This window comes from Labrus mixtus, chromosome 12 (genome assembly GCF_963584025.1).
Source record: "Labrus mixtus chromosome 12, fLabMix1.1, whole genome shotgun sequence".
Classification (NCBI taxonomy): domain Eukaryota; kingdom Metazoa; phylum Chordata; class Actinopteri; order Labriformes; family Labridae; genus Labrus; species Labrus mixtus.
Genome location: NC_083623.1, coordinates 11,714,063 through 11,971,994, shown reverse-complemented (window position 1 = coordinate 11,971,994; position 257,932 = coordinate 11,714,063). Strand labels below are relative to the sequence as shown.

The 257,932-nt window shown below is 40.2% G+C and overlaps 4 protein-coding genes and 1 non-coding gene across 12 annotated transcripts; 1 reads left to right on the top strand and 4 right to left on the bottom strand.

Moving 5' to 3' along the window:
• Positions 1 to 24,536: 24,536 nt before the first annotated feature.
• Positions 24,537 to 203,366, bottom strand: utrn (utrophin). 8 transcript variants are annotated; one of them, XM_061052006.1, is made up of 79 exons: positions 202,978 to 203,366; positions 201,155 to 201,278; positions 182,656 to 182,717; positions 182,016 to 182,108; positions 180,577 to 180,654; positions 179,038 to 179,130; positions 177,785 to 177,957; positions 176,667 to 176,782; positions 175,866 to 176,032; positions 172,086 to 172,310; positions 170,516 to 170,697; positions 169,756 to 169,906; positions 169,386 to 169,505; positions 168,578 to 168,679; positions 168,012 to 168,119; positions 167,702 to 167,881; positions 167,370 to 167,527; positions 167,138 to 167,261; positions 166,955 to 167,042; positions 165,990 to 166,234; positions 165,324 to 165,492; positions 164,091 to 164,218; positions 162,426 to 162,563; positions 162,231 to 162,344; positions 161,875 to 162,030; positions 161,036 to 161,206; positions 160,732 to 160,923; positions 159,896 to 160,030; positions 157,498 to 157,647; positions 156,922 to 157,083; positions 156,351 to 156,482; positions 155,891 to 156,064; positions 155,543 to 155,698; positions 155,256 to 155,426; positions 153,881 to 154,060; positions 153,107 to 153,235; positions 152,311 to 152,481; positions 152,054 to 152,122; positions 151,704 to 151,868; positions 151,019 to 151,156; positions 150,824 to 150,919; positions 150,487 to 150,657; positions 149,604 to 149,776; positions 148,133 to 148,283; positions 146,502 to 146,677; positions 146,061 to 146,196; positions 145,428 to 145,577; positions 144,951 to 145,103; positions 144,740 to 144,841; positions 144,465 to 144,585; positions 143,769 to 143,986; positions 143,306 to 143,423; positions 142,256 to 142,461; positions 141,165 to 141,319; positions 140,489 to 140,678; positions 96,116 to 96,288; positions 94,204 to 94,360; positions 83,653 to 83,782; positions 81,203 to 81,471; positions 79,834 to 79,980; positions 77,319 to 77,397; positions 76,039 to 76,099; positions 70,094 to 70,155; positions 69,001 to 69,075; positions 65,709 to 65,910; positions 63,971 to 64,056; positions 62,441 to 62,598; positions 58,487 to 58,653; positions 56,314 to 56,425; positions 51,942 to 52,078; positions 46,462 to 46,500; positions 45,899 to 45,964; positions 43,499 to 43,564; positions 34,521 to 34,682; positions 33,117 to 33,345; positions 29,523 to 29,598; positions 29,296 to 29,379; positions 27,590 to 27,615; positions 24,537 to 25,824 (listed from the first exon to the last, which is right to left on the bottom strand). In XM_061052006.1, the coding sequence occupies exons 2-79, from the start codon at positions 201,225 to 201,227 to the stop codon at positions 25,816 to 25,818; spliced, it is 10,626 nt and encodes a 3,541-aa protein (XP_060907989.1). In that variant the 5' UTR covers positions 201,228 to 201,278; positions 202,978 to 203,366; the 3' UTR covers positions 24,537 to 25,815. The 8 variants fall into 8 exon arrangements, with proteins under 8 accessions (XP_060907989.1, XP_060907990.1, XP_060907987.1 ...); XM_061052007.1 differs by lacking the exon at positions 202,978 to 203,366 and having other exon boundaries at positions 201,155 to 201,297; XM_061052004.1 differs by lacking the exons at positions 201,155 to 201,278; positions 202,978 to 203,366 and adding an exon at positions 192,164 to 192,317.
• Positions 203,367 to 206,850: 3,484 nt separating this feature from the next.
• Positions 206,851 to 206,933, bottom strand: trnal-uaa (transfer RNA leucine (anticodon UAA)). The gene has a single exon. It is a non-coding gene; the product is annotated as a tRNA-Leu (tRNA).
• Positions 206,934 to 210,041: 3,108 nt separating this feature from the next.
• On the bottom strand, positions 210,042 to 212,823 carry LOC132984943 (syntaxin-11-like). Its single transcript, XM_061051999.1, has 2 exons — positions 212,623 to 212,823; positions 210,042 to 211,324 (listed from the first exon to the last, which is right to left on the bottom strand). The coding sequence occupies exon 2, from the start codon at positions 211,317 to 211,319 to the stop codon at positions 210,417 to 210,419; it is 903 nt and encodes a 300-aa protein (XP_060907982.1). The 5' UTR covers positions 211,320 to 211,324; positions 212,623 to 212,823; the 3' UTR covers positions 210,042 to 210,416.
• A 126-nt stretch (positions 212,824 to 212,949) lies between these two features.
• Positions 212,950 to 216,160, bottom strand: stx11b.1 (syntaxin 11b, tandem duplicate 1). Its single transcript, XM_061052000.1, has 2 exons — positions 215,939 to 216,160; positions 212,950 to 214,912 (listed from the first exon to the last, which is right to left on the bottom strand). Exon 2 carries the CDS (start codon positions 214,795 to 214,797, stop codon positions 213,898 to 213,900), a length of 900 nt encoding a protein of 299 aa, XP_060907983.1. The 5' UTR covers positions 214,798 to 214,912; positions 215,939 to 216,160; the 3' UTR covers positions 212,950 to 213,897.
• A 2,232-nt stretch (positions 216,161 to 218,392) lies between these two features.
• On the top strand, positions 218,393 to 253,463 carry mthfd1l (methylenetetrahydrofolate dehydrogenase (NADP+ dependent) 1 like). The gene is made up of 28 exons (XM_061051998.1): positions 218,393 to 218,808; positions 219,713 to 219,797; positions 220,113 to 220,163; positions 220,266 to 220,319; positions 220,675 to 220,799; positions 221,599 to 221,699; positions 222,562 to 222,698; positions 223,276 to 223,366; positions 223,497 to 223,564; positions 223,674 to 223,771; positions 223,944 to 224,117; positions 224,245 to 224,381; positions 224,871 to 224,917; positions 225,340 to 225,447; positions 226,364 to 226,438; positions 226,963 to 227,065; positions 228,349 to 228,425; positions 229,723 to 229,863; positions 230,992 to 231,060; positions 235,092 to 235,203; positions 241,219 to 241,358; positions 242,052 to 242,093; positions 244,285 to 244,388; positions 244,579 to 244,756; positions 245,739 to 245,846; positions 245,994 to 246,146; positions 252,082 to 252,199; positions 252,456 to 253,463. The coding sequence occupies exons 1-27, from the start codon at positions 218,573 to 218,575 to the stop codon at positions 252,169 to 252,171; spliced, it is 2,904 nt and encodes a 967-aa protein (XP_060907981.1). The 5' UTR covers positions 218,393 to 218,572; the 3' UTR covers positions 252,172 to 252,199; positions 252,456 to 253,463.
• The last annotated feature ends 4,469 nt before the right edge of the window (positions 253,464 to 257,932 follow it).

Sequence of the window (257,932 nt, the reverse complement as noted above, 5' to 3'; positions counted from 1 at the left end):
ATCTCTTTATTCCGCTTGGATTCTCCTCTCTTTGCTATCAGCTGCGGCCCAACTTGGATTTCTCATTCTGTGCCAATATGATCCCCCCCCCCCACGCCTCTGCTTAAAGCGTGTGCCTTTGAGCGCTATTTAAATCCATTCCACCTTGAATAATTGCGCCGGTCAAAGCTCTGTGAGGACTTTGAAAATGGTTCGACAGGCAGGTTTGATTTCAGCTTTAAACATTTCAGTCAATTGATTCATTTTGAAAATGCTACGTTTGGGGGAGATGAGGTCTGGATATAAATGACATACATTGATTTTTCCTTCTTGCAAAGTATTTCTCACTTAGATTGTGAATAAGATGTCCGTTTAGCATTCAGTTTGGTCTCTGCATGTCGTAAGTGTACCTGTTACATCAGCGTGGGCCATTTAACATCACTCAGGCTGGCACACAACTCATTAAAGTATAAACAGAGAGAAAGTTGGAAAAGTTGCAGCATGGAGTGGAAGAGCATTGTTTTCATCAAAAATACAATTGTAAAAAGGGAGAGAGTTTTGAAGAAACATGAGCCTTCTTATGAATTCTGCACCAGGCTGCAGATTTATCGGAACATTTTGTTAGATGTCAAGTCGACCCTCATTAATGCTCTGACCTTGTGTCCATTTGTCTGTATTTATCAGGAACCTATGTTCATTAAGGGCAGATAAGCTGTGGACAGGAGGTTAACAGATAGTGCAGAGGTTATCACCTGCACACATCCAAAAGAGATGTTAAAGACTCTGTGAGGAGTTCTTAACTGGTTAGGAAACCAACTGAAATGAATCCTGATGCTACTATAGACCTAATAGAGCCCTACTTTTTATAGCTATTCTTAATGCCTGCTGCCACTGGGTAAGTGTCAGAAACGGTCTTTGATTACCCTCAGGCCTCGGCAAAGATTCATGGCGAGTGATAAATTTGACTGTTCAAAAAAAGTAAGAGATTTTAAGATAAAAAAAAAAACATATAATGAAGATGTACAGGACAAGATCAGCAAAGAGACAAGACGTACTGTTTTTATCCATAGGGGTCGCCAAGACTGACACAAAAAGTTCTGTACAGCGGCTTTAAGATGGCCACTTATATAAGTAAAAAATGTCTCAGTTTATCTTTTATTATTAAAATTAAGCATGTGAGGTTTTGCAAATATATAAACAAAGAATTGACTGTTGCAGGACAAGTTGTGAGCCAGACATACAAACTATAGGACAGTGAACAGGAAGTGTTAACATGAAGAGACAGATACATTATTTGCACTTCTCTAAGTCCTTTTCAGACATTAAGCCCTGTTTTCTATATCAGCAGCATCTCTGAGACATTTTCAGCCTGAAATGTTTCCCACAATTTCTTATTTTGTGCTTGTCAGAGTTTACACTTTCAGCCCTGCCTGCTATCTTCCCATCTCATAGAGTCTGTTTCTATTTTTCATCAGTTTGTCCTGTATCTTGACATTTCCCTGCAGCCTTGCTGTGGACATTAAGCTCTGGATGTGACCTGCAGTGGACCAGATGCATCTATGTATTCCTGCTGAGCGTTGTAAATGTGTGTGTATCTTGTTGTGTTATTGTGAGGGAGAGGAAAAGAGAAGGGACAGCGTTTCCACAAAATGACCTTTCCAATAAATGCATTCCTTTTTCAGGCCAGAGGGGGATAAGCAATTTAACTAGTCACTCACAATGAAGGAAAACTTACACCTTAAGTTAAACTTCAACAATGAGTCTAGTTTTTCCCTGCAGGTAAACATGAACTCAGGGCAATGGACACAATTTTAGTGCAGCCAGGCCTGAACACAATGCTACAAACAAATTCATGTAAGCCCTTGACAAACAAGTTTATTTTTATTAAAAATCAGACACAAGAAATTACCTGGTATCATGTGTTGCGTGTAGATAAGGATTAATGATATTTTAAAATTAAGGTTAACAATATGGGTGAATTTATTATTCAGGTACTTTTTTGTATAAGGGAAATCCTTCATGGAGTCAACATCCCTCTTACTTTTCCCAAACACAATTATCACAGGATGCTATTCTTTGTGGCAAACGAAAACTAACTTGCATTAAAATGATCTTTAAATGATAGTAAATGATTAACCAATCTAGAGAATTAAGTCTATAGCTAGCTGTCAATTGTTTGAGTATTTTCAAAGTCAAGTCAAAGTCAAAGTCAACTTTATTGTCAATTTCAAAATATGCCAGACATACAGTGGAATCGAAATTGCGTTTGTCTCCGTCCCGCGGTGCAATACAAACAAAATAAGGTAAAATAAGATAAAATAAGATAAGTTAAAATAGATCAAATAAAATGAGGTAAAATAAGATAAATAATATTTATAGTAATACATTCTAAATTGTGCAAAAGGTACAAAACAAAATGGTAAATAAAATAAAATAAAATTTAAAGAAAAAGTAAACTTGTGCAATATGTGCAATGTGCAGTAAACTGAGCTTCAGAGTTATTAGTCCAGAGTTCTTGGTGGCAACGGGAGGGGGTTTTAAAACAGTATAGGAAAAAATTGGTGTGCAACTTTTAATGGCTAAAATAATCAATGTAGTTATTTTTAGCACTAAACTCCCACTTCTGGCATCCAAAAACAGAAAACTATGTCCCCCCTCAACACCTCAGCTGTCAGTGGTAACAACCTGCAGCCAACAAGATTGGCTGGGGAACTACCCTACACTAAGTGTAATCAGTTAACTAGGTACTCTGACTTTAAATGTGATTGAATCCAGAATTGTATACATAATACATATTGATCTATAACCAGGTTCAATTCAAACATAAAACCAGGAAGGAACTGAAACTTAAATAAGTAAAACTCAAATTTGGATCTAAACTACTTTCTACTCAAATATTCTCAAAAGTTAAAGTGCTACTGTGGTTTTTGGTTTTATAACAAAAAAGTGTAAAAGTTTTATAGTTGTTTCGCTTCACATGAAGCTGCTTGATTCAACGTTGAGTCAGTAAACCACAGAAACAGATTGCTGGCATTTTGTGCCTTTCGCTTCATTTGTCAGAAGACTGTTTCAGCAGGATATGGATCAGTGAGTGTGAAAGCATCTCTAAAATGATTCACGCAGTGGGTGGAACTGACTTTTTTTTTTTTTACAGATGGAGGCAGAAAAGGACATCTGTGGGGATGAGACTACTCTATTAGAGCAGCAGAGTTTGGCACTGTAATTCAGTCTTTCTCTTGCCAATGGCTCCAGTTTGCAGTGAAAATGTTTCATTCTATTTTTGTGCAACCTTTGCCAGAAGTTATTTTCCTGCCTCGTTTCATCTCAGCACTGACACCAGAAAAGTTGGGCGCCATGGTCATGTTTGAGCCAGTCTTTGTAAAAGGTTATTAAACTGTCCACACATGGCAGTATATCATTTTTCTTTCTTCTGGCTGTTGCGAGTGTAGATTCTGGCTGAAGTTAGCATCTAGCTCTCAGAACAGCTCTTAGGGGTTTTGAAGAATGCCCTTATAGGTCACGATAATGTTTGATGTCAGTACACCAAAGTCATTGTAATGATAAGCTCCTTCCTGGAGACATTGGACAGAGACAAGAGACCTATCACGCTACATTATTGGCTGGCCTGTCATGGCCTCAGAGTAGTTGGATGACTCGCAATAGACGCAATTAAAATTGTGTGTGTGTTTTAATGTGTGCAGCTACTGCCTGTATAAGTTAAAATCTGACATGATTTCCCCATAAGACAGCAGAGATTCACAATCCTTATTCATGGCATTTAATGGAAGCTGTCTGTCAAACTCTTAACTGGGTAAAAGTTGTTTAAGTCATCTTACAGGAAGCAATAAATCCCATCAGGCCAAGCTTTCCAGTCATATGAGACCAAGTTTGTGATGCAAACTTAAGGGTCTAATGATGTTTAGATCCTTAAAACTTTAACATTTGTATCATGGCTTCTGTTGAACGTACCCCTTTGTGGGTTTTTGTGTTCAATTACCTACGACTGCATATCAGTATGCCTCTTTGCAGCAGGCAATTCGATGGCAATGACAGGAAAACAACAACTGCAGCTGTTCTGCTTGGGAATAAGGCATTAACAACTTATCACTTTAGATGAGTAAAAAATAAAAACAGGAAACAGTCAAGACTAAACTAGGAAACATTAAGACAAATACACACAAGGGAGGCAAGCAACACTAGGATAGACAGGAGAAATTAGAACGTGGAAACCTAAACTCTGAAATACACCAAAATAAAATAAAATAAAACTAAAATGACCAACTCATGACAGTTGTACCCTTACCGAAAAAAAAAAGGTACATTTGGTCATTTCTGTGTACTACCAGTCAGCCCTAAATGCCCAGAGAAGCTCTGATGTACAGTAGTATCGTAGTAATCACAGCTCATTTCTTTGTTACTGCATCAGAAGAGGAACAAATCTCTCATTCATATTCAACCATGTTGCTTAACAAAATACTCAGCTGTCAAACTCTCCTGACTGATATGAGGTTCAATTTAAGATTTAGGTATTTAGGTTGGAAAGTCATGTTTTGCAATGTCTCAGTAGTATTTTCCCTGTCATAATTGTCAGAGGAAATCCACCAACTGTGGATGAGCAAAAAGTAGAAGTGACAAGAGTTTCAAATGATAAGGATGAAAGATAAGGACTGTTGGGCTAAATAATTTCTACATAAAAGCCAAAAGTGCAATGAAAGTAACAGACGACTTTAGTATTGTAGACAAAAGTGTCTTTCTAGGCGACAAAAATGGTATTTGGGCAGAGACTGACAAAAACATTGGGAACGAAAGTGTCTTCAAGGTGACTCATTTCATGTTGGTGACCTACAGAGCCTTTTAATTGCCGATGACTATGGAGTTGGTAACCAAAAGTGTTTCTCAGGAAATTATTGACTATAATATCTTCAACCAAAAGTGTTTTTAAAGTGCAGGCAGCTATAGGGTCTACCAAAAGTTTCTTTAAGACAGTGCTTCTCAAACTGTGGGAGGCATTCGACCAGAGGAACATAGAGTGCACTATTTCGCCACCATTACTTTGCACTGTTGGGTGCAAAGTGCCAAATAAAGTAGGTAGGGCTACGAATTTCTGGATAGAATGGGGTAAGTCGCTCCAAAGTGTCAATTACAGTCTCTCATATTTTAAATTTCACAGCTGTATAAATCACATGGCTATCGTTCAACACAGTTACCTCTTCTGAACATAGTCTATTAATATAGCCGTTTTCACATATGCACTCCGGATAATGTCTAGATATTTACAGGAGGACTTCTCCGGAGATTCTCCCGAACTAGCCGTTCACATATGCTCCTCACAGCAGGGGGACTTTCCCGACGTAAGACGTGACGTAAATAAACAACGCGGAAGTAGCGGCCGAAGCAACAGAGTCCGCTACACGACGTTATAATGAGAATATTTGCCTTTATATCAATGCTATGTGTAGTCCAATGGAATGACAACGTCCACAGAAGAGTGGAGAACAACATACTGACGAACAGAAAACAGAATGCAGCCGTTTAATTACGTGCACGGAGATCGTAGTGGTCGCGGGCAGACACTTTAGCCGGTCACTATATAAACGTCACTCTCTTTCTATTGGCTCAAATTGAAAATCTCCGGAGGATATTCCGCCGTGTTCAGACATCAGCTTCTCCGGATTATCTGCGGAAAAAATACTAGGGGTCTGGCAGGATAAACTCCAGGTAATATCGGAGTAAAAAATGTGGCTGTTGCGTTCACACATACAGCTCCTCCTTGAAATCTCCAGAGTTTTTCAGGAGATTTCCATATGTGTGAAAAGGGTTTATGTAAGTGCAATTGAAACTACACCATTGTAGTTTCTTGTGTACTCATTGAGGCATGATTGAGGCCCATATTAGCTCCTGATACAGGTCTCCAGGGTCTCAAGGTACAGTAACGAGCAAGACAACTGAATTCTATCGGCATTTATTATCTGTAGGTGTTATTTGGGTTGGGGTTGTTACAATGTACTCCAAGAAACTCTTCCATTTACATCATTTTCTAAGTTATCATCTTCTTCTTTATCTCTGGAGCCAATCGGTCCCTTGATACCAAGTCTTAAGTGGCAAAGCCTCTGAATAATGACGATTGTAAAAGTGGTAGTCCTGCTTGACAAACTCATGATAAATTGGTTGATATTTGGAAAATATAACTTGTAACTTGGTGACAAGTGTTGAGTTCATGAGAGGATAAATACTTCACTGAATTCCAGAAAAAAAGGTCCTATCCACTTGAAACACAAATGAAAACACACATTGGGTCTAATCCTTGAGTCAGTGAACCCAAGAGTAATAAACTGTTACATCACCTCCTAATTCCCTCCACAATAATCCACAGATTTACCTCTGCATCCTGAAAGCTGTTCCTCTTAATTTGGAAACAAAAACCTACGTAAACATTTCTCTGAGGTAGATGCCAGTTGCCATTACATGCCCACAGTGTGAGGTCATTATTGATTTAGTCTAATCCCTCCCTATGTAAAGGATTAGCTTTGAGAGAGACTGTACAAGCACTGTTTACATAAGACAACACAATGTATGAGAAAGCCCAGCTGAATCGGTTCAGAGCAGCTGCAGCTAACATGGATCAGAGCTAATCCGGTCATAACAGGGTCTGACAGAGCAGGTTGTCACAGTGACACCTAACACTCTGAGACTGAAAGAATAGCTTTTGTTGAATGACTGGCTTTGTTTAGATAATGATTCAGGCCTTTGTTTGACATAAGTCTTAGCCTTAAACCATCTAAATGTCATCCTCAGTCATAGCAACACCTACTGACACCATGAAATTACCATTTCTGTACATTTTTTGAATGTTGATGTATTCTTTTTGACTGTTTGAGGGGATCCATCTCAAATATGGACAAAAAAAACCTTCAGACACTGATGGCGCTTTGGGAAAAAGTTTGAGTTTTCAAATTAATGGCGTGGCCTTGGTGGCACATGTTTGCCGTTAATCAGGAAGTTGATGTTTCTTAAACATCTACCCAAACTTCCATTTGATAAAAGTCCTTTCCTTAACAATAGGTTATATTAAATGATGGACGACAGGACAGCTTCCTTTATATGTTAGAAAAAGATTTAGAGTTACTGACTGGCTGACTATTATGGGTCATAAAGACTGCCTCTGCCAAGTAAACATACGGGATGAGGGTCAAATTAGAAAATCAAAATAAGTTAAAATAATTATCTCTCACATGGTTTGAGTCATGTCAGTCTAGTTAGCCTTTAACGTGCTGATTCATGCTTATGTGTACATTTTTTAGATTTAACTGGTTGTTTGATGCAATGACGACGCCATGATTGACAGACCTATTGACTAAATAAGATCCTTCCTCGCTGTGCAAATCAGATTAATGTCTGCTTCAAATGGACACAAAAGTCCATTCTTTTGTGGACTGTTTCGATAAGCGGAAGGGGCAAAATTGCAGCTCAAACAACTGCTCGGCCAAAAATTGTGCGTCGGCCTGTTTAATGTATGTTGCAGCTTTAATTTATAGTCTCTCTGGTTTTCTTCTGATCACTTTCTACGCTGTGTTCAGCTTACAAATTAACATTTCCTGCCAAACGGCACACAACTGAGAGCAAGAAAAGCCTCAGAGGTATGAAAGGGAGAATTTCCTTTATGCACCCACACATCCAATTTCATGTGATTATGCATACATCTTCACACCCAGAAACAGAAAACAAAAATACACACTAAAAAAACAACACATATTTTTTTTAGCGTATATAGAACCAGTTTCCATCTCAGCCACCACTAAATGATAAATAGTTTCCTTCATCTTTACTGTACTCTCTGATGAGCTGCTGTTCAGGTGCTGTCGCTGTCCATGTCTTTTGAGTGTTGGTGTACACAACGGGGTAAAACCTGCACGCCTCTGTGCCAGTTCTGTTTTTGTTTTCCTGCCAAGTTGTGGAGTAGCTCAGGATTAAGCACACTGTGCGGTGTGTGTGTGTGTGTGTGTGTGTGTGTGTGTGCATGCTGGGTGGTTGGAAAGCTGCTGCTTTATTCTGATGTTTTTCTCCATAACTGTGTCATGCTAATGTAATGTTCTCAGACGTCTTTACTGCCCATTTCAGTGGAAAAAGATGAAATGATGTTACACAGTGCCCCAATCTCCCCCACATGCCTCATTCCAAGTTCCACCAGAAAGACGTCTGTGAACCAATTAGTTATTTTTGAGTTTCTTTGTAAGTACTGGTGTTGGTTTTGGTGTTACAGCACCATAGTGGGTGGATGCACGCTAGGTTGTAAGCTCATGCGCATTTATGTGTGTGTGTTTGGCCATGCCGAGGGCCATGGGGAATAATTGAGTGATGTTTTTCTTCCCGCTTCATTTTCTAGTGATGTAAATTAGTGTTTTTGTTTGTGTGGGAGCAGACGTACTGCACATTGAGGTCTATTCATCATCGTAATATTCTTTTGTGACTGTTTCATCATGTGGGAGATGGGCCTCAGCTGAATTAGCAGCATCCTCCGTCTGTCAAGAAAATGAAGGGTATTGTTTTCTAATTTCAAAAAGAAAATTGATCAGGGAGCTGATGAAAACCAGAAATAAACTGTTCTCTTTAATACTATATGTCTTAATATTTTATTCCTGCATTGGTGTAGACTCATCACAATACCAGATTTTTAAACTGCGGTAAGATTCAAGTAAAAATCAATATATTGATGCCTGTTATAATAAAACAGTCCTAGACACCCAATATTGGGTTACATCTTGTTTAAAAGAAAATGCAGGCAAATTCCTGCACACTTTTAAATTGCCCAAAGACGCTGGTGTATACGTAGTTGTTCATTTTAGACATTGCTATCTTTCTTTCAATCTAGGCAGCTTTTGGTTTCGTTAAAAAGACTTGAAGATCTGGAGTATTTTTATAGCTTCAATACTTTACAATATTGTCGATTATTAAAATAAGGGAGATTGTTTCATAACACAAAGTATCAGAGTATCAGTGTAAAAGGTTTTGCAACCTTGCATTGTTGTGTATTATACTGTAAGGATTTTAGGTTAAAGACAAACATATGACGTAGGTTTTGATAGTCTGTACAAGTGCAGCAAATGTTTGACCTCTGGATCTATAGCTTAAAAAAATCTTGTTAGTGTGCATAGTTTTTTTTAGTAGTATAGCTGTTTCAGGGTTGTTGCCATAATGTTAAACTGATTCATGTGCCAACCCAAAAAGCCTTGAGAACATTTATGAACTCAACAAAATTAGAAGTACATGAACCAGGGCTAAAGATGAATGTCACAAACATTTTTAATGAAACCTACAGTACATTCAAGTATTTAGAAGAAAAGCATTATTTATAACTAGTGACTTGTTTATTCTAGTTAAACACTTTGATTTTAACGTTAAATTTCTACTCTTCCCTTGGTTTTTTTTTATCGTAGGTACAGGTAAGGTTTAAGGGTCTCCAGGCTGAGCTAGACCTTTTAGAGCTCCACACACCAACGCGACCAAATCCATTTCTCATCTTCATATTTACACACACAAGGACTCCAGGCAGGGACGTATTGAATGCCCTTTCTCTTTGCTCTCCCAAGATTACCTGTCAGGCTTGTCATGGTTGGGCTGATGTGGACATTGTTTCAATTCTTTGTGTGTGTGCATGTGTGTTTGTTTGTCTTTGTGTGTGTGCATGTGTGTGTATGTGTGTGTGCGTGTGCGTGTGTGTGTGTGCATGTGTGTTGGCAATCATGGCCAGGTGACATTCTTTATCTACATCTTCAGACAACTACCTTGGAGCTCCCTTGGTTACAGACCATGAATGGATCCGTACCATAGTGAGTCCTAGCTGGTAACAACGCATGGCAGCAGAGATCTCCTGAGGGTCGGTTGCTGTATAAATGATGGGATTCTGTGTGCTGTTTATCCCTGAAACCAGACCCTCATGCTTGAACGCACAAGGAACAAGCTCACCCACTTGAAAAGACGAGGGTTAAATATTCTGCATACAGAAATAGTTGAGATGGCTTTATACCAGTTTGTGTTCCCCGAGGGATTTCATCTCTCAAGCCAGTGTGCACTCACAGAAAGGAAGCGAGACAGAAGCAGTGACATTACCCCGATCCGTTTTGCATTTTTCTATTGAATAAATGACAATAAAACAAACGACATAATAATATGAAGATACAGTAATATTATATCTTTCAGCAGAGAAAATAGCCATTTTATTTTCTGTATGAGGAGGAATTCTATTTCAAACACCAATTTCAAAGGAGAGATCAGGATGTTTAGTGTTTAGTGTTTCCAACCTATTGTCTTCTAGATAGCGGCTATATAACAAATGATCAATTTCTGAGAGTGTGGATAGCCATGGAAGCTTTGTAGATTCCAGATAGAGCCTAAGGCAGCTGGCTTCTCTTAACAATCCAATTTACTTCCATGGAAGAGGGCCAAAACACATCATTGCCACTTATTGCCTGTTCTATATGTATCTCTTTTTCGGTTCCCCCAGCTCCTTCTCTTAATGAACAATTTATCTGCAAGGTAGCAGTTCCAGTCCTGGTTGATGCTCAGCTTCTATTTCATATAAAAAAAAAATCAATGCAAATTACATTCCTTTAGCAGGCATCATTGAAGAGATTCTTTATTTACTTGTTGAGTACTTTACTCGTATTTGGCGAGCAATGTCAATGAAAGGAGAGCAGGAAGAGCGGCCTCACTTATTATGTCATTTAAAATAATGTCATGGCTGTAAAGTGGGTTTTAACCTTTTAACTTACATACAAAATGCACCTACACAATTTCACTGGTCCGTAGTGCATAATAGTTGGATTCAAATACTTTAAAGAGTGACTACACTCAAAATGCAGTTGGTAGGCTGCAGATCTCATTGGCCAGGGTTCATTTGTCAGTTTTCCCTCTCAAACAAAGAAAAGTATATTCATACAGTGGCCAATTTTCACTTCTGATGTCATACTCAGGGAGAGGGTCATAAGATTATAAAAGGCTGCATTGAGGTACTCCAGGTTAGCAAGTTGTATTTGCATAGAAAATCTGAAAAATCTTAATTCTTAATTGAACAGAAACTAATTAGACAAAGGATTGAGAAAACCAAATTGGCTTTGGCCATAATTGAGGCAGAAAAAACATTTTGATGACTCATAAACTTCCAACAGGTAAATCACATCAGCAAATGCAAGATTTCTCAAAACCAATCCAGTTGCTGATCAACTGGAATGCAGATAGCGATTCTGGCAGACCGACTGCTCAGAGCAGGAAGGTATTCTTACTTTTGAAACTGAGGGAGCTCTAGTCTGTCTGTCTCAAAGAGCAACAGGATCAGCCTCTCTTGGCTCCTGTCATGACATTTCAAACATCTCTGATGGAGAAGTAGCTACTGAAAGCTTTGAAGGCTCAGCTGAAGATGAAGCAGCTGTCAGCCAACATGCAGTTTAGGAGGAAGTTGAAGAGGAAGAGGAGCTGAGGTTGCCCACTAATGGGTCATCTGTTGACGAAAGGGCCGTAAGGAGGGTGTTTGGAAAGAAGAAAACTTAATAGAATAGAATAGAATTACTTTATTGATCCCAAACTGGGAAATTGTGGCATTACAGCAGCAGGTTATCCAAACACACAATATGAGCAAAAAACACAATGTTAGCAAATTTAAACACAATATAATATTAAATACAAAGTAAATAAATACTAAAAGATATCAAAACTAAGAATGTCAATATATACAACCAGGATTTAACTAAGCATTACTAGTCTTAAATAGGAAGATTAAATATGGAAGATTAAATGTAAATGTGCAAAAACAGAGTAGTAAATGGACAGTATTGACATAAGTTAAAGTGCATGAGTGTAGACATATTATAAGCAGAAACTATACAATTTAACAGCGAGTAGACAGCCAAATGAAGTGAATATGAGTGCAGGGATAATTTGTAAATTTAACATGTGCAGAACAGATTACAGTAAGGAGAGACAGATATTATCATGATGACAGTTCTCTGCTCGCATGAGGTGAGCTGTTGTACAGAGTTATGGCCTTCGGTAAGAAAGATTTCCTGTATCTGTCCTTGTGACAGCGGAGTTGTATCAGTCTGTTGGAGAAGCTGCTCCGCTGTTTGTCCAGTAGGGTGTGCAGAGGGTGATCAGGATTATCCATAATGGATAACAGTTTGTTCAGAGTCCTCTTCTCTCTGTCACCACTACAAAAGAGTCCTATCACAGCGCAGGCCTTCTTAATGAGTTTGTCCAGTGTCACCAGCTCCAATGCTGCTCCCCTAGCAGACCACAGCAGAGAACAGTGCACTGGCCACAACAGACTGATAGAAGATCTCCAACATCTTGCTGCACACGTTGAAGGATCTCAGCTTCCTCAGAAAGTAGAGTCGGCTCATCCCCTTCTTAAAACGTTCTTCTTTGTTTTGAATTGTAAATAATTGTACAATTACAACTTATACATTTTTGAACTGTCAATAAATAACAAAATCGCTCAATCATTTTCTGTGTATGTCAGTCAGATTGTCTGATTAATTCAATGATAAAACACTTGTTTGAAGACAGACTGAGTTGTGTCATTCAAGAGAAATAACGATATATGATTATATGTTGAGCAAGAGGGTTATGCTTGGAGTTTTAGCCTACAATTGTAATAGCTGACAAAGTAAATGCTGTTTTTTTCTCATCTTTTACGTTATTTCCAGGAGATTTCATCGTGTTGCTTTTAAAAAAAAATGTGTTTTTGAACAGCAGTCAGTAAAGCTACTGTTTGAACAAAATTTCACTTTGTTTGTTTTTTTTGCTAGTACCATCAGCAAGCCTTCAAAGGTATTGACCCCAAACTGCTGTTTACCAAGTAGTGCCCATATGGCATTAGGTGTTGAGTTACCTTGAGTCACAGGTTTTTTTTTTATTGTGTGGGTAATATAAATCATTTTTCCAGCTCTTCACAGAGGAGCTCTTTGGACTCTTAATTGCTTTGCTTATGTGTTTATAGACGTGAAAATGGAGCATCATTTCAGGAAATGAGAATCTTATGACACAAAAAACACTGAATTAAGTAATGACTTGCCATTTTCTCCCGGAACTGTGAACATTAACAAAAAAATATACAAATATAGTCTTTTCGTCATTTTATGCACGCACTGAAGAGTAGAATAAAGGTATTATAAAAATAGGAGTGACTGAGACGACGAGAGAGGTAGAATGTAGGAGAAAAAAGGGAGACAATGAATGAATCTGCAAGTCAGTGAGAAATGTGGGAGAGGGATTTACACAATCTCCACTGAAGATATTCGAATTTGAAGGTGGAGGGAGGAAGTAGAAAGGGGGTAGAGAATAAGAGCGGGATTCATTAAAGCGGGGAATGGATATGGCCCATTAGGTGAATGCTGCAATGTTTCCCAATAAGACTCTCAGGGTCGACTAATTCACCTGCAATCATTTACCCTACAGTACCTGGGCACAAAGGCCGTGTGCTAATCAGCATGCAGAGGAAAGTAAGACTCTCTGCTGAATACACCCAGAAACACATGAATACACACAGAGATTAGACACTTTCTCTTCCTTTTTAGTCCGTCTGAAGGTCAAACACAATTTTGGTTTCAATCCCAACTGTGTTATTGATGTTTTCTGCATGCATTGTGATAATAAACAATTAACCTCTAATCGACAACGCTTGTCAGAGCTCACACTTTACATGTCCATTAGTTTCATGTCAGCACACAGCTCATATAAGCAACCCACCCTGCACACACACATAACATAATCCAGAGTACACAAAGTCTGACCTTCCAGCTATTGAGCAGATGATTAACCTTTACGCTCATTTAGCCTCCGGTTCGCTTCATTACTTGATGAAATTTTAATTACAAAGCTGAAATCATGTTCCAAGAGCCCTCCCTAGAAATCCATATCCAAGCTCTCCCTTGAACATTATCAGCTAATGTACAAATTGAATCCATCCTCACGTTCTGTCCTAATTTGCTACCAGGGACAGGAAACTTTGACTGGAGTTACAAAGGGTTGTAGGTATGTGTCGGAGCAAACTTTTGTCTGTGAAATCTCCTGACATCAAAAAACATGACAAGAACACTTCTTGCCGTTAAAGGTTTTTTCGTTTTCTTCCAAATCTCCATGCTGCTGAACATCATGCATTATGACTGTTCAGTCGCAGCAGGAGCCTCATTGTACGTTTCTTCAATGATGAGGAGCGTTGACAAGGAATTCTCCAAAGCAGATGTTGTTTTCAATAGTTAATGGAAAGACTGAACACATATCTCCAAGAGAACAACTCACAATACCCCAGAGCTAAAGAGTCGCAGTACACCTCAACAATATCCTGTTTTCATCTGCACACATAAACAAAGCTTCACACCGAACAAAGCAAATGCAACTGAATTCAGGTCTGTTTTGATTAAAATAAAGATACAAACATGCACCAAATCACAGTCAGGCTTAATTAGTCACACGGGAGCACATGGAGAATTAAAAACAATTGTGTTATATTTAGATGTTTGCTCCGCTTCTGCCCTTACCCTCTCCTCATCATTTGGCTCAGCAGGAAAAACAGACGACAAGGTCACAGACTATTGTCAGCACAGTCCTTCCATTGTGCATCTGCAGATTTAGTGAACAAAAAAAAAAACAAGGTGCAGTGTAGTGTCATCCCAGGACTCTTACTGTGAAAGGATTACCTGCTCTCCATCTGCAATCTGTGCCACACACAGAAACCAGATTTCCAGGTATTTCTAACTAAGAATACAGCGATGGAAAGGCGCTGTGAGGAAACGCAGAGGGTCTTAAGCCGGATTGGTTTCAGCTTTGCCTCGACATATTCTGTGAGGGAGGAAAGGGGAAAAATGGGGCAATGCTTTCCCTGGTAACTCTTGTCATCCGTGCACAAAGGAAAACAGATATGTAGAGGGAGCAAGCAGGTGTTTTTTAGCAAACTGATATTCCAGCTATGAAGTGTCATTTTATTTTGAAGGCTGTCGCCCTGTTGCTTCTTACTCTGCTTCTTGATAACAGGATCAAAAAGAGTTGCACAACTTCTCTTGACATCTTAGGACAGCAGTGATATAGCCCAACATGGATTTGATAAGGTCATAGATACGGTTAAGCCACACAAAATCAATTAACATAAAGACCTCTTTGATCACACCATCAGCACAAGAGGCAGAGAGAGAGTGTGTTAGTATGGGGGCTAAATGACCCCAATACTAATGCTTTTATGAAACATTGCTTTGGGTCCAGTTTTGACATACAGCATTGTGGCCCCATGAGCACTCTGGCTTTCCTGTACATGCCCTTTACATGCAAAGAAGAGGTTGTGTCATCTAAAGATCACCATCACTCTCTTCAGGAAACTTTTAACAGTATAAAATAGTGGATATAGTCGCTTTTTTTATTTAAACCCCAAACTGCAAAGTTCAAAATGCACCAATGATACTTCAATATTCCACAATGGTTGAAATTGTCTATCACAGTATTGCTAAAAGCGGCCGTACTTTGTGAGCTAAAACTCGGGGAAAAACCTATTTGTCAGCTGATTTCTGCTGGTAACCAAGGAAACTATAGTTTAAGTCAATAAATAAGATGTGTTGTGGGTCATCAGCATAGTCAATGATAGGAGGCAGAGAAGGACACAAACAGGAGGAGGTATTTGTAGAATATAAAAGAAACAGCAGCTTGGAAACATCTGTAGAAAAGTTGAAGAGAAGAACAGGGAAGAAATGAGAAAAGGTAAGAAGTTTAGCACCTCAGGTTTCTTATGGAGGCAGGATCACTTCCAACTGGCAGACTCTGAAAATGCCAATTAGTGAAAATGAAAACAACAAAGGCAGATGATGGATAGCTCTAGTACTCTCTGGCAGATAATTGAAAGCATTACTCGTTCAGTTATTATCAAAACCTTGAGCAGAGCTGTGCCTCTGTCTCACATACTGCATTACAAAGCCAAAGCACGGGTGAGAAATATGCATCACAAGTGATTCACTATTCAGTTATTCACAATAGGACTGATTAAGATGGGCTGAATGGGGAGTGCCTGCCGCTGGCTGTCAGATTGATTCTGAACTTACTTTCCCTTTCTCTTTGGCTTCAGCTACTTGATATTTCTGCTTAGAAATGTGGAATCATTGCTACTTTACGTTTTCTGCAGTTTTTCCTTCCAATTTATCTCAGATACTTTCTTTGCTGTATGGCTGGTAAGTTGTATACCAACTGCCTTGTCTTTGGATGGCAACAATACTTTCTAACTACTCATTAGAGCCTATTTTGAATCTTTTAGGGGACATTTAAACATGGAAAATAATGGAAACATGGAGGTTTTCAAAATGTATATGCTGATGCATGAGAAAAGTAAAGATAGGATATTTCTGGTTGACAGAATTAGGATCAACCTGACATCAGTATGATTTTTTTAAGTTTTTCCCTATTCTTCCTAAAATAACCTCCAGAGAAATTCAAGAAGAAAGCCTTCCATGTGTTCAGCCAGATACTAATCTAACGTCTTTAAAAAAGTCCTCTCTCTCTCTCTTTTCACAGTGCACCAATCTTTAGTTCTCTTAAATGAAATGAATTTCTGCTTTTATCCACTAACATAATGGGATATGTTATGCTTTGCTGCATGTCTTTGAGGCAGTACCTGACCTCCCTACTTTCATCCACACCTGATCAGCTGACTACAAAACACCTGAGTCAAGCTCTTCCCCCTTCTCTCCCAGTCTGCAGCCAGGATCAGACGGATGGCTTCAGCCACTACTTTTTCCCGTTGCACTTTTGACAACATTGTTAGATTGTTTTTGCTGATAGAATGTTTTTTGACTCTTTTATGTTGCTTCCCCTGTGCCTGGGTTGTAACAGATATTATGTATTAAAATTATTGGATACAAGACAGAAATCAGAAAAGTCTTATAAGATGACTTATTAATGAAGTGAGAAAGAAAGATTCTATTGTGAGCAGCAACATCTCTTCACAGCCATACATTTTTTCTTGTGACAAGTTAATTGGGCATGTCAGACTAGTCTTGTACAAAACTTCTGCCTGCATTATTCACTGACGTCTTCTCCTTTAGTTCTCTGGTGGAAGCAGAGCTACCTTTTCTTTTCACTTCTTGTGACACATACAACTCCCCTTCCTCCTATCGTGTGCCTTCTGAATGTGACAGGCTTTTTAAAGGCCTCTGTGAGTCAAGTTCTGATTATCAGTAACCCATTTGTTCAAAAGGATACGCATATTCTTAGAACATGGAGGAGGAAAGCTGAATGCCACAACCACTTCACTGTAGAGAAACTTTCCTGTTGTAGAGAAATAAGATCATCGGATGAAGATAATATGCTATTTGATTGCTATTCTTTGTCATTTTTAGGTAAAGTAACTGTTAGCAAGAATAAATAAGCTGATTGTAATCAGCATTAAAATCCACATCTTGGATTGATAAATTAATTAGTTTATAAACATGTGTTCTATATCTTAATCCTATTTCACAGTTTGAAAAAGAAATTGATGATGATGGGAATGACGATGGTTATGTTTGATAAGGTTTTGTTTTTTTTAATAAAGATTTATTTTTGGGCTTTATTGTAGAGATAAACAATTCTGCTAACTGAATTGTAGTAGAAATTACTCTTTTTCTTGGCCCATGCAAAAAATTATTCCATCAAAAATTATTTCTTATCTGTTCAACAGTCATAATTTAAGGAGAGCATTTTTTTATATAACTGGCTTAGAAAGTGGAGTACAAGTAATTTTTCAATGGCCTCTCAGGGCCTTGTAAATAACACTAAAGATAGCTCTGTTATTCTATCGTCATACAAGCCAATGGAAATTTGCAGTGAGCTAGAATTCATTTTTGATTTGATTTTCCACAACCGTTGTGAAGAAAATAAAATGTTAAGCTGTTGGCGCAACATAGTCAACAGCAATCATACACAATGATGAAAGAGACTGTCCCAGTCTGACCTGTACCTCTTCTCTCTTAAAATATATTTACCCATTTACATGGTAAAAAAAAAAAACACATTTATTTTATTCATACAGTTTATAGTTAAAGGGACAAAGCACATTAATAACTTTTCTGTAATGTGCAAGTTTAGCCGTCCTGGCTAATTTTTCAACTGTAGTCTTTGGGTCGCTCACTTGTAATAGAGCTTAACTGTTTGCAGTAAGTTTCTTGTTTTGTATAAATTTGACAGTATGGGTTTGTTACAGAGAAGCATTGCAAAGACAGACATGATGTCATTGTATGTAAACAACCTTAGGCTTGTAGTGATTATGTAACCAAATTGTGTCAAACAGAGAAGTGTAATCATCGTTAGATTTGCTCCTGTAAGTTGCATTTTGTTTCATAAACATGAAAAAGATGGTGTCGACAAAGGTGTCAGTCACTCGTTTGGGGTGTTCACTAGAAATTAAAATGAGAAAACACCTGCAAGCACATTTAGCATGCAAAAGGATCGGTCTCATTCAAACATCAGAGAGTCATCTGCATACTAATCAACTGCCATTATGCAAAAGTGACAAAAAGGTTGTGTGCCTGCTGTATCAAAAACATTTTTTTTTGTATTTTATCATTGAAGTCTCAAACATGTCTACTGCAACTTGGTGGAACTTTTGGTGACTATGCTCGACTATTTCCCGACACCATTCTCACTTAAAAAAGGCAAGTGTGCAAGTGTTGTTTTTCAGCAGCACAACCTGTCAGAATGTGTGATGAGCATTAGATTTGCCTCAGGCAGGTTTGTTTAGAAGGTACAGGGAGTAAGGAGATATTTTGCCACAACTTTCCTCTTCATGCATTCAGGGAAATGTTATTTAATACAACACAACAAAGGTCATGTTTTCCAAAGATCTTTCAGCAGCCTCTCTACAGCCAATACAAAAACGCCCATGAAATTTCATTAAACCCCGTGTTTTGTGTTTACAAGAGCCCTGATTGGTTCATTCTGGCGTGGTGGCAGCAGGGCTCTAAACACCATGAGCGGGAATGCCAATAAATTGCTTGCAGCTAATGGTCCATGCTGTAATGAAATTGGAAAGATGCTGACTGATTCCCTACACACCTCCCACTGCTCTAATTTCAGACACAACGATTTCACTTTGTCTCCTTTCATTAGTCCTCTGCTCTGACAAGGCATCACAAATGAGCCTGTTACAGAAAAGAAGTGGGGAATGTAGTTTTGGAAAGCTTGTTAAAGTAATATTGGCCTTAAAGAAAAAGGAAAGTGTATTAGCTGAGTTTACTTAAAGATCAAAAGTGCATTTGTGTACAGCATCTGTGTTTGTGTATTTGTTATGGTCATTTAAGTGTAAAGGAAAATACATGCAAGACAGGAGTTATGTTGTTCCCCAGAAAAGAGAATTAAAAAGTGAATGCTGAATTGGGTCTCCATTTAGGGTCACAAGGTCAAAAGTTGTGAGCGCAAAGTGCAATACAAAGGCTTACGCTTCATAGCTAGCAGAAAAGTCTCTATTTCTTACTATGAAGGCCACAGAAGAAAATGCTGATACGGGATAAACGCCCAGAAAATCCCCTTGAGCATCCAAAATGAAAACCCCAAAGGTCAATAGCCTGCCAGAAGAAGCTCCAGTGGAGTTAGCAACTTGAAATTAATTGTCAAGGCGAGAGCTAATGTGGTGCTAGCACTAACTTATGTGTGCACACAGCATATTCTGGATATCTGGAGTGCTCTGAGGATAATAAACTTAAGCAGATAAGTACTGTTAGGGAACTGTTTAAGCTGGAAGTTTCATTAGGAGACAAGTTCAACTCAATTTGTTTGAACTGATATTAAATAACTGATATTAAATAACTGATATTTAACTGCTGACATAAGAACGATAATGAAAACAGTAGCTGGATATTCTCCTGATCTGTTTTTTGCTTCTCCCCTTCCTTGTCCTCAGCCCTTCCATCTAGCTGAGGTCCAGTTCTGTCCTTCCATCCCCCTCCTCAACATCTGTTCCCCATCCTCGCCCTTGTGCCAGGGGCCTCTACCCGCCAAGACACTCATACCACAGCTCTGTCTCTGCCTGCCAAGCATCTGATCAAAGGGGACAGCTGTCGAACGGATCTGCATGCCAGCCAGCAGTTCTGCATGAATGAAAAATGGGCCGTGGAAGGGGAAAAAATAAACATCCAGCACTATCAGCACCACTGTCCAATACCGAAAAAAGGTCGGTCGGTAGGCTCCAGCTGAGGCCAAAACGCCAAAGCGGTGGTGATGCTCAGATGAGTTTAAGAACAAGAGGACAGGGATATTAAATGGATAAGATATTGTAGGTTGTCCTTTAAGGAGCTTACTTTCACACAACAATTAAACCGGAGCACTCTGTTGAGTGATTTCAGCGCATGGCACATAATCATAAATATTTTCAGTCCAGCATCCTTTGATGATTGCCAGGGACGAATGTGTAATAGTAGAAAACCTGCTTGATTCAAGGTTTTCGACTGAATAGAGAATAGAGGGAGTCTTTGAAAAACCATTTCAGCTGTGCAACTGGGAAACGATCACGAGGTTACTTGCTTATTTACTTACTTGTGCATGACTGTATGGACAGTCTGGTATGAAGTCGGGAGTGGATGAAGCCGCCAATGTCTCGCCAACTGTTTGAAGAATCTTAATAAAGGTAGAGCATAGCCGTTTCAGACAGTGGGCTTTTGCATGCATACCTACAATTCTACAATTTATTTAGCAGACGCTATTATGCAAAGCGACGTACATCAGAGAGTAAATCCAACACAAGCAAGGATGTAGAGAAGGTGACAGGCAGAGCACAGAGGCAAAGCTCCTTTTATTTTTAAGAAATTAAAGTTAATATACGGACATCAACAACATCAACCTTTAAAGCTGACTAAGCATGGCTAATGTGTTTGACAATTATCTCATTACAAATATAAATTCACGAGCCAGCCCGATGGATAACACTAAAAAAACGACTTTAAATTTATTTGAACATATGCCATTTGTTTATTATGTCATTTGTAATCAAGTGAACACAAAAATATTTATCAAAACATGTAAAGAGAAATGACCAGAGTCTCAGGTTGAGGCTAAAACTATCCACAGCTGTGTCTCTGTGGTAGCAAGCTAACAATAACAATAACAATAGTAACATGTTAATGTTTATGTTAGTTACTTGGATATGCTACAACCATTCAGACATAAAGAAAACTATTGGATTGGTTACACTGTAGGCTATTGCAGAGACAATTTGAATTGAAGAAGATGGATCCTGATGTCTTTACTCACATTCTCGCTCAGAACTGAAGAGCTGTCCAAAACTTGTTGAATACCAAATACTTAAATACACTATGTACTGACATTCCCTTCTGCTTGTCATGCATTTATTTCTGTGCTAGCTAACTCGCTAATGTTAGCCCTAAAATAAAATGACATTACAAAAAAACAGTATTTTCAATCCCCATGCGTAAGCTTAAAACATAAACAACGGAAATGTTATTAAAAAAGAGAGCTTCAGTACTAATACTAATGGAAAAGAAAAGAAAAACTAAAAACCTAAAGTGAAGAGCAACTTTATAGTAACATGCAATTTTAGAGGAAGATACCTTTGAAGAAAACAAAATGGAGTAGGCCTATGCTAAGTTAGCTCTCAGGTGAGATGTTAGCTTGACCTCAAATTAGCCAAAGCATGTTATTGAAAAATTATACACTTAACAACTAACCTTTAAAGTAAATAAACAATAGTACAACACGTTGTAACCCCTGACATTAAGATTCACAGCACAGCTTAACACTTTCTTACCTTCTGAGTGTCAGGCAGCCGTGGGCTCAATGTTTCCTCTAGTGGCTGGAAGCTGTATTGCAAGAGTACTTAAAGGTTTCTCACATACTACACACCACACGTGCCTGGTCTGCCGGAAAGAAGTATACACGACAGATTAAAGAGCTAAATTAGTGCCAATTACGTGTTGGTTTTAAAATGCTTAATAGACAAAACCATTGATCATAAATAAATAAACAGTTTGTTTTTAACTTTTAAAGAGGACAAACTAGAAGTGAAGTCCTTACACAGCTCAGAAGAGGGAATATTTAACATCAACTAGGAACCTCTTTTTGCCCAAAGAAGATGGCTCCACAGATACTAAGTGATAGAGAGCCTTAAGTCTGTTGTTGTGATTTAAACTTGAGCTGGCTACAGAAGAATGTCACTTGTTCCTTCAAGTAAGATGCGAGTTTAGCCTCGTTGTAGTCCTTTGCGTTGGCCCCAGACTCAAACCTCAGCAAATTAGAGTCCCTCATCCCGACCTGCTCTCCTCCATAGTTCCTGTCTATCTGCACTTACAAATAAATGGAATAAAACATTATTAAAGTAAAAAGGTCTTTAACTTTTCTCCTAGAGATAATTTATTGATCATCTCAAGTCCTGAAAAGGTCAAACTTGTTTCTAATCTTTTGCACTCTTGACTTAATTGAAACAAATGGAATCAGTTCAAAGCTTTTCCGTGACATATGGGCAAAAAGTTGCATCATGGCTTACTACATACTCAAGCAAAATGTTTTAATTTTTGCCTCAGTGAAGTAGTCTCATCATTCAGCGCTCTTGTTAGTTGGAGTGTAATGAGCATCACAGCCACAGGAGGCTGCAGTGGCAGAAAGCCTTCAGTCGTGCCGTCTGATTAACATTTGGGAAAAGGCTTGCAGGATGCATCTGATTGGAGTTCCCTGAGGTCGAATCTTTCCATGTCAGCAAGCATCTTAAAAGTTCCTCCATGCTCCAGGGCTGCACTGTTCTAGTGTCAAGCTTGACCTTTCATTCCTTTTAAAGGGACAGAGATATTCACTTACGTCGTTAAAGTATTAAAACATCCACCAGGAGAGAGGGTTTTTTTGTTTTTTGTTGAACTGCAGAATGCTAATCTCTGCTCAGTCTAGCAAGCAGAATCCACCTCAGTGGAGCTCGACAGTCTAATGTGCTAAGTCACAGAGCGCTGCATCAGAGCAGGATTAAAACACTCTTTGAGAGATTGCTGATATCTCATGCAATCTGGTTTTGATTATGTTGCATATAAGGGCTTAATATTGTTAGCATAATTAAACTAAATCCGCCTTCACGTATAGCCTAATTGTTACATTAATATTAACAACAATACCAGTACACTTTTTTTTTGTAATGGGATCCAGTATAAGTACCAGCTCTCCCTTGTGTATGCTAGTTAGTGACTTACAAACTTCTTTCCCCTCACAAACAAGCTGATTCCTGCAGTGCATTAAGGAAATGGGAGTAATTAAAGCGCCTCGGGGAGCTTAAAGGATGTGAACACACCGTCTATAAGCAGCAAGAATATGTACAGGAGACCCTGATCCAATTAGTGTGCACCTCTACTTGGCTACTGATGCATTATTGAGGCGTGCTATGGAATGGCTGGACCACTGATAATAGGAAATGCTATTAGGATTAAATTTGTCCAGCGCAAAAAAAGTGTCTGTACTTATTTGTGTCTACATTGCACAAGTGAGACATTATGAAATATAAGGAAATTATCCTTTGCCTGATTTTTCAACAACCGCTTTTTCTGCCGCTCGTGGTATTGAAAAGAATAGTAAAAATACTGTACAGCTGAAGTGAGAAGTCTTTAGCTGATTATGAACCATACTGAAAATAATAATGATGTCTCTTTATGATAAAAACAAAAGCAAACAGGACCACCAGAGAGAAGACTGAGTATTTCTATGAAGTTTTTTTTTAATGCCTCAAACTACTGCGTGGGGGTAAGGGTGCTAGACAAAGTCTGCAGCATTCTGCAGAAACCGCCTTTGTTTGAATTACCGCGACAGAGATTCACATTATGTCAGAAAACATGATACCTACACATGTACAGGAAACATCAGTGAAGAGACATCTTCTGCCCAAAGAACCAAATCAATACCAACATTTCCTCCCAGGAGTTTTAAGACAGGAAGGAGCAATTACACCTCATTTTGAATTTGTAGTGGTGTTGATGCATTGATGCATTAAGTAAGCATTAGGTTTGATTAAAATTGAGTACAGATGATTTTCCTGTAGTGGCATGATATAATCGTACAAGTTGCTAATAAAAGCGTTTAATTCTGATTTATAAACAGCAAAGGTGACAGGAGGGCAGAAGACACCAAGGTAAATGTCTTTGGTCAAACATTACACAACCTTTAAGAATAATCAGTGCATGCAGCCACAGCTGACTGCTCCAATGAAAAGCTGTAAGGACAATGAGGCCAGGTGTCTTTCATCATTTTCTCTGCCCAGCATGCTCACTACAAACAGATAAAAGTGAAACAGTGTCTTATGTCATGATTCATTTCTTCAATAAATAACACTACTATGATGGTTAAACGACACTGATCTGTTGGAAGAAATACACTTCCACACTTTCCATAAAAATTGTGTGGGTGTGAAAGATGTATTTAAATTCAGGTCAACTGAGTATGATTAAATATTTAGCAGTGGGACAAATGACTGATTAGTGTTCTGTAAAGTGATTCACCTAAAACTACAGATTAAACCCTCAATTAAATGATATATTTACAGAGTAGACACAGAGCAAAAATAACAGCAGAAGTAACTTGTTATAAAAATTTTATTTAGAATAAAACAATGTAGCCATATTACACATAGTGTGGTCATTCTATTTTACATACCTCAGGAGAAGCGACACAGTTCTGCCATGGTACAGTTCATCATGATTGGAATCATTCAAATCATCACCATCATCATTAGTCTACAGTCAGAGGAGGTTATAGTAGTGTTGTTCAGTCTCACAAGTTTTACAGGATAGCATGTAGCACAACAACACAACGCAGTGAGGGACCAGTGCTTGAAGGCCAGTGGAAAAAAAAACCCAACAGGTGAAGTAATACTCGTCAATGGGCGGGCGGGTAGCTTCAGCAGGCCACACACCCATTGTGATACAGTAATAAGAACTTTTTTCACTTGGTATCTCCTCATTGCAGTGTACACCAATACAGTAAGCTGAAGCTTAAATGCTAAACCAGGTTATTTTTGTTCTGTAAATGATCACAAGATTACAAACCACAAGAAAAAAAAAACTGTGTCTATGAGTCTGAGGTAGCAAGGCAATCATGGCTTTCCTCTGATTTCTTAACATACATCTTTAAAAAAACGACTGTTCTACAGAATGACGACGGGCCTGTTACAAACCCAGATTTTAGATCTAAATCTTTATTCTCCAAAGCTTTTCTATTTATGCACAATCCCACTTAAATTCTCTGACTCTCATCTCCGTCTTCCACATGTGGAATGACAAATTGTATAGGCACAGAAGGGGTTAAATTTACATTAACAAATCGCAGTCGACGCAAAGTCTGCCGGTATTTAAACACTTTAAAGGGGAATTTGACATCGAGCATGCTAAGGATAAGCAAAACAGATGCTTGGAAAGATGACCGTCTACATCTTCAAAGTAATCCTTTAGAAGTCAGGAAGTAGAAGTTAGGGATGGAACAGAAAAAAAACCTCTAATTTAGGGGCTTGGATGTACAAACCAGTGGAATGATAAAAACATGTAACAGATTGATTCCCAGTAAAGGCAAGAAATATTTAGAACAAAACCAGAATCTTAAACCAACCTCTAAAAAATATCCATATACTCCTCTCCATATCTAAACAAATCACTGACAAATGTTCAGGTACAATCTACATTTCATAAAATGTACAGTTTGCATAGTACAAGACAAGGTGGTCAAAAAAGTTAAGTTGTCTGGTCCTGTGCGTCTTTGGGATTTTGGGTCTGGGGGGGGATTGTTTTTTTTGGGAATGGTCTGTCCCTCACACACATATGTGCGCACATAAACACATGCCGTCCTCTGTGGTGACTGTCCTCACATCACCTGCAAAACAGAAAACACAAAGAAGATGATGGTCAAATTAGAAGTAAAAAGTTAAGTAAAAACACCTTCTTCTTTTTTTAAGTACAGTGGTTTATTTATGGCTTTAAGTATTCTTCCTGATAGACAGCTTTTTCTCTAAGTGCAGCAGGTGTACCCGCCTCATTTCTCTCCATACAAACACCAATGTCTGGGAGTATCAGAGAGCTAAGTTATCAGCTTTAAAAGCTTGTAAATGGACTGCAGTCCCAAAAGGCGGTAGGAGTCCATTAGGAGCTCCATGTGGAGGGAGGTGGGCGTGGACGAGCTGCCTCCTAGATGTGTTTCCATGCACTTTGACCTATCCACGCGTTGTCTCTTTGGAGAAAGCATCATAAAGTTTTGGTGCAGTGTTTGCCAAGGTCGATGCAAAAAGGTAAAAGTGGAAGGATGACTCATAGAAACCTAAATAAAAAGAGAGTGAAGAACAAGTGTGGTCCATTTTCTACCCTGTCTGCACTGAATAGAGTTTTTTTTTTATTACAGGCGTTTTGGAAAAGTCACTTGTACTTGATCTGACTTAAATTGAAGGCATAAAGTCATATCTCTGTGGTTCAATTGCCAATTGACCATATTCCAAAAGCAGCCGTTTTCATCCGATGTCATGTTCAGGGAGCGAAGCTTACATTGTTCAAAATGTCATACTCCTGTGTTCCAGGTTTTCTGGAAATGGAGAGTTTCACTGCTTCTCTACTGATCAGAAACTGAAAAGACAAACTGTGAAAATACGGCGGAAAATCTGCCATTCATGTTTAAACAACAGAGTGCTTTAGCTTTCAGCCGCTAACTGCTAACAATACAGCTAGCCAGGAAGAGGCTGAAAGCTAATTCTTCTGGCTTAAATAGTTACAGGATACAAAAAGGAAAAGTCATAAATAACCAACTCAATAATGTAAGCTGGGAATTTACTTCCCAGCCTGTATTATGTATTAGGAAGTGGTCAGGTAATGAAATGAATTTAAAGAGCGATCTTAAAGAGACAGCAGCTGAAAGCGTGTCAGACAGAGGCTGTAATGAGGGTGATAGTAGAAGATAAATAAGGAGGTTTTTGACACATCATGCAACGCTACTCAATAGCTGTCCCAGACTGACATCATTATTAGTGAAGTGAGTATAACAGATCTCCTTTAAGCTTCCTACCTTGACCATGATGTCAGAGGAAAAAGGCACCCATTGGAGCATTGTGGGAAAACTTTTTTTCTCCTTTTTTTTATTGCACCACGGCAAATAAACAGATTCTTTTCTGTATAAAGATGATGTGTGTAAAGGGAGATGCCAGGCACTTAAGAACGAGAAAGAGGAGAGTTGGGTGCGAGGTAAAAAAAAAAAGAAGCTGGAAGTGGTCAAAGGCAACAGCTCTCACAACACCTCTGTCCCAGAGTACAACACGGCTCCATATGAAGTGAATAAAAAGGAGCTGCTAATAGGGCTCCCTGTAGATCAATTAGCCACCTCTTTCTCAAAGGCCATCAGATGTGACAGGCTGAGGCAGGTGAAGGCTACAGTGGGACAGAAGGGACTACTTTTGCGGATGCAGCTGTAATTGCCTCTGCTGCTGCGCTCAAACTTCTCTCACCTCTGTCAAATAATAAAACAGTGACTGGTGGAAACAAACGCAAAGTAAAGCAGGAAGGAAGAAAATCAGGAACTTCTACATGAGCTGCTCATACACAGACTGATTCTGGGAGTGTTGTTATTTCAAAAGAAGTGTGGAGGAAGCTCTTCTTACCTGTGGCCTTGAGGAGAGGCTTGAGGCTGTGGGAGAGAAAACAAAGAGACCGTAGAGTAGTTTAGCACTTGAACTCCCCAGTTCGTCTCTGTTTTTATACGTCTGCACTAAATTATCAGCCTCTGGCTTTCCAACATTTTCTGCACACACTCAGCTCCGCGCTGTTGAGTTCCGATGCCTCCGAGCTGTGCAGTAACCAAATGCTAATAATGCTGGAGCGTCTGCCAGATTAGAATGGATTTTTAACTAAAGGCCTCATAGGAGTTTGACTCGAAGAATTCAAATGCAATTTAAAGTGAGTGAGCTCCAACTGGCTATTTGAAGCTTTTTATTTATTTTCCTATTTGATTAATATCCCCAGAGGTGGGTAAATGTTCCAACTCTTCAATAAAAAGAGTAATGAGAGATGATGATCAATTTTCCTGATCTCATCAATGACCAACATTTAATGATAATCATCAAAACCTCAGGGCTGTGTTTAAAATTGGAGTCTGAGAAAGCGTTTCTTCTTTCAGAATGAAATAAATTAATGTCAAAAACCATGATGGCTTTTTTGAAAAGACCTAACTTTATACCTCTACTCTTTGAAATACATGTAAATGTTTATTCTTTTGACAACAAACGAGTGCACAGCTGCTTTCTATTTCGACATGCACACACACACACAAACACACAAACACATACAAATATACACTCATGCTTAAGCAGAGTGGAGAACGCCCACAAACAAACATGGACCACAGTATAAGGTTGGGAAAAAAGGCAAAAGTGCAGCAGTGGGAGATGTTGAAGAAGACAGTTAAAGAGTAATGAAGACAGTCAGGAGGTTCATGTTGGGTCTAGTTTGAATTGTTTCTTGACTGTTTAAAGACATTTCTTATATACTTGACCTCTAGTTGTTTTGATGAACAGTGTTGGAATTGTGCACTTCAAAGAAAATATCATACATTTAAAAAGAACTAACATGAATAAAAAAATACTGTATGAGTTAGAAGACTTGTACGTAAATGAATGTGGGTGTAAGGATTTGGAAGAAATTTGTATAATTTTTATGGTAAAAGTAACTCTGAAACTTTGTTTTCTTTACACAAACTTACTCATGTAAAACATTGCAATGCAGAAATGATGAATGTATGTTAACTGCTGTGAAGATTTAGGCATGAAACAGACCATTCTGAACTTTAACATTTAAAAGCAAATTAGCGTCTGTTTCTGTTCATTGCCTCAGTCATGTTTCAAACTCAAATGTAAAGCATCCTCAAGTCTTCACTTGAGAAGAGTTACTGTTTCTGTCTGTCCATAATGACCGTAATCTGAATATGTTACAGTTTCCAATGTTAGTAGAAACAAATTTGGTTGATAACAAATTGTGATGTTCCTGCTATTTTTCCACCTGTATGCACATATATTTGAAAATGAGTAATGTAAATGATCCTCACAGCCTGAAGTCTAAAATATAAAATAAGACATTTTAATTATCTTCTGCTCAAGAAGGTAGAAACCTTCCCTAATCCCCTCACCTGGTTTGATCAACATGAATCTTCTCAGCGAGGCGCTAAGTGCTAACAGTTAAATGCGGTGACGTGCACATTTTTTCTGCTGACCAGCATCTTTGTGGCCAAACACAAATCTGCTATCAGAGACTGGGAAGACACAGCCGGAGAGAGGAGGAGGAGGAGGAGGAGGAGGAGGAGAGGGAAACTTACGACTGCATGCAGGGAAGGAGTTGTTAATCTGCTCCATTACATCTGCCAGGTCAGAGCTGCTGTTGGGGGAGTCGAGCAGCTCATCTGAACACACACACACACACACACACACACACATTGACAGATTGAAGCCACAGTGATTGAATTCCAGGAAAGGGTTCTGTTACAGACCACCATCAGTAAGTGAGACATCTTAAGTATACAAGTTCTGAGCTTTAGTGTCTCACCTGAGTTTTCAGTGAGAGGCCCTCCATCCTGCACAGTGGGAGACGACACACCGTTTACCCTTGAGTCCATCTCCGGCTGAGAGAGAGAGAGAGAGAGAGAGAGAAGGGAAAAAAAAAGTCCATTACTTTAACATGATTATTCCGCTTGGCCTCTGTTGGACAACTTCAAAATTAGCCAAGCTTCACAGAGGAAGGGGGAGACAAGGGAATCCCACAGGGCAGCACAATGAGGTTTTAATGTTTACAACGTTTCTCACGAACATCTGAGCCAATGTCCCAACTTCACTTTAACAATGGCAATATTGTATCAATCTAATACTGTGTGCTGCTACGTGTGTCAAACACAGCTATCACACTGGGTAAAAGATTCTTTCTTCCAAACATGAATGATTTAAAGTTGCGATAAAAAAAACTCTAGAATAGAACATATTCCTGCGTCATGCGGCAGGAGGTTATCGTCATTCCTTTTTATCAACAGGTTTCTGATCAGACACTTGTAGGAGATGTGACTGGAACAAACACATCTGTGATTGCAGATGAGCTCAAATAATCGAGCAATGTGTATGTGTGAATACACTTTATGTTTTTCAGACGGCCACGACTCTGAGAGAACGCCTGATTTCTTTTCAGGTTTGTGCTTTTATCCACAATTTGACCCGGTGCAAAGAAAAGTTAATGCATGTACATTTCAAAATAAAGGGAATCATGTGCTATCCCATTTTTTTTTAGAATTTTCACAACAAATACAATGAAAAGAAAAAACATAGAATGGTTGTTTAAATTTAATGTTTAAAAGTTGACCAACTTTGTTTCTAGTGTTAAGAAGAAACATCAGGATGTCGTATCTGTAATATTCTTTCAGTAATGAATGATTCTACTTCGGTTTCTGGCCTCTTGCTTTGCTGAGTATTTGTGTCTTTTTATATTTTTTTGGGTGAGCATATTCTTTATGCACAACACAACAAGACATCAAATCAGTCAATAAATCAAACCTTTGATTGAAGTCATGCTTATTAATTTCTGATTTACTGAATTTCCCGCCGGGATTAATGAAGTATTTCTGATTCTGATTAAAAGCAATTTATTTAACCAATTAACAGCTAAAACAGCGGCACTAAATTAAAGCCATAAAAGCAACATAAATAAATAATCTAAATAAATCAATAAGAGATAAGGATTGTGTAACTTTTAAACCCTGAGTATTGATTGGGGTAAACACGCTCTGATGCACACAAGCCCACACTTGATGTTTGGTGACATTAACAGCAAAATCCCACAATCCCTTCAGCTTCTCAAACTGCAAGAAATCCAATCAATGCTGCCTCCCTCTTCACCCCTCTCTCTCTCTGTCTTCCTCTCCTTCAAAGCTCCCTCTCGCCCTCGGCGCTCGTAAAGGCTAACATGTTGGAAACGTCTCTGGAGCGCAGACGGCGTCTGGAGGCTCGTCTTAGAATAGCTAAGGTCAGGGGTTTGGTCAGCCTTCAGCAGTGTGAATTTAATGTGTGCTATCCAGCTGACTGGGCTTATTATTCTGCAGCCTGGTTGAGACGCTGATGGAGAGACATGTTGACACATCAGGACACCGGGGAATTAAATGTCAGGAAACAGAAGTTCCAATTAGGTGAAGGCGGAGTGGGGATGTTTGGGAGGATGCAGGTAGTTGTGTGTGTCATTATGTCTGCATTTTTATGTCTTCAGAATGACTCATGGGAACGATTAAACACAAGGGGGGTTCGCTATCTTAATGCTAAACTCTTTGGAGTTTGATCAGGGAGACATTAGCATATTGTATGTTAGCATGTGGATTTGACAGATACTTGTTACTATTCAGGACAAGAAGATATCTTCAATACCTAAAGTGAACTGTGAATACATTCCTGAATAAGTTTAAGGTCATCTACAATAACAAAATGCTGCTTCAGTGTAAATATATTATGACTCATGGTCAAACAAAACAGTTTATGATATTATTCTGTTTAAGTGCTTGAGATCCTTTTATTATTAAATTCAAGACTAAAATTCTAAAGGAGTATTTCTAAAATTTGGTATTGATACTTCCACCATGCAAAATAAAAAATAAATCATATTGTACATTAAAAAAGTATTTATGTTGTCTAACAACAGTACAGCTCTTAAACTGAGGGACAAGGTCTCAGAATGGGCCAAAACCAACGTTTTCTTCTGAGAAAATGTCAATCTTCATCCATTAGAAATTGTTCACTTTGACATTTAAGATTAAATTCTTAACGAATATTCATTAACTGTGGGTTTACTACCTTAACTATCTCGCATACTGTAAACTTAAACAGCTACCATCCAGAAATGGAGGGAAATATGCTGAAGGTTAGGAACAAAAACAACTTTTTCGTAGTCAAAATGTTAATTCCTCATCCATTAAAAATCTGCCGAGTCACATCAGCCACAATCCTCCTGCCATAATCCTCCGGCCATATTTGTTGTGAGTTATTACAGTGCTTCCAGCTCAACGGCTTCCAGAGAGCCAATACCTGCTGCTGTGTTTGCTCAGTCTGATTTGTCGGGATGGCTGTTTGTTTGGCTGGAGGGTTATGCATTTCTCACTTGGCACAAACAGTCCGAACCTCAGCGAGCAATTAGAGCTGGGCATAAACCAGTGTGGAGGCTATTGATAGAGGGACTGGAGAGGAATGATGGACACAGGGATTGCATTGTAATGATGCGATTAGGATCTAATCTGAGCTTTGACAAGCAGTTTGTGTTATTCAAAGACACAAAAGGATCAAAGAAAGTGTAAGCTAGTTAACATACATAATGCTGCTGTTTGGGTGCTGTGTTGTGTTCTCAGGGGTCAATTGGACAACAAGCACATATTTTTGTTGATGATTTATTGAAAAGGCTTTGAGAGAATCCTTCTATTTATTGAAATCTATCTGTATCTTTTGAAGTTACTTTGATTTTTACACGTTGCACTGTAACAGCCCTGCCAGCTGGCGTGTGTGAGGGAGTGTGTGAACTGTGATTACTGTCCTGCTGCTTCCCAATAACAAGTCTAATGGACTACAGTAAAAGATACAGAAAAAAAAATCAACTTTAATCACAGTTGCCCGTGTATTATTGCTCAAAACAGACTTAATGACTGGATGTTTTTGCTGTATTTATTGTTAATTATATTGAGGGAAAACATCTAGTTGTCTCATTTAACCCTAAAAGCTTTCACACCAACTTCTTTTTTTATAACTGACAACTGCTTTTAGCCTACCATTATATCACATGATTCTGATTAAACCACTTCAGGCCTGAAGCCCTTTTCCATTAGTTGACAACTTCCCACATCCATGTTGTTTTCTGTCTGTTGAGCACCAAAACGACATCATTTTTCTGCAAATTGCCTCTTCACAGTGACAGCTTGAATCCCTTTCAAACAAGTTCGCTTTCCAGTTGACGTGGATAGTCGAAATAACAAGAAACAACCCAGAATCCCTTTCTCAGAGGGAAGACTGTGGAGATCTCTATTGTAGAAGTCTTTTTTATATGAATCCCAGTCTCCTCTCCGCTATAACCTGCGGCTTCTTGGGATAAAAAGCGGCCAACAAACTGGTCAAAGTATTTTCTCACCTGGTGCAGAAGCTGTCGGAGGCGATGGAGCTGAGACTCCAGCTGTTTGTTGTGTTCCTCTAGGATGTGCATGCGGGCCTCCAGCCGGCCCTTGTGTTGTCGTAGCAGCTTAGCCTCAGCGAGAAGATCGGCCTCGTCGGGATGGCCCTCTGACTCCCAGGGGCCTCCAGCAGGGGCCCCTCGCTGGCCGTGCTGCTCCTTTAGCTGCTCATACTCCCTCTGCAGGGTCCTGGGAAGAATGGTAACCAACACATTTATTTTAAGGTAAATGCTTAAAAAACTTTCTGAATGAGATAAAGTTAATGACTTGAGGTTGCAACCAGCAACGATCAAAACACCAGACAGAGAGCTTTGAATTAGCAGAGTGATGTTTAACCCTCCAGTGTAGTCACAGATTCTGGTAAAATCTCTGCCCTGGAGCATTGAAGCCGGCCTAAAACCTTACTAAAACTAGGTTGTTGTTGTTTTCACTAATTTGGCATCCGTTACATTATATTGCATTTATTTAACTGCAGGTTACATCCAAAGAAACACGTCTGTGTAATTGGACCCTAATACTATCTCCTTCTTTTTCTGGCTTTTTCTGCCTTTATTTAGAGACTTGACAGTGGATAGAGTCAGAAATCTTGGACAGAAAGAGGGGGGAATGCCATACATTCAAAACCAGGGCCGCGAGCCTGGAGGACTCTAGCCTCTTCTTCTTCAACTTTTCATGTTTAATATCACTAAAATACTCTCAAACAGAGCATTTAAAGCTCTTTTCTGAACCCAACAGTTTGCTGCCGCTCAGAAATAGCATACTTATATTTACTTCTGTTTTCTGCTTTCTCAGTGAAATCCTCTTTAAAGTGGATAGACAAACATAAGGACCCCCTGCCGGATCGCTTACCTCACCTGCTCTCTCTCAGCCATGCTTTACTTTAGCTGGCATTCCTGAGCATGGCAGTTAAAGCCGTTTCTTCAGCACTCCTGGAGAGTGTGTGTGTGTGTTTGTGTGAGTAATCAGTGTTAAATCACTCGAGCTGAGTGACTGGTAGTGCCTTCTCCATTTACTAATCAAACAGTGGAAGAACTTGGCGTGTGAGACAGACAGGGGTGCGGGAAGTGTGTGTGTGTTTATACATTGTGCACTAGAGTGTGATATGAACTCAAATGACACTAAGAAGTTGCAAGTAAACTAAAGACCAACAAAAGAGAAAGTTGATTTTAAAACATTTTTCATGAAAACATTTCCAGCAAACTGACCTTACAATACTCTTAGTAATAATTACTTCTAGTTGGTCTTCAAGAAATGTTTGCTCAATTGTCAATCTTAAAAAGACTGTCCGAACAAAAGCTATATTTTTCTCTATATCTCTTTTTCCACCTTAAAGCTTTTTTAAATGGACATTTTCAATGCCTTACCTTTGCTCCTCCTCCAGACGACCTATGATCCGCTCAAGCTCGCCTCGTTCCTCCCTCTCCACGGCCTGGAGGATCTGAGCAGGACTCTGAGGCTGACTGCAGGGGGAGCCCTCCCCGCCCAGCGTCTGACAGTACTGCAGGATCAGAGCATGCTCATCGTCCCTGAAGGAGAGAGAGTGCAGAGTCATGTGATGAGTGAGGGGACCCAAAATCTGCTTGTCCCTGAGTCCGCTCAGTTTATATTATTTTCAGTAAGGAAAGTGCAAAGAGTAAATTTAGTTGTGCTTTAGGTTTGGCCATGGCTATCTTGCCTTGTAGCTATACTTAATCGTGCTTTCGCATTAGCTGTATATTCTTCTCTGTACGACAATTTAATTCATTGTTTTCAGTAAATGTATACATTTATAACATCATTATTTAAATATTTTAAAATACAAAACAATTCAGTCTTATCTGCATTATGCAGTTAAACTGTGTGTGGTCATTAAATTATGGCTTGAAGAGCCCAAAGGAATTTCACATGAACACAACAATACATGAACTTCAGCCTTCTAGATACAATACACAATATATTACACAATATAACGAAGCTGCCTTTCATTTTCTACTCATGAACCAATGTGAGATGATTTAAATTATAATGAAATGGTTACAAATGTGAGGAAAAAAATTCAGCTTACTGGAAAAACAAATAAAAACAGCAGCTTCCATTCAGCTAGTTTAAACAAGGATAGCAGTAGCTGCCTTGATATATAAGATCTTCAGCTATAGTAGGTCTGCTACACTGTAAGATCCACAGTCCCAGGTGGAACAGATATGTGTCAGGCTCTATCATCTGATAACTGTGACAAGCGAAGGCTGTGAGGGAAGGATGGAGGGAGCAGAGAGGAGAGGAAGCCTGGGATACAGACGGAAAGATGTGGACGGACTATATGCTAATGGTGGTATCACTATGTGTCTGTATACTGTACATGTCCGTCTCCATATGTCCTTTATAAGTGATCTGAGAGGGGATGGCAGGTCTCGCCTAAGCCCGGCTTTCACCTTTCTTCTGGAACGCATCCTGAGCCTTGAAGACACAAACCTGACAACCACACGAACAAAATCAAAGCCGTCATACTGATATTTAAATCAGCTTTCCAGAGCTGCCATTCCAGGGCAAGTCTGACAAGAGTTGGATGAGAAAGTTTGGTGAAGTGGCGGCACCATGTGTGCGGGTGTCAATCCATTTCAGACTCTTTTCAGGCCAATGGCCAATTGTTTTCAATGGATTCATGCTGTCTTAATACCCAGCAGTGCTGACCCTGCCATTCTCTTCTAATATCCTGCAGTTATACAGCACATAAAAATAAATACCTCTGGACTAAAGTTTTATTATAGAGATAGAGTCTGCTACTGCCTTTATCAATGTTGATAATAGATTTAAATAGATGTTTCATTTTATTACAGCTTGGGTCTTGTTTTTGATGTTGTGGCAAGTGATTCTATCAGTAATGAAAACATTATACTCACTACAGTAGACATTAAGATCTGAGAGCATGGTTATTAGAAAACTAAAGTCTAACAGAAACAAGGCTGCAGTCCACTAGAGGGGTTGGAAGCAGTGAAACAGAAAATGGCTAATCCATCATTGCACTGGAAACTGTACACCTACAGCTATGGTTACGACACTGGGTTTTGTTGAACCATAAAGCAAATTTGTAAACTTTTATGGGCATTTAAAACAGCTTGGGTAATTGTTTCATAGCAAAGGCCAAACATGAAAATTTGAAATCATAACTCGCTTATGTTTCCTGAGCGGGGCTTTTTACTTGTCGTATTGTCAAATAACCTTTTCAAGTTACAGAACACTGCATTGACCTCTATGAATGAAAATAGTGCCATGCTTTAAGCCACACCTCCAACAGTGCTATCCTGGCAGGTACTCCTGGCACCTTTTTAAATACACAGTGACTTGCCATTAACTCGGTTCGCACTCTCTTATCAGGGCCAGACCATAACTGAGCGCATAATCCTCGGCTATAATGAGTGAGTTAATCAAATAGGCTCTGGAGAGCAAGCTGGCAAACGGAAAATGTCTCAGGCACCCTTGAATTTCACTGTAGGAGACATCAATGCGTTTTCAGAAAGTATCCTGAATGCTATTATCACCACATGCATAATAAGAGAGGTTACTATTAGGAAGCTTTGTCTTTCTCAAAGATGACATGAATTATACCATTTCATGACCAAGACTGGGGCGAGAGGAGAGCTAATAAAAGCCATGCAGAATAAGGCTTTCACCTCTTTTCACATTAAAGGATATGTCAAGCCAGCAGCCTCCCATATACGCTCCAAAGGGGGTTTATCATCAACCAGCCTGAGCTCCTTGTGTGATTTGAAGCACAAATTTAAAGTGTCTTTTCTTTAACAATAAGCTTTGCCGCAAGTTTAAACTTTTCATATAAAATGCAAAAAAGAAAGGCATTAATGATAAAAAACTATTAAACTTTCTTAGTGGGAACTTCAAATGTTCTGAATCTGAACCTTTCTGCACTCCCAATTAAAGAAAACATTTGAATGCTGCGTTATCTCACATAACCAGTAGCTCTCTCTTTAATAAAGTTCCTTCCTAACATTGTGAAAGCACTGTTTCGTACTCCCTTTATACATCGAAATAACTATTTAATTCTTTCTGAAAAGTCAAATACACACAAACACACACACATTAAATTTGAGAGACTAGTTGCTAAGTTGACGATATAACAGAAAAATAATTTTACACTGCAACTGTTACAACAAGCAGAAATATAACAACACAACACATATACGAACACAGTCACAAAAAACACCCGTTTCTCTATGGAATAAGGGTATGCTCTGCAAAGGAACACAGGGATGATGAAGAAAGCCTTAGTTCCTTTGGTGACACATGACAATTGGTGGCAGTATGGTCTTCTGGGGTTTAAGACATAGGTCCTGCTCAAACTCAGTGACCAATTAGGCAGCACCCTGGCTACAGAAAGCTGCAGCAGGTCTTTATGACTGGCAGGGCTTGCCCTGAGGACACCAAGAAGGGGGGTCATTTGGTGTGGAAATGTGGACTACAGAGGGCAGAACTGGCTTACAAAGCTGCTCAGGAAAACTGGGAGAAGGAGGAAGTTCAGTGAAAAGGACTAGAGGCTGAAGCTTTGTGGTGCCGGCTGATGAGGAAGGAACATAAAAGAAGTAGATGACAGAAAGTATCGGAATGAAATGTATAATGATGTTGAATGGCAGGGCTATTAGCAGCATTGCATTGTAAATTTGAGTGCCATGCTTGGTGAGGGCAAGCGAGGACATGGCTGAGAGGACTTTTACATTATTCATAACTTAAAAACAATAGCCTACAGGCCTAATGCCTATAGCCAATATATTACACAGCAGGCAGGATCTCTCTATCTTAATAGGGTCTAGCTAAATCAGCTGCCTTGCTTAACTTAATCAACACATAATAAAAAAGTATATGAAACAAGAGACGGTAATTTTCATCAACTCAAATCAGACACACCACTTGCTTTTCTATTATATCTCAGACAAATATATGATGTTGGATTTCATTGAAACATTCATTGGCATCATGCTTGCTTAGCATAACTTTCTAAGTAGTTGGTGCCCCCAAAAACATGTGGTGTTCCCCAGGGATCAATCCTTGGCCCCTTTTGTTCTCTGCATTCGTGCTTTCAGACAGAGTGTAGAGGAAACGAGTGATAATGAAGAGAGAATACAAATAAAGAGAACAAAGGAAGTCAGAGTTGTAAAATAAAAAGAATGAAGAGGATGAAAGATAGGCAGTGGCTGCAAGTCTTTCATCCCCCCCCCTCAGGTAAGAGGTTTAAGAATTGCTTTTGTTATCTACTTTTGGGGACTAACCACATATGAGTCCAGTGATTTAATTTTCTAGAGGTCGACTCTTTGGGAAGCTGGGCTCCAAAATACAAGTATTTCAATGTTTACTTCAGCGTTCATTCTGAAGGTTGCCTGGGCCCAAAGGTAAAACTTGATGAGACTACCACTAAAAATTATGAAAGGAGGAGATGAGAGAAAAGGGAGTACAAGGTAAGATGAAAGGAGGTTTATAAAGAAAAAAAATAGATAAATTAAAGGCAGAGAGACAGGAATAAAGGGCAAGTATCAAAAGAAAACGGGACATCACTTGGGGAAAGGCTGCAAAACGAGAGATAACCAAACAAAAATTCACGTCCTGAGGCGTTGGCAACAATGTAGTGCTTTGGCTGAAGGTCAAGGAAAACAGGCAACAGACTTTCTAATTAAGGTCTCAGTTTAAGATAAAAGCAATGCAGGACATAAATACACACGCACTGTAAGCACAGGCACCCACACACTTTATCTCCAGGGCTCACACAGACACACATACTTATTATTGATATCACTGCATACTGTAGCTGGCAGTGAGAACAAATCAGTGTTTGCAGGTTTTGAACGATCAGAAAGAACAAGCCAAAAACCAAACATGCATGTAATTGGCAAACGCAGTCATCCATGTTACACTATGCATGTTTTTCTAAGCTCAAACACTGCCAGGAAGGCATCTTCTTCTATTCTGTCAAGCACAAGGATCATTGCTAAGAGTGTGTACGTGTCCCCCCACAAACAGCCGGATGGGGTGCTGCGATAGACAAAGAGGCTTGGGTGAAAATCAGCTGTAGGCGGAAGAGAATGGATCTTAGAAAAAGAGTCGAAAGACATTCAACCACTTCAAACCAAAGGCATTAAAAAGGAAGAGGCAGAAGTGTTGATTCTTAGCTAAGACGTGAGAACAAACAATGTACAGCTTTTTCTTTACGAACACATTTAGCTGAGTGGGCTGTTTTATTTTAGTGGTATCTATCAGGTAAGTACTGGTATTTCTTAAGGATTCCAATGCTACCTCAAAAGTGGGGCTTTCAGGGAAAAACTGGTGCTTTAAAACACGGCTATTGGCTGATTCTGGCCTCTCAATTTTTGACTGACATTTTATTGTTACTGCTTAACATTTAGGTCAGTGTTATTTCATTCATGACAAAGGAAAAAGGATGATAACTTACACCACTGATGTACATAACTCAATTCTAATCATTTTTGGGACGTTAAGCTTGCTATCATAAAGGTTTTTTTTCATAAGCAACAGCAATTTATCGCAAAAATCTCCACTTTATTTTATAGAGCTGAGTTGCAAGGCATGTAAAATAAGTATTTTTCCTCCAAATATTACCTTATCTTTCTTCCTTTTGAATAAAACTTTTCAGACTGAAGATGTCCCCTTTGAGAGCCTTGTTATTAATTTCATGTGCAATAATAGCCACATTTGGCTTTGCATTACAAAATAATGTAGGAGAAAAATAAGAGAAAATAATACAGGAGATGAAAAGCTCCTGTATTATTTTGTGCTCCATGCTTAGAAGTACAAAGCCATCGCTGTCAAGGATGTGTGCTGCACTAGTTCTTCTTCTATTTATGACTGTCATTGAAACTTTCTTTTTCTTCGGGGATGTTGCACTTTTATCTTCACAGTTACATTGAAGCAGTTGTTTTTGTTGTCGCTTTGCAGGAAAGCTGAATGCAAATCTTAAAGCAATTACACTGATGTAAAAGTGAGCGAAAGCAAAAGAACTGTGATTGTGTTCTAAATGTGCCCTGGTGGGTGTTTTCTCCCCTTTGCTGGCAAACCCATTAGCCTTCATCAGACCATCATCTTCCTCACCTCATTAGTGCCCTACGCAGTTGTGTGCGAGAGCCTCTGTGTTGTTTCGGCGCTGGCAGGGATAATGGCTTCCTCTCTTAAATAAGCCACAGTACAAAGCCGAATACAGCAGAGAGGAGTGGGAATAATGTGTTTGACCTGCATTACGACAGCTCTGAGAGGAAAATAAATCCACCTTCTCCAGTTGGCCAACATGTTTTTGTCTTTCTTTTCTTGTCTTACTATTGATCAGTTGAAAAGCAAAGTGAGCTTTTGGGAGTCTTCAATCGAAGACCTTCAGTTTCTAAAACACGGGAAGTTCAAGCGGAGGTGAAGTGAGGGAGCGCTGGTCCACATGCTTCATGCCAATCAGCAGGGGAGGCAGAAGCTCAGTGAAGAGGTGGAGTTTGATGCCTCACTTTATCTTCAATCACGATCCTCAGAGGTTTTGGCCATCCTCCAGTGTGCCTTTTCACTGTTGTGCTGTAATTTGTTTCCCCCTACATTTCTGTGCCATATGAATTATACTGTATATGCTCTCTCCTGATGCACACTTTCAGAAAATATTATTATTTTTTATATATTGTTCTATATTGCACAGTATTGTTTTTGTAATTCATATGTTCAAAGGATTAGGAATTAGCAGCTTTAGCAGCTTTTAAAATGACTCAACCACAGAGCTAATGCTTTGATCTTACTCATGCTTAAAATCGAGGCTTGATGTTGATATGTTTTACTGACAAGTATCTTGTTTTTAGGTAAAAATATCAAGTATAGCAAGATATGGCAAGAGAAATTGACGTAAAGACATTTTTAGATACATTTGTACTTAAAACAACAACCTCTAGATTTAAAATCTTGAAAAAAAGTACATTGACTTGGTAAGATCTGCAATTCCTGCTGTGCTACACTTCCTGAAACACATTTGGGAAAGATGATTTTTATCCTTGTGCTATTTAACTTTTTTTTTTCCTGACTGAAAAGTACAGACCTTAGACCTCGCTGTGTTTTTTTTCTGTGTTTTTTGAAGATTTGTTTTGACTTTTTTATTCCTTTATTATAGAGACAGGACAGTGGATAGAGTCAGCAATGGGGGATAGAGAGAATGGGCAATGACATGCAGGAAAGGAGCCACAGGTCAGATTTGCACCCTGTTTGCTTGCTTCAAGGACTACAGCCTCTACAAATGGCGCGTGTGCACTAACGACTAGGCCACTGGCGCCCCAAACCTCTTCTCCTCCTATTAGTGACATCCTTATGTAGAATATCAAAGTAATTTCATACCCAAAGAGAAGTGTGGGAGTGAGAAAGAGAATAAAATGTGTCAAGTATGAACCAGTGTGGGTGTGTGGGTGTGTGTGTGTGTGTGTGTGTGTGTGTGTGTGTGTGTGTGTGTGTGTGTGTGTGTGTGTGTGTGTGTGTGTGTTTCTGGTTGAACACACGTTGGTGTGTTTATAAACTCAAAGGCTTTTTGAACCTCAAGAGTTCATTCCCCTGATTAGGATCTCAGAAGGGAAAAGGGACAAAAAGCCCTTCAACTGGAATGTCCGGCAGAGGACAAAGATCTGCCTGCACACAAACCCACACATCCTATCAGAAATGTCAACAGTCCCTCTTCTCATCAGCTTTCCCCTTGATTTTTGTGTGGTTTCTACTTTTTCAAGTTTGCCTCGCTCTCATCTCCTCCGATCAAAGATAGCTGGTTGTTATCAGAGATCCAGAATCCAATCACTCTCACTTCTCATTGTTGGCACTCTAATCCATTACATTTCCTCTGAAGTCCCATCCTTTTCACTGTATTCAACCTTATCCCATTGTCTCTTTCCTCTCACTCCATCCTTCTCCCACTATCTCAAATCCATTCTCATCTCTCACACACTCTCCCTGGATCTCTCTCTAGGATTGTGGAAAGACACCTTATTATTTCTTTAGCTGGTGTTGATAAACAGAAGGCAGGGAAGACACATTTCTGGGCTGACCTAAAAAAGTAAACACTGGAGAGGAAGATTTCTCAGAGCCATAAAAAAGAAGAAAACCAACAAACATGAACAGAAGGTTGAATTGGACTTTAGGAGCAGATTTGAGTTGTTGGAGGTTGAAACAAATCAGAGTATTTGAATTAATATTGTAAGGAGCAACTGAAGTGATAGAATCATTAATGTAACAGACAGACACACAACCTTTAATTTACATTTTTGACTTTTTGGTTATTCTGTGCATGTGATGGAGTGATGGACTTGAAGTTTTGGAACACTTTAACTTAAAATTGAATGAGCTGTTTTCTCTCTTTGTCTTTCTTTTGTCCTGAACCTACAGTACATTGAAAATCGGTGACAATAGATGAACTTTGAATGTGGTTTTGTATTCAATATCAGACCTCAATTGTGTTTCTTCTGCCCTGAGATTTTGGCACCCAATTTTATGACCCTAATAAATGCTGGCCTTCAGTTGTGCTACAATAGCTTGTTGATATTGTAGAAAAATGACATTGATATATCTCCTTTTATTTTAAACATACTCTAAATACATTAACAATGTCAACAGATGACTGCAGTTATTTAAGATAACACTTATTTTTGGCTCTTTGGATTATATTTTTAAGGAGTTCTTTAAGTCTATCCTCTTCTGAAAAAAAAACAACCCCCCCTCCATCTTTATCACACTTGGTTCAGCCCTCTGTCAACTACTCTGACATTGCATGGAAAAGTTCAAAGAGAAAAGTTGGAGAAACCTTTGGTAGAAAAACAACATTCATCCTAATAAAATCATCCCAGAGAAACAAAGATATTTCATTTTTCAAATGAAACTTATGAACACTTACGCACTAAATAATATTGATGGTGACAATGATGATGATGATGGTCACGATCAAAGTTTTGATGCTGATTAGAACTCTCAAGAACAGCTGTCGATGTTGTGCTCTGCCTGTCAGCCTGTGTGTGTCTGATCAGACTTAAAGCTGATCGTTTGCACTTACTGACACTGTTTCCTCCTCTCAAGATCTGATTGTTTTCTTCCTCCCTGATGAACGTTGCTTTGGATAAAAGTGTCTGCTAATAAATTGTAGAATTGTAGAAGCTCCCTGAATTGTACTTCCAAATGTTAAATGCAACTAAAAAGTTGTCGTCTGATATGTTTGAAGTTGTCCTTTGCTGTCATTGCATGTCCTTCAATGTGATTACAGCCTTAATATTAATGTGAAGTCATGCGGTAAGAAATCTACAAAGGCTTAAAAATAAAAATAAAAAAAGATAAGAAATGACAGAGGGAGACTTACATGCTTCCTGTGGCTGAGCTGCTGTCTGTGGGCAGAGAGCCGTTGGAGCGTTCCATCTGGGCCAACCTGAAATAAAAAAGAAATACATCATCAGCGACTGACAATTCAATTAAATCTGAGGTTTTAAAAGACTGTCATCAAAATGCAGAACACCAACTTCATCAAATGAGGATCTCATCACCACAGTAGCACACTAATTACATTTCAAATAATGAAGTGAAGTCTCCAGGATGGTTAAATGAAAAATGACCCCCAAATAAAACCTTGTGCATGCACAGACTGCGGCACGGTCTAATGTATGAGATTTTATGTGTATACACATTTGTCTGTGGGGTAAAATGTTTAAATGTTTCTGGTCCTGGATTCAACCAAAGCAGTCGAGCTAATGAGGCAGCTTCCTCAGATCAAAGCTTGCATTTACTGAACTCTGTAACAGAGACTACAGAGCCAGCCTGCAGATTAAGAACATGATCCACACACTTAACTTCAGGATGATATTGAACCATGGCAGAATAATTATGGAGGGGAGATATATAAGGTAATCATTCCAGTGGTGAAAACTCATAATTGAGTGCCTTTAATTCCCACATGCAAATCTATACGCTGCACATTTATCTGGAATTTCAGCATCTATATTTTAGATCACATTTTTCTTCACAAGGCCAATGTCTGTGTGGCTGCTGATAAAACAATGCAGCTGGGAAACAGGGAGAGAAGGTTAATGGCGTGTGACCAATGGAAGGCTACAGGCTAGATATAGCAGAGCTGAATCAGAAGCCCCTTTATGATAAAAGCTTTGTGTGGAAGGACAGTCTGGGGCTGGTTTGACACAAGTAACCTTTTAGAGAAGATGTGAGATTCATTCAAGAGGCAAAATGAGACTTTTTGTGGGATATAAATATTCAGACACATCTAGGACTGAAGCATGACATGTTTTCAATCTCACAGCAGCACAGCATTAGTTTGTTGATGTTTGTAATGATTTACTGGAGATCTCATGCAGTGTACAGCTGTGTGCTGATGTACGCAGCAGGATTGCTGCGAGTGGGTGTTCAAAAGCAGCTTGAAGGCGAGAAGCTGCTGAGCTAATGTTGCCAGCTACATAGACATGGATGGCTGCTTGTTTTCTGAGATCACTCCTGGAGCACACTTTCACATTCTTCTGACATTTATTGTAAGCGAACACCACCGGAGAAACAGCACATACACACTGTTCAACTATATATTTTATGAATGTTGTTGTTTACATTTTGCCTGATGCCATACAATAAAAAAGTGAGCAATATGCTACTAAAGCATCATGACACTTATTATGCCACAACAGCACATTTCAGCTTTACCCTCTGTTAACTGAAAATATCCAGATATGTTATTCTTGTTACGTTAATTAAAAAGTTGAAGCTGACATTTACGGCTTCATATTTAAAGATACATTAAACTCTTTGTTCAACATTTGTTTCTTTAGAGTCATGGCTGTGACAGAAACACACATATTATTGGCTGCGCTTATCATCTGTACTGGTGCTGTTGGAGGGGAAACTGCAGAATAACACTTTTGCCATCATTGCACCCTGAAGCAGGTTAAGATTACAAATAGAGGCTAAATTCTTATTTTTTTCTCATGTTGTTGGACACATGCTTTCTCATTCTTTCTGTCTTATAAATGTCAAGCTCTAACATGCTAGATCACAGTGCCAAAATAACCAATACATTACTGTGTTTTATTGTATTTATTTTTTGTTTATGTTTGGCTCAGTGTCAGATTTAGAGCTTTAAAAAAGCAAAAGAGCAGGGCGTCTTCTGCAGTAGAACACTTTTCCTTTTCAAGAAGCACAGCAGCATTAAACAACGACATGCAACATTATTTGAATTTATGTTAGCCTGAATTTATGTTTAGCAAGCTGACTGTGTAGTGTAATAGGCACTTCATCAGTTCAATTATTCTTTAAATGTTTCCTTAAAACCTTGAACTTAGTGTGTGTATTTTATGTTTTTTTTAATTGACTTTGGTTTATTAAAAAAATCAAAATATAAAAAAAAGTCCAGGTTTATGCTGATAGTCTCATCTGCTTCTATAGTAAGAGGCATCAATTTTAATTTCAGTCTGTAACATTGAATAGATTCATCAAAAGATTATCGTTGCATTGCAATATATTTTTAATAGCAGGCTAAAGGCTGATATGGCTCTTATAAGATTTTTGAGAGTTATAAAAAAAGCAGGAAATTATTTTTTTCAAGTAATTAGCTAACGTAATAAAAAACACTGCAAAGATCTTTAAAGGGTATTTCTTTTTCTAAATTTGCCCATTTAAACGCAGTTAGAAATGTGTTATATGTGCCCTATGTGGCACCTGAGATGATGATAGTGATATAATAACGATCAGAGGATGCAATGCGTACCTGCTGGCATACTGCTCTATCCTGGAGTGGGTGTCATCATGAGAGAGCTGAGGTGACTGAGACAGCCTGAAAATGAATGAGGTAATGAAGACGAATGAGATTCAGCATGCCCACACAGTCTCATTAACACACCAGGGATTCACACAAACATGCACACACACTCGTACACACACACACTAATGGCCCCCTTCACAACATCACCTAAAAAAAGAAAAAAATCTGAGGATCCTAGAGAAAGAAATAGAAGAGTGGGATGATCTACAGAGCAGGTGGATGGTTTTTGACAGCCGCTGTAGGGGTGAGCAACTGAATGCTAGTCGGATGCGTTAGAGAAGAAGAAAATGAGGGTGAGGAGGAGGAGACAGTGGGTATGTTTTTTCGGTTGCATGTTCAGCCAGCGGATTAGGCAGGCAGGCGGCATGCAGTGCAGTCATGGCTTATTGGGATCGAGGACTTAAGGGTGGAGGTGAGTGAGGAGGAAAGAGGAGTGAAGGAGGTGTCGTTAGAGGGCATTCCGGTCTGGTGACGAGGCTGGTGTGGTTGCTGGTGTCGAAGATACTCACTCATACTGCTCCGGACACATGCTGATGAGGGTGACAGGGCTGTAAGAGAACCGGAAGGAGAGAGGGAGGGCGGGGAGGGAGGGGAGGTACCACAAAACATTTCAGGGTCAAAACCACTCAGTGGCTCGGAGAGAAAAAACACAGCAGGTGGAGGAAGATGTGGAGGGGAGAGACTGTAAGACATCAGACGGAAGGAATGTAAACAGTCAGCGAAATGCACAACACATGCGGTTGTGATTATCCTCAGTGACATTATTTAAAATCTGCGTCAAAGCAGATTTGTGACGCAGTAAATGTGCATCTTGTTGGTCCGTGTTTGAAGGGTCAGGATGAGTAAGTGGACCTGGCAGCACTCTGTAATATAACGAGGTAGTGTGTATGTGTGTGTGTGTGTGTGTGTGTGTGTGTGTGTGTGTGAAAGCTTCACAGGAAATGGGTTGATCATGTCAGTTGACATTGCTGCTGTCACACACACTTTATTTAATTGGTTTTTACAAATCCCCCTGCATACACAATGATATGGCCCAAATTCGCTCCTTTTCTCATCTATTCCATGAGGATTTATGGAAATAGCTCGCTAGCAAACACACAAAAATACACTTTTTTTTATAGTCAATCTGCTATTGAGAACATCATGAGATTTATTTGTGTACAGGAAGGAAGTCATAATTCTTCCAAACTAACAATATTAGGTTACTATGAGTTTTTGACTTTCCTATAGTATTGTATAGCTTAAAAAAAAACTTTTCAGCCACCTAGCTAACGGTCATAATGATAGCGATATTAATGTTTATGCTAATATTTTGGACTTTTGTCTGACCATGTTTTTCAAATACGTTATTTTGGCTTGAAATAAGGGCTGATGCACTCCAGATTTTGACCGTTCATTGTTTTTTTTAAAAGGCCGAAACAATCACCAATGAAGATTTTTCACATACACTGGAATTGTACATCTTGGAAGAAAGCAGTATGACAATATAAAAGCATTTAAGCTTCCAAAAGTGATCATGACGTCAGAGCAAAATACCAACCAGAACGCCAATATCATCAATAGTCGTGTCTTAATGTTATTTGAGAAAATGTCTGGCTCTTATCCTGTTGTTATTGCAGCTTTTCTCAGATATTCGGAAAATAAATTGCTTTTTTCTGAACAAACGATAAACAGACATAAATAAATGTGTTTGTTTTTCACAGAGAAGTCTGGATTGATATTGTTGGATTTTTGACCACTTTTCTCCCCGTGCTGCAGTTTCCACATTTAAGGGAATTTCACAGGGTGACATGCCGTTTAGTGGGTGTATTTCTCACAGCACAGTCGCAGTGCTGGAGCTGCAAGGAGAATGTAAAATTTAGTGTGGAATAAAGATGAGAAAAGACCAGGGTCAACAGGGAGAATGAGGTAACTAGTTAGAGATGATGGCTTGGGATTTTTACCCGTCCTTTTCAATTTTTTGCATTCAATATGCTCATTTTGTTCTTCGGAAGAAAGTGAGTAATCATCCGAGCAAATAATGGACAGCCTGTAGATAATAGTTGGTATTCCATTCACCTGAATTTGTCAGACCCGCATTCAGTGACACGACTTTAACCTTCAACTTTCACTTTAACCTTCAGACTGTTGCACATCAAAATAAGCAGTTTATAGGGAAGAGAGTAACACAAGGGGAGAAAGGTGAATTAAAGCATAAAAAAAATGAGTGAGGGAAAGGAGGAGACAGAGGGAGGGGAATAATCATGACAGCAGAGACCTTGGGTTTCTGACAAATGTGGCTGCTGTAAAGACTGTGTTTGGTCGAAGGCTTGTTGAGAGCAATAACAGGGTCCAGAGCACTGTTCACATTACACTTCCACTGCTAGTGAGACAGAAGTCTGAGCTGGCTGAGCTGCTGTATATTAACATTAATCAGATAGCATGCTAGAAATACTAGAAAGCATTATTCTTTTAAATGAAATAGATACTGCATCCAATACTTGATCTTAATAAGCTGAAACAGAGTGAGTCAAAGTCTTTCAGAGAACACATTCAGTGCACCATGAGTTAAAAAATCCTGGTTACAAATAAAATAAACCCACTAGTAACCCGTAAACATGAGCAAAAGGGTACTTCTTTTTTCTAAAAAAGCTGCCTACTTGAGGCTACTTAAGAAAACTTGGAAACACTGACTGAGAAACATTGGAAAGCACTAGCCCTAAGAGGTGATGCCTTTCACCTTCTACTCTTGTATTTGTAAAAGCCCCGCAGCATGTGTTTCACTGCCTTTTCAGAGTTTGTTTGTTTCTCTGCTAAATGCCCTAAATGTTTTTTTTAAAAATCCACTTAGTCCGTCATGCTGCTGTAGTCACTCTGTCACATCCAGCACTGCTCCTCTCTGCTGTCCCTGTCCTCTCTTTACTCTGTCAGCGATAAAAGACCATTTGCCCGCGCTGACACCTCAACCTGTCTGTCAGAAACACAGCTAAGAGGGACGCAAAGAGAAGCATTTGAGTGTAGGAGTGTCTATTACAGATACTGTACAGATGAGTGGGATAATCCGGTTTATATCTTTTGCATGAAGTACAAACGTAATAGAGTCTTCTTATGAGGCATTTGTATGTGCAAATGTAAATAATGTAAAGAAGAGAATCCAATATGTTCTTTGGTAATTTAAGTTAGTAATTTAGAGGCAATTTAACAACTTTGTTTGGGTGGATTTTGGAGCAAACTTACATGAAAAATATGATGTTATGAATTATTTTACTATTTTCCAGTTCAGTATACATTTCCAATTGTTTTGTTGAGCTCGCAAATGACAGATAGTCACACTGGGAATTGTCTCTCTTTTTTTTTTTACTTTTTCTTTCCCTTCTGTTACAATAATAAAACTATTTTAGAGATGAAGAAGAAGAAAAAAAGGGAAAAAATAATAATAATTTGGCCTCTAATTTTCAAACTCACTTACAAACGCATCAACCTCTCCGCGAGGTCGAACATCAGGTTACGTGTGGTGAGTGGGAAACCTCTAGAAAGGTTCTTTTGCATTATCAAATATAGCCGTGACGAATCAAAAATCCTATCTGCCGTGAAATGAGGCAAAGATCTAAGTGGGAGGTGAGAGTAGGTGGTGTTTTGCTCTCTCAAGGTGGAGAGAAACAGAGTGTGGGAGGAATTAAAAAAAGGGAAATGATGATCCCCGAGTGTAAAGAAAAGAGTGAAAGACAGTGAGTGAGTGCATTAGCGAGGGCAATTATACAGCAGACAATCTCATTTTCTCTTCTGCTGCTACACTCCAACTTTTAAAAGTTTGATTTGTTAAGACCACCAACAGAGGCTGACTATAAAGTTTGAGGAATGTTTCCAGGTAATATCTGTTACATTTTTAAAAATGTATCATTGTTTTAAAACCAATTTTATTTTGAAATACACCCATTTATCAGATTTACAAATACACAAGGTATTCAAGTTGAGAAAATTAAGGAAACAGATCATATTTCCATTGAAATAAACATGGCAGCATATGCTTTGATGTTTACCTCATCTGCATAATTCCTCTTTTCAAGCAGCGACCTCGACCATGTTCTCGTTCCAACAAAAATCTATTTCAATTTAGGTCACAGTGTTCATTTTAGCGGAAATGTAGATGGCAAGAACCACAAAACTGTGACAACTTCTGAAATGAATGCAACATGCTTAGCATTTCTTAACATAAATTCTACATGAGGCCGGATCTTATAGACAGTCTGAAAGCCTGTGGCAACATGTGGATCCTCCACAGCTTACAGTAGAAATTGCAATAAAATAAGATGGAAAATGATGACCATGAAATGCTCCTAAGTATCTGGAGTCCAATTCCCTACTTCCATATTTCCAAATATGTCTTGCAATTTCTCTACAATTCCTCTACTTTTTTAAGGCATTTATCAGGCAGACATCTCCGAGGGAGTTATTTTTCAGCAAGGAGGGGAGGCAAGGATGAAGTGCGGTGGGAGGTGAGGAGGAGGACGGGCAAAAATGGGAGAGATGAAAGAGAGAGTGCAATCCATCTGAGAGGTGACTGTGTGCGACTGCATGTTGGGGGGGGGGGGGGGGGGAGAACCATCGCAAAGGAACAGGTGAGTCATTGTGAGTGCACACATGAACAGTTTTGGGTACAGTCAAGGCGCCAAATTACATTTGACAAAATAAGGGCATGATGAGGAGACGGTATGAAAACAGATAAATGGATGACATGTAGAGCATAGCACAAACACACTTAAACAAAGAGGGCCAGTCTTGGAGCACGTTGGACAAACAGTCTGATATCTGTAAGATCCACATTTCAGAAAAAACACGCTCCAGAAGGTGGGGGGAAAAAGGAGCCTGTCTGGGGGGTCTGCATAATGTGGACCTAGCTAAACGACTCTCCAGGGGGATTTACAGCTGGCGGGAGCAGGGACATAAATCAGGCGTAGTCACTGAGTCTGGTTCCGCAGACAGAAGATCTAAAGTGCAGTAAATAAACACATTAGCTGAGAGGGGAAATTAACACTCTGCCCAAACTGTAACCTGAGTTTGTGTGTGAGTATTAGCATCAGGTTGTAGACTTTTCTTAGTCTGTGACCTCAGGGCATTCATGACACGATGACAAATTTGACAGTTTGATACGTTCGAGGAGCATTTTATCAATTTTTAAATGTCAAAAACAGTCATATGGAGCACGACTGCGCCAGTAAGAGGTGATGTGAAAATTTCTTTTGTGGCTTTTGAGAAGCTTTGTCATGTCTAAGAAAGAGTCACTGAGTAACCCACTGGGAGCAAACTTTGAGAGAAGTAGCTTTACGGAGGAGGGAAGTTTTTAGTTAGTTCTTTAGTGAGTCTCAAGGTTTTTGGAGTTTCTTAATGTTTTTGTAGTTCAATTGTAAATCTATTGTGGCCATCAAATACACTGCAACGGCCCAATCAACTTAGAAATTAAGAAAGACGAGCCTCGAATAAAGCTCATTAACAAAAACAAAAAGTTTGGAGCGCTAGCAGAAAGTTTGCTCTTGTCGCAGACTGATACATCATTTGACATCACAGCTTAAGCAATAAGCTTTTTTGGAGTCACAGTGGAATCAATAATTAATGTTACAAGTTCTAATCCTGTCTCTGGTTGTTCATTATTCTGTTAGCTCTTGTTACATGCCAAAAATATGTCTCGATTATTACTTCTCTCAAGCAGCTAAATGTGAATCAAACGGCCAATTATATAACAACAGACTTTTCCATTGATTTAATATTTGCAACGGCTAGCTGAGCAATAGCACTTTGTTTGGATGTCAGATAGCAAGAATATTTCCAAAAGACTGTTATGAATATGCTGCGATGTATAATTTCCCTACAAAGCCATGCCTGCTTTCAAGGGATTCAATCACATTTGAAGGACTTGATCAACATCCCTCTAATAGCTCAACCCTAAACAGACCTAACTGTGTTCAGAGAGAGTTATTGATCTGTTCCTTAAAGACACACAAGTGTTACTTACGTTTCCAAGTTGTCACCCTCCAGAACTGTCTGGACTGGCAGGTAACCGAGACGAGGATGTTTGGCAAAGTACTTCTTCGACCGGAATTTGTTCTTCAGCACTTTGGTGAAATCTCGCATGTCCTCCCCTGATGTTGTCTACAAAAGTGAGAAAGACAAAGACCAAGAGAGATTTCAAAAGGCTTCTTTTACTGAGTTTTCTTTTTACAGTGTGTCTTTGTGCATTTTGGCTGTCTCTGGTGCCACACATATATAAGCAGAATATGCATTGGAGGGGAAGAGAATGCGTTTTGTTAATTAGATACTTAGCAAAGGTGTTTCTCCTGCAGAAGCCGTTTCTGCCTCGCAAGCACAACAACAAATTACTTCAGCAGTGTGACTGGAGAGGGAGAAAATCCCTTTGCAAACGATTCAGACGACAACAACACACACACACATTTACACACACAAACACACACATATACATCTCTCACAGTTGACATATACGGCTAAATGAATAGTCTCTAATGAATTCACATGGCTTATAGACTAATCCACACAGAAGATGCTAGCTTATGCAGAGCAACAGCAATTACTAAACATTTGTAATAACACTGGAGAAGAAGCTGTGCAAGTGTATGAACATGTGTGTGTGTGTGTGTGTGTGTGTGTGTGTGTGTGTGTGTGTGTGTGTGTGTGTGTGTGTGTGTGTGTGTGTGTGTGTTTAAAGACAGCTCTTTACTTATTTCTCTTTAAATGTAATTATTTGCCTTTATATGAAAGTAACAATGTAGAGATGTTTAGATGATTGGAATAAGGAAAGTCAGGGTTAGGAAATGCAACAGATGTCTCCTGCTTGTATCAGAGTCGCTCACGTTATAGTTATATATTGTGCCTCATAACCACGGCGCCTGCAGATTGTCCCCTGATGTATTGTGACGCTGAAAAGATACTGAACAACAACATCTCCACTTGGTGCAAACACTGAAATCGCAGTAATCAATACAGCACAGCACCAAATCTTGCGTGTTCAATATCACAGAAGAAGCCCATTGGAACTATGAAAATGCTGCTCCTATAAAAAAAACGAAAACCCAATAAAAGAAAGCAATATTGTAGCGATAAAATAAACAGTACAACACAGATGAGAGAAAGAATCTTATAAACGGCTGCACAGAGTCTCACAAAAACAACTCTCAGTCTCTAACTCTCTTCAAATTCTGTTTTTTTTTTTGTGTCGCAGCATTATTCAATACGGACTTTCGATTTTCAGAGGCATAAAACTGAAACACAATTTGGTTTTCCACACAGGGAGAAGAGTACATTTGAATTATGATACCTATTTCTTTTAAGAGAAAAAAAACTTGACTTTCCCTTTCAGCTCTGAATTGTGAGATTTAAAGGAAGAATGTGCAACGTTTTAACCCATAATTACAGCAGACATCAAGTCTATCCTGTGTAAATGTCTCTCTGGGTCATGACTGTCTAAATGAGTGAAAACTCGAGTCCCACCAGCGACAAAAAGTCGCACATTCTTCTTTTAAAATGATCGGTTGATTTAGATGAGTTTTGATTTGATGCCCTCTGGTAGATGTTGAAGATGAAGGTCTTTGAGACTTATTACTGGTTGGAATGAATAGATCTGTGTGATTTTCTACCAGTCCAATAGAGCTCGGTTTAGTTGGATTTGCAGTGATTAGAAATGTAAAAATTCACATAATAGAACATTTGTGAAGGGATTGAATTCAAAGCTTTTTGTGTTTCTCTTGCTTCTTCTCTACATGCATTCCAGTATTGATTGTATTTACTTCTCTGGATGCTTCAGGTCACTGTTTGTGCCAAACATGAGCTTTTGCATCGGTCTATTGTGTTTGGCACTGCAGTCTTTAATCATTCGCTTGTATTGGGCTCCATTTGGCTCCTGTTCCCTCTATCTTCACACATCCTGAAATTGTGTAAGTTGAAAAGCCTGCAGACATGCTGCTGCCACAGCCATTCTTCAAAGACGTGATGGTGATAAGTTGGGACTGCTTTCTGGCAGAAACTGAGCTCAACATTAAAGCTGATAAGTTCAAATATTTGCTGAGTCAGTGCATTAGATCTTTTTCCTCTCCGTTTCTCACATTAAATAACAGCTGCTTCCCTGCTGCTGCTATGAACTTTCTTTCAACTAAATCCTTCCTGCATTTCTGATTGTTTAGAAATGTTTAGTGTCTACAATATTGTCTAATAATGTTATTGTGGCCACTGATATACACATGTAAAAAATAATCACATCATTGAAGTAGCTACAGAAGTTTTGCAAACAGTTCAGGAAAATGTAAAGTTATATAGAATAACATTGTCTGTAATGAAGGGCGGCTTTTCTTTTTAATGGCTTTTCACTTTATGGAGTTGTGTACAAGTCAGAATTAAAAGATTCTGTTTAATTCACACTGATGTAAAAATCTGACGCTGCAAAATATGGAAAAAGTCGAGAGGAAACGTTTAAGGCTGTTTATTGAGGATCAGTAAAACTTTGAGAGTGATTAAGGCCCCCCTTTAGCCGAGTAATAATCTTTTAGCAACATTTTAAGTGTTGGTTGCAGCGGCAAAGCTGAATTTAAGATAATGTTTCTCAAAGTTGTTGCAGGCAGCTGCCGGGCATCTTAACTCAGGGAGGAACGATCACTGATCCCAACAGCTCCTCCTCCAGAGTCAATATCTATCCCATTTGTGAAATTGAAAAAGCAAATTAAAAAACAGAAATGAGAAACGTCTCCACTTGAGTCACTCAGAGTTTGACGTTTAGCAGTATTGAAACTAGTGGGCCCACAAGTGTGCCATCCTAATTGAGAAAGGAAGCAATGTTCAATTTCGCCGCGCTCCCCCTTTTCTAATATTCTGCTCTCCGCACGGTAGTAAAGTGAAATATTGCTTTCTGGCAGAAAAGATAAAAAGAGACCTCAGAGAGCCATGAGTATTTTACCATTTGTTCAAGTAAATTAAAATGAAGTCAGAGGTCTGACGAGGGCTTTGGAACAAGGGGAAGAAATCAGCTGAGCAGAATGTAAGATGTTCGGTCATAGGGAAGGAGAAATGTCAACCTATCTTAATAAAAGTGAGAAAAAAAAAAAGACTCACCACCCAAGAGTGGACTTCATCCAAACCTCCCGCAAAGTTAAATATTAAACATTGGGGTTCTGATTTGTTGAATAGTGAGTATAAACTCGTGTAGGGGTTGGGTGTGTGTCATTTTTGATTTGATAGGCAGGTTGAGGTCTTTCACAATCACTTACGCAAACTCACAACATGCATACGAGACATCTCAAGATCCACATTGAAAGGCCTCCATGTGTCTGCACTCCTCTTAAGTTTGGTCTGTTTTTCAAATTGAGGTCAATCTTCATGCCACAGCGAATAATGAAAGAACCTGTTCCACTATGCACAATGGAAAGTCCAAAAAGAAATGTTTTTTTCTTTTTTGGAAGAACAACTCGACTCAAACTTATTGATCTCTGTGCCACATCCTCAACCTTTACAAAGAATTGGGATGCAGACTGTGAGCCAGGTTTTATAATGGTGTTCAAGAAATGCAAGTGTGGGATGTATGTGCTGTTTCAAGTACTGGTAATACAAAGATGACGGATGGTTGAGCCGAAAAGGAAACCAGGTGGAAACTAAATGGATGATTTTGGTTGGTTGTGCGACTCTCTGAAAAGGGATCGCTGGGTTAATGCTTCTGACTTTGTATTAAAGTTTACTCTACCATGCTGTTACTATACAGGTATTTAAACTATTTAAAAAGTGAGTGTCTGACAGTTATGTATAAGTTGTATAAGTTAAAGTTTATCAGAAGCCACTACATCATTTAGCTAAGTATAACATTTAGAGGAAGGATTATGAAGCCTGTGAAGTCAGAGGTAATAGTTATAACTTTTGTTGGAAAGGCGACATGGCCAACAGTAGAAATACAGCATTCAAGTAAAAAAAAACAAAAAACAAATCCACTAGGAATGTGTTTGTGCACTGATTTGACAGCCGGAAAGTTCCACACCTCACTCTTGCAGCACACTCCCTGTCCGTGATGCCTTTCTGTCAAAACGTCCAAACATAAACTCACTACTGCTTTTCAATAGAAGTCAATCTTTGCAGCTGGATCCCAAAATCTTGTGAAAGCCTTTCAATGGGTGAAAAGTGTAGCTCTCCTTATTCTTTATTCTTCTTATCTTAATTTGCAAGCCATAAAAATGACAAAATATAATGGAAAAATCTGTATTAATGAACTGCTCTAATAACCAAAGTCTGTGGGTTTAAATGCAGGTGAATTCATTAAGAGGATCAGAGTTGGGCGCGCATGGAGAATAGAGGCATAAGATGATTTGTGGGAGTGTGAGTGTGAGTTAGTTCCTCACCGGTGTGCAGTACTCCACCATGGGGTAGTTGAGCTTGTGGCCTTTGGCGGTGCGCCCGGAAAAGAAGCAGCTCTGACATACATCGTAGTTGAAATGCTTCAGACTGCGATACCTACAGAGAGAAAGAGGGAGAGAGAGAGAGAGAGAGATAGACGGTGAGAGAGATAGTGAAGAGAGTGAAGAGAAAGAGAGAGAGGGATGGGAAAATTGTGATAAGCGAGGAAGTGGAGTGTGTAGACTATGTCACTTTCATGTCTTTAGGCTGAGTATGTGTGTGAGCCCTACATCATGACTCATCTCCAGGCTACACTTGGGCCTCCTGGAGAGCTGTCAATTTCCACTGTCACTTTGTCTCACACTCCTCCACACCCACACACACACACACAAAATACACACGTTCAAAAACAGTCTCAATATGCTGACAGTGTGACATAAAGTTGGATTTCCACCAAAACACAACAACGTGACGACAACAGTCGAGGATGTTGTCCTCGGCGGCAGCAGCTGTAGCCAGGAGGCCATTTAGCAGCTAAATAGAGACAGGAGCCATTCAGACATAATAGCTTTAGTCTTTTATCTTTCTCTCCTCTCCGCTTCCCCCCAAGGTGAGCTGACTGATGAGCTATGAGAGACGGCCATATATCAAAGGATGCAACAGCGCACACAACACCAGCGAGCGAGCTGCACCATTACTCGCTGACATGCAGCGTATTACGGCGAGGAGGAGCTGATGATTCACCTTCGGAGCGGGAAGTGATGAGATGGTCATTAATTAATGAGTTTATCTACAAACAACTTTGGTTAATTATGAGATCTGTAATGTCTGGACTCCTGAGGTCACATCCTCCTATCTGTTTAAAAAAAAAAGGTTTGTCATACTGTGCAAAGGTTTAGAGTTTACAAGTTTTAAAAGATCAACTTAAATAGGTATTGAAATTAAATCAAAGGATTGATAGATGAAGCAGCAATCTGGATTATCTGAATGATTCATTTTCATTAGGTATTTGTGTACTAATTTTTTTTATTTCATTAGTTTTTTTTTAAGTTTGTTTTGCAATTTTTCCACATAACAGCCCTGGTTGCAAATCTCTAAATCAATGTTGCAGAAGAAGGAAACAAGGCATGACCTGACAGAATGCAAAACACTACTCAAACAGAAAGGAAGGTCAATATACCAGTCCATACACACTGTGAAGGTCTTTGTCTCACTGCCATTTTGTAGCAGAAGCTATTAATTGTAAATTATAGCTGGCAGGTCCAACATGAAAGTTAACATGTAAACAAAGCGCACGCTAAGTACCACAATGCTTGACTGCACAGGAAATGGTGCGTGCAAAATGTGGCTCGTTGGCTTGTTAACAATGCTGCAAAATCTGTAGCAGTGGATTTGACATTTATCAAACAACTCTGCTGACATGTTATCCTTTAAAAATCCAGCCTGACTTTGCGGATGATCCCATGTACCATGTTAGTAAAAAGGAAAAAAAAAAGACATTCTTGCTAGAAAAAAGGAAAAAATGCCTGCTAAGCATATCTTACTCCCTCTTCTTCTGTTGCTCCCAGCCTTTGGCTCTTGCAGTCGCTCCCTCTCATCGATCAATGACACAACTTGGGAGACGTGTCCTTCATCAAATGTCTGACTGTATTTCTCTTTTTGCTGGCAAAGCATCTGATCTGAAGGACCACCGTGCCACTCTGCTACTCGAACCACATAAAACCTCTTCCTGCTTAACCTTAAAAAAAAATCCTCACAGAGGCACATATATCTTTCAGCTCATATCTTTCTTTACATGTTGTTCCTATATAAAACAAAAGCTGAGGAACAAGCTGAAACAAAGGTAGCTATTGTTGTTTGTCTACGTGTGAGTGAATGCCAATCCTGCACAGTATCAGAGGGTGGTCTGTTATGAATTGCTTGCCAGCCAATCGGCTCCTTTGTGATCTTTGTGAATGTGTCTGTGCACAGATTGTTTGTGTGTGAGCGTGTTGTGTTTGTGAGTGTGTTTGGTATTTAGCCAGTGGTGTATCAGCTGTTGACATTTAGATAAATGCCTGCCCTCCAGAGCAGAGCTGCCCTTTATGCTCAACCAGGAGAGAGAACAACGCAGAACGTGGACACATTTGGTGTTTCGTCTGTAGCATGTGTTGCAGACTTGTTTCGTTTTTGTCTTACCTGAAGCCAACGATAGGACACTCCTTGCAGATGTTACACTTGGCCTGATGTTTGGCCGTCTCTGCCGCGGCGACTCTGTGCAGGACTGGAAGCCAAACCATGGACTGCGGCTCCAGACGCATCCAATCAACAAACTGACGGGGCTCCAACTCCACCTTATTGGTCACCTGGCAGAAACAAAGAGGGTATAAGCTAAGAGCCTTTAAATCAAAAAAAAGTTTAGAAATCCTGTGACGTTTACAGTGTCTCTACACGGCTGATAAACTGCACATGGAGGAAAAAATGAGCACACCATCATTCAGAGAAAAGACTGAGGGGCTATAAGTCTATGCTTATTAACAAACGCCTAATAAAGATGCAGACAAATTTAAGATGACCATACATATTAAAGTGATGGTTCCCTCGGGCACATTATGGCTTTGAAATGTGGGGGAGACAAAATCATTTTTATGAGCTTCTTTTTCATGTTTATTGGTTGAAACATCTAATAATAAACATTGATTGATTTCAACACCCTCGCTGCCCTCATCCTTCTCAGCCCATAGCTCTGCCCTTAGCTAAAAGCCGTATTTCTCAACGCAGCTCTGAAATAACACCCACAAACACCTACTCTTAACTTCTTATCTCAACTTTCGGAGGTGTAATTGTTTATGTAACTTGCACTTGCAACGAGCACTCAAGGCTGTGAAACTTTCACATGGTGGTTGTTAGCTAAAGAAATCAAAGATGACCTTTCCATCATCTCTGACTCGCTCAAAGGTCAACAAGCGTAAGGAGGAGCAGGATGCATTTGAAATAAGGAGAAAACAATCAAAAGGTGCAGGGAAAGTTTCGCTGCGCATTTTCTATGCCTCTGTGTGATTCTGTGATGAGGACTTCTGTTGAACTGTTTTGGAGCAGCCTATCAAAAAAGGTCACGTGACTTAAACTGGCGACAGCTGTCTTGAAAAGTTTCTATCATAAAATTCACCACCCGTAAACTTTTAATTTTGCAAAGCTGCAAAAGCTTCATCTTCTTCTTTTTTTTTTTTTTAATTTCAAGGTACAAGCTGCAAATTTTCACACAACACTTAACATTTGAGAAGTGTTGTGTCATGAACAGAATGTTTACAGTCCATAAGAGGAATCAGAGCGGAAAGACACTCCGCTCCAAAGATCAATTCTGTTAATGTTTTACTCGCAAAGGCAGTCATTTAGTTTTATGTCCTTTGAATTACAGGTCCAAACTTTAACAGGATAATTAAGAGTCATATTCACAATTAAGTGTGGGTTGAAGCGCAAAAAAAAAGATGACTTTAGGGGTTACAAGTTGAGAATTGAGAGCGCTGCATATGAACTTTTCACCCTGATAACACCTCGATTAACTTTTTACATCCTCCAACTTCTTGTCCGACCTTCCCACTGAACAATCAGAGTCTCTCCTCTCTCATACACCTGCTCATCTTCGGCGTCCACCCCTCCTCTGTGCCATCTAACGGCAGATTTATTGCCCGCGCAGATTAATTACTGCAGAGAGGAGATGGCTGAAAGGACGCCTGGATAGACGGGTGGATGGATAAATGAAGGAGAGTGACAGAGGAAGAGGTTGTATTTATGACGGCGGGACTCGTTGATCGAGGGTCTATTAAACCAAACGACTAGGGTGACTTCGCTCTCACCAGCATGGCAGACGGACACACAGGTGCCACAGGGCTTTACTTGTGTGTGTTTTTTACAGCCTGGTTTGTACCTGCCTAGTTAGAGTGATGGAACAATTAATGAGCAACTGGACAACAGCTTTGGGATATCTGTGTGCATGAGGAAGGATTGTGCGTCTTTGCCTCTATGGAGAAAAGGCGAGCGAGATAAGGTTTGAAGCTGCACTACTCTGCTATTTTCAGAGGTGCAGCAGAAGAAATCACTTAAATTTATAGCATCCAAATTTTAATGTTTAGCTCCCATTTATGACTGCTGGAGCATGAGCCAGGGGAGACAAGAGTGAACTAAAAAATAAAAAAAATGAAACAGCGATCCACAGGGGGGGACCAAGACATCATTAAATGCCAGGAACGTCCAGAGATAAACTCTGGGAAAGTGGTTAGCCAGCTGCAGTAAAACACTAGAGGACGGCCAGCAGACGACTGGAGGCCATTTCAGGCTTCACGGTTGGTCAGCAGAGCTTAAAATATTGAGGCTATTTTGCAGGATTGGGAGAGGCAGCTCTTAGATGGCTGGGAAATGTAGAGGAGACTGGGGTGCATAATGGCAATTAGCTTTTAGAAGATGCAACAAAACTTAATCTGGCACAGTACTGATTGCCTGCCAGATATTGTTAGCAGTGACGTCACCGATTTGAATGATTCTGAGCATTTTGATACATGAAGCTTAAACGTTTGTACGTACAGTCAGGTAGTATGCATTCTTTCTGAAGCTTGTGATTTTCAGCTTTGGAAAACTGTATCAAACAGGTGCAAAGTCATGTCACAATTATATTTAATCTCCATGGGTATAAGAAATGGATGCATAGCTTTATCTTTATTTCTGATTTAGTTAAGATAAAATATGTTTGAATGCAACAGGTTAAAGGTGATCTTTATTGTCAACACCATAGATGAAATGTGTGGTAAAGCACCGGTTAAAAAAGGACCCAATACAAAATGACAACATCATTAGAAAACAACAATGGCACATTTAAATAGAAATCCAGACCTTGTGCCCACATGCAAATTTGTTGGGGTAGTACAAAGAATGCAGGCAGGGTGCTAATTACTCTCAATCAATAGTACTCAGGATGAATGAGATGTGGGGTCGTGTAGTGCTACCAACAGATGCCCTGAAGTGGCAGTCTGAGGTCAGAAGCTCAAACTCTTCCTGGAGTGAAATGTCCTGACAGTCAGATAAATGGCATCAGACCCCCAAACATCTAAATGACCAATGGCTGTCCCTGACACCTCGCTGGGATCTTTCTTTTCACAAGACTTCCAAGTTTCTTCTAATAGGACAACATTGACCAAGTGGTTATTTGGAATTGTGATTTCTGATTATCTCAGAACAACATAACAAGGGCATATCTCACCATTAAGCTTTGCTGGACATTTTGACGCACCAGTAGTGTGCTTTTTATAAAAAATGAACAACATATTTTAATCCCAGGTAGTACATTATCATTCCCTTTTATAAAAGTGACAAAGGGCTTAGTGATCATGTTTTTATTTTATTTTGTAGAAAAGACGTATTAAACCAAGCTACAAAGTCCCCTGACACTGTCCCATGATCGGTTTCTCCCTCTCCGAGAAGGCTAACCTACTGTATTCAGAGCCCTGCATCTCACTGAAGGACAATACTCTACAGTAGTAGGGGGGAACCAACCAGTAGTCAAAACTCCAGGGGAGGGTCCAGGTAGAGAAAATGTATGTCCACAAAATCCATGCATTGAGAGTTTGTTCCGCTCAAAAATAAGAAAATAAGAAAAGCCTGACAGCCCCTACAAAATAAATTATTTTAAAAATGTAAAAATAAATAAAAGCAATCCTTATGGACCTGTACAAGAGTTTAATTTTTTTCTGTCTTGGACCAACTTTGCAAACCATTCACTAACTACTTTCTGATCGTGTTATTGCTGCAAGAAAAGCCAAGGTGATGTCTTTAAATGTCTTGTTTACTCTGAGTAACAGTCCAAAATGTACTGTAGTTTAGCAGCAAATATTCGGATCTGTGAGGCTGGAAGGTTTGATTTTTGTTTGCCATTTTTCTCAAATTGGTTTAAGTGATTTCAAACTTTAAAAAACTGCAAAAAGAAAAATCTAAAAAGATTTGATCCCCATGCCTGTAATCCATTTGGTATTAGGAACATTATAGGATTACTCATCCCCAGGCTTATGTACTTATACAGTTTATGCCTGTGTGTTTGAGTTCACTGACATGTATCCGTCAGTGCACATCTTCATCCTCGTGTTTGTTTGTGTGTGAACCTACATGCTGGAAGCAGCTGCGGACGCTTGGTTCGATGTTGGAGCCTCCGAAGGCGGCCACCTCTCCCAGCTGCCTCGGGATCTGGATGGCTTCATGGAGCAGCAGACCCAGCTGCCTCTGGTCACATGTGTCGCCTGCTGACGCTACCTGGCTGAAGAGGTCTGAGCAGGAGGAGGTGGGGGAGTGAGAGTGAGGATAAACAAGGGGAAAAAAAGGGAGCGAGAGAAGAGTCAAAGCATGTAGGTGATGTTAAAAATAAATATATGAATAGGTATAGAGAGAGAAAGTGTGAAATTGAGCGTTGAGTGGGATGGAGAACCACAGTGGGAAGGGACAGAAGAAGAAAAATGTGCTTTAATCTTTAATCTGTCAGACTTCAAACTCTTTTACTCTAATCTCTGTCTTTCTTCCTGCCTTCAAATCTGTGTCTCCAGGTTGACCGAGCTGTACTGGATATGTCTGCCAAGTGACTTGCAGCCTCGGCCAGTTATATATATATATATATATATATTTAAAGGTATGACACATCTTCAGAGCTCAGGCGCACACTGAGCAGAGATAGCTGAGAGGTTAAATCTGGGGGGAAAAAAAGAGGTGAGAGAGGGGAGGGCATGACAGGTCTTTCTGCTCAGCTTGCAGATGACTTTGATCTCTGTGTGAGGTTTCACTCGGGTGCTAGCTCTAACCTATGTGTGTGTGTGTGTGTGTACACCAGCAGTGACCCCATTTCAACACACACCTCTTGTGTCATCTGCCTCATCTACACCCACTTGTCAAATTCCCATCTTTCTCCTAAAAGATTACATTTGACATACACAGCCGTCACAAAAAGAGTGTCAAATGGCAGCATGCCTGGTTAGGTGCGTGTGTTGCAAAGTGTAGCTATATGCACACCGCTGACAGCCAATGAAATTCTGAAAGAGAAAAGGAGGAAGGGCGCAATCAAGCGTGCGTGATACCCTTCTCAGGCTAATAGAAACTGCCAGTGGAACGAATAAGCCCAGGGATGCTGTGGCAAAAGAACGGGAGGAGGAAGAGAGGGATGGAGGAAAAGAGGGGGAAGGAAAAGTGAGCAAGATAGGACAGAGGAAGAAGAAGTGGCACCGCTGGATGGATGAACGATGGCGTGAGCCGTGACAGCAGAGGATGATAGACAGAGGGAGATAAAGTAGCAGAAACAAAGGGCAGAAAATCCCAAAATGACAGTCTCCTCCCAGAGCAGCAAGCCTATATCCACGCTCGCTAATCCTCAAAAAATAAATCAGGAAAGAAAATTAAATAAAGAACAGGGGGGGGGGGGGGGGGGGGGGGGTGCGTAGGAGGTCTCTCATCCAATTATAAGACCTGTTCTCCTGCCTCTCTCTTTCTCGCTTTGTGTCTTGTCTATTTCTGTGAGTTTGATGAATCCTGGAATACTGCTGGGAATGCAGGATGGGACAGACTCGTCTTAGACTGGCCTGCACAGATGAGTGGGTGGTGTGTTTAAATGCACATGCACATCTGCAGATATCCCTTCTTCTCGTGTGCACTTACATTTGTATTTCTCCTCCAGGTGTCCCTTCGAGAGAGAGAGCAAACCGATCTTCATTGACAAGACGCGGATCTTCCCACTGCGGCCACTGCAGACACGACACATACACAGACACATCAAACATCAGCCTAGACTCAGCTCTATTTGTTGTGGGTGTATATACAAACACAAAGTTTATGTGTATTCACTTCAGTTCAGATATGAATTATAAGCCACAGCAGTGACAGAAAATCATTATTTCATCGGAAAGAGGAAAATCTTCAAGTGTGTGTGTAAGTGCTCTGTCACTGCAGAGGAGTGCTGTTGGGTTTGTGATTATTTATTTTCTGTGTATCCACAAACAACTACGACATCAGTTGGCATATTTGTTTACAGCAAGTGAACACACATGTAATTATGCAGTGTATCTATGCTGTATTTGAACAAAGTGCATATGCATGCGTGAGCTCACTCAAACAGTGTGAAGCAGCAGTTTGTATGATTATTGAGGGACTTGCTGGTGCAGATGGCATGAGGAAAATGCCTCAATATGCAGAGAGAAAGCACATGTGTGTAAATATTGATCATATAATCATAATGATCAGATGACAGTTAATTAGAGAGAATTTAAGATTGCAAAAAATAATGAGATAAAACAGCGTTGACACTTTTATGCAATCAGATATAGACATATTACACACTGCATTATAACTAACTTGATGCTATTTTCGATTCCTTGAAATGAACCTTTGGTTGATATTGAGTACTCCTATGATTCTAGCGGTATTTATAAAAAATAAATGATATTGTCAGGAAAACACTGATTGTTGAAATGTTGCTTGCTTTGATAACATTAAACTTTCTACAAGCCCCACTCTATTGTTGTTTGTTATTGGCACACAGTAATTCACCTCAAAGCAATCATTTTTGATAGGTCTAATAGGTTATGGTATCAGAGCGGTGTATTGACATGTGTACTTGTGAAAACCTGATAACACATTTAAGGGAATACAGAAGGCCAATATCAGTAATGGTATTGGTATGGGACCAACTCTAATAAAAATGAAAGCTTTAAAGATCTGGTATAAAGTCAGTTAAAGCTCCTGTGAGGAACTTTTAGGTTGTGTTGATTTTTGCGCCCCCCTGTGGACAAAGCTGTAACACTTACTGATGGTAAATGGACTTGAGCTTGTGTAGCGCTTATCTAGTCTTCTGACTATTCAAGGAACTTCTGCACCACATGTCACACCTACCCATTAACACACTGATGGCAGAGGCTGCTATGTAAAGTGACCATCAGGAGTAACTAATCCCATTCATACACATTCTTACGCCGCCGACGAGACAGCGGGAGCAATTCTTGGTTGAGTGTCTTGCCCCTGGACACATTGGACATGTTGCTGCAGGAGCTGGGGATCAAACCCTAGACCTTCCGGTTGAGCCCAAAAGGGCTGATCTGTCCTGTACATTGGTAAGAAGTGTTTTTACTGTAAATAACAAAACCCAAACCCTCTTTATTTTAATAGTCAACTATAAACTCATTCATCTGACACCTAGTCTGTGACAGTGGTTTTAAATTCAGACATTGATAACACGATACAGAACTGGTAAATGTTGCTGATTGTTGCTGTACTAGGTTATTCAGAGTCATGATTAAAAATGGTCAGTATTTTTCTCATAACAAGCTCCTCACAGGAGCTTTACAGAAATAAGCCAATTCATAATTCTTTGTCCTAAATGACAGACATTTTGCATACATACGTGTCGTAAACGTTAAGCAGCCAGTTGAGACACATGTCGACGCAGAGCGGCACGTTGACCAGGTCTTTGTGCTCCTGCTCCAGGCCGTCATAGATGGACGTCAGGCAGTTGATGACGTCAGGGACGGTCTTCAGCTGACTGTTGTTGGTCATCTTGTGCTGCTCAAAGGTGTTCTGGGCCACGCTGAGGTCTAGCAAGTCCACTGTGCAGAAAGGAGGCAGGGGAGAGAGAGAGAGAGACAATGATGAGACAGAAACAAAAAGGTTTGAGAGAGAGGAGTGAAAGTAAAGAATGGAAGAGAGCAGAGGAAGGTTAACAGGACCAGGCAGAGGGAACAAAGTAAAAAATGGTAAAAAAAAACCCAGACTCACATAACGGATGACAGGAGACAAAAAGAAAGAAAACGAGACAGCTAGAACCATTAGTAACCTTTCAGACTTGTTCATTGGGCTTTCAGCAGAAGTGCCAAAAAAAATCTGAACAGAGCAGGAAGCCGAAAATGGCACAGACTATTCATAGAGGCACTTCAAAAGTGTAGACTTGACTGATATTGTGTCCAAAATAGTTCAAAAAACAGCTAACTGTGAGAGTCTGCCGGGAGTGCAGACAGAGAACAGACGGATCATTGTGCTGAAATATTAATGCGTGAGAGAAATCTGAATTCTAAAAGACAAACGAGGAGAACATGTACAAGCATCAGACACTATGTAACAAAGTAATCAGCCACAGTATCAAACACACACAACTACACAGCAAATACAGATTCATATATAAAGACACTTTCAGCAGCACTTTACACACTCAAAGTGTCAAACATGCAAAGCACACCATCCTAACATTTTGTGTTTCTTTGGTTGTCTCTAATTAAGCAACAACAAATAAATAATCCAGCAGTGGAGTAAGAAAATGTAATCCAATAATAAACTGACTTGCACCAAATAATGTCTGCAATAATCCCTGTGTCCCAGTTTCATACTTTCCAAATGGTTTTTGAAGATGGTGTGTGTCCCCGCTTGATACGTGTCTTTTTCTCCCCCAATGTGCTGATGATAAACACGATTTTCCCATAATGCAATGCACCACTGGTTATGTAATTCTGTGCATGCTGTGCAGTTTCTTTGAGCAGGAAAATAAACCCATCTCATAAGTTCAACGAACGGTGGCTTTCAAAAGGATCACATGTAGTGTTGTTACCTGCTAGCGTACATGCTAATACATTTGATAGCTTCACAATCCCTGAGCCACTCTAAACATAGTTGGTTTTTTTCTTCTATACCTGCAAATTGTTTCTCACTTTTTCAGTTAGCTTAGCTTTTGCACACAGACTGGCGACAGAGGGAAACAGCTAGCCTGGTTCTAAAAATGGATAAATCACCCATCAAGCAACACCTCTAAATACCACAAATAAACAAACGTGTCATTTGTTTCTGAGGGCAAACAAGTGGAACCATTGTTTGAAGAATTTTCTTTTTGAAAAGGATTTATTTATCGCTCTAATAGAGGGTAGAAGAAGCACAACCTCTGCATTAGGGACACTGTGTTTTCATACAATGTTTCAGAATCATTAAGGGTAAGCTCATATTCTGATGAGACTCTTAATTAGTGCTTCATTCAACAAGTTCACCTCATCTCTGTTCAAAACAGCTAAGCAGTGAAACAATCACACACTGTTTAATCTGCTACAGGTGGTTTTTCAGGGCACTGGTTTCACTTTATTGCTTCATGTGAATCCAACAAATGCAAAACTTTCTGTATGGACGACACTGACGCTTTTCAACGAGCAGTTTTAACTTTGCTCCACCTCACAATGCCCCTTCCTCTCACAGCTCCTCCCTCCCTCAAGGTCTCCTCATTTGCCCTTTTGCTCGCTCCTTGTCTTATGCTAGCCCCTGATCCCGGGACAGCACTAATTACTGTGGTGTGTCCATGTGGCACAGGCACAGCGGGACGGCTGTTTCTGTCCGAGAGCAACACTTTTACTTTTTCTGTTCTTTTTTTGAAAGTTTTCTTCATTCCACACGCAGATGATGCTGAGAGTCTGTGTCAAATTAGCGGGATGCTCATTTGTGTGTCTCTAGCCCCCCCCGGCACAGACTTAACCCAATTAGTCGTATCGTAGTATCCTTCTCATGAGTGTCTGTGTGTGAGTGTGTGTCATACTCTCACACACAGTTTACTACACACACATAACACTCATGCAGGCACACGCAGGTCCCAAAGCATAAATACCACATGAATCCAGGCTAATAACCAATAACTGTTGATCCTCCTCCTGTTTGTGTCCCTGCATGTGTGTTTATGTGTGTGTGTGTGTGTGTGTGTGTGTGTGTGTGTGTGTGTGTGTGTGTTTGTTGCACTGTGACTCCTTTAATCTAATGGGTGAAATTGAATTGCAGTGCCCCTCCGGTTGAAGTTGCTCAGGCTGATTCATCCATGTGACAAACACACACACACACACACACACACACACACATACACACACACACAATCAGAAAAGCGATATGAGTTAGCAACGTAAAGCGCCCGAATCATCCAAACTCATTAAAAACCAACAGAGTCCACAACACTCTTTGATATCTATTATCACACACACACACACACACCTTTAGGAAGCATTTGTATAGCACATACAAAAAGCAGATTTCCAATAACAGCAGGATATAAATGAGTCGTGTGTGCTCGCAGTGTGTGTTGCTATAATAGTGTCAACAGCTGGATAATAGTCTGCATTTGTCACAGTTGCTATTACTCTGGGCTGAGCCTTAGTATTTGCTTCCATGCTGTGTGAAAGCTCACAAAAAAAAGTGAGAGCCTGTGTGCACCTGCAGTGTGCATGAGTGTGTGTGTGTGTGTGTGTGTGTGTAGATTGGGATGATAGCCTCCTGAGACTGCACATAATAGCTACCTCCCTGAAAAGCTTCCATTATAAACGAGAAAACAGCAGCTCTCAAGTTCAGAAAAAGTCCCACCTGTGCACACCAAATGAGGCTCTGCTCAACAGGCTTAAAACAAGCACCAGCTGTGGCCGTGCGTGGAGAAAAATCATGCACACACACACACACACACACATTAAGAGTGTGTTTGCAATTTTGAAGGCCAAAAAAACTCCTCGGCTCCTGTGCTGTTCTGGCAAAGCTTCAAATCATTACGCTGTCCCCCGCGTTGCACCCAGACTTCAAAAGAAGCAAGAGCAAGCTTGTAGGCATAAACATATGTATGAATGTGTGTGTGTGTGTGTGTGTGTGTGTGTGTGTGTGTGTGTGTGTGTGTCTGTGTGTGTGTCTTAACTTACAACACAGTGCTTTCTGTAGTCTGCGGATCTTCATCGCTGTTCGGTACGCTGAGAATCTCACGTTGTTTAAGTCGGCTACAAGCAGGGATAGAAACAGACGGTTAAAAATAGACAGACAAAAATATAAATGAGAGACAGAGGTGCAACAAAAATCTTCCTACTGGGTGACATAATCCCGACCTGTGTCCCCAATTAAGCTGACTTTTTTGGTTAGTTGTTGTCCGTGGAGATGACAGAGTGAAGGAGGGGTGGGCGAATGTGAACTGTGTAAATACGGTTAGTGAGTTGTATCTCTTGGGGGGGGGGGGGGGGGCGGCGCTGGTGCTAGTTGTTGAGCCAGCAACCTACAGATGAAAAAAGCTCCCCAAAGTTTCACAGCTTATTACTTATCCAGCAGCTCATTAAAGTCATACTGGTCGCCCCACAGAGACACACACATGTATATGGATGTAAACAGGCAGTTAAAGAGAGAGTGAAAGATCAGGGTGCAATATTCATTAAGTTAATATAAAAAAGTCAACCAACAAGATAAGAGACAAATGAGTACAAGATTTATTTATTTTTATCCCTCGCTATAAAAACAGGCTGATTTCAGAGCCTCCTTTCATGAAGGATTGATTGAATTGCCCCCCCGGGGACAAATAAAGTTTTTTGAATTGAATTGAAGTGTAAAATATGCAAGCTAAAATTTTGCAGCAAGAGATCATAGTTTTATAAGTTTTATAAATCAAATGAAAACCCAAACTTGTGCCAGATATCTAGAACAAAGGCGAAGGTGTGTGTTTAGTTAAATTGTAGATATATTTAGCTGGTGAGCATTTTAGAAAAAAGACTCAAACACATAATGGAAGCAAGCTTTGGTTCAAGCGGTATATATATTCATGAGGTCAAAACAAAGGAAAATAACACATTCTCTATGGATGATGTCAGCAGATGTAGCTAAAAAGACAGGTTTGTAGTTTGCCTCGGTTTGTTTTTTGGTCGACTTTGAATAAACTGACCCTAATACAAGATCGTCGAGACTTCTTTTTTTTTTTTAACCCACAGTTGGCAGGGACTGAGGACACAGTGTGTTATAGTGTGTGTTTCTTACCAAGTGACTGGTAGAGCTCTGTCATCTTTGGATGGTCCCAGCAGGTGGTCTGTGTCTGGTGACTGGAGAACACAACAAAAAAAGAGGAGAAATATCAGACTGTGAGACACACAAACAAAAACATCAGGTACATGCAAAGTTAAAAAGCACCACTGACATCAGAACACACACACACATAGATACTAAACACTTTAAAGGTTTATCCTGAAAGCTGAACACCACAGAAGCATTCACACAATATATAGAGGTAGACACAAAAAGATGGCGAAACAAATATGCACAAACAAACTTTTATCACTTTCTTTAACACCATTTGTTGTGAAAGTATCAATGGCTTACTGCAAACACAGAAACAAAATGAATGAGAAAGAGCCTTTAAACACCCACACAAACACAAACAAACATCTACCATGGGACACAAGTATAAGGGGACCTCAACTCCCAGTGTGCAGAAAATCTCACACACACACACACACACACACACACACACACACACTCAAAGAAACACAAACAAACTTACTCTACTGGAAAAACCAACTCGGAAAAATAAATAATAAAAGAGGCCCGCGCAAAAAAAAAAAAACTGATCAAACATGGACGCCTTCAATGGAGATCAGCAAAGAACCTGACTTTTCTCAAGCTGCGGCTCGAATCAGTGCATCTATTTGATGCTTCTGCTGGCCGTGATATGACTCTGTGTGTGCGTGTGTGTTTTCTGAGAAGGAACCTCGCTGTCAGACGGCGCGCTCAGATCCACTCGGAATGTTTGCGGAGATTTCTAGAAGACGGGCTCTTTTTTGAAATAAGAGTGGTTTTGAATGCAGAGGCTCCCCCGTGGTTTCTGCGACGGCTCTGACAGGCAGCAGGAAGTGAAGCTGAGAGCTGACAGTGAAAACATGGCGATGGCAGGGAGATGTTCATCACTATGCTGCAATCGTACAGACTGGTGACCCCTTTTGCACCTACAGAAGCTAAAGCTTATACCTGGACATGTCTGTGCTAAAGACATGCTCCTTGATTTTGAAAAACTACAAGGACATTGCCTGGATTGAAAAAAGGTTTCAATAAATGTAGATCAAGTGATTTGCTCATATTTGCCGTACAAAAACACTCAATCTGGAGGAAGGATACTTGCGATGCAGGCTGCAACTCCTCTGTCATTCAACATTTTTGTCATTGAAGAGTGACAGGTTGCATCAAAGCGGATAAAAGAGTTGGCATAATGGTGGGAAACACAGTCCACAAACTACAATAAAAAAATCTGTACTGTATATTTATACACAACATGAAGCAGGCAGCATTTCCATCAACACCAACGTTAGGAAGCTTGTGTGTTTACATCCACAGCTCATGAATGCCATAATGAGAACGTCTGAATTGTCAGGTTCAACCGTCCTCGACATTTTCCCGTCAACACAGTCCCTTTGTAATGTCTGAGCAATCTTTTTGTTGTCCTGTGGGAGGGGGGGGGGGGGGGAATGCAAACGGCTGACACATTTACTACAAAGCAGCTCCAGTTAAAATAACACAGCGGGAAACATTCATAGGCAAAAGGAGCGGCATCAGGGAAAATAAAGAGCAGGGGAGAAAAACTCGTGTTTTTTGGAGGAGATTTGAAAACCTCCTCGAGGGTTATATACAGCTGTGTGTGTCCTGAGTGTGAGGTCCTTCTCGAGGGTTATATACAGCTGTGTGTGTCCTGAGTGTGAGGTCGCTCTCACACCTGTAACATGATTTGTGTTCACAGTGGACTAAGATCCACTTGTTGTTGTTGTTTGCAAAAAAAATTTGATTGACCGGCCCAAACCAAATGAACCAAACAAGCAAGAAGAAAATATTTCTCTAAAACAAATGTTACCCTCTTATTTCTTTCTGTTCTTCAGCCTCTTTGATTTACATTAATAGTCTTAAAGTTACCTATAGGAATTTTCAGTTAGTGTTTATTTTGGCGACCCGTGTGGATAATGCCTGATCATTTATCTCTGTGCCGATTTGTTCCACAAATAATCTTCTTTAGTTTACATGTTCTTCTTATGGGCAAGTCATGAGTGTGCAGAAGAATGTTTTTTTTTAAGAAAGAGACAGAATGAATTTTAGAAGCCTTTTTTGTGAGTATGTGACAGCCCCCTGCCAGACTTCTCGAGGACTGTGTCTGACAGGTGATAAGTGCCTGCATTCACCCGCCTGACATCTTCTGTCTTTCACCTCTTATCCTCTGCCTATTTTTTGCCTTTAAAAAAAGTAAGCTCTTCCATTCCAGAATAATTTCCTGCTTTAAAACTTCAGTAAAGGTAGCTCTGAATTCTTTAAAAACTTTGTTCAAGTACTGTTTTCCTGTGTTAGAAAGACACCCATAAAAGCAGCATCAAGCCCACCCATGTATATAAAGGCTGTCTTTTCTATAAGGGACCAACTCCGCCCAATGTTTCCTGACAAAAAAGCGACAAGAAAGAGGACACTTCTAATCTTTGCTGAGATGCAGTCTTGCTTAATTTCCTCCCACAAAGCCTCAAGGCTTGTGAGCCCCTCCCCACCCCCCCCAGAAGTGCCAGAGCGGCTGAAATGGGAAGGCATGCGAAGTTGCCAGCATGAGACAGCAGGCACAGAACATCGTGTGAAGCCATCTGATTTCCCCCCCAATATGTCGCCTGAACTCCTCACTCCGGGGGGTTGGACAAGGAGCGGTTTTAATCTGGGACCTTTTGTCTGCTCCGAGAAAAGACGAAGCGGGGTAAGAGGAGATGGGAGCGAGGAACGAGGAGGGGTTCAAGGAAATGAATGTGTCACAGGCTGACACGGGTGTCCCAAGGATGTCACGGCACTGAAAGCGACCTGTGATTAGTCCTGGAGATGGATTTGGAGTTCAGTTTTCAAGCTGCAAATTAAGTGTGTGAGTGTGCACCAGGCAGCATGTGCAACTCTGTGTCTGTGAGTAAGGTGACCAGAGGTAGCAGTGTAAAGAAAACTGTCTGCATTTCAAAATAAAAGCCACACACTGAGGTTAAATGAAGTCTGATTTTTTTTTCTTTCTGTTACGCAATAGAGAACAAAATCCCGGTCCAACCAAGCTAGAGGCGTCGACAGAACATATGGTCTGAGCTCACAATGGGACAGTGTGTGTTTGGTTCCAGCTCATTTGCATGTTTGGTAATGTGTGAAAGCATTTCTTTGCCAGCTATGAGGATGCAAATCTCCCTTTGTGTATCTTAAAGCAGGTGTGTGTCTTGTTTTGTGTAATTGCTCTTCTGCAGGTGTTTTGTTTGTGCGAGTGGGCGGATGAAGGTGAGCTGGGTGGGCACATCTGTGATCACAGGCTGATGTTGACTCTCAAAGTTATAAGCCTGTCCTCCCAAACGTTTGCTGTCTGTGGCTTTTATCTAAAATCCCCCCCTCTAGTGCCAGACTGCTGGCCCAGCACAGGTGTCCCTCTCCCTTCGACTTATTCTAAATCCGTTTTTCTCCGTCTGAATTATTTTTTTTCCCCTCTCTGCCTGGAAAAACGTTTATTTTGAACTCCACACAAATTAAGGTAGAATTGTTTAAATCACAAGAGACTGAATCTAAGCTTCATCAAGTTGAAGTGGCTGCTTTAATCTTGTATAAAACAATATTTGGAGGACTTTATAGAGGGCTTTATTGTACAAAATTGGGGCTGCAGCTATTTTTTAAGGTTGTTTTGTGGAAAGTGGTACAAGAGGGACAAATCACAATTCACTATTTTTTGAGACAGTGACATTTCGACTACCAGCACAAGGCGATTAAAGGTGGCAGCCCTACAAAATACACCCATTTTACCATCCTAAATCAAAAAGTTAGGCAGTAACAGTGTCCCTATAGAAATGAGGGAGAGAAACAAAGAGAGTAGGAATAGAAAAGGAGAGCTTTAACTGCTACCCAAAGTTTTTTTTTTTTTAACCATAAGCCAAAGAAAAGTTCACTCAGGTTTTGTTAGTCAGCAGTTTGCTGACTCAGGTAACATGCTTTCTGGATAATGAGGTCCCTCAAACTTTTGGAGCTGACATTCTCCTGAACTGCAAATAAGCTGTCTCGATTTCCACCAACACATATCCAGAAAGAAGTCGAAATACAGAAACCTGATTTGGCAGAAACTGGAAGGTGAGGTTAGACATCAAATTAAAGTTGAGATAGTCACTGTTCGAACAGTGTGGGAGCTGTCTTGGGATTCAGCCAGGTATTATCTATTCCAAAAGAGGTGCTAATGTTGGGCTGAATGAGAAATGTGCAGGTGAAACCGTTTGCATTTTAATACACACACAGGGGCAAACGGACAGAAAGGTAGCTCCTAATTAGGAGAGAAATAAATGCTGTACGTGCTCAGAATAAACATGGAACAAAAGCTACCTGACCATCTCTATAATGTATGTATATGGGAGGTCATTAGAGGTCAGAGCTTTATGTGAAGAGGTTAAATAGACTTCAAAGTTAAAATCCCTGAGGAAAGAGGTTTTAGATAATGGGCTATTAAACAATCAACTTTCTTTATATAAATTGCTGAATCAAAAACATAAGCTGATCACCATCTGGATCATTCTGCTCAAACTGGGGTCTGCCCTCGGAAGAACACAGCAGCTGGACATCCTCATACTTATCCTTGGTTGGTCTGATTGGCTTTAACTCTTATTGCCCATAAATGCTTCAACAGGCATTTTCAAGCAGAGCTGGTGCAGTTATTCGACTTGACAGAAAGATAATTGGCAAACGTTTTCATAATCAATGGATCTATTTTAACCAATGTCATGGGGGAAATGATGAATACTTCTCCTGCTTCACTAGTGTGGAGGTTAATCACATTTCAAGTCCTGCGATGAATGGAACTGGAGATCTCTCAAGAAATCAAAAGCTTGTTTGAAGACAACCACCTTTTACATGAAGGGAGATTGAGATATGAACTGTTGGGCTATTCTAGAAATGTCCTCAGGATATAAAAACCTAGATGGCCGATATCAGTCACCTTGTGTACAGTATAACAGCCCTTTTACCTCCTTCTAAATAAGCAGGGAATATGGATAAATTACATTAAGAGGGACGCATTAAAGGACCAGTATGCAACATTCTAAATATTGATATAGCAAAAATCAAATATACCCTACATGTATGTAAAAATATCTCAAAAGACAATGAGGTCAAATTCCCTCTGGATTTGTTGTTCCAAGCTCTGTGTTCACATGGACAGGAAGGTGCTTCCTTCAGCTTGTTTACTTTTGGCTCAGAGGCTCGAACATGTTTCATACATGTTTCTTTATGCAGACCTCTCCCTCGCCAGACGTTAGCCCTGAAACCACATGGGGGAAAAGAGAAAGCCCCGCCCACTCAGGGACGCTGTTTCTAGGGGCATAAGAACGGCGTGTTGTGGCAAGAGTACAACTGAAGGAGAACCAACAGACTTCCAAACTGAAGAAAACACTATCTATGGCCTAAAGAGACGAGAATATAACAACCTACACCCAACCCTATATATCTACAGTGGAATTGACAAACCTCTGGATCAAGAAAATGGATGAAGAGGTGCAAAGGGAAGGACTATAGAGAGAAATATAAGCTAGCTTCAGAAAACTCGGTTGTTCAGTTTTCTTACTTTTCACTGAGCTCTGCTTTCTTTTAAACCGTAGTGAGTAGTTTGCTCTTTACAGGCCTCTAAGTATTAGTCAAATGAAACCGTTTAAGACAGGGAAAGTACTCTTCGATTTAAGTGCTCACAACTCACACAGCAGGTTTAGAGGTTACACACATAACGCACTGGAAACTGTTAATAAAGGAGACGGGATAAATAAAAATGTCTTAAAAGAACAAAATATCCTGACTGCTCCGCCTCGAATGGCTGCCAGGGTGCAGTAATCACTGACGCGAACAAACAACACACACACAAATGCAAACAATTTCAACAAACCCAAAGATGGCTATCGAAGCAATTTCTCGCCACTTACTTGATGTAATATGGAACCTTATTCTGAGAAACTGCACGTTGCCAGGGGAGCTGCACAGAAGCTGCAGACAAACAGAGAGAGACACAAAGATAAAAAGAAAAAAGGAGATATGGAGTCAAGCAGCCAAAATCAGAACACCATCTTAATAAGCATTGCACAAAGTTACCATGCAGCACAGTAATCCGTTTAATGTTTGCAGCTTGTCTTCAAATCTTCTTCACATCCAACACTTACATAATAAAAGTCTATCTATGTAAGGAAGACTCTTACTGTGCATTACATCGAGGCAAAGAATATAAATGGTTGTTGTTGGGATGGCAGAAAGAGGGAGGAGAGAGACAGGAGCGCGTGACAGGTAAAAATAGGAAAGGTGTTTGTTGTAGGTTTTTTTTTGTGGGTGCAAAAAAGTGAAATATCTACAGAGAGACCCAGGGAATCTTAGAAATAACAAACCAACAGTGTTAAAACCTTCCAAACATGAGGCTTTAGCAGCGCTCCGGTGCTATACAGAGCAGACATGTTGCTTGATTTATCACCTGCTTCCCCTCCTCCTTGACACAGCTTTACGCTCAGATGGAGATGAAAAGACAGTAAGAGAAAGAGATTAAGCGAGATATGGAGATGTACGAGATGGATAGGGCGAGATAAGGACACCGTACTTTATTGATCCCTCTGGGAATATTAAGCGACTAGTGTAATGAGAGCGAATATGAGATGGAGTGGATAGTGTCATAGTGCTGGGAAAGATGAAAGGAGAGACAGAAAGTATTTGGCCCTGATTTCAGCAGGGCTTGGTTTTGGAAAATTCATGCGTTTGGGGTGACACAGCTTCTTTTTCTTTTTTTCAGATCAGGTGGAGCAGACGGCCCGCTAATGGCCTTCTGATTATAGAAAATGACGATAGATAGAGAGAGTGGCTGTTTTGTCTAATGTTCACACGCGTGCATTGGTCTTTCCTCTCCAGCTTTGTCTCCGTTCCTCTCTCTCTCTCTCTCTCTCTCCCTCTCTCTCCTCTAATGACCACTCTAAAGTGGGAGGAAGAGGAGCGAGGGCTGTAATTAAGCCTTGCATTATTCAAAAGTAATGACTCGTCTGCATGAGTATGTGCAGATATTCACACATTCACTAAGCGCGCATGTGAGTGTGAAGCGTACGGCTGAAGATTAAGAAGATGGGACATGAAAAGATTAAAGAGAAGTGAAAACATGTAACTGGAAACTAACTCTGGTCCCTTGAAATGCTCAGATTTCCGACAGGAGGTTAATCGTCTCTGTACTCACTGGAGAGGAAATGTTGGGAGGAGGGGCCGAAGTCTCTGTGGGCTTCCTGAAGCAGCTTCAGTCTCTCCTCCACTGCCACCTGGACCATGAACAGACAGACAGACAGACAGACAGACAGACAGACAGACAGACAGAAGAGGGGACAGTCAGCTGTGGGCCTGGAAGTTAAATTCAGTGAAACAGAACTGAACAGTGGCTGGAGGTGGTGTCATGGTTGGAATGAATTCAATTTCAGTGTAATTAAGTTGGAGGTGGATTTGCTGTAAAAAGAAAAACCAAGCTCAAAAACATTTCTTCTTCTCCAGGTACGAATATATTCTCTGAAATATCTCAAAGAAACAGAGCTAATATGTGTATACTTTAGGTCATTTATCACAGAAGGTTTCTCACAAAAAATGTAGCTTAAACAAAGATGAATTCAGTTTGAACTAATTAGTGTGAAACTAATCACTGAACTTTATATACAGAAAATGATGTATGACTGAACACGGAAAAGATTTTACAATCAACTAAACCTCCAACATCTGCTTTATGCTCGCTCAGTAAATGAAATGCCTGGGAAATAAAATGTCCTTCATCATATTTTTGCACACAAAAAAAAAGCATTAGAAATAAAAACAATGTCATTAAATCAGTCCTGAATCATAGTCACGATAACAAAAAACATTAAAAATAAAACAGCATCATGCAGACGGCTTGTGTTTTCCTCAACTCAAGTTATGTACAGGAAATAGGTCAAGGGCACGCTGTTAAGATCTCTGCACTAAAATGTAAATAAAAGAAAGTGGAAAATTCAGCAGCTATAATCCAAGCTGTGTTCGTCCTTAATGTAATCATGTGATAAAGAAACAACAGAGGAAGATATTACTGGTTAAATAAGAATCCTAAACCGTATCAGAATCCTGTGAATAATGTTGCCTGTGAACATCACACTCTGGATTTGACCAACACCATCTTTAGCATTAATTGTATAAAATTGTTCCTGTTATAATTCATATTTGAATTCTAATGAAAACCTGTATGAAAAACAGCTTCTTTATTTATCATGCTTCATGCCAGTGGGTCCTCTCACAGCTTGGGGTAACAGAGCTGTAAGAAGCAGAGCTGTTATTCACCTCTCAGGCTGTGCACCTGTGTCCGACTCAGCCACAGAGTCACTTTTTCTCCATCAGGCCGGCTAACAGGACAGTATTGGCAGTCAGTGATACTGAAACTCTCTTTCCCTCACAAACATCAGGTGTGTTAGAGCAGCCAAGTCACAGCTGTCCACGCAGGGATCCTGGAAACGGGCACGGAAAAGGCCGATAGCTCGGGGTTCTTTTTGGCCGCTAATGGCTATTGTGGTCACTGTCCCATTGTGAGGAAGATGGGAGCTGTCTGCATGAGAAAAACCAAATCATCTAACTAAGCTGTCGCCTTCCTGCAGACCAAAGGAAAAAAAAAAAAAAAAAACGAGCAGACAACAAAGAGTCTAAAAAGTGCAGCTCACTGAAACTCTGCCCTCCTCAGACTCAGTGTTTGAGTTATGGTCATTCTGCAGGCAGGAAGACTATTAATGTCTGTCAGTACAATACATAGGAAATATCTTGAGGCTACAAATTAGCCCAGCCAACCCATCTCATTACAAGGCAGTGGCACACAGAAAAAGGAATGACTTTGTGTTTTTTCTATAACTCCTTTTTCTTGCTTTGTTGCAGCCCCCTTAAATCTACAGCAACAATGTATACCAGACATGCTGCACAAGTTTCCACAGTGCTGTTCACTCATTAATCCTCAGTCCTCCTTCCACCACTGGGGACTGGTCTGATTGGGAAAAATACTTTCAAATTCAATCAGATTTCAAATTGCTCTCTAAATATCTCTGTCTTGTCTGAGTTGACCTTGCTTTAGAAGGAGTAATGTTTGAAAAACTGATTCTATTCACAAGCTAGCTCATTTGAATTTCACACTGCTTTGCTCTTATGCTCATACAAGCTTTAAATACAAACATCGCATCTCCTCTGATTTCTTCTACAGAGACTTCCCCACGACTCTCCCTCTAGGCCCGAGACATGCTTCACTCCGAGAAACACTGAGCGAGTCCTCGGCGGATCACACCGAGACGTTAAGGGTGTACGCAGAGCCAAGAATGTGACTGTTGTTCTGTGAGAAACAGTGTCCATTGATGTGCGGCGACAAAGTGTTGCAGCAAGAGAAACGAGAGCTGCATTCAAATAAAACAGGTAGAGGGACAACTCTCAGTCCCCTGTGTGTTTGGATGACACAAAGTGGAATCAGAAGACAGAGAGATCGAGAGAAACTGAAGGAGACAGCGACAGAAACAGAAAGAAGTGATCAAACACACACAGGGAGGTAGTAGGAGAATGGGGGAACTTGAAGAAAGAGGATGAGGAGGTACTGGAGACGGTATTTACTTGGGCAAAATGCAGTGGGAAGAAAAGTCAAACCAAAGAGAAATCAAAGAAGAACATGTGTTCTTTAGCATCTAAATAAGATCCAGGAGGGTCTAAACTACCTGTAGTAGCTTCCATCTCATGTTGAGCTGGTCTAGTTGTCTGGAGGCAGTGGAGGAAAGCTGGATGTCTAAAGGCGTCAGCTCTGCAGAAAGCTCATTGACGTTTTGTACATCCTGACGGAACGGGGCGATCTCCTCTTTGAAAGCCTGGGGGGAAAAGAGTTGTGTATTGTTAAAAGGGTGGAAAGTAAACATTACATGTGAGGATTCAAAAATTCAAGGAAGTCAAACGTCATTCCAGAAAATCTTAGAGCATGACAAGTAACAAAATGAGGTACTCAGTCAGCTCAGTTAGAATAAAGGAATAACAGACAATACATAAACAAAAGAACTATAGACTCTGAGTGAAAAATTATTTCGAAAAATAACTCTTATCAAAAGATTAAAAAATATAGGTCTCTGAAATACAAAAATATGTATAACTCAGAATGCAAGTTGAAAAAAAAAATCGAAAAATATAAGTCAGAGGCCATCGTGAACAACATTTATGAACATACAAATTTGGTATTCTGCATCTCTGCTATCTCAATCTAAGCGTGATAATAACAAACTTATCTGCAATTTCACCTTAATTGGAGTTCATCTGTCTCACCCACTGAGTTAAACTCATAATCTCTGATTGGAGATAATAAAAAAAGTTTTAAATTGAGTTTTCTTGAGCTATGATTTTAATCTAACGTGTCTACGGTGGCTGTCAATAAAAACTTCACGCCTGCATGCTTCGTCAGTGTTCTGGCTGTCAAAGTGAAATCTAATCACAGAGACTTTTATGAAATTGGAAGCCTACATGACATGGATATGAAGCAATATAATTGGCCAAAGTGCCGATACCACAGGGAGTCAATCAGTGAGATGTGTGGTGTTGTTACAGAGAGTCTAAAGAAACGCAACAGTGATGAGTTAGCTTCACACACGCTAACTATCACGATTTGACTATTTCTGGTGCTGCCTTTTCTCCTCTGTTGTCAACACCTCCTCTGTAACATCCTCATTATTTGTATACTCTATTATTAGGAAGCACATTTTGCTTCTTGTTAACTAAACTTGTAGCTTGTTTTTCTTGGCTACTCGGGGGGGAAAAATAGAGCCTAAAATTAGAAATAAGTGTTGTCAAAAAACAAAACAGACTCATCAAACCCAGCACATCAGAAAATAAAGTTGTTTTTTTGTCCTAAAAATAAAATAAAAAGGTAGTAAGAAAGTCTCAGTCTCATCATTGAACACACTTATTATGGATGTTCAGTTTTAAGCTAAAGCTTTTACTGAATCAAACCAATGATGGTATTCATAAAGTTACACTTTTAAACTTTCAACAATCTTGTTTTTCCCTGATTAATGTGTGGCTGACTTCAGAGTCTCTCTGACCCACCATGGTCGTTTCGATGTGGTCCTGCAGCGAATCGATGAGCAGATCCCCCACAGGCTGCCAGGTGGCTTTGGCCTCCTCTGCCCGGGTCAGCCGCAGGTCCAGCTGATCCATGGAGCTCTGCAGCTCCTGGAGTCGCTCCAGCGCTCCCTCCACCTGACTCTGCCAGCCGCCCATGTGTCCCTTCAGACGCTCCCATCGCTCCCTCACCTCGCCTGTCTGCTTGCGGATGGCCCGGGCCAACCGTCGAGCCTTCTCCTCCGGGGTGAGGTCTGGAGGAAGGGTTGGAAAAGTCGCATTAAGGAAGAAGTTACTTAGCTTGTTGACAAAGACACTTAATTTCCTTTGTCTATCTTTAATACTAATTTAGTTACAATCCAAAAACAGGGAGTTTAGAGTGATATTTTCTACAACCTTTACTTTTATCAAGATGGTTTAATGAAACTTGAAGCTTAAAATTCATTTTCATTCTTCACATTTATCTCCAGTCAATTTCCATAAGATACACCAGTCCTCATCTGTGGATCACGGCTGTTTTTCCACTATAATCGGCCCACATTTTTGACATTGTAAACACTGTTTCCAATCGTTTAGGTTGGAATATTGAATACGCCTTTCTGGGGCATTTTTCATCCTCTTCCTGCAAATTACATCTCATTGTTTGCACATCCTTTGTTCGATTTCAGCCTCGGCAGCAAAACGCAAGATGATGAGGGAAAAGAGAAGGGCAAATGGTAATAAGAAAAAAAAAGAAAAAGGTCTAGACTACAGAGAGGAAGGGAGAAGTGGCAGTCAAGGCATTGTGAAAGGAACCCTTAAGCGTGAAAAAAAAAAAAAAAGGGGTGAGAGACAGAGCGAGGGTCTAGGGAATGAAGAAGGCAGCAGAGGTGAGAGGATGGGATAATTGTGACGGATCAGGGAGGGAAGAAAAGGTTGGGAAGAAGAGAAAACTGCTCCCAGAATACCCATTTCACCTACAGAGAAAGATGAGCTGCTTTCATGAGTTCTTAGGAGTTCGAAGGTCTCCTCACAAGGGTTGTGACAGGATTACAGTCTTCACATGTCTCACCTCAACAATATTATCTCATTTCTCGTTTCCCTCAAAAACATGTCTACAACCAGACATCTGTGAGACGTAGTGCAGGCAGTGATTACAAAATTTAAAAAAGGATGCATGCTACGAACAGAAAAACAAGTCTGCTTAGATGCAGTTTAAAGTTTAAGATTAAGAATGTAAGACAGTGGTTAAGACTTTACTGCAGTGTCACTCTGAAAAGTCCCTTCTCCTCTGATTAAACAGCGAGCGCAGCCTCCGATCTGGATTTTTAATCTATTTATACAATGAGGCGACGCTTTGATATCCGTATCAAAAGATCACAGACAACAAGCCTATCAGTAAGGGGGCTCTGAAGTCCTGCCACGCCCCTACACAGCCTCTCGGGTCGGTTTAATTATTTACACAGTAGGGTTTTAGTTTGAAGGGAAATGTGCTGACTTAACCAAGACTTCTCTGCTGCATCCAAAACAGTCTGAGAGAGAATGCTGAATGAGTAAGTGCATATTTAATTCATAGATTATCTGATAAAATGTACGTAGTACTACCGCTGGCTTATTTTATTAAGGTAATGGTGTTTGGAGGGGACTTGACCTCACAAATGGGGCAAATGGGTTGTTGGTGCAACATGCCTTCTGTGAATGTCTGAGAGCTTACTGGTTCCATACTGAGTGAGAAATTGTGCTGATCTGGTGCTCCAAGCAGGTCAAAAGGGAGACTAGGAATGCATTCGGGTGACCTCGGGGTGCAAGACCCTGAACATTTAATCGAAAACTTCCTCCGGCTTTTAGTATAGCCGTGGGCATTTACTGCATGTCATCACAATTCTTTCTCTTCCCACATTTCCTGTAAACTTTCTACTGGGACATATTTAATAAAGAAAGAAAATACCCCACAAAAATATACTTTTTCAACCTTTTTCCCTTTGCATGAACACTACTTTCTGGTACTCATACAATAAGTTGCATATTTTAGACGCATAATGGGTGGACACTATAACACCTGTAAAAATGTATGAATAGTGAGTGAAAGTCTTAGTATGCTGCTGTACAATTACATTAGCGTACTTATGAGTGAGTAAGAGGTGCTATTTTAGTACAACTTGTCTGTTTAGACTCTCAGTTGTCATGGTAAATCAAAGCTTGAGCCAAAGGCAACAGGAAATAATGAAGTTGCTGCATTAAGAAACTGAAAATGAACATGTGCTCTTGCGGACTGAAGGTAGTCATTTAATGAGAGTGCCGGCAACATTTCTAATATAAAATGGGTTTTCCATTTTTCCATCAGGTGGGAGCACAATTTAATGAGCTGCTCTCTAATGCTGATCATAATGTCCATCTAGTTCCTTCCCACACACTGGAGTGAATGTTTAAAAGGTTTTTTTGTTATGGAAATGTACCTGTCTTTGCCTGCAGGTTCTTGCGCGGCTCTCCGGGACCTTCAATGGGCTGGTCGGCAAGAAACGTCCGGGCTTGATCCAAAGTGCTGACCACCAAGTGCTCCCGTTCCTTCAGTTCTGAGTGTATAGCCTGAAGAAGAAAAAAAAAGAGGCAGAGCAGCAATCAAGAAACAAGTTAATATGTGAGGATTAGGGGAAAAAATGAATCCAGACTGAAAGAAATCATCAATGCGGAATTTTACAGAACAACATATTAAGCAGAAAAATGCTTTCCGTGATTTAAAAATGGTATCATCTTTCAGCTAGCAGGGGATGTTTCTAATGCATAGTTTCTACTATTCTCTGCATTGTCATATGTAGCAGAGCATCATATCTAAGCAGACAGTGGTGCAGACCAGAATCTGAGTGACATAGTGAAATAATATGAACTATTCCTAAAGAAGCCTTTTGCAGGAGTATCTTTTCTTGAGAAGGTCAGTGTTAAATCTAAACAGCTAACTATATCAGCTGCTGTAATGCCATCTGTACATTTCTCTCTTACAACGATATCGGAATTCCCCCGCTATAGTCAATAACGGTCAGGTTCAAACATGAAGACAGTCCGGTTTGTGCAATTTCTGGATTAGTAATAAGTCATCTCAATGAGAAATTTGCAATTTTTGCAATTTGCAAGAGTTCCACTTCTGCACAAGGTTTGAAAAAAAAAGATATAATTAATGCATTTCCTCTGCAGGTATGTGTATGCGCGACTCTTATCTCCTGATATCTTCCGTGCAAATGAACTCGAAATGAACCCCGATGTATCTTGAACGAGGCGTTGCACCCGGATCACTGCTCCCCTCCCAAAGAAAAAAAAATATCTGCTGATTAACCAGTTCTTCTGTAATTAGCTCTGACATGCATTAAATTACAACCAAAAGAAAAACAGGCGCTTATGATTAACCCATATGTGCACATGTTGGAATAAAGACGACGACCAGATGTTCACGTTCAGCTTATGGATGGAATAAACAACAAGCTCTCCTCGGCTAATTAGGCGATAGCTGCATAACAAAACGCTCTCTCTCTCTCTCTTCCCAGTGTCCTGCTTGTTAAGAGGGAGAAGACGAGGAAAGAGCGGCCGTGTTAGGAGTGTCAACGGGATTGAGAGCGCTGAGCGGAGAGCAGAGGCTGAAGGCAGAGGTGTGAGGGCACTTTCTCGAGGTTGGGGTGAAATAATCCAAGCGGTCCGCGAGCAAGATGAGCTGCTGGGTATTACAACCCCGCAGGAATCATCATTAAAGAGTCAGCTAGCAATATCTCGCTCATCTTCTTGCATAGCAGCTCAAATTGCAGCTCACAAACGACCATACGAACAATATATTGCTATCCAGACACACTTACAATCCTCAATATAGAAAAAGAGACTTAATAAAAAAAGTCCCTTTGATGGACGTTTTTCTTAACTTATATCAACAAGTCAGCCTTATGTCAGCTCAACTCAGACAATAAAACCAGAGAGAAAGAGTGAGCATGGCATGTAACAGTATAATTCTTATTATTTATTTTTTTTAAGGGTGACCCCCGGGAGACTTATTTGCCTATCGGGGTGTGTTATTGCTTTGTGAGGAGGGGATGTAGTGTAAGACGCTGAGAGGCAAGTTGATTAGATGGGATGTTTTGATAAAGTTTCATGTCAATCAGACTTATCATCGGATGAGTTCAGCAGAATATTAGATGTAAAAAAAAAAAAAAAAATGTTTTTCATGGGCACAACATTGACTGAGCAGCAGATGACAACATGCTGGATTCAGCAGCATGGTATATACAGCAGAACCGTCTGAATAGATAAGAAGAGAAGGGAAAGAGAAGCGAGGGAAGGAAGATGCAACGTAACAGTCTGTGCACAGGTTGTGAGATGTGCACGCTGCTTTTTTTTTTTTGCTCTAGTTTTACAGTAAATATGCTCATTGCTGCGGAAAAGTTTCAGTAAAGGTGACGTTAAAAAAAAAAGCCCAATGCAATGACAAGTTAATGGAAAAAGAAGTACTCTTGTGCTGGTTCATTCCAGTTGAAGACAAATTGAAACACCCCCGCTACTGAAAGGTTTGCTCCATTCCAGCATCTTTCTCTCGTGGAGGAAACATCACAGACCGGTAGCTACGAGGGGGAACCTTGAGAGATTGAAACTAAATTGAGAGGTGATTGAGGAAGAGGAAAAGAGGTGTGAATGTGGAGCAGCGATAAGAAAGGTGGGCGAGGAGTGAAGCTGTGAAACCAACGTCCTCCCCTTTATTCCACCTTCCTTTACTATTTTCTCTGACAGATTTGGAAGAGGCTTGAATCAGCTTCAGACGGGATCAGACTGGATGGAAAGAGTTTGTTTATTTAGATTTGCATTTTGCTAAAAGTTAAGCAAGTGAGATACTGCTGCTTCATCTGCCATTTCCTCATCTTCCTTTAAACGTCATGTCCTGCCTCATGAATTCCCATCTCCCATTGGATAGGGAATGTCTCTCACCGTGAGGTGCATATGTAAACAGACAATCAGGCAGGCTTTCTAGCAGAGGTGCTGCTTGTCAACAGACAGGGAAAGGCAACTGTGTAGGGCCCCAGGCCAGTAAGGGAGCCCCAAGGAATGACAAACTTTGAACCACAGGCTTAAAATGTGCACATTTTGCAATGAGGAGGAAACCTCCCTAAGAGAGCCCCATATGACAGCAATCACTCTCATTGCTCTGCTCAGTGTTGCATGCATTATCCCTTGTGAAAACCAGGCTGTAAACATGTTTATTCATGTTGGCCAAACAGGCTTTTTTGACTGTGTTGTGTATGTGACTTCAGGGGTTCCTGGAGCCAGCCTTAAGCAGACCCTCGATAAACTGCAGGATTTTGCACTTCCACATTGGCTTGGTATTTATAACATAAAGGTGATGAATGCTGTAAATGTTTGCTTAGGGCCCCAACAGACTCTAGAACCACCACTGCTTTCTAGAAATGTTCACTGTGTTAAAAAGGATGATTTGAAGCATTGAGCATTTTCGGTTTTGAGATATATGCAAGTCAATTTAGGTAAACATCTCTTATGCTTGTTTCCAAGATCGATAATTAAAGTGAATGCTCAATCTCTAATCCGTTTCAAACCTCAAGGTGATTTGAAAAAAAAAAAAAAAAAACGTAACATGTACATATCAGTCAAAACAAGTGTGACCCATGTGCTGATGACGTCCATGCTATACAACTTAAGGTGAAAGGAATCTTTTGGTAGAATTTGTCACTTGACTCGCTGCTGATTCCAAGGTCAGGGTTGTGAATGTTGGCCTATTATTTAGATTTTGTAACTTGTTTAATGTAACTGTACCACTTATTGTCACATAGTGATTGTCAGTAGTGTTGCCCCAAACAACGTTTTTTCAGTGTTGACTAGCTTCAAAGTGTCACATACGAAATCCAACACAACAAGTCAGTGCCAAGTAATTCCCTCAGTTACAAAAAGCCTCTTTGTGTGTCTTCCAGTTCCCTGCAGTTCAGACAGAAGACAACACCAAAGACCTTTCCCTACACTATAACGTTTTTTCTGTGTGTGTGTGTGAAACTTCACGTTATCAGAGTGTCACACCGGGACACTCCTTTTAAGGGAGCATGAGAGGGAAATATCAAACACATGTTCTACTTTCAGGTTAAGAAAAAAAATATGTTTTTTTCTAGTAAATCCCAGCTGGTCTATGAGTGATAAGACATGGCGGTGTACGTCAAAGATAAAAAAAAGGGGAAGCTCTTCTTTTTGCTCTTCTTTTTAATATTTTATACCACTTCAACATCAGAATAAGTACTGGAAAGAGAGGACTCATGCAGCTCCCTCTTGATGCTATTAGTGACTTTGTCCTTGGCTGCGTTTGTGTCCAGGTCTGTGTATGTGTGGCCATAAGCGTAGTAAACTCATATCCCTGTGCGCCCTGTGCTGCCTTGGAGATAAGATACCATCACAAACACAGCTTTTTCCAAGCTCTGCCAAACATCCCCTCTCCCCGCTCTGCAAAAACCCTGATAGCTCTGCCTCCCCCACGGTATTACTGCACCCTCATCTTCTTCTGGGAAAAAAATAAGCCACCTGAAAAGAAACCATCACATTATTCCAGCGTCTCAACATCACAAAAAACACCTGACAGACATCTGACGAGCCCACACAAGAGGAGCTCGCTCACACCCAACTGTCAAGAAACCTGTTTACTCTCATTATATATTTTCTAGTAATGAGTATTTTAAGGTATTTGATGTTGTTGCAAAAGTTTGAGCTTCTGTTATGTGAGCCTAATTCTATTTTTGATGCTGTAACTCAGCTCATTAAGGAGCCTCTGAAGGCCTTACACTTCAGAGTGTAATTACTCCCATCAACCTGCGAGCTCCTGACAGGTGATTGTTGTTCCAAATCAAACTATCTGACATGCTTTGCTAATTTACAGCGACCAGCCTTTATGAATAAATAAAAAACAACACACCTCCAGGTGTCAGAAATGAACGTGTGGCTGCTATTAAACTAGTTATGTAATTGTGAAGCAAAGTGAAAACATATTGTACCGGCAAATTTATCAGTGTCAGTTACCGACAGAACTGTGTTGTTATAATGTTTTCTTTAAAGATGTGTATTTCATGTTTATTCCATAATGTTGTGTTCATAATGCTGTAACAATATCATGGATTTTAGATTGCTAATAAGACATTAGCCTCTAGAAAATACTATTTTTTTTAAATGTCTTTAATTCTAAATGCACAGTCTAAACATGAAATCATCTGATTACTGACCTCTTTGAATAGTAAACAAAGGTGTTCAATCATATCTTTTTAATGTGTTGGATTACATGTTGTCTATATCTCATATATATATATATATATCTTCATATATTTTTTTGTATCATGACGAGGCTTTTACTGAAGTTTTCACCCATGTTTGGCAGACTTGTTGGAATACAGCAGCTCATTTTCTCATCCTGCAACCTCATAAGTATTTCAGCAAACATAAAGTCATGTTTGTGTCATTCGTGATTCATTTTTTTTTTGTTGGTCTAAATGAACACATAGGGAGAACATCTGATTCCCTAGACGCTAAATGTTGCACCGTGTCTGCTGCCTGAAGCTAAGTGTGAGCATGTAGCGTAGCGTCAGTTGTGACAGTTATTTTCCAAAAACATCTGCAGCCTGGGAGGGAAGATGTTGCAGATGAGAGCTGAGAGAGGGAGCCCAAATAGTTACGCGGCCGGGAATTTGAAAGGTGAGTGTTTTTTTTTCTGTGGTTCAACATTATGAGTGGAATTCTATATAAAATGTAATTATTTGAGCCACTATTGAAGGCAGTGTTATTAAAGAATTAGGATTTATGGTATGCAAATTGAGTCCCTTGGCTTTAGCGATAATTTACTCTCACCAACAACTTAAAGCCAGTCACAGATTTACTCTTGTTTGGTCACTCTTCTAATTCTCTGTTTTGTAAACCTCCTCTGTCGTCTCTTTGCCTCTGCCATGATGCTGTAACTGAGAATACAGAGCTACTTTTTCATGGAGAGCCTATTTACCCAAATCAAGTAAATTATTAGAAGGACTGGAAGCAGAGCGGGAAAGAAAGACTCAAACATTCAATCTATAAAAAAATCAGTGTACATGCTCGATGACGTGAAACAGGAAGATGCTCGTTTAAGGTAAAAAGAACAGTTTCATTATGTGGCTGTAATACAAAATAAAATGGTTATTGTGTCTCTAATGTTGCCCTGTTGTATACTGCTGACATTATTACCGCTTTAATGGACAATAAAGCAGTAACATTTTGTAAGGTATATACACCTGACGCAACTAAAGCAAAAAAAAAAAAACGTTTTTACCCAGCAGGGCTCCAGGAGTTCAAGACACACGTCCCGAAAACTTCAAAGCTGCCAAGAAATGCAAACGAAGCAGACAGAAACAATTACAAGATATCAAAGCGAGGCAATTGTGAGTTTAAAAAAAAACACAACCTTCCCCGTGCCTGAGAGATAAGGTAACGTCCAGCAGCAGTTTAATCCATTTCGCTCTTCTTTACGACCCGTCCGTTCAGAAGTAAATGGTGCTAATCAATCATGCGGGCACAATGATGAATAAGGTTTTCTGTCGCGGATTATTAAACACTCCTCACTTTGGACAAGGTAATTGAGCATATTTAGGCTCTCTAACTTCTGAGTTAACTAAAATTAGAGTTAAATAGAATCACTCTTTGCCTTTTTATTCTTTATATGTTTTAACTCTTTAAAAAATACATCACTGGACCTTTCTGAAAGTATGGACATAAAGCAAACTATAGCTCAAAGACAAGTGTTGTTAAAAAACGCCCACTAGCATCCAGTCCATTGTTGCTCGTCCTTGATCTTAATGCTGTTAATTTAATAGAGCAGATTGATGAGTTTAATCAGCTGGATGCTGACAAAGGCCCTTTATTGGATTATTGAATGTGCGATTAATAAATGCTATTATGGCCATTTGTGTGTGTGTGTGTGTGTGTGTGGGGGGGGGGGGGGGGGGGGGGGGGGGGGCACAGATGCAGATCAATACACAGAGGAAGGAGCAAGAAAACAATGAAGGAAAGAGTGTGAACCATCTTACTTCCAAGTATAAACCTCCTTCCACCTCTTTTCTCTTCATCCAATTCTGCCTCTGTTTTCCACTAACTGTCCATCACTTTGTTCTCCGTCCAGACCTGTGCTCTCTCGCTCTCTCTCTTTTGTTCTTTGGTAACAGTGATATCAGTTGCTCTCTGTTGAGCTAAGTGGCTTAGCCTTCTCCCTTCTATCTCCCCGAAGAAAAGACAGGTTTTAGCACTTAGCCCTACCTAAGCCCTCCCTACCTCATAAGACACCAATTTCCATATATCTCCACACATTCCCCCCCCTCATTCTGAAAGAGCAGCAGGCATGTGTATGTAAGCAGGAGCACAGGAGACTCGACACATGTTTGTGTGTCGGTGTAAGAAAGTAATAAAGCGTGACGCATTCAAAGCCGTGGCTTTTTGTGCCGCTCAGCCCCCTCATACTCCATCGGGTCGGCAAGACCTCCAGACCTATCTAGTGAGAACACGGAGGAGAAAGAATTAAAGGGAGATATTACAAGGTAGTCAGAATGAAAAGTGAGTTCCTGTTCCTGTTCCTGTTCCTGTTCCTGCGTTCTCACAACTGAAGACTTGGAGATGATCGAGGCAAAGGAAGGAGGACGCAGTGAGACATATATATCTTCTCCAGAGAGAGAAGTGCATGGCTAAGGGAGAGCTACGCTAAGACAGCAACCACACAGTAGAAAACGAGGTCCAGAGCAGAGAGACGGTAATGAGAAAAGGAAGGTGAAAGTGGAGATGCAGGATGATTGTATTCTCCTGCGGTTATTGTGTGCTCTCAGCCTCCATTCCTTATCTAATGGAGCTTGTCTGATTGGCCAGTTTGAGGCCTGAAAATGTTCTCTGTCAGGAAGAGCATGTCCAAACATCATCTGAAACCTCACAGGACAAATGTAGATTAACGAGGACACGACTGTTGTGTCATGACCCACTACACTGAGATAATCCATCCTTCATTATGTATTTTGACTTGCAAAATAAAATAGAGCCGAATATTGCTCTTTCTTCCTGTAATCATAATCCTTCATTTGTTTCTCCTGTGCATCATTTTCCTCCAGACATATTAAAAGGGCCAGATGATCACTAAATTGTACTTTCCTATCTGGATACAGTCTATTCACGTAATCTAACTTTTGCCGCATTATTCTTTTTCTATTAAGTCTAAAGCCATGTTTCTGGGAAAACTATTATATGACCTAATCTGTTCTGCTTTTGAATGATGATTCTTCATTAAATCATTAGGAGACGAGACTCAAGAGGAGGCATTACAGCGGACCGAGAAATTGATCGTCTGCCAGTGCAAAGAGCCCCGCTCTGTCTCTACAGGAGATCTGCCTTTCCCAATAAAACGTCTTTGAATTCAGTGGGCGCAAGAATGTGCCAAATTTAAGTTGTGTTCTTATTTATTGTAATGAGGAGTCATAATAAGTTTTAGAAAAGTTTATGAACTTTACTAAAAGTGCCCAAAATTCAATTATCTTCTTTGAATACTTTTTTTCTTCTTCATCTAATCTTCTATTCTAATGTATTTACTATAAGGCGTATATTTAATTTACCTTCATATGATTAAAAAGAGATCCCATTTAAGCTTTTTTAGAAACCGACTCCGTCTCTGTATGCTTGACTGCCGCATAAGTATTTGTATTTACCAAAATATAATGAGAAAATGCAATTAAATCACAAATGCATGATTAAAAAAAATGTACAAAAAACTCCTTCAAATGGCTGCACATTTGCTTCTGCTAAATATAGCTCTGATAAGCATGATATACACCCTCATGTCTTTGTAATGGTTGCATGTGTGTGTTTGTGTCCCAGAATCTGTTGATCTCAGTGTGTTGTGATCCTGTGCCCACACATGAAAGCACATGTGTTTACTCTCCAGGGCGTTTCGGGGGGGAACAAAATAATAGCGCGGTGATGAGGGCAGCGGAGACCGGCATTTTGATGTCGGGAGCAGCATCAACAGCAGTGTCGGCCAACAGACTGAGAGTAAACAGTAGCCAGAGGGGTGAGTCATCTATCTGAAAGCAATTACACGCCAATGCACTATGACAATAACCAGTGGTTACAATAAATAATACAGTGTGGAACCAGGATGACAAATAGCTGTGATGACAAAGTCGTGGACGGCACAATAAAGGTATTGATCTCTTGTTTGGATAAATGATACAGAGTGAAATAAAGGTGACATATAGAGAAAAACTTTCGGAATGAATGAGATGGTGGAGTAGTGATTTGGTCTTTAAGTCTGAGCTGATACACGTGTTGTGCCTAATACTGAGCAACCTCAACAACATTTGTATTGTTTATCATAACCACTGAAGACATCATGCTGTGGTTTATTCTTGACGACTGCAATCTGTAGTTCAGCTAAATCCCAATTGACATGCTGCTGACCAACAATGTCTGCAGAGCACTGCTGCTGCTTTACAAACACAGGAGCTCTCTGTGGATTCAGTTCTGACTGTGCAATGGGACTAAATGCAGTAACCAAGGGGGAACCTATATTGTCAAAAACTTCTAAATACACACACAGGTGGTGCAGTCATTTTAAGCTATGATGTATATGTATATATCCTATTGAGATCCATTTTACAAGGGAGTCCTGGCCAAGACAACAGCACAAAAAAAGGTCCATACAAAAACACACCACATGTTATATCAAACAAGAATTACACCGAGCAATAAATTGGCAACGTTCAACAGTACATCATGTGCGGTCATTGGTCACGCTGCAAACTACCTGCTCTTACACCATCCATGTGGAATTGGCAACCGACAATATATAGAACTATATGAAAAATAATCTTCTTGTTGATGGCTTTGTTTGATATTGTGGCTCATAGAGAGGCAAATTAACTGGATTAAAAAAAACAACTTTTAAATAAATAGACTGTATTCATACAACAATACATTTCCCTGAAGAAAACTGGAACTGACTGAAGGCTGTGTTCTATTTTTTGCTTCTTTATTTGGATCCTGGTTTTGAGTTGCCAGCTAACTGTCACGCTGTCATGTCTGACTGGGACACTTATGTATGACAGAGCCATTGTTATTGTATGAAGCACCTATACTTTGCGACTACAGTATAACAAGTGAAAAGGGCTGACAGTGGTTGCGTAACTTATACAAAGGAGGTGGTAGGTAATCCTTATCTAAATTGTTCGCTATCCAATTTGATGTAACATAAAAGGGCCGTCTTAGGTATTTTTCAGGGTTATGTAAAATGTGGAGTCTTCTTGGATAAAAGACTCTTGGAGCTAGGCTTTGAACATGTAAGATGTAACGAACAAACAACATGAACAGAAGAAAAACAAACTTGTTCTCACTCTCAGAATCAGAATACTCCAGATACCACTAGTGAGTTAGAGAGACGGCAGTCTAGCACAGTCACCTGAAGAGTATGTAAAAAAGGTCTATGCAGTATTATACAGTACTATAACATAATATACCAAATGGTACACTACCATGTTATTTTACAATAAGATGACATATGGTATGGTACATTACAGTAGGATAGGACATGGATGTGATGTGATGCAGTGTGATGCAGTGTGGTATGGTATGTTATGCAAGGGTGGGGTGTGGTTGTACAGTACCATATCAAGCTTTGTCCTTACCTTGTCATACAATATGGTACAACACCGTACGGTATAATACAATATTATACGATGCTATACGATGTAATACAATGTCAGCTTGATGTGTCACCTTAATTCATACTATTAAGTATAGCGTGAATACTTTAACTCTAGACTGAAGGTCTTATATAACCAAGGCAACCCAACATTCCAACATACAGTATGCAGGAGAAACATACACAACACTCTTCAGTGGAAGAACTCAACTTCTGGAAACTTGAAGTCAACTATGAGGGACAGGCTATGACAAATGTTGTGCAGCGTGGCAGGAACATTGCCTGTGGCGACAGTACGCACCGTGCAGTGGTTTTGCTGCTGCAGCAGGGTGGGCACGTCTCCTCCGATGGGCATCTGCTTGGCCAGCTCCTCATCCTTCATGCAGATCCACCTCCACAGCTCCTCCAGGAGGCCCAGCAGACGAGACCAGCGCTCAGCACTCGCTTCCAGGTGGGCTCTGACAAAATTACACAGATCAATCAAACTTTTTTATTACATTTCATGAATTTCAGCTCTCATTGTAAAAGCAGCTTAGATTCGAGGGACAATTCTGTGGAGCATCATTTTTAACTTTTACACATTAAGAAAAAGTTACTTGCAAGGTTTAAAGAGAAATACTTAAATGTGTTATTGTCTAGACCATAACTCAGAAATATACCCAAAATAACAGAATTTTAAATTGGACATGACTTGACAGCATAATCTACAAGGAATAAAGAGTTTTTTGTTGCACAGCTTGAACAGAAATCCAGATTTAAAGGTCAAATATCATACAAAATATACTTCACCAGTTCTCACACTGATATTCGTCCCTAACCCGTCTACAAACCCCCCAATTCTCCCAATTCAGTCCTTTATGTGTAGGAACTAAAGGTGTAAAGCTTATGAAAACAAAATCAGGATGATATTCACCAAGAGTCTTTGTTATGCAAAAACCTTCTCTGCCTACCACAGGATGGAGGTCACCGCCCTCTCTGGAGTTAACGTCAAACTGAAAACTGGAAAACAGTTGGCTGCTAATTGTGTGGGTGGTAGCATGAAAGCAGTGCGTGTTGATAAGCACTTTTGTTTTCACCCTGTCCTCCGAGCATTATGAGTCTGAATGCTGCGTACAAAGACCTCCTATCGCTGCTCGCCGCGTTAGCCATAATTACACATGTACAGCAATTAAGCCATAATTGTCTGTATGCAATCAACACACACAGTGCCCAGATACTGACACACACACATCTCTCTCTCACTGTCTATTTTTCTCTCCCTTATCCAGCCAATTATGCCTGCATTGACTGACCTTTGCTCACTTCCATTTATTTTTCTCTGCTCAATATAGACTACTTTTAGTCTTTCCAACCACATTTCTATTCATTTCTTTGGTCTCTCTCACCTCTTCCCCTACCCCCTATGGCTTTGTTGTGTTGCATCCATCTATCCACCCTCCCTCCTTCCTCTTTGTCTTTGGAAGTCTCCATCTGGCCCTGTCAACTTCACTTCCACCTTCACTTTCTTCACCCTCTGCCTCCCCAACCGTCGCCAATCTTATTTATTAATGCCAAGGTTGTGGCTGACGCTGCATTGTCTCTAAGAAGTTTATGTGCCACTGTGTTGGCCCCCAGGTTCTTTGTTTTTGTAGTTGTATTTCACCCCTGTTCTCCATGGTGGACATGTGAAACAAGGGAGAGGCTGTGTCTGTGTGGCTGATGGGTATCACAAACAGACCACGTGAAGAAGCTCTCTGAGGAACATGTGGAATGTCACATGTGGTTCCCCATGAATTTAAAACATGAGACACTTATGAGACAGAATATGAGTATTTTTTATTTTCATTAGCTTTTAGTAGCAGAACAGAGCATATTGGTGAGTGTATTCCGGCTTCATTTATTATTGAGGCGATCTTGCAGAGCATCTGACCTTTTTAGAAATAGTTTTGAGTGTTTGTAATCTTAAGTCCTTGAGCGCTCAAATTTGTGTTTCTATTTCTTGTTGAATATTTGAGAACTAAACTGACCCCTGCAGCATGCGATTCACTGAGGCAGAAAGCGACTTGAACCTCTGCCATGATCCAGACCTTCTGCCAAGTTGTTTTTTTTTTTTTCATTCCAGAGTTGAGAGCAGCGAAAGAGCAGAAAACTGCATTCAGAGCTAAATGAGAATAAATGCTGGAAGACGGACAAAAATATTTCTATTTGTAAGTACGGGATCCAGTTTTACTAACCGAATATTGGCTGACTTTGTCTTTAGGTCGCTCCATCGATGGTTCATGTCATCCAGCCTGTGTTGGAGGAACACAGCTTCTTCTGAGCTGCCCAGAGCCTTAACCATCTTCGACTTGTTCCCGTCCACACTCTTGTAAATGTCATTGTGGGCATCGATCTCAGCCTGGATGTCCTACAAATACACAGAAACAAGAAAACAATTGTCAGAGATGGACCTTTCTACAGGGAAACTTTATGACCAAAATGAACAGTCAAGGGCAACAGTCAAGCACGCTCATAATAAAATCACCCAAATATTGGACGTCACAGTCTTGTAGGCTTTCACGGCTGATTATTCATGAACCAAAAATAACGTCAAATTTGATCACCGGGACTTGACTTGAGGGAGTTCACGGCGTGCTGCACACAGCATTTCCACAGGGCAGAGAGGTTTTGTATTGTTATAGAATGTCCTCAAGCTACTTCTTGTGATTGTTTGAGTAAAAAGATTTAAACTTTAACCTTTCGCTGACTCCTGATGCCCACCCAACCCAGCAGGAAGCCCCTAAGCCATGTCTGCCTCCAAACTAATCCTGCATACTTGTATAAGACACACTCACACTCAAACACACAAAAACATTGCTAATTTGATGCTAGACTGTAATATGATGCACACATATATTGCAGAGCTATTTCAAAAGGCAACCACATTCAAAACTGTGACGTAGCCTGCCTTTTTTGTGCGTGAGCGCTCTTAACAAGGCCGCTTTATTACACAACTGCATCTCAAAGGGTTTTTTGGTGAGTGTGTGTGTGTGTGTGTGTGTGTGTGTGTGTGTGTGTGTGTGTGTGTGTGTGTGTGTGTGTAAGGAAGGGTATAACCACAAGAGGGGCTGATGCAAGCTGTGGATCCTGTCAAATGTTTTATTTTTAGATGTGTAAAACTGCTCCAATTTCTCCTCTCTCAGCCTCTACTGGGACTCCCCCTCCACTAGACCCATTTGAACTGCAGATAAAGAGAAGACTCACAACACCATATGGATGAGTGTAACACCGCCTGCAGCACAGAGGCAGATTTGCAAATGGGACAAAATGAGAGCAGATAAGAGACGAGTGTTTAGACCTATGGCCTACAACGGAATTGTAATAAAAACTTTTTTTATAGTCACTATGGGGTGAAATGTGTCTTAAGTGCCTCGAGTTGTTTGATTGTGTATTTTTCTCACTTACAGGTTAGAAATTATGCATTCAAGCAAGTTTAATTTCATAATTACAATGAAACTGTCTTATCTAGGAAAAGGCAATTACTGCTGCTGCAATGTTTTAGTGGGGGGCCTTCATCACTGGAATAAATTAACAATGTGAGGTTAATAAGAGTTAATAAAAGAGTGTTTTCAGCCTTCACATCTGAAAATTTAAGAACTCTTAAAATGTTGAAAGACTAAATACAGTTAAACCAAAGTGGTAGGAAAAAAGTGACCAGACAATTCCCACACATCTAAAACAGTGATGTGATGGATAGAGAGTTAAGTACATTCAAATTCTAACATGCAAAGCATCTAGAGAGTAAAGATGTAACATTTGTCCATCGACTAGATACGGTGGAAACCTTATCTGTTACAGAAGAAAACTTACTGTTGAGGTTCACACTCACCCACAAACACACACAAACACACATTCACACTTAAACAAACTATCAATTATCACAGACAGTGCTGCAATTTACAGAGTGCCAATAGACATTTCACGAAAGGATGAAGCAAATCCCTCTGCTGTGATCTGCAAGGATAATCGCCCCTAGGCTTTTTGACACAAATCAAATGCCTCCTAAAGGTCACTGAAGAGAAAGTGAAAGAGGGAGGGAGAGAGAGAGAGAGAGAGAGAGAGAGAGAGAGAGAGAGAGAGAGAGAGAGAGAGAGAGAGAGAGAGAGAGGGAGAGAGAGGGAGAGAGAGAGAGAGAGAGCGGGGGAGAAATAGAGAGACAGAGACAGAGAGACAGACAAAGAGTGAAAGACAGCGAGTCATTCTGTCCCTGAGCCAGCTGGCCATGTTTCAAGTCATTACCCAAGTGCTTCCCTTTTTCCTTTTTCCTTTAACACTTTTACTTCCACTGGAGATAACAGACTACACACACTCATATACACACACTTCACAGAAGCCACTCTGTATGTGTGACATAAAGAGGTATGTATAGCCAAATACAAAGATTCTTTTATATTTCATTTCACCCAATGAAAGACAACCTTGAGGTAGCAGTTTATGTATATCAATGTGTATCCTGAGGAGCTTAAGAGTGATGAATGATCACTTTCTTTTTCTTGCTCTAAAACACACACAGCAACGGACAAACTATTCTAAAAGATTTGAGTGTCATAGGTCACTATATCAGCTAAAAAGGTCTCTTTTTGCCATCACTCCATGTTTTATTCATTGGTTATTGATAAAAAGAAACTCAACTTCAGTTTTATCAGTCCCAAAGGGTTGCTTTTTTCCAACTGAACACATTCATTTAACACACACACGAAAGTCAGTTCCTACCTTTAGACTAATCGAAATACATGAGGCAATGACACACATTTTTTAGCACGCCCCATATGAAAACGTGAAAGAAAAGCACACAATATACATTGCTATAAAGACAGCTAATGACTCAAACCAAGCACTACTTCTCTGACCTGCTACCACACACACACACACACACACACACACACACACACACACACCGGCACTCAGAGAGTGTGTGTGGGTAGTGAGGCAGCGCATAGGTTAATGGGTTCTAGATCTCATGCACACTGTAATGAGGGATGGAGATTTGTAGGCTGTGCCCCAGTTGGAGTGCAGATACGATGCGACAGTCTCCCATGGAAACCAAAGTTAGAAACTGAGCTTTATAAAGGATACAAGCATACACAGAGTTAAGTTGTGTTTGATGAGAAATGCACACAAAAACGCTGTCTTTTGATGAGAAGTGTGTCGAAACCACATTTTTTTTCACCCTAACAAATAACATTGACCCTCGCTGGGCTGCACCATGTTTGTCTTTAGCCCATAATACCACAATTACTATGAGGCTTTGCTTTGACAAGTCGGGTCTAATTCAAGGCTCAGGGTCTCATTCTATACTGATTCTGTCTCTGCATGAAAGCACTCACTAATAACTAGCGAAACAGGCCACCGCAGATAATTCCGATTTAATGAGTCCAATAATGATTACTCAGACCTCATAAAAGGGACCAAATTAGGTCCACAACTACAAACATAAGGGGAGATTGCGAATGAACGGTTGGTTAGATTGTGTTTGAATTCATGTCAAGAAAAAGGCTGCACACAATAGCAAGTTTAAAACCTAGAACAAACGCTCCTTAAAATTCAGTAAATATGTACCTTTTCAAACTTTCCGAGCAGATCGTGCAAGCTGAAGTTCAAGCCAATCATATTGGGGCTCGGGCACAGGCTCCTCCCACTTCCCAAAATGCCTACATCTCCTCTAATGCCAAACAGGTGGGGGATAAGCAGAGAGTCCACACAGGTAGGTAAGTCCTCCAGTGGTTATGATTGAAAAAGAGACCTTTGAGGTCAGGGCTCAGATGATTTCTAAAAACAGATTCTGCATATAAATGCAGGCAAGAGATGACAATATTGGTGTCGGAAGCCTTTGGGTTTCTGTTTGTAATCCAAGAAGTATGGTCCACCAACGTTTCAGTCAACATTGGCTTAATTTAGGAGAATAGTTGGTGTGAAGGGCAAATGATTGGGATCCACTGGCTTTAATGCAATACCAGATCCCATCCGCTAAAATTGGAACAGACTGAGCTTTTTATTTTTCTCTTTGAATGGACAACTGCAAAAGTGAGCAGCTAACAATCCAGTCATTGATGATGTCTCTCAACTACTACTTGATTGCATGAAGTTGCAAGTTGAAATGTAAACAAAAGCAAGCGCACTGAAGATTAGATCCTTGGCTGAAAGTCCCAAATGGCCTTTCCGAACAATCCTTGGCAACATCAAAATCCATGAAAAGTTGTCTGACGCCCCTAGAGGCTAAATCAATTCTGAGATCCATGGGCTCAAGTAAATAGTAAATCCAAAGTATGAGCAATCTTGAAACCACCTACATAGAAACCTGGCTTTTGCAAAGACTCCAAACTCAAGAGGGTCTGATCCAAGTCGCGGTCCCAAAACTTCACACACCCCTTGGCAGCATTTGTGCATGCATGCTGGTGTGTGTGCTCTCCAGATCCTGACACATGTTGGTAGCATCCTCTTGGAAAAAGCAGCCGAGGCAGGCAGGAGGGAAGGTGACAGCTACCTTGCAGTCATGGTTTTAGAGCTAGAATTAACGGGACGATTGCTGCAACTGGAGGTTTGAAAAAGTAGCGACTAAAGGCTGGCAGTAGAGATCTTCTGGCCAGGAATGGGGCACTGAAACTTGGAGAGCAATCTGAAAAATCTTTGGTGAAGGTCTGTGAAGTACAGATAGAGGTTAATGTCTTGGGGGGAGGGCAGGCTGAGGACAGGTCTGGCTTTCTCCTTCAACTTCCTCCACTTCCCCTCTGAGCATGAAAGAAGCTGTTTACACGATGTCCGGTAGTCCGACCCAGGGCAGGGCTGGGGGATTTGTTCTCAATTACCCTGATAAAAAGCACTCTATCCCTTCCAGTTCCCCAACCCAGCTCACTTCAAGAGGAGTGACGGCAGCACAAAGAGGCATATGGTTTGCCCTCTGATTCCCCTGGGTAAAAGGTAGCCGGCTCAAAGAGACACAGTCACCTCAAAGTCTGCCTCACTCTCTAGCCACCGGTCTGGTCCTGCTCTATCACACCCTTCTAATCACAGCCATGACCAAGCCACTTAGTCAAAGAATGCCTTCTTCTTTTTCCGGAGCCACGTGTTTGCAAGGAGCTGCCTCAGGACTCCTGATTCCTGGGCAAGGAGTCGGATTTGTCGATGATCTCTTTGCACCTTTGCAAGGTTGGTCTGTTCGTCGTCCTGTTCCGAGGCAACTTCTTAAAAAGTTACTCCATGTCTTTTTGTTCCCCTGGGACTCTCTCATATGCCCAGGTTGCTGTCTACATCCCTCTCTCTTCTTCCTCTGGTTCTCTCTGGCCACTAGCCCCCCATTCTTTCACACAGCTGTTTATTATTTTGATCAGTATCCTCCCTTTCCTCCTCCTCTCGCTACCTCTTGCTCTCTCTTGCTCTCTCCCTCTCTCTCTCCCTCTCTCTACCCGCTAAACTAACTCAACACTACACACCCACTTCCTGAGGCCCTGGGCAGAGAGCATGGTAGAGAAAGGACGGTTGCAGAGAAAAGTCAGGATTTCCTCTGGAATTCAGTAGTGAAATAAGCATCTGTGTTTGAATGTCGGAATGTGGGCACTGTTCAAGTGCAACATGACAGATTCAGAGAAATAAGCAACATGGATGTCATGGAAAGTTAAAGGGAGAAGCTCTCTGAGGAACAGTACTCATTTCAATGAACTTTATACTTGCTTGTTTTTGGTGTAATAAATATATTGCTGTTTTGTGAGAAGACACAAACAGAAAAAAGCAATAGAAGACTGGGAATGTGAAGGGGGGTAGGTGTTGGAAAGGGCTGGGGAAAAAACTTTATTCATTTATTAAATTCATAAAAGTATTTATGAATTTAATAAATGAACAATGCCTGTCTATGATTTGTAAAACAAAATTGTTTAAACTATTAAAAGTAGCACAAAACTATAAAATATTGAAATGTCGCTCTAGTGAAGGGTTGGTTTATACAAACCCAGATGCACTTTACATGTCATATGTAAAAGTTTGTTAATGTATTGCTACCATTTGGCAATGAATGTTTTAATGAAGGGATCTATTGTACTCTGTTTTGTTTTCTTGAAATGGTTTGCTCCCCTCATACATGTAAGAATATTTTGAAATGTCGTCTTAATATTGATTTGTGTTTGTTTTTTGTTTTTTTTAATATAGTGCTCTTACAAGAAGAATAAAATGTTAATTACCAACACTCTGAATAAAATCAGCCTACTGAGAACTCTATGATGCAAGCCCTTCAATTCTTACTCAAAGGCTAACCCTTAAAATGGGTTATAAGTGAAAGTTACAGCATGAGGAAGCATCTCAGGTAGGACGTGTGGTCTATATGGTGATGTTCAATAGGTGCAAGGTATGAAATTAAAATGCATTCCATATATGAAGAGCTAATGTGTGACTGGTTTGTGCGCTGGTATTTAGAACAGCAGGGGAAACATGTGGTGTGCATCAAAGACTGGCAGACAGATGGCTGTCAAGTGAAAAAAAAAAGAAAAAAAAATACAATGCAACGCTGCATATTCATAAGAGCGAGGCTTTGAAGTGCGCTTAGCTGATTGAAAATATTTACACACTCGAGGCCCTTAAACAGCATTTTGATGTATGCCGACAAATATAAAGTATTTGAGAGTTTTCTAGTGCGAGATGTGAAAGTAACTGGTGGGAATTAGCACATTTGACAAGCATAAGTACTTCAACAATGAGGGGACGCTGAGATGAAGCTACATTTTTTTTGGAAGATGTGTTGACAAATTTGGCACTCCAAGTGTTTTACTATTTGTGCAAAAAGTATTGTGACTGTTACAAAAAAAACACTTGTTAAAAATGCAAACACACATAGATGAGGCTTTCGGCGGGAGATGTGGGGGATAAAGTTGGGCTATATTGCTGAGATAAGTTGATTAGAAGCATTACAGGAGTAAGACTGGGACGTGTCCAATCTCACAGGTGAAAACGGAAAGTAAGGTTGACTGAGAAAAAAAAAAGAGGCACTGCTGAGTGATCCTCCTTATAACTGAATCAGAGAAGAGAACGGTTAAGGTTTAAAGGAGAGTGAGAAAATGAAATTAAATGAGTTGCATCTGCCTACACTTTATCAGAGAGGATTAAGGTTAGAAAAGAAAGGACCTTTAATATCAAACTGAAAGAAATCAATGAAGGGGAACATTGTGTAAAAGTCAACAGAGTCAAAAATCGTTCAGTGCTCTCCATCATGGTGAAGTTGCTCTAGTTATCGTTAATGTTAAGAATTAATAAAACTCACTGGCCTTCACATTGAATTAAGAGATTTTTTTTTTAAATATCTTATTCTAAAAACACAAATACGTAATGTGAAAGGGCATACTCACAATGACAAGGCTGGTTACTTAACAGTTTAAACTCTTCTGCGACTTATGCACAGCTTTATGTACCATCATGAAAAGCCTTAATTCAAATATTCCATTCACAAACCTACCTACAAAAGCAGATTCATCTTTTTACTCATTTCCATCCTTGCCTAAAGCACACAACAATAAGCATTTAATTCTTCCACAAACAGAACTTAATTCCCACAATGGAGAACCATTCTGATAAAAAAATTTTTAAAAAAATAGCGCAAGAGACGAGGAGGAGTACTTAATCTTAAATATATGGAATATAATACTCAAACAAATGCAGCTATCTGTTGTACTAAGAAAAGAACTGAGGAGAAGACGTCCAAAAGGGAATATGTGGAAAAGGCAAAGAGCAACATCTGAAAGAGAGGAGTTTTGCTCTCTTGGATGATGTCAAGAGGGAGCGGAGGCCATGCAGTTTAAATAAAGTTGGGGCAGCGATATCCCAGGAACACAAACACGGCAAATGAAAAGCAGAGTGAGCAAACATGACCGCATAAACACTGACACACAAATACACCCAGATCGAAAGCCGACCTATCCAACATCTCTTTAGCCGTTGCCGAGTCTGAACACTTAAGATTCATCCAATCCCATCTAATCCAGACGTCGTGCCTCTACAATGTACAGTGTGAGACAAAAATCAATATAGCTGCAGAACTCCACTCAAATTGGCTACATCCAATGGAGACGCCTCCTGTGCCTGAGGTTATCACTGGCACACTTCCTGTTAGGAGGGCAGCACCCGTTTTGAAGGAAAGATAAGGGACCAGAGTTGGTGTGGATGTACTGTACATATATATATGTGTGTGTGTGCGACGTTGTTATAGTGCTTCTTTGTAGCTCATTAGGCAGTACAACACACCCGTCAAACTGTGGAACAAAATGAAGGGTGTGAGCAGAGATGAAAGAGCTCTTTCTGGTGCTCTGCATTCAAATGTATACACACTTCTATCCAATTAATTGTGCCGTGGCGGGAGCTCTTTACACTTGAAGTTCATTAAGCGGAGCTTTACTCCAACACTTAATATTGTAAGCATTTATTTTCTCTGAGAATCACAGAGAGGAGATTAGCTTAAGCTATCTTGTACACAACTTGCTCAAACAGAAGAATAATACAGAGGAATATGCTGCTTGGTAGCATGTTGATGAAATCTGTTAATATGCACTATATATATATATATATATATATATATACACACACGAGCTGACAGACAGTCTGACAGCTCAGTTCATAATGTCTGGATGAAATATTATCATCTGACACAGTCTGTCCAGATGACTCTAGCAGAGGCATTACTAATCTGGTTTCTGTATAAATCTCAGCTTCCGTGTCCACACAACTCCAGATCAAAATCAGAATAACTCCATGATATAAAAAAAAAAGAGGAGGCGGTGGAAGTGAAGTGAGAAAATGAACCGCAAAGTTAAAGTAATAAAACATGTCCCTGAATCTGTGAACTGTTAATGTGCACATTAGAAACCCACTGTTTAACACTCAATTGACAGCTGACCTCTGCTGATGTGACAGAGCTGCCATTAGAGAAGAAAAGCGGAGTCAGAGGTCACGCACGTCACACATTACTTATTCCAGGGATCTAATAACGGACCACCAGTCACATCCTTGCAATCATAAGCGAGAAAAGGGACGTCCTGGGATTCATATGCACGCTCCTCCGCGGGGAGATTGAAATTGATTGTGAGCACTGGGTGCCTGTTGCCCGATAATCAGATATTGATTCTGGTGGGTCTTTTGTGTTTTTGTGTGTCGACAAGACAACAGGGAGCTGACCTGGAGATGGAGATTTAAAAAAAAAGCAAGGAGGTTTTAGATATTAATCCGTGCTGGGAAAAAAAATGGCTTTGGAACATTTCTGTGAATGTTTACCATATCAGTTTCTCGGGTGGTAACTGCACGGTAACTCGTGATAGGATACGGTTGAAACACTAAATGTGACGCAGTTTCACCTCTCATCACACCTTATTTCTAAACTTCTTTTCACTGCTCCCCAACATTAACCCTCTATCTTCCCCTTTCTTCATCTTTTACCCCTCGTCAGCTTCTTGAAAAGTTTTAAATCAGGGTGATATTGACAAGATAAAACTACCAGAAACACGGGGATACGAACACAAATCATTTCCTGAGAATGCTTTTTGCGCACGTAGGCAGTTCAAGTAGCACCTCTCACCACTTAGTGCGCTTACAATAATAAACCACAATAAGGAGTGGTTGATTATAGGATGTAAAAGTTCAACGTTTTTCTGCCATAAAGAACATGAAAAAGACTTCAGGATTATATCTCTACACTGAAACTAAAACTCCCAACGTATCAGGAAACAACTTTCTTGATACTGGATTGTTTAGCAAAAATAAATTCCAGGTAAACTATTTTTTTCTGAACATTCAACTCGCTGAATCGACTGAAAAATGAAACCTGAGGCCCCCTCTGAGTTCTTATCACCCTGCTCATCGCTGGATTTCAAAGACGACTGCCCCTCCTTCTTTCCTTTTATCACTGCTTTCCTCCACTGGGGCATCTCTTCTACTTTCTCTCCACTCCCCACAACTATTTGAAGCTCTCTTCCTCCTGGGAAATGAAGATCTTGACCGTGGTGGGTGGTCTGTCAGCACGTACCCTCAGTAGACAACAGCAGGGAGGGGAAGAAGAAAAAAGAAATCCCTGTGACATGATCACTTCTGAAGCTGCTGTCGCCTTCACCACTGCACGAGATAGGAGAACAATTAGCACATGAGTCGCCACCTGCCGTGTTTGGAGGGAGGATTGGAGCCTCAAAAGGTTAGGTGACTGCACCAATTAGTGAGGTGCTCTGACAAGTTGCTATTTCCTGCTGTAGGGGACCACTGTGTGAACTACAACATAAAAGACAGTCATGTGGCGGTGTGGAGCTCATGTCAAAATAAACTAAGACCTTTATTAGAGGGCATGAGAATTTACTTTAAGAGTAATGATAGAAAGCATACAACGCTAACAATTTGTCGTCCAGCACAAACCGTAACAGAGATCTGGTCTTGATTATTTTCCCTTTCATGCTATCGCTTGTAAAAAGTTCCATAATATTGGAATGAACAAACGACTACTGACATGTTGTTAACTTTACCTAACATTTACATTGCACTCTCGGCTGTCTCCACACAGGCTAAGCTTCATCCTGACAAGATCATTAACCAGAAACCTTGTCCCATTGGATCACATTATCCAATCTGGGTTTGTATCTGGATAAAACCTTCAGTTTTTGATGTTCAAAACCTTCGAGTAGGATCAGGTTGACCTTGATCCAAAAACCAGGACTATTCTGAGGGCTAGATTCAGGATGCATTTCATGAACAATTTGGTCTAAGTAAACCTCTAAAATTGGTATTGACATATTTATAGCGATGTTGATACTTTGGCCTTTTTTTTAGATTTTGCACCTAAATAACTTTTGTGACATAGTAGGTGAAGTAGAAATGAAAGACGTTTTTTCCCCTTAATATATTTCACAAAACTTAGATATCACATCACAATATTAAATCTAAACAAACAGTCAGGATCTTTCAGTTTGTGTGGGTTTTGGCACCCCCTGTGGACAAAGTATGTAGCGTTTTGTGCCATTTAGAGCACTGGTCATTTTCAGTAGGCTGTTTCTGGATAATGTTTACCCAATCCAGCTTTTCTTTAAAAAAAAATAAAAATAACAATAATAATAAAACACCTGATTACCTTATCATGGAAAGCACAAAAAGGAGATTACCAAATCTGGATCTTATCGAGTTTAAACTTTTTGAGCAGCCAGGCCATGTTGATTATTTGGGGCGAATTGGTAATGGTATCACTGCCTTTTATTCTAGCTGATAGATGATACAGCATCAGCTCATAATGATACTAGATTTGTATTGAAGCAAATCTTACAGACAGCCAGAGTGAACATTGCTGGTTTCTCTATACTATCAAAAAAGCAGTCAGTCAACATCTGTAGGCTGATCTGGAGTAAAAGACAAGATGAGAGAAGCTGAGGGATGGAAGTATAAATATGAAGTACAAGCTTGAGTGAATTAAGTAGAATAAGTAAAAAAGACGGCATCAGAGAAAGAACAGATGTTATGATAGGAATGCCCTCAAGATGTGCAGCAAGTGAAGCGTTTAGTTACAAAAGCATGACGGGATTACTTTGGCTTGTTTTTCAAATCAGTGGAATCTTTTGTTTTGGGGATAAGGGCAAACAGATGAATAACAGGTAGTATGGGAAAGGGTGTGTTTAAATCCTCCTCCATCCTCCACCTCAAATACAAAAAAAAAAAAAACACTTTCCACTGAAGTTTCTGATAACAAGCCAAAAATCCACCTGGTAATCCTCACACTGAATACTTTCCGAAGAAGTCACATGTCCACCCACATCAACACAACAACCTACACATCCTCTTCAACATACCCCCTATATCAAGTGAAAAAAATGGACTCTCTGCTGATCCGTTTTCCTCATAAATATTAATTGCACCCTGCATTTCACCCTTTACTTCAAACATTATCTCTGCCTTCAAGCTGCAACTGAAGGAAAACAAAAACACCATTCAGCAGTACAAAAAGATAACCTCAAACTCTGTGGACACTAAACTTGTCAAATCTGACCCGCTCCTGTTTTTTTTTTTTTTTTTTTTTTTTTTTCAACAAGAGCTTTTTATTGAAGTTGGAGGCCTGCAGCTTCAAACTGGTGAGACATTTACTTTCCCTTTGTCTCTCAGACAATTTATCGAGAGTGCATGTCGTTCAATAGAGAAGAAGAGCCCCCCCCCTGTCATTTGGCCCTGTTAGGCTTCATCTCTTTCAGCGTGCAGAGATGAAATAATCTGACAGCTTCTCTTGCTCTGTCAAATAACTGCGCCATCGATTTTACAGATAGCAGAGCTGGGATTTTGAGATGACGTCAGGATGAAAATTAAGAGCTTCGTTCCAGTTAAAAAAAAATCCATACATTACTGGGCTCTTGTTGATTGAACATTGTTTGGATCAATGACCATATGTTAAATTCGGCTCTCTGTTACTCACACTCCAATTAGAGATTACTATTTCACTGTAATCAACCACTGAAGCAGCATTCAGAGAACAAGCAGAACTGATGTGAAGATAGATGATGCATATTTCACACAGTGGAGGTGTGTGTGTGTGTGTGTGTGTGTGTGTGTGTGTGTGTGTGTGTGTGTGTGTGTGTGTGTGTGTGTGTGTGTGTGTGTGTGTGTGTGTGTGTGTGTGTGTGTGTGTGTGTGTGTGTATGACCGCCTACATGCTGCAAACATTTCCTGTCCGTCCCCCTAAGGGACGCACTGCTGGGTGGGACTCACAACAAAGCTGCAGCCGAGTGGAAAGATAACACCCCACTCCCTAAACTATCACAGCCGTATTCAACACCACAAAATATCAATTTACTTAAAATAAAGGGAACTGATTTTAATACATGTCACAGTCCAAAAACAAATTTAAAAAGTCTGAGTTTATATATTTTTGTACATCTTAATGAGTGGCTTTTCAGTGCCACCGTTTCGCTTTAGTCTAGTGGTTTATGTCCCTGACTATAAACTGATATATCTGCAGATTGAATTAGATTTACGTCTTTCATTCCTTCTCTTACACAAGTCTCATAAAGACACGCAAAAAAAAGCAGCAAAATAATTTAATAGGATAAAAATAAAGGATATGGAGGAAGGACTGGACAAGAAACAAGACCCTTTTTGAACGTGAAGGTACTTTAAATGTGAAAACAGCCCAGATCAACTGCAGGGAGAGAACAACCAATAATTCCCAGTTTGGAATCAATATGCCCACTAAAGTGTGGCAGAGAGGATGTGTAAGATAGAAGAACACTTTAATGCAATCTGTTGTTTGGTTTTTCCCACTGGCCTTTTAGTGAATTATTACCCTTTGAACATCCAAAACAGGCTGAATATTTTTGCATAACCACTCTGGCGAGGTTGTAGCTCAGCACAGCACACCGAACCATCCCCCCCCCCTCCCTTTTTTTTTGTGCTTTTTTTTTGTTGCTTTTTCTCTGATTATTTCCTCGGTTTTAAAAGTCAAACCCGGGGGGAGACGCAAACAAACATAAAGAGTTCTTCACAAAACAATGTAAGACACTCGCCGGGCTGCCAAACAAAAAAGCAGAGCCTTTGGTGTTTGTTGAATACACAATAAGACAGAGGTTGGAAATCCTCTGTGAGGGGGGATACCAGATAGTGAGGAGGATGTGATGACACTGACGTAGTGGGCGTCTAAGTGTATGATAAGTTCTTTTTATTGCCACATACAGTATATGCTCCCTACACACCCCTCGCTTACATTTTTCATCCCGTCTATTAGTCATAATAAAACTCCCTTTTTCTTCCCCCTCCTCTTTCGCTTTAGCACCTCTATTTCATCCTACTCAGCTTTTTTTTCCTTCTCTCCTCCCAGTCAGTTTATTGCTCAGAAAAGGTGAGTGAGCTATCTACCCTCCACAGGTCAACCCTCCCTCGGAGCTCACCCCCGCCTCCCATCACAACAACCACCAGCCAACACTGGGCTTATTACTTCCTGGGGTGTTTACTGTAGGAAAGCTGTCCTAAATTGCTTCTCCCATCACTCACACACATGGCTCCAGTGGGCGTTTCTTCTCTCCATTCAACGCCCCCCTCCCCCTCCACCCTCTCATATATCTCTCTCTACTTGTGTAACTGTCTTCCCATTCATTGAGTGCTGCTGCTATTTCAAGTTAAACCTTCAGCTATTTTTGGGTGAAATTACTCATTTTATGCGCTTTGGAATGGATTCGACTCAGTGTCGTCCCAGCAGGAGACACATTTTTTTTTTTACCCCAATCGTAACTGCTCCAACTCTCATGTACACGCCTGGAGTTTCATATTCACTCTCCAGCTGTGAATCCATTACAAGTTTTGATGAATGTCATCAGCGTACAGCTCCACTCAGCTCCCTGAAGATGGTTTGCACAATGCAAAAACTTAGCATTAGATGTGGACTCCCAGTGCTCAATTTTTCCTCTAACGGATGAATACTAGGACTCTTTTTTTTTTTTTTCACTCTACTGGCTATGAGGAGAAAATAGGAGATTTAAAAGGAGGTAGTGTGTCCTGTGGCCCCCAAGGTTTCTATCTCAAAGCGTCTGCTCTCAAGAGATGCATGTCTGCTTTTTATCAGTGACAAAAGCAATGTTCTCCAGTCTTCTCCATAAAATTCTACCCCTAAATTGCCTTTTTTTTTCCTGCCCTCCTTTCTCAGTAACAAAGATCTCGTTTGTTCCCTGTTGACTCTCACACAATCAGAACATGAGGGAATAACGCCGGCTTAGGTAATATTCTGTGTTTTTGGTGAGCCTCATCAGGTTTCTCTCCGGGGATCGGATCCAGCTCTAAAATTATAGACCCTGAAGTCACGACAGCAAACTCCACCAAACATGCTTGTACTACAACTCCCTCCAGAGGAGGAATAAGAACCACTTAAAGGGCTTCTTTATTTTTTTCTTCTTTCACATTCTTCTGCACGCACATCTCCAGCGGAGGTTGAGAGGAGTCAACCACTGACACCATCTGCCTCAGGGCTCGGCTGTCAGGAACAATAATCTTGTGTTTTCCTGAGCTCTCAACATTGATAACTACCAGAAAGCTAAATATTTTTCAAACAATACGCTAAAAAAAAAAAGTAAATGTCTCCACATGTTGTCTTGGTTGACCTGTCCTATGCTCCATTTGTAATTACATGACATCAGAATAAACTTGGATCGATATTCAGCTTCCTTTTGTCTGAGATTCAGTGCGATGCAAATTTTAAGATTTCATGCAGGGGTATCCGTCTCCAGTTGAATGCTTTATCTCTTCACACAACCCTAACTATTCAATTCCAGCAATTATTCCTCACATTAATTGGCTACACTCCTGACTCCATGCACAACTTGTTCCCGTTCCTAATGAGAAGTTTCTCTGTCGCACGTTAACTGAAGCGCAAACTGAGCTCAGAGGGTTCATCAGGCTGGAATAAAAACCTGACACAAAGTTTGGTGCACTCCTGAAACATTTAACCACCTAAATGCTTTTAAAAAATTAGAGATGAAGGTTGTTACGCGGCACTGAGATTATTTATTAAGGTCTCCCCAAAAAAGACGAGCGAGAGAGGGTTTTATCGTCCTGAAAATCAGGTTTTGAGCGAGTTAACACAGTTGGACAAAAAAAAAAGTTCACACAGCAGGGTGCTTTAACAACCTCATATCAATGTCAGAGCTAACAAGTTAAAAACTGTGAGTTTAAATAACTAAATCATCTCAAACTCTAGACAGTTGTGGCTTGGTGTGGTCCGTTTATTTTACGTCGTTTCCTCTGGGACAATAATTCAGAAGTCATTTATCTCCGCTGCTCCTTTAACTGCAGTTATACAATATATAGGAGTTGTGTGCACTGCCATCATTCCTTACAACACAGTTTATCATTTGCTGCGGCGATGGGACTGTCGGCGTTATCAGCTCTCATAATAAAACTCAATCATAGTTTGTTTTTTTTTCTCACAGGGGGGACACGGGGTCAGTCCAGGACAGACCAGGGTGCAGATACACACACATAACAGATGTCAGATCAATACGGCAGCATGAATATATTCATTCAGAATGAATGGCCTGTGATGCAACGTGCATCTATTCAGGAACAATATCATCCGTCATCTGTTATACGGTTGTCTTCACAGCCATTTGTCTTTGTTGAGAACCGGAGGAAATTACTTTTTTTAGGGTTTCCAAAATCCTTCTCTGCAAAAACCTTTTTTGGTGTTGGAGAAACCTAGAGGTGAATGTTGGGAAGGTGAAGGTTGAAAAAGACTTCTTTCTGAATAGATCACATAGGGACACCTGCATCTGGATATGAAGGTAAAGGAAGGAGTTTCTTTTTTAAGCAGTTGAAAAAAATAAAAGATTATGTTACTTCTGGTGGCAGCTTAAGTGAGATCACCAATGATCACCAATTTTTAAAGAAAGAGAAGAAACACACATTTGAGATGTATAACTTAATTTGACTATAACAATGTTCATGATTTTTTAAACAGCACGTATCAAATTTGAGGCCAATAGCCATTGCTGAAAGACCCAGAGTACAGCATCATATTTTAGAAGAACTGGCAGGGTGAAAATGAGATCTCTAGCGGCCATACGTTGTTTGACAGGGCCAATTACAGAGCTTTTGCCTCTGGTGTGTATAAGCATCCAGAGATTGATGATGTTGCAAAAACTCTGTGCCAAAGTTACATACCTTTAACTAGTTACACCACCCTTTGATCAATCAATCAAACAGGTTCACTTCCTTTTCTGTGCATCATCACATTGAAGGATAAACTGACAAAACAGACAAGACTAAAAAGGGATTAAAACATGCAGCGCTTTTGGACTAACATGACCTCACCGAGGAAATCAGGGCAAATGCAATCCGCTTTCAATCAAAAGTATGAGGGGAGGACATGGTGACACAGCTTTGAACTTGGACTCACAAGTACACCAGAGGGTTATTCAAATGAGTCTACGAAGGATGAGGACAGGGAAGGTAAGGAGAGGGAGAGAGAGCGTGTGTGTGGCTTGAAAACGACTGACATGTCTGTTTTTTGATTTGATTCGCACAAAGAGGAATCGGTTCGTGCCCGTAGGTAAACATACACATAACCTTAAATGTGATCTGCCGCAGCCTTACCTCTGCTTCAGATTTCCTGACTAATCAAATAAGAGCGACGCTCTCTGGAGTGAGACGATTTAGACTCTTCAGAGCAAAGAAAGCTCAATTAGTCTAATTAGCAGGACAGACACAAACAATGAGAGTGCAAAACAAGATGGAGAGAGAGGTGTGCTTAAAGAAAAAAAACAACATGTTTCTGTGATAGGGAGCTTTCTGGAGAGCGTGATGGCAACACAGCGGGATACGCGTGCTACCTACAAGAAGTTAATGAATAAACAACAGCTGGAGGAGCAGGAGCACGAAGAGTGGGAGGTAAAATGAGAGAGATGAGGAAAAAGTAAAGGAGCGCTGCTTGTGCTCATCTGGGCCTCTGTGCTGTCTGCCACGGCTCAGTACCTCTGATGAAGATGAAGATGAGAGGAGGGAGGTGGGGTGAGAACAGAGGGAAACAGACACACACACACACACAGAGAAACACACTCCGTACACACACACACACACACACACACACAGACTGGGCCAGCTCCATGGAGGCCCAGACACACAAACATCCTCAAACAGCCGTGAAGGAAACACAAATGTTACGTAAGTTTGACTTCAAAGACGCAGATGGATGCAAATGTACATGTTTAAAATCTTTTTGCATGCCTGGAAGCAAGCTCTGGTGTGTGAGTCATGCCGGGTCGTCAGATGAGCCGATGACAAAGTGAGAGAGGCGATGTAACATTTGAATGGATAGAAGAATAATCACTGAGTCATAGCTGTCATGAATGTACAAATTCACAAAGTATAGACCTGATTGTGAATCTAATGCACACATTAGTTTGAGCCAGAAAAGATGTAGCCTCTAATGTCTTTGAATTTCTTTTTCCTGTAATATATACTTTAAATGCAGCTTGGTGCCACACTTCAGACCATTAGTCACCACTTTAGGCCAATGTTCTGTCTTGGTCAATTTCCCAGAAGCAGCGAACAGTCCATTAATAAATGTACAAGCAGGAGCTTTAAGATTGTTATTGCATCTGAACTAAATATCGATTTTGTGTTACTGTTGGCCGGTAGACAGTGTTGACTAGAAAGCCTATTTACATGTCACGACTGAAATCAGAAAAGAAAAGACACTGGAGTACACATGTGGAGAAAGAGAAAAAGTACATTCACTTCAACTGCAAACAGGTGCCACATTAAGACAGCCACGTGTCTTCAGTGAACAAGTGGGAACAAACCGTGCAGCTCTGTTATAATGACAACTCCACTCACTGTCAACAATCCCTCCTGACTCTCTTACTCATCAAGTTCAGTATTCTGAAAGGTTTTGTTCTGATGAAGCGTCATAAAAGCTACATTTCAGAGGCTTATTTCTAAAGAGAAATAAAAAACCTGTGACATGTTTAAAAACAGTCAAATTAAGACTCTTAATTTTTACACAAAGAAAAGGCAAAGGCAGAATATACCGGTATATATAAAAAGCTCCTCAAGCCATCTTTATGTCATTAACACTGAAATATGTGAGTCTCTGCATTGTGAGCAGTCCTGATCCAACACCCAACTCCCTGTCAACTAAATATTTCAGCTTTAACATTTTTGGTGAAGTGCCTTGAATGTTTTCTGCTCCTCGTTTAGCCAAAAAAATGGAGGGGCTAAAATGTTGGCCTCGCACTCAAAAGCATGTAGAATAAAAATTTAAAAAAAAAACCTCCAACAGGACATCTCTCTTATGCTACAGAAATGAAAAAATGTAAGTATGTTTTAGGTTTGCTTTTGAGTAAAGAACATTTCATGCATGGGAATGATGATCTGAGTTTGTTCAGGAGTTTTCTTACTTCACCCTAGTGGTCAAAATTCCTTCATGCAGCTTTAAAGACCAAACAGCCAAAGTTGGATTTTTCTGATCCACCATTAAAAGAGTGTTTCAGATATGACATCATTTAGAAACGGTTTGCGATGCTGCAAAGTGAGATAAGGATTAAGACAAATGGATAAGAAGAGATGAACATGGAAAAGAGAGGAAGGGGGGGGGGGGGGGGGGGTACAGTTTATGATGAGTATTCACAGTCACACACACATGGATGCAACACACTCACATTACATTTATACTGTCGCCTTTTCTAATCTGTAAATGGAGCCTTTGATCTGCCTCGATGAGGAATCGTATTCAAAAGCAGCGAGAGCGAGAGATGAAAGGCCCGTCCAATTATGGTGAACTAAAGCGACCGCAAAATCTGCAGTTGTTTCATAAACACTTGTACACATCAGTTTGGCACGCCGCGGAAAAAAAAACTCCAAACGCCAACACATTGACGGCAACGCAGAAGTTAGAAAACATTATGAATACATCAATTAATCCTGTTATTCAGTCAAAAAGAAGGAAAACTGAGTACAGAGAACAACGTTTTACAACTGTAAAAAAAGATGGAAATATGTTGCAAGAATCACAATAAGCAACTTTGTTAATTTACTAAGAGACCTGATGATTGGTTAAAGCATCTTTCTGAAGTTAAAAATATGTTTCAATTCAAATATGGACTGACTTGCACAACAAAAAAGTCCAAAACAGTATGTTTTTTGTGTTCTGGATGGATACAGATGATGTCAAACACTCCATATTTTACCTCCCATCACTACCTCCACTTACTCTCTCTTTTCTTAGTTACCCTCAACCATATCCACCATGTCACCATACACAATGATGGTGGCTGGTATGAAAACACAGCAACTAAACTTTCAAAATAAAATACCCTTTGACCAAACTACTTTTTGGAGTGTTGTATAAAGTTAACTCTACAGTTGGCATGGCATTAACCTAAAGCTCAAATGAATTGAGTGTTTCTTCATTTAAATGGCTTCTGCGGATTACTTGTAAGCCTGTCATCTATTTCAAGATGTGTTCAAAGGCTCGTCTCATCATTGAGGCTCCTGGTACTATACCTGTAACGCAGAGAAACTTTAAATAGGGCTAAAAGCCGACAAGCAAGTGACAACTCAAACAGCGCTGTTTCCAAATTACATTTAGCAATTCCTTCAAAAAACACGACAGATCACAAAAGAAACACAAGAACAATACAAGATAACACTTTTATGTCAATAATTCAGAGTCTTGATTTTGATATAAATGTCAGATAAATGTACGGTCATGCAGCAGGAGTCTTCAGCTACACTATCAGCAGCACTGTGTACTTCAACAAGGCATTGTTTTGAACTTAATACTACAGTAATGCCAGCATGCTGATGCTGAAGAGGCATGGTATTCTGGAGATATTTCACTGAAAGATAAATATACTACCCTGCTAGTGGTGCAAGAGAAATGTCAAGGAAAAAGCTAAAGTGATAAATATACAGCCAGGCATTCGGGGGCCATGCATGGCAGTACAATTTACAATTTAATAACAGGTAAAGTTACATGGTCTTTATAGTTTATCCTTTTGGGAAGATGGATGTCCGTGCAAATTTTGCCAACCCATCCAACAGCTGTTGAGACATTTTAGTGTGGACTTAAACCCTTTCACTCCCCTTTCAAGATGACAGAAGCAACAGAGTCCCGCACTAAGATGACAAGTTTTACATCAATTATACGAGAATGGAGAATTGGATGTGTCCAATCCAATCCAACTTTATTTGTGTAGCTCTTTAAAACAACCACATTTGACCAAAGTGCTGTACAAAATAATGTAAATTTAAAAGACATAAAACATGAGTAAAATGAATAGGCACGCACAAAAGAAATAAAAGAAATAAATAAAGTTGCGCTCTTACTAGTTGTCAAAGGCCAGGGAAAAGAGATGGGTCTGTAATGGGATGTGTAATTTAAGGTATTAAAGGGAAACAACAAAGAGCAGGAAAAATATACTGGCAAAGCAAGAAAGAGTATGAAGAAGCCGTATTATGTGCACAGAATTGGTCGTGCAGCAGTCACATGATATAAATGTAATCGGCCCCGCCCGCTCTGTTGCAGTTCATTTTCCTCAACATTTCCTGCTGCATTTCCACATTTTACAAGGGAGCTGGCTTGAACAACGTTTAGCGTACAGACAAATATTGCCATTCCAAGAGACATGATGCTGACATGGCTAAAAACATACAATAAAATCTACCTGCTGGAATGCTCAATGCTTAAGCTCATCTTCAGAGAGCTGCTTCAAAAGGGAAACACACTACAAATGAAATAACCTCACGCCATATCATCACCTTTCTTGTCACACAGTACATCATCTCTAGCAGCGACGATTAAGCTCTTAAATGTAGAACATACTAAGAAATGCATTTCAGGTCCTTCTAAGTGGCAGTAATATCTACCAGGGTTAAGTGCAAGATGACCGCTAAGATCCATTTTCCATGCCTTTGATTTGCATCTACTTAGTGCCCCCGAGTATGGGTGTCAGCAGCTGCTTGACTTTTAATACGTAATCAACCCGCTTATGACACGCTGTACCTTTAACAGATATAGAAAGGAGACGAGAAAGATGATTTAAACCAAGTAGCCTCAGACTGACAGTTAGAGACAATAGAAACCACTAGTAACTAGTTCAAACACATGCAGGTTAGAGCAGAATGAAAACTACACAGTCAGGTAAAAGCAGTGAGGCTGCAGCGTCTGCATCATGATACCTTTGAAGTTAATTTTATTACACAAATTATGGCGGAAGGCTGAGCGAATGAGAAAAGCAGAAACGCTGAGTAATATGAGGTGATTAGTAATCTGGGAGGTCTGTTTCAATATCTTCCCATTAACTGCTTCTGCTGAGTAAATACAAATATTTGAATCCACTTCACAACAAACAGAACCGTAAGATGTCGTGCAATTTAAAGCAACTCGTACTTTTCCTGCACTTTCTGCAGTTCATAAAGCTTATCCATAGTGTCCAGCAGCAGGCATAATTGGAAACGCTGATGGTGGGTGTGCCCTACTGTATATGATTTTCACATACTGTCATTTCCTGGAGATAAAACAGCAGCATAGCTCCTTGTGTTTCTGTATACTGTAAATTAGCACATACAGTTTTCTGACTGGCAAGAAAAAAACTAATATAAAATAAATGTCCCTTTTTAAAGAAGCCTCAACTGCTGAGACGTCTTCTGTAATGTGAACATCATACGAGCTGAGATCCTCTTATACGAGCTAAAAATTATGAAATATTAGCATGATATCTCTGTAAACCTTTTTTTCCAGGATGTCCTCGATTCTTCAATCACAAAATGTTCCAAATACACTTTTTCTGAAAATGTATTTGACAGGCTGAAAAACAGAGTCAGAAACTAACCAAATCTAAGATTCCAACTCCGTTCCTATATTTCGTAAACAACCCCCCCCCCACCACCACACACACACACACACACACCATTGCTGTTATCAGACCCACTTTGAGTCTGACAGCGGGGTGTGATTTGCGCGTCCTGCCTCTCCGTTAGTCCACTTAACCCTGACTGGGAGAGTTGTGATGCAGTAATTGGCTTGACTTAATGCTCAATCTCTAAATCACGTTGCAAACAAACACACACAAACACACGCACGCACGCACACACACACAGTCTTCCCATATATCCTCTGACATTTATCTCCCCCTTTGACCACTTCTCCCTGATACAGCACTCTTCAGACACATTAGGATGCTCCAAAGTTTCAAAATTGACACAACGCCTAACAGTAGCTGATGCTAAGCATGGGCTACTGTTAGCGTTGTGTCTCACTCAAACAACAAACATAAAAGCAGATTTCACACTCTGTAAATGTACTGAGTGGGATGGTCCAGATGAACGGTCAGCATTAGAGTTCTACTTTCATTCCAATCCAAAAAAAAGAAGAGGCTCTAAAAGCTTAAGGGTTAGTGCAACCAGGCTCATATTCCCCCAGATTCTGTCTTTGTTTCTTTTTTTTCAACATATTTGGTCTTTCAGAGCTAAATGTGTAAAACATTCTCACACACTGTATAAACTTGAGTTCAGCAAGAAAGATTATAGATTTGATTAATAGTTATTCTGCACCCTTGTAAGCATTGCTCTTCGTTTTTCTTAAATGGACATTTCTCTTCCATGTAGTTTTACATGAAGACTCCTGTGTGTGTAAATATGTTGGTTCCTGTGATTGGTCCAGCTGCGACACTCTCACATGGGTACATCCTCGGGTCAAAGAAGGGCAGTTTTCGTATCAGCGCGCTGCGGTGCACTGCAGACACTTAGCATATGCCAGTCTTATGTCTGAGGGCAGAACATCTGTGCCAGTGATACGACAAATGACATTGGAAAAACAAACGGAGAGGAATGAATGCTTGAAATCTTTCTGTGTGCATCCTTGTAAAAGTGGGTGAGTCATGTCTGATTGGTGCTTATCTACAGTAATAACCCAATGTGAGAGAAGTTTGAGGTGCTTTCTTCATCCTTTCCAATAGACACTTCATGACAGACAGAGTTGTGTTTGCAAAAAAAAAGTGTTGAGATTTGAGTGATTTTTTTGTTTGTTTTGCTTGCTAATTTAACATTCTTCGACTTCGTCTACAGTTTAATTATTCAGCTTCAGGTTATTCATTGATGAAGGCAGTCAGCTCATTAAATGCCGACAATGTAGAGTTTGTAAATGTTTTAAAAAGTTCAAAAATAAAGCCTGCATCAAATTCTTAAATAAAAGTATCTCAGTCTTTATGCAGATGATGAACTTTCATTTTGAAATGTCAGCTTTGCCAGAATCCACTGACGTGTTTGTAAAGCATCAATATGAAAACGTATTTATAATAATCAGCAATCAGCAACGGAAGGGTTTCATGAATCAAATATTTTCTCTATGCATGCCAAAGAGCATTAGGGTGATCTTTCAAATGATCAGAAAATAGGAAAACCCTGGACTTATCAAGTCACCTGCCAACAGAAATATGCAGCACATAATATAATCATAAAGGTCATCCTATAAATCTAGATCGCATCAATAAAGCAAAATGCCACATAGAGGCAGCGTGAGGAAGAAGCCCTCACCAGACTCAGCTTTCAACATCAATAAAAAAACCCGAGAAATCAAATCAATTCAGACAGTTTTCTCATTGGTGGAAAAATGACATCCAGTACGGAGAGAGAGGAATGAGGAGGAAATTACGAAGTGAGTCCTTGAGTAAGCAGAGAAGGACGGCCAATTAAGAAAAGGAATACAACTATATAGAAGGAAAATGGGTCTTTTTCATGTTCTGCAGCTCTACACTCAGTCAGTCAATGAGCTTTAGACATCCTGCCGGAGAGAAGCAAACAGTGGGTCACTCTGTTTCATTAGAAAAATGAATTCATGACACACTACATCTCTGAGCTGAACTGTAAAGATAAAAGGTAAGCTCCAAAACTGAGTGGTTTTCATATTTCGAAAAATGTGTCTATTTTTTAAGAGATCAAAGAAACACTTGACCGTGAAAAAGTGGATAAATAGATATAAAAACAGCTTTCCTCTGGCTTAGTTTCATGTTTGACTTCAGTTCTGCTGCATGCCCCTCCCCCCTAAAACTGAATTTTCCTTAAATAAAAAAGAAATATGAGCATTTTTGATGGGTAAACTTTAGAAATGCTGCTTACTTACTTCCCCCTTAATCACACCTCAAACACAGAAGTCTCCATAAACTTCCCCAGGACATCACGAAGAAACGGATAGAAGATAAATCCCATACTTAGCCTTTTTTTAAATAAAGTAATGGCAATAAATACATATTTTAAGATTTTTTTTTCATGGTGCATTTCTCATTAGAATAGGGAAAAATGTAAAACACCACTGTAGAAGGCCAGTTAAGTGGCTGATGTCCACAATATGAATAGTGAATGCCTAGTACATCCTGTCAAAAACAACTTAATGGTTACAAAGGAAGAAGCCACTTATAAATGTCAGCCGAGCATTACTGGTACACTCGGAAAAGTAAAGGCAGGAAATAGAAAAATACAGAGCTGGAGACAGAGTGTATGTGATGTCTTAACTCTGCAGCCAATCAGAGTTAAGTTTCCCAGATGCCAGTCAGCACCTCCAGCGTTAAAGCCATTTATCAATTAGTCTGCTCTGTGACAAACTGGAATTAGTGGTACAGCTGGTGTGGGCACACGTCTGAGTGTGTGCGTTAATTAAGTAGACTAGAGAACTGAGCCATTATATGATGAGTGTCACGTCTATTGAAAGGCTGGAGACTTTGAATTGATTCCCCATCTGCGTACAGCAGAGCAGGTGTGTCAGAGAGGTGTGTCAAATAGGAGAAAAAGTTTAAATGCCAGTGTTAAAGTCACTGGGGCATACAGACCAGCCAAAAAAGTAGGCAGAGATGAAATAGAGGAAAAAACCTGTGCTAGCTCATATGATTGCTGCGGCTCCAATAGGAGAATAGAAGTGAATAAAACCCACAATAGCCTCGAAAAACTGAGTCATACCACAGACACGGCCTCAGGCCATCTTCCATTACTGAACCTATTTGTCCCATTCAATTCGCTCCCCTAATACATGCGGTTTCCAGGAGCAATTCAGCAGCAGTGCACATAAGCCCAATATCTTTTAAAACTACTGGGAATATACAGTTCTGGGCTCTGGGAGCCATCCAATCAGTTTTACAACTGTTTTGTATGATTAAATGGCACCATGGCAGCGATACAGCCTGCAATGCTCAGGAGAGGTTTGGCTGGACATTGTGATTCAGTGTGAATTCACATCACAGTGAAGAGTGCATTATGTCTCGCCCAGCTTGAGTTTTTTTTTTTTTTCTAAGTTAACCTTTTATTATTATTGTGTTGTTGTTGTTTTTAACCCCAGAGCAGCCTCATTAACGTGCATCAAAGATGAACTCTGGGAAGCACTTTGAGTAGTTAGCTTTCAAATCACAAATCAGGCTGATCAAACGGTCACCTGCTTTGTTCTTTACACACACAAATGGAAACCAGCAATTATAGGCATGTTGGGGATTTGAATTTTTATGACAGCTGTATCTAAAAAGAAACAAAAGATCAAATCCAACACACACACACACACACAAAAAAAAAAGAGTTTGCAAATGAGTTTTTCCGAAGAACATCTGATGTCAAATGCAATTACTCTAATGTAGGCCATTAAGTGTGGGCCGTTGTTTTCATAATTGAAGCCATCAAAAAATCTGTACCACAGATTTGAATGGCTGGGAATAACAATGACCAGCCAGACTATAAATAAGTATGAACGCTGTCTCCTCTCTCTAAAACGCTTTACTGGCAATCAGACTTTTTTGGGCTCGACTGACGTTATTCATCAAACTTTTCCTTTGTTTGTTGGACACATAATTCACTCGTTTGGTTGATTTCATGCACTCAGGTTGCTTGTTTACTGAGCTTCCTTCACCTTTTCTCCTGATTTAAAGGGAAAATAATTGTGATTATGATTGTATAACTTTCTACTTAACGCTGTCCAAACACGAGTCAAATATTCCATAAAACATGTTTTTGTTGTCTTAATTCAACCAAACCTCAAACTAAATCCCTCAAGTGCAATGACATTTTGCTATGGTTGTTATGTCATACCAACGAGATGACAAAGGGGTTAGCGCGGTTCATGTAGCATAAGTGAAAAGACCACTGGTATAACTTAAGACTACTTTCTGTGGTCAGCCTACGTCCCTGTTTCCCATTATGAAACCGCGACCTAAATGCAAAGCGGCTCTGACACCTCTTGGCCTACGACCAAACTGCCAAAGAATATATTTCTGCCTCATGAGTAGGCTAAGATGACATCTCGTGTTACTTCATTATTTTTCCTTTTCATTTCCTCTTCGCCTGCTCGCCGCTCGCTGGTCCTATTTTCTCTTTCGACTGGCTGCCTGTGACACTGTCATGGCAACCAGCATTTGCAGCCCATGCTGCCAGCTATATAGTATTGTCACCTTGTACAGAAAGAAGCCCGCACCTCGTTAGCGCTGCCAATAATCTCATACAAACACAGGTTAAGCTATGTCATAGGAAAGTACTGACACCTCTTTGGAGTTCATTGCTGTCAAAAGTGAGGACATTTTGTTTTATTTTTCCAAGCGGCCATGTTACCCACCTGTTAAATCTATGTATTGCTGTCATGTATGCTTTAAGATGCTACCGTCAGATATATTATGACTCTAACTAATGGGTTGGGAACGATCGCTCTAAATCCATTTGGGATATAAATTACTTGAACTTTACAACAATACAATTAAATATTTGATTATGGGCTGACATCCAGAGTGGTAACATTTTCCAAGGAGGTGTGGTAAAAATCTAACATACCTGAAGAAATGCACTGAGGAGCTCAGGCAGGGTAGCCTAAAACAAGGATCAACCATATTTAAAATGTATTTGCAGTTTAAACTAAGAGGCATGATTACATTAAATAAAAAAGTCATAAGTACCCCTAATTGGTCGCTAATAGCTCTTTGAAAAAAACTCAGCCTTGGGATACTTTTTTCTTTAAAGTGAGGGCTTTCATTTTCAAGAAGATCCTGACATGGGGAGGGTGGATGTTAGGGTGTCTTCAGTCACAGCCCGCTTGTCAGAAGTGGTTGGCATGCGACCTCTTGTGATCCCAAGTGCTCTGAAGCTAGAAGAGCTGAAGAAAATTGAGAGAGTAGACTGAAAAACCAGTGCATGCATAAATGAGATTGCACACACAAATCTGATCCCGCCCTTAGGAGGCCTGTGTTCCCTCAAAGGGTGACGTAGTGACTAAGCAGCAGTTCCACACCGTAGAGAGTTTGTTTACACTTAAACTCCTCAACTAAAGTCACAAGCTGGGGACGCCATTGAGGTGAAAAGGTGAAAAGGGAAACTCCAGGTGAAAGGGGAAGTTCTTGGTTGGGAAGAAAGATTCAGGAGCGTTTGCTGCTATGATGAGTGTATGGATGAATAGATGGATGACTTACCCTAACACATCAGTTTAAAGGATGGAAGAAAGAATGACTGTAATGCATTTCTTTAGCCAATAAAGGAAGGCTCAGCAGAGACAGAAAAACATTTTCAGCTTGATTCTAAAGCATGTATTTTCAGATTGTGTGACGCAGAAATGTGAATTTGTCACCCTGTCAGAGTGCGTCTTATGCTCATCTTTAGACAGTAAGCTCCATATGCTGTCACCGGCCATTATCAAGCAAAGAGTTAACATCTTTGTAGTGCAAATAGGAGACAGAGTGGTACCATTACAGCATAGTAAGTGGTGAGAACAGCTACTACAGGCTGCTGATATATATTTTTTCCAAACAGAAAATGAGATTCTGAGAAATGAGGCTGGGCTAAACTACGACCTAATGCATTAGTAGTAGTATCTGGCCTGTTTGTGCTGTGCACTGTGTTTGTCGTTGTGTGTGTAAGGATGGGTAGCATTGGTGTGTAAGGCTGCCCAAACTGAGTAATTAACACACACACACGCACACACACACACACACACAGTAGTGTAACTAGACAGTCAGACTGTGGTGATGTCACAGGGAAGGTCAGCAGGAGGAAGAAAAGTGCCAGATGGATAGGGCTGCTTGTCGATCGGCCTGTCAATCATTTAGTTGCTATGGTACCCTCTGGAAGGGTGGGGCCTAACACGGACTATAAATAGAGCGAGCCAAGATGAAAGAGGACAGAGGACAATTACAGTGCATCAGCCAGGGGTAGAGGCGTGTTCCTCAGAGTGTGTGTGTGTGTGTGTGTGAGTGTAAATGTGTGTGTCATTTTCCCACACTGGTTAGTGGTAATTAATTGTCTCTCTCCGGGCTGGAAAACATCAATCCAAAATTAAAACTTGATGAACTACTACAAATTGAAGAACCTGAGGGTAAAAATAACTGTCAAACACACGCTAAAATTGTAGCTCAGTCTTTGCGAGTACCATAAATATCTTTAATCTTCAGTTCCATTTTTTCTTACCACTAACCCTCGAATAAATACTCTTGTGAGCCCAAACTAGAAAACACTTCCACTTCAAACCTTTTCTTTTAATGAATCTCGATTTGGAGGCTTCCCTTGATTTGACTACTATGATCTGAGAATATTAGGCCCTTGTAGACATAAAAAATACACACACATTCATACAATGACCATGGATCACAGATTTCAACACTGTAAAGTGAGGATGTTTTTGCTCAATAAAAAAAAAAACATAGGAAGGACTTGCACACAAAAAATAGGCGGGCATCTTGATTGTGAATATTCTTATTGGATCAAAGATGGGCCGAACAAACTAAAAATAAGAATGCAGATGTTTCAGACCATCTTCATTGCCTTGTTTTGAGTTTTTAGAAGAAGAAAAAACGCTTTTTTTTTGGCAGACTCCCCTCTAGTGTCTTCAGCACACAGGGCTTTTCAAGGCCACTCTGCACTGAGTCTCAGAGAGATGATCTAATTACTGTCATTAGCAACATCTAATTGGAGCTTTAAAATTAAAAGATTAGCTGTGCCGCTAACTGTGCTAACCTATTTTAGGGTTTCAGGGAGAAAAGAGGAATAAAGCAAAAATGAAAGAGATCGAAAGAGAGATTGAAAAAGAAAGAAAGAAAGAAAGAAAGAAAGAATTTAAGAGAAAGAGCATACGTACCAGCCCATAACAAAAAAGGATTTTAATTCTGTTAATATCATTTGCCTCTTTAACCTTACAAACAAACACACAGAGGGTATTAAAGTCAAGGGGAGTGCATGTATTCCCCCCTAAAGACTTTTTTGACCCTCGCCATCCCTCTTTACTAATTAACAATTGTTTTAATCCTCTGTTAATTCTGAAGACAAATGCACAATTTGTTAGCATGTTTGTGTGTGTTGCACACTGAGGGTCCTTCACACAGTTCACCAGATTAGTGGAGCTCCTCTCTGCCAAGCGTCACCCACAGCGACCAAAGGTAATTGCTTTTTAATTAAGCCCCCAGTGCTAATCCCAATGATATTTAGGAGGCACAGACTGGCACATGCGCACACACACACACACACACACACACACACACACACACACACACACACACACACACACACACACACACACACACACACACACACACACACACACACACACACACACACACACACACACACACACACACACACACACACACACACACACACACACACACACACACAATGAGCGGGTGACAGAGGCTAAAAGAGGAGAGGACCAACCAGGGCGTAAAGTGGACAAATGTGTAATAGGCTTTTGTTGGTATTTCTCTTTTTTAGTCCACAGTGGGAGGCAAAGCAGGCGGTGAAAATGAAGTCGTTCATGTACTGAAGCAATAAATGAATTTTCACCACATGCCCACTCTGAGAATATCCTTCAGACTGAGAATGAGTGTGTGGATCAATTCTGTACAGTGTGTGTGTGTGTGCAAGACATATTGTCTCTCCGGTGACCCTCTGAGGAGCCCTGCAGAACTCAAAGATGGAAAAGCAATTCTACACATCTATTGACCATTTCTTCCTCATCCTTTTGTTCCTCTGTCCGGCCTTTGTCTTTCAAAGGCTTGTATCCTCTTTTCCAATATCTTCCTCCGTCACTCCATGGTATATTCATCTTTCTCCACTCCAGTTTTTTCTGTAAAATAAAAACCACCCTTTGGCAGCCATCTTCATTTTCTGTCATGACATTTTTTTGAGTCACCCCTTCTTCCTTCGTTGTCATGAAAGTCAGTCTCATCAGCCTGGGGTGATGACAGTAAAAAATGTCGCTCTTTGTAGACATTTTGGGTGATAACTAAGAAATATGCTGAACCAATGAACATCCGCACTCTCAGCGCTGTAGTAAATCTCATTTGATCCCTCGTTGCGACTAACGGCTCGGAATTTTTCCTTTGAAGTCTGCGGTCTGACGTGTGAAGGTAGCACTCAAGCGGAGTTAAAGCTTATGTTAGACTGTCTTTCACAAATATTTCCTGTGCTCATGCTGATCCTCTCCTGTCTTCTCTGATCCCTCCCTCAACCTACTGGAATATCACACGTTCGATGGAGCTGTCTTGTGTCTAATCTTTTAAACCACATTTCTGATTTAATGTCTCTGCTAAAAAGTACATGTCAACGGCTGGAACACTTTAGGGCAAAGTTACAATTTGAAACAAATTCTGCTCAATATTTGCATGAAGCGATCACACACATCAATCTCTTTCTCCAAGCTGTTTTAATCACTTTTACTTGTCATTTGACTCTGCAGGCTGTGCTCTTTTGCAGATTACAGACTATATATAGCACGATTTATCTTTAATCTGCCTGTGACATAACTGCAGAAAGCATTTTGAGTTGCTCTTTGTTTTTGGAGATCATCAGAATGAACCTCTGAGGGCGTGCTCAGTGCACCATTCTCCTCCTTTAAATGTCATATATGCTACATTTTAAACATTAATACAGCAGATATTAAAAATATCCTGACTTAATATATCGCTAAGAATTGACTTTCTAAAAAGGAGTGAAGTTAAACTCCAGTCTGGGCTTGTTGTTCTTAGCTCTGTGTTCAAATGGGACTGCACAGGGCTTCCTTCAATTTGTTTCTTCTCGCTGTCCCAATCGTTAGCCACGCCCCCACATGGAGGAAGAGAGATGGCCTCGCCCACTCCAGGACACATTAGAGTGTACAATTCAAAGAGAACCAACAGACTTTCCAAAAAAGATAAATGCAGAAAAAACTTCCAAGAAATAGCAATCAAATCAACTTTTGGCTGCATATCTGAATGGAGAGCAGTCGTAGAAATGGCTGCACTCAGTCGGAACACAAAGAGAGAGAGGTGGGGGAGGAGGGGAGGCGTTGCACTGAGGGACAGCTTTGGTTTTTTTTCTGAGATCCTCCTGCTAAGGTGCAACCTCTACTGGACACAAATCTGAAAGTCACATATTATACGTTATACACCAGTGCACACTGCTATTTCCTTTGTTCCTGTAACTTCTACTTGGTGTATTTTTCTCTTCTAGTTGACATCCTTTTTATGAAAGTTTTTGCAATCAAGGTTTTTAAATAACGCACAATGTCGTAGAAAAGTGAACGAATGATGATGACAAAATACTTGTTCCTACTTCATAATCTTAGTTGTAAATGTTTTAGACTTAGTTCTAAAGATAGAGATAACCCATAATACTTTACGATTCAAAAACAACAGCTTACTAAAGCCGGAGATATTGAGGGGAGTCAAATATAATTTGTGGAATTATTTAATTTCAGCCATGGAAATTATCCCTCCAAGGTTTGAACCCTTCACATTAGATGTTGCCGTGTCAGAGAGAGCACTTGATAAATTTTTCAGCAGCATGTAATGATCTGCCTTGTAAGCATGGCATGACAGCGGACTCAAGTAGCATGTAAGCCATCTGTGTAAGACTTGGGGAAAAGATGGGCAGAAGGTTTTTCGGATGATGGGAGGGAAAAAGAAGGAGAGTATGAATGATTAAAGAGCGGCATTCGAAGAGCAGATGAAGGCATAAATAGAACGAAGATTTGAGCCGGAGCATATGCTAACTTGAAGGGTTGTATATTAGGGAAACTGAAACTGGAGACGGTGAGGATAGAAGAAGACAGGTACAGGGAAGGAAGGGAGTGCAGTTTCATGTTTCTCAGATTAATGAACTAACTTAGTTCTATCAGGTTTTTGGTTTTCTTTGAGTGAATTCAACGTGTGTTTCTTAATTCAAGAAATGCTCGTCTCTACAGAAAGGCCAACATTTAGAAACAGAATGGCATCCAAACAATGACATCAGCTCGATTTGAAGAATGATAGCTCACAGAAAATGTGCAATGTGTCTTACATAAAATGAGGAGAAATTATCTCGACTCAGTGCGCCACAGAAATAAAATACCAAAGCACTGAGTCGCAGCAGTAGCAGATTTTATTTTGCAGCAAATGAGCAACTTGTTTTTTAGGAATTAATTACCCCTACAGAGAAGGAAAAGTTACAGTGGGGGGAAGAAAAAAACAAAATGACTTCTGGGTAAAATCGGATTGATAATTAATCATTCCATCCTTTTCTGATTATTATTCTGGGCAATAATATTGATTGACACCATAATCTCTGGTCCAATCAAAAACTGTGATTTTAGTCAGCACCACAAATGAACACACACACACACACACACACACAGACACACAGACACAGACACACACACACACACACACACACACACACACAGTGATTCAGCTCCATGTTTGTGTGTTTCCCAGAAATACTGGCGTTGTGCACACTTTTGGCTGTAGACTGATTGTCCGACCAAGAATAGAAGGAGCACTGGAGGAAAATGATTGCACCCCCTTTTTTTTATTCTCTTCCCTCTCATCCCCCCCCCCCCCCCCCCACTGCATTCCCCCCCGACTCAGTGTGAAGGGAGGATGAGAGGCAAAGGAAGGTCAGAGAGACTTCAAACTGGCAACGAAATCACTACCTCTCACTGTCCCAGGTCATTGTGACCCCTCATCCCTCTCAGTCTTCTAAAATGCCTACAACTTGTAACATTTATTTTTACAGAGATTCTGCTCTACAAGAAGAGATGCTTATTAGATAAGGACACTGTGTGCATGACTATGGGGTATTTGAGCCTGCAGGATATCTTTATCTCTATCTTGGCTCAATTTAATACAATATGGCACAGCAAGTCTGGGCCGACCATTGATCATGATGTCAGGTAAGTCTGGGAGTTTTGGCCCAGTCTGAGTTTGTCTGCAAACAAACAAGTCCCACCTGTATATGTGGGTAATGAACCTCAGTACCTCGTGAGCTGAAAAGTATCTGGAGCTTCAGGTGTAAAAATCAACCACTGTGTCAGTCAGCACGTATTGCTTTCCTCCTATCATCTATATAACAAACACATACTTAGACTTACTGATTAAAGTCTTGATTTTGACATTTTTTCTATATTTGAATTCTTGATAGACTGCTTTTCATGAGGTTTGTTTGGTCTTAAAAAGCCCATCAACCAATTAAAGCATGTTACTCCAAGAATTGTTGTGATAAAAAAAAACCCAAGTCATCTTGGATAAATCTTTTACAGATACATAACAATAGATCATTTTCTAAACTCCAGCAAATCTTCTTTCACACTGCCTCTTAATGCTAAGACTTGCAACTCCAGCCATAACACCTAGTCACTCACTTGCCCCGGTATTTGAACTATTTACAAATAATGGCCAATTTTCACATCCCAAAACGCTGAATACGCAAGCAAAAAAAAAATCTAAAATATCATGACTCATTATAATGAATTAAGAAAACAGGAATTATGTTTACTTTGTGGAATAAAGAAACTAAATCCCGCCAAAATAAAAGCGCTATGATTGCCATTCTAATACTACCACAGTCACAACACCATATTAGTCTATAAATTCACATGTAATTCTCCACGGAAGGCTTAGCATCTATCGCTTCCCCCTCCAGACAAACAGTTGTTGAAAAGCTGGCTGCTTGCAGAGCTTTCCAGCTTCATAAAGTCTATCTGGTGATGAAGCACACAGACATCAGCAGGTTCACTTTGCTGCTGGGACCTTCCTGAAAGCCTCTAATGGAAGTGAGCGCACAAAATCCATCGATATAGTGCAAGAAAAAAACACACGAACCCAACCCGCACATGCATTACTGGCCAGATAAATGGGTTTACTGGATGTGGGTGTGGGAGATATGAAATGGAGAGTCAGAGAGAGAGTAGAAAGAGGCTGAAGGTCTTTCTATCCATTTATATTTGATTTTTTTTATTATGAAATCTAAATTACTACATATTTAATCTACTGTGAGGTTGCATTTGTCAATCACATGGCGAGTTTTGATCAATTGCCGAAGATGCTGTGATTAGGAGAAGAAGAACAGCTGAACTCTGGGCTGTATCAGCGATTTAAGTGCTTCCTAAAATCACCACTAGTACCAACAGGAAGTCCCTCTGCTGTGATTTACATATAATGTTGATTGGGACCGGAATCGCTTCTTCATTTCCTTTTATTGTTCCTACTCTCTTCTAATACCATGCTGATGAATTTAAATGATCTGCATCTATGAATCTGTTACCACATTATTCTGCCGCTTGTGACTCATCAACCAGCCGAGCTGCAGAGTGCGCGCGTGTGTGTGTGTGTGTGTGTGTGCTTGAGTAAGTTCATGGGAGTGTTAGTGTGTGTTTCAGGTAGGAAATAGAAGAGAATGCATTGTGGGCACCTGTGTCTAATGGGTCTAAGCATGCATGAAGTAAAAGAAGGAGTGTGATTTGAGCATAAGCCAGCTTACAGATAGGGGGTCTGCCTGCACCTGAGGCTCTAAATGCTAATGCTAACATGTGCTAATAACCCAGAGGACCCCAGTGGAGCTCAAGGACGGGGAGGTCAGACTGCTGGGCTCTGTGCCCACGAGTGAGTCACCTGTCCTGGGATAGAAGTGAGCCTCGAGCAAAGGTGGATGGAGCGTGGAGGCTACAGCATTTGCCAGACAAACAACAGGGAAGACGAGGCATGACTCCACATTGTTAAGAGCTTCAGGGCCGTTTCTAAAGTAGATTCTGGCCACGCACACGCGCACACGCACACACGCACACACACACACACACACACACACACACACACACACACACACACACACACACACACACACACACACAGAGAGAACACATAGCTGGAGCCAATGGCACAGTAATGAGAGTAGGAGGACACTCCTCAGGAGAGAGGTGGGCCCTTCAGCCAATGCTCAACTCCTAATTACACACACACACACACACATACACACATACATAAACACAGAGGGGAACAAGAGTGAAGAGATGAAATAAGCGCTCTGTGCACCTCTGTATAAACTAACCAGGCATGCTACTCAGGAGGACTTTACCAGTAAACTCCTCGTGTCACAATCATGCAAGCAAAGAGGAAGACTAAAGTGCACGAGGAGAGAGGAAGTGGAAAAGAAACGATCAGGACATTTTAATGATTCAGGACACGTCACATTTACATATAAACGCATTTAGCCAACAGCTTACACGGGGGTAAGTGCAATTTTTCCGTCTTGGATGAACATATTGCGGGACGGTACACACAAACAAAGCCTTGAGGGGACACTGTGTGGATGTTAAATGTATCTTAATAGCCTACAACTTCATCAAACATTACTGCTACTAAACAGGGAAAGTGGGAGAAGAAAACAATTTGCCCACCAAATAATAGACGCAGTTCTGAAAAGTGTTGAAGTTAAATGGTTTCCTCTTCCTAACACTGCAAAGCTCAGTATTATACATCAACATAATGAGTGCCATTAAAAGCAAACATGCACACATGCACTAAAATATCTACCAGTGAAGCACCATTAACAGAAAACCACCATCGGAAGGAGATGACTCAGTAGGTTTTAGAAACTTCCCATCATTCATAGCTCGGTCAGCTCTGTCCTGCCACTGAAAAAACGCACTATGATGATGAAGGTCAATATGTTTAAGTCTTACTTTTTGTAGGCTCATTTGCAGCTTAACTGGACTGTCAGGAGTGAAATATAGCCTGTATGTAATCTTACATTAAGCCTTCATGTTGCAGAGCCTGATGATGAAAAGAAAGTTGGTTTGGTTTAATATTATTGATTTTTCTTTCACTTACAGGATGTACTGTATGTTCCCCGGGATAATTATGAATATTAAATTTAAGTTATTTCCCTCACTCAGTAATTACAGCGGTTAGATTTAGTATTAATCAATATAAATCTGCTTAAGAAGGGGAACTAGATTATTTTTAGTGCTTATTGTCCTGAATCAGACAAAAGCCGTTTGGGCTGTTTCAGGACAAGCGCTTTCCTGGAGCAGAAAGAATGGCTGGACCCCAGAGGTTGAGCCCCGAGCAAATCCATCACGGAGAAGTCACTGTTACAGTCTGGCAGCGAGCAAACGCACCCCGGGGAGGCAGGACAAGCCCGGCATTACTGATGCCCCTGAGGGAAGGCCAAACCAAAACTGGAATGACCGATGCAACCCAGGGGAGGGTAATCGAGTGTGGTATGACTGATGCATCCTTCCGTCAGGTGAGGAGGAAGTAAGGCTACTAAGGATGGCTTAACAAATACCACAAGTGTTTCAACTCCACTGTTAAAAGTTTACTATGTAAAGAAAGAGGAAGAGTTTATTTTGAAGATACAAATGCGTGACGGAAGAAAGGATCTGATTCACTCATTTGGCCGTGAGTAGGTTATACAAGCAAAATAACTGAGAAAAGGCGGGAAAATCATTCATGACTAATGCTCTGTTTATCACTCCCTTATACACTTCATTTTTCATTAAGTCTCATGCTCTCTATTCCTTTCCACTTCCAGTTCTACTTTTCTAAGAACAAAGTCAGGCATGCAAATCCTATAAAATAAAGTAAAAACCCTGCACACTGATCACGCTTTGGCGAAGACGAAAGGCAGAAAAGAATGAAAAAGGACCAAACGCATGCGATAGCGTAAGAGCCAAGCACTTAGGAAAGAAGGGTTTATGGATTAAGAGTGGATTAAGTCCAACTGCCACATGTTTGTCAAGGCATGATTGATGCTGGCGAGCAGTCAGAGCATTAAGTCTCTCACTGTCAGATCTACACAGCTGGTTCCCTCTGCCCTCTCACTGACAACGGGTCAATGCTGTGCAACACAACAGGGACAGTAATGATCAAGAGTTACACAACATAACTATTCCACCAAAAGTCAGAAGTTTATTTTCTCTTAGGTGAAATCCATAAAGCTCAATGATCAACACAGGTGTTTTTTTTGTTTTTTTTTTATCAGAAATTACAACATCTTGTGACAATTTATCTATTTTGTCTTGCAGTTGATGTGTCTGTGATTTCAAACAATCTCTCTCAAGAAAGTTTCCCCCTCAAAAATATTTAAGTCCCCACATAAACCCCAAAAATACAGTTCTACCACTCACTTAAAAACAACACAAAACATCGTCTTCTTCTTCCACTTTGCTAGTGTCTGCTGCATGACTACAAAGCCAAAACTCCCTTCAAAAGGGTACGATCTGCAGACGAAAACATAAAGCGTACACACACACACACAACACACCTTGTCATGTTCTGGAAGAAAAGATGCCGAAAGTGCAAAAAGTCAAAAAGTCAGGCTGGTTTATATTTAAAATGCCAAACTGTGTGGAGGTGACTGATTCTCTACAAACAACATCACCTCAAACAGAATGTCTTGACAATGATCACGAGTATTGAGGAAAAACAATAGATGAGGTGAATATTGGCTGCTGTAAGACGGACAGTTGAACTGAAAAAAAAAAATCCATTCAGAAGCAAAAACTTTGATGTCATCTTAAACACAAACACAAAAGCCTTTAATAAGCCTAAAGCAGATTCATGCATAAAGAAAGTAAAATCCAACAAAATCCCACATAAGTAGAACTTAAAAAGCAGATGTCCATCAGGAGAAAGAAGGAAAAAAAAAAAAAAAACAGAAACTCTCAGTCCTGCAGCCAGCTTCTCTCACTCTTCAGGTGACCACATACCTTGCAGAGTTTCTGGTAGCGGGGCGAGGAGATGGCCATCCTCTGGAGCCTGTGTAAGAAGACCACCACTTTCTGGAGGGAGGTCCGGACCATGGCCATCATCTTAAGACTGCTACAAGTCTGCAGCAGCCTGCTCCTGGTCCGCATGCTAGCACTGCCCTACCACGCTCATATTGTTCTCCCTCTCCCTCTCTCCCTCTCTCCCCTAGCCTGCCGTCCAGACCCCAGCCAAGCTGACGTGATGAGCACACACACACACATGCACAAAGAGAGAGAGAGAGAGAAAAAAAAACTACACTCACGCACACTCGGCAGAGTACTCAGCTCAGCATGCCCCCATGTTTTGTCACATATACACACGCGCAACACACAGAAAGTACTCAGTTCTCTCTCTCTCTCTTTACGAACACTCTATCTCTCAGCACTCAGCATGCACACACAAACACACACACACAATGTTGCAGGCGAGCAGGACAAGACGAGACACTCACTTTCTCCTCCACGCGGACATTCACATGCGCAACCCAACCGCAGAAGAAGAAGAGAATCACACCAAACACTTGTGACGGCACCCTGCAGAGTCAGAGGAGGGTGACCAAGAGAAAAAGGAAATGATGGAGAAGAGGAAGGGGAAAATGACACAAAAAAAGGGAAAGAGAAGCAGAGAGGAAGGCACGAGTTGCACTGGACGAGAAGAGAACAGGAGAGGAGAAGCTGGTTGTAACGCGGTTCACTTTTTACTGCCGGTGATCCGGAGAGAGACAGAGAGAGATAGAGAGGGAACGAGTAAGAGTAGGAGAGAGAGAGAGAGAGAAAGCACAGAGGAGAAGAAGGACAGAGGGAGATCAAAAGCGGCGGTGTAAGAGACGACAAACACTGCCTCCACCGTGAGGGGAGAATGACATTACGCGAGGCAACAAACAGATCAATGAGAGAGAGACAGGCAGAGAGAGGCAGCGTAACGGAGCGAGAGAGCGAGCGAGAGTAACAGTGATAGGGGGAGGCTGAAGGAGAGCTAGGTGCACTAATGAGATGCACACACACAATACAGTTGCAAAAACGGGAGGATTTATTTCAAGACTAGAGACCCTGGAGGTAAACATACCATTCATTTTCTGACTTGGCAATTTAATGAACTGGCAGTCAGAGCAACACTTGCCGGGTAGAATCACGACTTAAATAAAAGATTAGTAATTGTATTAATAATAAAGATCATTAAGGTCAAAATAACAAGCCTCGACAGCATAAGGGGTAGCACTTCAATAAGAAAAATCCACACAAATTGCTGAAATTAAAATAAATTAAATTAAAGGTGAGAAAGTGTATGAACCCTGAAGAAATGCAGACTCTGCTAGTAATGTAAGGAAACAGCTACGAAGGTCAATGTCAAAAATCACACATGCAATTACCACTTACTGCCATAGGTGTCGCCAAAAACAACAAAACAGATCTGCAAAGCAGCTTCTTTAAAATTCGAATAAGCGTGTTTTACATTCACTATTAAAACCAAAAATGACAGAGTGACAACGTTTGTTTAATAATATATTTGGATGAATTTGGAAAATCTCCGTCATCAATGGTTTCCAGTCTATTGACAAATGGATGTAACAACTGGAATGTCCTCCATTGGTTTACGGACAATTGAGTTTAGTGTTTTGGATGTTGCTGTCTTGGTTTGGTCCCAGACGTGACCAGATTTGGATAAAAGGGTTCATACTATTTGAAATGTAATCTAAATGGGAACAGCTTTTGTACTTTAACATTGTGCTATATTGAAGGATAAACTCAGGTAAAAGCTCAAGTGAAAAGAAAGGCCATTTTCTGATAGACTTTATAATTGTACTCCTTTAGCATGAGTAGCCTCCTGCTGGCTGTTAGCAAAACTGCATATATGAGGCAATCCACTGTTTAAATCCACTTCCTTCTTCTGTCACAAAATATGAGATTTGGAGAAGGACAAATGAGAGGAAAGTAGAGAAGTGGGAGAGAAGGTAGGCAAGAAAGGTCAAGAGAAAAAAAAAGGCTTCTAAGCCCCCTTTTTTTTTTCCGCTGCAGAAAACGTCTAAACCTTCAGAAAATGAATCACACAAGTACCAGAGTGATGACATCCAGAGATGCAGCAGGAGACGCTGGATAATAAAAAGAGAGTCACGTAAAATCAGAGTAGGTGCACAATCAGCAGAGATTATCATAAAGCACCCGCTCAGCTCCTACAGAGCTTCTGACCACACAGTGTTACACACAGGTGGTTGTTTTTCAGCCTATTCATGTTGCCTCTGACTCTCTCTGTTGACTTTTATTTGAAGTGCTGCTATAAAAAAAAAAAAAAAAAAAAAAAAAAAAACCTCTCTTTCTTTCTCCCGACCGCAAGACGAGAGGCATTTATTTGAAAAGAGGATGAAAACCTCTGTATCGCCCAGGAGCAGCTCGCCTCACATCGACTGTTCCCCGTAAATATGAGTCATACATTTAAAATAAGCACACGCTGACACATATACACATAGAGTACTTGTTGTGGCTCTTCAGTTTTCAATACAGCGCTTGCTCCTATTGCATTGTCTCTTTTTACAGATAAACTCCAAATCAGGGAGGATAAACACACAGATAAATTCCTTTAAACCGACATGCAGATTACCCTGCACACCCAGCCTAGAGTGACTGTCATTTATCGACAGGCTCATGCCCACACGGTCACTGTGAAAAGGGGATCATGATGAGCTTATTGAAGGGCTCTGTTTAGACAAGGTTTAACTGGCTACAGCATCCGTTTCACTCATTCCACACAGCATCGACTCGGCTTCACAGGAAATCACAAGCAAGAGCATGTGGTCAGCTCAGTCATAAAGGCGCTGTCAGTAGCAGGTATGCACTATAAGAGGTTGTAGGGTGTAAGTACTTCAGTCCTGCTCACCCTGCTATTGTCCACAAACACACACACATATGCAGGTACATGTTAATTGTAATGCTGAGAGCCGAACGTGAAAGTTTCAGCTCCATGTGCTTGATACTTGATTCATTTACTTTTCAATTTGTCTGCATATCTATTGTGTCATGTGACCAATACATACATGTACCACATACAAGCTCTCATTATAGTGAGCTTCTCTAATTATACACTACAAGAAGATTGCTTATGCACCACTATTCACAAGTTAATCACCCCTTCAGTGTGTTTGATTTTAATGAACACACCTAAAAACCCTAATGAGCACAGCACAGCTGCTCCTCCACAAGAATTCATTTACACTGAATTTGCTTAAATTTCCCCCAAAAAAGAAACTATACTCTTATATAACATAAAATTAGAATACAATATTAAACAGCATATAATGCTTTGATGTATTTCTATCAAATTGCTGACCTGTAACGAGAATTAAATGATCATGAAAAAAGTATTAAAGTACCGTAAACCAATTTAAATGTTTATATGAGTATCATGGATTGAACCTTCCACAGTCTAAAGGGATAAAAGTGAGTCATGGAAAAGTTAAAAAGGATTATTATGAAAGGTCTGCTAGCTTTGCTCTCTTCAAAAATCAACCTACAAAAGCTCTTCAGTTGAGAGGTTGTTTTTTTTTTAACCCACACACAACAAACAATCAATACAACAGAATTTTGGATCTACAGGGAGTTTGGTGCTAAAATGTTTCACTCAGGCGTTTCTTTGATTGCTTTCTTTTACATGATGGTTTGCAAATCACCTCATGGCTTTAGCAATACTTCAATGACAGACACACCTGGTGTCAATCTATGTATTTGCGGAGATAAATGTATTTATTATGTAATGAGCTAAAATAAATGAATCAAATTACAAATTTAATTCAAACAGAGATAAGGCTTGCTGTTCAACCCTTTATGGTATTAAATGCTAGGCTAAGCTAAATAAATCAGACCCTGACTGTTGCCTCATATCAAACAGACAAACATAATATGCGTATCAATATTTTCACCTCACTATCAGTAAGAAAGAAACATGTTTCAACTTTCAAATGGACACTTTGTTTTGAACCAAAAGTTGGAGAATCCTGTGGTCTAGTCCAGGGGTTCCCAAAATTTTCAGCGACCCCAAATTAAGGGTGCCAGAGACTGGTGACCCCCACTGTCCCTGGAAGTGGTTAAAGCATTTAACGTCGCGCACAGCCGCACGTGCCAATAGGCCTATCCAAACAACGGCATTAGAACAACACAAAAGAAAACAACAGCCTGAATAGAATGATATTATATCAGTGTGACTGTGTGCATTTTTATCCATAAGGATAACTGCATTGTTGCAGTCATGTGCAAAATTACACCATTACAGCAAAACTTGTTTTGATTGTTTTTTTTAAATCAGCTTCTACATTTTCAGGAAAATTCACTAACGTGCTCCATTTGTTTTCTTCACTGTAACCCACCACTCAACAACTATGAGTTTAATATGAAAACAGTCAGTGTGACAGCGGCCTGTGGCCAAATTTGTGATTAAAGTAACTCGACACTGAAAAGTGGCAGCACAGTCATCGTGAGTTAATAATAGACTTTGAGAGACAGCTTTTTATGTCATCACACACACACAGTCTGTTTCATTATCCCACTTTCTAGGCCTGAGTGCAATCAATGACAATCTTTACTCTGTACTGAGAGAAAAAAAAAGATTAAAAGTCAAACGATGATGGGGCGCTGGTGGTGCAGTGGTTAGAGCGCGCGTCCCATGTATGGAGGCTGTAGTCCTCCAAGCGGGCGGCACGGGTTCGAATCCAACCTGTGGCTCCTTTCCCGCGTGTCATTGCCCACTCTCTCACTCCCTGATTTCCAACTCTATCCACTGTCCTATCTCTCATATAAAGGCACAAAGAAAATGCCCCAAAAATATATCTAAAAAAATAAATAAATAAAAAGTCAAACGATGGCCGATCCAGTTTGGAAAGATGCACAGATATGTTGCGGCTCTAGATGTGATCTTCTAACTGTAACTTAAATCAAACTTCAGCTCCTTTTTTTTAATATCACTGACCACACACTTGACCTTTGAGATGACCCTGACACATGTTTTAGAGATAAAATATAATAGTAGAAAAATGTGTCGTTTGCCACTTTTAAAAGTGCTCATAATGACGGAATAAGTTTCATAAAACAAATAAAGATTACAATAACAGGCAGATGATGTATAATTATATCTATTTCTTTCAAACTAAAAGACTTAATCCAGTTCGGTATCAACAATGAGCTTCAAAATCTCTTTGCGTCACATCTGCAACGAGTAAATTCATTCTCAGAAATCTTTGTGTGCACTCATGTTGTGACTCTGTATCACTTTTCCCTCTAACCTTGTCCTGTATAAAAATACTTTAACACAAGTAGTAGTAGAAGCACCGTCGTATTCAAGCCAATGAAAGAAAATATGTTGTTATTGGATGGTGGCCTTCGATTCTAGGAGAGGTATGACAATGCAGCATTTTCTCAGCGACAAGGACATAGACACACTTGGGTCAAATCATTGATCATTTGAGGAAAAAAAAGGAAGTTGTGTGAATGAAAGTACGTCAGTGAAGAATCTGAGAGGGCAAGACCGACAGACAAAGAATGTAAAAGAAAAAGACTTTTAAACTTGAGCAGGATGTCAAAAAAAAAAGAAGATGATTGTCTGTTTGATCTTTGGAAAGGTTAAGGTGAAGCGGTTTTGGGTATTAAAATGTTGAATAAAATATAAGATGATGTGTTTCAACAGGTCCCTGCCAAGAAGTCTGGGTAAATGACAAACTAGTGAGTGCAAACACCCACACACGCGCGCACACACACACGCACACACACACACACACACACACACACACACACACACACACACACACACACACACACACACACACACAGACACAGAATTCCTAAGCAGCATAGGAAAAGAGGATCAATGAGCCGCGCTTGATGCATACAAGCACTCACCTGCCCTCTGTGTGCCCACCCACTCACACACCTTAAACAAGCAGCTTATACACACACACACACACACACACACACACACACACGCACACACGGCTGCCTCTTTTCTATTGGTGAAGGATACATTAATGAAGGATGACACTGAGATAATAGGCTAGCACCTGTGAATAGATTGCATACACACACTCTTTCACACACGGTAACCCTGTCTGTTTTTTTTTTTTTTTAGCCCTACCTCCAGTTGTAGCCTCAGCTCCTTGGCGTGGGCGGAGTCCTGCGACATGTCTTCCCTCTGGGAGGCGTCGGCCAGAACGTTGACGGTCGTCTCTGCCTCCTGGAGCCATTTGAGGAAGGACTCAAGCTCCCTGAGGGACATCTGCAGGCCCTTCAGGTCACTGTCCAGCTGGCCGTGACGGTCACTCGCTCTGTGGATCGATGGTTCAAGCGTAAGACTATGCATCAAAAAACACTCAAATAGTTTTATTGATGTATTTAATATGTTCAGCTAGGAAAAGTTAGCCCCTTTGGGATGCTGGTTTAAGCTAAGTCATTAGAGCAGGCGCTTCATATACAGAAGTCAATGCCTTGACACTATCAAAGTTGACATTTTCTTTCACACTCCACAGTCTTTAAACACTGTCATATCCCAATGATGTTCCACTTAGTGTGAATTTATTATTATCACCTCTTTAGCTTTTTCCTCTCTGCTGTGTAAGTCCTCCTAAGTCTTAACAAATCAGCAGTCTGCTAAAGAGAAATTGCTGAGCTTAAAATGCTGTGATTGACCACTCAGAATTAAGAATTCAACACAGCCTTGTGATAAACATGATAAGATAGAGACAGCAGTTATCAGCCCATCATGCAACGCAATTAAACCATATGCACGGGTTAATAGGTGAGTGAATGATCACCTGTTGTTGATGCTGTTCCATGCAGCATTGTGTGCGTCTGCGACCTCTTTGATCCTACGGGTGTCGTCGGTAGAATATTCCTGTAGAAGACGACTGGACAGCTCGTTGAAGGCCCCGACTGCAGCCTGGCCTCGGCCCAGGTCTTGGAGGAACGCCTATAAAACGATCAACGCGGAGGCATTAGGATCATGGTGACACTGAGAATGTGACAGATGTGACTCAGCCTGTACGTGTCACTGTGAAGGGCACTGCTCACACCACTTTTTTTTGGGGGGGGGGGCTTGGTTTTTTATTTGCATGCACTGTTTTTCTCTATTTATTGTGTGCTGGTATCTGCTTGAGTTAGATAAATTGCTCTTCAAGAATATTAATGACCTATTATCTAAACTAAGCAGTTAAATTAAACTTCAGGCACTGAAAACAAAGAATTTTGTTTTCGTACCACTAAGCCATCTGACATTGATGTTTTAACCTCTACTTAATTAAAAAGTTTACATAAGATTCAACTGTTATTCATGAGGCTAGAATATTATTTTAAATCAAGCTTTAACAAATATGTCATCCATATTTGACCCCCAGGCTTCTGTTTTTCTAACAAAACAGGTACACTACATGATGATTCCTGACGGACAATTACTCCTCATTACAAGACCACACACAGCAGGAGCAGACATGTGTATCTGACATGCTGGATTCTGTTAAACTCAGTTGCCCTCTAGTGTTTGATTATTGTAATGAGTCACACACAATCATGTGGCTTAGTTATTTCCCAGAAACTCTCATCATTTCTAATTAAAATGATGGATGATGTGGGCGGATGGATGTTATTAAGGTTCATAGTGAGGCTACAGAAAGGTGATTTATTCATTCCCACCTTTTACACACCTATAAAGCTGTACAAAGGAGTTTTAGTAATTTATAAAGTTTGGTTTGGTTTAAGAATTTTCTCTCTATTAGGAGAATGAGCAGACAAACTCCCATGAGTACATGACTCGCATGAGCTCACTATAATGACAGGGATACAGAAGGACAGGCATGAGACGCACAGAGTACATGGAGATGAAGTTTAGAGGTGAAACTTTCTCCCTAACCTTGTTGTCAGCAAGCTGTTTAGTCAGGGGATCTCTGGACTGCTGAAGAAGGTTGTGGAATCGTCCTTCGTTGTGCCCAATCACAGCGTTCACCTCCTTCCTCTGCTCCTCCCACTGGTTGCTGTGGCCAATCATGTTGTCCAGCTGCTGGAGTCGTGCCTCGACGCCATGCTGAGTGCTGTCCCACTGGCTGCGTACCCTCTCAACTAGTGACACAGATAGATGTGTGTACAAGAGAAGGTCACTTTAAAAGCAAAAGTAATAAGGGAACTTTAAACACCAGATTTTTTTTGATCACTGTAAAACACAAAATTTTATTTAAAGATTTATTTTTGGGCTTTTTGTGCCTTTAATGGAGAGAGATAGGACAGTGGATAGAGTCGGAAATCAGGGAGAGAGAGAGTGGGGAACGACATGTGGGAAGGAGGCCACGGGTGGGATGTGAACCTGGGCCGCCCGCTTGAGACGACAGCCTCCATACATGGGGCGCGCGCACTAACCACTGCGCCACCAGCGCCCCACTCATCATTTTCTTAAGTACCATAGGGAAAACCGAATGAAAGGAAAAAAAAGATACTTTGAGTTGGGGCGCCAGTAGCCTAGTCGTTAGTGCACGCGAACTATACAAATATTCAGATTTGTAAAGCCTTCAGGAACACCTTGCATTTACGGAGGCTATAGTCCTCAAAGCAGGCAGCCCCGTTTCAAATCCGACCTGTGGCTCCTTTCCTTCATGTCATTTCCCACTCTCTCTCTCTCTCGCTCTCTCCCGGATTTCTGACTCTATCCACTGAACTATCAGTACAATAAAGCCACAAAAAGGATATTTGCTCCAAAGTTTCTTTTTCTATCTTTCTTTTCATTAAAACTCAACAAAACTTCATCACGCAGCCTAAAGTACTTTCTAAGGAACTAACAGACAGAAAACATTTTCAGAGTAGTTCAAGAAAAATGCAGTGAATTAAATAAAATGTTAGAAATGTATGAATTAAAAGAAGCAAACTGACTATTGAGCAACTTCCAAGTGGGAACATCTTGCTTAATACGTACGTTTTTCTGTAATAGATGTGCGCACATCCAGATTGGAGGTTTTGTTTTTGATGTTCTGTGCCAAAGTGAAAATGTCTTCAAGTTGCGGGTGACGCTGTTCCAGGTCACTTTTTGTCACCTGTAAGAAAAATAGACACACACACACACACACACACACACACACACACACACACACACACACACACACACACACACACACACACACACACACACACACACACACACACACACACACACACACACACACACACACACACACACACACACACACACACACACACACACACACACACACACACACACACACACACACACACACACACACACACACACACACACACACACACACACACACACACACACACACACACACACACAGTCAGACATACTAGAATATTGCTGAAAGAGTTTTTATTTTACATAATAAGCTGCCGACTGTCACACACTACACCCTATTGCTTACCTGAAGCCGTCCCATAGTGGTCCTGATCTCATCCGTGTCCCCCACTGTCACAATATTAGACTTCAGCATCTGTGTGATGAGCAGGAGCCAGTCTGCCAGCTCGGTGGCCGTCTCGTTGAGGTCGGTGGGTGCCACGGTGTCCGGCGTGTGCGGGGTTTGGTAGTGGGGGTCCTCGCTCACCAGGCTGGCCATCTGCACGGCTGAGGGGACCGCAGACACTGGAGAAGTGGTGAGGGGAAAGAAAAAGAGCATGGGAACTCAGGGGAAGCAGTGTTGACATATTGAGAGTTCATTAAAAGGAAATGATGCAATGAGCGTTAAAAGATGTTGGAGTGAGAGAGGAGGTGCTGTCAAATAGCTCTCTGAGGAAAGTGGCATCACACTAAATCATGATGAATGAGGCACCAGGGTTTGTTTTTTTACTGTTGCACAACCAGGACTTTGTTGCTCACCTCTTATTTGTTGTTTCATCATGCATTTTCATGCTCTACATTTAGCTGAGACATTCAGAAACGAGCACATATTAGCCTCTCGTACTAGTGCATGTTCATATTACCTGTTAATGTTCTCATTTTCTGTCTCTCATTAAAGGGCTCAACACCTCATTAGGATCGTGTTGAGACTTTTCATCAGCTAGTGAGGCAGAAAGGAGCGAAATCACAAGTTTTAATAAGTGCATTTCCTCTAAATCTTTACCCAGCTGCTGGTGCTGGACGACCTGCTGCTGCTGCATCCACGGGGAGACGGGTGGCTGGAGAGAATCCCTTAGTCGAACATCCAGAGCTTTCCAATCACCCGCCAGCTGCTCCACCTCACTCTATACACATGAATGTATGCACAAGAAAATATAAATAATCAATTAAAAGCACAAAGAAACAGAGAATATTCTCGCTTTATAAAACAGCCAATTACAATTCAATACAACATAGAAAATAAAATGAGCTAATTAGAGGTAATGCTGAGGCCGAGACCTTTTCCTGAGGCAGCAGCTGCTGTCGTCTCTGTAGATCTATAGAATGAGCCAACAGATCCTCCAGGTCTCTCTTCCTGTCCTTCATGGAGGCCTCCAGAGCCTGCAACAGGCGTGATCAGTTTAGGTACAACACAGGTGCAACATTTTGTGTCTGAGATGAATGGATACATCAGTGAGGTAATGTGTGTTGTTTCTTGTGACATATGTACCAGTGCCTGGCTCTGGTTCAGTCCTCGGGTCACGATTGTCTGATGTGTGACGACGACCCAGTCAGTGAGTCTGTTCATCCGGTCCTGGAACTGGGCGTGACTCTGCAGGTTGGCCTCCACCTCCCCCACTTTGTCCAACAGCTCATGGGTCACCTGCAGAGGAAAGGATGTGTAAAGATGAGGGAAATAATTAGAGAGTAGGAGAGGCACAAGAATAGGGACAAAAAAAGGAAGGAAAGGAGATGATGTGGCCTGCAGGATAAAACTCAAATATTAACTCCAAAAAGCTGGTTTTGGGGAACTGGTTTAGCCATATGAAACAATATGTAAGAAGTTGTAATACATCTCTCTTCATTATCTTGTTTTTATTATTTGATTTAAAAAAACATTTTCTTTTTTTCTTATAAACAAAAAAAACATTATTACTTAAAAAAAAAATGTTAGACATGGCTGAGATGCAGTTGGTAAGACTCTCACCTTGCTCCAGTTCAGGTTGATGGCTCTCAGTTTGCCCACATGCTGGTCTCGGCTCTGAGGGCTCACACTGGGACTGGCCAGGATCTGGGGGGCGTGTTTGTTTAGCCATCCGAGGCGTTCATTGTGTGCATCCATTTCCTCTGCGAGGGCCTGCAAAAGAGAGGGGGAAATAAAAGGCCCTGACCTTTAATGGCACAAAGATGGATTGATTTGGTGATGTATTGACAAAGGAGGGCACAATAAGTAAAAATGAAATCAATGAGGTATATTGTGAAGGTCAGCAGCACAACACAGAGTTCCTCCATATATCTAGATAATATGATTTATTGTACTTTCTTCAATGTGTCTCCACAGGGGAGGAGTCTGGCTGAGGTTGTTGTCAGGAAGGAGTGCAGACTGAAAACATTGAGGCATTGTATTTCCTCGATCAAAGCTGTTGGGTTTCTGCTTGTGATTGGCAGCAGGGAGCTTACTTGTCAGTAAAGTGAAGCAGGCAGGAAAAAAAGAACAAATAAGAATCCTACACTTTTAGAGCTGACCATGAAAAACAGCTGACTCCACCAGCCTCTAGATCAAAACTAAGAATCTCAAAGGATTCACACTAACTCGAGCGTGTTTGAGTTCCTGCCGTACCTTGAGCTCTCGGAGGTTTTCATCAGTGGCGGTGACAGGCAAGGAGCTGACAGCGTTTTCGGTCTGCTGCAGCCACACGGCCAGCTCCTCGCGCCTCCTTTTCATCTCTGACAGGGCCGGATCCCCTCCAGCCAGTCTGCAAACACAAACACACAAACACACACTTTCATTACGTTCCCAGATTAGGATCTCTATTTCCCCGCAGGTTGCAGGCCTAATCCTGAATTTACATTTAAATTACTGTTATAGACTGATTGACCACACTGATAATGTTAACCTGGCAAACGCTGATAAAGAAAAATAAGGTTGTTGATGTTTGCTACATCTTACTCTGAAAACCAAATGTAATCTAGTCACATCAATGATAAGAATATGACCACATGCTCTTAACCTTTCAATACATATGAGGAGGGACATCTCGTGTTTCCTAGTTGAGGTTACCTGCGCTGTCGCTCAAGGACTACGCGATTGACAGCTCTCCTACGCTGACAGAGGATGTCTAGCTTCTCCTCGAGAAGGGATCCATCTGGAGACGACAGCTGCCTGGTTATCTGCTTTCCTGTGCGGGTCAGTACGGCCATGACAGAATGGTGGCTGGCAAGGCCTTCCTCCAGCTCCTGAAATACATACAATTGAATAAACGACAGAAAAAAAAGGTGGAATAGAGGATCAATCAAACAGCATAAGCCGCATGATTTAGGGCCAAATCCCTCTACTCAAGTCCATCGCTCCAAGTATATCTGTGATTGACACACTGGTGTGATTTATAGCCAATCACGATTTAAGCTGCCAAAGCTCTACTTCCACTAAGAGAGATCTGACTTGCCAAGACGGACCTGTAAAGTAGGGAGAGTGCTTGTAAAGGCCGCTAAAGGGTGAGTCAGTTAATTTATCTCTCAATTCTCAGCCACTTGATCCCTGGTCTCTATCTCAGAAACAGAGAAAACATGCGAACGAGTCGGACGTAATGGAGGGAAGCGCAGACTTTTCAAATCCCACTGATGAAGCTGTTGATGGTGCTAATGCTGTCAGTGTTAATATAAATAGTGGACATAGAGATTTTAATTTCCCAAACAAGGACGAGAATGCTGCTAGGGTAATTAAACAGAGCAAAATGAGAAGCACTTTCTCATGTTACTCCTCAGTTTACTTGTCTCGTTTCTGGCTCTGCGTAATGAACACTTTAAAGAGCGGTGTGTAAGTTTACAAGGGACATTATTGCACCCACTTCTTTCCCTCAAGGGGAACAAATGCAATTATCTCTGTAACATTTCCGACCATCGAGCTGCTTACATTTCAAACACATTGCCACAGCAGCCTTTGGAAGGTAATGATCGTGCTTTGAGCTAATAAAACATGTTAGAGGGTGTGGGTTTATAATGGGAGTTATTAGTATTTATTATAATTATGATGCAAGCAGATGCAAGTTTTCTAAAGGGCCATAAAAACATGTAAAATACAAGAATTTAGAATACATTTTAATAAAGCTCTTAACCTCAGCATGAGGATGGAAATATATAAATAAATCATTGTTATTTAAAGACTTAAGCGCATTGTTAATTGCTAGAAATAGACAGTCCTGTTTCAGAGGAGGACGCTTCCTTTTTAGGACTTTTTGACGTGATATTTGAGGATTTTTCTCATCTCAGTTGTCCCCAAACGGTGTTATTTTGTTCTCTTTGTTTATTTTATTTATTTAACCATTATTTATCCAGGAAAGTCCCATTGAGATTAAAAACCTCTTTTACAAGGGAGTCCTGGCCAAGAGGCAGCAAAAATTACACAGTCACACTCACAACATACAGACAGCAATTAAAATGATAAAAAACAGTTACAAGTAAATTAAAATGATCAAAAACAGTTACAAGTAAATTAAAATGATCAAAAACAGTTACAAGTAAAGGAGGTCGACTCAAGTGCTCTCAGCCTGGATTTAAAAGCATTCAAAGAAATCAGTTCAGTTATTTTCCATTTGTGTCTCTACTCTTGTCCTTGGGTCTTTAAATAATAACTAAAATAATACATTGTCATACAAATTTAGACTTCCGTGTGCTCCTCTGCCCTTCACTGACCTCCTGATGTTGTCGTGCAGACTCCAGGTCCAGCTGTCCGTCCGGGCCTACACTCTCAGACAGCAGTGTTTCTGTATCAGTCAGCCACTGGCTCATGTCATTCATGTCGCAGTGGAACTGCCTCCACTCTTCTACAGCACGGTCATAGTTCCTGCAGCACAACAAGACGCAAGATCATTCAACAAGACATTAACCTGGAGGAACTAGTAAAGCAAGAGATACCTTTTTCTGTATTAATAAAGGCTATTATGATTACTGCTTCAAGTCAAACCTGAAAAATGTAAAGCCTCCCCTTTTAGTCCACTGACAACTTCCGCCCACCATTACACCTCTGTGTGTTTGAAATTGTAGATGAGGCGGATGGAGGCGTACCAGTCAGTCAAGCCTTGAAGAGGTGATGTGTAATGGGCTAAATTTTTGCTGTTAAGGATTCTGATGTGTGCTCAGACTTGTGTTTTTATCTTCCTCACCTATCTATCTATATATAGCCTCTCTCTTATAGTTTAACTTATTTAGTAGACTTTTAATTTGAATGATTAACGTAGAATCTGGTTAGATTTTTGAATGATTCCTCCTTAAAAAAATATATACTGTTCCCTAATTTATATATTTCCTTCTTCAAAGTCAAGTGGGCCTATTAAAGAACAGGGTTTGAAAGTAAATAATTGTTGTCTCTTATATAGCACTAACCGTTTGTGAAATTCTTTATTTGAAATGAGGAAAGTGGCTCAGTTGACCTCTATGAAACGCCATAAATGTCAACACAACACCGGACAATTCAAAACGCATCAATGAATAAATCAGCACAGACAGAGAAGCTGATTACTGAAACTGCTAATATAAAAAGCCGATCTTTATCACACTGATGGTCCGCATGAGGGTTGTTTCCTCTCACGGCATCGCTCGTAGAGCAACAGATCTGATCAGAGAGACAAGGCAGGGAAATAAGCAAACTGACAAAGTGCACTTCATTCTTTTGTTTTGTTTATAATGGCGTCCCCGGGTTACGGTGATTAGAAACTGATTGAATCAGCATTCGCTGGCAATCTACAAAATTAGCTTACTCATTTATTCTTGCATGTGGGTATAGAGTGCTCAGCAGATGAAGACTGTTTATGCCTAAGGAACTGTTGTGATGGTGGTCAAGGTCACCTAATGTGTGTGTGTGTGCGTTCCTAAGTGTGAATGAGTGAGTGGATATGTGAAAAGGCATGAGAGTGTTTGAGCCTAAGGGCTTGTTTTGATAGTAATCAAGGTCAGTGTGAGAGTGTCGGGTGTTGATTGTGTGTCCTGGTGCATCTCTTAAATTGTCCATGTTGTCTCCTGATGAGCTGACAGCTTGCATTAAACATCCCCACAGCTCCATGTATATTTATCTGATAATAGCTGCTTGTCTCCCTGTTGCCACTGAGAGATTATTTTCTAATTTGAGCACTACTTCTTGCAGATGCGATCTTGTTGCTGCACGTACCCCTTGCGGTGGTTGTACATGCGGTTGATGCGGTCCCACTCCGAGTTGAGCTGTACGAGGGCGTCTCCGATCTGGGCAACCTCGGCAGGGTTAGCGTCACAAACCACGTCGGGCTGCCGCTCATGGATCCCTGTGACATGCTCACCGAGACGCTCCAGATTGTCTTTGATATTCTGTAAAAATACAAATAAAAGAAAGAGGGGGCAGAAAGATAAGAGAGGGAAGGGGAGACCACTGATGATAAAGTTGGCTAAAAATTTCACACAGGGGGAACGTTGACTGACCGTAACGGGAAAGATAATTTAAATGACTCCATCAATGGCAGCAAATTATCTTAGACAGATAAATTATTAAAATATTTTGCTGATCACTTCCAAAGAAAGGAAATGTTGAATCAGGTCCTATTGACCTAAACGCTCCTGTGAGAAACTGTCAGTGTGTGTTGATGTCCAAGCCCCTGTAGCGTGTACAAAGCCGTACCTCTTACGTCTTTGCTGATCTCACCCTTCACTTGCAAACATGTTGTGTTTTATGACCAAAAAAATAAAATCCTTTAAGTCCAATGCATCAATCATTTGGAACCTTTGGAACTGAAAATGTAAAAAAAACTACAGAAACTGCAGTCTGCAGCTTTAACTCCCCACAGGAGCTTTAATAATTTATAATTCTGAGAGAAAATCTTAAGTTAATTTTAAAAATAGTAGTCAATACAAAATCAAAAAAAGTTTAGACACTTCAACCTCCCCAAGGTGTAAGGCTAGCTTCTGTTTTTTATTTCTACAACAAACTGATATCTTGTACCTCTATATTGTTTTGTCCTATTAAACTTCAATGCAATAATCAGCGTTTGACTTAGAACTTTGGACATTTGAGAGAAACCCACCCTCAGCGTGTCCTCTTGACTTGAAAAGTCCTCGTAGAGCCCCCCGCTCAGCTCAGAGGAGTTCAAAAGCAGCTCGTTGTCGGCCATGGCGAGGAGCACTTTATTAATGTCCAGCAGGTAGTCGGACGGACTCAATGAAGGAGCCCTGCTACGCTTTGGTGACGACAACTCCTACACCACACAGGAGCAGAGAGGAAACACAGGATAGAGGTGAGTGATAACAGAATGACACACTTTAATGAACTTACACTACAGAAGACACAACCAAGTGATTAAGAGAGTTCATAGTTAGCATCTTTGTGTACTTAAAACATGCTCGTGTGAATGAATCCCTCACCTCGGCTTGTAACTCTCCTGTCTGCTCTGTGACTGTTTGAGTAGAAGAAGACTCCACAGAGACTCCCACCTGCCTGATCCGTACCACCCTCAACTCCTAAAGCAGGAAGAGGAACATACACAAAATAAAATACAAACTCTCCTATATATAAGCCAGGCTAAAGAGAGACAAAACTTAGCCTTTGATGCTTCTTACCCTGTGAGTGGAATACTGGCTTTGAAGCCGGAGCAGCAGAAGTCTCAGCTCCTCCGTCTGACCCACGTCTGAAGTTTCCTGCAGCAGTTCTTCTCCTCGTCTCAGCAGGTCCTCCACGCTGGCTTTCTCCTCGTCCATCTGGTGTAAAAAAAAAGACACGGGACAAATAAAGAGCAAATTAAATTATAAAAAATCTTTCAAAAACGTTCACAACAAAAGAGTGTTGAGAATGGATATGCTGCAGACACTTCACAGGAAATGTACATTTTAAAGCAAAATCCAAGCATCCTGATTGTTCGTGCTTGTTAAGGCAGTGAATTTAACATCATAAACTTTAATGATAAAAATTTCATTCAAAACTTGTGAGGCCTTGTAATGCCTAATTAAAGCTTCTCTTATCGTAGCAGCTTGAAATAGCCTCCATTCTTCATAAAGAATCTCATTAAAATCAAGCAAGGAAAGAAAATGTGTTTGTGTGTATTTTCAAATGTCTCTGGGAATTTGCCAGAAATGCTTGAAATTAATGGAGAGCTTTGCAAAAAAAAACAAAAGTAGTGAGGGCTTTTTATCCTTTCCACATTGCTAAAACATCAGCATTGCTGTTTTAATCAGTTTTCAACCATCTTCAAAGAAAATCATGTAAAAGTGGATAAAAAGGGTGTAAGTAAGAGAGGACCTTGTGTACCTTGTCATCATCCAGGACGTTTCCTGGTTCCTGCTGCTGCTGCTGTAGAGCCCTTAGCGTGTCCTGCAGCTCTGCCTGAAGGTCTTTCTCTTTACTGTGGACCGGAGCCTCAGTGGGACGAGTCTGATTTTCACTCTCTGTTTGGACCTCCTGCCAGTGAATGACCTTTAGATAGCAGCAAAAACAAACCCAAGGTCAAAAACAAAGCAAAACAAATGTCTGCTCTGCGATACTCTCTAAATCTTTGAAGCTGATTTCAGATTCGCTTTAAGAGCATTATGTGTGCTCGCTTCTTGGTAAAGAAGCTGTGTCAATGGTTTAGCTTGAAGATGTGCTTTCATAGTACTCACTCTTTCTCTTACCTGATGAGGTAATTGCTGGTTGAAGTCAACACCACCTGACTCCAGACTTATCATCATCTGAATGCAAAAAGACAAGAAACAGAAAGAATGACTGCTCAGATGTGCCACTTACTTTAATGAGAGTTAAACTGTTTTTCTCTGTTCAGCAAGATTAACTCCCGTCTCTAGATCCACATTAGTAAAGAATATAAAGACATTTTGCTTGTTCAATGCAGTGATTTTACACTGAGTCTGTGTCATTTTACCTTGGCAGTTTTGATGTGTTGGGACACTTTGTCGAAGTTGCCGTTGAGCTCATTCAGTTTGGGCTCCACGACGTCTCTGCAGGCGGGCCCCCTGCTGGTCATCAGGATGATGGCCTGGTCCTTGACATTGTCCACACGCAGACTGATGTCCTCCAGCTCCTCGAACATGCTCTGAGGACAGACGGAACACAGAGCAGCTGGTCAAAGATTGATCTGTCAGCTTGTGTTTTGTATCAGCTTCTCTTTTTGCACTGCATGGTGGTACTGCCATGATTCAGCTACGCACAGCATGTACTTGTCAAGGTTCAGATGCCCAGGCAGGCACCAGATGATATTCAATGTAGACTCTCAGTTTTAATTGCAGTGAAGTGAAGGGCTTGTAATTCAACTTCCCTGTGGGAAAAATATTAATTACATTTATCATTTAGCCACCTTCTTTCCTGCTTTTTTAAACTTCTCTCAGGGCTTACCCCAATGAGGTAAATTTGGTGAGAACGATGTCGTTAACTTGTTTTCCCAATAGCTTATTATTATGCATGCTTCTTTGAAATTCCAATTAAAACGAAGGATTAAAAAGTCCTACTCCGACAGAAGGGATGCAGGTCGAATTAATCATGAACATCAAGAAATGACTGATCACCTCAAGGTAACAACAAAAGGGTTTACTTGATGTATGACTTCCACAAAGAAATCCTTAACTTCTGTTAGATTCTCAGCAATGTCAAATAAAAATCTCAGTCTCAAATCAATTAGAGCGGGCCATTTTTCATATCACAGTTTTCTCTCTCTTTCTTACCTCTACCACCTGCTCTCTCTCCGTTGAGCCGAGCCGCTCGGCCTCGTCCAGGTGGATCTGCGTCTGGTACAGCCAGGTGCTGATGTGGGCCAAGTTCTCATCAAAGATTTCCACTTCACTCTGGTGACTCTGAGCACATGATACAAGAAGAAGGTCAGTGTTTCTTTTAGGAATTATTCACTTTTACTGCTGTTAAATGTCCTGTGTTTGCCTCATTTTCTACATAGTCCTAAACAAAGAAAAATGTTATATCAGAGAGTTTTCTGTAACCTTTCCATGACTCGTTGTAAGAAGACACACTTTACTCTCTAGTCCAAATGATAAATATATGTGTACTAAAGACATGATCTGCATGTCCTTGTTTTTTCTTGATGTGAAGGTTACCTCTTAGCATTGCAGCTTGCACTTGACTTACAGAATAATGAGCGCATGTTTTAATTGGGGTTATAAACATGAGAAATAACCTTGTTAAATTATTTTTTTTAGATTTCAAATGTTGGGAAAAGGCACTTTAAACCTCAGCCAACTGAGCCTGTGTGTCTGAATTTTTTCCAGCAGCAATAATTGAATACATTTTAATTACCCTACAGAATTGCATACTGAATAGGCACAGATTAAACAAAGTAATAAAAGCAGGAAGAATTCTTGTTCAGGCACATAATGATGAAAACTTAAAGCAGGTGGGAGAACCGACTGACTCAGAGAACATTAAATAAACAACACAGCAACTCTTTATTTATTTAGCACTTGACTGTATAAAATATTTGCACTCACCAGCACAGCACTTAGCCAGTCCTCGGTCCAGGTGTGGACGCGGCCCCAGCTTTCATTGAGACCACAGACTTTGTCCTCAAGCTCGGCCTCACTGCCCTCCACCAGAGTCTGCAGACCGGCGCTGGTCTCCATCAGGCCGGAGAGGTCGGCTTTACGACGCTCAGACTCCTTCAGCAGGCCCTGGTGGGGGAGGAACACACACACATGCACACACATATACATAAGATGCAGCATACAGAACATTAAAAGAAAGCTTATGATGCACACACTAGTGAATACCAAAAACATAGCATGAATTACAGATTACAAAGAGCTGAAAGATAAAAGTAATCCACTCAAAAACACAGTGTGGTACCATCTTCCTAAATTTAGCTGTGTCTTCACTTTGAAACTTAATATGCATTTACCCTCTCTACATACTGCTGTGTTCTCTTACTTTGTAACCATACCCGAGTTTCATGTGTAAAGAAGATGTTTGAACGGGTTCAAAATCACAAGAGAACCCAGGGAAATATGTTCCAAGATGTGATAGAATCTGAAATGTTTTTTTTAAATAACTATCAAACTTGCCCATTTATATCACAGACCTTGTCTGCTCCAAAAAAAAAAAGAAAAAAAAAAAGCCCCCCGGCAAATCTGATAATAAAATGCTGCTCTGCTGTCAGGATAGAATACATTATCGTTCTGACTTATCTTACTGTAGATAATATTTTCAGATTAGGAGAATTTGATTTCATTTATTCTCTTCTTACTGCACTCGGTCGGACCACTAAGGGAGGGGTGAGGGAGGTAGGGGAGATGGTGCGCTGAGGGAGTTCTGTGTGGAGAGACTGTAGTGCTAAAGTGAGACATCTACTGTATTGAAAGAAGCGTGTTATACCTCTTGTGCACTTACAGTAAAAGTGCTTACTCTCTTGTCATTGTTTTTCACATATTGCCATGAAGGAGGCTGAGACAGAGGAGGTGCTGCTTAGTTTTACCCACGTCTCCCCACACCAAACCTAACAGAACTCAACAACAGGGCCATCACACGCATTGCAACCTCAATAGAACAGGACATCACACAGCCACTGAACACCTCACCCCAGTTCCCTCAGGACGGAGGTACAGAGCACTGAGAAGCCTGACTCCTGCTGTCATAGCGTCCCTGAACAAAAGGCCTCGCTGAACAGGCCAGAGTGGGAACTCTTGATTATTGTTAAACTATTGTTTGTTTCCCACAGTTCTCCTGTTTACATAATCCAGGCACAGTAAATCTTCAGAGTTAGAAAGAGAGAATCTTGCTGTCCTTGTTCTCCCCCTAGTGGCCAGAAGCAGAAGCACGTCACTTGCTCCTGCTGAAGAGACTTGATGAAAGGTGTGTACAGTTACTTACATTAGCCCATGCGATCTCAGCGTCTATGTCAGCGGGCATGTCTCCACAGCTGTTCTTCTGCTGCAGCTCAGCCTCGTTGGTGGTCAGCCACTCCTCCAGGGCGGCGCTCTCCTTCTGAAACTTTTGAGACAGAGACAAAGCTTTTTCCAGGTCCTGCTTGCCCTCCGTTACCTGGAGAAAAAAAGAGAAAATAAACGTGGTGCTGCAATTAATCCAACATGAGCTTTGTTAGTTTTGTAGAGGGGGAATAAGATTGTTTTCTTTAACTATTAAAAATTTTGAATTACCTGAGCACCCAGGTCATTGTAGAGCAGTTTGAGTGCAGTGAGCTGTTCGTCCATGGCCTTGGGGTTCTCCGTCTGCTGTTTCTGCACAATCTGTCGCCCTGTTTTTATCACCGTCTCTACCTCCAGCTTCACTTCACTTAGCAACTTGTATAGTTTCTATAAGACATACAAAAGGAAAATATGCCTTTATGACTGATTATCTGCATCAGTCGGCAGATATGCTGGCAGGTTGTTTTTTAGGGTTACATATCCATAAATCATCATTTTGCTTTCAGAGCATGCAATCAACTACAAATAAAGTATTTGTCATTTTGTAAAAGAAGAGCTTGAGAAAGTTGTAACTCTCACCATGCAACCGTTGAGGTGGGGCTGTATTTTTTCTGGGTCCACATCCCTGACATCCAGGATGTGCAGTTCAGCCTTGGCCCCATCCAGGACTCTCTTACAGTCCAACATGCGCTGCTCAAAGTTAGCTGGCTTCTGAAACAGCTGGTACTTTGTGGAGATCTCTCTTAGCTTTCTCTGCAACGGATAAAGGGAGAGGTTACTTCAGTTTGCCTTTTATTTCTATTTCTTCTATCTTAAATGTCAAAAACAATGTCTTCATACAAATTGAACTCAAACCTGATGTAACATTAGTAAAATGACTTCAAACTTCTCCTTTCACTCCTCCATGCATACAAGATCAGAATTGTAAAATAATTTCTAGTATACATTCAAATGTTGCGGATTAATCGACAGAGGGAGAAAGAGCCTGTCATCAGTTTCTCTGCAGTTCCTTATATTCTCCAGTAGGAGGCAGTGTTACCTGAAGCTGGTCCAGCATGGTTCCACCTTTGGCAGCTTTGCTGTCACCAGTGGAGGGAGGCAAGTTGGCCACGTTTCTCCTCCTCATCTCCTCCACTGTGAGCTCGTGGGCTGCGATCTCTGCTCCGATTGTCTGAAAGAAGAAAGAACATAAACATTTGCACTAAGAGATTACAGAACTTAAAATTGCATGAACGCAATAATGAAGCCTTTGTACGCGCGTGTGTGTGTGTGTGTGTGTGTGTGTGTGTGTGTGTGTGTATGTTAGACTGTCTCTAACTGTCTTTATCTACTTTCTTTAGACTTCAGAATAATCTTGATTTTGGAGCTTGATTTTAACAGTTTAACATCCAATTGTAATTGTGTGTTTATATATGAATACCATTTTTCTAATAAACCATTATTACTGTTTCTTCCATAGGCATTTAATTAAAGGGAGATCGTTTAAAAATATTAGACTGTTCTTCCTGAAGTAAGAATCCATTACGTTTTGGTGCTTCCCTGCATGTCACATATTGTCTGGTCACTCCCCCGGGGGTTACTGTGAGCGTTTGTGCAGATGTTTGCTCTACCTGTGCCTCCTGTGGCAGCTGGAAGGCGTCGATGCGGTCAGTTAGGTATGAGGTGAGCGTGTGGTCCAGCTGGCTCAGAGACTCCTGCAGCGTTTGCAGCGCCTGTTCGTTCTCCTTTAGTGTCTGCAGCTGCTGCTCGAGGCTGATCTGTCTGTTCACCGCCTGCGAAAAACGATAAGTCATGAGTTTAAGAGCGATGTTTAGATACTCCAGATTCATACGACTAATGGGAAAGTTGTGTCTAAAAGCTGGAGATGAAAAGCTGAATAAAAAGGCTGGAACAAACAGGATAAGGTGTTTGTTTACATTTCTCTTGGGCAAGACTACCATATAGAAATTATATTGCATCTCATTCGACATATTCCAGCACCATAAAGGATAAATAAAATAAAAGTATACATCTTAAATCATAAGATATTATTTTTCAAAGAATATTTTAAAACAAAAATTACTAGACTAACAAAAAAACACACAGGCCTGAGCAAATAATTCTAAATCTAACACATACTGGATGCCTTTTGTCCTACATTGCAGACAGCACACATTCATCCTACACACAAAGCCAAAGGTCCTGACCTGGTGGTTGAGCTGCTCATAACGTGAATTGAAGGCCTCTAGCTTCTCGCTGATGAGTTCGTCAAGTATGCCTCCGTCTATCAGCGTCTGACCCAGCTCTCTGATCTGCGTCCTGTTGTCCCCGGGGTGACGCAGCGCGTTCTCCAAAGACTGTGGGTGAACAGTGAGATGGAGAAAAAAAGGTAAATACAAGAAGAAGAAAATTGAGACAGGAAATGAGCTGGAGGATGAAAAATTCCCAGACAATAAATATACCGATCCTCTGATAAATCCAGAATCAAAAACAACAAAGACAAAACAAAGTTTAACTGCTACACAGTGCCAACAATTTGCCACAAAAATTAGAAAAATTGGCAAGAGTGAAATAAACATTTACTGAAGCTAGAAGCCAAAGGGAAGAGAAAAAAGCAATCAAATAAATTAAAGACAACTTGAGTATCTGTTTGCATGTGTGTGAAAGATGTAGAAAAATCCAAACGGCTGAACACACAGGCACAGAGCAGAAACTGCTACGTTGGGTGTGTCAGAAGGAGGCAAACCGAGAACAGACGTTAACTGGACAAGAAATGAGAGAACGAGGGAGAAGAGAGAGAGAGAGAGAGTTAGAGAGAGAGAGAGTTAGAGAGAGAGAGAGAGAGAGAGGGGGCCTTGTCAAATGACTGCACATGTTGAATCTGACAGGCATTTTTTGAGATATGCTCTTCCTTCCCGGAGGTTACCGGCATAGATAGAGAAGAAGACAGAGAGCAAGAGGCGGCCTCAAGAGGAGTGAGTCTGATTGGGAAATTGGGAGACTGGAAGAGTGAGGATGAGAGAGAGAGAGAGAGAGAGAGAGAGAGCGAGGTGGGATGGGGGTACATTGTCTTAGAGGGTCTTCATTTTACTTCATCACTATGCAAAGTTACAGAAGCCGCAGTGTGATTCAAGTGAGTTTGACAGACGGGCTGCGGGCAGTCTACACATATAGCAGCAGAGCGAGACACAGCAGAAGAAATGTGGGAGACAAAGTCAGAGACACTGAGGTTAATAACACAGCTGGAATATTAAATGGATGGTTTGGTTTATGATTATTTACTGGTATTTCTCAGACTCATAAATTTACTTTTTATATGTTTCCACATGCAGTTTAAAAGCATGTAAATCAGTGCTGTGATTTTATCTTAGCTGACCGAAATCTTTGGCCGCTTCTAAAGCTAATGTAGGCCAAGGAAGAATCATAGAATAAATAAATAACTCTTTATTTTTGTACTTACAAAGTTTGACTATATGCAACTTCTTCACCCTGCTTACATGTCCCTAAAGCCATGGAAGATGAATACTTGCATTTTAAAAGTTTGTTTTGCTTATGTGCAACAAGAAAGTGTCTTGTTGTGCTATCTTGCATGAGGATGAGATATGTTTTAATGTTTTATATCTTTTACTACATAACTGGCTTTTAATCCAGGAGTATTGCACAAGAAGAAATGTTAACTTTAAATGAGACTAATAGTAAAACTGTTTGGGTAAAGGATGATAAATATTGTGTCTTTTTTTATGATACGAGTACTGCAATTTATTTCAAATCAAAATTTGGAGACTACAGATCTTTAAGTATCTGCTCAACACAACATGGGACCCGTGCAGAAAAGATACTACTTGTACAGTAAATGTCTTATCTTCATAAGCATCTACTGAAGACACTACAGACACTGATATTACAGATCAGCAGAATTAAGCACAAATTAACTTCATGAAAAAAGGCAAACACCATGTTTTACATGTTGCACGAATAAAAAGACAAACACTGCACAAAGTAAACATGATGAAAAGTTTGGTCTTTCTTGCATCATCTTGTTACTGTTGCTTGAGTTATTTTCATGTTTTGCATATAGGGATTTTGCCTCAGCCTGAATAAGTGTTCCATTGCACTTCAAAAGGCACCCATGGCAACTAAAAGTGCTTAACACAAGCATGAATCATGGAAAAAAAAGAGAAACAAATACGAAGAGGAAAATAAAGTCATAACAGCTAAAGCAGAAGTTAAAATATAACAAGGTGGTTACAACATCTTAAAGTCACAGTGCAGTGTTATCTATTTAAAATGGATATTTAAAAACATTTAAAAAATTAAAATAATAAGAATGGATTAATTGCAACATGATTACATAGCAAGCAATACATCAAGATCAGCTTAACTTGCCAAAGTATATCACATGATCAAACTGCACATATGATTATTTTGATTACGTGTAAGTAGCGAGAAGGTAAAATTATAAATGTTGCATAAAAATGTCCTTCCTTAAAAGATTTTGAAAACTTATGGGAGAGGGAGAGAAGAAAAGCAGAGGAGTGTTAATTGAAAGATAAATCCAATGTGATGACATTTAGTGTGTGTGTGGGTGTGTATTTGTGTTCCTACCTCTAGGGCTTCACTGACGGCCTCGGTGCTCTCCGGTAGGCTGTCAGAACCTTGAACCTTCTCCTCCAGAGTGTTGAGCCAGCTCTGCTCCATATCCAGGTACTGAAGCAGCTCCATCCAACAGGACCAAACCTCCTACAGAGTGTACACCCCCCACAGCGAAATGAAAACGCACAAAAACACACTCCAAGAACATTTAGAAACAGTTGTGCTGAGCCAGGGACACATTGACTCTGATATGATGAAGTCACAGCTCTGTTAAGAAGTGCCCAAACAATGAAGGCAAAGAGGGGTTTGTAACTAACAGACTTCAGGCAAACTGTATAAATAAGCATAAGCACAACTCAGTGATGTGACTGACCTTTACCATGCAGAGTCTGGGGGCTGGTAATGAAAAAACAAATGGCCTCGAACTATAACTTAACACTTGTAGATTAGCTCTGAAAACAAGTCTCACAAGTGCCCTTTCAGCCTCTCTTCTTCTGCACTTGAGAATTAGCAAAAGTCTGCCCACAAAATGACACAACGAATAAACCATCATGTCGTTTTCCTTTCTGAACCCCGGGAGGTTGCGAGTTAACAGACAAATCGGGCTGCTCATGCATACAAGTCTGACTTGTTTTAACTTTAATATGTGTCACAGCAGCTTTTGTTACCACAAAAGGCTTTAACCGTAAACTCCAAACCAACTTAAATCCACTCTGACAAGGCTCTTTGAATCTAAATATCAAAGGCTGTTGGTATATTTTTATATACCAATAAAAATAAAAGCACAAGTGACCATGTTTTTTTCATTTCTAGACCACAAACACACACAGAAATGTCACATATATTACCTCCAGAGTGTGACACTTGCTCTTGAAGCGGTCACACAGCTTTTGGTAGTTAGCGAGCACAACCTCTAGTTCTGAGGTCAGCTCTTGGCCACTGCCTCCACCAGGGGGCGACATTTTGGATACCAGCACGTTGATGCTGTCTTTCAGGATCTTCACTTTTACCTCCTTCTGTAACACCTCCTCTTTAGCCCTCTGTGTGAGAGGAAGAAACACAGATAAAGCAGACAGTGGTCAAAATCACGTCTCAGGGAATACATATTGCTCAAATCTTCTTTTTAGGTTGCATCCACACCCCTGCGCCTACCTTCATCTCCTCCAGTGATGCCTCCAGCTCCTCAGGACTCTTGTATTCGAAATCCCGCATGAGAAACTCTTCATCAACCTGCGCCATCCACTCCTGCATCTCCGCCAAGTCCTTCTTCAGATTCACCTGCCTCTCCTGTCTCTCTGCCAAACGCTCCTGGTGGCTCAGCAGCTGAATGGGAGTAAATGACATCAGGTTTGTAAATGAAGGAAACAATTTCCTGGTCTAAAAGCGGGATTAAAGTTAAAACTGTAACTTTTAAAACATTTCCTTATTATCAAGTTGTACTCTGTTTTTTATCCATCAAAAATCCAAGAGAAATCTCCATGTCTGGATTCTGATACATTAACTGATGTACTCATTTAAAAACTTCTTCACGGACCTACAGTACATCATTCAAACAACAGCTTACGAAGTTGTAGATAAGGACATTTTTGTCTTAATGCTGACTTTACACTATCGGGCATAGTTGGTGGTTTTGTTGCTCTTATTGATACACAAGTGAAAACAAGTACAACCTGCAGACATCCTCCCAACCCTCTCACCAACCACTGTAACACATAGCTGGCACAATCCCAGGCATTCCAATGGTTAGCATAATTATCATGTTTTCTTTGCTATGCTTGGATATCAAAATACAAAAAAAGCCCCAGAGAAAACAAGTTTAGATTTTTACATACTGCAAAGGACCCTTCCCAGTGCCTGCAGGATAATAAAGCGATAACAACTTACAGCCCTCACTCGGTTTGCACGCAGCACGCAGAGAGTCTTTGAAAAACATCATGTTATCAAACTTACATCGCCAATGTTTGCAGTAACAGAGAAAAGTTTCCCCCCACCTGTTTGCTGAGCGAGTCCCATTTGCCCCGACACTCGTCCGTCTTATCCTGCCCCCACCTGGTGAGTCCTGGTACTGCCGTCGCCTGTACAGCGCTAACATTCTCTCCCATCTGCTTCAAAGAACCTTCCACAGACTCCATCTCAGTCACATACTCCTTTTTAGAAAAAAAAAAAAGAAAGAAAGGAAATTAGTGAATAATGATTTGCTTCCTTGGATAAAATCAGGAATCAATCAATTAAGGTTTGGTGAGAAATAAAGGAGACTTTTAGTGGTGTAATCATTGTGTCTTTACCAATAACATCTTAAATTCAGTTTTAATGTAATTTCTTTTTTTTTTTTTACTTGTACCCTAACCTTGCACTTGTTGAGCTCTTCCTGTGGACTCCCCTTGTCGCCTAACCCAGTTGTATCAGAAGACAAAACTTCCTGAACTCCATCCAACCAACGTTCAACTTCCAATAAACGCACCTGGAAAAAAAAAACACATTTTCAATCTGTTAACATACTTTTTTTTCGATTTTGTTTTTCTTTTAAACCAATTACAGCTACCTGATTGTCCTTCATGCTTCCCAGGATGCACTGCAGTGTTCCCAGCTCCTCACGGGCCCTGGACGAGAGATGATTCCATCGTTGTAGTTCTGCAGGATCGGAGGCTTGTTGTGTTTGCTCGATTTCAAGACACAGGCCCTGAGGAGAGAAAGAGTGCAGGTTTAAAATGACTCTTACCAAATGTGTTTGTTCTCAATGCAATGCAAGAAATTGTACACTTGGAACATGTATCATTAAAAACTGTACTAAAAACAAACTAATAAAAACTGTCCCATAGTTCAGTTTAAAAATACAATAACACACTGCTGCCCTTCAAATATGTTCCTGTGTTTAGCTACACTTTGCTTCTTTGTCATTTATTCATTGTGCATTTAAATATACTTTAGAAATGAGGACGTACTCTCAATGATTCCTTTGGATTTCAATAAAAGCTGAATGAATGAATGTATAAATGAGTGTGTCTGTCAGAGATGACTGGCTCTATGTCACAGGAGTGCTCTGGAGCCTGCTATTACAAACATTTCATAATAACACTACATGTGGTCAAACTCGTTAAAACATCTCTGATTGTGTCATCTTAAAATGTGCCATACATAAAGTGAGTGATAAGCAGAGATTTTGTGTGTTAGTAAAAATGCACTATTGTGTTTTTAAACCTTACAATCACATCAACTGCATTGAACATTATTTAACTCAATTAGTTTATTAAACTGCTAGAATAGATGTATTTATACTAATCACCTGAGCTTATATCAGTAGGCTAATTGCTAAGAGGACCCAGCGGTGCTGTTGTGGTCAGGATGTGGTGTTTGTCATGCTAACTGACTGCTTGAGCAGCTCCACATTGAGTTGTTAGGAGTTCCACGTTGTATTCAAGGGCACAGTGCCCAGTATGTGCCAAGGCCACACACCCCTCCTTTGCAAAATTCCCCGCCCCCTCCCCGGCAACATGCCCTATCTGCCACCATAACAAGAGCTCAGACTGAATCGCATTCCACTGAAGGATGGAGGAGGAGGGAACGACACACAAACACGACACACACACACACGACACACACCCACACACACACACACACACACACACATACACCCTTTTCCTCCCAGGTTTGAAACAGCGCAGAGGAAAGTGAGCGGCTGATAAAGAGGTCTATTGTGAGCAGGAAAAGAAAAACTGACAGCAGACAGATTAACTCTCGCTCTGATATACGTACAAGCTCACAGACACAAACACATTCACTGTTGACGATAAAAAAAATGTTGAGCTCAGAGGTCAGAAAGCACAAGTGTTATCAGCTCCGGCCAAACAACAACATTTCAGAATAACTACAATGTATATTTTGTTCTTTCAATATGTCAGAAAGCTGTTGTGTCTGTACTTTTTCTTGTATTGATTTTGTAAATCCTAAGCCTCTCTCCCACAGAGAATGTATGAGCTCTCTAGTTTTCAACTACAGACAACTAACCTGATAAATGTATTGTAAAGGTTGAATAACACATCTTGGGTAATAATAAAATATTGAGTCCTGAAGACAACCTATAATAGCATCTCAAAGAGAATCTAAAACTATACATACAATTATACTACTAATATCAATTAATTATACTTTTTCATAACTTGATGTTGATGCTCTGATGTCGAAGGTCCTGATAATCGTCTTTACTGACCTGAGCCTGCTCCACTGCGCCCTCAGCAGCAGGGAGATCCACAAGTCCGTCTCTCAGAGTCGACAGCCTTGCCTCCAGACCCTCCACCGGACTAGGGAGCATCTGTTTGGCCTCAAGATCGGCCAGAGCTGGGATAAGACAAGATGAAGGGGGTAAAAGTACCGTAAGTGAAGGCTTCAAAACTTTTACATCAGGTTTCAACCACAAGGGGGCAGTGAGCTGGTTTGGGACTTCCCCCATCTGTGTTTATGTGTTTGTGTGTGTTAAAACCATGCTGCTGCAGGAGGATCCCATATGTTTGACAGTCTGGTTCTCACCAAGTTGAGTTCTTCCCAGGCCAAGGGAATTTTTAAAAACAAACTTTTAAATCTCAGTTGTTTGAAGTTGACTTAATCCGTAACAAAAGTGCTGGTTTTGAAAAGTGTTCTCTATTGTCTAGTTACATTTCTTTCTGTTCTTGAGTCACTCCTCCTCTTCTCTGTCTGTGTTTTAATTAGCCGGTGATTGAATGCCTACATGATCTGACTGTGTTTATATACACAAAGAGGAGAGATAGAATGTAACTTGGAGAGAAGGGGGGGGAGGTAGTGAAACAGAGGGAGGCCCCAGCGCGAGGCAAACCGTCCTCAGGCAGAAACAAAACAGTTTTCCTTGGCTCTCACACAAAATCCACACTGTCATAAAAACCAAAGAAAGACAGACAGTCACACACCTACCTATATGGTCAGAAGTGAAGAAGAGAAATCAAGTCTCCCTTTACAGACTCGCTTCAGGCCGAGAGCAGTGCACATAAACTCCAGAGGTAAAACGGTTACTGGTTTTCAGGTGGAGATGGAGCTGGCACAGAGGCATGATTTCTCCCTCAATCACTTTCGTATACACTCTCGCATGTGTGAGCTTTCGCAGGCCATATAAGGGCATCGTCTATTACCCGCGGCTGGCCAAGGTTTCAAATAAAAACTGATGTCAACCCCTGTGAGACTGAGTTCTGCTGATCTTAGCTATCATTCTCTCGGCCTCCCTATAAACCCAAGAGCATTAGGCGGAGAGCACGGAGGGAGAAATGGGTCTTTGTTTTTAGGAAGGTTTAAATCTCTCAACTCCATGAAACAAGCCGACAGCCTCTTGACCCTTGAAAAGCAATGTTTATACAGAGGATACTACCCAGAGTTTTGGAGAAACTTTCCCTGTGTTGCTTTCACTAATTATTCTGAAACATTTCAGCAGAAGTACCTTGGTTGACCTCTTGCTCTCTGCTCTGTAGCCGCTGCAGTGTGGAGGCTTGATGAGCTGACACCACCACCATGTTGTCTTTCAGAGACGGCACGGCCCCCAGCGACGGCACTTCTGCAGAAAGCTGCTCTAGTCGTGGCCTCAAGGAATTGACCTGGACAAGTCGGGACTGAAGAAGACGAGAGAAAGAGGAAAGTTAATTTGTTTGTATGAGCCAAGTTTGTTATTTCAGAAGATGTACGTTTACTGCATAAAGAGAAGAAAAACATTGCGGTTTAAAGGAAAGCAATAATAAAAAATACAACAGTAGAAAAAAATGAATAAAGCTTTGGAGGAGGAAATTATAAATGATGAATAGAAATGGATGTCTGGAGGAGAGAGCGTGCAGAATTGTTCAAGGATAATTAAAAAACACAGATTGTTGTTTTTTTACTGCGTAAGAGAACACCACTGATTTAAAAATAAAACAGCAACATCTGAAAGAGAGTTACTGCTGCAATTATAGAATGTTTACTTGGGCATCTTATTAACTACTGATTCTTAATTTGCAGAAATATGAGACAGAGACAGAGACAGAGAGAGAGAGAGAGAGAGAGAGACAGAGAGAGTGTCAAAAGGGTTGGTGATAAACATCATAGTGAACGGGGACAGAGAAAACAACTCTACCTGACATTCCCCACTCTGGCTTCTGAGCTCGGCCTCATCGCACTTTTCTACAGCGCGGGTCGAGTCCAGCCACTCGTCCTGTTCCCCCGAGGCTCGGTCCAGGTCTGCCAGCTCTGCAGACACCGCTCTGACCCGGCTTTGAGTGCGGACCCTCTCACCGGCCGCTTGCAGCTCCCTTGTGCAAACATCCCACTCAGTTTGGATGAGGTCTAGGTCGACCCTCACCGAGTCCACACATTCTCCCTCTACAGAAGAAAGCAACAGATATCAACGTTTGAAAAGAAAAGACTTTGAGAACCCTCTTTTTTATCCTTTACTCTGAATGTGTTACAGGGTTTTTGTTTTTTTGAGTTTTGAGGCAGGAGAAACAGACCCTAGCAAGATTAACAACACCAGCGGATAAACAATAGCCAACAGATGAGTGAGCGGCAGATCTGTGGAAATAAAACAAGTAAAATGTTCGGGAAAGTTTGGTGTTTCACAAATCTACTCCAACTTAGCAGCGCTGCTCCACCTCCCCTCACTGCCTCTAGATCAGTGTAAACACATAAAAATCCTCAGTGCCTCTTCATTTCATTGAGCTGTAATATGAAGTTAGCAACCCTGCAGGGCTGTCAGATTTTTACTGCTCCGTCCACATCACTCACACACACAGGCACATACACACAAACACAAACACACACACAGGTTTAGATTACTGGCATCTAAAAGTGTATGACAATAAAAAATGCAGGCCTGTAAATACCCAAGAAAATGCCAAGCAGCTGTGGAAAGGTAGTAAAATCGTATGAGACGACCGTAATTTAAGGGGAAATGGAAGATTTCTGTTCAAGCTAGGAGCCCTTGAGAACCAATAAATTTGAGCCTCTATTTTAGTACACTTGTTTGACAAAACTTGGACGGATTTTTTAAATAATTCTTTGTTTAACTTTGAATAATAATGAAGCAATTCTGTGTTTTTTTACCTCTTTCGAGCTGCTCCATCAAGCCTCGTCCCTCCTGGTTCACTTGACTCGCTGTAGCTTCCTTCACTGAGAGCTCCGACTCCAAGTCCTGGAGAGATTGGTCAACACATTTAGGCTTTGATTTTTCCTAAACATAGGCTTAGACTTGAAGATGTTTTTGAGCCACATCATCGACAGGTTTACCTTTAGTTTCTCCTGCAGGTCAGGTGTGTCAGGTGTGGTCTCAGGGTGTGTGGTTGCCAACGCCTGAGCCGCCGTCTTCCAAGTTTTGATCCAGCTCAAGAGGTCAGAAAGTTTGTTTTCAAACCTGCAGAATATTGAGACATAACGTGTGAATTGGTGTGTGCTTGCATGATTTTTATTCGTGCACTTTTTTTTTTTTTTTTTTTTAGCAAGAAAGTTTCCAGGTTCTTACACTCGTCTGACTTCTGCATCCGTCTCTACCAGTCGTTTCTTAGGAGGAGCAGGAGGGGCCAGCTCCTGGTCAGTCTTTGAAGAAGCCCCATCGGCGGTGTCCATTACGACCTGTCCTTCCACCTGAGTCATCCCAGCGTCCGTCACAGCCTCCATTACCTTAGCAGAAATCACAGAGTCATCATTAGATACACAAACCTTAAATAACCTACTGACATTTCAGATGAACTTTAAATGATCACAGACACTACACAAAAAGGCAAAGTAAAGACAGACATTTGATTTTCATCTCTACAACATTCATTTTTGGTGTTTATTCTGTGACATACGTACCTGGAAGGAGCAGTCCTCCAGTTTCTGCACCAGGTTGTCCCATCTATGAGCTAGCTCCTCTGTGTCCGCCTCGATCTTAGCTCCCGCCTCAGGGCTCCGCAGCAGCGAGATCACATCCTGTCCTGCATCAGACAGCTGGTCCAGAGTCCTCCTTTTATTTTCCATGTCTTCTTTCAATATCTACAGGATTGAAGTATTTAAAAAAAAAAGTCAAAAGATACACTCAACATGATAAGCGTATTGTAAAAGTTCACAGCTTAAAGGTAGTTGTAAAAGTATCTGCTGCAGAAACTTGGCAGAGTTCACTTACTGCTAATCGACGCACATTAGTATTCATTTCACTCGGGTCCTTGAAGTTGCTCGTTTGTACTTCACTCAAGGCCTCCTCTTTCTCTGCCAACCATTCTCTGAACAAACTCTACAGAGGAGGTGGGAAGAAATCGTTAACATAAATTAGTTGGAAAACATCTTGTCTAAGTGTGCTGAAGCCTAGGTAATCTATCAAGAACTTTTTTTAAATTCTTAATTCAATAGATCAAGTATGAAATCAATTCCTAAACTCCGGGCCAGAAAAAGAGTTTTGAAGGTTACAGCAAAATTGGAAAATCATGACCATAAGTCACGATGAACAAATCAAAGATGCACTGTGCATTGAAATGACCTCCGTTAACTTGGTGGACGAAAGCACTGAACTTTCTGTCTTTCATGGGAGCAGCTTTTCTTTAAGTTCTGAATGATATTCTGAAGTTTTGTTTGAACCAAATATAGATCAGGACAGGAGTGTTCAAGGGTTCTTTATGCCTGATTATTTCATTAGAAAGAGGTAAGAAAGCTACATGAATATGAAAGAGGGAGAGAATGACTAAATGTCCAAACCTGGTCTGATAGAAGCTGTTGCCACACCATGAAGACTTCCTGCAGCTTGTTCCACCTCTCCTCCGTCCAGCGACAAACGGCCGCCCAGCGCTCGCCCAAAGACTGGAACGCAATATGGGAACAAAAATGAATAAAAGGCATAAAAGCTATTTAAAAATGAAAGCAGTAACAAAAAAGAAACAGATCAATTAAGTAATAAGTATGAAACCTGCAAGTATTAACAGCTTCCTAGTCCAGTGCATTTAACAATGTTGACAGCCATAAAGAAACTCTCTGCAGCCTGTAAATCTGGATCAATTCATGTTGCTATAGATACTGACACAAGGGAGCCAATTGGGCAACATTTTACAAGTTTACCCTCAGTGCATCAGCTCCCCACCTCCTCCCCTACAAGTTTTTGTAGATTAAAAAAGTACTTTATTCGGTTCTTCTGCAGTTGTGCCATTATGCTTCTGAGAACAGTGTCCCTGAGGGGGCGGAGCCATCTCTCTTACCACAAGTGATGGCTGGACAGTGAGGGGTTCAAGTGGTGATTACAAAGGTGAATGCAACATGTTTGAGCTTCTGAGTGAAACATAAACAAGCTGTAGAAATCAACGTCCCATCGGTGTGAACACAGTGCTAAGAACAAACCAAGAGGGAGTTTGACTTCAGTCATTATTTAACGGTATATCTAGGATTGTTTGATATCTGCTGTACTAATGTTTACAATGCTGCATGTTATACTTTTAAGACAGACAGATGCCTCCTTTAGACTGACAAGAATTGGCAGAACACGTTCATAAAGACAGTCAGGATGGCAGTTTACCTGAAGTTGCTCTTCCAAGACAGCAGTGGCGCTCTCCCCACTGTTCTCATCTACCACAACCACCATGTGTGTCAGAGAGTTGACCTTCACCTGCTCCGCCTCCAGGTCGTTCTGAAGCTCCTGAAAGAAAACACAATAACAGGGAACTCAGTGACTTGTTATCCATTAACAGAGCTGGCAGGGAAAGGCTTTATGGGGACACCATGGAGACAGTGGGTGAATCATTTAAAGTGCACCATCAATGTGACCATGTGACTGCCAGACTTTGATTCTTTTTAGTTAATTCGACTTGTTCCTTTTCACATTAAACAATGACTCATTCTGTATCCACTTCATTCCTGCAAGATAAGAGGAGTTTGACTTCATTTACTTTGTGCTGCTCTATCTGTTCTTTGTAGAGCTCAACATCATGGGCTGACGGTTCTGTCTCGATCTTCCTGATTCGCTCCTCTGTCAGTGACAGCCAATCAGAGAGCTGCTGTAGCTGCTGCTGCTGCAAGTCCATCAGGACCTCATGGAGTCTGGAGGGAAAGTAATAAAGGACACAGAGGCGCTGAGTTGGATATGTGGAGGAGGAAATAAAATGAGAGTTATCAGTTTATAAACCTTAAGCTAAAACTTGTTTTTTCAGCTTTTTATATAGCTCCACAAAAGCTAGAATGACTTAAAATAGAGATAGATGCTACACAAAAAAGAAGTGGTGAAACACACAAGCACAACAAGTTTTAAAATCATGGCTAATGAATGCTCTACTGGACTTGTTGTCTCATTAACTTTGATAACAGATTGAGCATCACACTTTTCAGACCTTGGCTCGCTCAAGGCTTATCAGGTGTCACCTTCAAATAGTTTACAGCATTTGACATTCTTCATAGGAAGTAACTCATAAACACCTGAGGTAAAACATTGAGAATTAAATGTTCCTCCACTGGGCAATTTTCACTGATGGCACTACAGCCTACACTGTTTAAAAAAAAAGACAACATTTTTTAATTTTCAAGCTTTGATTTCATTTTTTTTTTGGAAAAGATCATGTGTATTCCGTCTTTTCCACATTAATGAAGGCAAGAGGTTTTATAATCCTTCTACAGAAAGAGAGCAAGTTTGTGTGTGTGTGTTAGAGCGTCTACCTGGCCTGGCGGTCCATGCTGGCCACTCTGAGGCTCTCCCAGCGGGCGTTCAGGAGGGTCATCTGCTCCCGGATTTCATCTTCTTCCTCCTCTATCAGGTTGGCCTGGGCGATCAGTTGGTTTCCTGCTTGGAGCACATTACCCACGCTGCTCTGGTGCGCTGTCAACTCCATCATAAAGGCCTTTTTGTTGGAAGCAGAAGAAAATCACGTGATTGGAAAAAAAAAATGACTGAAAGACTTTAATACACACTCAATTTTAAATTTTGGACTTCAGGTTTGTGCTGGATATATAACAGCCCTGAAATAAATTTCAGGATAATTCCCGTGAAGAAAGATAAGTACTATCTCTTCACACTGTTAAGATAAAGGAATGAGTGGTTTACCCAATATTGTTAAAAGCACCCAGATTGAGATAATATTATCTGAGGCTCCATTCTGGCACTTGGCACCCACACACTAACATCTGGATACATTTCTCTCCCCAACTTTAAAACTTCTCCTGGTATAACACTTAATAACGCCCTGCAGAAGCACTGGGCATCAACTCTGAGCCTGTGTATTTGTGAGTGTAACATAGCAACAGTCAGTCAAGCCAGTGAGAGTTTCACAAAAGTGAAGGGCAAACTCAGTTAACTAGCCAAGTGAGGCCAACTGCAAAGCAGAAGAGGAAGGAGAAAATGCTTCAAGAAGAAATACAAGGGCAGCTTTGAAGGAGATGGCTTGTTTCTTAAACCCTCAGAGGGGCTGCTTTTTGCTGGTTCATGTCCCAAGCGATATGAAAAGCAATGAGGCAAGTTATTGTCTGTTTTTCGTGACCCCTCTGGATGAGTAAGCATTTTCGTCTGCACCTCTGAGCACATTGTTTTCGATGAGGCTTAGCTGGAGAAGCTGGAGTAAGTACGTGAACAGCAAAGCAGAAACAAACTTTTTTTTTTTTGTAAAGACCTCCTGAAACGCCAGGCTGTTAAAGAGGCTTTGGGTCTTGCTGCTCTCAGTCTCGCTATTTTCTGCTTTGACCTGCATTCCAGACGTAAGACTTCACAAATATTCACATTTCAGCCAAGGGAAATCCTGCCAAAGCCCCTTTACACACATGCACAGACACAAGCCCTGCAGCTACGCCTCCTTGAGTCAGGCAAGTGAGCTCTGTGCCAGGGCACCATAGGGTGCTGTGCGGCACAGCAGAATTCCTGGCATTCCAGACATGTACGGAGCATGTACAGCTGCTTGTGGTAGGTCTCTATCTCTTTGACAATTTCTGCAGACTCAACAATGGAAGGAGGATTCTTACACAAAAAAACTGGTGTGCATGTCAGATTAAGAACATGAGCGTCAAAAAAGGGTTTCCTTATTTGTCTCATTTGTGTTTTAGCATTGCTATTTAGGATTTTACGGCCTCTTTATCTCCCAAAAATTAGGAAAGCAACATACAACTTTTTTATTTTTTGTCATTTTATGAATTGTAAATGCACATGAAAATAAAAAATGTTTGTAAGTCAGTAAATGTATTCATGTTCACATCTCTGTAGGCCTAAAGTCACAGTACGTTGATTTTTTTCCCCTCCTACCTCATGTGTGTGAAACTGGTCTTTGACCTCCTCGACGTCGTCAGACACCTCGTCCTGAATCTGCAGGGCGTCCTCGGCCGATAGCAACCAGGTTAGCACCTCCTCCAGCGTGGTCTGGTAGCTGTCCAGGTCCACGTCCAGCAGGCTGCCCTCCATATCCCCCTCGGTCTCAGTCAGGGTGCTGGGGGTCTCGGGCCTGGGGCTTCTGCCTGCTTTCTCCATCTGCTGGAGAACATGAGGTATTCAACCGGTTGTTATATTTATACACATGTTTGAAAATAGAGTTATAATTATCTTATGTACAACAAACTACGCCAAGAAGAAGTGCTAACTTTAACTAACTTTTATTTAGCTTTGAAACACAGCCAGGCCCAAAATCTCTACTTCTTCTTTCACTGATTTTCTTCAGAGCACAACAGTTATTGAGTTTCTAAATAGATGCAGACTTTGCTGCTCCAGAGTGCGCATAGAGACCTGCCCTGCTCAGTTAAGAAACAAAACAACTGCAGGGCCTATTATGGGATTCTGGTTGTCGCCCTTGGCATTCTGGGTGGGTCATTCCTCATTCTACACATAGCAGGAAGTTTGAAACACAGAGGTACCCTGGGTAAATTTGGGTGTCGAGTCAGGAAGATGGACAGTGCTGAGAGGTGACATAGCTTGGAAACTGATTACCAAAGGAAACACTGGATGCATGTAGTGTATTACACAACAGTGATATAAGCATCTGTCTTTATATTTGATCAATCAAGAGGAAGAATATTTATGTTTTAGACACACTTTCTTTTTTGAATATCACTGAAATCTTTTTTCTGCCTCTTTTGGGAAATGCATTAGAATTATTCCTGGTTCTCTTTTCCTTGAGGGAAATGTAGGAACAGGCTTAAAAGAACTTCACATCTTTCTGGAGCTGAAATGAACTGGAGTTTGAATCTTTGCAGCCGCCATGCAAAGCCAAAGATGGCAGAAATGCTAATACAGGGTCCGCTACAGTAACAAGTCAAATGTATGGGTTAAGTTAAACAAAAGTAATGTCTGTGTAACAAACTCAGGGAAAGGTCGGCTGCTGAAAATACTCAATGACCTTTTGGATAGTATGGAAAAAAGTCACAACATTACAGCAAGCCCTTATGTTAGAGTGGAGTGGGCTGGCAGAGACAAAGAAAGAAGGAAGGAAAGACACGGCAGAGAGAGAGAGAGAGAAAGTAAGAGAAAACTGCAGCCTCAGTCTATTTATTGACTTGAATGGCTGTTAAATAGCTGTGGTCAGAACACTTTATCATCACCAGATGATTTGTTCGACTCAGGGTCTGCATTCAACACTTTAGTAGTTGTGATTCTGCAGCATGTTAAGAATGAACCTGCACTCAAGAGTGCAAGTCATCATCACAACTTTTACAGTGATTAAGAATAAGTTTGCCAAATCACGGGCTGGATTCCTCACAACTCTAAACCATATTGTTAACTATCTAAAATCTACATGAGAAGATCAAAACCAATGCTATGGTTGTAAAAGTAAAAAAAGGGGAACAAAATATTGAAATCCAAAACAAAGAGCCTTTATTTCTTTCTCCTCTACCAGCAGCATTACGCATCACTTCCTATGGAGAGATGAAGTGTGCCAGGAAAGTCAAACCTGTGTTCGTCCAATCAGAGCGCTATTTAAAAAATACTTTTCCAGCAGTCATTCCAGTACGTGTGAAGTACGTGCCTGCGGGCAATAAAAAAAACCTTAAGAGAGCAAAAGGCACCATGTCTCAGGGACGTGTGTGTAGAGAAAGAAAAGAGCACAGCCAAGGCAAGAAACTGCAAAAAAAAAAAAAAAAAATGAAAGAAAACTTGAGTAAAGTTGGACAAGTAACACATTTAAGGGGCTGCAGCTCAGTCTTTCTTAGTTAGAATATGGACAGGATCATAAGCACAAGTCTGTAAAACAGCATGGAAGTCCAATAGAATCAGGATGTATGAAAAAGACACCCGGAAACGCTCGCAGATGTTAAACATTACACAGTAACAGTATTTGCATGTCAGCTTCCTGCTCACCACCACACACACACACACCACACACACCACACACACCACACACACGCACACACGCAGCCATCTTCAATCCTCATATAGCCTTCCCTGTCAGCTCTCAGCACACACTCCCATTCTCACCACACACTCCCATTCTCACCAATTTATTCCCCTAATTTCCTTCCATCCCTTTCCAGCTCTGTGTTTCCAGCAGCATGCAGCTCGCTCGCTTGCTCTGTTGGCTAATGTCAGAGGGGTGAGTCATGGCTCTCCTCCCTGTTTGCCTGTGCCTGCTGTGCTTTTCATGAGCAGCGCTGGACAGAGAAGCAAGGAGATGGCTTTTTTTCAGAATGATTGGGAGGGAGGGGTGTGGGGGGGGGGGGGGTTGACTCATTCTATCTGGCGATGCACAATCAGACACTTCAGTGTTCCTGTATGTGTGCAGTGCACATAACCGAGTCTGTGGCCTTCAAACTGAATGTTATCAGAAACATAAACCAGCAGCAAAGGTTGAGGCAGTTATGGCTCCATTTTTTTTTTGGCAACTGCAGCTTTTCAGTTGTTTGGGCTTCAGGTAGTTCAGGGGCTGAACTATCATCTCTCCATTCATAGTAAGAGACAATTGTTTATTTACAGCAGCGCAGGCAGTTAGGCAAACACTGCTGCACCTGAGGACCCAATCACCACTGAAGAAGAATCTGAACCTCTGCAATTAAGGAGCTGAGATTGAACCGTTTTCACTTTTTATGGGTATATCGTCGTATTTATTCATCATTAACATTTTAGGATGAGATATTCTTGTGGCTTTTCTAAATGTGGTCTGGCTTATACATCAATACAGTCTAGTATATCAAAGTCCACTTGTAATAGGTTAATGTTAGCTCTAAAACTCCAATAAAGTCCAATAAGGAAAGTTTTGGCAGCAGTCAGCCGTTAGCTGAAGAATACTTGTAAAGATAGCCTAGCTCAGTGGTTCCCAAACTTTTTCTGCCGTTGTAGAATATATTCTTTTTTTATCTAGACCCCCAGTTTGGGAATCACTGGCCTATCTCATACTTAACCTGCTAGCATGTAATGTCCTTACACGTACCAGTACACACAATTAAAAACATACCTCTCTCATTAAGATCCCCTTTCTATGCTTTTCTTGTCAAACTATTATCTTCAGTCCATATCAGACAGGTCAAGTCTTTTTTCTTTGCAGATTTAGAACAGAATCAACAACCTTTATGGTAGAATTAACTTCTGCAGATAAGACATTAAACTCATAAAACACAAGATGCATAAGTCAGCTGTAAAGTGGTTCATACATGCACATGTGTGCATATGTGGTTTTGTCATTAAGTCTGAGAAAAGCTCTCTTTATGATTGCTTACTAAATAATGCAGATGGGTTTGTGGCTTCATATTGACATGATAAACTATGTCAGATGGTGCAGGTGTTTAGTATTAAGGTTGTAGAAAATAAAGGGAATGGATTCTGTGTGTATTAGAGCATACTGAAAAGTGAACCAGATTTGTGTATAAAGAGAACAAGCTCTAAATCAGAACCAGATATTTGAATTAAAAAAAACTAGCTCTTTGATTCCAGATATAAATTCCTAAAGTGTATTAGTTTATTCTCTCTGTGCTTCTGTCTAAATCTCTGGTAAACAGCTGGGGATTTTTGCACATAAAAGCACACCTTGAAATCTTAAAAAAAAAACAGATGTGTTAGCCCGTTCTGTGCAAGCTGTTTGGAAAGTTGTGTTGTATATTTTACCTGAGCGCCGAGGCCTGGACCCGAGTCCTCAGACTCCACTTTATATTTGCGTGGCAGGGTCTCTACTTCTCTGATGGACTCCATGCTCACATCTTTGGGCAGCACGGCAAACAGGGAGGTTATGTACATGATGATGGACTTCTTATCTGGTAACTGCACTGCCACATCTGGGAAAGAAAGGACGGGGGAAAGTGGGTAGGATGTGGGGCGGGAAAAATGAGGGATAGAAATTAAGCATGAGAGGAAGGAGGAGGAGGGGGATAAAGAGGTGTAAAAAAACATAAGGAAATATGGAGCATAGAAAAATGGAGTGAGATAACAGTTAAGGATGACAGGAGGAGAGTAGATGGAAAGGAGGGTTTAGAGGGGAGAAAGAAAAAGGCATGTTAAGGCAGATTTAAACAGGCTTTGACTTAGGTCAAGTGTGACTGCCCCTCGATCATGTCATAAGAGGAGCATGAAAACAGCTCCAGCGGGACTACGGGTGCTACACGAGCAAACAGCTTCTTACAAATGTTCAGCCAAAGACAACATTGAGGTATTTGCTCCTTCGTGAGTTAAGTCAGCTGCTGGCAGGACATAAAAGGTAGGCTGCATGAACATAGACTGTCTGAATGTGAGGGGATTTCAGGCAGTAAAATAAATGTCAATCAACATGCAACTACTACTACTACTACACAAGGTAGTCCAAAAGGTGCTTTCTTTCGTGCAACCACATTTTTTTTTGAGCATGATTCTTGTACAAATAAATACAGCTGAGCTACTGTAGAGGTTGTGTACTTCAGGGGAAAGTGTGCGTACCTTCTGAATCCAGTAGCTTCTCAATAGCCAGCTGGTCTTTGGCTACAGTGAAAGCGTGGTCCAGTCTCTCCACAGGGCTCATTTTCACCACTTTATCCCAGCTGAATGCATTCGGCCTGAAAACACACAAGACAGCAACAACAGTCAGTCCATTAAGCTCTGATAATAAACATAAATATGAATCATGTTCACAAGAACTTCCTGATACTTAACTTTATGTTCAACCTTTTTGTATATCTTGCTAGATGAGCTTTTATGCTATATGTGCGCACTTGTATCTACCTTCCAAACCATTCACAATAATATATTCATAATATTGTATACATGTTTATCTTGAAAATTCAAATTTAAAAAGTTAAAATAAGGTTATTTTTAAAAACATACATTTGCATAGTTCTAGGTCATTTGTTTTGCAAAGAAATTCACTTTTTGAAGCCTTGATGTGCACAGAGAAGACTTGTGTTGAGGCCGGTCGGTGTGGTGGAATGTGTGTGTTCAGTGATCCTCCTAAAGCCTGGCCCAGGTCTAAACCAACACGGGTCTTTCTCACAGCTCACAGGCCTCTGTGCGAGTGTGTGTATCACTAGTAGGGACAAGGGGTTACAGAAAGGGGGAAAACACCCCTGATGCCTCCCCCCTGCTCTCTTTCTTTCACACACAACAGCATACACACACACACACACCAAGCGTGTGCAAACAGTGACATGGCAGGTGTAAACAGAGAGAGTGAAGCAGTGTACACACACCCGGCAGGCGCTGACCTGTCAACCTGACCTCCCGCCACTTGCACAGCCGAGTCTCTCTCTCTCCCTCTATCTCTCTCTCACACACAGACTCTCCAACACATCTGCCATTTCTAAAATTCAAGTCCTGGGTTTGTTGTCAGTATGTTAAAGGTCTTGGTGTAAGCTTAGTGTGATTTACATTCAGAGTCAAAGAGCAGATGTCAAGTATGCATGTCAACTTAAAGCAGAAAGTTTGTCTTGGAGCAACAAGTATTGCATCATAGCAAAAGGAGAAGGCCTTCATGTGTGTAAAATGCAGTTTCACAAAAGCTTGCATGTATTAACGCAATATATAATCCAAACTACAAGTACAAAAAACACAAAAAAAATCACCTGAAGTGGTGTAGGACGCTGTTGAGAGCCAGGCCGTCAGCCCAGCTCGTGGTGAAGTTCAGCACATTGACTTCTGGGTAGGAGCGGGTGCATTGGCGTACCCAACTCAGTAAGATCTTCTCACTGTTTGTCTGCTGCAGGTTTGACATGATGTCCTTCATGATGTCTTTCACCTACATGGAGAAAATCATGTTTAGAAGAGTAAGATTTTATTTTTGTTTACATGGAATGTGGTAACTATATCAGTTACGCTCCTACTACAGAAAGTCAAGGCAGATAAGGGCATAACCAAAAGGTCCATTTTTCATTTCAGATCAAGCTAACAACAACCAAACTATTCATTGTTTCTTCATATGAATCTAGTTAAAAAATCTATTTTCCTTGTTTATTTATCAAATGCAACATTTTCTTTCTGCCCCTTGAGAGAAAAACTGGTTTTCTATTACAATGATAGCATGACTATCATGTACAGCAACAGACACGCTTTAAAATACAAAAAAGGAGTGACATTAACTCATTTAGACCAGATTGTGCTTTAAAAAAAAAAAAGTAAAACCTAAGAATCGCTTGAAAACAACTTCACAAGACTGCAAGGGTTTTCCAAAATATTGCACACAATTTCTATGTTTACTAAAATCTGTATTTCTCAGCCTCTGTAATAGATAGAGACATAAAATAAAAGACATTTGAAAGCTTAAACCCTCGGCTGTAACTGTAAATCGTGGCCTTTAATTCCATTAAAACATTAAAATCATCATGAAAATAACAACAAAACGCACAGACATTGCTACGGTCTCAAAGGTAGAAGCACAGTCTTATCTGATCTTAAAGGTATATACGCGCAAACATCGTATCTGGTCTAAATGGGTTAAGGTACCAAAAATACTGAGGACGTTATAAAAAAAATCAGAGGCAGCACTCAGCATTTTTTTCATAAATCTCCCTGATTAACAACTTTCAAAACATGTGCGCTTCATATTTCAGCAGGTCAGCCTTACACAAAGCCTTGTATGATAAACATGTTTACATGCATGGATGCACATGTGCACACCAATACTGATTTTCCGTCATCTGCTCTTTTGGTCCCTCTGGATCATCAGTGTGTTGTGAGTCCACAGTCAGTCAGTCAGCAAACAAACAGTAATGAGTGTGTGTGTGTGTGTGTGTGTGTGTGTGTGTGTGTGGGGGGGGGGGGGGGGGGGGGGGGGGGGGGAGTTGCAGCATATGCTGTATGTGTGTACATGTGTGCTCACCTGCCAGTGAAGGATAATGCTCCAGATGAGACCTAAAGTCAGCTTGTGGTTCCCATCCACAATATCTGTCCCTCCTATGTTAACCAGATCCACCTGAAAGATACGATAAATCATGAAACATTAAATCATTTAATAATAAAAACAATAGGAGCAGTGGTACAATGGTTTGTTTTTATAACAGTAGAAATGTTTCCAGTTTGAGCAAATACACAAAGTCAACCAAGTTAAACACAACACAAAATCTCTGCATTAAAAATTGTAAACCATAATAACCTTTCAGAATCCAGTCTGTAATCATTTATGTTACAACACTTGGCACCATCAATCTTTCGATTCTAAGCAGAGATTAACATTGGTGTTACTTTAAGCGGGGGACTCACATTCTGCTTCTTATCTTAATGAGTTTCCACACTGTCTGTTACAGCTGAATACTTCCCCCACACAGTTGATTGCACCCCCGTAATAACACCTTCCATTGCTACCTGTAAGTGCGTCTGCAGCCTTGTTAGACAAGTATCATATTAGGAGAGGTCGGCTGATTACATATAAATATTTTGAAGAGGATCAAGCCAGAGAGTGGAACATGAGGTCAAGTGTTGGTTTAAACAGAAAAGTAACCTCGCTGCCTGCCACAGACTTGACCTCTGACCCATTTTTAGTCCTAATTAGCTCCGTCCTGAACATCTCTCTCTCTCTCTCTCTCTCTCTCAAATATACAGCATTTTATGATTATGATACAATTTTTGTTCTTTCTCGGTGGTCTGACAAATGCATGGTTGAATCTGCATCTTCTGTATTTAAATGGTCAAGTGTAATATTGTTGTAAGGTCACCATAATGCAGACTTAATGATTGAGAAAAAAAGAAGGATCAAGTCCTATAATAGAATCATTCTTGATTCCAAGTCTAGAGGACAAATTGCTTACTTACGTAGTTGTCTCTTACGTTGTAAATGAGAATATGGATCACTGAGCTAAAAATAAGACATTCAACAATCAGTCATCGATGGGCAAAATCTGACCAATTAGGTTTGACTATGTAAATCCTTAGTCGGGGACAACCCTGGTTTTAAGTCAAAGTGGCACAGGTGTTCCCCAGGCCAAGTTGAAGCCAAGAAGCTAACTTCCTTTTTGCATTTTAACGCCGACGTCAAAGACGAGCACATTTCACTGAAATATGTGGTTTCCAAACTTTAATTAGAAACATCAGGCATTTTTTGAAGTCTTTTTTCACAAACTTCTAAGGCCTTATTTCCCAGGCCACCTCAGTTGAAAATGCAAATGTGTCTAGTAGTAGTGTCAGAGAGTTTGAAAAGTATCAAAGTTAAACAGTATGTGGATTTCTACTTCAATAAATCAGCAGCTAACTGTGCTGTCCATGATGGTTCCTTGTTTCTGGCTGTGCCTGTCCGGTGCTTCAAATGACTCTAACTTAACTTAACCTAAAAAAGGTACCTGGATGAATGCACAGATTCCCTAAAAAAAACATCCACCAAACACCAGCCGATGTTATGAAAGCATTAAAAACAGCTGGAACTTACATTATTTTGATGCAGGACTTGAAGTACTTTGTTGACGTTGTTGAGGGAATGTACTCTGGTGGAGCCTCTTTCTTTGGTCTGAGGAAGAGGAAACAAAAAGGTGTCAGTGACAGCAGCTTCACGAGCCAATCAGAAGGCTTCAGTGATTGGAAGCTCGTAAAATCATCAGAGATACAGGAAGTAGTTCCGAATTTAGAGAATTAGAATTGAGTCATGATATTTTTATAACGGTTGTTCATACTAGTGCCAAAGTAGAGACTAAAATGTACAGTGACAGGCACTGCTACAGCAGGAAGCTATGCCATCACTCAGCGGAGTGTTTTCCTCCATACATTCAGCACAGCCATTAGCCTATCAGCTGTGTCCACAAGACTACTTATGGAAAGAATGGAGGCATGAAGAGCTGCCAACTGCAAATCCCTTTTAAGTCTTCACATACCTCAGCCACTCATTAGCACCCAATTATAGAATTATTCTGGTATCAGAGAGAGAGAGAGAGTGTGTGTGTGTGTGTGTGTGCTTGTGTGCATGTTTGTGCATGCATGTTTGGCACTTGGCACTAAGTATGGCTGCAGGTGCTGTAAAGAAGATATGCTGCTGAAAGGTGACAGCAAAGTGAGACTGATAAAAAAGGAATACAAAAAAAAAGGTGTGCACGCTGCTGGTCACCAGAGACAAACATACAAGTATGGTGACGCAAATGTATATCAATCCAGCTTATCATTCAAATGTTTTCTCAATTTCTTGATCAATTCTTAGACAAAACGTTATAAACAGGATGAATTTCAGAGCCTCATTTCATGCTAATCCAAATCATTTTAGAAGGAAGAACTGGAATTTCTCGTAGAAGTGAAATACATGAAGAAAAAACACCAAGATGAAGAAATAAGCAAAAGCTCAATTGACAACATTTGAGATATAGTGTGTTTGAAACAGCTGTTACTCATTGAGCTGTTTCTATCACAGGATCCAGAGTACATGAGCTGAGACCCCTCGTGTTGCTCGAGTGTTTACGTTAGATTTAAAGTTGGAGTTTAAATGAGGTAACACGTGTGCTTGTACTGGCTTGTGCGGCTGCTGAAGTCACGTTTGAGCTAGAAAAACACTGAAAGCCTGTAGTGTAATGACATGCCTTTCCAATAAAACAGGGAGAAAACACTTTCACGGTGTTCCCACCCTTGCTTGAAGTCATTGCTCGATTAAAATGCTGTCACAAAGGAAATTTGTTTTGGGATATTATGATGAGGCAGTTTCATTTCTAAGAGGTCAAACTTTGGCAGACATGTACTAATAAATAAAAAAAAATCCTATTAAAAGGTAGAAATGGTAGTGAAGACTAAGAAAAAAACAACCTGGGGGCTAGATTACTTATTTCTTGATAATTTGTTGGTTATAGACTATTAAAAAGTGTCTTCAGTTTGTAGAAAACACAAACTCACCAAAACAGAGCCAGTAAGCCCCTCCAGCAGGTCCAGCAGCTTCCTCCCGTCCTTCAGGTCAGAGAACATGTCTTTGATTGGCGTCTTTCCCGTCTGATTGGAGAAAACAGCACAATGGTGTTTGTCTACAGCTTTTGTACAAGCCAAATTATGAGCTGTGATGTTCATATTCAGATATGAACATCACATGCATCAAATCGATACACAATACAGCAAATGGACACACTTAAGTATATCCACCACAGGATTTTAGACAATAACTATGAAAAGACTACATTCAAAGATTCAGAATTGTTTTATTTTCACTGAGAGGAAATCAACATGTGAAAATGGACTGAAGTCTTTAAAGAAATCATCTCATTTGGATGCCTGTATGTTTTTTTTTATTTTCATGAAGAGTAGCTTAAATCCAGGTTATAAACAACAATGATGCCTGTGCGTCAGTACAATTCAGAAAGTGTGCAGGAGTTCCCTTGCAAAATTCTGGTTCTTAAAAAACAAAGAAATGACCTACTTTTTGTGCTTTTTGTCACATTCATGCATGCAGACATTAAAAGCAGAGGGTGCAAAGTTACCGTTCTTACTCCCTAATTCCATTCACACATATTCACACTCACTGGTCAATAATCATTTACATTACCTTGGAGAATTGTGCATTTATCCATTTGGTGAATGTTTTCTGCTGCACTGTGTCATGTTCGTCTGTGGAAAAAAAAAACAAGAAGAGTTATTGGAAAGGTGAACAGGTTTATTAAGACATAAAAGTGGACATAAGCTGTGGCTAAGCCTGCCTGATGATAACATAGAACATTATCAACGCTCCAGGTCCATTTTGCGCCGGTTTATTTCAGGTACAAACTGACCACATCCATTCTGACACGACATGCTGGTAAATGGTAATTATAACTGGAGGCATCAAAGCTTAAAAGCATCAACATCAGTGGGGCTGAAACATCAGGAAATTGCTGGAACCCAATGAGATGGATTTGAATAATGTGTACAAAACATCCACAGGTGTGCCGTGTCACAAACACAAGTAACACACAAGTTTTTCCTGCAAAAACACGTTTTCCCACAAAGTATGTCCCCCTGGTCTCTGAACACAATTAGAGGAATATTTCACATTCTCTCCCCCTTGACTCCCTCCCAGCTCCTTCTTTACTCCCTCCATCCTGACTCTCTAAAAAGGCTTCATTGTGCGTCAGGCAGAGGGTCAGCTGCTTTGATGTGGCTGGACGATGGCCGACTCCTGTAATGGATCAGAGTGGCTCTTACAAAGACTTGGACCTCACTTCAGAAACAGATTTTTTTTTTTATAATTTCATTCCAGATTTCAGTTGTTGTTACTGTACATACATGTGTTCTTTATTTCCTGCTTGAGACTTCTCAGAGAAGCTGCACAGAAGACCTTTAAGAATTAATATTTTACTAATCATTACAAAGATCTGATGGCACAAACTGTGTTGGTAACACCTTCATTAAAAGGAGGCCGCTGCAGAGGTCCAGTACATCAGTACATCAGTGATAACAAACGTTATTTAATCATTCATGTTGTAAAATACAGAAGCAATTGAAGAAATTAGTGAAATCGTAATTCAAAGAATTTTGGAGTCATGGGAAGGCACGACTCAGAGCTGTTATACCAGATACTGATCTCACTGTGCTGAGATTATTGGCAATATGCGACACAACACATCAGGTTGCATATGTGCTGACATGCAAACATTTAGTTGCAGTCATAGTTTGTCCCCCATACACACTCAGACTCAATGGTTTACAGAACTCTTAGGAGCAGAGCATTGTAGCTGATATATTAACTATCTATAAAATAATGTTGAATAATCTTCATTACAGTTTTTGGTTTACAAATAAATCAGCTTCCTGAGGACCTTTGCAAAATCATATCGTAACAAAATCCACATAGAAAAGGTCTATATTCAGACACGCTTAGTAATTCTGTATTTTGAGTGCCATATTAGTGAATGTATGATTACCGATCTGTTTTAAAAGTCCCACATTGATTGGACTCTACTGGTGAGTAGATAAGAGTATTAATGTTGTTCATGACAATTGCACTAGTCGCACTAGTCGCACACTGGCCATGTGCTATAAACATCACCACCTGCTCGTTTTCTAGCAGTGAGTTTTACTAAAACCTTCCTGCTGCGTTCAAACATCAGTTCACCCTGCTTCAGCTACGGTGCACCTAAAGGGACAAAATAGCATGCAATCAATGCGATAAAAAAAAGAATGCATTCATTACAGACTTTAAATCACATCGTGATTAATGTGTCAACGCTGACAGCTATAATAACAACACTTATTTGATCATTAATTCTAAATGAACGAAAAAAAGAAGAAAGAATGTCTCAACAGGTCGGACAGATAATCTGTCGTTGTTACATATAAATGTGTTTACTGGGACTGAGGTCTCAAACTGTCATCTTAAGGTGGAGGAGAAGCAAGCGTGTTTTTCTGTGTATGAGCGTTAAACTGCCACTGTCATTTAACAGGCCGATGTGTAAAGCACCATGAACTGAACAAAATGTCAAAGGTTATGATCACCAGCCCCAGCAGAAGTCGGCCTCTTTTGTTTTCAGGTGTTCGGAGTGTGTGTGTGTGCGTATGTAAGAAGCGGCATAAAAACAAGAATGTACTGGGGGGAGGTCGGGGTGAGAGAGGTGATGAGGTGAGAGGAGGAGATAAACGGTAGTAAAAGAGAGATTTTTAGGAGACTTCGGGAGATTTATCAAACTAAAATGACTGAGTACAGAGAGAGTCACTTGCTGAATATCTTCGTGTATTTTTTCTTCCTGCTATTTCTCCTTTCTTTGAACACTAATACAACTCCTCATAATTGGTAGAGACGTCACAAAAATGATCACAGAAAAAGGTGTGTTTGTGCTGTACAGATTTTAAAGCCCTTGAAGTGAAATGTCTAACTTTGTACTATAAAAATCACTTGACTTGGCTGTAAAGATTGTTCTGTCTGGTATGGTCTGTTTTGTGCTGTCTCTTGTCTATTTGTTGTCAAATTTATGTAATTAAAGGTCAATTAAGGGACTAGCATTGTTCATAAATGTAGAAAAAAAAAGCCCAAAATAAAGGTTTCTACATGCATTCTGACTGAATTTGAAAAGCATCAAAAGTCTTGATACAGCCAATTTTGCTACATTCCTCTCCTGAACTCCTATCATCCAGTGCAACAGTATAATATGCATAAATCCATAGAAATGCATAGCAAAGTGTGAGGACTGAATATCTACTTTTTCATATTTCTTTCTAAAATGGCAAACATAAATTCCAGGCTATCTAAACACTCCAGAAATGTCAGAAACCAGAGGAGAAGATAACAGGTGCTGAGACAATGATTATGGGGGGGTTATATTCTGTGGACAAAACACAACTGGAAGGGTGAGATTTTGAGGAGGAGACAAAAGCCAAGGACTGGTGTACACTTGCACTGCGTCCTCGTCTCTGTGCCTTTGACTTTAAAGTATTACTGAGCCGTGACACTGTAAAAGAATAAATAAATAAGTAAAGGCCCTCCTGAGAGTATGTTGACCCATAAATCTCAAATTGGCAACAAAAGGCCATGAAGGATTCTTTCTGAGGAGGTGAAGGAGACAAAGAGGAGATGGCTGGAGGAGGTGATGAATGAAGAGGAAGGGATACAGGAGAAAGAGACGGGGGGGCTTTGTTGAAGAAGAAAAAATGGAAAGACAGCATGATTAACAAGGTAGGAGTCGCAAAAGAGGCCCCAATAACTGACGGAGATCAATCACAGAGAATGACTAAGAGAAAAAATAACAAGAAAAGACAGGAGAGAGAGAGATCTCCCCCCCGAGGAAAGGGTACCTATAGGCTCAGGTCTCCTGAGTAGTCCACCTTACTGCCTTCATAGGACAATACACTCGATTCATACACACTGCTCCCCCTAAATCAGTCTGCTGCTCCGACTCACCACAGCACAGGAATGTCTTACTGCTGCACAGATCAAAGCTGCGGCACGAGTGTGTTTGTGTTCAAGACGGTGTGTGTGTGTGTGTGTGTGTGTGTGTGTGTGTGTGTGAGCAAGAAACAAAAAATGCAACACAGAGAGTGTGTACTGTGTATATAACATCAACACACATGTCACTTCTGTTGTTTTCTTCAGTTTACATCCGACCTCACAAGCACTTCACTAATGGTTGTAATACAGAGCACTTAAACGCTGATGTTTATATGAGAAAACATGTACACACACACACACTTTAAGTTAGTTGTAAACAACCTGTCGAGTCAGCTGTGCTTTTGAATTTATACGATTGAAAAGTGGTACGTGTGCTTGAGGAGTCCAGTATCAGCTGACTCTGTGGCCCTTGAAAACCTTCACGAGTGTTGAAGTTTTAAGTTGAGGGATTACCAGGTCCAGACTGAGGTATACAATGTATATTAAGTGTCAAATACCTGTGGCTAAAGGTGCAATAAGGCCATTTATTTGAAATACTTTCCAGATGACTTGTATGCAAACACACAAATGAGGGCAGGAATCTTATTTGCTGCAAGAAGCTCGAAACTGAGAGACTTCTTATGTCAGGTACGAGCAAAAAAAAAAAAAAAAGCAAGACACAGGAATGTTTTCCTAAACCACAACTCTCTTAACCATGTGTTCTACTCCTTTTGAGCCACTACTCTGCTAATTGAAGTCTGTCTACATTTCATATTTGACTTCTCTACATTCAAACCAAATGAAAAAGAACCAAAAACAACATTTTTTAAATGAAATGGTGGGTTCCTTAGTTGAAGAATAAGATCCTCCCTAGAGTCGACGTACAAGCTGGTTGCCATGTGACGGAGACGGAAGCTTCAGTGTTTAGCCAGCTCTGCTTCGATTTTGAAAGCTTTGTGCGTTCTAACCTCGCTCCATTTTTTTCAAAAGCATCTCCAATATTTATCTTAGTTTTACCACGTTTCTGGTCGTGAAGGTTATTAGTAAAATGCCGAGGTTTTTTAAGTCGGGTAGAATCAGTTATATCTGAACCCGTTCGCCTGCCCGCTTCCATCATTACAACACCTGTTGGTTTGCCGTTTGCCTGGCAAACCAAGCGGCGTCAGAAACAGCTGTGTGGGGGTGATTTAAAACCGCCTACCTTCTCTGGTCAAAACAAAAACAAATCATTCCACACTGCAATCAAAACGTATATGGAGGACATACTGCCTGCTGCATTGTTGACAGAGTAAATCTCTTTAAGGATCCTTTCCATATCTTTGTCAAACATTCAAAATAACAATCTGCGCAGGTCAGTAGCAAAAACAAGCACTCTTGCTGGATGTACCAGAACTAATTAACAAATTAAGGTCTCTTATTATCAATGAATCAAACCAAAAAGGCTGTAAATAAGGAAATCCCTTAATTAGTGACTCTCCTTATATGACTCGTCCTATTAAAGACAACTGCCAAAAGTCTAGACTGGCTTTTCTTGAAATATTTATGGGTCATACAATTAAGATATCTTATCAGCCCTGTGCGTAGAAATGAACATACTGCACCACTACTGTGAAGCAACAGAGTCACACACATTTGCTTGCGGTCATCATATCATGTCCCCGTCATTGTATCACAAAACTGAGCCGCGCACACTCACACAGATTAGTGTAAGCTGAGGGATGTCACTGACACACACATGAGCACAGACAGTGAAGTCATGGACAGTAAATGTGCTGAGAAATTAATGTTTCCCTTCCTCAAAAGCCAAACAGGAAGTAGTGATTACATCAGGAAGTGTAATCCCAGGGCTGTCGTCTCAAGGCTCACTGAGCGCACACACAAATGTTTGCAAGGTATTGTTATGCACACACATGCACGTTCACGTCAAAGTATAAACCACTTATGCAGGTTTGAACTTCTGAAATTCATATGAAAAGACACATTTTCTCTTTTACATTCACAGCCTAGATGTAGTTTTATGATCAACAGTAAAGCTTCAAAAAAAGAACGCAACAAACAGATAAGACGACAAATTCAACAAAATAAAAACATTACAAAGGGTATTTAAGATTTAGATTGTCGTTTCTATGATTTAGATTTTTTCTATGAAGTGACTGGGATCTTTAAAATTGCCCGGCTGCTTAAGTGCCTTGACCCAGTGTTGACCAACATTACGCAAGAAGACTGGCCCACACTGACAGGAAAATTGAACCGCAAATAAACCTCAAAATTTGACATAAGAGGGGGAAGAAAAACAGTCTAACACACATGTTCCTCAGAGCAGCCAGCTGGGAACACAGAGCAGACATATAAAATATACATCCCCCTCCTCCCTCTCACAGGTGGAGAGAACCTGTGACCACACAGTGCCGGGGAGGGGGGGGGGGGGGGGAATTAGGCACTGAGGTGAAAATCACACAACTCATCAGGGTTTCCATGGCAGCATCTCTCACAGTAAACATGAGAGCCTGGGGGCTTAGGCAAATAAGAGATATTTACAAAGTTTTGCCGCACCGGTGAGCACCAATTACATCGTGCTGAGTTCGCTAAAACATGGGTAAAGCTTCAAAATGAATATTTGGCTACTGCATGACCCTCAGTTAACCATCAATCACTTCCAGTATCAGATGAAGTGCCTGTGTGATTCACAGAAAACTAACTGGAATGTGTGTTTGCAGGCTTTCACTGCACCAAAGCTAGGGCTGCAGTGTTAAAAAAAAATGAACAGATTTTCCTGGGGCGCAAAGTCATGTCATCAAATTCCTCCAGCAAACCCTTTATTTTTATGAATGAGCCAAATAGAAGCAGCAAATTCTTTCATTTAAGATGCTGAAATTGGAAAATAGTTGACATTTCTGCTTGAAAAAGTGACTGGACAATAAAATTGATTACCAAAAAAGTTGGCAATTACTTTAAGTTGTTCCAACTTATTGATGCAAAGTTGCTGCTCTAACTTTTTTTGGTCAGAGCAGCATTTTTTCGGTGACATAAAATGTAATCTACCTATGTTACTTGTGTCATTGTTGAGGAAACTCAAACAACTTTCAAACAGAGCAAAATAAAAAACTTTCCCAGAGTGAACTTCACCATGATAGCAGCATTTAACAGGCCTGGGTTTGTTGGCTGTCTTGTCTCTTAGCACCACACAACAAAAACCCTTGCACAGTACACACAAACTCAAAGCAAACAAACAATCAACATGTTAGGCGTTTAAGCCAGATATGACTTGACAAAAAGCCCTCAGATAAAGGTTCTCCTATTCGCACACATAATAGAGTACATCGAACTCAACACTGTATGCCGTTTGATTATGTTTTGCCTCTATAGGTTGTTAGGAATGCACAGAATGCCTTTAATTTCCCCCCTGCATTCCACCCTCCTCCCTGCACTGGTCACTTGTCGAAGCTTGTCCTAGCCGCCGCAGCCTTGTTGACACTCGTCCCTTGGCGAGATGTGGGAATTTGTAATGAAAACACTTGGAACGTCCAGAAAGATTAACCCATATCCCCACTTAGCAGCATGAAAAACACCTCTGTGCTGCACGTAGGCGCATGCGTCGGTGTAATTAGGAGTGAACGGGAATGGCGGGGGGGGGGGGGGGAGGGGGGCAGGTGCTGGAATTTAGTGAATTCGGAGCGAGCTGATGAACTGTGAGCAATAAGCCAAGTCAGAGATACAACATGCGAACTGTAAATCTCTGCGGCAGATTGCAATATGAGCAGGAAATAATACAACTACTAAACAAAATCATATTTGGCAATATGCTGTCGAAAAAATGGGTTCTAAACTAACTGTTAATATCTAAAGATAATCTCAGTCCATATTTAAAAAACATAATTAGTCTCAATACTTTGTTAAAAACCTGCACAATACAATATGATACAATGAAATATGATACTTTACATTATTATATGATATGAAATACAATATCATACGATGCAAAACGATATGCCATGCCATGCACTTTATCGACCCACTAGGACAATGTGTCTCAGACTGAAGTGTACCAAAGAGCAAGAAAAGTTATACATAATGATAAGGATACAATGAAATCTACTTTGAAACTTTACCTGCCCCCTATCTTATCCAACAGTTTCAAAACCCATTTCTATCGCAAGAAATCCCAAATATTCTTTATTTAAACATCCGAACTAACTTTAAAATCTGTGACCTTGTCATGTGTCACACACCTGTCAGAAGTTCCTACCTCTGAGTTTGAGCCCATACTCTGCCATCTTTAACTGTAAGCCTCCAAAACACTCAACCAAAAGAAGCAAAAAAAAAAGGCAACCCAAAAAAAAAGACAGTCCAAGAGTTTCAGCAGCACAAGACAGAGTGAGACATTCCTGCCTCCTCTCTCTTCTTCTTCTGTTCCTCTGTCGCTCCTTGACCAGCAAGGGAGGAAGAGATCAGAAGAATGCTGCAGCAGAAAGCGAGAGAGAGAGAGAGAGAGAGAGAGGGGAGGGAAAAATGGGACGCTGTCAATGAGAGGGAAACAGATTGGCGGCAGAGCAGAACAGGACAGGGCAAGCCGAGGGTGGGGAGCCAGAATGCATCGCAGGATAGAGGGTGAACGCAGATAAACACAGAAGAAACACTGTTGGGCACCAGCGCTGCGTGCAACAGGGCGACTGAATGCATGTGCCGTGAGAAGATGGGGAGAAAAAAAAAAAAGAGACAAAGCGGAGCCTATCAGGCAAAAGATCAGCGCACAAACACAGACACAACAGAGGAGGCTTTAACTTTGTGATCTTCATTTACTGGAAATCTACACATCCCAAAGTTTGGGACGCAAACCATCATCAGTTGCACTCCCACATATGTATATATAAACACTACACTTACAGAAAGACTTGTTGGGAATCTCATAAACAGGAGAAAAGATAACATCAGTGATTCTATATGCTGTCAAAGTATGAGAGATGAGCTCAACAATGCGGAAAGTTTTGCTCTTGACTCTCGGCTTACTGAGACGTTCTGTCAGGTGTGTGTGTAGCATTAAGGAATTATCAAAAGGCCTGAACTTTGGCAAGAAAAGCTAGAAAATAATGTGTTATTACCAAAACATACAACATTATTTTACTTTCACACAGCATTTTGCATTAAATAAACAGCCAGTAGCCTAGTGGTTAGAGAGTCTGCTCCATGTACGGAGGCCAGGGTCCTCAAAGTGGGCGGCCCGGGTCTCGAATCTGACCAGTGGCTCCTTTCCTGCGTATCCTTCCCCACTCTCTCTCTCTCTCCACAGTTTCTGATTCTATATCCACTCCCCTGTCTCTAAAATAAAGGCATTAGAGGCCCAAAAATAAACTTTTAAAAAAGCCCCCAATAGTTGTGTTTCTAATAGTTATATTAAATCCAAGTAAAAGCAGTTTTTTTTTTGTCTGTATATTTCAATTAAAGACAAGGCAAGTGTTGATCCTCAAAAAAGTAGAGATTTTGATGTCTGACAAGGTGGAGGCAGCAGAAATGTATTAGCAGGGGAGTACCAAAATGTGATACACCTTAGTAGAGCAGTATTAAGTTTAGTGAAGCTTCATTGAGTCTCAAAACAAGTCAAATTTTTTAAAATAAATATCCAACATGCAGAGGTCCAGTTTGTGTTTTGATTCAACCAGTTTAGATCGCAGCGTTTGACTCTTCCACTCAAATGTAACAACATACTGTGAGACAGGAAGCACATAGGACTACAGCATAAACACAAATAACACAGGCCTATAAAACAGGCAGAACCATCAAGGACACAAGAACATCACAACATATTCAACGGTAATACTTACCGTACCATAACACGTTTTGTACCGCCACATTCTTGACTGTACAGCTGTTTTTGTGAGCCACACAGAGATGCTAAATATACCACTCAATATCTACGCTAGCTGTGCATTGAGATGCTAACAACCCCCACAATACAGCTGCTTCTTGTATCAAAGCAACAACATAGAAAATAAAGTCACGAAGAGAAAGGATGTGATGCATAAAATGAAAATCTGGATTTCAGCTGCTGGTATTTTGAGTTCTTGTGGTCTACCAAACAGACGCCTTAAACTAGTTGTGGTTTCTCACTCTTTAGGTTTAGTCAATAAACCGCTTAAGTCTATATTTAATGTTGTTTATAACTTGAGGATAAATCTCCCCATATTTGACACTAGAACTCCAGATTTGCTCGCCCACTTACCTAGATAGAGAAAATGTTCAGGCTTTCCTTTCCTCCTGAAAAAGCTTCTCTTCCTCCAAGACTTCCACTTACTCAAATTCATGACGGCAAGCAATCTTTGTGCAGACAGAACAGAGGAAAAAGAGGCAGAAAGAAACAAAAACAAATCCGGAAGAGGAAGACAAGCTGGTAGTGATGGTAGCAGTGGAGGAAGAGCGAGAGACTTAAGAGAAAGAGGAAGTGGAGGTGTGAGAGCGTTTATCGAGTCTGTTTATTCGGGGGTGCTGGTGGGGCTTGGTCGTGAGATGTGACATCACGCGCACACACTCAAAAGGATGGTGAGAAAAGTGAGTGACAAGAACAGGGACTGCCTGTAACTCAATTAAAAAAGAAGAGAAAGTGACAGGTGACGTAGATATTTGTGTTTGTGTTTGTTTGTAACTGACAGCTGATTCCCGCTGAAAAACACAAAGTAGTGACGGGGACGGCCGGCTCATGTTGCAGGAAGTGACAACACAGGTTACAATCCTGATCCAAAGTGACCTAAACACTAAAACATCCCGCTGATACTCTGGGCTACAACCGCCACTTGCTTTGCTAATGTTTACATGAAAGTGAAACCTTTAAATATTTAAGAAATGGTGCGGAATAAATGCAAAACTGAGACATTGCTCCTGACATTTACCGCAGGTCTGTGAGCTGGGGAGCAGAGGCGTGAGTCCATTTGCTCATTGACATATTAAGTCAATGAGGGGCAACTGAATAAACAACTCTATTCCCACAGCGAGCGAGAGAGTAGAGTGGGAGGAGGAAAGAGGGAAACACAGAGAGAGAAAGTTAATTGTCCTGTCTTTTGTTTTCTCTTTTCCTCTTTCACCACAGAGAGGAAGTCGAAGAGGGAAAACTGCCCGGTACCCCCCTCATGAGCAACTTCCAGAGTCAGACTGAATTAAATCCTCAACGCTCCACAGAGAGTAGCAGCAGCTGGTCTGGGGTTAGGTCAGGCCGGCCTTGGCAGTGACTTAAGGAATCAGAGACCAAAAAAGGGACTTTCCGCTGGACTGAATCAGTTATGACCTCAGAGACAGGCGTCCCCCCTACCCCCTCGGTCATTTGGTCTGCATCCGAGAGCATCCATCACCAAGCGTCTTGAATAAAAGACTACATGTGGAGATACACTGGAATAAACATCTGACTGATGCTTGAAAGAAATGAATAAATGTTTTATTTCCATGCCTTTGCATCAAACAGTTCCTGAATCCATCATCTCATTCTGAGTTGCAGGGGGCTTTTTGTTTTTCAAGATTTATTTTTGTGCCTTTATTGGAGAGACAGGACAGTGGATAGAGTTGGAAATTGGGGCGAGAGAGAGAGAGAGTGGGGAATTACATGAGGGAAAGGAGCCACTAGTTGCGAATCCTGGTTGCCCTCCTCGAGGACCACAGCCTCTGTACATGGGGCGTGCGAAACCAACCACTCTGTGCACAGACTCTTGCAGGGGGCTTTTAAACTCATGTAATTCTGTTGGTTTGTTTATAGGTCATTTTTACTGATGGATTAATTTTAAAAAAAGGAATGTCACACAGCTTCATCAAAATGAAATGAATTAGGCTGAGGTGCATGATTTGATTTGTGATGTGTCATTCATAAATGATATGCCCAGCGTACAAAAGGCTTTTACAGGACACCAATCATTGGAAAAACGTTCAAATGCAAAATATTTCTATATTATAACAAAATGGCAATTTGCTGTTCAGCAAATTATCCAAGATCTAAACTGAAAAACGACAATGTTTGCATCCTTAAGTCTCCTAATAATTAAATAATATTCAGTCAAGGTGAGTCACACACCCACGCCTTCTGGTCGTATACCCATCCTCCACTAAGAGACAATCTTTTCCCCCCAAAGGAAAACTTTGGCTGTACTGTCGCTCTTTGATGTGCGATACCCTGCAGAGATTTGAAATAGTACAACTACCTTTTTTGGTGTGTCCTAATTCTGATTGTCAACTCTGATGTTAGTGTGAGATCCCTACCAATCAGGAAACAGAATGAGTCACAACCTTTACACAAACTTCTGTTTTGTTTGGTTTCTATAAATTTGGTAGTTCCTCTGTTTATACAGGGTATCTCGTCTTCGAGGATTATGTTTTAATGATTATTATCTAAACACAGCAGCTAATAAGGACCTTTAATGCAGGATGTGTTGAAAGCCAACATTAATAAAGTGATATTTTTATTTATTTATTCCTTTAAAAATACTTCGTAGCCCAATCACAGTTGTGTTTCTCTCATACACACATGCAGAGTGCATGAGTCAGTGGTCTGATCATCATCTCAGAGAGAAAGATGGAAAATATAAATCTCCCACAATGCCGCAGGCTTCCTCCACCCATGGAAAAAGTAGACACTAATTTCTAACTCCTAAAAATGTCTTTGTAGGGGCATCACATCTAGCTACAAAGCCCTTGGTTCATCACCATATAGACTGTATAAAAGATGGACATAGTCTCAGTGACGTCACACATTGGTTTCTGTTTTTAAGCACAGCAACGGGAGTCAGTCACTATATCTTTCGCAGTGACCGTGAGTGTGACTTCGACTTTGCCACTTCGCTGCGTGTCACCCCTCACCCTCTTCTCCCAATGTTTCCTATCCTGCGTCTCTTCAGTTTCTTTATCCATTAAAGGCAAAAATGGCCTAAAAAAAATGCTGTCTCAGGCTAACTCTTGGTCAGCCAATCAACATGCAAAGAGGTGGAGCTGAGGCGGTTATTTAGCTCCTTGCAAACAGCTCGCCTGTCAGTCAGAACAGCGACAACCCTAATTACGCAGAACTCTTAATATAACCCTTAATATAATAAAAATGGATGAGTCATGAAAATAATTCACCCACGTACAGTGTGCACAATATAGAGATGAGCTTTTGGGTTTATTTCTCCTGTCGAAATGGGCATTTTAAAATAGGTGTTAAAGGGACATTTCCCAGAAGGACTTCAATCTCTTCAAGTCATTTACTCTGTGGTGAAACACCACTGTAGCTTTGGAGGGTTAACCTTCACTCTCCAACTGCCTCAGCTTGTTTTTTTTGTTTTAGTAAATCCTGTCATGCGAGAGGTCAGAAGGTAGATTGAGCAACATGGCTTTTTTGGCCTAATGAGCAGGGAGAAGAAGGAAGAAAGAGGGGATTTAAACTGGTAAAGGGCTAGCTCTGGGAGCGGGAGATCCACAGACAGAAAGAGGAGACCAGTTGTATGTGTTCAATGACCACAGAAACCGTCAAGACTGATCATTTTCTGCCATTTCCAGCCTTCTCTAAGAGTTTAAATGTCATCTGGACTGGGTGCGGCATTTGCGCGCATTCACATAAGACCAAAGAGGCAAAAAAAGTCCCACAGACAACCGCACCCAAGGGGGATGTTTTGGCCAGGGCTCCCGTTCCCAAATTTCCAGGCAGAATTTTTGGAGAGCTTGAAGCTTCCTCCCACTTCCCGGGCAGCTACGAGAAGCTAACACGAGTGTCCACTCCTTTCTAAATATATTGCTGTGAAGACACATCCAGCTGCGTTCCCTGTGGAGACTTTGTTCAAAAATCAAAATAAACACATGAGCAGGACTCTCACTGACCATAGAAGTGAAGCTGTAACACCAGGGGCAAAGAAAAAAGACACAGATTCAGGTCATGACATCTCAGATTGAAGGGGCGGCCACAGTGAAAGCTTCTTTGTTTGATTTCTAGTTCCATGCTTCCCACACATGCCCATGCACACCCATTATTATGTATTTGCATAACCCTGCATACCAGTGACAGTTGGAAAACGCTTGTGTGCTGTCACATTTTGGTGCAAATATCACTTTTTAATAGTAGTTTTGAACGAGTTATCCCATCTTTTTTCACATGAGTAAACATTTCCAAACAGATGCACCAAGTGTAGCAGAGCCAGTATGGTGACAAATCTCAAGAGAAAACTTCTTTCCACACCCTTGTGACGCTCCACACCCTGCATTTGGTGACAATCGCATTCCTGTTCCCTTATTAGACACAACAATTCATGTCACTATAACTGCCTGTCACACCCACAGATAATGTGTACGCAGATTGTCCTCTTTTGTGGCTGAACAGGTACATAATCAACAAAGGGACGCATCTTCAAAGCAGAATTCCCTCAAGTCAAAAATCTATTCTGTGATGTTCGGGACAGCTGTTGTTAAACCTCAGTAATAAATTCAAAGATACACAATGAATAAAATGATAGGGAAAATCATTGTGCAAGGAGGAGAAAATTATAACAGAAAAAAGGTGAGAAAGATGGAGAAGAACTAGAGCAGGTCAGGTAACTAGAGCTTTATGACAGAGGGGCTCTCAGGTGACAAATAAACAGAGAGGGAAAAGGGGTCAGGTGAGCATCCATTATTGTGTAACGGTTGTTTAACAACAGCCTGTGACCCTGTGGATGATATTTGACCTTTCACATTAGTCTGCACTCTGGAATGGGCTGGGGGGAGGGGACGTGCACTAGAAAGAGAGGTAAATGAAGCTTCAGGGGGTTAAAGGGTAAACCAAGCAGAACTTTGTCCCAAAAAAAAAAAAAAAAAAAAGGTGCTTGTAAGCTCTCCGTAACATCTGTTTGAGTTCGTTTTGAACAAACCAGACGAACATCTGGTTCTCAACTGAGTTAAGCCCATTAGATCAATTTTAACTTTCACTACAAACTGTCTCCACGATTCAATGTTAGATTTACTGGTTAACCTTTCAGTCAATTATAGTGAAAATGCCCATCAAACATTCTGCATTTAAGCCAAAACTCAAAATTCTCATTTAGCCCAAATGAAGATTTTAGAAAGTTTTAAAACAGAAAATTGACGCTAGGTGGCCCACTTGGAGGGCTATAGCCTCCTAAATTGTCGCTCCCGATGACTAATAGTTTTAACTGAGGGTGTGATACGATACGATACCAGGGGTAGGAATAAAGACATCTGATATCTTAAGCAAGAATATTTGCTATTTTGACTTTATACAATGACAAGGGTCATGACAGCTTTCATTGTAAAAGATAAACCACTAAAAACATCAAATCTAGTATAAAAAGAGTAAAAAAAAAAAAAAAAAAGGGTTTTCTCCAATCCCACATCCAAAACCATAGCTCTACTTTTGTACAACTCAAAGAAATTACTTTTCCCTGACTCCGTGACAAAGAATGAGAATTTGAGAATCAATACAGCATCACAAAATGTAACATTGCAAACTCAAGAAGTGGATCGATGTTTTCTTACATCATAAGTTTCAACATTGTGTTTTCAGTTCCATTAACAGAAAAATACTGAAAAGCTCATTCCTACCAAGCTGATCTTCCAGCATGGACTCGAGATCATTTGATTAAGAGGGTAAGCCATATTTGACATACTGTATGTTATAATGTTTGAACTTGTCAATGTAGGTCATTCTTTTAGCTGGCGTTAAACAGTTCTGCCCTGCTGCCCTCTTTCCACTATGCCGTGCTGGACATGCTCAAACTCTCTCTGGTCCACTGCTAAACTGCATAACAACCTAACACACTGGAAAACATGACCAACCGCCCCCCGCCTCAACCCCCTGAAGAGACATGAGTGTGCACATGTCTGTGAACTGGACAGGCTGTCTGGCTGGGTAATCTCCATTATGGGACACCATACACGGGCACACACACACACACACACACACACACACACACTGTGTGAATGCTGTTTGCAAAATGAAAAAGTTAAAGCTAATGGAATATGCTGACAATCAGGACAACCTACTTTGTAACAATGACAGAAGATGTTGGAGATTTGTGTGTGTGTGTGTGTGTGTTGTTTTGATGATCCACTCTATTGTATAAATTCTCCTAGCATTCAAACACGCCCCTATGGCTGCCTGCATGACCATATGAACAAGTGTGCTAATGTTTCTCCTCCCAGCTGTGTAAACATCTGTCCACCTGCCCCCCGCCCAAAAATAAAAACACACACACACACTCAGAGAGAGAGAGAGAGAGAGAGAGAGAGAGAGTCACCTGCTTGTCAATCACCTCTCAAAGTCTATGTTTGAGCCCCATGTAGACTACAAAACTCTTATTATCTCACCAGATAACTCCCTGCCTAATTTTCTGCTGACACCAGACACCGCAGCAGACAGGTCTGTTAAGCTGTCACAGGATGAGGGTTAATAATCGGTCTGCATCGTTTACAAAAGAGCTCAGGTAGCACGTTAAGATGCTTTGATTTTCAAAGCCATAATGACTGTGATGACAGAAAGAAGAATTTGACAGGAGCGGTTTGTGAGCGGTTTGTGGGTGAGGTTGGAGCAAACGTGTCCTGGTGAAAAATAGAATATTCCCATCTAGAAGTGTGCAGATGTTTCCCCTTATTTGACCCAGGGTTCAGGTATTCTCTGGACTGTAAAGTAAAAGCACTTTACTAGTGCTCGACAAGACACATTCCACAAAAATCCGTCGATAAGTGAAGATAAGGAAGCACAGTCTGAAAGAAACAGTCTCCAGGTTAGACACACGCGGTGTTGTTCTAGTGTGCAGCTAAGCTACGTGCTAAATTTTCCCCTCTCTGCCATAAAAGAAAACATAACTTTTAGGGGTTGCTGTGGAAACCGGAATCTTTGTAAGAAAAGCATTGTGGTCTGAACGCCAGCGTTGTAAATTACAAACTCCATCGGCACAGAGGAATTCCTGGCAAAGAGGCGGCCAGCATTGCGAGGCTGGGCGGCTGCTGGAAGCTGGCACACGGAAAGGATGGACAGATCTATACACTTTACTGATTGTTGCTTTTTTTATGTATGAAGTAGAAATAAAGAGTAAAGGTAGTGATACAGCAAGGGGATGGACAAGGATGTGAACCCCCCTCCCCCCCCCCAAAAAAAAAAAAAAAAAACCTGGAACATTTTGATTGTTGTATAATTTTTCCTCAAAAGCACTGCCTAGAATTGAGGCTTTGATTGATACAGAGAATTCCTCCGATAAAAGTGTGATGTAGTGACTCCTCACAGCTTCATACAGATACCAATGTACAGTATGCATGTGATTATTTGCTACCGTTGGCTCAGTACACTGAAGGAAATCTCCACGTAAAACAAGCTAAAAACAGCAGAACAAGCTCACGTTACGCTAGCAGCAGCGCAGTTGAAGCCCATCATGATAGCCTGTTTCTGCCGATAAGAATCAAAGAAGCCCATCATGAAATGAATTTTATATAATGTAAACTTAATGTTTATGGAAAACTATGTGATAATATTTAATGGAAATACAACAAATGCTCATGTTTTGCTACTTTTGACTAATGCTACACTCCCCACTAGCACTGTACGCTGCTGTTAGCTAATGTTACGTGATCATTTACCTGAAAACATATTTTTTCTATGATGCCAGCAGCAGCCATTATATATTTAGTTGCCATTGAGGGACTATAAAGAATATGGTACCATGTGGGATGATGGTATATGTTATTATATATGGGGAACTCACTAAGACTGCTTTTCTTCGCAAAAGTGCTGTTACTAATCTCAGCCATCATCACGTCTTTGTACATTCATAATGATTACGCCATGGCGTAATATTGGCGTCCCAGTATCTGTATTCACATTGCGTTTGGGCGTTCAGGAAGCACGGCACAGCAAGAGCTCCACATAGAAACAGTTGTCAGTCACGTACGCACACACACAGCGCTGCCCTCCCCTGCTGGCTCTGCTAATCCTGTCTCGCCTCTGTAACGCCGCCGTTACTACCTCTAAAGACGGTACAGAGTGGGGATCACTTGCCGGTTTGAAACGGCAGTCTGAATAGGGCTACAAATACACAATACCGCACATCAGAGTCATTTCTGTTGTAAAGCAGATTTCTGTGTTGCAACAATACTAATCACTAAAACAAAGAAGTCTTATGCCAAGAACTGTCTGCCTTTGGATAAATCCTGCAATGACTTTTACAGTTACAGTACACCGAATGGTTAATACTGCATGTTTTTTTGATTTACTGATCTATTGGAGTATGTTCGACATGTAATTTATGAACATGAAAGCACATGTTTGCTTGCATTCTTCTTTATTTCCTTCTGCCACTGGTTTTTATTCATAGCAGTAGCAAGACTTGCAAGTTGAAATCATTACCGATGTGTATGACGCTTGAAGTATTTCTCCCAACAATTTACAATAAGAATCCTTTTATAATCATTTACCATACTCTGAATTTATATATTCCTTAATGCATAGTGTTGAATTTATTTTTGAGAGCATCACAACAGAGTACTGTAGGTCAAGAAAATGACGTAAAAAAACACATGTGCTTTGTGGTATTGGCCTTAAACTGCTGCAAAACTTAAGAGGCTTTGATTGATTTGTCTTTTTATGGCTTCATCAATCTCTTAAATTCAAACAAATATGCAAACACAGCACATGATCATTGTCACTTAAGGTTAACTTAATCCTTTTCAAAAGCAGGTAATTATGCTAATACAACACAAGAAGCCAGATTCCATACATTGTGCTGATCCTGAGTGTTTACTCGTAGCTCAACTAGAGCACTCCTCCTGCCTGAGCAACAACGTGTTTGCGTCTCTCTCTCTGTCTCTCTCTCTCTCACTCTCTGAGGGTGGCGTCTACAAAAGATTAACCTATGGAATGATCCACAGAGAAAGGGATCACAGGGTGCGGCTCTCTTAACCCATCCCTGCATTCTTGTCTTGCCTCACCACTCCTGCCATTGGTCACCTTCTCTGTGACTTTCTCTTTCTCTTCACAAACGCGTTACAAGCAACCATCTCCTGTTCTCTTTTGTGTCTTTGCTTTTTCTAATGTACCCTCTTCTCCTGCCTCCACGGGAACTGCAGGTTAAGCATGCACAACAGGATTTCTGGCTCTGTCAAGAGTTTCCTTTCAGTAAACGCTCGGATGCGAGAACAACAAAACGCTCTCTCTGCAGTGATAAGAAACTGGCACCGCACAAAATGTAGCCACAAGACAAACTCTAAATGGTAAGAAACATACCAGATCGCCACTTGATGATGTCGTTGAACTCGTCATTCGCTCCTCCCTCGGCAGTGTCACCTTTTGAAGCCATTGTACCCAATGAATTAAATCCTTTTGTCAGCTGTGCAACTCACCAACAGACCTGTAAGTAAAAAAAAAAAAAAAAATCACATTTAATTGCACTGTGGCTTACTAAAATGGCAAATATTTAGACTTAACTTAAGCTTCTTTCATCTTTAATGTGACTTAAAGTACCGGAAATCACCTCAAAAAGGACGCCAAGACAGTCAAAGTGTCACATGAGGTCTCGCTACGTTCACATAAACATTCAAACAAGGTCACCTAGTGTGCAGGAAGACGTAGCACTTCATGAGGAAACACCGAAGGTTGTTAAACTACTAACAGCTGCTTGGGACTTTGGCAACATGTCCACTGAACAGTGCTGAGGAGGAAACAAACTTGTTAACACATTGGCTTTAGGCTGACAATCAGGACACTGATTTATGTGTTAAATGACTCCTGTGATAGTAACTGATGCTGTAGGTAATCAGAAAAATTAGACAGTACTTTTTGTCCTAGTCAATGCTTTATCTCATGTTCACCTTATGCTTTGTTTATTAAGTACTTCCACTGGAAGTGCAAGGAAGTTAAATATTAATATCTTCACGTTTCTTTTTGGTCCCAGCTCCCCAGAAGATTCAATGAAGACGCTGCCAATGATTTGAGAGGTGTTCGTTGGCATTTTGTAGGATAGCAGAGCACGGCATGCGGTGGGGTCAGGTAAGGTCATTTGGTGAATTAAGTCAAAGTTTTCAGGAGCAAACATAACCATAAAAAAAGAGCATCTTCTCTGGAATGGGATTTCATGAGAGATAAGAGTTTCCTCTTGAGGATACGAGCAATAACGTCCTTATATCACAGATGTGGTTTCATGTGTCATTATGTGGTAATATTTGGAAATGTCGCTGTGATGTGTTCTCAACTTGTAGCTTGAAAAATACAAACACAATCTCTCAGAATCTCCTGTTGAAAGCTTGACCTGAGTTCACCTGGCTCTGCGGCTTTTCAGGAGTCTTTTTTGCAGCTTCGGACTGTTAAGTGTAGGGATAACGCTTTTGTGAATATGGTCTGTTTTAATTCATGGTGTCCTTTCATTACCTTCTGGAGCATGCTCACTCACCAGAAATAGCCTGCTTTTACCATGAAAGGGCTTTTACGTGCTGTTTTATCAGCAACAGTGCATGGTGAGTTCACAGTTCCTTCAAGAGGAATGATGCAAGATCCAAAAATAACATCTGTAAACTCGAGCTAAAAGAAAAAGACAGCCCCCAAATCTGTTCTACTGATCTCTTTACAATTTCGGTTCCTCTCTGTGTTAAGAGGAGTAGTCTTGACAAGCAGGCACAAACAACTGAAAGAAGACAAGACATCTGTGTGGCTGTCATTTGCACAACTGGAGTTCAAGCACATTCAATAAGGGCTAGTCAATTAAATGACAAGCTTTTTTTTTTAAAGCACACACTTTTAGACTTTAAATCTAGTGTAGCCTCGGTGTAGTTAATGTTTTATCTCTTGGCTATGACTGAGGTATTTAAAGCTTGCTGACTGTTCATCAAGCAGGAAAGTCTGGTTAATGCACACCTAGAGCCAGCTGTGGGCTGGTTAACAAAGTAGGCTACAGCAGAAGTTTGAAGGCTTCTTTCACAATTTAAACCACTTTTTTAAAAGGTTACATCACCCTGCTGTCTGACTTTGAACTTCAAAATGAAAAAAAGTTGTATTCCGCTGATACAACGCAGGTTAACATTACAGGTCGCAGGGTTTTTTAAACACACACTTACCTCTGCTGTCACCGTGGTATCAGGGGGACGTGCTCCCTCAAAACAAGTCCCAAAACGTGCAGCGTGTGGGTATTCAAACACAAGGAAAGTGTATTTAAAAGTCAAACAAAGTAAATCCAGTTAGTTTACGGCATTTTCTTCGAGGTACAAACCACTCTTCTTAACAAACTGAAGAGACTCGTCCTCCAGCGCATCCAGTCTCCCAAATGTGCTACTAAAAAAAAAGCCTGAAAAAAAACGCCTTTTTTGCAACACAGGACAAAGAACTAACTACCGTAGTCCTTCAAGCACACGGCCGGTTGTCTCTCACGGAACCGGAGAGATGGTTATTACATTTCACGGGTGAAACACCGGAGTGCCGTGAACTCAGGTCCCACAACTTTGTTCCTGTTGCTTACTTCACTCCTTCTCCCTGGCTGCTAACGCCAAACGTCAGGCTGGACGCAGTTAGCTGAAGTGAAATCAGGAAATACTCAAACTAGTCTGCGTCCTTCAAAGTAAAAGTTTGAAAATACGCTCAAAACTGAGGCAACAACTGCAAAGTCACTGCTTGAAATTGCTCTACCTTTCTTTGACTTTACCTTCGGCGTTACATAGGCGGGGGGAATTAATCGCCCTTATAATAATAATAATAATAATAACAATAATAATAATAATAATAATAAATTAGATTTATATAGCGCTTTTCTAAATACTCAAAGACGCTTTGACAGGAAACAACCAAAAAAAAGAAATATAAGTTCTTATAAGTTCATAATCGCTTTACAACTTAAAAATCAGTTGCCCGGCTAACCAAAATTGACCTTTATTTGACTTGTACTGCATGACTTGAATAGAAATCATCTCAAGAGATGTTGACATTTGTTGCCGATGCCCACTACTCTTCCTTTGTGTCATTATTAGAAGAGCCTTACCGTAAATTACTTTTCAAGCTTTTATTTTGGTGGTTCTTACCGGAAACACAGTGTTTACCCTTGGTGACTTGACACGGGTCTTGAGTTTTTTTTCCCCCTCTGGCTATAAAAGTTTTCCTGACACTGAGATGGAAACATGGCGCGGTGGGCGTCACGTGACGTAACACCAGCAAAACCAGTGATTCCCACTGGAAAACAGAGCTTTACAAGAATAGTGTGGAATAACAACTGGAATGTTTACTGGGCCAAAGGTATAACAATTTCCACTAAAAGGCACGAAGGAGACTACTTATACAAAGCCATGTGATCTAAGAATTTTGCTCTGTAATGTAATATAGGACAACACACATTATTTTATTCAGTAGACTAATAAAAAGCCATATATATATATATATAGATATATATATATAGATATAAATAGACATAGCCAGAATATAACAGTTTTTTATTATCTTAAATAGAACTGTTAATTATGATCAATTATCATGTATATTTACATGCTCTGGCAGGTCAGGTCAATTTATACACAGTTAATAAAGTAGTTTAATCTTTTACAATGAAACTTTTTATTCATCAGTGCAAGCCAAGGTGTACAAGGTACATAAGAAATACAATAACTGAAGCATAAGTAGCCTACCTCAAAGGTGTATGATTCAGGTCTAGTATATTTGGCTGCATTAGAACCTTCAACTTTATTTGGTTGGGGCCCCTATCCAATAAAATGACAGATTTGGGGGAACCACAATAACTATGTAAATAACTTAGGTATTTACATAGACTGTACAAATATGTATTAGTTGTTCTAGATCTTCTTTGTTTTCTTACTTATAACAGTAATGCTGTAACACAAATTATCATATTACACAATATGACAACAAATAAATCAACTCTCTTTATTTGTATTTTAAGAATTAATTATTATTTACAACATAAAAAATAATACATAATAATATATTGTTTTCAAAAATAATCTTTCATTCATTAAATGCAAATACTAACAAAAAAAGTGCTCATGCTCTGATAAGTACAACATGAAAATATGTTAGCCAGATTAGCAACAACTTTTCCAGTACTTGAGGGACTGAATAATAGATAAAGGCCCATTAGAAAAAGCCTCTGAAGCGTTGGGGATGCAGATATGCTGATCATCATTGTAAGCCCTCATCTTTCTCCCTCCTTCTTCTCAGTTGTCAGGGCTCTTTTGTGGATGTAGCGCAGAGAAGAGGCTCAATTTCACATATTAGTGCTCTTAGGCCACCTAGCCAGCTTTCAAGTGACAGCAAATGTGTTTGTTTGTGGATAAAGACGGGGTGAGAAAATGTCTGCTCACTGACATGTTTCTACACTTTCAAAAAGAGGCTGTAACACATTTCTTTTACATTCAGTAACTGCAATTTGTTTTCATTCATAGTGATTTTCAAGACTACTTTTAAGGAGTTGCAGCTATTTTTGTGAAAGTTTTCCTGTTGCAGAGGCTGATAAATGGGTAAACATGAATCCAAGACATCGCCCTTGCAGATAAATTATAGGGGCGAAAGTGTTCAGGCTCTCAGCGGGCTTGTGTTGGACTTAAGCCAGGAGACCGGAAGAATGTCTTAGAGCGCCCTCTTGTGTCCAAATTGTGTAAATATTTGTAAAAGATTTACATTTAACCCTAGGGCTTCACTTAACAATAACAGCGTAAAACGACGGATATTAAACCATTTTAGTTTAGTTAGTCCAAATTAATGACTGGAGTTTTTATTATAGGTAGGCCAAATGTATCGATACTTTGACTATCATATATCAAACTGTATTGTGGGCTCATGTTTTTTTGTATGGGTGGGATATGTATGTATATATGTGTTGTGTTGTGTGTTTGTATGTATGCTGGCTGCTGGAACACCTAAATTTCCCTGCTGGGATGAATAAAGTATATCTTATCTTATCTTATCTATATGGGCCAGCAGGAGGAAGGCTTGTACTGTAAAAATATCTTTGTTATTAGACTATTACTATTACTAGACTATTACTAACTTACTATTACTTACTTACTATTACTACTATTACTTACTTACTTTTTCTTTACATTTAATTTTATTTTATTTACCATTTTGTACCTTTTGCACAATTTAGAATTTATTACTGTAAATATTATTTATCTTATTTTTACCTTATTTTATCTATTTTACCATATCTTATTTTTACCTTATTTTATCTATTTTACCTTATTTTATTTTATCTATTTTACCTTATTTTATTTTATCTATTTTACCTTATCTTATTTTTACCTTATTTTATTTTATCTATTTTACCTTATCTTATTTTTACCTTATTTTATTTTATCTATTTTACCTTATTTTATTTTATCTATTTTACCTTATCTTATTTTACCTTATTTTGGTTGTATTGCACCGTGGGACAAACGCAATTTCGATTCCACTGTATGTCTGGCATATTTGGCTGTATGTCTGGCATATTTTGTATGTATGTCTGGCATATTTTGTATGTATGTCTGGCATATTTTGTATGTATGTCTGGCATATTTGGTTGTATGTCTGGCATATTTTGTATGTATGTCTGGCATATTTTGGAATTGACAATAAAGTTGACTTTGATAATATTTGACGCTCTGAATTTCATCTTCAGCGTTAGAGCATTGATATAACAAGGCATTCATCGTCATTGCTACATACATTCAGGCTAGACTTTACCAGATAATTAAGTGGGGAAAACGATACTAATGGTGAAAGTCAGTGTAGCCTATTTTTAGGAAGTATCCAATGTTTTACAAAAGTGCTTTACATTTAAGACTGTCCTCAAAGGCTTGCTTCCAGCAAATTCATGCATGTGCTTATTTCGCAGTATTAGATATCATGATTTGCTATGTTAGAGCCATTTGGAGCTCTTCTTTACCGACGACGACTCATGTCTGTTTAAGAAGAAGTCCTGATGTAAATTGTGACGCTGCTAAAAGATTTACCAGGAGTGGGGTTCGAACCCACGCGGACATATGTCCATTGGATCTTAAGTCCAACGCCTTAACCACTCGGCCATCCTGGTGAATATACCTTGTTCCGCCATATTACCAGTGGATGAATTTACCATCACATTTCACAATATATTTTATTGATTCGGTATATGCATAACTTTCGAGACAATAAATCACACATTTTGTTGCATTACCGTATAATCCACGTCCTACGTGCAGCACTGTGGAAGCTGTGGTAGTAAAGAGCAGCTGACTTGCAGAGCTACAGACTGCAGCGAACATGCTAATGTCGTGCATGTGGCAAGGTAATGCAGTTTAAAACATCTACCGCCGCCACTTCTTTATTGTGCACCACACAATGCAACACGGGAAAGTAAACATTTGACTTGATGTCCCGTGAGAAATCCTTCTACTCGTATTGTTAGCGCTGCAAACTTTGCTTTCTAACCCCTAACTAACAAGACACAGCAGCTAATATTGTTAGCATGTTCAAGCGCAAAAGCGGGCTTGTTGCTCTGCACAGCATAGTTACACTGAAATGATACGAAATACTGCGAGAATTTAACAATTTTGGGGTCACCTCTTATGACGCACGGAGCAAATAAAACAAAACTGGAGGTCCTCTGAGGTTATTAAGCCTAAAAAGTCCACGCAGAAGTTGCCAATTTGGGAGAGGGACTCGGACTGAGTGAAGGCTGTCCTGGTCCTTCCTTTGCTGGTCTGAGGGTGACACTGACATACGACAGTAGTTTCCTCTTCTTCCAGTTATTTTTATTTGTTCACATGTTTAAATTTAACAGTGATTCATTGTAGCATTTATGCATAATGAGCAGAATGACCATTTCCAAGGGTTTTCTTTCTTTCTAGTAATTTAATCTGTTTATAATCTTGAATGAAAAGTTTAAATACCCACTTAGAAACTGACCCAAGAGTCTAAGTTTGCTGTGTGAAGCACTACGTTTGTTTTCAAAGGATCATTTGCAACACTGTTTGGGAATATGGAAACAAAATACACCACTAAACTGTGATGATCAGGTGCTATTACAGTTGACCACAAGGTGGTGATAGTGGTTAATCATAAAAGTTAGGAGACGGGGTTAAGTGGATAGCCGAGGTAGAAAATGTATGCTAACTACATGTTACCGGCAATAAACAAGAGATTCGTAAACTGACAAAGGACTAATATTATTTTGCAAACAACGAACAAAACATAAACCAGAATGTAAACAAATGCTATTGTAGCTGAAGTTGTGAACTGATGTTGAGGGAGGCCCATGTCTTGAGCACGCCTGTTTCAAAATGTGGTTTACATGCCTTAATTGTTTGAGCTGACACTGTGCCTTAAGTTTAAATATTTCTAAAGGTGACACACCTCACAACAAAAGGCCACACAAACAACTATGAATGAGTAATAATTCAGACCATTTTTGTGCCAAAGTCCTAAGCAGGTAAAATTTGTCAATGATACAGTTTCTTAGGATAATTGGTTTATCATATTTCAGCAAAATAAACTTTTCTATATGACCTAGTTGACATACTGGACTCAAAACTCAACAAACTAATTGTCAGCATGAGTTGGCTATAGGGCCACACAACTGAACAGGACACCTCATAAACAGCTTATGGCTAAATCTCTTTATTTAAAACTAAAGAAATTGTTAGAAAAGGTAAAACTAATTCAATTCAATTAAAATAAGAATCATGCTGTCTTCTCTCTTTCCGACATTTTTTAGTCATAGCTTTGGTGTCATATTTGACTTGTAACGCCTGCATACAAATTTGGTGTCTCAATAATTGTACATCTTGTTCAGTCTAGATTCGGTCTTCCGTCATGACTGTCCTCCAAAAGATGATCTCTTTTTGTCCTTGAGTGTGAGAACATTATGACTTATTGACTGGTGATGATTTGTGACTTTGATATACTGTACTTCTGAATGGCACATCTAAACTGGTCTAGCTTAAGGACCCACCAACAACTCCTTCATCATCATGACCCAAATTTTTGATTTTTTTTACTTAACCAGATTTATTGTATGAAAAATAATGCAGTTTGGACCTCAGGTGGTACGAAACATGTAATGGAATAAAGAGAAGGAACAAAACCTCTTTTTTCTCTCTTTTATGATATGACTCGGTAATGACTCTGATCTGCGATTAAATAACTGTTCTTGAGTCATAAATGGGAAAAATAAAATAGAAAGAAAGAAAAAGCAAAATAGAAGAAAAAAGAAAAGGGGAATATTATAATAATAATGTATGTATATGGTCGGCACTTGCGTATGTATGTATATACTGTATATGTGCACTTTGAGTATGTGTATTCATGTATGTGTGAGGATGGGTATATGTATGTGAGTAAGTGCAAGTATATATATATATATGTGTATGTGTAAGTATTTAGAGACATATAAACAGGCAGGAATTTATAAAATACTGTATTCTCTTACTAAAAATGTATACAGGTAAATCAATCGCTCTTTAAAATGTGGAACATTGACAACATATCATGTCACAAGGAGGTTTACACCAGACCAACCCTTTTAAATATTTGTGAATATTTTGCACGTGGTCCTGTTATCTATGGCACCAATAAGGGGCTTGTCAGTCCCTAGTCTATTTCTGACAACATGACAATATCTTAGGATAACATGGATGCATGAATTGTATTCTTCATTTTTGTTGTTGTTTTTTTTATTTATTATAATTATTATTATTCTTAATCAATTATTATTGATTGATACGTATGTATGTATAGGTTTGCATGGATATATGTATGTACGTAACTGGGAACATGCATGGGGTGGGGGGGGGGGGGGGTGAGTGGGAACTTGCAGGCAGGCTTGGAAACATATAGCCTCTGAATAATTTATGTTCAGAGTTTTTCCTTGTATTTTTTTTCCCATTGCCTGTTTCTGTTTTAATTTTTAAAAAAACATTCAATAAAAAGAGAATCAAAAAAAAAAGAGAAGGAACAAAACCAGCATGTTTTAAGAGCGCACTATAGACTTTCTGACACTTTTTTGTTCCAGTCCCATGTTCACTACCCACTGACAGCTCCACGACCCACCAGTTGAGAACTACTGATCTAAATGAACCTCAACAATACCTCTCCTGATTGATACCCATCACTCTATCTTGCTCAAGACCACTTGTTATCCCCATGACCCATGTTGGTGTTTTACAAAGGAAACATGTTTTTAATCTACTACAACAGCATTTATTGTCAAATTAAAATAACACCTTCTTTTTCAAATGCAAACTTATTAGATACATTCACACCGAAAATTTGAATAACTTTAATCAAAATAACCAGATCAGCTATTTTACTGTGACTTTCATTTAAGCCAGCTGGTGACCCAAAACCATGATCATTTTTAAGCCTCACACATTGATTGAAAAAATTAAAAGGTACTGTAGTGTATAGGACAAAATCTGTTTTTTTAACATTTCTGTAAAGCTGTCCATATGTTTTATAAACAGGTACATGTTTATTTTCATTTTTGTTCATTTCAATTTCATCCTTCAAATTGTAAAATGACCCAAAAAATAATGGCCTAAAAAGTTTGATTGTGTCTCCAACAGGGTAGACAGGGGCAACATCGCAGAAAAGGATTTTTCCTTCTGTACTGTAGGGCCTTCTTTATTTCGACATTAGTTTTGTTAGTATGTTCCTCGGTGGCACACACATGAGACTCAATGTTATTGATCATGGACCCCTGCTCCTCCACTAGTATGGCCATGTCCATGAACAGTTCATGGACCTCCTTCAGCCTGACCTCGAGCTCAACCAGCTCCTTGTGCCTCCCTTTGATCTCACACAAAGCCATGCGGGACGTGCGTGCACCTTGTGTCTGCAGACTCTGGGACAGCTCAGCCCATCCTTCCCCTCCTTTGTCCACCATCACATCGAGCTGCTCATCAGTGATTTCTCTCCCCAGTATGGAGACCTGCCTCTGGATCCTCCTTCGACATGTACTCCTTTGCATCTCCTCTGCCTCATTGTAGTCATTCATAGCAGCACGGAAAGCACGGTTCAGTGTGTCACACTGAACTCGGGCAATGCGACTAACAGCAGAATACGGACCATCTTTCTCCTCGAGCTGGGCGGTCGCCTTGCCTAGGGCCTGAAGGCGGAAGTACAGGGCCTCCCCACGTTGCTGGATACCTCTGGCAATGGTGTCAGAGTCTTTTTTGAGGAGGGTGAACCTCCGAACAGAGGTGCCGAAACGTTCATTTTGTGTGTGTAGATGCTCTACCTTTAATTGCAGAAAGGAGATCTCTTTGCGTATTGAGCTGGCCTCCTCTAGGATTCTGTCAATAGTTGAGGTGTTCTCAAACACAACTGCCTCTTGAGACAGAGTCATCTTGTCCACATCGTACTCGGGTCCAAAAAATTCTGGCTCAAACTCCTCCTGCTCTTCACTAAGGGTCTGCAGCCTTTCCAGCATGTCCCGCATTCTGCCTGAGGGCAAAACAAGATGGTGGGTACTCACCATATTCAAACAACCAGCATTTTCCTTTCAAGTTACATTCAAAGTTAGGTATATAATGTCATAGTGCTGCCTACCAGGTTTGCGAATCAAATAAGTTTAGAGAACCTGAAAAATTAATTTCTCTGCTTTGAGTTATATACTATAGCCTACTATATTAAAGGTACAAAAAAACAAATATTTGGTAACTTATTAGGAACAGACAGCTAATCAAGCAGCTAAGATAGCATTAAACCAATGTTTTACCTAAATTATTGTTAGCTTGTTAACATCTTAAGCTTGATATTTTCTAAGTCATTAGATATTGACAGCTTACCAAACAGTTAATGTTAGTATTTAACCACTAGCTAGCCTACATTAATGTAGGTTCAGTCACTTGTACATGGACAATGTACATTAACTGATATTCAAACAAATATAGGCTACCTGAGTTAGCCAAAAATTTTACCCAAACCCCAAATTTTACTCCCCGTGTCCTCTTCAATAATCCAGAAGTTTTGAAATCATAACTGTTTGTCAGAGTCCCTTTGGAAACTTGTAACACAGCAGAACAACATTATAGAAATGGTTGCAATGGGAATGCAATCATTTGTGCTCAGTGTGGAAACATCAAGTCTATATTGTAAAGTCAGTAGATGCAATCTTACATCAAAGACCCCTTCATAGTGCTCCCTATAAAAGTAGAAATCAATAGTAGCTTCCATAGTTACTGTATGTAAAGGTTCATATTTCATTCAGGACTATACACAACCAATTTAAGCTGATATGTCGTGGATACACAACTACACATAATGACTGGTCACTTCTCTGGTTTTCTCTCTGTGCTGAACAACAGCAGTCTCGGCTCAAATGCTCCAAGGAATGTTTAAAACCAGGAACAAGGAAGACTATCTCTTCTAAAAACAGACATTTCTTTTCAGAGCGGGTTTATCACAGAAGACAGTGTTTCACCATCTTTTTAAAAAGTAGCTCTCAGTACATTCATTTTGTCAAACATGTTGCATGTAGCTTTTGACAAGATGTTGCCCACCTAAATCTCTGACAGCTAACTCAGCTAAACCCTAACCCGAGTTAAAATAGACTACATGAAACTATTTTTAAATCGGACCCAATGTGTCACTAACACTTAACATGTGATATTCTTGATGGTAATTGTAGCAATTGTAGCTTTAATTGAACACCTTCAATTATCCACTTGTCTCCAGGTGCCTCAGCTCCACCCAAGGAAATTAATAAAATATAACTAAATGCTGTTGTCCAAATGTCTTACCTTTTTTTTACTGGATCCCCAAATAAACAAAGGAAATAGATCCCTCCAACTTGTCACAGCCTGATTTTGTCAGTTCAAGACACCAGAGAAACATCTTTTTTGAACTGATGAGGAAGTTCTCTGTGTGCTGTGTGTTCAATGTGTGCAAGAATAACGCCCCTTTCCAGGTGACCGACATGGACCTTCCCACTCCAACGCACAACACTTCCTTGAGTAAAGAAACTTTTTTGATTGGCTCAGTGTCTTTACAGCTCAAGAAACATGAGACATTGTCAATTAAGGAGAAACCTTGCTGTCAATGTGATGCATCAAACTCTACAATATGCATAATCTCAATTGGTCTTTATTTTTCTGTTTTGATTCATTTAAAATAAAACAGACTCACTTATCTTAATTCAACTCTCCATGTTTGTATACAGGACAGCACGAACAAAAGGCAGACAACTTAAATGTATTATCATACAACACAAATCATAAAATAGCAGTGAAGAGCAACATAGTGTACATCACAAAACCAATAAAATGTTCTTCTTGCCCAGATACTGTTGACTGTATAAGAGATGGTAGATCATAGAAAATGATGGGAAATTAAAAGTGTTTGGCATTTAAATGTATAGTAAAACAGAACATATTTACAACTCAATCAAGAACAATTCAGTTTACAATTTCTAAAACATGAACTCTCAGCTGTATATCAAGGGGATCATTATTCAAAATTCCAGCACTAGTTAACTAAAAGGGGTGTTCCCCACATCTAGAATAAGTGCGACAGACAGTCCAGTATGCCTGGCACAAACTTTTTTTTTTTCATGATTTATTTTCTACAAATTAATGAAAACATCTCTGACAGTCTTTTCATGGTGTTTATAGAAAAGTATCTCCCATGTGATGAATCAGCAAGCTAAGACAATGAGAAATATTTCTTTTCTTTTCCAACTTTTCTCGGGGTAGTCACAAATTATCTCTGATCTGAGATTACCTGTCTAAGACCTCTTATACAAACTTCACAGACATTCATGTTTTTTAAATACAAATTTTAAATATTTTACCTGAGCAAAAACCCGTTAAGAAAGGTTCATTTAAAACTTTCTCCCAAAACTTTATGTAACTCCCTGACAAATCTTGAGCAATAACTCCACAGGCCATGTTAATAAACATTTGACAATAAGAAGAGCAGAACATTTTTAATGTCTTGTTGATTTCCCAGTTGTCTTTGTCTGGAAATAACTTAGAATATTTTGCCAACCCTCTCACCACATCTGTGTTCTTTAGTCATTACTTGTTATAACATGGGAAACAGCCGCAAAACATCTTTTTAAAAGGGTTGTTACTGTCATGACGTTTGGCCTTGCGAAGCTTGACAAGGGCATCTTGTATGCCTTCATCCGTTTTCTGAACATTGGTTTGGATGGAGGTAATCATGGGGCCCTGCTCCTCCACCAGCAGCGCAACATCCAGGAAAATCTCATGGATGCCTTTGATTCTGTTCTCCAGGTCCAACAGCTCTTGGTGACGTTTCTCGATCTGGGACAGAGCCGATCGAGCTGTTTTGCCCTCAGACATGACGTTGTCATTAAAGATGTTCCACTGACCTTGCTCGATCATCTCTTCTACCTCCTCTCCTGTCACCTCTCGTCCGACTATCTCCATCTGCCTCTGGATCTGGGCTTTACAGTTCTCCCGATGGCTCATCTCAGCCTCGTTATAGTCAAACATGGCATCACGGAAACCATTGCTGAGGCCGGCATACTGGGTTCTGGATATTCTTGTGATGGCAGAACTTGACCCGTGAGCTTCCTCTAGCTCGCAGGCTGTGCCATCCATTTCTTTCAGACTTGACAGAATCCCCTCTGCCCGAGCTTTTATGTCAGCACCGATAGCATTGGAGTCCCTTTTGATGGTGCTCATGGTGGTGACACCCTGGGTTATTCGAGAGTTCTGCTCACGCAGCCTTTTGACGTCCAAGCGGATGAGCTGGATCTCTCTGTGGATCTCTTGTGACTCAGAGAAGACCTCCTCCAGAACAGGGCTGCTGTCCCACACGACCGCCTCATGAGGCAGCTCCTCCTCGAGCTCCACGTTGCTGAAGGCTTCAGAGACGACGGACTCCTCGTACTCCATCGGCTCCACATGGCCGTTGGACATTTCCTGCAGGTTGCTCAGTCTGTCCCTCATGGTTGGGCCAGAGAACTCAAGTGAAGGTCTTGGATGTCAAAATGATTTTCTCTGTCCAGTAATCTTTCCACGTCTAAACCACATTGGTAAAGATGAGTCAGGGAAGAAGGCCTGTCTGAAAGAGAAAACAAAAAAAATCTTTAGATCAACTGCAGAAAAAGGGGAAACAACACAGAGTAAATTCAAGTCCTTAACAGAAAACAAACCTGTAATTTGCTAGTTTAAACACACCCGGTCTATTTAAAGCTGTCATGCATGTGTTAAAGCCGATCCTTCTTCCTTTAGCTCTTACCCACCCAGCACTGGCATAACAGGTTCTCCAAAGAATAGTCAAAGGTGTTACTCCCCACCAAACGTGTTCTTTAAACTTGTGATGCGTCTTGCGTCTCTCCCTCTCGCAAGACATTTATTTTGACTATTAAACTCACTGGAGCGTCAGCAGATGTTGTACACCAGATACAGGAATATCACAACAGTCTTACTTTAAAGAACATTTCTGATGTGAAATTAGAAGTGTGGTTATGTCATTAAAATGCATTTCAAAGTATAGCGTTCTGGACTAAAGTTTCCAAACTTTACTTCATGTAGGCCTAGTTGTCTTTTTTGATTTCCAGGAAAGAGTAACAGACTTTCTGTGTGATCAACAGAGGCTTCAAACAACTCAATGTAAAGAGGAAATCTGGTTGATAAACTATCACACTTCAGATAAATATTTCGTTTTTCAAGGTTTTATATAGGCTATATTGTTACTTGTATTTTCCTAAATACTCCTGAAAAAAGACCAATGTTATAGGAATCATCCAGAAAAACTTCTCTTTCAAATATTTTATTTCCCCCTAAAATGATTGTAAGATAAACGTTCTATATATATTTCAATATATATGTCTTATGGGGTTTAATTTATGATTCATATTGCTGGCAGTAGAAGATATATCTTAATGGGAGTTTTTTGTTGTTGAAATATTCACACATGTATATATTGATTGTTTAAAATACAGTTACTTTATGTAGGTTATATAGGACACAAAAAGCATTTTGTGTACCCTAATAGCTACTTAACACATAGGTCTCATGTAACCTACGACACTGTCATTAAGGTTTCCACATTTCATTCTCGAAAGATACAGAGAAAAAGTCTTACCTGGTTTGCTTTAGATTCCACATACATCAAACCTTTTCCTTTAATGTAGGATGATCATGGCACCACTGCACCATTCTCCAGTAGCCTATCCGAGATCGACTTCTCTGGATCGAGAGCGAAAACAAAGGGCCAGACAGGCGTTATGCAGCTATCTTTGGAGCTGAAACTATAGGCTATTCAGCTGTTTGATGGGTGAAAGATTGCGCCACGACGTGCGACTGTATGATGTGACTTTAGGAATGAAGTCCGGTTGGTTTTGGCCTCAAGGAGCGTCAGTTGGATATGACAAGACATGATCAGCTGCTGTGTAGCCCTAAACATAGTCAGTTCAATTATATTTTACAGGGGAAAGTTCCAGGGAGAAAAATGTAAAATTGTTCATTTAATTGGTGCAAAACATGCTATATCCCACTGGAGTAACAAGCCCAGCAGATTTGTTCCCTGAACTGTAGTCGCTTGTGTATAATTTTTGGTTGTAGCGCTACCTGCCGTTTTTAGATCACAAGCCCGTGCTGAGGTGAAGTGACGTCACTGAATTGTTATGTACGGCCAAAGACTGTTGATATTAAAGGTACGCCCCAATTACTCCCATGAGTAGTATAGCTTGCACTTGTTTGTGGTTTTTTTTTTTAAATAAAAGAATAAAATAACACAGACAGAGAGACAGAGCCATATGGCAAGAGGCTTTAAAATGTAAAGGAAACATAATCCTATCAAATTAGGATGCTGAAATGCTGAAACTGTTCTTTATGCGTCACATTAACGCCCACTGGACTTTACATTTATTTTCTTTACATACACTCTGTGAGTAGGTTACATATACTGTAAGATTTGTTCTCATAGTCCACTGCACAGCTCCTACATTGCACCTTTTGTACATTTTGTGTTTTTTTTATTTTTTTTTACATTTTTAAATTATATTTTATATATTGTAATAGCGTTTTTATACTGTATTATTTAAATTGTTGCTAGTTCTGCTTTATTTCCTTGTTAATTGTTTAGTGCCAATACACCAAGTCAAATTCCTTGTATGTTTAAATGTACTTGCCAACAAAACCAGATTCTGATTCTGATTATATTTTAGATGTGCCTATACTCAAACAGCATTTCTCCTATTCCAAAAACTGTATTCTCACTAGTCAGACTTGTTAGATTATTCAATTTAGCATTCTTACTATAGCAGAAATTGTATTTCAAGATTTCTGAACCTTTTTAACATTTCATAGCTGGGTATGCATTTTATTATTTAAAGCTACAGGTTATAGGCTATTATAGGCTATCTGTAATTAAATTCCTCCAAGTCAAAATAAAAATTCCAGATTTAAAAACCTTCTGCCTTCCTACAAGAAACAAAGTTTGCCATTCATGTGTATAGCTTTAAATTTATGCATATATCCACAACATAATTCTTCCTGCTATAGAATTATAAGGGGAAAACCCCAATACAGATGTCTACTGGGGCATATACAATGTTAATTTTACATCAGATATACAAAATAAAAAATCTTTTTTCAAAATGCAATTTTGGATATCCACATTTGGCATCACAATTAGAATAGTATCCTATTGGATATTTTACATGTTATTATTTAAAGCTCTTAATGAGTCATAAGTGTACACAGGTGTAGTAATTGTGCAGGATCACCTTGGGCTATGGATGTTGGGGCAAGGGATATCTTTTCATGGGGCCCAGAATTCCTAGTGACGCCCATGAGTATACAATAAAGTAGAATTTGAAAACTTTTTAAACTTTTCAATTACTGACGTTCCTATTTTATTTATTTAATTTCTCGTGCAGATGCAGGCTAACCCCCTATGGATTTGGCAGAAGCTGCGTACTGATTCATTGTGTATTACTGATGGCAAGAGAACTCAACTCACGTGAGTTATCAATGATGATATGGTGACATTAAATAAAACTCTCTTTTAGAAAGTTTACATTTTGATAAAAAATACATCACAGCAACTTAATAGTGTTAGTATTTCCTTAACATTTGCTAAGTTAAAAAGCCGTTCATAACATGAAATAAAAACATTAAATGCTCCTCCCATCTTTCTGTGGATAAGTAACACGTGAAGGCGCGTGCTGGGTACTATTGGATTATGGCGGGCATGCCTCCTGTTATCACCTCGGTAGTGCTGCCTTCACGTGTACCTCGGATTTTTAACAATATCAATTATAAGCAAGCAAGTGTCCCAAGATTTTTGGATATATTTTGTGGTGTTTTTTTTTTGTCTGAGTGACGCTGTGGTATGACGCAGATACTCTTATACTCTTATTAATAAGCAATATGCTGTAATCCTCATATTATCAGATGGTGATACAATTATAAGCGTGACATCCACGTTTTCCTACGCGAACAAGACAAATTGCTTGTTTTATATACAAATTGTCTTTATGCATGTGGGATTTTTTTTTAAATATACTGTATTCTTAGTTTGTTTGCGTCTGTGCTGAACTCCGAATGCTCAAATTTCCGACTGTCCTTGAAGACGTCGTTTCTCCATCAGTACCCTGTAACCGCCTCAACTTTCTTCTCGTTCATCCTCGAGGTTTGGAGCCGAGCTCAGCTCAATAGAGGCGATAAAGAATAAACATATAAGCAACCACGTCAACATTAACATAAAGCGAACATGAAGTTATCTATAATTCGTAGTGCTTGCGGCAGCCTCCGGATACATCCAGCCCGTTCGGGGAGCAGGGTCCACGGCTTGTCGCGGAGATGCGTACCAGTCGGTCCTGCCAACAGCAAGTTGAGCCTCCGACCGGTTAGCGGGACCAGCGGCGGCGGGACCAACCCGAAACTAGCCGTCAACTTTGGGAAACAGTCACAAGCGAATGGTGGGCTTCAAATCGACAGTTCTTTGAGGTAAGAGGGAAAATGTTGTATGTTCGAGCCAACGCGGACATTTAAAGCTCGATAATGTCTTAGTGTGATTAATGACTAGAAAACAACACAGTGTCGTGTTTTACGTTCGCTGGTAACGTTAGTCGGTCACTTCCTGTTTAACCGGCGCTTTGCTGACGTCTTCGCAGCCCGTTTTCCACGTGTCTCCGATATCATCAGAGGGGCTCTGGAGTCTAGCTGATGTAACTTTTCTCTGTTGTTGCCAGGATGCTGAGTTGCTTCCCGAAATATAGTGCGACAACAGACTACAATGAATGACTTAATTTTAATGTTACATAAAATGTAACATCGCCAGCATCACTGCCTCTTAGTTCACAAAGGCTTGTAGGCCTACCCCCCTTTTACGCGATGTTTTTTGTATGTGATATGTATTGTAGGTGACAGAGAGTTTAACTGTTAAAATGTGACTTAAAACCAAAAAAAAAAAAAAAAAGGGGACGTTGTTGTAGTTAATGTTTACGTTTTTGTCATATATAGGTCAGTGTGTTAACTACGCATGAACACAAGCCCCTCCCACACATTTTCACGTGCGTGGTAGGATGGTCAATGGGTGCCATTTCATCTCACATTTGCAATTTAATGTTTTCAAATGTAAAAATGTAGTCATACTAAGTGTTTTGTGACTGTTTAGGGGTGTGGGGTTTTTTGTTTTAGTATGGCAAACAATGGCAGTTCTGTGTAGGCTTGTGACAGCCAAAATAATAATATTTGCACAGGGAAATTGACCCACACACACACAAACACACACTATTGCATGTAACTTTTTGTAATCTAATCTTTTGAGTCTAACGTTAGCGTTTGACTTTACTTGTGTTGCCCTTAATATATGAATAGAATATAGATAGCTTTTCTGTTTCTCTTATAGGGAAGTGGTTCAGAGCACCAAGGAGGCAATGGTGGCTCTGCAGAGAAGAAATCCGGCTATCCAACCATTGTTAGCCATTATACAGGTATTGTAAGCAAAAGCAGAAATGCTGTACAAATGTTGTATTGTAGCAGGAAAACGTATAAATATATACATTTACATTTGTATTTGTATGCTTTTGTAAAAGCTTGCCTCGGAATATTTTTATCCTACACAAAAAGTAGTTAATTAGTGAAGACACTTTCTTTGTTGATTGGCGTTTTGATAATGACTGTGTAAACATGCTTTACCTTATTTTACCTTTAACCCAAGGGCTAACTGTTTTTCCTGAACCTTTTGAAAGTTCCTCTGTTATCAGGTCTGTGTTTTTGATTTTCATTGTCCTAATTTTATCTTAAAGGCAGGTGAAGATGACAGCTTGTTGGAGTTCAATAAGAAAATGGCCAGCAGGGTATTTACCTTTCTTTGTATAAACATTCCCATTTTTGTCTCTTGTCACAAATCCATTCAACATTCCAAAGTGCTCATTCTCAACCTGTCTGTATATCCACAGATTGGCTTAAACCTCACTCAGATTTGTCTGGCAAAGGAGTGCAGTGAGGATGAAGTAAGTGAAACTGATCACAATATAGGTATATTTCCTCCAGTGCTTTTAATCTAGAAAAAAAAAAACCTTCCTACCCCGTCATTGTTTTGCAAGTTGGTGCATGATGTACCACACCCCTGTCTGTTGGTGGTGGTTGGGTGACGTATAAAGTTAATAATAATAAGAAGAAGAATTTATACTTTATTGATCCCGCGAGGGGAAATTCGTTTTTACACTCTGTCTAGTAAACATGCTACACAAACATAGACTGAAATACACACACATGCACAAACAGGATCCTATGGACATGCACTAATGGAGAGGTCATTTCACATTTGTTTTGTACTTTCTTCTTTGTCTTTTTGTATGTGTGTAGATTGTCGAGGAGGTGTTGAAGCTGAATGAAGACCCAAAGGTGCATGGAATCTACCTCCACCTTCCGCCAGCTACACTCACCAGCCGGGTGCTGAACGCACTCAGACCTGACAAGGATGTAGATGGGTATGCACTAGCAAACTTACAAGTTGCCTGAGTTTTCTGCTTTCCCTTAGTGGCATCACAGCGAAGAGCAAATATCTTCAAAATAGCACAAACTGTTAGTTTAAGAGAGGCTGTCTATCTACATTTATTTGTATTCCCTTAAAACAATACTCTACATGTAGTTTTATGTGCTTCCTGTAGACATTTGAGGAGTAGTCAGCCGGTTTTCAGTTGTTTGCTTTCCCTTTCCCACCAGAGATAAGAGGAAGGACTCACATGCTGTAGCAAATTTGGGCCAAATCAGAAAGGGATGCACAGCATTAAGACTGAATAAAGAACAGTGTGTGCCTACAGAAGTCAATCACTGGCAAAATCAACGAGGGACTCTTCATAATCAATATAAATAAAAGAGACTGCAGCCAACTCCTTTACTTTTTTTTTTAAGAAGAAGGTACACTTTATTAATCCCACGAGGGGAAATTCAATTTCACACACTCTTGTTGAACATGCTTCACACACAGGCTGAGATACACACACATGCACAAACAGGATCCTATGGATATGGACTAATGGAGAGACGTCAGTGTGAGGGAGGCTGCCCACAGCGAGGACTCCTGAGCTGGTGGGAGTTCTGTGCCTTTCTCAAGGGCACCTCAGTAGTGTTCAGGAAGTGAACTGGCATCTGACTGGCAACTAGTGTTTGATAATAGATCCTTGTACAATAATGAAAACAAGAAAATAAAAAGTTTTGTTTTGGTATAATATGTTTGTCAATAATTGTGATATATCATATTCATATGAAGTTTATGTCTTGTGCTAGGATAACTGATTTGAACATGGGCCGTCTGGTACGAGGGGACCTGAGCAAAGGCTACGTGCCCCCTTTAGCAAGCGCTGTCCTGGATCTGCTGGAGAAACACAGTGAGTTCTTTGTAGAGGAAATTAGTGGTAGTATATTTAACTGCTGCTTTACTTTAACTTAGGGAGCTACCTTATACTTAAGAAGTAATTTACACTCCTCCACTCTTATAATTAAGAAAGTTGGATTGTTAGTTATGCTGGATAAAGGACTGACTGTACTGTAACTCATTGATAAATGTAGCAGTGGCAGTACTGAAACACTTTTACAAATTAAACCAAAGGGACTTTTTTCGTCACTTTCACAGCTATAAACAGTGTATATGATATAATGAAGTACATTATTAAAAAAACAATGACAATCAGTTTTCATTTGGCACACAAGCTCTTACTCGTGGATTCATTAGAGGCAGCTGTGTTTAACAGCCTTTGACTCTGTTACTGTGTCCCAAATGAACACAAAGTATAAAGTCATATTTTGTAGTGAGTACAGTGTGGATATAAAATCCAGACTGGAAAAATTACTTACTAAAGAATGATGCTAAAAAATATTTTTAGAGAAGTGATGCTTGCAGAGGTGGCCTGATAAAATACCTGCAGACCAGGTCTTTGGATCAACACAATTATTAGGCTACTTAATATGCAAGTTCTTTAGATATAGTTATTGGTAATTATTATACAGTAAAGTAATCTTAACATAAAATGGTGCAATGATTAGTGTCAGTGAATGCAACTTTGTTAAAAGGTTATAGCAGTAGTAAGGGTAGTATGAGGGGGATAAGGTTTATGGCCAATTACTTTATCTGTAAATATGTTTTGTTTTCTGTAATGGAAATGTGGGCAATGGCAAAATGTGTTTGCACGTGCACATAAGGCCCTTAATTAAGAAGGTGATTTAATAAAGTTGAAATAACCTTTTTAACAGGTGCTCCTTTAGATGGAAAGACCGTGTTGCTGGTTGGAGATGAAGGACCCTTCAGCATGGCTCTGCAGTGTCTGATTGAGAGAAGTGGGATGGTAGCTTTGAAGAATCACTGGAGCTCCAAGAGCTTACAGAGAAAGGTGTGGTAGTGTTTCTTTACTCTTCTTTCTTACAACTATTTTAACAATTTTTTTATTTTCAATTACAAGTTTTATTCACCCCCTGTACACTTCAAAGATTGTTTTTATTGTAAATACTGACTACAATCCAAGTAATGCTTATTATAACAGAAGTCTTCTTATGCTTTACAAGATCTTCAGCTCTGATTCCATTATTTGGTTGCATCAGTAATATACTGTAGTACAGTATGTGTACTTTTCTGTGATGACCACCAGGAGTCAGTGTCTGCTTTTATGTACGCAGCAGCAATTTTCTCATCAGCAGTGCAGGCACCATATTGAAGTAAAAAAAATGATGACATTTTAAACATTTTGAAAAAAATAATGCAAAAACAAAACTCAGCTAAACCGTCACAATTAAATAATGTCAAGATGTGATCAGTTGTAATAGAGCCAATGGAAATAGTTAGTATTATGATAGAGAACTAAACACTAGGCAACCACAATTTTTTATTTTGTAATTTTGCTTCATTACTCTTTTTTACTAAAATTTTAAATTATTCTTGTCTGATTCCTTCTTCCTCCCTATGCCATCCAGCCTGATGCAGTTGTCCTGTTAGGGGCAGGGAATATGGATGTCCCATCTACCTGGGTTAGACCTGGAGCTGCCATCATCCGCTGTGTAACAGGTCATTTGAAATATATTTTTGACAGTCATCTCAATCACTTGCTATGGGTTCTGAGTGTACCCTCTGATAATTGTAATTTTAACTCTACTTGCCTTCAGAATTGAGTCAATATCTTGACTTTTCTTTTTAGATGAAAATGACATTGAGATGCCTTCAAAGTCTGGCTTAGGATACCTTACAGCAGCTTACAGAACACAGGTTTGTCTCTTTGTTTCTGTCCCAGCTCTCATCCTTGTTTCTAACTGCATTTTGTCTTTATACTTACATTCTTACCTTGTTTTCTCTATCTCTCCTTCTTGCCTACTAGAATGTGGTGCATAGTTGCAGTCGGTGGCTGCAGGACCAACAGTATCGACCCTGGAGTCTGCGCAGTCTCAAACTGCAGCCCCTCACCCCTGTACCAAGGTATCTGTGTGGGAATGTAACCAAATCTATCTGGGCACAGTATCCTGTCCCCTAGTTGTACTTACATCTGACTAGATCCTTAAATAACAGGGAATGAGTCAGTATGGAATATTTTTCACACGTTTGATGCTTAATGTATTTCAAGGTTTTATCTTGTTTCTGTGTTTTTCAGCGACATAGAGATTTCTAGAGCTCAGACTCCAAAGCCAGTAAACCAACTGGCTGAGGAGATCGGTCTTCTGCCTGAAGAGCTTGAGGCCTATGGCAGGAGCAAAGCTAAGGTGCGACTCTCGCTTTTAGACCGCCTCAACACACAGCCTGATGGGAAATATGTACTGGTTGCTGGGTGAGTGAAATGTAATGATTTATTGATTGCTTATGTTATTATCATATATCAACAGTAGTGCATGGATTTGTGACCTAAAAGAAGTAAGCTGCATAACTTAAAAAAAAAAAATGTCCTGTATGTTTAGTATAACCCCCACCCCACTGGGTGAAGGTAAAAGCACGGTGACCATCGGCCTGGTCCAGGCTTTGTCTGCCCAGCTTAAGCTGAACTCCTTCGCCTGTCTTCGACAGCCTTCTCAGGGACCAACCTTTGGGGTTAAAGGTAGGCAAAAATACTAAAGTCCTTAAGGTTTTGTACATGATATATCCTGTATTTTTTTTTTATTTAGCTGTGCTCTCCAATTAAATCTCGACTACATGGTAATGTAACACAGTTGTTCTCTTATTATGAAGATCTCTAAATCTCTTTTCTCAGTAGAACTTTACTAAAACAGCAGCTTCAGTTACATTCTTACGGGATGTTGCACATGGTGGATGTCATTTTGGAATTCAACTTTGAATTTCATTTTACTCCCCTCGAATACATTTGTACAAGGCCAAAGACAGGCGCCCCAAACCAGCAGTAAGGAATGTATCAAGTCACTGTGTGATAAGTTATTTTTGTCAGCATGAGGCTAGCGTCTCATTCCCTTTTTTTTTTTTTTACTGGGGTGGAACAGTTCACTCAGAGTCCAGTGCTCAGCTTTCTTCCTTTGTGTGTCCCTGTCGTGTTTGTCTGCCTCTGACTGTGCTGCCTCTTTTCTGTGCCTAGGGGGAGCTGCAGGAGGCGGGTATGCCCAGGTCATCCCCATGGAGGAGGTAAGACACACAGACACCCTCAGTGCACCATAGCAGGACAAGTACAGGCTTCAAAGACCAAAGACACACTGAGACCTGCACTAGTTTGCAAGAAAACACATAAACGCACAGACACACAGCCCCTGGAGCTGTGGCATAACATTTCCTGTGACTTAAGGGACTGTAAGACAGGGAGGGAAAAGGGAGGGGGACTGGTTTAACAGATTCAGATACAAGGCCTTGGAAACGGTAGACTCCTTTTCTACTGTCAAAACATTTTTTACAACCTTTTCACTCTACTTCTTCTTCTTCTCCCTTCACAGCAGTTTATCACCTTTACATTACTAATAATCCTACAATGTGTAACACCACATTACAGTTCTTTATCCAGTATGTCTAACCCCTTCACCTCTTCTTCTGTTTGTCTTTATCTTGCCCTTCAGTTCAACCTCCATCTAACTGGTGACATTCATGCCATCACAGCAGCCAATAACCTGGTTGCAGCAGCCATCGATGCCAGGATGCTCCATGAAACGACCCAATCGGACAAGGTGATTTTGTGGTGTCGTCACTCAGATATAACCGGTTATTATTCAACTTAAATGTTTGTAACTGTTCTTTTTAACTTGATCATATGATAGTTATAATGGGGAGTTTTCTGATATTGCATAAAACTCAAAGCTGTTTCCTATTTTGATTCATTCTAATTGATTTATGAGACTTGGTAGATAATAATAAGCCCTGTTATGAAACAGACTGTCATCTCTTTATGACCTACTAAAGCAAACAAGACCATCAGCATAGATCGATTGACCACTTCTATATAGTTATTATTAATGCCTGAAACTGCCGACGGGACTAGGTGTCAGATTAAGTGATTGACAGCTCGCCACTTAAACAGCCTTCGTTTACATTTTCCGCAGAAAACATTTGTAATAAGTATGACTGTGAAAAGAAGGGAGGATGAGCTTATTGTTAAAAAAACACTACCTTCATATGTAAAGGACAAAATCAGCAAAGACATAAGTGTATCATTTGTGCTCAGGTGGAACAAATATTGACAAAAACATAAAGCTTAACTTCATAAGTATTTTAGTCATACTTAAAGTATCCTGGTATGACTCTTGAATTTGAATATACAACTGCACATTATTAGTTTTCTAGGCCTAATCTTTGATTCAGTTAATACACCACAGGCATTGTTATTTTGTGACATCACTTAATTTTCAGCATTCAACAGAGACAATAAACATAAACTGATCCATGTACAGTGAAAGCATGCATTTAATGTCTTATCTACATTAAACAGTCACAACCAATACATCACTTTGCAGCTCCCTTAGTTTCATTGTATTTGGTGTGATGTATTGTAATCAAGAAAGTTTTTGTTTTCATCCAAGGTACAATTGAATTAACTTTGTATGCAACATAGATCTAATGTCATTGTTTTTGTTGTGTACTTTGTAGGCCCTGTTCAACAGGCTGGTCCCTTCAGTGAATGGAGTGAGGAGATTTTCCCCCATTCAAATCTCCAGGCTTAGAGTAAGTCCAAACCCTGCTGAGCCAGAATCCTTAACGTCAACAAACATGATCAGCCAAAAGGATTGTTATGTTGAGCTCTTAAAAAGAAATGACACCTTTGGCCACTAGGGGACCTCAGTGAGCCTTCCCTCCCTCCAGCATGTCCTCACCTCATTGCATTTGTTTATACCTCATGAAGCAGATTTATCACATGTTGCTATACAGGTAAGGTTTTATGTAGTTTTGATCAATGAATGCCTATTATCCAGTCAGAACAGATAAAATACAAAGATGGCAGATGTTGAAGTGACAGTCGTTTAAACACAAGTCAGCTCAAGAATTACCTGCCTGGTTATCTGAAAGTATCTGAGATAAGATTTATTTATTTCTCATTTATTTTAATTTCTTCATATAGACCCGAATATACTATATCATTTTAAATCAGTTATTGTAACTAGCTGTACTGCCACGGCCAAAAACTGCACCCAAGCAATCCTTCTTCAAAAACACTGATCCTTTAATCATCTTTCTTCTTTCAATTCTAGCGTCTAGGGATCAACAAAACAGATCCTGCATCTCTTACACCCCAGGAAGTCAGCACCTTTGTACGTCTTGACCTTGACCCTTCCAAGATCACCTGGCAGAGAGGTATCTGTAAAGTTTAGGAATTGACTCTGTACTGTAGTAAGTGTATTACAGTTAGCTTTTTAACCTTGTGTCATGTCATTCTCTGCTTCATCTGCAACATAATGAATGTTTAAAGTAAGGGAAAAAGCAACCACACATACATTAATATATCTCGGTCGCAGAGATGTTTTAAAGGAGTATTTATTCCCAGAAATATATTCTTGATCAAAACCAATATCTTGACTTTGACACAAATCTAATTTACATGAAAGAAGAAAAACATCCCGTGATGTCACACTCCAGCTTCTACAATCAGTGTTGTGTATTGGTGTTCTCTACTCTTCTATTACAACTTTTTCCAGCTCTTGTGTTTGGATCAAGTTAACGCATTGAGTGTAAAAGGGCTGCAGTCTTCATTCACAGGATAATTAATGTGGGTATGGTAGGTGTGGGAAAAGCTTCCTCAGTGGTTGCTGTGTTGGTTTAAAGTTGTCAGTGAGAACAACCAGCTGGGAGGGCGCTGCTATGACTGATGTGGTATTTACTCCAATGGCTCCGGTGGGCATTCTTAAAAGACGAACCCTGGAGATTAAAAACAGATTTACCACCTAATGTTTTGTGGGTGTAACCGTTTCTTTGAATTCATGAAACAAAGCAGGTTTTTAACTCCTTCTCTTTGATTACCTCCTTTCATATTTAACCAATATGAGGAAAATATTTGTCTAGTGTGGTTCTCACTTGGCTAATTTTTACAAGAGTGTAGCTACAGAGTAACCCTTTTTTTTTATACCTCCGAGAAAAGGGTAAGTGCAGAGTGAAGACACTTTAAGTAACAAAGCCTTCAAGTAGATGTCAACGCCTACTTAAAATGAGAGATAGGAAACGCTATTCTTGTTGTTGTTTTTTTGGTTATGTGTTTGTCTTTATGGAAATAGATGATTTCAGTCTGTCAGGTTATTATGGAAGCCCTAAGCCGACATGCATCCATACATTTTATTTACTCTATTTTTCCATGTAAGAAAGTTATTTCTTGAGCTCTCATATCTCCAGAGCTCCATATGAGATGAAGTAGAAACATGATTTAAGTATAAACCCAAAAATAACTTGTTATCCCTGTAGAATGTATGAATGTATGTCTGCTTTGTTCAGCCTGTTAAGTAATACATCTTTTGTGTGTCTGAGGTCTAAAATAGGGTGATATGTAGTACCTCTATTAAAGTTTTTGTTGTGTATGTATCATGTCTTTTTGTATCTAAATTTTGCAAGAAATTGAAGCGTTTTTTTTGTGTGTGTTTTGTTTCCAGTCGTGGACACAAATGACCGCTTTCTGAGGAAGATCACAGTAGGACAGGCAAGCACTGAAAAAGGACAGATCAGAGAGGTATGCATTCTTCTGAGTTGATGACGTCCCATTACTTTTTCTTTTCTTTTTTTCTACCCTCTCGTTTTGTTCATGTATCTATTTGATTGCCACACTGTATGAATATTTCTGCAGTTTCAGTTTTGGAGGCATCCACTAGTCTTAGTCTTACTCATTCTTTTCATTGCAATCGTTTTCTCATTCAGCACAGTTTTTTTTTCTTACAGAGACTTTGCTGCTACATGTATTGTTGTTATTAGGCTGGCATTAGAGCCTTGAGTTTTTATGCAATCGTACAGCCACAAATGTAAAAGCTTTCCCATGCGCGCACACACACACACACACACTCTCACCTCCATTCTCCATGATAAAGCCCAGATGTTTTTCACACATGTCTGTAGTAACGACAGGCAAATGAAATCCTGTAAATAAACATTTCACCTCAATGGGAAGCGAGCTGGCTTAAGTGAAAGCAAATGTTTAAAGTAGGAGAAAAATGACCCACCCATCCCTTCACACACACACACACACACACACACACACACACACACACACACACACACACACACACACACACACACACACACCTGGGACAGCCTCTGAGCTAGATCAGCATATGCTTACATTTACCGGCATGGGTTCATCCGCTCTCTTTCTCTCTCATTCCTCTGTCCTCCACCTATCCTGCAGCACTGGATACTCTATAGCCCCTCCGGGTATTATCACCAGGAGTAGGTAAAGAAATGTCCCTCAGTGGATAGATGTGGTTTCAGTTAGGTTTATTTTTTTGTGTGTAATCTGGAATGAAGACTGTTTTGGTATTCTACGCTCTTCCCTGAGGAAAGCTCTCATTCAGTCTTTTTTTTTTTTTTTTTTTTTGACCTGTCACTTCTTTTTATTATAGTTTTGTAAATCAATACAGAAAAACAAAATGTTTTAAATCTTATTTGAAGAAATTTGCCTTCAGTCAGTGCTCCTAATTTCGCCATGCTCATAAAAATGGGCTGGGCACTGTGTTGCCCAGCCCATGTGATACAGCTCGTGATTGCTATGTTTACTTAATCTCTTGTCTTCAGATCCATTGAAAAGTTTCATGTTTTCCAGACTTTAAAGTTTGTTGGGTATAAAACTTTTATTTACTCATCAAATTATGATTCTTTAGTAAGCAGTCAACCCAGATTTCGCTGCAAAACTTTTACATAATTTAACAGAATAACAGCTATAACACTACAGACTGTCAGCTTTTCTATGTCATGTTTGATCACTTCCACCAGCTGAAAAAATACTTGTGTAAAAAAATACTCCTCTCACTCTCCAGACTGGCTTCGATATCGCAGTGGCCAGCGAGATCATGGCCATCCTGGCTCTTGCAGACAGCCTGGAGGACATGAAAAACAGACTGTCGCGCATGGTGGTGGGGACCAGTCGCTCCGGACAGCCTGTCACCGCAGAAGACCTGGTGTGTTTTTACTTTTCATCGTTAGGTTAGGCTAGCGGTTGTGTCATGCGTCCCATGTGCAGAAGGCTGTGGTTCATCATTGCAGCGACTGTGGGTTCGGGTCTGGCCTCGGCCCTTTGTTGCATGTCATCCCCCACCCTCTTCTCCAAGCGTTTAATGTCTCTCTTCAGCTGTCCTATCTACCAAAAAAAACAAAAAAAAACACTGCTGGCTTGTCGTTGTTACATCTCAGAATTTACAATGAAAGTATGTGGTCCGAGATCCTTTGTATTATGTGTCATGGCATTTTGGCCTTTTTTCCGTACAGCTCAAGAGAGATGTATAATGTTGGGACGAGACAGTGGGGAATGACATGCAGCAAAGGGCGAGGGTTGGATTCGAACCAATGGTCAATGGCTATACAACTATAGCCTCTGTACATAGGGTGCACAACATAACCGCTGGGATGCCTGGCGCCCTGAGTATGCTTTTTTTTTTTTTTTTTTTTTTTTTTTTTTACTCCTTTGAAAGAGTTTTTTGTTGTCCAAGTGGTGAAGAGGTTGCATATGCTTATATTTGAAGCTGAAATCTGTGTTTGTAAACACATGTTCAAACATGTCCCACTGTCCTTTATGCAACTTTCAGCTGCTTAGAAATGTCCAAATTCCCACTTGTCCCAGCACACACACTCACGTATTTCCTCCCTTCTTCAAAACAACATGTCTAACATAGGTGTAACCTTCAATCCGATGTTGACCAGAGTTTTCACCACTTTTACCGGATCCATCTGTGGGGTCAGCTGGCTCTGGTTTTCTGACGAAAGGCTGCACTCTGTGTCTTTTCAGAGCCGTAGAGGAGGACTATTAAATTACATTAGTCTTTCTGATTAGTCTGGATGCAGAAATATCACAACACCTCAGAATAGTCAGAATATGGGTTATGTGTGTTAAAACTGCTGACCAGGCAAAAAGTTGTTATAGCATAAGGGACAGAGAAGTAGACATGTCTGTAGTGTCATTTATCATCTATTTTCAGCAACACAGACGATCCTACATACATAAATATGAGTTGTTTTCATTAGTGAGTTCATACTTTTGTCAGCTCTTGTTTAAATCCCCACCCTCATTTTTCTCTCTTCCTCCCTGACAGGGTGTGAGTGGAGCTCTGGCCGTCTTAATGAAAGATGCCATCAAGCCTACGTTGATGCAGACCCTCGAGGTGAGACACGCACATAACCCCACTTAAATAGTCATTACCTTGCTCAACTGAGCGTCTTCTGGTGTATGTCTTGTAAAAGAAATCGGCTAGCAGTCCACAGAGACAATCGGAAGTTAGCATTAGGCTTACCTCTACCCCTGCTGTCAGAGAGGAGAAAGGGGAGGAGAGAGAGTGCTCCGTTGAGAGCTTTTAAGTAAGGATGATAGATTGACCTTTTCCTCCCCTGGCTCTTTATCTTAATAGCATTTAAGCTGCGTAGAGAGGACAGGTGGACTTCTCTAAGAAGAGGCCAGTCAGTCTAGATTCATGCTGTCCTAAGGAAATAATTTAATTTGACAACCGGTGTGGTGACATATACCTTAACTCTGCCTTAAAAAACATCTGGCTTTCATTTTGCTTGAGACATTCTCGCCAGATGCAGCGACATGCGATCTCACAGGCATATATACTATACACTATCAGGGACCCCGGATTGCCCCTGGTCTCAAGGAAAAAGCCCCACCCTCTAGGTGATTGATGTAGAAATGGAGGGGTTAGATTTAATGGCTTAAATACACTGAGAAGAGACCAATCATTTATCGCAGTCTTTATCTCAGCCCTTTCTGGAACAGCAGAGCGTAATCTGAAGAAGCAACCAAGTTTGCATATGTGTGAATACATATACGTATATATATATATATATAATTGAAACTATCTTTATAATAAACTTGCCCTTCAAGACATTTCTAAGCAAAAGGCCTAGAAAATACTTTTACACTTTCTACAGTGCCTTGATGTAAACATTTAAACTCTTGAAAAAATATTCTGTGCTATTAAAGCTCCTGTGAGGGACTTCTGGTTTGTGCTCATTTTGGCGCCCCCTGTGGACAAAGCGGGACCTGTTATCTTTTCGCTGGTGTTGTCCTGTAAAATGAGCAAGTAGTTCTTACAAATGTTTATCCACCTTTCGTTAAACAGACAAATGTATCACTCTCTGTGAATCTTTGAAGAGGAGAATGTAACCATGGGCTGTTTCTGCAGAATTCTTTAACTCACCTTGTCAAGCACCCTGGAGCACAGGATTCAGGCATTAATAATATCTATATAGAAAGAATCAGTCTTGTTGTTGATTGTCTCATTTGCTTATGTAGGAAATAAAGAGACATCAGAATAAATATCAGTATTTCATTACCAGCTAAACACTCTGCACATGAGCTCTAAACTAAATATTTGTACGTTTTAGACAAAAAGGTTTTGAGTTTGATCAATGTTGCAAAAATAAAGTTGGCATTTATCATTTAAAAAAAAATAAAAAAAATCCATGTTTTTAAGAAGTCTGGCGGTGGTAATAAACCATATAGGTTGGGACCCTGGAAAAAAATCAGTTAAGCATAGTTGTATTTATTTTTTCCTTTCTCCAATAATTAGTTTTGTTAATTGGAAGGTACTATTTTTCCAGTGAGTCTGTTTTTTTTAAAGCCTATTCTTGAATTAGATATATATATTTTTTATCGCTATTCATCCTTGAACAGAATATAGCGTTAAATGTTTTTTTCTGTTGGATCGATTTACCGTTTTGAAGTTGACAGTGATTGCAGTCATGCTTCTGCTAACACCTCTGTGTTTTGGTTGAAAGGCTTTTTTTTGCACTTGTTTGGTCACTTTTGGTTCCGTACAGAGAGCATGATTACATGGCTATTGGGAGGAGAAAATAAACACTGCTTGTTTTCAATGGTGTAGAGGGGATGTAGTGTTGCATGCTGCAGAGATTCAGTTACTTTCTGTTTTTTTGGAGGAAACGTTGCGGTGGTGTTGTGTTAAACCATTTCCTGTGTGGGTTTCCTGTGATTCTGGTCGGGGGAACTGGTATTGGGACCGAGCTGGCCTCAGCACTCCATGAGAATTTTCCATGGTGCCTGACCGCCTGTGCCCTTTGTGCCCTCTTCACTTGTGATTGTGTGTGTTGAATACAGATGCACACATGAGAATACAGTGGGCATATGGAAGCTGCTGTGTTTGTGTTAGAGGATGTATTTCTGTGTTGTTTCAGATGGGGTGTAGCACAAGAGGAAAGGGGATACACTCCCTGTGTATCTATCTTTAAGTTAACCTCAGCCATTCTGTGCATTTTTTTTAGACATCCTGTCTACGTGGGGCTTTACTCGACTTACTGTATGTATTCACTGGAACGACAGTAGACCATAGAATAGACCTGGGAAAATTTAGACTGGGAACATTTTGGTTATCATTTCACTGGTCAACAGCTGGTACAAAGACAGATAAAAGAGATGTACGGAAAGAGGAAACAGTGACATGATCTCTATTTCCCTGTTTTCATTCACTTCCTTTATCCTCATAATCCTCCTGTCCACCAGTTGAAAAGGTGACACACAACTTTTGGTAAATCTTCCTTTCATCACCCTGTTGTTTCTTATTAGTGACACTTTTTAACATACGTAAACGGATGTGGAAAGTGCGTGAAGTAAGCAGGAGTTCAGGTGTTTTTTAACAGACATAAAAACCTTGTAATGTATGACGTGTTGACTTTCCATTGAAATGAAGACATGTACATTTTAGTGACTGAATAAAATTACTGGAAAGATGTTTTTTTTTGTTATATTGTGGCCCTGTTCTCTCTTTTAACATTGAATCAATTCCTTATCCAGTGCGTTCCCTCCTTCTCTTCTTGCACTACTACTAGTTTACATCAGATCACAGACAAGCATCTTGGTTTGTCAGAGCTTTGTTAAATGGCTGATTTACTCCTCCGAGGGGAGGCTGTTTATGCAGGCAGAGGGCGAGGTATGCAAACAAAAGCTTAGAAAATGATGCACTGCCTTCCCGTCTATCCTTTTTCCTCCCTCTCAAGGAATTCACATGCAGTGTGTTACAATAGGTTAGTTGGCTTCCCCGGTTTGTTTTATGACAATTCTTTTAATTAACTTCCATTTTAAAAGTCAGACTGACCTTAAGGAGTCAACCCTTCCCTGTCAGCTGTATTCTCTGAGGCCCTGCCTTGTCTAAGCTGGGTACTCACAGCAAAATGTCTGAATAATTCAGAGGGAATGTTGCTCTAGCCAGCAAAACCTTTAAAGAAAGGTCTGCTGCCTGTCAGCTGACAGAGAGAACCATCAGGTACTAACCAAAATAACTCTGAGATCATATTTGTTATAAACGTATATACTGTATATATTTTCACATAATTGAACAATGCAAACATAACAGGAGCAATAATAGGTGTATATAGTACATACCTGTAGGTCATGACATACTGTATCTGATGGTGCAACTACACATCTGTGTAACGTTTTTTTGTTTTTTGAAAATATCTGAAGAAACATCGGAGCATGAATAAAGAAGGAGGATACCTTAGTCCCATTAGGTCAAAGTAAAGCTCATAATAATACCTTCGGGAAGAAAACGATAGAAGAAAAACCAAAACTATTATTGAACATTTCATCTGTTTCAATCTATCATTCCATCGTTTCAAACAAATTTCAAAAAACGATGTCCAAGTCCTTTCAAGACAAAAGTGGAGCATCTCATTCTTTTTTAACAGTATTTCAATCTCAACACTAACTGTTTTTCTACACATGTTGTTTCTTAACATGCTCTGGTAGATTGTATGTCCTCCTTACTTGCAAAGTTGAGTTCCACATATTGATTTAATATTGATTGGTAACATCTACAGAGCCAAACTGTGAGTTTTGATAGTGAATATAACTATAGAGGCCTCAGTGTCTTCCTGACCCGTACACTGGCAACAAGTTCTCTTCCAGTTTGTGTGTCTTTGTTCAGGGATTCTTCTAAATCAGCAGGGGAAGGAAGCCTGGCTCACGGGTCAGGCCGCCAGTCGAGTACCTCTTAACTTGTTTTCGACAAACACAGTGGCAGCCAAAGTGGATCCACACTACAATATTTATTCTGGAATGCTACATGTTGAATGTAGAGTTGGTCAGCCTTTATTGAAATTTGGTTGGATGGGTTGCTGTGGGTTACGCTGTTTTCTAAACTCCTCCCGCATGTTTTGTGTTCTTCTCTAATTGTCGCAGGGTACGCCAGTGTTTGTCCATGCTGGGCCTTTCGCCAACATCGCCCATGGCAACTCCTCGGTGCTGGCAGACAAGCTGGCTTTGAAGTTGGTCGGACGGGACGGCTTCGTGGGTAAGAGAGCACACAGTCTGCACGTACAGATCGCACACACACAAGCCAAGGTAGATACTGGACCACAAAACCCACAAACCACAAGATGTAAACTGCAAAGTACAGATGTGGAGGACTTAAATGTTTAAAGTATCATTTACACTTGACTCAAGTCATGGACTTCACTCTTCTCCCATGCTGTTGCAACCTTTAGCCTACATTGAGAGCTCAGTTCTGGTTCTGGCTCTGCTCTACCTTTCTGTGACTTATTGGTCTGCTACTCTGCTGTTTTGCTCCAGTGTAACTTTCTAGGAAACTTGTGGAAGGATTGTGTAAAATAAAAACACACCCACACACAGGAGAGAGGAAGGAAGCTGATTGATAATCTTAAGAGCCCCTGGAATGCCTCAGAGTAAACCACACTAATCCCTTCAACGTCAAAGCATACTTGACTATTCCCATTTTTATCTGTCTATCTATCCTGCTGCTCGCTTTCTGTCTTTTACTTTGGCTGCAGAAATATGCAAAGAATGTGTGTGTCTCTTTGTGTGTTTGTCATATTTGTCAGATACATTTGATGTCCAGGCTCGTATACATGAGCACGTGGGACACGTTTAGTGTTTTAGAGCTGAAACAGGTTAAAAAAGAATGGAAGAAGGGTGACTTAAAAGTTGAAGTGTATACAAGCTGTCATCTGTGAGCTGGGCAGAAGTGTAAGCAGCATGAGCAGAGAGTTGGATTTCACAACATTGGAGCTGTGAAGCAGGGAGGCATGTGTAGGTTTTTAAACCTCCGCCTCTCCACCCAGCTTGTTTTCCATCAGTCTGTCTCGCTCCCTCCCTTCCCCGTCTGTGTGTTTGTTACCTGACCCTCAGGTATGTCAGGAACTCGACCTCCCTCCCTCTACTCTCCCTGCAGCTGGGATGCATGTACCCCCTCTTACTATTTTTCTCTCAAGCTCTTTTCTCTGATGCAATGAACTTTGCCTTCTTTTCCCTGTCACCACTGAGAACAATAACAACTCAACTGCAAAGAAATGAAAACGTTCTCCACATGCAGAATTTTTTCATTGATCTAGCTTTATACACAAAATAATTCTGCTTTATTATGCATCTTGGGTATTTTTTCCAAAGTTTTAGTCATCATTTTGATTTGTAAGTGACTTTTTAACATCTTGAAATGTGAACTTACTAATGAGGCCTAAAGGGGCTGAGCCTCCCAGTAAGAACACACGCAGAATGACTATTATCAAGATAAAATAAACTACTTTATTTGGGATGACATTGGCGATACGGACACATAATTTTTATCCTCTGCCCTTTCCTTTCAGAATAAGTTTGGCTGACCGGTGAGTCTTTTCCGAGCTGCTCTAATCGATAGGAATATGTTAATAATTCATCAAATGACTGTTCGTAATGCAAAAGTGCTCACACACAGTAAAAAATTCACAGATTTCTCTGCAGCACAGGGTTGTATAAATCTTAAAGGAGATCTATTATAATCACTTTATATTAAGTATTAAATATGTCAAAAAAACGTTGTAGTGGTTTAATATGGACATCCAACATCCTAACATTATATTTTATGTGTGTATTTCAATATAGATCGGTGTAATAGATCTCCTTTAAATGATCTGGGAAAATGGATCGCTTTTACTTAGTGTGCCTAACAACTGTTTTGGTGTTTCTGTTTACAACTTTGCTGTCCTGGTTCACTCTCACCAGTTTTAGTAATCTTGTTTGAGGAAACAGCAGGCATCTGGTTTCATCAACGACAAACGTAAAAAGCTGTAAAAACGCTCTGTGTGTGGAGCGTGCTCAGCACCTAACAGAAAGACAAAGCGGCTTACTATCTGACGAACCCTGTACAGCCTTTAGATACAGACTACAGAGACCTTTTCTCAGGATTTGATTCACACCGTACTGGCAGTGAAAGGATGGTAAATATGAGACATGTATGTGCCCGGAGGCCAGAAGAACAACCCCAATGGATCCTTTTTGATGCTTAAATTGGACAGTTCGTTTGCTGTATGAGCATGGTGAGGCAAAAAGAAGTCGGTGTTGTTTAAGCGCTTGTTTCTAATGCCCCTTGAAATCAGTGAATCTAGGTTAATTATTTTCATGCAGCATCATTGCCACTTTCCCAAATCTCAGATATCCATGTGACCAAAGCATAGTCATTTCAGATTTTGATAATACAATGAAAAAATCCTGTCCCAGAAGAATCCAAGCTGTCATAAACCTAAATGATTCTTTAAGTCTCTGACACTGCTGTAACCACATCAAAGTGTCTCTATATGAGTTCAGTTGAATTATATCTGAAGGCTCTTCATGTGGCAGAGGAAGTACTTGAACTCTCTGTGAACTCAGTGAAGTTTGTGTTGATGCGTAAGAACAAACTCATGGCCATGCTCCTTCAATCTCTTTTTTTTTCTTTCTATTGTGGTTGTTTAAGTCACTTTGGAATCTGGAGTTGAAATGGAGATATTCTGTTATGGAAAGGGGGGCTGCGGGGGGGAGAGAATTCCACATGCCAGATGTGAGGGATTCCTTTTTCATTAACCGTCTGGAGTATTAAAAACAGATAACCCCCTGATCCTGACATACTGTAACATTTCCCACACTGCAAAGCCTCCCCTGAACTCGAGCAACAAATCATTTGGGGCTTTTAGCAAAAGGACTTCTGAGAAATGGTGATACTTTTCAGAATGTTAAACATCTCAAAATAATATGTAAACAGATCCTCCTTTGATTCTGTGGTGTTGAAATGTTCTTCAAACACAATTGTCAGTCTTATTAAGTTGCTAATTTTTAACAATTTGAAAAATTGCCTTCGGTCTCAACCCATATAGATTATTTTTTTTACAATATGCATTTATTACAAGTTGATTCATTTTTTTTGATACGATCACATATTTACAGCTAAAAATACTACTGACTACAGCTCCCTGATGACAGAATGGATTAATCAGAACTGCTTAGAAAAATAATAATCGATAAGCTATGAGAGAGAAATGCTCAATGACAGATTTGAAAATGAAATAATAGTTTTGATGAAAAGTAATAACAGTACATCAACATTTTACCACATGGCCCAAATTTGTAAAGACTTTGTTTAGGCGAGCTCCAGGTAGGACAGCTCTGATGGCCCCTTACTGCCCCCTGAACCTAAACGTGAAACTAGATGGACAGCAAGAGTCAACACATCAACAGCTTTATGAAGTGTGCACCCGGCTCAATGCAGGCTCTGACCTCCCATCAAACACACACGCAGACCGTCTTTGTGCTATAGCGTCATTTTGTTGAAGATGCCACTTTTCCTGGTGCCAACACTACACATGAAAAATGAACAGCATGGAAGAAGAGGAACACACTTACTTTTGTTTTGGCCCCAATCTTACATTTAATCTCTTCATCCAAACCCACTGTCTTATTTTTCTGACATCTACTTTACAGTCTTTCACATACTCTGTCCACATTCTCCCAGTTTTTTCCAGTAATGAGACAGCTAAGTGTGCTGGGAACCCTCTACATCCCACACTGACTTTCCATCCTTGCTGTTTAGCTTCTGCTGCGAAAACTGCTTACCCAGGCTTATTTGGTAGACTAATATAAAGATTTTCTTATTTTCTTAAGTCTATATTTCTTCTCTTAAATTTTCAAAAGTTGACTGTCTTTTATTATGCACTATTTTTGGGACAAAACAAGCCATCTGAAGACGCCTCAGGCTCTGCAAAATAGGGAAGAGGGATTTTTCACTATTTTCTGACCTTTTAAAGACAGCTGCTGAATTAAACTAATAATCAACAATGAAAATAATCATTAGTTGCCGCCCAACTAGATGTAACCCAGCGTGTTGTGGAAAACTCTTATCAGTAGATTTTCTTGTTGCTCTGACCTACTTTCCACTTGTATTGTTGTTGTTTTTATTGGCATGGATGTTGATACCCAAGCATAGCTGGTAGTTACGCCATCCAGCACTCTTTTTTTTCTTCTTCTTTTTCTAACAACAACATCGACCTCTTCTTCCCCTCCTGCTCTCTGGGCAGTTCAAGGTTGTCACACAGAGCAGGAAGTTGGCAAGTGTTTCCTGGATGACATCCTCTGGGGTCAATCTCCTGCTTGGTGTAATGTCACATTGTCATTATACAATCGCTGTCTCTCTATTCCATTCTCTTCCTTCTGCGCTGCTGTGATTTATCGTGCATGTGTTTTGGGACTTCTGCTGTGCTCAGTTTGTGGGAGAGCATTGCATTAATGGAAATATCCACAAATCCTGAACCTAAGAATGTGATATTCATTGGCAGATGTGTTCAGTATTCAGGGCCAAACTTCTCTCATGGAGCTAACCAGAAACAGGACTCCCTCCTTTAGTTGTATTTGGCCAAATAAAGATGAGTTTTAGTCATCCCTCAGGCTTTACGCTTCACTCAAAAAGACTTGTGACAAACAATGGACATGATTAGTCAGAACCCCAAAAACCACAATTCCTGCTTTACGTCAGTATTGTTTATATTCCAAGAAATTCTTCAATCCTTGTCATCAAGTTTTTCTTGTTTTCTTTCAAACTATTTTCCTTCTTCTCTCCCCCCAAGCTCCTTTCTCTCGTCTTAATATCTTTCTCTCTTTCTCGTAAATGTCTTACCCTCCCTTCCTGTAGACCTTGTGCCTCCGGTGACGTAAATCCTACTCTCTCTAAGAACACTGAGAGCCACACAGAGCAGAGTGGTTCATTTCTCCATGGAAAAGCATGTTTTCTCACTAAAGCCTCTGAGAGACGTATCAAGTGTGAGCCACAAGCATTCAAAGCTACAGTGTGAAACTTTCTCACTAAAGGCCACTCATGTGATGATCATGAATAATACCTCCCTTTAATCATTTTCTTCTTGGTTGATTTAGGAACAATGTATGTGCTAAAACATATCAAAGCTATTTTTTATATCTAGACTTGGTAAAATAAAACATTTTCCATCGGAGATAGTGTTAGAAATCACTCCTGTCTTCGTGACAGCTTTACTGCACTCTACAGCTTTTAGTGTATAGATACAATCTGTGCACACACGTATGCCTGTTAAAGACATACACATCATTTATTACAGTAATTTCATTTACCCCCTGACATGCTTCCTTTGCCTGTTTCGTTATTATCCTTTTAATTAAATAAAAAAATGTTTTACATGGTTAGCTGTTGGTCATCATGTCGTACACATAGGCTGCCCACACACACATTGAAAAGACAGAAGGTGACACAGCAGCTGGTGTGGAGTCGTGGACTTCAACAACATGTACTTTAAAGTGGTGGAAAGGAAGGATTCTGACAACAAGAAAGTTTTGTTCTGCTCCTTAGTTGTAGCAAGATACTTGTGCCCTATTTAGATAAAACATGAAAACTTATAGAACTTATAGCTCTTTAGTTTTCATCAGAGTCCATTGAAGTGCTGGAAGTGTTTTTGTAGCAGTTTGCTCTAAATCTTGGCTCTAATTAGTCGTGTTTATTTCAACATATGTCTATTTTGAATAGATTGATTTTCATCTAATCAACCAGAAACAAATAGAGATTTGTTTTGAAGACTTAATTTGGTCAGCCACAAAATGCTCTCTAGACTAAATAATACTTACCGGTACTTAATACTTTTTAAGTTTCAAATGGTGTCTTTGTCTTAGATTTTAAATACTAACCAAGAGCAACACAGCAGTAAATCAGAATAATAATAGAAGTTGTTAAACTGCACTTAAATATGTATGTGTGAAATAATCCTTCCCTAAAGTATTTTTAGAACAATGGTGCCACACACATACACACCTGACAACTAAAAGGAGACCTTATCTTAACAAGACCGTCATTCCAGGTGGACTATTTGTTTTGTTTTGGAGCCCGTTCAAGAAACCTTTGTGTAGGGTCGTTCATATCAGAGGCCCTCTGTGTGAACTTGTTTCTCTCAGTTCATATATGTATATATATATATATATATATACATATAACTATTTTTAGTTTCTTTGAAAGGGATTTATTTTAACTCTGCATGTTTCATCACAGTGACAGAAGCTGGTTTTGGAGCTGACATCGGGATGGAGAAGTTCTTCAACATCAAATGTCGGGCTTCAGGGCTGAGACCAAATGTGGTGGTGCTTGTTGCAACTGTCCGAGCGTTAAAGATGCATGGCGGTGGACCAAATGTAAGTCAAAAAATCAACACTGTCGTATGCTTAAAGTGCTCTGAACCTATTCAACTTCACCGCCTCACCTCATTCCTTCTTTCAGCCCTAACCTTAAAATGTCAGATTACAGGCGTCTACTCAGATGTTCTATCTGATCTTGTAGAAATGAAATAATCAATGGTATAGATGATTTCCAAGATCATGAACTAGCATGTGACTCTCGGATGGAAAAAGTTGTATTTTGCCAATACAATGAGTTGTATGCTGTTGAAGAACCACTTCTGTCTAACTAGGTTATGGAATCATATTAGGTTTATCTTTGTCTACAAACAGACAGTGCAAATGTGCTGCACTGAGAAACATCACAAGGTTGCATGAAGGTTTTTGTTCCCTTACTGAAGACCCTGGTTTAATTGTCTGTGTGGTACCACTCAATCCAATCAAGTACTTTTACTCTAAGAAAAGCCTTGAAATGCCTATATTCATGTAATAGATAATAATTGAAGAACTATGCACATAATTTCCTGGTATTTATTGGGTAATTCAGCTGCGAGGAATGAATGTCCCAAACTATTAGCGGTATATTTAGGCTGTTCTGTGAAAAAAGAAAAGAAACAAGGTGAGGAAACAACCAGTCTACATTGCAAATAAGAGTGGCAATGCATTTTTTAATGTAATATACTGACATATATATATTTCTCCTGTTTTCAGGTGTCAGCAGGTGCACCTCTTCCCAGAGAGTACATTGATGAGGTATGAACCATGTACATGTGTTATACTATATGCATCCACAGAGACAATAGGGACCAAACTTATGGAGACAAATGTATCATCTTGTGTTAGAGGTCTTGTGTTGATCAATAGCTTCTAATGAAGTTACAATAACATGCTGAGCCTGTGTCATGAGCTGAAAAGGCCAGGATCTTTCCAGATAATGTAATCTATTTAAACTCAATGGTCAATGCAAGACAACAATTATGAAACAACATGCTCATTAACATAGAGCTTTTTTAGCGGTGTGCCTGTGTTGTGTTCTTGGAGTGATTTGTCATGGCAGCCATGCAGTTTGAGGGGTTAAACAGCAGCCTCTTAACGTGGTTTTGTGGTCCTCGACATTCCCCACATGCCCTTTGGGCCTCTTACACTCCTGACCTTCCGTGGAGATGTAGAGGAGTAGGCTAAATCTGAGAGGCATGAAGATGACTTATTGCAGCACAGTTCACACAGGCTCGTCCTCAAAAAGCTCAGGAAATGGACCAACATTAAACACATTTGTAGAGATTTATGTTTGATTCTCCAGCTGTATTCTCACAGACATTTAATTCCCCGTCTATATGCATAAATACCTCGCCCATTAACATGGTTAAGAGCACTTATTTGATTAACAGCACAAATAGAACCTTTGCATTTGGTTTCCGGGCATTTGGGCCTCAGCAGAGTGGAGTTGGAATTCTTTTGGTGTGTGTGTGTGTGTGTGTGTGTGTGTGTGTGTGTGTTCATATCTGGCTGGAATCACTGGACCTTCAGCTGAGTAAATAATGAAGTAGTATAAGTTAATTGTGAAGCTAGTAATGAGAACCAGAAGTAGTGGAGAAAACAGGACCAGGGAAATGAATTTATGGACCTGTATGGCCTTACTGCTCTGAGCCCGGGGCTGCACACATACACACACACACATGAACACACTTCCACAAACACACTGTGCTACATAAGGTTTTAGTCAAATTATAGTAGCTGTATATTATTCTGTTAATATACTTAGGATTAATGGACTTGCACATAATGCACATAATATTATTCAGTATGAGAATGATCAATGAAGAACCGTACACAGCAGGATACTTCCAGTTTATTCTTAAAAGACTTTCCATTATAGGGAAGTCACTATATTTTGTAGTAAAATATCAATCAATCAACTAATCAATCTTTATTTTTATAGTGCCAGTTCATAAAAAGTGTTATCTTGAGACACTTGACAAAAAGCAGGTAAAAAGACCTTACTCATTAATATAGCACAAAGACCGACCATTAATCCATCATAAGCGCAGCACTTAGCAATATTTAGCAAAGTTACAGTGGCAAGAAAAAAACGTCCCTTTAAGAGGTAGAAATCTTGGACAAATCCAGGCTCATGATGAACAGCCATCTACCGAAACTGCGCCGGGCTACCTGAACCTGAACATGAGTCCCAATGTCAACAATATTCTATTTTAAAAAACAATGCACCATATTAAATAAAGCTAATTGTGTAAAAGGCTCCATACTTGTTTGTGAAAGTTCAGCTAATGGGAAAGTAGTCGATTAAGCCACTCAAAGTAAGCTTTCACTGGACTTTCAAACCTCCTCTCATACACTTTAAATTTCAGCTTTGAAAATGATTCTGCAATCACTCTGCAACGTAGGCAAAATCTTCTGACTTTATTACCTAATTTATCTGATTATGGAATTAAAACCATTGAACTACTGAGGCACATACTACGCCTGGGTATTAGCATGTTGTCCTGTTTTTCCTTTAAGAATACTAAAAGTAGTCTGTAGCCATTTTTAACATTTTTATTTTTGTAGCAGCATGAAATGTAACTTTTTACATCCACATAATATGTATCAAGACATAAAATCATAAAATTGCTGAACAGAACAGGACTTTTTTTTAAAGGTATTTAGAACAAAAATTGTTTTTAAGTTTTTTTTTTTAAGTGGGAATAACTTGTAATACCTCTTCTGGAACCGAAAATGTAATAAGGCAAGTTAAATCTTAGCAACCAAGCTATCATAATTGGCAAGTCTAATCAATTTTCTTCTTGTTTGAGTTTTCTTTGTCTGTCTTTGGTCCTTTTTTTATGATAACTCACATGTGCTCTGGTGTATGACAAGCTATAGCACTTCATATAGATGATTGAATTACAATTGACCATGTGCTGATGTTTTTCTTTTTCTCCTGCAGAACCTGAGCCTCGTTGCAGGTGGTTGCCATAGCAATCTCAGGAAGCAGATCCAAATAGCACACCTTTTTGGGGTACCCGTAGTGGTGGCACTCAATGTCTTCAAGTAAGATGCATTCAGATGCACACATCCACAAATACATAAAGAATTTTCCATAAATAACTGTAAAAAAAATAGACTTATCAGTAAATATGGGTCGGTGCATTCATTCCTTATTGGGATTTTCTCTTCACTTACAATGTGTTGTCATTTTCGCAAAGTACTGCTAACAACATTTCCCTTGCTGATCCTTCAGGACAGACACTCAGGCAGAGATCGATCAGGTTTGTCAGATAGCCAAAGAGTGCGGAGCATCAGACGCTGTGCCGTGTCACCACTGGGCGCAGGGCGGGCGAGGATCCATAGAGCTCGCCCAGGCTGTGAAAGAGGCTTCCAGCAGACCCAGTGACTTCAAGTTCCTCTACCACAAAGAGGTGAGAGCAGAACCTGTGGCAGAAAATCTGCTGTTTCTCGGTTTCTCGGTTGAAAATTATATTTTAAAAAAGTCCCCTCAAAACATTGTTTTACATATAACTTGATCAACTCCGAGTCATATGTCATGTCTGTTTTGAATTGTTAGCTGTTTTTGTTTGAAGTGACTGATGATGTTTTCTTTCAGACTGTAGCCAGAGAATGCTGCAGTATAAAAACATCAGCTGGTTTCAGTTAGGGACTTGGGGAGAGTTGTGACTTAAATTAACTGATCTTGTTACGCTGATGTGGGCGTGTATGCGTGTATTCTGTACACTTAAAAATACTACAAGAGTTTAGTACAATAGTTCTAGTTTTTATTTACCAAATCAAATTGAGGTACTGTAAAATGGGATGATAAGTAAGTAGAGTATTTATTCTTCACATTTAGAAGTTGACAAGGCAGCTAGGTGGAGTTATAGGGGTTAGGATAGGACTCTTGGATTGGAAGGAATCACCAGTTTGTCTTTAAAGGAGAAATCAGCAGAGCATGTGTCAAAAACAGTAGATCTGTGGGTTGGCCATAAGGACACAGCAGAATAACGGGGGGGGGTCGTTTGCTGAGGGTGCAGGGGCGTAATGTCCCAGGAGGGTGAGAAAAGTGTGCAGCATATCTCATTAATGAGCCCAAGTATGCAAAATAAACTCTTCTGTGTAGTGTTGATTGGGATTGTATTTATATATTTTAATACGGTTAATATGCTGTGCTGTCATGGTCCACACATAGTAAAGGTATTTTTTAGACTGCAAAGAAAGCAGAGCACGAAAGAGAAAAGCAGTATGTAGTTTACATATTAAAACAGTCAAACATATTCCATGATGTCATTTGTGTATGTGTAGCTTTTAGTTACCTGTGTGACATCATGCGGATCTGTATTCACTAAATCGAATTCCCTGTGACTGGAGTGCTCATCGTGCGTCTCTGATGCGCCGTCTTTCCCACAGATGCCAATAGTGGAGAAGATCAGAACAATTGCCCAGAGAGTGTATGGAGCTGATGACATCGAGCTGTCTCCAGAGGCGGAGGCCAAGATAGATTACTACAATCAACAGGTGAGATCACTGCTGCTGCTGCTGCAATAACATCTGACTACCTCAGCTCATCTCCTATCACAGTGTCTCTTTAAGTCTCACTTTCTCCCTGAAAGAAATGTACAGATATTAACCACTTCTCCTGTTTCTTTTTTCTCCTGTACACAGGGTTATGGTTCATTGCCTATCTGCATGGCCAAGACTCACCTGTCCCTGTCACACATGCCTGACAAGAAGGGTGTTCCAACAGGATTTGTTTTGCCAATCAGAGATGTTCGCGCCAGTATCGGGGCTGGCTTCATCTACCCACTTGTGGGAACGGTCAGTAACTCAAATGTGAAAAAGTTCTGATCAGAAGATTAATGCCAACTGTATTCTCTGTGTTGTGTAACGCACAGTCTCAGGGCCTGTTTTTTTTTAAAGCTCCTGTGAGGAACTTTCAAGTTGTGCCAAAGCGGAACAATTTAACTCTGCCTGATCATGTTATATACAGTACTATGTGTAAGCAGTGTTTCTGACAAAATAATCTTTTCCATCTTCCATTCAAATGTCTGACATGCACCTTTTATGAATCTTTGTTGTAGAAATTGTTTAAAAGGCTGTTTCAGCAGCATGCTATCCATCCCAACATCTAAAACCTATTTTGCAGCAGGGGTTGCAGGTTAGAAGTAATCAATCCGCTCTTTTGACTGTCTCCTTTTCTTTAGTAGCTCATAGAGAGTCATCATTATGAGTTTATTCTGTTTCATAACCATCTTAAAGCTCTAAGCAGAAGATAATACAGTATTTGTCCTGTTCTCCTGACTGCCATATAACTGAGCTGGTTAGTCCTGAGTCGGGCTGGCTGGAGCCTCTTGGTTGATGGTTGATGATGATGGGCCAGGGCAGGAAGGAAGCAGCCTCCTTAGCGTTTTTGCCTCCTGCTGTTTCACCAGCCTGCCCTGAGGTTGAGGCTTTGATAGGCTGAGGCAAAGGTGTCAAACGCCGGGCATGCTGGGAAGGCATGGGCAGCGTCTTGGTGTGGCGTCTGGTCAAGTCTCCCAAAATGTCCTTTGATCTGCTGCGACCTGCGGAGCCACTGTCACGTTGACATCCCTTGAACTGTGACTCTTAACCCAAAGGGAGTCTCCAGACTGCTCTTTGAACTCTGAGGCGCAATGACTGTCTGCCTTACTGACCCATAGATAGAATTTTTGAAGTTATTCAAAGCACAAGTCAAACCCTCAGTCAAGGTTCTCAAAATATTCCAGAAAACATTTACATTTTTTTTTTTTAAATGATGAGTTCTTCTAATGATTTGATCCTGTACTGAATTAAAAGGCCCAAGAGGACCTGGAGAGATCACCCCAGTTTCATATCAAAGATATTGAGGAGGCTTGCATGTTGCATGTTGCAGGGAGGTTACAGTGAGAATCTACATGTTCATTTCTATCTACCATCACCTAAATTTTTATTTCACAAGACAGCTTCTTTTGTCAAACATTTTTCAAACATATTTTACTTAATAAAAGTTTGGCAAAGTCATCTACAAACTCTCAGGCTCCACTTGACTCCCGGAGGTGAAAAGTTATCACAAACAGAAACCCTGAGGCGATTAGGGCCTGAATGTGAGAGGAGGAGGAGGAGGTGGGGTTAGGGGGATGGGAGAAAAGGGTCTTTATAGGGGTAAGAATCAGGAAGGGGCTGATGTCACTCTTCAGATATGTTGAGGGAGGGGTCGCTAGCAGCAACAATAGATCTCTGTAGAGATCATATCCCGTTAGAGCTGCCTCTGTACCATTAAACTCAGTACAGACTTATAAAGACCCCCCTCTTTGGTTGGACATTCCACTTGGATAAAACCAGTTGATGTTCAAAATGACTGCTATATTATGTATGAGGGAAGGGACATGAGGACAATATTTGGTTCATTTTAATTATGTCAGAAAGACAACAGATAACACACTCAAACCAGTTTGTTTGTATCTGTTGGATTGTGTGTTTTCATTATTATTCAGTTACAGTAAAAGCAACGCAAATGTAGATACACAGTAGTGTTGTAGTCAAGACCACACTGACCGAGACCAAGACATACCCAAGACCAGAGTGTTCCGAGACCGAGTCAACACCAAGACCAAGACAGGCCAAGACAAAGACAAGACCAAGACCATAAATATCACTGAAAAATCACAAACTTGTGTGGAGCGGGCGTGTCACTTACTTAGACCTAACACCGGGAAGGTTTCAGCAGTAACTGGGGGATAAAAACAAGTTATTCATTCTTTTAGAAATAGGCATTTTCCTACAAATTACAGTAATGATGTGGAAAAATAGCCAATCAGTGGTGTTGACCAGTCTTGATTTAAAATCTGAGACCGAGATGGAGTAAAAATGCTTTTGATTCCAAGACAAGACCGAGACCTAAGATTGATTTGCTACTACACAGCATGAAAATACAAACAGGATTTTAAAGATTCGTCGTTAATCATCTAAAGAAACCAGAGCTGTTGTATGAATAACTTTATCTCTGATGTGTCATGATTAATCTTCTGATGTTTACGAGTTCAAAGTGCCCTACGGAGAAGCTGTGCACTCTCACAGGGTAGAGTTCGACTAGATTTTGAAGGAGTTCCTGTTCAGTGAGTCATTTTATTCTATTATTTGTTGCAGCCAACAATATATCATTAAATCTACTTAAAGACCAACGTGAGGTGTATCTTTTTTTACTTGAAGATATTTAAAATTCAATCTGAAACTCTTATCTCCTTTGTAATGCTCCATTAAACGTAAATGGCATAATTGTTTTCTATTGAATTAAAATTCATAATCTCCTCAATCCCCTTGTGTAGCTCCTGTGCTGTTATTGACCCAGACTCTCCTCCAGAGTCAGTGGGGGGTGAAAATCCAGCTACATTGTCTCCCCAAGGCTTTCCCCTGACAAAGACACATTGTGTGTGGGTATAATAGAGGGACTGATTTGGCCAAGTGGAGTTTCCAACTTTAGCCGTGGAGTGTTGTGTGTTTTTGTGACTGCCAACTTATTCTCAGGCTGGAGAGGAGGACCGGCAGAACAGCACATCCTTTGTTGCTTTGAAAAACCTTGACGGTTTGTCTTTACATTTGAGCATATTTTGATATCTTACTATGCAGCCCGACACTTTGCATTGAAAAGCTGCGAGGCAAATAAAGTAATATCTTTGACTCAAATTACTTTAAAGCTGTTCAGTTTAAATGTTTGAATGAGTTTACAGCCTTTGAGTCATATCTCCTTTTTTAATCTGATAGTCATTGTCCGCACATTTCATTGAGCAAAGAAGCAAAAGTGTAGGGTCTTTGTGAAGGTTGATGGGGGGCTTCTCTTTACTGATGTGTACATCAGTATGCTTTTTGACCACGTTTTATGGGGATTCCTCCTCATTTCTCTGGATATCAGATCTATATAAGGTTGACTATAAGGGGACCAACATTGCATGCCCCCCCCTGTTTTTTAGTCAGCTGATCATTATTGCATTGTAAAGTACTTATGTGAATCTGCGAGGAAGTTCCATTTTAGTGCCCCCTGTGTGACAACCTTAATATCTTAAATGATCGTCCGTTGTAAATGTGAAACATTTTCATTCTGCTATCTTTTTACTGTCAAAAGGTCTCACTACCTGTGAATCTTTGCAGGGATTTAATATCCTGATTTGACACTATAAACTACATACTGTACCTGAAGAATTTACAGGCATGAACAAGAACTATATACAATTATTATGTCTTTAGCTTTTGTAGGTCATAAAGAGACCTTAGTGTGTTTCATAATCACTTAAGAACTCCTCGCTGGAGCTTCAAGTTCAGTTCCCTGAATACAGTGACGTTATCTAAAAGAATACAGTTAGTACAATCAATGCTCGAACACTGTGACATCACACAACTGAAAGCAACACAAGGGATGATGATCACTCTTCTACCGTCATTGTTCTTAATGCATCCCGCCAGGAAAAAAGTATGATGCACTGATATTAAATGGCTGTCTAACTGCTCTCAGTCTGAGTCATCTGTGGTTAACATCGTGGATGGATGATGGTCTCGACGGCGTCATTTGACAGCACTCATTGTTTACATCAGACATGGCAACGAACAGAGAGCTGTCAGCATCACCTCTGTCGTACCGTGTGAGCATGTACACCTCGTTTTCGTCTATTGGTTTACATGCAGAGACGCGTTTCCTCAGACAGGAAATTGGCTGGTCACTTCCCTCTGTCTCATTCGGACTAATGGGCTCATAAAGCCGCCCCTGGGTCAGAGGGGGGGAGGCATGCAAAGAATGTCGCTCACTGTCTAATGAGCGAGATAATTTACTTTTTTAGCTGGGACGGGGTGATCAAGCTCGGTTTAGGGAGAAGAGAAGCGCTTTTTGAGTCCAACAGTTACATGATCAATTTGAACTAAAAAAACAAAAACAAACGATGGTCCATACAACTGACACAAGTACTCATTGACTTTTCATTTTACATTCAGATTAGTGCGGGCAATAACGGGTTTTGTTTCCTTACATATCCTCCCTCTCCTCTTCCTGGCACAAATGTAATAATTCCATTAGGAAAAGTTCCCATTATCAGTCTGTTCTTTTGTTCTTATCTAATTGAGTCTGTCTCCACTCTGCTTCACATGGCTACAATTCACTTTTGACAATTATTATTATTTTTTTTAAATAAATTTGACACACATTTCTCTGTTGTCAGTTTAGGATGAATACTTTGAACAACACTTGACTATTTCCAACACAAATTGCTTCTCTTTTTTTAGTCAAAACAAAATGTAATTCTTTAAAACCTAGTTTCTTCAAACCCTCGTCCTTCCTGCAGTAACGCTGATCCATCAGAGCGGAGTATGACCTTGTATAGTGTCTCTTAACTTTGTCTCATATCTGTGAGGTAGCCTTTTTGTTATCTATATCATGACAACAACAGTGTGAACAAAGCAGCCATTGTCTGTGTCCAGAGTCATCTCTGCTAAAGTGGATGTTGTCAACACATTGATCATCTTTCTGCCCGGAGATAAATGACTCTAGATTATAGTCATTGAACCTTTGGGTGGATGATTTTTTTCTATCTCATTGAGGTTTGATACTGAGTCTTAGTTTTGTACAGCTGTGTTTAGGCAGAGGGCTTTTAATATGAGGTTGGAGTTATTATCCAGACTGCAATCTTACCTTCTCAGTTGGCTCTTTTGTCACTGACATTTTATGAGACTCCTACTTAAAGGAAAAAAATATGAACCAGCTGCTAGTTCTTCTTCCTCAGTTATAAATGATCATTAAGCTGTTTGAATCAAACTGTCTGTGCACTTTGATCATAAAGATTGCTTGAATGCAGACGCCTTAGCTCGACTATGAAACTAAAAGATGAGGTGTCTTTGTTTGGAGACTGTATTCCTCTTCAGTGTTTTCTTTTATGTGAATGTTGTCTTGTGCCGATAGCCTAGTGTGCGCGCCCCATGTACAGAGGCTGTGATCCGCCAAGTGAGCCGCCTAGGTTAGAATCCGACCTGTGGCTCTCTTTCTGAATGTCAATTCTCTCTCTCCCCCCCCCCCTGTTTTCCGACTCTAACCAATGTCCTGTCTTTAAATAAAGGCATAAACAACATTGTAGTACCCACACACTTTAGCACACTAAAATTGATAAAAAGATCTTTATCATGATGTGTTTTTTTTTTGTTGAGTATAATTTGTTACCCTTCATGTGCCTTGATGTTTCTTGTGACACCATACATTTTAAATATAATGTTTAAAATATCAACGAACATTGATGTTGGTGTTTTTAATGCCTCTGCCTTGGAAGACGGCCGTGGCCTGAGGCTTCATGTTTTCCTTGGACCTACAAGATATGCCGTCCAAATCTTGTAGGCCCAAGGAAAGCCTTTTGGAAAATTCTTCCAGTTTGCAGTTCGGCACAAACTTCTACTTGACTCAAAAATGAACTAATTCATTTTTTGTGGTTATAGTACTTAAAAAAAAAATTCCTTCAGTGTTCACTACGAGTCTGGACAGATTTGGATCCCACAATCTGCAACATGAATGTTTTGTTGAGAAAGGGTTCAACCACGGGGGGGTAACTCTAGTTCAAGTCTTTGAAAGGTTTGCTCAGATCCTAAGTGCTTATCTGTGTTTCAGACAGTTTTTACCTCCTAAATTTAAGATGAAAATAAAACCAAATCATCTTCCTTCACTTACTCGTTCTCTTCCTGCCATTAAAAGAAAGAGAAAAACCCTCTCTTGTGTTGTTTCCATCAGATGAGCACCATGCCTGGTCTACCCACCCGGCCCTGTTTCTATGACATTGACCTTGACCCGGTCACAGAGGAGATCACTGGGCTCTTCTGAGCATCCTACACTAAAGAAAAACATTCAGGTACTCTTTCACACACACAACTTACAAAAACATATAAAGCATTGTCATTTTATATTCCAGTCATCTGAAGGAACTTTCATTGTGTCATAAGAGATCACTATGTCAATTAGTTGTTATATGAGACTTTATTTCCTCCCGGGGGTTTTCAGTTTACGACCTTCTTCACTCAGTGCCAAGGCTCGGCTCAGTGGAGCTGCTCTCTACTCCTGCACACATTTTAAAATCGTCTTCCTGTTTTGCTTTTCTTTGTTCTCAGGACCCACCGCTCTTTCCAGACACCTTTTAACTTCCTGCACATCACATGAACATGTTCTGGAAAGCAAGAAACGCATCACTGAAGCCTTAGCTTAATGCTGTATTTGCACATCTCGTGTGATATGCCAAAGATAACATGCAGCTGTATTGTGCGTGTCATACATGCTGTATGTGTGAATCCTCTCTGTACGATGTTTACTGTGCATAGAGAGTGTATTCAAACAATCTTGAATTCAATTTAATTCTAACTTTTCATAAACTTATAATTCCATTAATTTCTTGTGTGTGTTAAATAATTAACTGAGAAATCGTACAATGATGCTACATGTTGAAACCATGTCTTAAGCTTTTCAACTGAAAAGGGGGCAGCTTGTTTATTTACTTATATGGACTGAATTGCTGTTGTACGCACAGAAAGCCATTATGTTGGTTATGTAAACTTGAGTATTCTATCCTGCTGGATGCAGCTCTACTGCCTTAGAATAATAAAAGTATGACTTCAGTAAATGTTTTATAAGCATTGTTTAAGTGTAGCATTTTATGGGAGGCACAGTTACATATCCAGCCTGACAGTGAAACTGTTTTTGGAGCATTCATTAACACATTTGTTATTTTTAATTGCCTTAACAATAACCTTAAACAGCTCATTCAATGTTTGGTCTTCGCTGTGACAAAAAAATACCTCTTCTAGAATCTCTTGAGGTTAATGCTTTATATCGTAAATGTTTACAATGTTTTGTGTTTGTGGTCTCTGATGTATAACCTCTTTACTTTTCACGCTTTTGTCCCTGCTCGTACAGTTTCAGCTGGCCATGTTATCATAATCTTGTTTTGATTATCACATAGAAACATGATTAACGTCCAGTGTCTGTGTGTCCTGACCCGTCACTTGATGCGATTATTTAGTGCCTGAAACACAATTGACTAACGGAAGCTATTGTTTTATCTGAGTTAAGTGAAGCTAAGTTTTGTTGTACAAGCGCTACAACAGATTGAATGATACACTAATGTGAAACTAACATACAATAAATGAAAATGTATTGTTTTTCTCATTGTATGTTTAACATTTTGGTTCTCAGAGGTCAAAGGTTTGTGCCTTTCAAATAAACTTTTTTTACTTGCTCCAAAAGTGTGTTTGTGTTTTCACACACTCTAGTTAAATTGTGCTTCAGCCCATCTGTGTTTGCACACATGATCTCTCTTCCTGTTGTCTTCTCTAAATAAACACTTTAAAAACTTTTTTTTCCTCTCTCACTCTCTCTGTCACTTCACTAGCATATTTAAACTTACTTAGTTTTATACCATTTCTTTTCTGTTTTTATACCAAAGTGCAGATCTACTGCCACAAAGTGCAGTCCCATTGTTAGAAGTGTGCCTGAAAGCCAACGGTCGTGGGTTGGGGAGGGGGCCCCCAAGCAGCACCCCCGGGTGCAGCATCTGTCATTATAAGGTGTTTTGGTTTGCAACATGGAGCCAACATGCATGTGTGTGCCTGTCATAGCTGGCATTCCACACCTGCGAGGTCTGTTATTCTGTGTGTTCACCAGGCACGATCTGGCTCTTTAAGTACAGTCAGGGCTGCAGGAATGCTCTCATTTACAGTAGTGCTCCAACTGCATATTTACTGTGTGTGTGTGCACGTTTAAGTGTGAGACTGAACCCTCTTGTTTGGAGCTGGTGACAGATTTGACGACATGGTGTTGATGTGGAGGGGGCTTCGTCACGGCTTTGTAATGTTCTGGAAATTCCCCCCCCCCCCCCCAGTGTCAAGTTGAGAGTTGTTGATGCTGAACTGTAGACTTGATCTGCTGTAGCCTCCAGTTGTTTAACATCTTGTCTTTTAGCGCTCATATTTAATAGTCTGCCTAATTTCAGTACCAAGGACAGGTCCTGTTGAATGTCAGTGTGAGTGTGACATGAGAGCTGCTGGAAAAAAATACATATTCAGACCTCCAGAGGCCTGATTCGTAGTGGTAACTGCCATTAAAATGTAAAATTGTGCATTTTTCACTTTTTTGACTTTAACATTTACATTTTGTTCTTGTAAACTTTATAAAATTATAAAATCACATCTAAAATACAGAAACCTGGAGCCAAGTTATTCCATAAAAAGAAGAACGGCTTATTTTAGGAGTCTTTTAAGAAAACATATCAAAGCTTTTTTTTTTTTTTTTTTTATCCATTTGAACCAAGTGTTTGGAAACTTGGAGGTATTAGGGAGGACAAAATTGTCAATTAATAATCACATGACATTTTAAATTAAATGTGGAATCTATTTTGAAAACACAAAATGTTTAAATTCAGTTTTCAAATATTTCCCATATTCTTGTCTAGTCTTGAAAAACCTTGGAGTGTTCACTATTACTCGTCAATCAATCTTTATTTTTGTAGCGCCAATTCATAACGAATGTTATCTCGAGACACTTTGCAAAAAGCAGGTGAAAGACCTTACTCTTTGTTATGTTACAAAGACCTGACGTTAATCCATCACGAGCACAGCACTTAGCAAAGTTACAGTGGCAGGAAAGAGCGTCCTTTTAAGAAGCAGAAAATTTGGGCAAAACCAGACTCATGATGAACAGCTTCTGCCAAAAGTGCACTGGGCTTGAAAAATGGGGTTGAGGAAGATGCAGGAAGAAGGATATGGGGATGGGGGGTGTTCATAGCAGTAGGCCGTCCCCACCAATGATCCTGAGGAACCTACAAGAAATGAGATGTATGCAAAAGTGTTGCACCATACTTCTTGTACAACAGTGCTCTCATTTGGGTTTACGAGAAATATATCTTGAGGAAACTTGTTTTAATATTCATGCTTTACTTTACTTTTTTTTCTTCTTTTTTTAGCCAAAGGGTGTTGTCTGGTAACGTCTGTTCTTGATTACATTTCACATTTACATTCAGTCTGGTAATCATTATGTAAAAACAGCTGTCCTTGTTTTTGAGCGAAACCCCTCAACTTGACTCATTGATTGTAACAAAGTATGGACGTGTCAGCCCCCTGCTGGGTCTGGGCGAGCTCTGGCTCCATGCCCACACCAGACTTCAACCCTCAGGGCCGCATTCTTCAACCCAGCCCGTCTGAAAAACACCACACTTCCCACCATTCCACTGTTGCTGTTTTTTCAGAAACATGCACTCAGTGTATCAGCTGCAGGTCCTGTGGGAATGTCAACGTTTTCACACAGATACATTTTATCTTTCTGCATATTTGCTGGTTGTATCTGATAGTGACGTTTTTTATTTGTGCCACAAAGTTAACACAAGAAGAGTCTCCATCCTACTGTAAATATGAGTGTGCATGTGTGTGTGTTGGCATGCTATTAATGTGCCCTAACATTACTGTTTTATCGAGCTAAGGCCATGACACATCCGTTAAAGGCTTTCACATTAATGAGAACTTCCCCTATCTTCCTCCACTACTCCACTCCTCCAATCCTCCCCTCCTCTTTTAGATGACATCAGCGTTCCTGCTGAAAGGCCTGCCATGCTGAAGGTCATTGACAAACACATCCATCTACATAGACTGTAATGTAACTGTAATGAGGTTTTCTGTAATGGTTTATTCTCTACAGCAGGATGTGTTTGATTTACCCCCCTGTAATTTAACAACAAAAGCCGCCTGTTTTCATGAGCCTCTGATATGCATCTTAACTAATTTGAGATATTTTTGGGTCCTAAAGGTGAAATTGTATTAACAAAGATTGGGAGATTTAGTTGAAATCATCATCGTTGTCGTTGTGGTCGTCATCGACAGACTCAGGAGTCCATTAGAAAGTAATATTCTGCTTCACAGTCACAGTTTAAACAGATGCACTCAATGATAGACGTCGAGCTACTCCTCCCTGGTCCAGTCTTACTTTAACATGTACGGGGCCTCTCTGTGGAAAATCCCACTGACCTTTTAGTGGTTTGGTACAAACCAGTAAAGAGCTGAAGGTAATGTTTCTGATCATCTATCCCACGAAAGCTTCTAGACATGACTTATGACTCTGTTCCTCACATACTAATACCAATCTAAATTATAAGAATGAACCAATACAGAAGTTGTATGTGTTTTTGTTTAGTTCATTTTGAACATAGTAATGTAAGCTTGAAATATGTGTTTGTCACTTAAACATAATTTCTATTCAATGTTTTTCGGAGTAGGAAAAACTAAATGGCATACTCAACCTGCTCAACAGCAACGTATATAAGGCGCAACGTATATATCTTCATAATAAGTGAGCAATATCTTACACATTGTTAAACCATTTGTTTACGAGGTAGTCAGATAAAAAGTGAGAAATTTACAATACCAGGAACCTCTTATCAAATAATCAAATAACAGAAAACTCAAGCAGGACCACTTTGGTTTTACAAAATCAAACTTTAATCAAGTTAAGGAAAATCCAAAGACAGAAACTGCAAGGTCATAGGGTTAGAGAAAGACAATGTATCCATTCTGTCATACCTTAGTTCCCAATAATGTTTGAACTCATTTGTTTTATTTTTTAGAATTGTAGAATTAATCTGTGGTTATATTAGTCTCATGAGTGGACTGCATATCAGTCCGGTATGTGGAAATAACCCATCATGACAAAAGAGTAAAACTCCATGCAATAAAGCTGCTTTATTATTTCTTAGCTCTAAGAACAACATGTGTAACGAGAAGCAGTGAGTGGGCCACTTGTTACATTAAAGTGGCTATATGTAACTTTCAAAAATACTGCATTTGTAGCGATACCGCAGACCGTTAGGCGAACTGCACCAGCACACGTGCTCGTACGTACACAAACGAGCATCATCATCGGCCGCGAAACACTGGATATTTACCGGCATGATGCTTACAGAGGAGGTCATACACGTGTGAAAGTCTGTGAAGGAGTCTGTGTTGTGTTGTTACAAATAAATCCGGCTACAAATCAGTACACTGCATCCAAACAGCAATAGCTTAAAATTGGCCCGCTGCTAAACGTTGGGATGTGTTTTTATTAATTTTTTTAACTTTGATACATATGTGCTTGAAAAAAGAGCTCTGAGGATTCACTGGGGCAGGTCCAAGTCCAAGACCAAGTTAGCCTACAAATGCAACTGCTAAAAGAAAAGGCCGCCATTTTGACATTGCGCTGCAATAACCGCTTTAACTACGTCACTATGGATAGAAGGCATCCAACTTGATGCCATGTCGTGCCAACCAGAGCCTTTTAAAAGATTATATATAGTTTATTTAATCTATTTAATCTATCATAAGGCTCTGGTACCAACCATTTATCGTCCTTGTCAAAACCTGCCGCCTACATTACCCATAAGGCATCGCAACCGCCGAAAGTTAGCTGGGATATTCGACGGTCTTGCTAGTAGCGGCTACAGTTAGCCCGAGTCGCTAGCTTAGGCATGTTTTTCATGTATGAGGCATTTTAAGGGCCTGTTAGCCTAACTGTTTTAGCTCTAGAGGTCAATATATTAATTATATATTTTTTCCTTCTAATTGAAACTTGA

Excerpts from the sequence above, each read along its gene's own strand:
- LOC132984943 (XM_061051999.1), bottom strand. The coding sequence starts at position 211,319 with ATGCGGGACATGCTGGAAAGGCTGCAGACCCTTAGTGAAGAGCAGGAG.
- mthfd1l (XM_061051998.1), top strand. The coding sequence starts at position 218,573 with ATGAAGTTATCTATAATTCGTAGTGCTTGCGGCAGCCTCCGGATACAT. Across the intron at positions 229,864-230,991 it reads CTGTCACCGCAGAAGACCTG|GGTGTGAGTGGAGCTCTGGC; the intron begins GTGTGTTTTTAC and ends CCTCCCTGACAG. Across the intron at positions 246,147-252,081 it reads TCTACCCACTTGTGGGAACG|ATGAGCACCATGCCTGGTCT; the intron begins GTCAGTAACTCA and ends TGTTTCCATCAG.
- stx11b.1 (XM_061052000.1), bottom strand. The coding sequence starts at position 214,797 with ATGAGGGACAGACTGAGCAACCTGCAGGAAATGTCCAACGGCCATGTG.
- utrn (XM_061052004.1), bottom strand. The coding sequence starts at position 192,245 with ATGAATTTGAGTAAGTGGAAGTCTTGGAGGAAGAGAAGCTTTTTCAGG. Across the intron at positions 65,911-69,000 it reads ACTACAGAAAGCACTGTGTT|TGGACTTGCTAGACCTCAGC; the intron begins GTAAGTTAAGAC and ends CTTTCTGCACAG. Across the intron at positions 29,599-33,116 it reads TCCGACAGCTTCTGCACCAG|CCGGAGATGGACTCAAGGGT; the intron begins GTGAGAAAATAC and ends TCTCTCTCTCAG.